The following is a 223,291-nucleotide window of genomic DNA, read 5'->3' as shown; positions in this document are numbered from 1 at the left end:
TAAACAATAAAAGACAGTAGAAGTACCCGAGATTCCTTCAAATTCTTTCCAAAAATAAGACTCCAGGAGTACCCGAGATTCTTTCAATTTTTTTTTTTTTTAATAAGGCAAAGAATCCTCGACGTTCTTTCAAATTTTGAAAAAAAAAACAGTGTTTCCTAGATTCTTCCAAATTCTCTCAAAAACAAGATGCTAGGAGTTCCTGAGATTCTTTGAAATTCTTTCTAAATAATACACAAGGGTCCCACAAGATTCTTTAAAAAACAAGACACCAAGATTCTTCGAGATTTTTACAAATTCATTAAAAAATATGACGCTAGAGATTCTTCCAAATTTTTCAAGAATAAGACATCAAACGCCTTCGAGATTCTTTCAAATTCTCTTCAAAACACACTTCGAGTCCTTCAAATTCTTTCGAAAAGTGGTTCAAATTTTTTCAAAAATGAAATACGAACGGGCTGGACATTCTTTCAGAAACAAGACTTTAGCTGTACCTAAGATTCTTTTAAATTCTTTAAAATAATAAGATACACACAAGCACCAGGGACCTTCGTGATTTTTTTTTTTTTTTTTAATTAAAACACCAGAAGTCCTTAAGATCTTTCAAATTCTTTTAAAAATAAAAGACAAGAGGTCCCGAGATTCTTATAAATTATTTCCAAAATAACACACCAGAGGCCCCTGAGATTTTTTCAAATTCTTAAAAAAAGACACTAGGAATTCCCGGGATTCCTTCAAATTCTTTTCAAAATAAGGCTTCAGGAATACTCGAGATTCTTTCAAATTTTGAAAAAAAAAGATACAAAGGGTTTTCTAGATTCTTCCAAATTCTCTCAAAAACAAGATACCAGGCACTCCCGATATTCTTTCAAAATAATACACAAGGATCCCACAAGTCTTTTAAAAACAAAACACCAAGGTTCTTTGAGGTTCTTTCAAATTCTTTAAAAAATATGACAACAGAAATTCTTCTAAAATCTTCAACAACAATAAAACACTAGAGGCCTCCTTCTTTCAAATTCTCTTAAAACAAGACACTTGAAGTTCTCCAAATTCCTTCAAATTCGATCAAAAAGTGATAGAAGACATTCATTAAAATTTTTTTTCAAAAATAATATATATACAAAGAGTCCTGGAGATTCTTAAAAAAATAAGACACCAAGAATCCCCGAGACATTTTCAAATTGTCCTAAGAACAAGGTACCAAAGGATCCCAGGATTCATACAAATTCTTTCAAAAATAAGACACCAGAGGCACCTGAGTTTTTTCAAATTCTTTAAAAAAGACACTCGGAGTCTCCGAGATTCCTTCAAATTCTTTCCAAAATAAGGCTCCGGGAGTACCCGAGATTCTTTCAATTTTTTTCAAAAATAAGGCAAAGAATCCTTGAGATTCTTTCAAATTTTGAAAAAAAAAAAATTGACAAAGGATTCCCGAGATTCTTTCAAATTGTTTTTAAATACTAGACAAGGATTCCACAAGATTCTTTAAAAAACAAGACACCAGGTTTCTTAGAGGTTCTTTCAATTTCATTAAAAAATATGACAGTAGAGATTTTCCTAAATTTTTCAAATTCCCTTAAAACAAGACACTTGGAGTCCTCCAAATTCCTTCAAATTCTTTCAAAAAGTGATCCATTTTTTCAAAAATAAAATACAAACGGTCTGGAAATTCTTTCAAAAACAAGACACCATTTATCCTCGAGATTTAAAAAAAAACCTAAGATACCAGGGATCCCCGAGGTTGTTTAATAAATTTTTTAGAAAAACAAACCGAATTTTTACAAAATTAAAAGACCAGAAGTCCTCAAGATTTTTCGAATTCTGTCAAAAATAAATCAAAATGGGTCCCGGATTTTTACAAATTCTTTCGAAATAAGGCACCTGACGCCCCTGAGGTTTTTTCAAATTATTAAAAAAAGACAGTAGATTCTTGCTAATTTTTTCCAAAATAAGGCAAATAATCCTCGAGATTCTTTCAAATTTTGAAAAAGAAAAAAATAGACACACAGGGTTCCTAAGATTCTTCCAAATTCTCTCAAAAACAAGATGCTAGGAGTTCCTGAGATTCTCTCAAATGCTTCCTTAATAAATACACAAGGGTCCCACAAGATTCTTTAAAAAAAAGAACACTAGAAGGGTTCTTCGAGGTTCTTTCATAATCACTAAAAAATATGACAATAGAGATTCTTCCAAATTTTTCAAGAATAATAGAGGATCCCTTCTTTCAAATTCTCTTAAAACAAGACACTTGGAGTCCTCCAAATTCCTTCAAATTCTTTCAAAAAGTGATCCAAAATGTTCTTTCAAAAACAAGACACCATTTATCCTCGAGATTTAAAAAAAAAACCGAAGATACCAGGGATCCCCGAGATTAATATTTTTTTTAGAAAAACAAACCGAATTTTTACAAAATTAAAAGACCAGAAGTCCTCAAGATTTTTCGAATTCTGTCAAAAATAAATCAAAAAGGGTCCCGGATTTTCACAAATTCTTTCAAAATAAGGCACCTGAGGCCCCTGAGGTTTTTTCAAATTCTTTCTACAATAAGGCTCCGGGAGTACTCGAGATTCTTGCAATTTTTTTCCAAAATCAGGCTTCAAATTTTGAAAAAAAAATACACACAGGGTTCCTAAGAGTCTTCCAAATTCTCTCAAAAACAAGATGCTAGGAGTTCCTGAGATTCTTTCAAATGCTTTCTTAATAAATACACAAGGGTCCCACAAGATTCTTTAAAAAACAGGACACTAGGAGGGTTCTTTGAGGTTCTTTCAAATTCACTAAAAAATATGACAATAGAGATTCTTCCAAATTTTTCAAGAATAATAGAGGATCCCTTCTTTCAAATTCTCTTAAAACAAGACACTTGGAGTCCTCCAAATTCCTTCAAATTCTTTCAAAAAGTGATCCAAAATATTCTTTCAAATTTTTTCAAAAATAAAATACAAACGGTCTAGAAATTCTTTCAAAAACAAAACATCATTTATCCTCGAGATTTAAAAAAAAATAAGATACCAGGGATTCCCGAGATTGTTTAATACATTTTTTAAAAAAACAAACCGAATTTTTACAAAATTAAAAGACCAGCAGTCCTCAAGATTTTTCGAATTCTGTGAAAAATAAATCAAAAAGAGTCCCGGATTTTTACAAATTCTTTCAAAATAAGGCACCTGAGGTCCCTGAGGTTTTTTCAAATAATTAAAAAAGAGACAGTAGGAGTTCCCGAGATTCCTTCAAATTCTTTCCAAAATAAGCCTCCAGGGGTACCCGAGTTTCTTTCAAATTTTTTCAAAAACAAGGCAAAGAATCCTTGAGATTCTTTAAAATTTTGAAAAAAAAAATAGACACAAAGGGTTCTTCCAAATTCTCTCAAAAACAAGATGCTAGAAGCTCCGGATTTTCTTTCAAATTCTTTCTAAATAATACAGAAGGATTCCACAAGATTCTTAAAAAAACTAGAGGCCTCTTTCTTTCAAATTCTCTTAAAATAAGACACTTGGAGTCCTTCAAATTCTTTCAAAAATTTGTGCAAGACACTTTCAAAAATAAAATACAAAGGGTCCTGGAGATTCTTTCAAAAATATGATTGTTAGTCGAGATTCTTTAAAAAATAAGATACCAAGAATCCCCGAGACATTTTCAAATTGTCCTAAGAACAACTAAGGAGTTTCCGAGATTCCTTCAAATTCTTTTCACAATAAAGCTCCAGGAGTACCCGAGGTTCTTTCAAGTTTTTTCAAAAATACGGCAAAGAATCCTTGAGATTCTTTCAAATTTTGAAAAAAAAATAGAAAGGGTTCCCGAGATTCTTCCAAATTCTTTCAAAAACAAGAGGCTAGGAGTTCCTGAGATTGTTTCAAATTATACACAAGGATCCTACAAGACTCTTAAAAACAAGACGCCAAGGTTCTTTATTTAAAAAATGTGACACTAGAGATTCTTTCCGACTCTTTTAAAAACAACACACTTGGAGTCCTCCAAATTCCTTCGAAAAGTGTTACCCGACATTCTTTCAAATTTTTTCAAAATAAAAGACAAAGTGTCTGGAAATTCTTTGATTCTCAAAAACCATTGATTCTCGAGTTTCTTTAAAAAATATTAAGATACCAGAGATCCCCGAGATTGTTCCAAATTTTTCCTAAAATCAAACCAGATACCTCCGAGATTTATTCAAATTGTCTTATAAAAAAAAAAAGATACGCAGAGTTCTCTGGATTCCTTGAAATTTTTTCAAAAACAAGACTTCAGGGGTATACCTAAGATTCTTTCAAATTCTTTAAAATAATAAGATACACACAAACAACAAACACCCCATTATTTTTAAAATTTTAAAAAAATTAAAACACCAGAAGTCCTCAAGATCTTTCAAATTCTTTTAAAAATAAAACGCAAGGGGTCCCGGAATTTTTATAGTTTTTTTCAAAAATAAGTCACCAGAGGCCCCTGAGGTTTTTTCAAATTCTTAAAAAAAAAGACACAAGGAGTCCCAAGAATCTTTCAAATTTTGAAACAAAAATATATTAAGGGTTCCCTATATTCTCCCAAATTCTCTAAAAAACAAGATACCAGGAGCTCCCGAGATCCTTTCAAAATAATCCACAAGGATCCCACAAGACTTTTTTAAAAACAAGACACCAAGGATCTTCGAGGTTTTTCAAATTCATTAAAAAATGTGGCACTAGAGATTCTTCCAAATTTTTTCAAAATAAAAAATCAAAGGCAATCGAGATTTTTTCAAATTCTCTTCAAAACAACACACTTGAAGACTTCCAAATTCTTTCAAAAAGTGGTACTCGACATTCTTTAAAATTTTTTCAAAAATAAAATACAAACGGTCTGGAAATTCTTTCAAAAACAAGATACCAGAAGTCCTTGAGGTTTTTTCAAATTCTTAAAAAAAAGACACTAGGAGTCTCCGAGATTCTTTCAAATTTTGAAACAAAAAGATGCGAAGGTTTCTAAATTCTCCCAAATTCTCTCAAAAACAAGATACCAGGATTTCCCGAGATTCTTTCAAAAATAAGACACCAAGATTCTTCGAGGTTCTTTCAAATTCATTAAAAAATATGACAATATATTCTTTCAAATTTTTCAAGAATAAAACAACAGAGGCGTCCGAGATTCTTTCAAATTCTTTTCAAAACAACACTCTTGAAGTCCTCCAAATTCTTTCAAAAAGTGATACTCGACATTCTTTCAAATTTTTTCAAAAATAAGGTACAAACGATCTGGAAATTCTTTCAAAAACAAGACACCATTGATCTTCGAGATTCTTTTAAAAATAAGTTACCAGAGATCCCCTAGATTGTTCCAAATTTTTTCAGAATGAAAAATCAAATCAGATGCCCCCGAGATTTTTTTTCTTTTTTTTTTTAATTAAAACAGCAAAAATAAGAGACCAGAGTCTCCCGAGTTTCTTCAAATTCGTAAAAAAATACACTAGGAGTCCCCGAGATTCCTTCAAATTTTTTTCCAAAATAAGGCTTCAGGAATGCCCGAGATTCTTTCCATTTTTTTTTTATAAAGCAGATAATCCTCAAGATTGTCAAATTTTGAAACAAAAAGGGTTTCCTAGATTTTCCCAAAAAACAGGATACCATGAATTCCCGAGATTATTTCAAAATAATGCATAAGGATCCCTCAAAACACCAAGGTTCTTTCACATTCATTAAAAAGTGTGACACTAGAAATTCTTACAAACTTTTCAAGAATAAAACACCAGAATCCTTCGACATTCCTTCAAATTCTTTTCAAAATAAGATACCAGAAGTCCTCTAAATTCTTTCAAAAACTGGTACATTTTTGAGATTTTTTCAAAAATAAAAATATGAGACCAGGGATCCCTGTAATTGTTTCATATTTTATCAAAAATCATACTAGATGCTCCCAGGATTTTTTCAAATTATGTATTTGGATTCCTTAATTTTTTTGCATAAATAAGACTCCAGTGGTACCTAGATTATTTCAACTTCTTTAAAAATTAAAACACAACAGGTCCTCAGTTTTTTAATTAAAAAAAGAACAGGCATCCCGAGACTTTTTCAAAAATGAGCCAGCACATGTCCCAGTTTTTTCTTTTCTTTTCAATTTTTTTTTTAATATTCTTTATTGTAACTTAAAACTATTTTTACATAATACATAATATCGTCACATTGTCAATTTGAAGAAGCTGACTCTGGTTGTGGGGGCGTTCCGAACGCTGCGTATTCGACGCATCTGGATGGGTCCGTGGGGTAGTATTCCTGACACTTGGTCATTAACCTCTTCAACCCTTGAATATACTTCCTCTGGGTTTCGTCGTTCATCACATGGGCTACATTTTTTGAGAAAATTTTTTCTCGACCTGTCCGAGCGTGGATACCCACCATGGTAACTCCGATGGGCCAGGGGGCGTTACCGATCGCCATTTGTAAATAGGCGTCGCTGGCCTATAAATTTGATTTAAAATGACTATTTTTTTTTTAATTTAAAATACGTACCTTTAAATAATTTCTGTTCAAGAGATGAACCACAATTTCTGTTAAACTGTCCGAAATGTCTTCAGGGAGGGTGAATGTTTTTAGTTTTCTGAGTAGGGGTTTTAGGTATTCTTGAGTCTGAGTGTTGGTGGCGCCAGCGAGTTTTCCTTTCGTGCCTTGTTTTTCTTCCGTTGGGCGGTTCTGCAGTTGTTCGTGCCATAAATGGAGAATAAACTAGAATAAAAAATGCAACTTCATAAATTCATGAAAGTCTCGCCTATTTTTTGGTTTTATTTTTGTAGTACAAACGTATTCATTTTCGTTATCGCAGGAAACAGTGCGTAAATATTAATCCCAGAGAGATCAAAATGCGATCTACTTTAAACAAATGACTTCTAGACGATGAGATTTATATTAAAGGGAGATCAGTTCGAAATACGATAATAAAATAAAACAGAAGCTGGCGAATATTTTCTACTAAATAAAAGTAAAGATGTAAAAAGGTAAATGTCAATCAAAAATCTCTAGGTTCTGTAAAAAGTAAAAATTCCCACTATTTAACGACACGCAGACGGAAACGAGAAATCTATTTTTTCGTACTTTAGGTGCCATGAAATAGTGTTTTCAATTTTTCAATTATTCCATTTTTCGATTGGTTTGGTTTGTCGATTTTTATTTTGGAATTTTTCGTTTCTCCATTCTTAATATTGCGTTTTTTTAGTTTTCCGTTTCTTCGATTTTTCGATGTTTTTAACTTGTGAATTTTAAAATTTTTCCATTTTTTTAAATTTGTACGATTTCGCAATTTTACGATTTTTCAATTTTTCGATTTTTCAACTACATATTGAATTTTTAAATTTTTTGACTGTTTAATTTTTCTTTTCTTCAAATTTCCAAATTTACAGATTTTTCGATTTTTTTAACTTTGATATTACTTCATTTTTAGAATTTTCTTTTTTCTTTTTTTTTCTCTCATTTAAATTTGCCGAATTTTCGATTTTACGATTTTGCAATTTTTTCGATTTTCAGTTTCTCGATTTTTATTATTTTTTTTTATTTATTATTCCATTATTCGATTTCTAGTTTTGCGGTTTTTATTTTGCAGTTTTTCAACTTTTCAATTTTTCGTTTCTTCAGTTTTGCAAATTTTCGTTTTTTATTTTACAACTTAACGTTTCTTCAATTCTTCGATTTTCCAATTTTCAGATGATTTAATTTTGTGTTTTTCAAAATTTAGATTTTACTACTTTGCAATTTTAGCTTTTCGATTTCTAGGTTTTTTCGATGTTTAAATGACTCCATTTTAAGAATTTTTTGGTTTCCCCATTTTTATTTTGGAATTTTTCGTTTCCCCAATTTTTCGATTTCTCATTTCGGGATTTTTCATTTATCCATTTTTCAAAAGGACGAAAAGAACGAAAAGGAGTAAGAGGACGAAAGGGACGATAAGGATTAAAATGACGAAAAGAACGAAAATGACTAAAAGGACGAAAAAGGCGAAAAGGACTAAATGGATGAAAAGGACGAAGGACGAAAAGGACAAAGGACGAAGGACGAAAAGAACGAAGGAGGAAAAGGACTTAGGACGAAGGACAGAAAGGACTTAGGACGAAAAGGACTTAGGACGAAGGACGAAAACGACGAAGAGGACGAAAAGGACAAAGGACAAAGGACGAAAAGAACGGAGGACGAAAAGGACTTGGGACGAAGGACGGAAAGGACTTAGGATGAAAAGACTTAAGACGAAGGACGAAAAGGACGAAGGACGAAAAGGACGAAGAGGATGAAGGACGAAAAAGATGAATGACGAAAAAGACGAAGGACGAAAACGACTAAAAGGACGAAAAGGCCAAAAAAGGCGAAAAGGACGAAAAGGACTAAACATACGAAAAGGACGAAAATAACGAAAAGGACGAAAAGTACGAAAGAGGACGAACGAGGATGAAAGAGGACGAACGAGGATGAAAGAGGACGAACGAGGATGAAAGAAGACGAAAAAGGACGAAATAGGACGAAAAAGAACGAAAATGACTAAAAGGACGAAAAAGGCGAAAAGGACTAAATGGATGAAAAGGACGAAGGACGAAAAAAGGACAAAGGACGAAGGACGAAAAAAGGACAAAGGACGAAGGACGAAAAGAACGAAGGACGAAAAGGACTTAGGACGAAGGACGGAAAGGACTTTGGACGAAGGACGAAAAGGACGAAGGACGAAAACGACGAAAAGGACAAAGGACGAAGAACGAAAAGAACGAAGGACGAAAAGGACTTGGGACGAAGGACGGAAAGGACTTAAGACGAAAAGGACTTAGGACGAAGGACCAAAAGTACTTAGGACGAAGGACGAAAAGGACGAAGGACGAAAACGACGAAGAGGACGAAGGGCGAAGAAGATGAATGACGAAAATGACGAAGGACGAAAACGACTAAAAGGACGAAAAGGCCAAAAAAGGCGAAAAGGGCGAAAAGGTGAAAAAGACGAAAAGGGCGAGGACGAAAACGACGAAAAAGGCGAAAAGGACGAAAATAACGAAAAGGACAAAAACGACGAAAATGGCGAAAAGAACGAAAAGTACGAAAGAGGACGAACGAGGATGAAAGAGGACGAACGAGGATGAAAGAAGACGAAAAAGGACGAAAAGGACGAAAAAGACGAAACAGGACGAAAAAGGACGAAACGGACGAAAACGGACGAAAAGGACGAAAACGGACGAAAGAGGTTCAAAAGGGACGAAGAAGGATGAAAAATTACGGAAAGGACGAAAAGGACTAAAAGGACGAAAAAGGCGAAAAGGACGAAGGACGAAAAGGACAAAGGACGAAAAGGACAAAGGACGAAAAGGACAAAGGACGAAAAGGACGAAGGACGAAAACGACGAAGAGGATGAAGGACGAAAAAGATGAATGACGAAAAAGACGAAGGACGAAAACGACTAAAAGGACGAAAAGGCCAAAAAAGGCGAAAAGGACGAAAAGGACGAAAATAACGAAAACGACGAAAATGGTGAAAAGGACGAAAAGTACGAAAGAGGACGAATGAGGATGAAAGAAGACGAAAAAGGACGAAATAGGACGAAAAAGGACGAAAAGGGCGAAAAAGACGAAACAGGACGAAAAAGGACGAAAAGGTCGAAAACGGACGAAAAGGACGAAAAAGGACGAAAGAGGATCAAAAGGGACGAAGAAGGATGAAAAATTACGGAAAGGACGAAAAGGACGAAAACGGACGAAAGAGAATGAAAAAGGACGTACAAAGAACGAAAAGGACGAAATAGGATGCAAAATTACGGAAAGGACGAAAAGGGCGGAAAAGGATGAAATATTACGAAAAGGACGAAAATGGATGAAAAATTACGAAAAGGACGAAAAAGGACATAAAAGGACGAAAGAGGACGAAAAGGACGAAGGAGGATGAAAAAGAACGAAAACGACGAAAAGGATGAACAAGGACGAAATAGGACGAAAAAGAATGAAAAATTACGGAAAGGATGGAAAGGACGAAAATGACGAAAAAGGACGAAAAGGACGAAAGAGGACGAAAAAGGACGCAAAGGATGAATGAAGACGAAAAAGGACAAACAGGACGAAAAAGGACAAAAATGGATGAAAAATTACGCAAAGGACGAAAAAGGACGTAAAAGGACGAAAAGGACGAAGGATGATGAAAAAGGACGAAAAAGGACGAAAACGACGAAAAAGGACGAAAACGACGAAAAAGGACGAAAACGATGAAAAACGACGAAAAGGACGAAAGAAGACGAAAAAGGACGAGAAAGGACAAATAGGACGAAAGAGGATGAAAGAGGACGAAGAAGGACGAAAAAGACGAAAAGGACGAAAAGAACGAAGGACGAGTAGTTCGAAGAACGAAAATGACGAAGTACTAAAAGGAGGAAAAGAACGAAGTACGAAACGAAGGACGAAAAGGACGAAGGGCAAAAAGAACGATGAACGAAAAAGACGAAAAAACGAAAAGGACGATAAGGGAGAAGGAGGAAATGGACGAAGGACGAAATAGACTAAAAACGAAAAGGACGAAGGACGATAAGGGCGAAAAGGACGGAGGGACGGAGGACGAAGAGGACGAAGGACGAAAAAAACGAAAAGGACGAAGGACGAAAAGGACAAAGGACGAAAAGGACAAAGGACGAAAAGGACAAAGGACGAAAAGGACAAAGGACGAAGGACGAAAAGGACAAAGGACGAAAAGGACAAAGAACGAAAGACGAAAAGGACCAAAAAGGCGAAAAGGACGAAAAGGACTTAAAATACGGAAAGGACGAAAATAACGACAAGGACGAAAACGACAAAAATGGCGAAAAGGACGAAAAGTACGAAAAAGACGATAAAGGACGAAAAAGTACGAAAAGGACGAAATAGGACGAAAGAGGATCAAAAAGGACAAAGAAGGATGAAAAATTACGGAAAAGACTAAAAGGACGAAAAAGGACGAAGAAGAACGAAAGAGGATGCAAAAGGACGAAAAAGGATGAAATATTACGAAAAGGACGAACAAGGATGAAAAAGGACGAAGAAGGACGAAAGAGGACGAAAAAGGCGAAAAGGACGAAAAAGGCGAAAAGGACGAAAAAGGCGAAAAGGGCGAAAAAGGCGAAAAGGAAGAAGCACGAAAAGGACGAAGGACGAATCGAACGAAGGACGAAAAGAACGAAGGACGAAAAGAACGAAGTACGAAACGGACGAAGGACGAAAAGGACGAAGGGCGAAAAGAACGAAGGACGAAAAGGACGAAGAACGAAAAGGAGGAAGGGCGAAAAGGACGGAGGGCGAAAAGGACGATAAGGGAGAAGGAGGAAATAGACGAAGAACGAAAAGGACGAAGGACGAAATAGACGAAAAACGAAAAGGACAAAGGACGATAAGGGCGAAAAGGACGGAGGACGAAAAGGGCAAAGGACGAAAAGGACTAAAAAGATGAAACAAAAAGAAAAGGACGAAGACGAAAAGGACAAAGGACGAAAAACACAAAGGACGAATGACGAAAAGGACTAAAAAACGAAAAAAACGAAAAGGACTAAAAGGACGAATGACGAAAAGGATTAAAAGGATCAAAAGGACGAAAAAGAATTTCTTCAGTTTTTGGTTTCTTCAATTTTTCGATGCTTTTTACTTTTGCATTTTTTAATTTTTCCATTTTTTAACTTTTGAATTTTTAAATTTTTCGATTGTTTAATTTTTTATTTTTCTCTATATTTTATTTTCGATTTTTTTTTGTTTTTTCAATTACGTACTCTAGTTTTCTATTTTAATTTTGCGATTTTTCGATTTTTCAATTTTTCTTTTCTTCAAATTTCCAATTTTAGAGATTTGTAATTTTTCGATTTTTCGCGTCTCGATTTTTTTTTAACTTTGGAGTTTCTTCAATTTTAGATTTTTTCTTTTTTATCTTTTCAATTTTTAGTTTCTTCAATTTTGCAAATTTTCGATTTTTAATTTTTGATTTCTCCATTTTTCCGATGTGTCAATTAATTACTCCAATTTTTAGACGTAATTTTATTAACAAAAAAAAGGCGGAAAAATACGACAAAAAAAGCAGGACAAAAACACCGACCCCAAAAAGTACTAAAAGGCGACAAAAAGCAATTAAAAAGTGAAAAAAAAAGAAAAAACGTGGGAGAAAAAAAATACAAAAACCACGAAAAAAAGGCCCAAAAAAACAACCAGAAAAAATTGGTCTACGACCACAAGTCTTAAAATTTAATAAAGCATTTTTCTCCAGACGTTTTGGGATTTGTACTATACGAAAAGTCGGTCTTCCATTTCCGTTTGTCTGTTGATAACTGTATAAGAAACGTCATATCCGAAACTACTGCACTGATTGCTGTAGAATTTCGGCTGTACTTTAAGACTATCATGTAGACGATTAGAAAAACCAAAAATTTGATGATGTCATCTCGAAATTTAACAAAGTCATGTCTAAACAAACGTGGACCAATTTTATTTAGTCAGATAGTTTTTTTGAAGTAATTTCGATGTTGAGAGTGACAAAATACTGAATTGTCACTGTTAAATTTTGAAATTTTCATCAATACATAATTTGATAATGAAGTAATTTACCATACACTAGTTGCTATATTCTAATAGGGGGAGATTATACTAATCCAGTCTTGTTTCGTTATCAGAAACCAATTTCTACGAAATTTTGTAGAAATCCGTTATTAAAATAAAGAGAACAATTCGACCATCTATCTGATTTATATGTCAATGTCAGAAAATCTTTTTTCAACTTCAACAAACAGACATGCGTAAAAATAGTCAAAACCACCTGACAGCTCTATTTAATTCGTTATCTGATTAAAACAAACGCAATCACCACGTTGTACACATCACGCGCATCGCCTTAGTCGTTCTAAAACAACAAAATCCTCTCGATTTCCGATAACCCAATCACCGGATTGCAAAAGGACGTAAAGATCGTATCAATAAGGAAAAAACCAGGCCTTACGAACGACTAGAACACAATAATGCGACTAGAAACGATAAGATAATAATCATTCCACGATAATTTTTATCGCATTGTTTAATACTAAGTACACAAAAATGGATGGCGAGGAAGATGCACCTGTGTCGTTAATAGTTTTAGTTGTAGTTTTTTACGTGGTGGGATTCTTCATCGCCCTGTACATAAGACTCTCAAAAATAGTTCTAATCCGAAAAATCAAAGAGACAGGTAAATAATTATCTCCGTCATATGACAGCGAACTGTGATAACACTGTTTCAGGCCGAGTTATATCCCTATCACAAACATTAATATCGATGATCATGCAACAATTGCAGGAACAACAGAACAGGACACAAATTTCGCCAGCCACAGGTACACTTAAAACAACAACAAAAAATTATAATAATACTAATAAATCGTTCGTAGGGCTGCCGCCGCCGCCCCCGTACACGATAGAAGCCCCCCGAGCGCCGCCCGTGGAGCCCGACGAACTGCCGCCCCCATATGTAGCGCCGCCCCCCTATTCCAAATAAATCGATTTTAATAAACTCACTTGGATGAACTGCACGATCACCGTCATGTCACGCTCCCGTTCCCCTTTTCCCATATCCTTGGCCATTTCCCGGAGCTGGTCGTACGTTACCGACACCGTTTTTTCTTTGCTCGCGGGTTTGGTGTCGTTTTTGGCGTTTTCCGACGATATGAGCAGCTCGTCGAGGTACGCCTGGTCCACTTGCTCCATGGCTTCCTGGAAGTCGTTCCTGAAGCCCTTGTTGACCTCGGGCTCCAGGAGCTCGCATTTCCGGAGGCGCTTGAAGGCGTCGATTTCGGTCTCCCCGAATAGCAATATTGGTTCGGAGCGGTCACGTAGACGCGATATTACTTCGCTTCGGGGGAGGATGCTGTGGCGTTCCATGTCGGAGTCGGATTTGTCGCCTAGGTGAAATTGGGTTAGACGGGGAGTGGTGTTAGGGGGGGGGGGGTTACCTGCTGGGACGAGGGTGGAGTTGCACGAGTCCTCCAGGTTGCTGGCGCCATATTTTTGGCGATATTCTTCCTGTTCCTTGGCTAGGAGGTCGCCTCTGCGAAAGTACTTTTTGTTGGGTGCCTGAAAATAATAAAAGAAAATGTGAGTTGGATTATTTTTAACATACATATAAAGTGACTTTTCTTGATTTAAATATTCAATTTATTTTGAGTCGCTCTATATAAGTAATTCTAAAGTACGGTATACAGCATTTACAATGTACGGCGTCCCTCGTTCATATAAGGTAAAGTTTTTGTCGTTTACAAAGTCTGTTGCTATCGATTTTTTATTATTCAATTTCTCGATTTCACCGTTTTGCAATTTTTTAATTTCTCGATTTTTTATTTTTGGTGTTTTCATTTATGCTATTATTCGAGTTTTAGTTTTTCGGTTTTTATTTTGCAATTTTTCGTTTCTCGATTTTTAATTTTTCAGTAATTTCTGTTTAATTCATGGTTATTTCATTTTTACGTTTTTTTTATCTTTTCAATTTTAAATTTGTCGATTTTTCGGTTTTCCAATTTTTAATGTTCCATGTTTTTAATTATTACAATATTCGATTTTTAATTTTTCGGTTTTTATTTTACAATTTTTGGATTTTGAATTTTTCCTTCTTCGATTTTTCGGTAATTTCTCAAATTTTTCGACTTTCTTTAACTTTTGAATTTTTATTTTTTCGATTTTGTATTTATTCCGATTTCATTTGAACGTTTTAGCAAATTTTCAATTTTTTCGGTTTTACAGTTGTGCAATTTTTGATTTTCAATTTCTCAAAATTTTAATTTTCGATGTTTTTAATTATTACAATATTCGATATTTAGTTTTTCAGTTTTTATTTAGCAATTTTTGGAATTTGAATTTTTCCTTTCTTCAATTTTTCGTTTCTTGATTTTTAATTTTCCGGTTATTTCTTCAATTTTTTGACTTTCTTTAACTTCTGAATTTTTAGATTTTCGATTTTTTATTTATTCTGATCCCATTGTTACATTTTCGGAATTTTTCAATTTTTCATCTTTTCAATTTCTCGATTTTTCAATTTTACAGTTGTGCAATTTTTCGTTCCTCGACTTCTGAATTTTTCAATTTTTCTTTTTTAATGTTTGTTTTCATAATTTTACAATTGTTTATTTTTTTCAAATTATAAAGTTGTCGATTTTTCGGTTTTCCAATTTTGCAACTTTTCAATTTCTCGACTTTTAATTTTGTGTTTTCGATTATTTCATCATTCGATTTTTAGTTTTTCGGTTTTTATTTTGCAATTTTTGGATTTTGAATTTTTCCTTTCTTCAATTTTTCAGTAATTTCTTCAATTTTTCGTTTTTTTTAACTTTTGAATTTTTAGTTTTTCGATTTTTAATTTATGGTTATTTCATTTTTATGTTTTCGCAATTTTACGATTTTTTATCTTTTCAATTTTAAATTTGTCGTTCTTTCGGTTTTACAATTGTGCAATTTTTGGTTTTCAATTTCTGGAATTTTAATTTTCCATGTTTTCAATTTTTACAATATTCGATATTTAGTTTTCCAGTTTTTGTTTTTTAATTTTGTATTTTTCCTTTCTTTTTTTTATTTTCCAATTTTTAGTTTTTCGATTTTTCATCTTTTCAATTTAATATTTTGTCGATTTTTCGGTTTTACAATTTTGCAATTTTTGATTTTTAATTACAATATTCGATTTTTAGTTTTTCGGATTATTTTTTCAATTTTTGGATTTTTTTAACTTTTGAATTTTTCAATTTATAAATTTGTCGATTTTTAATTTTGCGTCTTTTCATTCGATTTTTAGTTTTTCGGTCTTTATTTTGCAATTTTTCAACTTTTCGTTTTTTCAGTTTTGCACATTTTCTAATTTTCAATGTTTTCAATGTATCAATTTTTTCAATTTCTTATTTTTTTTAATTTTTCGATTTTTTAAAATTTTTTCTTTGTTCATTTTTACATTTTCGCATCATAATATTCGGTTTATATTTTGCAATTTTTCCTTTCTCGATTTCTAATTTTTCTTCAATTTTATGATTTTTTTAACTTTTGGATATTTCTGTTTTTGAATTCTTTATTTTCCATATTTTCAATTATTACAATATTCCATTTTTAGGTTTTTGGTTTTTATTTCACAATTTTTCTATTTTTCAATTTTTTAATTTTACATTTTCGCAATTTTTCCTTTTCGTTTTTCGAGTTTTAATTTTTCAATTCTTCGATTTTTTAACATTTCAATTTTTTACTAATCGATTTTTTGTAATTTTTATTTTTACGTTTTCGCAAATTTACGATGTTTTATTTTTTCAATTTTTAATTTGTCAATTTTGCTCTCAATTTTTCGATTTTTAGTTTTTCGGTTTTTATTTTGCAAATTTTCAATTTTTCTTTTTTTCAGTTTTGCAAATTTTCAATTTTTAAATTTGTCGATTTTCCGGTCTTATAATTTTGCAACTTTTGGATTTTTCAAGTTCTCGATTTTTTTTCGGTGTTTTCAATTAAGCTACTTTTTGATTTTTAGTTTTTCGGTTTTTATTTTGCCATTTTTCCTTTTTTCAATTTTTCAATTTTGCAATTTTTCGTTTCTCGATTTATAATTTTTTAATACACTTCTTCAATTTTTTGATTTTTTAATTTATTTCTTTTCAGTTTTATGTTTTCGTAATTTTACAATTTCTAATTTCCATGCTTTCAATTATTACAATATTCCATTTTCAGTTTTCGATTTTCCAATTTTTCTTTTTTTTTTCAATTTTTCATTTCTCGACTTTTAATTTTGTTTTCGAATTTTGAATTTTTTTCCATTTTTCAATTTTTTTAATTTTTGAGTTTTTAAATTAAACGATTTTTTCTTTTTTATTTTTACGTGTTCACAATTTTGGTTTTACAATTTTGCAACTTTTCGATTTTGAATTTTATCTTTCTTCAATTTTCCAATTTTGCAATTTTTCGTTTTTCGATTTCTAATTTTTCAGTACGTTTTTTCAATTTTTCGATTTTTTAATTTATTTCTTTTCATTTTTATGTTTTCGTAATTTTACAATTTCTAATTTCCATGCTTTCAATTATTACAATATTCCATTTTCAGTTTTCGATTTTCCAATTTTCTTTTTTTTCAATTTTTCATTTCTCGACTTTTAATTTTGTTTTCGAATTTTGATTTTTTTTTCCATTTTTCGATTTTTTTAACTTTGGAGTTTTTTAATTAAACGATTTTTTCTTTTTTATTTTTACGTGTTCACAATTTCGGTTTTACAATTTTGCAACTTTTCGATTTTGAATTTTCCCTTTCTTCAATTTTCCAATTTTGCGATTTTACGTTTTTCGATTTCTAATTTTTCAGTACGTTTTTTCAATTTTTCGATTTTTTAATTCAATTCTTTATCACTTTTATGTTTTCACAATTTTACGATTTTTCATCTTTTCAATTTTAAATTTGTCGATTTTTTGGTTTTACAATTGTGCAATTTTTGATTTTCAAATTCCCGAATTTTAATTTTACATGTTTTCAATTGTTACAATATTCCATATTTAATTTTTCAGTTTTTATTTTGCAATTTTTGGATTTTGAATTTTTCCTTTCTTCAATTTTCCGGTGATTTTTTCAATTTTTCGACTTTCTTTAACTTCTGAATTTTCAGATTTTCGATTTTTTAAGTATTTATTCTGATTTCACTTTTACGTTTTGGGAATTTTTCAATTTTTCATTTCTGGATTTTTAATTTTTCAGTGATTTCTAAAATTTTTCGTTTTTTTTTTTATTTTTTGAATTTTTAGTTTTTCAATTTTTCGGTTTTACAATTTTCCAATTTTTGATTTTCAATTTCTCGATTTTCCGTGTTTTCAATTATTACAATATTCGATTTTTACTTTTTCGGATTTTATTTTGCAATTTTTCGATTTTTCAACTTTACAGTTGTACAATTTTTCGTTTCTCGACTTTTAATTTATCAATTCTTTATTTCTTCTATTTCTCGATTTTTTTCTTTTTTTATTTTTGTTTTCACAATTTTACGACTTTTTGACTGAATTTTTCGATTTTTCAATTATTCCATTATTCGATTTTATTTTTCGACTTTTATTTTGCAGTTTTGCAACTTTTCAATTTTTAGTTTCTTCAATTTTACAAATTTTCGATTTTTCAATTATTCCAGTTTTCTATTTCGATATTTTAATTTTTCAGTTTTTCGCTATTTCAGTATTCCAATTTTTCGATTTCAGAATATTGCAATTTTTAAATTTTTAAATTTAGGGATTTTTCAATTTTCGGCGTTTTCATTTATTCTATTACTCGACTTTTAGTTTTTTAGTTTTTATTTTGCAGTTTTTCGATTATACATTTTTTGCTCTCTTCAATTTTTCAATTTTGGAATTTTTCGTTTCTCAATTTTTAATTTTTCGGTAATTTCTTCAATTTTTCGATTTGTTTGAACTTTTAAATTTTTAGTTTTTCGATTTTTCATTTATTTTGACTTCATTTTTACATTTTCGGAAATTTTTAAATTTTTCGTTTTTCGATTTTTAATTTTTCAGTAATTTCTTCAATTTTTCGGTTTTATTATCCTTTGAATTTTTAGTTTTTCGATTTTTCATCTGTTCAATTTTAAATTTGTCGATTTTTCAGTTTTTGATTTTCGATTTTTCCTTTTTTTGTTTTTGTTTTCTTAATTTTACGAATTTTTAGTTTTTCAATTTATAAATTTGTCGATTTTTCGGTTATACAATTTTGGAACTTTTCAATTTTTCAATTTCTCGATTTTTAAATTTTCGTTTTTCCAAATTTTGCAAATTTTTAATTTATCAATGTTTTCAATTTCTTATTTTTTTTTTAATTTTTCGATTATTATTCAATTTTTCTTTTCTCCAATTTTTCAGTTTTGCAATTTTTGGTTTCTCCACTTTTAATTTTCCATGTTTACAATTATTACAACATTTGATTTTTAGTTTTTCGGTTTTTATTTCACAATTTTTAAATTTTTCAATTTTTTTCTTCAATTTTTCAATTCTTCATTTCTTCAATGTCGCCATTTTTTAAAACTTTTTAATTAATCGATGTTTTCTTATTTTATTTTTACGTTTTCGAAATTTTGCAACTTTTGCAAATTTTCAGTTTTTCAATATTTTCAATTCCTGGATTTTTTATTTTCTCTATTTCTAAATTTGTCGATTTTTCGGATTTATAATTTTAATTTGGCAACTTTTCAAGTTTTCTTTTTCAATTTTTCGTTTCTCGATTTTTAATTTTTCGGTTATTTCTTCAATTTTTCGACTTTCTTTAACTTCCGAATTTTTAGATTTTCCATTTTTTATTTATTCTGATTTCATTTTTACATTGTCGGAATTTTTCAATTTTTCGTTTCTCGATTTTTAATTTTTCAGTCTTTATTCTGCAGTTTTTCAACTTTTACAATTTTTGAATTTTGCAAATTTTCTATTTTTCAATGTTTTCAATTTTTCGATTTTTTTAGTTCTTCTGTTTGATTTTACAATTTTTCGTTTCTTTATTTTCGGTTTCACAATTTGTCAAATTTTTGGATGATTTAATTTTTCGCTTTTACAATCTCTCGATATTTAATTTTTCGATTTCCCGATTTTTCCGATGTTCCAATTACCTACTTAATTTTTTTATTGAAAGTTTTTCAATTTCCCTATTTTTCGATGTAATTTAAAAAAAAAGTGACAAGAAAAAGATGACAAACTACGCCAAAAAAGACAGCAATAAAGGAATACAAAAAAGACAAACAAATACGACAATAAAGGAATACAAAAAAGACAAAAAAATACGACACTACAAGCGAAAAAAGTACTAAAAAAGTGACACAAAAATAACAAAAAAAAAAAAAACGAAGGGAAAAAGGTGACAAGTAAAAGGGCGTCAAAAAGCGAACAAAAAAAGCGCCAAAAGGTCTTCAAAAATGCGATAAAAAAGTGGAACACGAAGAGTTCCAAAAAATATGTCAAAAAAACAAATTTCCATAAGAAAAGATAAAAAAGTGGCAAGAAATCAGTGTCAAAAAAGCGACAAGAAAAAAGAAGACATAAAGCTGCAGCCAAAAATGGTAAAAAAACAATAAATGTTATAAAAAGAGTGACAAAAAATGGCAAAAACCGGAATCAAAAAACGCGGAAAAAAGTCACAGAAAAATTACGTCAAAAAATAAGTACTACTTTCAAAATTTATAAAGTGCGGCGTTCATAAAATATGCTTTTAGTCGTTTATAAACAAAATAAAGTATAGCGTTCATGCACATTGCTCACAACATTTAGAAAATCTGATTGGTGATTATCCATCTACATAGTATTCGTAAAATATACTGGGTGATGAAAAACTGACTTATAAGAACCGATTAAAAAAAAACAAAAAAAATATGATACGAAAAAAGAATACTAATAAAACTTACGTCGTTTTTAATATTCATTGAGAAAAACAAACAAGGTAAACAAATGATAAGAAAAATAATAATAGATCTTAGACCGAGATTTGACAGTTGTCAATGCCGAACACGACAAAATAAAAAGACATAAAAAGGAGAAAATAAAGAACTTTCTTCGCCTCTAAACACAACTAGTTACAACCAGCATGTGAAGTGAAAGGACAATGTGAACAGATTTCAGCGTGGAACTCATAAAAAAGATTTTTTTAATCACAACGATCATCACAAACTGGTTGTAGCAGCAACGTAAGAGTCGTCTGTCTCAAGAAATATCATATTTATAATAAAAATGACTAAAAACACTTACAATAACATTTTTCTCTTCAAGAAGCTTACGCTTCCTCGCAATTTCGGCTTTAAGGATGTCCATGTCTGCTTATTTACTTTCACTGTAACATCATAATTCCGAACTTACAACACCCACAAATTCGATAAATTTCCAAAAATCAAGGAAAACGTTGCTTTGTTGATTTTCCTTACGGTTTGACATTGACGGTGATTTTGACAGTTATATTAGGAATTTTTGGTTTGTTAGGTTAGTGCAGCTGTCAAACTAGAGCGCGAATTTTAATTGTCGCTTTCTCCGAAACACATTTTCACCATTTACTGAAAGCACTTAACAAAATTTAAAAAAGTCTAGCCAAAGTAAAGAAAATAGGATCCAAGTTATAATATCGCATGCTCGAAAATCCTTTCTGCTCTTTATGTGGAAGGACAACCGCCAATTTAATCACGCGAGATTTAGTAAACGAGATATGGGTCATTTCACCTCCCATAACTCAAAACGTCTTCATTTTACAACTTTTTAAACGCAATCGATAAATGCCAGCCTGAAGTGGTAAAATGCGACGCAAGCGCTCCCCAGTTTTGTCTCGAACACCCCAATGAGAGGTCTCGTCATGGGAGAGAACGTCATGCATTGTATATTTGGTTGACTATAAGACAAGATCGTTTAGTTTGTGGAGTTAATTTATCAGCTGATGCGAAAACATGGCCCAAAACGATCAAAAAGTGTCGCTCGGTTTCGAAGACGAATTGATTACAGAAAAATACAAAAATCAAATTAACTTTACGACCAATAAAATTGGAGGAAAACCCGTAAGTACTGCCATTAGTGGAAATACCGATTTAACACCTCTAGCGATTGCGTTGGCGAAATTTCTGACACAAAACGCGATTAATTCGGTTTAGTAATAGTTCCACACGGGAAAATTGTCATTTTTGGGTTGTAAGTATTGCGAAATTGTGTTCGATTGTTATTCAATCGAGAAAAAAAAAAGTGGAGGAGCTGGGATTTGAACCCAGGACTTTCAGCATGCGAAGCAGACACTCTACCACTGAGTTACACCCCCTCGTACTAGACACGGACCATAACATGTTTTTAACATACACACTACAACCGATGCTAATTATTAATATTTAAATAATCGTTTTTTGTAGGATCTACCAAGCAACATCAAACTCGACGCCCCCATATGTCCACTATGCCAGCTGCCGAGACCACTAGTAGTACAAATTTACGCCCCCTTGGAAAACTCGGCGTTCCACAGGACGCTGTACTTATTCGGGTGTATAAACCCGAACTGCTGGAACCAGAGCGAAAGGTATACCCCTGGTAACGAAATTTCCTCAATTTCGTCACAAATTATTAATTTCAGCTGGATTTGTGTTCGAGTCCAATCTCAGGAAAAGATAATAGAGCACGAGGAGGCGACAGCGGTGGCTTCTAAGGCCAGTGTGACTGATTGGTGTGCAGATGCAGACGATTGGGACGACAATAACGCAAACATGAATGAAGAGAACGGAAATTTGATAAACAACATTGAGAGAGTTTCCGATGAAGACGACGAAAGTTGCAGTTTGGAGGAGTCTATTAGGACAGGGCTGGGGAACTTGACGGTCGATGACCGCAATGCCAACAATGGGGCTTTCGGTGAGCGCATTTTATACAATTTTTCCACTTCGCATCTTTTCAATTTTTAAACAATGGGGGTTTTAAAATTTGGGGATTTTTGTTTTGGTTGGTATCACAAATGTCAAATTGTAACATTTGGAGTCTAATCGTTGTAAAGGTCGATTTATGAACTTGTCGCTGAGGTTGCTGTCCGCCGTTGACGTTGTCGTTGTAAGATAAATACGCAGTTGAAAGGTAGCACGCCGTTACGTTGCCGTTGACACTGGGTTTTCAACCAATCAAATTGCGGTACTGTGCAGTGCTGCCAACCTGAAGGAAAATCCCCTGAAGAAGGGGGGTCAATTTTTCATTCCAGTGACATAAGCTCTAAAACAGGCTTTACGTCCTATTTTATTGTAAAAAATATTAGGCACTGTCATTCAATCATTTATGACAAATCATGTGATTCAAGCTCTACTCTCATTTTGACAAATATTAGCACTTTTCAAAAATCTATTTTGACAAAAAAATGCCTTTGATATTATTAATATCTGACAGATGTGACTTGGATATGACACTGCTGTCAGTAAATTAAGGTTATCTAAATAAAGTACATTTTACAAGTTATGACATTAGTAAATGACAACACAATTAACACTCGCCATACCATAATAATAGGAATGACCTAGACTACCATAACGGGTCAATTGTGACCCAGCTGATTTCTTATGCATAATTTTTGACTGCAACTGCAAAATACATTTTTTCAAGTAAAATTTGTGTAATCAATATATTTTAAAAACTTTTATTATATTATTTGACAAAAATAAACAAAAAAACAATATATAAAAAAAATAATATATATGAACAATAAGAACTGATCAAAATAAACGAAAAAAACTATATGTAATGTAAAGAACAAAATATATTATGAAAAATAAAAAATCAGGATTGAATAATTCACACAATTCATCTTCATCATCATCTCTGATACGTTCCTAATATAGTTCGTCATCAGCCAGAGCCCTCCTGCTAACCATTTTCAAAAAAACTTAATAACTAGCACCGTTGTACGGCACTGAACGCAGCGAAATGTCATAAAAAGTGAGGTTATATAACATTATTTTGCGCACAGCACAGAGTCACATGCAATACCATAACCGGGTCAAATCTGACCCATTTTACTTTTTTGCTGATAGATTTATAATTTTAGTTATAAAATCAACGGCAATTAGTAGAAAGTGTGTCCAATAACATAAGGAAAGCATTCCTGAATGGAAAGAAACCAGAAAAATTTTTTCGTAAAATTATTGTAAAAAAAGTGTTTTACTGGGTCATGTTTGACCCGGTTTCCAGTGTCCGAGTGTTAAGCTTGGGATGATTATGGGTGGGGTTTAATTTTCGGCTTGTTTTTTTCGTAATATACGTTAGTATTCTTTGAACAACACGATACTCAAAAACGTGTTTTTAATTTTAAGTATTTTGCAGTTAAGCTCCGCCCCTTTGATTCACGGTGAATAAAAAAAAATCATCACAATTGAGATTGGGCGGGTGGGCGGGCTTACATTTTGCCTTGTTTTCGTAATATGTGCAGTCATCTTTTCACAACAAGAAATTTAAAACATTTTAAAATAGTAAATTTGTCTAGGGAAATATCGATTTTGCAATTACGCTCCGCCCCTCGGTCGAATGAAAAATTCATTACGATTACGATCGAGACGGATGGGTGGGGCTTCTCTTTTGGTTTTCTGTTTTAATTAATACATTTAGTTTTCTTCGTATAACACGATTACTTAAGAACATATTTCACATGGTAATTTCTCGTAGAAAAGTGAGGATTTTACAATTACGCTCACAGCGAATAAAAAAATCACCAGAATTGAGACAGGGCGGGTGGGCGGGGCTTATATTTTGCCTCTTTTTTCTTACAGTACATAGCCATCTTTTCACAACAAGAAACTTAAAACATGGTTAAATTGGTACATTTTTGCAAGCAAATATGGATTTTGCAACTATGAAGCGGAGCGTAATGATTTCCTTATACAAATTTTCCATTTTAAACATGTTTTAAGTTTCTTGTTGAGAAAAGAAGTCTACATATACTAAAACAGGAAGGCAAAATGTCAGCCCCGCCCACCCACCCTGTCTCAATTGTGATGATTTTTTTTATTCGCCGAGAACTAAGAGGGCGGAGCTTAACTGCAAAATACTTATTTCTTTACAAGAAATTAGAAACATATTTTTGAGTATCGTGTTGTTGAAAGAATACCATGTATATTAAGAGAAAAAGGTAAAATAATAACCCCGCCCACCCACCCCATCTCAATTGTGATGACTTTTTTATTCTTAGAAACTTAAAACACGTTTAAAACGGTAAATTTTTGTAAGGATATATGGATTTTGCAATTAGGCTCCGCCCCTAGGCTGTCAACGAATGAAAACTTCATTACTATTTACATCAAGGCAGGTATGGGTAATTTCTCGTAGAAAAATAAGGATTTTGTAATTAAGCTCCGCCCCTCGGCTCACAGCGAATAAAAAAAATCATCAGAATTGAGACAGGGTGGGTGGGCGGGGCTTATATTTTGCCTTTTTTTTTCTAAATATACATGCCCTTCTTTTCACAACAAAAAACTTAAAACATGGTTAAATTGGTACATTTTTGCAAGGAAATATGGATTTTGCAACTATGAGGCGGAGCCTAATTGCAAAATCGTTATACAAATTTTGCATTTTAAACCTGTTGTAAATTTCTTGTTGAGAAAAAAAGTCTACACATTTTAAAAGAAGATGACAAAATGTAAGCCCGCCCACCCGCCCTATCTCAATTGTGATGATTTTTTTTATTCCCCGAGAACCAAGAGGGCGGAGTTTAACTGCAAAATACTATTTCTTTACAAGAAATTATAAACATGTTTTTGAGTATCGTATTGTTCAAAGAATACCATATGTATTAAGAAAAAAAGCCAAACTAATTACCCCACCCACCCACCCCATCTCAATTGTGATGATTTTTTTCTTAGAAACTTGAAACACGTTTAAAATGGTAAATTTTTGTAACGATATATGGATTTTGCAATTAGGCTCCGCCCCTAGGTCTGTCAACGAATGAAAACTTCATTACTATTTACATCAAGGCAGGTATGGGTAATTTCTCGTAGAAAAATAAGGATTTTATAAATAAGCTCCTCCCCTCGGCTCACAGCGAATAAAAAAAATCATCAGAATTGAGACAGGGTGGGTGGGTGGCGCTTATATTTTGCCTTTTTTTTCTAAATATACATGCCCTTCTTTTCATAACAAGAAACTTAAAACATGGTTAAATTGGTACATTTTTGCAAGGAAATATGGATTTTGCAACCATGAGGCGGAGCCTAATTGAAAAATCGTTATACAAATTTTCCATTTTAAACATATTTTAAGTTTCTTGTTGAGAAAAGAAGTCTACACATATTAAACCAAGAAGGCAAAATATAAGCCCGCCCACCCGCCCTATCCCAATTGTGATGATTTTTTTATTCACCGAAAACCAAGAGGGCGGAGCTTAACTGCAAAATGCTTATTTTTTTTACAAGAAATTATAAACATGTTTTTGAGTATCGTGTTGTTCAAAGAATACCATGTATATTAAGAAAAAAGATAAAATAATAACCCCGCCCACCCACCCCATCTCAATTGTGATGACCTTTTTATTCTTAGAAACTTAACACGTTTAAAATGGTAAATTTTTGTAAAGAAATATGGATTTTGCAATTAGGCTCTGCCCCTAGGTCTGTCAACGAATGAAAACTTCATTACTATTTGGATCAAGGCAGGTATGGGTAATTTCTCGTAGAAAAGTAAGGATTTTATAATTAAGCTCCGCCCCTCGGCTCACAGCGCATAAAAACAATAATCAGAATTGAGACAGGGTCGGTGGGCGGGGCTTCTATTTGGCTTTTTTTATTACTATACATAGCCATCTTTTCATAACAAGAAACTTAAAACATGGTTAAATTGGTACATATTTGCAAGGAAATATGGATTTTGCAACTCTGAAACGGAACCTAATTGTATACAAATTTTCCATTTTAAACATGTTGTAAGTTTCTTGTTGAGAAAAGAAGTCTACACATATTAAACCAAGAAGGCAAAATATAAGCCCGCCCACCCGCCCTATCCCAATTGTGATGATTTTTTTATTCACCGAAAACCAAGAGGGCGGAGCTTAACTGCAAAATGCTTATTTCTTTACAAGAAATTATAAACATGTTTTTGAGTATCGTGTTGTTCAAAGAATACCATGTATATTAAGAAAAAAGATAAAATAATAACCCCGCCCACCCACCCCATCTCAATTGTGATGACCTTTTTATTCTTAGAAACTTAACACGTTTAAAATGGTAAATTTTTGTAAAGAAATATGGATTTTGCAATTAGGCTCTGCCCCTAGGTCTGTCAACGAATGAAAACTTCATTACTATTTGGATCAAGGCAGGTATGGGTAATTTCTCGTAGAAAAGTAAGGATTTTATAATTAAGCTCCGCCCCTCGGCTCACAGCGCATAAAAACAATAATCAGAATTGAGACAGGGTCGGTGGGCGGGGCTTCTATTTGGCTTTTTTTCTTGATATACGCAGCCATCTTTTCACAACAAGAAACTTAAAACATGGTTAAATTGGTACATTTTTGCAAGGAAATATGGATTTTGAAACTATGAGGCGGAGTCTACTTGCAAAATCGATATTTCCTTATCCAAATTTTTCATTTTAAACATGTTGTAAGTTTCTTGTTGAGAAAAGAAGTCTACATATATTAAAACAAGAAGGCAAAATGTCAGCCCCCCCACCCACCCTGTCTCAATTGTGATGATTTTTTTTATTCGCCTAGAACCAAGAAGGCGGAGCTTAACTGCAAAATACTTATTTCTTTACAAGAAATTATAAACTTGTGTTTGAGTATCGTGTTGTTCAAAGAGTACTATGTATACTAAGAAAAAAGACAAAATAATAACCCCGCCCACCCGCCCGATCTCAATTGTGATAATTTTTTTTTTTACTTAGAAACTTAAAACACGTTTAAAATAGTAAATTTTTGTAACGATATATGGATTTTGCAATTAGGCTCCGCCCCTAGGTCTGTCAACGAATGAAAACTTCATTACTATTTACATCAAGGCAGGTATGGGTAATTTCTCGTAGAAAAATGAGGATTTTATAATTAAGCTCCGCCCCTCCGCTTACATCGAATAAAAAAATCATCAGAATTGAGATAGGGTGGGTGGGCGGGGCTTATATTTTGCCTTTTTTTTCTTAATATACATGGTAAAATTTTGTAGGGAAATACGGATTTTTCAATTAGGCTCTGCCCCCTGGCTCACGACGAATAAAAAAAATCATCACAATTGAGGTGGGGTGAGTGGGCGGGGTTTATCTTTTGACTTTTATTAATTTCTTACTAGTTGTAATTTTCTTTCCACAACAAGAAACTTAAAACATGGTCAAAATTGTAAATTTTTGTAGAGAAATATGTTTAAAAAAACATAATAAAATATAATGCCCCGCCCACCCGCCCTCGTCTTAATTCCTATGAATTTTTCATTCCTTGTCAGTCCGAGAAGCGGAGCGTAATTGCATAATCCATTATTGCTTACAAGAATCTACCAATTTGATAAAGTTTTAAGTCTTTGGTTGTGAATAGACGACTACGTACAGTTGGAAAAACAAGGCAAAATGCAAGCCCCGCCCACCCGCCCTATCTCAACTATGACGATCTTTTGACCTAGGATGGGGCTTATATTTTGCTTTTTTTTAAGTATACGTAATTTTCTTTCCATAACAAGAAACTGGAAACAAGTTGAAAATGGTAAAATTTTGTAGGAAAATACGGATTTTGCAATTAAGCTCCGCCACCTGGTTCACAACGAATTAAAAAAAAACATCACAATTGAGATGGGGTGGGTGGGCGGGACTTATCTTTTGATGTTTCTTTCTTTCTTAGTAGTCGTAATCTTTTTTTCACAACAAGACACTTAAAACATGGTTAAATTGGTACATTTTTGCAAGGAAATATGGATTTTGCAACTATGAAGCGGTGCGTAATTATTTCCTTAATCAAATTTTCCATTTTAAACATGTTTTAAGTTTCTTGTTGAGAAAAGAAGGCTACATATTTTAAAACAAGAAGGCAAAATGTAAGCCCGCCCACCCGCCCTATCTCAATTGTGATGATTTTTTTATGCACCGAGAACCAAGAGGGCGGAGCTTAACTGCAAAATACTTATTTCTCTACAAGAAATTATAAACATGTTTTTGAGTATCGTGTTCAAAGAATACTAGATATATTAAGAAAAAAATGACAAAATAATTACCCCGCCCACCCACCCCATCTTAATTGTGATGATTTTTTTTTCTTAGAAACTTGAAATACGTTTAAAATGGTAAATTTTTGTAAGGATATATGGATTTTGCAATTAGGCTCCGCCCCTAAGTCTGTCAACGAATGAAAACTTCATTGCTATTTAGATCAGGGCAAGTAGGGTTGGGGCTTAATCTTTGACTTTAATTTTTTCTTAATATACATGGTCATTTTTGAAAAACACAATACTGAAAAACACGTCTGACATGGTAATTTCTTGTAGAGAAATAATAAGGATTTTCCAATTAAGTTTCGCCCCGTCGTCTCTTGGGGGGGGTGGGCGGGGCTTATATTTTCCCTCTTTTTCTTAATATACTTATATTGTTGTCGTAGTCAGAACAAGAACCTTAAATTATATATTAAGGAACGAGTTTCATAAGGCAAATATTAAGGCACGAATCAAAGTTTATAGAACGAGCGGCGAAGCCGCGAGTTATATAAAGGATGAGTGTCACAATGGCTTTATGACCGAGTTATTTATACTATTTTTTCTACCGCGTACGTTTTTTCACAGAATTTAATTGAAATTTGAGTTTTTTTAAATATGGGGAATTTTGTCGTGGTTGGTGATGGGTTGGTATGACACTAACTACGAAATATTTGAAGTTCAAATTTTCACAAAACAATTCGAGTTTTTGTAAGTTAAAATAACAGAAAATTGACCAAAGTAGCACCCAGAACTCTATTTTACCCATTTGACAATGACATAATGACTACCATCCTTAAAACATAAATTACACCAGTTCGAGTCACCAGGTGACTAAAATTCGATTTAAATGGCTTCCAGTTTTAATGAGAAATTTCATTAATTTACAAAGTAACTGTACATTTAAATAATAACAACTTATGTAGTTAACAATTGACAAGAAGGTCCCTTCAGTCGCTACTTAAAATCTACATCACATGTAACAGGAATCGGTAAAATTGACTAATAAAAAATAAAATAACAATATTCCATCAACTCTCATCACTTCTGTATGTAGCTAAAAAGTGAGATACATTTTCGTACGTTAAAAACGTGATCATGGTGGCTGGTGTAACCCTCAACAAATTAGTTCCTAGCCCTTTGTAGAACCCCCGCCAGCCTTCATACCTCCATGTTTGCGAAATACAGTCCAAAGTCCCTGTATATGAATAATGTTGATTCTGTAACCTCGCTCTGACCACTTGATATGGATACGTAGCTCCCGCAGCCACAAGCTTCGACAATGCAGCGAATGAAAGATACTGAACCGTTCCCTGTTTCGTCGAAATTGGCAAACCATAGTACACACTATACGTATTCTTCAGTTCTTCATACACCATGAACTGTACAGCACCATGCGACACCCCAAAAATCCCTGGAACTAGACCTTTATAGTACCCCCGGATTCCATCCTGTTGAAAAATTTTAACCAGAGCGTCAATCATCCCCTTGTACTGTTCTTGACCAGCCCCAAACTGGAGACATAACCTAGTTTTGACAACCCAGAACGGGTTGGTGATGAATAGAGTAATCACACCGGCTTCTGACGCTGCCACTAGATGTTGAGTGGGTTTCAGCGGCACGTTCGCGTTGCCCCCTTGCACCCACGTTTTTATTGTCGTGTAGAAGAGAAAGTAGAGTCCCCAGGAGCTGCCGGCGCCCCACACGTTCGGTGTGACGCCTCGGTAGAGGCCCCGGAGTCCCTCCTTCCGGAATATGGTGGTGAAGGCGTTCCATATTCCCGAGTACTGGGGTGTTTTGTGCAGGCGTCCATCGTTGACGGCGAAGCGGATTTTAATTACGTCGAGGGGGTGCAGGATTAGGGTAGACGTGACGCCGCCACTGATGCCGGCGATGAAGTGCTCGAATTTCACGTGTTTGAAGATGCCGACGTCACTTTTGAGGTTGTGGGGCGTCGATTTCGTGATTACGCTCATTCTTGTGTGGGGAAAGTTGACTTCATGGTTAGGGCTTATCTGACTTGATTTGGGTTTGGGAAAGTGAGGTTAGGGGCAAGGTCGGCAATTATTGACATTCTGACGTCAGTGGTTGCTAGAGATGTGTCGTTCGCGAACGAACGAATCAAATTGAACGGGTCGTTCGAATGAACGAGTGACCGAAATCGTTCGCGACGCAAACTAGTCGTTCTTTCGTTCATTTCGTTCACTCGTTCACCGTTCACATTGTCTCGACTGGATCTTGGTTCCGTTGGATCTTTGAATCATGGCTCCAGCACAGTTCTATGTTCTGTATCCAATACTAGGAGCACATGCTATGCTATTTATGGAATTAACTAAGAACATAAATTTTCCCGACAGATTAATTCCAGTAGTATGAATTTAAATTAGGAACCGGGAACGAAAATGACAATTTATGACGATAACTAATATACAATGTTCATAAACGTCTGAACATTAGAAACTAAAAAAAATAAATGTAAATAAAGAATTATTATTACTATTGTAATGATTATTAATAAAAAAAAAAAAAATACAGTCAATGAACGTGACTATTCACGGCTTCATCACATTAGAACGTAATTGGACCCAAGGAAAAGGTATAAAAGGAAACAAAACAAATCTGCTCCTACATTGTTGGGCGACGACCGAATGATTCGAAAGATCCAATAAATTATCAGTACATCCTTGAAATTGTGTTTACTATTTTTTATGAGAATTCTAAATATGACAAGAAAGAAAAGAATAAGCCGAGTAACTACAACAAAATTCTGCCGTGTTGAAAAGTTGAAATCTCCATTTAACCCCGCGAACAATCACCATTTCACGTTATACACATTATTTACGAGCATTTTTGTTAATTTTAGTCCCGACTACAGCCGTGGTCCCGACAAAGATTTTGGATTATCGTATTTTATTTTCTATGTCTTGTGGCACAAAATTCGACATTAGTCGGAAACGCTAATGTAGATTTAATTTTTTTTACAAAAGAATGATAAGTGTTTGTAAAAAAACACCCATTAAAATATGGAGAATATTTTGATGATGTTTTTGTGAAAATTACATGTAATATAACTGAAACGATAACGGAAAAAATGTACTGTATATGTACAACATATAAATTTGATCCAATTAGCATTTTTGACAAAAAGTTGCGAATTTCTTGACATATTTTATAGTAAATAGACGTTCTTAAAGTAATTTTATTGGTTTCTTAAATGGATATTTCGGGCGATAAGTTTCTGTCGACTTAATAAATTTCACTACAAAATGTTTTGAAGCATAAAATAAATAAAAAAATTGTGGGAATTATTAGAAAAAACTACCTGAAATGTCTCAAGTCTCACCAACTTCGCATTTTGAATATTGGTCATAAAGCAGGTAATAATCCGTTCCCGGTCGGTGTGACTGTGAGAAGAGGAAATCTTTTACGGTTTCCAAATTAGGAACACCTACAAAGAACCTAGGGATTATTTTATTGCAAGTTCATTTGTTCCCTAAAATGAAAACTATTCAAATTTTAGAAAATTGCTAGAGATTTATAGACGGTCGGGTAAAACTCATTCCTGCATAAATTGGAGAATATTGCAGATGTTTCATCTAGCACCGGAAAGTAATAAACTAATTTGGGCTAAGACGGAAGTATTTGAAGTTTGAACAAAACCATGCGCCCATTGATCCAAATTTGTGGGAATTCCTCCCCCACTTTAAAAACTCAGAAATGCATAGTAATTTGAAAATTCAAACTAATGCTTCATTTCTGTTTTTGCTTTTGCGACAACCATTTCAGAATTATCTTTAGTTTTTTTGTGCGATAAGTTTTTGTGTTAGGTACTTTTTCTGTGTGGTGTTAAGTTTAACAGTTCATTTGTGCTTCTATTTTTCAAGTAAGTAACATTTTTTATATTTTTGTAAATTTTACGAAATAAATTTAAGAATAATTTGAAAAACTGAGTGGTAAATTTATTTTGTTTTTAGGTATGGACAGAAAAAGAAGTCAATTATGGTACCATTTTGATGTTGACGCCACGTCAAAAAAGGCGAAGTGCCATTATTGCGCGAGCCGTGTTAGTATTGTCGGAGGGAGTTCTGGAAACCTTTCACGGCATTTAAAGACCAAACACCCAACAGTGCCCGTTGCTAGAGCCCCTTCGTCCACCACTTCAGCTGCAGCTTCCGATTCTGGCCCTGATTTAAGATTGAAGAACCCTCAGGAGGCGACCGGCAGCTCATCTTCGTCTGCTTCTCTTTTAAATCCGCCAACGAACTTTTTATGTCTTTCGTCATTATCAGTGCCCTCATCATCTGGTGGTAAAGTTCAGGGACAGGCTTCAATTACAAATTTTATTGAAGTAGTGAAGCCGTTACCGCTAAGAAAGAGCCGTCTTTTAGATGAGCAGCTGGTAAGAATGATTAGCAAGGGATTTCATCCATTTAAGATCGTTGAGGAACCAGAATTTAAAAAATTCGTGGCCATGTTAAATCCTTCTTATCAGCTGCCTTCTAGAAAGACGGTTTCTAACAGTTTGGTCCCGAGTTTATTTCTCCAAATTAAAACTCGGGTCCAACAAAAATTGAATCTAGCTTCAGCAGTTTGTTTGACTACTGACGGGTGGACGTCGTTAAATAACACTTCGTATTTAGCTCTAACAGCACACTATCTGCTGCAAAATGCAGATTTGTTAATAATTAACTCGTCCGTTTTGACATGTACCGAATTTTCCGAGAAGCACACGGCAGACAATATCTCAACTTGGTTACTTGATACGGCTAAAGATTGGGGTATATCAAACAAAATCTCCGCAATTGTCACAGACAATGCAGCAAATATGGTTGCTGCCGTTCGTCTGTGCAACTGGCGGCACATTGGTTGCTTTGCACATTCCTTTAATTTAATTGTTCAAAAAGGTTTGATGCACATTGAGCATATAGTTTCTAAAGTAAAAGCTGTTGTGCAACACTTCAAACAAAGTGCCTATGCAACAGCTAAGTTAGTAGAAACTCAAAAACAAATGAGTCTGCCGCAATTAAAATTAAAACAAGACGTGGTGACAAGGTGGAACTCAACTTTTGATATGCTGAACAGATTTTTACAAAATAAAGACTGTTTAGTGTCCACCTTAGCCGTTTTGGGTTTAGACTCGGACAAATTTAGGTTCTCAAACAGCGACTGGATAACTATAAAGTATTCAGTCGCTGTTTTAGAAATCTTTTTAAATGTAACCAAAGATATTAGTGATGAAAAATCTGTCACAATATCAAAAATTCCGATATTAGTGCGAATCATTGCTTTAAAATTAAATAAAATGATAAATATCCCGTCTCCGGATGTAGCCAAGATGAAAGAATGTCTGTTGTGTGAACTGGGCACAAGATTCGGGGACATTGAAAAACATCCCGTCATTAATCAAGCAGTACTGCTGGATCCTAGATTCAAACAGCAGGGTTTTGGTAATGACGATAGACGTAAAGATGCCTGTAAGGCTTTAAAAGAAAAAGTGAGATCGATGACTGCCATCTCATCGACTTCAGGGGTTGCTGAATCTAATGAATCTGCTGCACAATCGACTCCGTCGACTTCGACCGCTTCCTCGTCGTTGTGGTTTGAATTTGAAGAGGAAAATAAAAAGGTATATATATAGTTTTTTTTTCATATAATCTGTTTAATATTCGAACCACCTGCAACCTATATATATATATTTTAATAAAAAAATATTATTTTCATAGTTAACGGGCGATACCAACCCCACGGTGGTCAGCATTATTGAGGTGGACAAATACTTAGCGGAACCACTTCTTCCCCGCCATTTGAACCCGTTAACTTGGTGGACCGAACGACGGGCGATTTACCCACATTTATATGAGCTGATGACCCGAAGGCTATGTATAATGGCGACTTCAGTCCCGTGTGAACGTGTGTTTTCGACGGCGGGCCATTTATTCAACGAAAAAAGGACCCGGCTGAAGTCGTCAAAATTATCAGAACTAATTTTTCTACAGAAAAATTTAGAATAAAAGTTTTAAGGCTGTATTTTAATGTTTGTGTTTTTTTAGTTAATGAAGTTATTTATTTTATAGGTTTTTATAGTTTTTAGATTGTATATATTTTAATGTTTGTATTTTTTAATTAATTAAGTTATTTATTTTATAGGTAATTGTAGTTTTTTACTTTTTCCATTTGTTCATGTAGGTTTTAGTTATAGTTTATTATCTTTTATGTTTTTATATTAGTTAAGTTAAATTTATTTTATAGGTAATTATTGTTGTTGTTTTGTAGGTTTAATATAGATTTTCTTTTTTAATACAATGCACATATTCCAAATACGATTTTGTTTAATTTTTCTCTATACCGCATTCGAAAAAAAAGGCCCATGTCCGTAGCCGTGTTATTTTTTTAGAATACAGGATTGTGTGACGTCAGATTAAATCGTTTTAAATATGCTACGTTCCTGATTAATTACCAATACTTAACGTTCATTTGTTTTTGCCTATGACATTCAACTTTTTTTTTAATACACCGTATACATTGTTTAGAGATTCTTCTAGTTTTTTTTTGAATTCTTTGATTTAGCATATGCCATATTTTACTCAAAAGCTGCTCGGAAGCTGTGATAAAAACGAATTTAATTTTTGTGTCAAAACTGCTATTGATGTATTTCTTATTTTTATTTTTTTTATTTGCGTCCACAAATTCAAGTTACTTTTTTTAAATATTAAATTATTATTTATACATCACAGAATTCAGAAAAAAATCGTTACATGAATCTCTAAAAAATGGGAGATATTAAAAAAAATTAAATGTAGAGAAAACCAAATAAACATTAAATCATTAATTTTTCGAATAAGATCATAGTATATTTCAACCGATTTAATTTGACGTATCACACAATGCAGTATTCGAAAAAAAAGAAAGACAGCAATGGGCCGGGTTTTTTTTTTCGAATACCTATGCGATAGTTCTGAGCATGACCTTCCCTATGAAGTGATCGGATTCAAGCAAAAGGGAAACTAAGACCATTGACCGAAGACCCGAAAGACCGAATGATTCATCTATAGATCCCTGAGCCTTGAATGATTAAGAACGAAGTGAACGGTGAACGAAATGACCGAAATGACCGAATTGAACGAAATGAACGAAATGAACGAAATGAACGAAATGAACGACATTTGACGACCGGGTCTTCGTAGGGACCGAACGATGAACGATCCGTTCGTAGTGATGACCGAATCTGCCCATCCCTACAACCTGATGTACCCAGAGAATATTGTGCCGTTTAGGTTCTATGGATTTACTCAATGACTGGTTTAATAATAATTTCAGTACCCGTGCCGACCAATCACAATAAAGCACATCGGCGCTCAATTTAAACTGGTGCAAATTTGAATATTACTAGTTTTGTCGTGTGATCTAAGCATACAATTTTTTTCCAAATTTAACAAAATACATTTTCTTGTAGATTGGAGCTCTAGAACTCACTTCCGGCGTCGTTTCTTTGACAATTGCAACCGTTTTTCCAGAATCGACCGTTGAAATATCGAAAATTTTAGAAATCTTCAAAAATTCGCATTTCGTACCGATTTTTTCGAAAACGTTGCTCCGTGACCATCAACGCGCTATATTTTTAGAATCAGCATGTCGAGATCTACGTCCCTGAATTGTTTCACAATTTTTAGACTACTTTTTTAAAAGTGAAAATTTTCCAATGGTCCCCCCTTCTTCTAATTTCGGCCAAATTTTGACATTTTCGAAACTTAACTAAACACATTTTCTTGTAGATTTCGAGCTCTAGAACTCACTTCCGGCATCATTTCTTTGATAACTGCAACCGTCGTTCTGGAATCGATCGTTGAAATATCGAAAATTTTAGAGAAATCTTCAAAAATTCGCATTTCGTACCAATTCTTTCGAAAATGTTGCTCCGTGACCATCAACACACCATATTTTTGTAATTAGCATGTCGAGATCTACGTCCCTGAATTTTTTCACAATTTTTAGACAACTTTTTTAAAAGTGAAAATTTTCCAATGGTCCCCCCTTCTTCAAATTTCGGACAAATTTTGACATTTTCAAAACTCAATTAAACACATTTTCTTGTAGATTTCGAGCTGTAGAACTCACTTCCGGCATCATTTCTTTGATAACTGCAACCGTTGTTCCGGAATCGACCGTTGAAATATCGAAAATTTTAGAAATCTTCAAAAATTCGTCTTTCCTACCGATTATTTCGAAAATGTTACTCCGTGACCATCAACATTGTATATTTTTAGAATCAGCATGTCGAGATCTACGTCCCTGAATTTTTTCACAATTTTTAGACAACTTTTTTAAAAGTGAAAATTTTCCAATGGTCCCCCCTTCTTCAAATTTCGGCCAAATTTTGACATTTTCAAAACTTAACTAAACACATTTTCTTGCAGATTTAGAGCTCTAGACCTCACTTCCGGCATCGTTTCTTTGATAACTGCAACCGTTTTTCCGGAATCGACCGTTGAAAATCGAAAATTTTAGAAATCTTCAAAAATTCGCCTTTCCTACCGATTATTTCGAAAATGTTACTCCGTGACCATAAACATTGTGTATTTTTGTAATCAGCATGTCGAGATCTACGTCCCTGAATTTTTTCACAATTTTTAGACAACTTTTTTAAAAGTGAAAATTTTCCGATTGTCCCCCCTTCTTCAAATTTCGGCCAAATTTTGACATTTTCGAAATAAGTTTGTTAGTTAAGACTAAACACATTTTCTTGTAGATTTCGAGCTCTAGAACTCACTTCCGGCATCGTTTCTTTGATAACTGCAACCGTTTTTCCGGAATCGACCGTTGAAATATCGAAAATTGTAGAAATCTTCAAAAATTCGCATTTAGTACCGATTCTTTCGAAAATGTTGCTCCGTGACCATCAACATACTATATTTTTGTAATCAGCATGTCGAGATCTACGTCCCTGAATTTTTTCACAATTTTTTGACAACTTTTTTAAAAGTGAAAATTTTCCAATGGTCAAATTTTGACATTTTCGAAACTTAACTAAACACATTTTCTTGTAGATTTCGAGCTCTAGAACTCACTTCCGGCATCGTTTCTTTGATAACTGCAACCGTTTTTCCGGAATCGACCGTTGAAATATCGAAAATTTTAGAAATCTTCAAAAATTCGCCTTTCCTATCGATTATTTCGAAAATGTTACTCCGTGACCATCAACATTGTATATTTTTGGAATCAGCATGTCGAGATCTACGTCCCTGGATTTTTTCACAATTTTTAGACAACTTTTTTAAAAGTGAAAATTTTCCAATGGTCCCCCCTTCTTCAAATTTCGGACAAATTTTGACATTTTCGAAACTTAACTAAACACATTTTCTTGTATATTTCGAGCTCTAGAACTCACTTCCGGCATCGTTTCTTTGATAACTGCAACCGTTGTTCCGGAATCGATCGTTGAAATATCGAAAATTTTAGAAATCTTCAAAAATTCGCCTTTCCCATCGATTATTTCGAAAATGTTACTCCGTGACCATCAACATTGTATATTTTTGGAATCAGCATGTCGAGATCTATGTCTCTGAATTTTTTCATAATTTTTAGACAACTTTTTGAAAGTGAAAATTTTCCAATGGTCCCCCCTTCCTCAAAGCTCGGCCAAATTTTGACATTTTCGAAACTTAACCAAACACATTTTCTTGTAGATTTCGAGCTGTAGAACTCATTTCCGGTATCGTTTCTTTTATAAGTGCAACCGTTTTTCCGGAATCGACCGTTGAATTACCGAAAATTGTAGAAATCTTCAAAAATTCGCATTTCGTACCGATTATTTCGAAAATGTTACTCCGTGACCATCAACATTGTATATTTTTGTAATCAGCATGTCGAGATCTACGTCCCTGAATTTTTTCACAATTTTTAGACAACTTTTTTAAAAGTGAAAATTTTCCAATGGTCCCCCCTTCTTCAAATTTCGGACAAATTTTGACATTTTCAAAACTCAATTAAACACATTTTCTTGTAGATTTCGAGCTGTAGAACTCACTTCCGGCATCATTTCTTTGATAACTGCAACCGTTGTTCCGGAATCGACCGTTGAAATATCGAAAATTTTAGAAATCTTCAAAAATTCGTCTTTCCTACCGATTATTTCGAAAATGTTACTCCGTGACCATCAACATTGTATATTTTTAGAATCAGCATGTCGAGATCTACGTCCCTGAATTTTTTCACAATTTTTAGACAACTTTTTTAAAAGTGAAAATTTTCCAATGGTCCCCCCTTCTTCAAATTTCGGCCAAATTTTGACATTTTCAAAACTTAACTAAACACATTTTCTTGCAGATTTAGAGCTCTAGACCTCACTTCCGGCATCGTTTCTTTGATAACTGCAACCGTTTTTCCGGAATCGACCGTTGAAAATCGAAAATTTTAGAAATCTTCAAAAATTCGCCTTTCCTACCGATTATTTCGAAAATGTTACTCCGTGACCATAAACATTGTGTATTTTTGTAATCAGCATGTCGAGATCTACGTCCCTGAATTTTTTCACAATTTTTAGACAACTTTTTTAAAAGTGAAAATTTTCCGATTGTCCCCCCTTCTTCAAATTTCGGCCAAATTTTGACATTTTCGAAATAAGTTTGTTAGTTAAGACTAAACACATTTTCTTGTAGATTTCGAGCTCTAGAACTCACTTCCGGCATCGTTTCTTTGATAACTGCAACCGTTTTTCCGGAATCGACCGTTGAAATATCGAAAATTGTAGAAATCTTCAAAAATTCGCATTTAGTACCGATTCTTTCGAAAATGTTGCTCCGTGACCATCAACATACTATATTTTTGTAATCAGCATGTCGAGATCTACGTCCCTGAATTTTTTCACAATTTTTTGACAACTTTTTTAAAAGTGAAAATTTTCCAATGGTCAAATTTTGACATTTTCGAAACTTAACTAAACACATTTTCTTGTAGATTTCGAGCTCTAGAACTCACTTCCGGCATCGTTTCTTTGATAACTGCAACCGTTTTTCCGGAATCGACCGTTGAAATATCGAAAATTTTAGAAATCTTCAAAAATTCGCCTTTCCTATCGATTATTTCGAAAATGTTACTCCGTGACCATCAACATTGTATATTTTTGGAATCAGCATGTCGAGATCTACGTCCCTGGATTTTTTCACAATTTTTAGACAACTTTTTTAAAAGTGAAAATTTTCCAATGGTCCCCCCTTCTTCAAATTTCGGACAAATTTTGACATTTTCGAAACTTAACTAAACACATTTTCTTGTATATTTCGAGCTCTAGAACTCACTTCCGGCATCGTTTCTTTGATAACTGCAACCGTTGTTCCGGAATCGATCGTTGAAATATCGAAAATTTTAGAAATCTTCAAAAATTCGCCTTTCCCATCGATTATTTCGAAAATGTTACTCCGTGACCATCAACATTGTATATTTTTGGAATCAGCATGTCGAGATCTATGTCTCTGAATTTTTTCATAATTTTTAGACAACTTTTTGAAAGTGAAAATTTTCCAATGGTCCCCCCTTCCTCAAAGCTCGGCCAAATTTTGACATTTTCGAAACTTAACCAAACACATTTTCTTGTAGATTTCGAGCTGTAGAACTCATTTCCGGTATCGTTTCTTTTATAAGTGCAACCGTTTTTCCGGAATCGACCGTTGAATTACCGAAAATTGTAGAAATCTTCAAAAATTCGCATTTCGTACCGATTATTTCGAAAATGTTACTCCGTGACCATCAACATTGTATATTTTTGTAATCAGCATGTCGAGATCTACGTCCCTGAATTTTTTCACAATTTTTAGACAACTTTTTTAAAAGTGAAAATTTTCCAATGGTCAAATTTTGACATTTTCGAAACTTAACTAAACACATTTTCTTGTAGATTTCGAGCTCTAGAACTCACTTCCGGCATCGTTTCTTTGATAACTGCAACCGTTTTTCCGGAATCGACCGTTGAAATATCGAAAATTTTAGAAATCTTCAAAAATTCGCCTTTCCTATCGATTATTTCGAAAATGTTACTCCGTGACCATCAACATTGTATATTTTTGGAATCAGCATGTCGAGATCTACGTCCCTGGATTTTTTCACAATTTTTAGACAACTTTTTTAAAAGTGAAAATTTTCCAATGGTCCCCCCTTCTTCAAATTTCGGACAAATTTTGACATTTTCGAAACTTAACTAAACACATTTTCTTGTATATTTCGAGCTCTAGAACTCACTTCCGGCATCGCTTCTTTGATAACTGCAACCGTTTTTCCGGAATCGACCGTTGAAATATCGAAAATTTTAGAAATCTTCAAAAATTCGCCTTTCCTATCGATTATTTCGAAAATGTTACTCCGTGACCATCAACATTGTATATTTTTGGAATCAGCATGTCGAGATCTACGTCCCTGGATTTTTTCACAATTTTTAGACAACTTTTTTAAAAGTGAAAATTTTCCAATGGTCCCCCCTTCTTCAAATTTCGGACAAATTTTGACATTTTCGAAACTTAACTAAACACATTTTCTTGTATATTTCGAGCTCTAGAACTCACTTCCGGCATCGTTTCTTTGATAACTGCAACCGTTGTTCCGGAATCGATCGTTGAAATATCGAAAATTTTAGAAATCTTCAAAAATTCGCCTTTCCCATCGATTATTTCGAAAATGTTACTCCGTGACCATCAACATTGTATATTTTTGGAATCAGCATGTCGAGATCTATGTCTCTGAATTTTTTCATAATTTTTAGACAACTTTTTGAAAGTGAAAATTTTCCAATGGTCCCCCCTTCTTCAAATCTCGGCCAAATTTTGACATTTTCGAAACTTAACCAAACACATTTTCTTGTAGATTTCGAGCTGTAGAACTCATTTCCGGTATCGTTTCTTTTATAAGTGCAACCGTTTTTCCGGAATCGACCGTTGAATTACCGAAAATTGTAGAAATCTTCAAAAATTCGCATTTCGTACCGATTATTTCGAAAATGTTACTCCGTGACCATCAACATTGTATATTTTTGTAATCAGCATGTCGAGATCTACGTCCCTGAATTTTTTCACAATTTTTAGACAACTTTTTTAAAAGTGAAAATTTTCCAATGGTCAAATTTTGACATTTTCGAAACTTAACTAAACACATTTTCTTGTAGATTTCGAGCTCTAGAACTCACTTCCGGCATCGTTTCTTTGATAACTGCAACCGTTTTTCCGGAATCGACCGTTGAAATATCGAAAATTTTAGAAATCTTCAAAAATTCGCCTTTCCTATCGATTATTTCGAAAATGTTACTCCGTGACCATCAACATTGTATATTTTTGGAATCAGCATGTCGAGATCTACGTCCCTGGATTTTTTCACAATTTTTAGACAACTTTTTTAAAAGTGAAAATTTTCCAATGGTCCCCCCTTCTTCAAATTTCGGACAAATTTTGACATTTTCGAAACTTAACTAAACACATTTTCTTGTATATTTCGAGCTCTAGAACTCACTTCCGGCATCGCTTCTTTGATAACTGCAACCGTTTTTCCGGAATCGACCGTTGAAATATCGAAAATTTTAGAAATCTTCAAAAATTCGCCTTTTCTGCCGATTATTTCGAAAATGTTACTCCGTGACCATCAACATTGTATATTTTTGTAATCAGCATGTCGAGATCTACGTCCCTGAATTTTTTCACAATTTTTAGACAACTTTTTTAAAAGTGAAAATTTTCCAATTGTCCCCCCTTCTTCAAATTTCGGCCAAATTTTGACATTTTCGAAATAAGTTTGTTAGTTAAGACTAAACACATTTTCTTGTAGATTTCGAGCTCTAGAACTCACTTCCGGCATCGTTTCTTTGATAACTGCAACCGTTTTTCCGGAATCGACCGTTGAAATATCGAAAATTGTAGAAATCTTCAAAAATTCGCATTTAGTACCGATTCTTTCGAAAATGTTGCTCCGTGACCATCAACATACTATATTTTTGTAATCAGCATGTCGAGATCTACGTCCCTGAATTTTTTCACAATTTTTAGACAACTTTTTTAAAAGTGAAAATTTTCCAATGGTCCCCCCTTCTTCAAATTTCGGCCAAATTTTGACATTTTCAAAACTTAACTGAACACATTTTCTTGTAGATTTCGAGCTCTAGAACTCACTTCCGGCATCGTTTCTTTGATAACTGCAACCGTTTTTCCGGAATCGACCGTTGAAATATCGAAAATTGTAGAAATCTTCAAAAATTCGCATTTAGTACCGATTCTTTCGAAAATGTTGCTCCGTGACCATCAACATACTATATTTTTGTAATCAGCATGTCGAGATCTACGTCCCTGAATTTTTTCACAATTTTTTGACAACTTTTTTAAAAGTGAAAATTTTCCAATGGTCCCCCCTTCTTCAAATTTCGGCCAAATTTTGACATTTTCGAAACTCAACTAAACACATTTTCTTGTAGATTTCGAGCTCTAGAACTCACTTCCGGCATCGTTTCTTTGATAACTGCAACCGTTGTTCCGGAATCGATCGTTGAAATATCGAAAATTTTAGAAATCTTCAAAAATTCGCCTTTCCCATCGATTATTTCGAAAATGTTACTCCGTGACCATCAACATTGTATATTTTTGGAATCAGCATGTCGAGATCTATGTCTCTGAATTTTTTCATAATTTTTAGACAACTTTTTGAAAGTGAAAATTTTCCAATGGTCCCCCCTTCTTCAAATCTCGGCCAAATTTTGACATTTTCGAAACTTAACCAAACACATTTTCTTGTAGATTTCGAGCTGTAGAACTCATTTCCGGTATCGTTTCTTTTATAAGTGCAACCGTTTTACCGGAATCGACCGTTGAATTACCGAAAATTGTAGAAATCTTCAAAAATTCGCATTTCGTACCGATTATTTCGAAAATGTTACTCCGTGACCATCAACATTGTATATTTTTGTAATCAGCATGTCGAGATCTACGTCCCTGAATTTTTTCACAATTTTTAGACAACTTTTTTAAAAGTGAAAATTTTCCAATGGTCAAATTTTGACATTTTCGAAACTTAACTAAACACATTTTCTTGTAGATTTCGAGCTCTAGAACTCACTTCCGGCATCGTTTCTTTGATAACTGCAACCGTTTTTCCGTAATCGACCGTTGAAATATCGAAAATTTTAGAAATCTTCAAAAATTCGCCTTTCCTATCGATTATTTCGAAAATGTTACTCCGTGACCATCAACATTGTATATTTTTGGAATCAGCATGTCGAGATCTACGTCCCTGGATTTTTTCACAATTTTTAGACAACTTTTTTAAAAGTGAAAATTTTCCAATGGTCCCCCCTTCTTCAAATTTCGGACAAATTTTGACATTTTCGAAACTTAACTAAACACATTTTCTTGTATATTTCGAGCTCTAGAACTCACTTCCGGCATCGCTTCTTTGATAACTGCAACCGTTTTTCCGGAATCGACCGTTGAAATATCGAAAATTTTAGAAATCTTCAAAAATTCGCCTTTTCTGCCGATTATTTCGAAAATGTTACTCCGTGACCATCAACATTGTATATTTTTGTAATCAGCATGTCGAGATCTACGTCCCTGAATTTTTTCACAATTTTTAGACAACTTTTTTAAAAGTGAAAATTTTCCAATTGTCCCCCCTTCTTCAAATCTCGGCCAAATTTTGACATTTTCGAAACTTAACCAAACACATTTTCTTGTAGATTTCGAGCTGTAGAACTCATTTCCGGTATCGTTTCTTTTATAAGTGCAACCGTTTTTCCGGAATCGACCGTTGAATTACCGAAAATGGTAGAAATCTTCAAAAATTCGCATTTCGTACCGATTATTTCGAAAATGTTACTCCGTGACCATCAACATTGTATATTTTTAGAATCAGCATGTCGAGATCTACGTCCCTGAATTTTTTCACAATTTTTAGACAACTTTTTTAAAAGTAAAAATTTTCCAATGGTCCCCCCTTCTTCAAATTTCGGACAAATTTTGACATTTTCGAAACTTAACTAAACACATTTTCTTGTAGATTTCGAGCTCTAGAACTCACTTCCGGCATCGTTTCTTTGATAACTGCAACCGTTGTTCCGGAATCGATCGTTGAAATATCGAAAATTTTAGAAATCTTCAAAAATTCGCATTTCGTACCGATTATTTCGAAAATGTTACTCCGTGACCATCAACATCGTATATTTTTGGAATCAGCATGTCGAGATCTATGTCTCTGAATTTTTTCATAATTTTTAGACAACTTTTTGAAAGTGAAAATTTTACAATGGTCCCCCCTTCTTCAAATCTCGGCCAAATTTTGACATTTTCGAAACTTAACCAAACACATTTTCTTGTAGATTTCGAGCTCTAGAACTCACTTGCGGCATCATTTCTTTGATAACTGCAACCGTCGTTCCGGAATCGATAGTTGAAATATCGAAAATTTCAGAAATCTTAAAAAATTCGGATTTCATACCGATTCTTTCGAAAATCTTGCTCCGTGACCATCAACACGCTATATTTTTGGAATCAGCATGTCGAGGTCTACGTCCCTGAATTTTTTCACAATTTTTAGACAACTTTTTGAAAAGTGAAAATTTTTCAATGGTCCCCCCTTCTTCAAATTTCGGCCAAATTTTGACATTTTCGAAACTCAACTGAACACATTTTCTTGTAGATTTTGAGCTCTAGAACTCACTTCCGGCATCGTTTCTTTGATAACTGCAACCGTTGTTCCGGAATCGACCGTTGAAATATCGAAAATTTTAGAAATCTTCAAAAATTCGCCTTTTCTGCCGATTATTTCGAAAATGTTACTCCGTGACCATCAACATTCTGTATTTTTGTAATCAGCATGTCGAGATCTACGTCCCTGAATTTTTTCACAATTTTTAGACAACTTTTTTAAAAGTGAAAATTTTCCAATGGTCCCCCCTTCTTCAAATTTCGGCCAAATTTTGACATTTTCGAAACTTAACTAAAGACATTTTCTTGTAGATTTCGAGCTCTAGAACTCACTTCCGGCATCGTTTCTTTGATAACTGCAACCGTTGTTCCGGAATCGATCGTTGAAATATCGAAAATTGTAGAAATCTTCAAAAATTCGCCTTTTCTACCGATTGTTTCGAAAATGTTACTCCGTGACCATCAACATTGTATATTTTTGGAATCAGCATGTCGAGATCTATGTCTCTGAATTTTTTCACAATTTTTAGACAACTTTTTTAAAAGTGAAAATTTTCCAATGGTCCCCCCTTCTTCAAATTTCGGCCAAATTTTGACATTTTCGAAAATTAACTAAACACATTTTCTTGTAGATCTCGAGCTCTAGAACTCACTTCCGGCATCGTTTCTTTGAAAACTGCAACCGTTTTTCCGTAATCGACCGTTGAAATATCGAAAATTTCAGAAATCTTCAAAAATTCGCCTTTCCTATCGATTATTTCGAAAATGTTACTCGGTGACCATCAACATTGTATATTTTTGGAATCAGCATGTCGAGATCTACGTCCCTGAATTTTTTCACAATTTTTAGACAACTTTTTTAAAAGTGAAAATTTTCCAATGGTTCCCCCTTCTTCAAATTTCGGCCAAATTTTGACATTTTCGAAACTTAACTAAACACATTTTCTTGTAGATTTCGAGCTCTGGAACTCACTTCCGGCATCCTTTCTTTGATAACTGCAACCGTTTTTCCGGAATCGACCGTTGAAATATCGAAAATTTTAGAAATCTTTAAAAATTCGTCTTTCCTACCGATTATTTCGAAAATGTTACTCCGTGACCATCAACATTGTATATTTTTGGAATCAGCATGTCGAGATCTACGTCTCTGAATTTTTTCATAATTTTTAGACAACTTTTTGAAAGTGAAAATTTTCCAATGGTCCCCCCTTCTTCAATTTTCGGCCAAATTTTGACATTTTCTAAACTTAACTAAATACATTTTCTTGTAGAATCGTTTCTTTGATAAGTGCAACCGTTTTTCCGGAATCGATCGTTGAAATATCGAAAATTTCAGAAATCTTAAAAAATTCGGATTTCATACCGATTCTTTCGAAAATGTTGCTCCGTGGCCATCAACACGCTATATTTTTGGAATCAGCATGTCGAGATCTACGTCCCTGAATTTTTTCACAATTTTTAGACAACTTTTTTAAAAGTGAAAAACTTCCAATGGTCCCCCCTTCTTCAAATTTCGGCCAAATTTTGACATTTTCGAAACTTAAGTAAACACATTTTCTTGTTGATTTCGAGCTCTAGAACTCACTTCCGGCATCGTTTCTTTGATAACTGCAACCGTTTTTCCGGAACCGACCGTTGAAATATCGAAAATTTTAGAAATCTTCAAAAATTCGCATTTCCTACCGATTATTTCGAAAATGTTACTCCGTGACCATCGACATTGTATATTTTTGGAATCAGTATGTCGAGATCTACGTCCCTGAATTTTTTCACAATTTTTAGACAACTTTTTTAAAAGTGAAAATTTTCCAATGGTCCCCCCTTCTTCAAATTTCGGCCAAATTTTGACATTTTCGAAACTCAACTAAGCACATTTTCTTGTAGATTTCGAGCTCTAGAACTCACTTCCGGTATCGTTTCTTTTATAAGTGCAACCGTTTTTCCGGACTCGACCGTTAAAATATCGAAAATTGTAGAAATCTTCAAAAATTCGCATTTAGTACCGATTCTTTCGAAAATGTTGCTCCGTGACCATCAACATTGTATATTTTTGGAATCAGCATGTCGAGATCTACGTCCCTGAATTTTTTCACAATTTTTAGACAACTTTTTTAAAAGTGAAAATTTTCCAATGGTCCCCCATTTTTCAAATTTCGGCCAAATTTTGACATTTTCTAAACTTAACTAAACACATTTTCTTGTAGATTTCGAGCTCTAGAACTCACTTCCGGTATCGTTTCTTTTATAAGTGCAACCGTTTTTCCGGAATCGACCGTTGAAATATCGAAAATTTTAGAAATCTTCAAAAATTCGCCTTTCCTACCGATTATTTCGAAAATGTTACTCCGTGACCATCGACATTGTATATTTTTGGAATCAGTATGTCGAGATCTACGTCCCTGAATTTTTTCACAATTTTTAGACAACTTTTTTAAAAGTGAAAATTTTCCAATGGTCCCCCCTTCTTCAAATTTCGGCCAAATTTTGACATTTTCGAAACTTAACTAAACACATTTTCTTGTAGATTTCGAGCTCTAGAACTCACTTCCGGCATCGTTTCTTTGATAACTGCAACCGTTGTTCCGGAATCGATCGTTGAAATATCGAAAATTTTAGAAATCTTCAAAAATTCGCCTTTCCCATCGATTATTTCGAAAATGTTACTCCGTGACCATCAACATTGTATATTTTTGGAATCAGCATGTCGAGATCTATGTCTCTGAATTTTTTCATAATTTTTACACAACTTTTTGAAAGTGAAAATTTTCCAATGGTCCCCCCTTCTTCAAATCTCGGCCAAATTTTGACATTTTCGAAACTTAACCAAACACATTTTCTTGTAGATTTCGAGCTCTAGAACTCATTTCCAGCATCGTTTCTTTGAAAAGTGCAACCGTTTTTCCGAAATCGACCGGTGAAATATCGAAATTTTTAGAAATTTTCAAAATTTCGCATTTCGTACTGATTCTTTCGAAAATGTTGCTCCGTGGTCATCAACATGCTATATTTTTGGAATCAGCATGTCAATAATAATAACAGTAATAATAATAATTCTAATTTTGTTCGCAGGTGGTGCCGTCGGCCGTCTACACTCCCCCTCCGCCACCGCCGAGATCGAAGGCGACGAGGGCGAAGTGGTCACCATCGACAGCCCCATCATGCCGCAGCACGACATCGTCGCCCTCCTCCAGGAAGCCGCTCCGCTCCCCCAGGACCTCTGCCAAAGCATCCATTCCGATCCAAGAAAGTCCTCCCTCTTGCAATTCGTTCCCTCTTTCATGACCGTCTGGGAGGAGACCTCGGGCGCGTCCACCATCAGCGACAGACACGTCAAGGAGCTCCTCCAGGAGTACCAACAGAAAACCGAAGACGACCTGAACCTCCTCAGCCCCGACAACGACGGTGCCTCCGCGCAGATCACCGACAACACCTACGAGAAATACGAGAAGAGCCACCCGGCCCACGGCGACAAGATGTTCCACCACTTCCTGTCCAAGGTCCAGATGAACCCCAGCCAGATCCTGAGGTACCACCGCGATAACAACTCGCCCCTGCTTTTGTACCCGTTGCAGGGGTTCCAGAATATGTGTAGTTATTGTCAGGGGGAGGTGGTGTTCGAATTCCAAATTCTGCCCACGATTATCCCGAAATTGAGGCTGATCGGGGATGCCAATAATTCTTCAAGACTGGAATTTGGTACTGTTTTAGTGTTTACGTGTCGGCAGAGCTGCTGGTCGACCGACACGAATCTCAAGTATGAGACTGTGGTCGTGCAAACCGAGGTTTATTGAATATTCACGCAATAAATATACATCACACAGCTTGTATTTACTCTGAGTAGGCAATTGGTTTTCGTACAATCTCGAATTGATAGTCAATTAGAGGCGCCATTTGCTGCTGATTATAGAAATAAACTTGAATAAAAAATTGGGGTTTTGTAGGCGTTTTAGATTTGGTTCCAGACGCTTATTCTGTTTTGAGATTAGTGCATCGATGCGACACGTAAGTATGAAACGAAACGAATTAGGAAAATTTTCTGCAACAGCCTTAAGAATGTGTATTTTTTATGTTTACCATCTTTTAAGTAAAAACGTAGTTGTTTAGTCAAGATATGGTTTCAATAATTTGAAAAAAAAACGTCAATTTTGCTTGTTTGAGATTGGTAGAACTGCCAAATTGAGATGTCATAACCTAACTTTCCCGAGAGTTTAAATAAAAGTGACATAGCGCCAAAACTTTGAATCAAGTTTGGCAAGAAGAATTTCGCAGAATTGGAAAAGTGATTCTATTGCCAACTCAAACAGTATTTGTTGATCAGGTTGTGAGAAAATTCAAAATTGTATAAATCTTTTCGTGTTCAATTAAAAAATCACTCAGAGTAGGCGTTGGAATATCATTTGACAGAAACGGCATGTCTGTTCTTACAACATATAACATACAACAGGTTATGTTTGTGTCAAACACCATCAATACCAACTAAAGAAAAATCCATTAAAACATAACCAACTAAACACTAGAGAAGACGTTCAAAATTCCTGCCATGTGCATGTAAGTAAGTTCGTAATGTTTCCAACTGATTTTGGCAATGACATACCCCCTAAGAAAAGAGAGGGTGGGTGGGCGGGGCTAGTAGCTGCCAAGATAAGACTGACTTTGGCAGATGAGGTATTCTCTAAGAAAAGTGAGGGTGGGTGGGCGGGGCTAGTACTTGCTAAGATAAAACTGATTTTGGCAAATGAGATACTTTCCAAGAAAAGAGAGGGTGGGTGGGCGGGGTAGTAGCCAATACCAACAAAAGAAAAATCCATTAAAGCATAACCAACTAAACACTAGAGAAGATTTTCAAAATTCCTGCCTTGTGCATGTAAGTAAGTTCGTAATGTTTCCAACTGATTTTGGCAATGACATACCCCCTAAGAAAAGAGAGGGTGGGTGGGCGGGGCTAGTGTCTGTCAAGATAAGACTGACTTTGGCAGATGAGATATTCTCTAAAAAAAATGAGGGTGGGTGGGCGGGGCTAGTACCTGCTAAGTAAAACTGATTTTAGCAAATGACGTATGTTTTAAGAAATTTAATTAAATTATTATAAGAAAAGACACTAGAGGCTCCAAAGCACTTTCAAATTCTTTCCAAACTTGAATACCTAGAACCTCAATATTGTTTTCAATTTTTCAAAAAAAAAAAAACGGGGTCCCAAAATTAACTCAAAAACAGGTCAGGTCAGAATTTTCAAAAGATAAAACACCAAAGTCCCCCAAAATTGTTTTAAAGGATCAAATCAAAAAAAAAAAAACTACAAAGTGGCCCCGCCCACCCAGCCGATTTTCTTTTTGATCGCTCGTTTTATTGGATGAAAAGTGGATTTTATGTTGATAAACAGTAGAATATAGACCGAAAAGGTAAAATTAACCCCACGCACCTCCAATTTTGGATATCATTGGCTTATTTTATTTACTGTGAAATAAAATTGAATTCTATTTTGTCAAGTGGTCAATCTAATTAAAAAAAAAACTTTAAAGTGGCCCCGCCCACCCACCCCTTTTTCTTTTTTATTTACCGTGAGATGAAAATTTAATTCTATTTTGGCAAGTCGTCAAACCTAATAAAAGAAAAAAAATATAAAACTGTATGATATACCTGATTGTCAAATGGACATTTATGACACTAAATAAATGACGGCCATTTTCTTAACACGTGTGTTAGCGAATTTTACTGGAAATAATATACTTTAGACAAAGTAATGTTGCATCATCAACAAATATTGTTTGAGTTGGCAATACAATTAACCAATTCTGGGAAATTTTTCTTGGACCTATTGCCGAACCTGGTCCACATGCTTGACGATGTCACTCAAGTGCTCAAGAAAGTTAGGTTATGACATTTTAAAAATAATCAATGTCAAATTTTCATTAAATTAAATGTCATTGTCAACCATGTCAATTTTGACAATATGAAGTTAGGTGAGGTGACAGGCTTACCAGTTTCAAGCAAAATTTCGTTGATTACCAACTGAAAGATCACACTATAGAATTCGCACATATTTTCCACCATGTAAAATAAACACGAATTCGTATTTTGAGAAAATTCACAACAAAAATAACCCGATTTAAGGAACTTAACATTAGGAAAAAATGGTGGAGGCGCTGGGATAATTATTTTTAAAAATACAACCTTCTAGAAACTCTGGCATTTTTACAGGGTTTTGTTTGTAGATTCGTACTACTGTCAACTGCCAAATTTATGATATAAAAAAAAACTTGTCAAGTGTGCTTTGGATTGCAGCATTGGCCATTTGTATCATTTTCGTACGAGAAGTGTCAGTATTTATAGTTTGAGGTTATGTAAATCAATGTCAGTGCTGATAACACATATCGACAAACGAACATATTAAATAACACCAGTCAAAAATAACGATACTGCCAACTTTTTTTTAATAAATTGCAAAGCACATTTGACGAGTTTTTTTTTTTATTATGTGACATTATTCTGGTATTTGGTGGATTCGAATTTTAGGTTAAGCAGGGCGCAGTCATGCACAGGAAGTACCAACTGATTTTAAAACTCTATGACCTACTAGATATCAAACATTAATGAAAGCCCTGTATTTTAGACGAACAATTTAAATTTTTTTGTATCAAAATGCGTTTTTTCCATTTTATTCTGAGAAAAATTCAATAAAAATGACTTCTAAGATCGATTTGATAACATTTATTTTTTTGTACAAAAATTGTGGAGTAAAAAAAAATATCTCTAAAAGTTTTAAGGTCTGCCTTGTCTTGAAGTCTAAAGTTGAAAATTACAGACCGATTTTCCTCCTTTTCAATTTTTATAAAATTTTCGAATTAATTCTGCATTCTTATATCTATCCTGTAGTGAAAAGTTATATCTATATCAGAGCATCAACATGGTTTTTAAATTGTAGATCTACAACGAAAAACCTTTAACAAAAAAAAAACATTTAGAAAAATCAGTCTTATCTTAGTAAGTACTAGCCCCGCCCACCCGCCCTTTATTTTTTTAGGGCGGAGCCAAAGTGCAAAATCGATATTTCCAAATTTTCCATTTTAAACATGTTTTAAGTTTCATGTCGTGAAAAGAAGTCTACACATATTAAAACACAAAGACAAAATGTAAGCCCGCCCACCCGCCCGATCTCAATTGTGATGATTTTTTTATTCGCCGTTATCAAAGAAGGGCGGAGCTTAACTGCAAAATACTTATTTTTTTACAATAAATTAAAAACATGTTTTTGAGTATCGTGTTGTTCAAAGGATACTATGCACATTAAGAAAAATAAACCCCGCCCACCCACCCCATCTCAATTGTGATGATTTTTTTATTTTTAGAAACTTAAAACACGTTTAAAATGGTCAATTTTTTTTAAATGTGGCATCAGGGAAGGCTTTGGAAACAGAAGATGTGAAAGACGTAGAGCGTAGTTTAACTATTTTTTATATGAATGTTACTGTCATTGAGATAAATTGAGGTTAAACCAATTAAACTACGCCCTACATCTTTCAGATCTTTTGTTTCCAAAGCCGCCCCTAATGTCCAGTTTAAAAAAATCATACGATATTTAAAACAAGTAGACTTGAAATGCTACAATCTGACATTTGTTGTTCCAACCACCACAAAATTCCCCAAACTCTTAAAAAATTTAAGGATTGGTATTCCTGACTTCATAACCGTGGAACGATAACACAAATCTTATTTCTTTCTTCTTTATTTAACGTCAGATTTGACATTTGTCCGAACTCGTGCCAACATTCGACAGTAACTTGTATACTTGCATAGCTGCCAACTAAGGCTGTCAAAAATAACTACATTTATTTTGATGTTTTTAATAAAAAAATACATATTACAAAAAAACTTGTTTAAAAAATAAACAAATGTCAACGAGTCGCATTTACATACAAACAACGAACGATTTTCTTGTCCATTTTTAACAAACTGTCACTGTTGCAGAAAAAATTGTGTGCAAAGTGTGCGCAAAATTCTTTTCACGACTCACTCACCACCAAGTGTCGCATCGTGGCACTGTCAACAAAACATTTTCTCCTAAATTTCCATAATTGACTACAAAAGTTAGTTTCGGTAGGCACGAAAAAATATAAGCGACTATAAAAAGTTTATTCGTCAATTTTCAGCTACAGTCGTTCTTTTACATATGTGGACCTTTTGCTCCCCTTTGTTGCAGGAAATCGTAGTACACGTTGACACATAACCCGTTTTGCAGGTGATATTACATGTAGTACATAGTTCATCAATTGAATAAATGATTTAAGTCTAAGTGATATCTACAACTATTGTAACCATAAAACTTCACGCAATGCCACTTTCCGTAGACAAATATCTCGTTCTTTGTCCACACCCTAGAAACTGACAACTATTTTTTAAGAGCTGTTCACACTTGTGTGATATTAATCTTAATAAAGACTTATTTACAATGAGTATGTGTGTTTTTGACCTAGACGTTCCTTCTGGGTACCCTTATGTAGATGATCCGTCTGTTTTCAGAGGGATGGATTAAGTCGCTTTTATGCCGCCAATCCCACCTGTCCTGTTCCTCGCGCCTGCGCTTTCTATCCACGTAGTTGATCACGCAGCTCGTCGGTATCCACAACAAAGCCGTCACCAAAACGACAGTTCCAACTATGTTATCTCTCAAAAACAACAAAACTTTATTTATATTAATATCTTCAATGATATCCCAAAATCGCTCGACTACATCTTGCACGGTTTTCTCACAGTGACCCTACAAGTCCTCACTTTACTAACCCCTGGAAGTCACCCTCAAACTCACCTTGTTGCAAAACCCCTGTATACACGGTGTCCCATCAGCCAGAATATCCGGCGGCTCCACAGGCGAGCACGTCTCGTTGATGTTGGAGCGGCAACACCGCTTACACGCATCCACAACTAAACATGACTTAAGTCACACGAGATTTTAGCCGGTTATGTTGGTACTTACTTATATCGCACATGCAGCTCTGCAGCCCCTGCGTCTCGCAAAACGGGATACATTTACCCCCTTTGCACTTGCCGCGCTCCTGGCAGCTCGTGCCGTCGTCCATGGGGGGACTCTTGGGGCACTCCGCCTGCGTGCCCGTGCACTTAGACTCTTGTTCGCAAGTGGCGTATTGCGCCTCCCTGCACTTCACGTCGCTAGTCATGTACTGACAGTTCTGGCAACAGGGGGAGTTCTTGTCACTGCAAACAGCTTTGGGGCGCAGCTTGCAGTCTTTGTCGCAGCAGGAGTCGTTATCTTCGGTGCCTAGGAGCCCGGCGTCGCACTCCTCGTCGCCTTCGACGCGCAAGTTGCCGCAGAAGCTCTCTTCGGGCTCGGAGAAGCAGCGGCCGGATTTGGCCTGGAGGACTTTGCGGATGGAGCGCAGACTGCATGGAGAAAAGCGCTACAGAAAAATTCAAGGTGGTGAAAACAAGCTGGTGCTTTGAAGGTGGTACGTACTTTGTTGTTGACGTCGTAGCCGCTCACGCTGTAGGTGTACATGAGGTAGGAGCCGCCTTGGCTTGCGCTTGGGGAACACTCGGGGATGTCGGGGTCGTGTTCGGAGCCCCAATTGTGGCCGAATTCGTGCGCTGTGACTAGATCGGCTTCTCTGGTTATCACTCTTTGACCGTAGTGATTGCGGCTTGAACTTAAGCCGGAGTTTAAGTAAAGGGTGTAGCCGTTTTTGAAGTATTCTGCAGAGTTTACACCAAGTTAGTGCGTTTTTGGAACCACTATGAGCGTTTTGAGATCGATCTGTCAAATTCATGGCCTACTAAGGGACTTTGTTTCGATCGATTGGTTATTTTTTAAATTCCGGGTGGTTATTAATGACTGAAGCACATTTTGTGTTGGCAGCAATGCTAGTATGTCAATTTACATTTGTCAAGTTTGACACGAGCGCCTAACAAATGTTTCAGTTGGCAATAGAATTAAGCAATTCTGGGAAATTTTTCTTGGGCTGCTGTTGCCGAATCTGATCCAAATGCTTAGCGATGTCACTTTTAAGTGCTCAAGAAAATTAGGTTATGACATTTTAATAATAATCAACGACAAATTTTGATTTAAATTAAATGTCACTGTTAAACAGTGACAACATGAAGTTAAGTGAGGTGACAGCTTTACCAGTTTCAAGCAAAATTTCGTGATACCAACTGAAACAGTAATTGTAAATCGCGCTCTAGAATACGTACATATTTAAACCGAGTAAAAGCCATTTCGGGTCAATTTGTACAATTTTAATCGGTTTTTTGACAAAATTTCCAACAAAAAAAATCTCTTTTGAGATCGCTTTAAGGAACTTTAACATTACGAAAAAATGGTGGAGGCGTCGGGATAATTATTCACTTCTACAGGAGAATTTTGTTTGTAAGTTGGTGCTACTGACAGACTGTCAAGTTCAAGTTGAAATTTGACGTTTCATATCGAAGTCGCCGTGTGCTTTGGATTTTTTTAATTGTATTGCCAGCATTGGCGATTTCTGTCATTTTCGTATGAGAAGTGCAACATTTATATTCTCTGGTAATGTAATCAATGTCACTGATAAAAAAATAACGTCACACTGATGATCTAGTAGACTGTGTGGTTTGACAGTTACGGTCAAATAACTGTCAAACAAATTAAATAAAATGATAATTTCACGTGGATATTCTTGAAATGGCAGTTCACAGTTGACAAACAGGTTTGCCACCATAAAATTTGAAAAATGTTGCTAATATGACAAAAAAAGCATGTTTGCTATTTTCTGAAGCGATAGAGTGAAAGTAAGCACAGATTCGTGATTCTGAGATTTCAAGTAGAAAGAATGCCTTCTAAGACCGACTTCATGGACTTTAATTTATTTCATTTATTAAAATATGCTCTGGATTTTTTTTAATTACATTGCCAGCATTGGTGATTTCTATCATTTTCGTATGAAAAGTGTCACGTTTACATTTCGAGGTTCTGTAAATCAATGTCAATGACAAAAGACAACGTCAAACTGACAGATTTAAATAACGTTAGTTAAAAATAATGACACTGACATGTTTTTAAATAAATTCCAAAGCACACTTGACAAGCTTTTTTCGATCATGTGGCATTACTGTGGTATTTGACGTATTAGAAATTTAGGTTAAGCAGATAGAGACGGATGGGTGGGGCTTACTTTGTATAACAAGATTATTTAAGAACATATTTCACATGGCTTAGAAAAATAAAGATTTTTTAAGCTCCGATTCTCGGCTTACGACCAATAAAAAAATCGTCCGAATAGAGACAGGGCGGGTGGGCGGGGTATATATTTTGCCTTTTTTTTTTTCTTAATATACATAGCCATCTTTTCATAACAAGAAACTTAAACATGGTTAAAATGGTTTTTGCAAGGAAATATGGATTTTGCAATTATGGCAAAATCGATATTTGCTTACACAAATTTACCATTTTAAACATGTTTTAAGTTTCATGTCGTGAAAAGAAGTCTAATATGTGTTAAAACACAAAGGCAAAAAGTAAGCCCACCCACCCGCCCTATCTCAATTGTAATGATTTTTTATTCGCCGTGAACCAAGGGGGCGGAGCTTAACTGCAAAACACTTATTTCTTTTCAAAGAATTAAAAACATGTTTTTGAGTATCGTGTTGTTCAAAGAATACTATGTACATTGAGAAAAATAAACCCCGCCCACCCACCCCATCTCAGGCTCCGCCCCTTGGTCTGGCAACGAATCAAAACTTTATTACTATTTCGATCAGGGAAGGTATGGGTGGGGCTTAATCTTTCTTAATATACATAGTCTTTTTTGAAAAACACGTCTGACATGGTAATTTCTTGTAGAGAAATAATAAGAATTTTGCAATTAAATTCCTCTCCTAGGTCTCTTGACTATTAAAAAAAAAAATCATCAGAATTGAGACAGGGCGGGTGGGCGGGGCTTATATTTTGCCCTTTTTTCTTAATATACGTAGTCGTCTTTTCAGAATTTAATTACTTGGGTTAAAAATGCAACAATCAAAGACAAACTTGCAAAAACCCATGGCTGCCTTTGATTGTGATTTTTATTGCTCTCGCCGTATATTTTATCCGGAATAATGCATTTCTGTAATTTTCTAAAGATTTGATCAATAGAATACGCGCATATATATATATATATAGGCTCTGGAAACGCAAGATGTGACACGTAGAGCGTAGTTTAACTATTTTTTATATAAATGTTACTGTCATTGAGATAAATGAGGTTAAACCGATTAAACTACGCCCTACGTCTTCCAGATCTTTTGTTTCCAAAGCCAGTTTAAAAAATCATACGATATTTAAAACAAGTAAAGTTGAAATGTTACAGTCTAACATTTGTTGTTGCAAGCACCACAAAATTCCCCAAAATCTTAAAAAAAATTAAGAATTGGTACTCCTGACTTCTTAATATTTGCTTATACAAATTTTCCATTTTAAACATGTTTTAAGTTTCATGTTGTGATAAGAAGTCTACACATATTAAAACAAAAAGGCAAAATAATAATAATACCGATAGAACATTAAAAAACACGATCAAAGGCAGCCATGGATTTTTGAAGGTTTGTCTTTGATAGAATTTTCGTCTTGTCCAACAGGTTGCCGTCAATTTGCCAGCTTGAGTTGAAAATGCAACAATCAAAGACAAACTAACTTCAGTAGTTTAATATTTTTTTATGTAAATGTCACTGTCATTGGGATAAATTGAGGTTAAACCAATTAAACTACACCTTGCGTCTTTCACATCTTTTGTTTCAAAGCCTCCCCTCATGTCCAATTTAAAAAAGCATACGGTATTTTTCAGTTTTCGGTTTTTGTTGCATCGATTATAATTTTTGGATTTTCCAACTTTTCGTTTCGGTTTTTCGATTACCAACTTTTCTAATTTTTAGTTTTAAATATTTCAATTTTCCAACTTTCGAACTTTTTAGTTACTTAGATTTTTCCATTTTTAAATTTGTAGATTTTTAATTTTTGAATTTTTCAATTTTTCGATGTTCCAGTGTTAGAATTTTTCGATTAAAATTTTTCTTTTTTCGATACTCATATTTCTCGATTTTTTCAGTTTGTCGACTTATAGTTTTTCAGCTATTCCATTTTTCGATTTTTTAGTTTTACAATTTTTCGAATATTCTCAAATTTTTGAAATTTGCGATTATTCAGTTTTTCGATTTTTTAGTTTTCCGAATGTTATTTTGCAATTTTTGACTTTTATAATATTTAGATACGTATTTAAAATTTTGTTTTTTTTAATATATCAGTTTTTCGCTTCGAATTTTATTTATACAATTTGCAATTTTTACTTTCTCGATTTTTCAATTAAAATTTTTTGTAGTTATCATTTTTAAATTCATCGATTTTTTAACTTCCGAATTTTTCAATTTTTCGGTGTCACCATTTTTCGATAAGAAAATTTTCTGGTTTTAATTTTTAAATTTTTCGATTAGCAACTTTTTTAGTTTTCAGTTTTAAATATTTCAATTTTTCAACTTTGGAAATTTTTAGTTTTTCGATTTTTAATTTTTCAATACTTGGATTTTTTGTTTTTCAATTTTTTGATTGGGGATTTCTCTTATCTCCATTTTTAAATTTTTAATTTTTGCTTTTTCAATGTTTCAATGTTAAAATTTTTCAGAGTCAGATTTGTAACGTCAAATTTACAGATTTAAATAACCCCAGTCAAAAATAATGATAGTACCAACATAATTTTTTTTTTTTTATATAAATCCCAAAGCACACTTGGCAAGTTTTTTTCGATCATTTGGTATTATTGCAGTTTTTCTGGAAAATGCAGAAAATCCCAAAGTCCAGAAAATCCAGGAAATTCAGAAAACATGTACAGTTTCGGCCACAAAATCTTGGGCAGTTCTGTCATTCCAATGACAAGCTCTAAAACAGGCTTTACGTACTTATAACCTCAAATTGGCCATGTATGTCATTTTGACGTAGACTGGAATGTGGATGATGACGTACGTCAAAATTTATTTTTTAAAAGTGTCAATCATTATGACAATAAAGCTTAGAATACATCGTGTTTTTTTTTAAATGACAGAAAAATACTGCCCAAGATTTTCTGGCCGAAACTGTAATATCTGAAAAAATTGGAAAATCCAGAAAATTGGAAAATCAGAAGATGTGAAAAATATGGAAAATGTGGAAAATTCAGCTGATCCAGAAAATCCAAAAAATCTGGAAACTACAAAATCTGGAAAAGTCAGAAGATCCGGAAAATCTGGAAAATCCACAGAATCTGGAGAATCCCCAAAATCAGGAAAATCTAGAAAATCCAGAAAATCTAAACAAATTCACAAAATTTAATCAAAACCACAAAAATTCCAGAACTTCAAAAAAATCCAAACAAAAAACAAAAAATCGAAACAATCTAAAAAAATCCAAAAATTGCAAAAAATCTAAAAAAAACCTAAAAAATTAGAAAAACCCAAGAAACTCAAAAAATCAAAAAAATTCAAAAAATCCAACAAAATCCAAAAATTTAAATTAAAATAATACCGAGAGAGCAATAAAAAACACGATCAAAGACAGTCACGGATTTTTGAAGATTTGTCTTTGATAGAATTTTCGTCTTGTCCAACAGGTTACCGCCAATTTGACAGCTTGAGTTGAAAATGCAACAATCAAAGACAAACTTGCAAAAACCCATGGCTGTCTTTGATCGTGAGTAGTTTAATAATTTTTTATATAAATGACACTGTCATTGAGATAAATTGAGGTTAAACCGATTAAACTACGCCTTGCGGCTTATGTCCAATTTAAAAAAGCCTATGGTATTTTTTAGTTTTCCGATTTTTGTTGCCTCGATTATAATTTTTCGATTTTCCAGCTTTTCGTTTCTATTTTCTGATTAGCAACTTCTGTAATTTTCAGTTTTAAATATTTCAATTTTTCAACTTTCGAACTTCTTAGTTACTTCGATTTTTCCATTTTTAAATTTTTAGATTTTTAATTTTTCGATGTTTCTGTGTTTGAATTTTTCGATTATTAAAATATTTCTTTTTTCGATAGTCAAATTTCTCGATTTTTTCAGTTTGTCGATTTATAGTTTTTCAGTTATTCCATTTTTCGATTTTTCAGTTTTACAATTTTTGATTTGCAATATTTCGAATTTTCTTTAATTTTTGAATTTTGTGATTATTCACTTTTTCGATTTTTTTAGTTTTCCGAATGTCATTTTGCAATTTTTGAGTTTTATAATATTTAGACATGTATTTAAAGTTTTGTTTTTTTTTTTTTAATTTATCAGTGTTACCATTTTTCGATAGGAAATTTTTCTGGTTTTAATTTTTTAATTTTTCGATTAGCAACTTTTTTAGTTTTCAGTTTTAAATATTTCAATTTTTCAACTTTGGAAATTTTTAGTTTTTCGATTTTTAATTTTTCAATGCTTGGATTTTTTGTTATTTCAATTTTTTGATTGGGAATTTCTCTTATCTCCATTTTTAAATTTTTAATTTTTGCTTTTTCAATGTTTCAGTGTTAAAATTTTTCAGTGTCACATTTGTAACGTCAAATTTACAGATTTAAATAACCACAGTCAAAAATAACGATGGTACCAACATTTATTTTTTTTTTAATAAATCCCAAAGCACACTTGGTAAGTTTTTTCGATCATGTGGTATTATTGCAGTTTTTCTGGAAAATGCAGAAAATCCAAAAGTCCAGAAAATTCAGGAAATTCAGAAAACATGTACAGTTTCGGCCACAAAATCTTGGGCAGTTCTGTCATTCCAGTGACAAGCTCTAAAACAGGCTTTACGTACTTATAACCTCAAATTGGCCATGTATGTCATTTTGACGTAGACTGGAATGTGGATGATGACGTACGTCAAAATTTATTTTTTAAAAGTGTCAATCATTATGACAATAAAGCATAGACTACATCGTGTTTTTTTAAATGACAGAAAAATACTGCCCAAGATTTTCTGGCCGAAACTGTAAAATCTGAAAAATTTGTAAAATCCAGAAAATTTGGAAAATCAGAAGATGTGAAAAATATGGAAGATATGGAAAATTCAGCTGATCCAGAAAATCCAAAAAATCTGGAAAAGTCAGAAGATCCGGAAAATCTGAAAAATCCACAGAATCTGGAGAATTCCCAAAATCAGGAAAATTTGGAAAATCTAGAAAATCCAGAAAGTCTAAACAAATTCACAAAATTTAATCAAAACCACAAAAATTCCAGAACTTAAAAAAAATCCAAACAAAAAACAAAAAATCGAAACAATCTAAAAAATCCAAAAATTGCAAAAAATCTAAAAAAAACCTAAAAAATTAGAAAAACCCAAGAAACTCAAAAAATCCAAAAAATTCAAAAAATCCAACAAAATCCAAAAATTTAAATTAAAATAATACCGAGAGAGCAATGAAAAACACGACCAAAGACAGTCACGGATTTTTGAAGATTTGTCTTTGATAGAATTTTCGTCTTGTCCAACAGGTTACCGTCAATTTGGAAGCTTGAGTTGAAAATGCAACAATCAAAGACAAACTTGCAAAAACCCATGACTGTCTTTGATCGTGAGTAGTTTAATCATTTTTTATATAAATGTCACTGTCATTGAGATAAATTGAGGTTAAACCGATTAAACTACGCCTTGCGGCTTATGTCCAATTTAAAAAAGCATATGGTATTTTTTAGTTTTCCGATTTCTGTTGCCTCGATTATAATTTTTCGATTTTCCAGCTTTTCGTTTCTATTTTCTGATTAGCAACTTCTCTAATTTTCAATTTTAAATATTTCAATTTTTCAACTTTCGAACTTCTTATAAGGAATTCACGTTCGGTAGATGTAACTAGATTTGGTAACTTTTTTTTTTAAGCTGTGTAACTGCGGACATAATTGTTCTAGTGTATAATGTATTACTGGCATGTCAGAAAGTAGGTATCAAAAATGTGACATGTAAGTAAGTAAAGGTCAAATATCGAAAATGTGATGGTTTTGTGGTAATCTGGTGAATCTATTTTTGAACCAAGGAGAAAATCGCATCCCTCTAAAAGCCCAAAGAGCAACCCGCGTGTAAAATTTTGAATCTTTTCCCTTCACTAGTTTTTTTAGGAGGACAAGCTTTGATGTCATCATCATGGATCCACAATTTCACCATGGATCCGTTCTGGTATATCCATGTCTCATCCAAGAAAATGAAAAGTAAATCCTCACCACAATCACGCAATTGGAGATAGGTACCGTCTTAGAAATTTGATTCTGGCAGCTATAACGTGTTTAAAATGTGAAAAACTTCGCCTTCGGAAACCTAAATTTATACGTGTATTACGTACAATTATTTTCAAAGCCGAGTGTTTTACCTCTTACAAAACAATAACGATTATATAAAACTTAAAAACCAATTGTAGAACGGAACCAACAAAGCATGTAGGTATATAAATCTGCGCAGTCGTCTTTCTGATTCTGATTATAATATTAACGGCACAAGAGCCGCTGTATCTGTATTATTTTAAAATTCGAAAAACACTCGACAACACTAGCGAACTTTACGGAGAATATTTCTGCCACCAGTTTAACTGTTTCCGTTTTACCCAATTTTTTGAAAACCACGAAATATTTCTTGTTTCTTTTCCTTTAAAATGAGCTTTCTCTTGATTACTTTTATTGAAATTGTTTCCATGCTGTATTTAAGGATTTTCTTGAAACGAAGCGTGTTGAAATTAGAAAAACTTCGTTTTTTTTCCACACAATTCAGATTGACATTTGAATTAGAAAATTAGACAGTTGATGCCAATCTTAAATTTCTAGTGATCTTAAGATTGCAACTTAACCACAGAAAAGTTTCTGTCAGTTACTTCTACCGAACGTGAATGCTTATTAGTTACTTCGATTTTTCCATTTTTCAATTTTTCGATGTTTCAGTGTTTGAATTTTTCGATTATTAAAATTTTTCTTTTTTCGATACTCAAATTTCTCGATTTTTTCAGTTTGTCGATTTATAGTTTTTCAGTTATTCCATTTTTCGATTTTTCAGTTTTACAATTTTTGATTTGCAATATTTCGAATTTTCTTTAATTTTTGAATTTTGCGATTATTCAGTTTTTCGATTTTTTAGTTTTCCGAATGCCATTTTGCAATTTTTGACTTTTATAATATTTAGATGTGTTTAAAATTTTGTTTTTTTTTTTAATTAATCAGTGTTACCATTTTTCGATAGGAAATTTTTCTGGTTTTAATTTTTAAATTTTTCGATTAGCAACTTTTTTAGTTTTCAGTTTTAAATATTTCAATTTTTCAACTTTGGAAATTTTTAGTTTTTCGATTTTTAATTTTTCAATACTTGGATTTTTTGTTTTTTCAATTTTTTAATTGGGAATTTCTCTTGTCTCCATTTTAAAATTTTTAATTTTTGCTTTTTCAATGCTTCAATGTTAAAATTTTTCAGTGTCACATTTGTAACGTCAAATTTACAGATTTAAATAACCGCAGTCAAAAATAACGATAGTACCAACATATATATTTTTTAAATAAATCCCAATGCACACTTGGTAAATTTTTCGATCATGTGGTATTATTGCAGTTTTTCTGGAAAATGCAGAAAATCCCAAAGTCCAGAAAATCCAGGAAATTCAGAAAACATGTACAGTTTCTGCCACAAAATCTTAGGCAGTTCTGTCATTCCAGTGACATAAGCTCGAAAACCGGCTTTACGTACTTATAACCTCAAATTGGCCATGTATGTCATTTTGACGTAGACTGGAATGTGGATGATGATGTACGTCAAAATTTATTTTTTAAGTGTCAATCATCATGACAATAAAGCCTAGACTACATCGTGTTTTTTTAAATGACAGAAAAATACTGCCCAAGATTTTCTGGCAGAAATTGTAAAATCTGAAAAATTTGTAAAATCCAGAAAATTTGTAAAATCAGAAGATGTGAAAAATATGGAAAATTCAGGTGATCCAGAAAATCCAAAAAATCTGGAAAAGTCAGAAGATCCGGAAAATTTGAAAAATCCACAGAATCTGGAGAATCCCCAAAATCAGGAAAATTTGGAAAATCTTGAAAATCCAAGCAAATCCAAAAACTCTAAACAAATTCACAAAATTGAATCAAAACCAAAAAATTCCAAAAATTAAAAAAAATCAAAACAATAAAAAAAATCCAAGAAATCCAAAAATTGCAAAAAATCAGAAAAAATATAAAGAATTAGAAAAACCCAAGAAACTAAAAAAAATCCAACAAAATACAAAAATTTTAAAAATCCATAGCCTACTAGATATCAAATATTAATGAAGGCCCTGTATATTCAGACTATTTAATACATTTCTTTAAATACATATCTGGACATTGATTTTCGGACCGGTTTGAACAATAAAAATTTTTAGTTTCATTTTATTTTGAGAAATTTTTTAATAAAGATGACTTCTTCTAAGACCAATTTGATGATGTGTAATTTTTTTGTATAAAAATTGCGGAGGCGCTGTATCAAAAAAAAATCTTTAAAACTACACGCAATAATACCGCGAGAGCAATAAAAACACGATCAAAGACATCCACGGATTTTTGAAAATTTGTCTTTGATAGACTTGCAAAATATTCCACGGCTGTTTTTGATCATGGTTTTTACTGCTCTCTCGGTATATTTCATCCGGAATAATGCATTTCTGTAAATTTCTAGACATTCGATGAATAGAATACGCAATTCACTGAGATAAATTGTCCTACTTTGCGTTTAAGCAACCAAATTGACTAATTAGATTGTAAATTTTTGTCAGGTTGGCAACATATTGAAAATTTTATGACGGCGTATCTAACTGTCAAATTGAATTGAAAGTCAGTAACGGCCATCTTCTCATCACGTTTGTTAGCACACTGATGTCAAAATTGACTAGTTCGGGGCACATTGTTAATAATAATTTATTATTGTAAAATTACAAATTGACATTTGTCATACCAACCGCAACCAAATTCCCCAAAATCTGAAAAATAGCAATTTTTATTTAAAATGGCGAACAATGCACTTTATTCCAGTTTTTGAAGCGCTACGGGTGAAATAAGCACAGGTTCGTGATTCTGAGAACATTTCCAATAAAAATGATCTCTTTTAAGACCGATTTCATAGTTTTTAATTTTGCAAAAATGGTGGAGGCGCCAGGATAATTATTTTTACAAAATATTTAATTCGACAAGTTTTAGAACTTCTACTGGAAATAAAGCAAAACGTACCTGGAGTACAGATGCCTCCCACCGAGTTGCGCCTCGGAGACCCCACGTACGCCAGCCCCAAAATCCCCCCTTCAAACTTCAGATCGGTGAACAAGTGGGCCAAGCAGAAGTCCTTGTGAGTGTACTCTCGGCTGAAAACCTACACCACAATATTAACCCAACACAAAAACGAAAAAATTAACGAAAAATAAAAAATAATAACCTCTAAAAAGTTGTTCATGCATTCCTATTCAGACGACGACTAGCTTAGAACATTCAGTGCTAAAATAAACAAACTGGAGAACACAAAATTAAATAAAAATCACCAACCACACAATCAGTATTTACCTCTAATAAATTCCTCACGTCCCACTTTTCTCGTATCATGTTATAGTGCGCCTCGCCCGCTTTGATCCGCGTCGGCTCACTATGCACCACGATTTTCTTAATCACAAAACCCATCCCCTTGAGACCTTCTTCCTGCTGGCGGTCTTGCCACACCGTGTCATTGTAGATTTTATGCACGCGGTCAATAAGACTTATCTATAAAAACAACCTCAAAAATTGAACAACCACCCAAATAAGTATACCAAGTAGTTAATTGTGGTTTTAGTATTACTGGCACCCATTTCTTGGAAGAATCTATAGTCCGCGACCAATAAGAGCGGACACCTGGTTTTAGTAGGCGGAAAATCGTACGGGTCCACCTGTCGCTTCTCCCTGTGTTGTTCAGACGTCCATTGGTTGTCTTCAACATCCTCATTGTCGTCAAGATCGTCGCCTTCTTTCACGTATCCGCAAATTCTGGGGCCCACTTGCCCCGGGGGTAGAGTATCACGGTCCCAACTGAATTTCACGTCTGATTGCTTGTAGGTGATCATCGTTTTGTTGTCTAGGTGAGGGATGTGTCGCCACGACGGCTACAATTTAATACAATTTATTAAATTAAAATGTTTTTGGTGTTGTTTTTGTGACGTGCACCTCAACGTGATAGGTTTCATCCGGCAAGTGAATGTTTCCTGTTATCACTCCATCGTCGATGTGCAAGCTCACGTGAGACAGGGTTTCCCCGAAAACCCGCCCATGGTAAAATTGTTCATGGTCTAGAAACAATGTACAACACTATGACAATTATAGTGACAATTTTACCAATGTGGACGGTTGTTTCTTTTCCATTTCCATCCACAGAATAGGCTTTGAATTTCGAATGTAGGACGCTCCGTTTCGGGGTTAGAATGAGGCGGAAGTCACGACCGTGGGTATTAAAGTTCACTTCTTTGATTTTGTTGAATGGGTGATCGCCTGCTGGGGTCCCCCGCTTTACAACTGTGTGAATAACATCGTCGGCGTGAATCGTCTCAAAGTGTTTGAGATTTTTATAAATTGAGCCTCTTCCAACAACAACAAAGATAAACATTATGAAACAACTAATTAGCACCATTTTCTGTAAAAAAACGACGATAAAGTGTGTGTTTGGTGCGACAATCATGACTCGGCGCTTTTATCAATTCATAATTCAACAATAAACATTGAAAGTTTATCTACAACAATCTAAAACACCTGTCATTGTAATAAAACAGCTGACAGCTGTCACTGCCCAAATTCCCCTAAGTCGCGTCGACGAGAAGTACACAGGCGGAGCTAACACAACACACGATTCACACCCAACCCCGTCACGTGACGCGTACTTCTCCCAAATCCCGTACCACCAACTACTGACGTGTCTTTTCCCTACGCGCATGTTTTTCCAGCAGCAATTCGTGCCGGTGTGACAAGAGCGTGATGGAGTTATTCGCGAGAAATTTTAAATTTTCTTCTTTATTCTTAAGTTCCAGCGTAATTTTAAGCGTAATATGTACTTCCGAAGTCCCGAGACCGCGCGGTGTGTCTTTATCAAGAGCGTCTTTATACAATCCAGAGCGAAATTTTTTATGTTTTGATAACAGTAAAACGATACCCTTCGTCCAGGTGAACGACGATTATTGCGACTGTCCCGACGGGAGCGACGAGCCGGGGACGTCGGCCTGTCCCCACGGGATTTTCCACTGTACCAACGCTGGGCATAAACCCATGAACTTGGCCTCCAGTCGGGTGAACGACGGCGTGTGCGACTGCTGCGACGGCAGCGACGAGTACGCCAGAAATACGATCACGTGCCCCAATATTTGCATGCAGTTGGGGCGACATGCGAGGGAGGAGGCGCAGAGGATGGCGGAGTTGGTCAAAGCCGGGAAGCATCTGAAAGCTGAGCTGAGTCAAAGAGGTTGGTTGAGGTTTGTCGTTGCTTTGTAACGAAAAGGGGGCTTTCAGGTATGCAGCTGAAGGAAGAAAAGAAGGAGAAGCTAGTGGTGCTAGAAAAGAACAAAGAGGAGGCTGAGAGAGTCAAACAAGAGAAGCAACAAATCAAAGATGAGCTTGAAGCAGCTGAGAATAAGGCGCTGGAAATTTACAGAAAAATGGAAGATGAAGAGAAGAAGAGAAAAGCGGAAGCTGAAGCAGCCAAGAATAGGGAAGAAGCCACAGAGACTTTTGTCAAGTTTGACTCCAACCAAGACGGTTTTGTGGAGATTTCTGAGTTACAAACAAGACAAACGTTTGACAAAGATAAAAATGGAGAAGGTGTGTTAATTTAAAGTAATTAAAAAAATAACCAATTAAATTTTTCTCAGTTTCCGTGGAAGAAGCCCGCTATTTCCTCAACAATGAAGACGCAGTAGAGCTTGAAAAATTCGTCACAGACGCTTGGCCTAACATCAAACCCTACCTAATGATGGACGCCGGTCTCTTCAAGCCCCCAGTCCCCCAAGAAGAAAGCCCCAGTGAAGCCGACGACCTCCAAGGCGACGAAGCGGACGAAGAAGAAGCCCCTCAAGACGAAGAAGAACCAGATGAAGGCGAAGACGAACCGGAGCAACCTGAAGAGGCTGTAGAAGAACCGGCGCCGCTGCCCTACGACGACGAGACCCAAAAGCTCGTGGATCGAGCAACTTTCGCTAGGAACGAGTTTGCGGACGCTGAGCGAGCCGTCAGAGACATAGAAGCCGAAATTAATAACATCCAAGACTACCTGGAGAAGGATTTCGGGCCTGAAGAGGAGTTCGCGTCTCTTCAAGGCGAATGCTTCGATTATTCCGACCACGAGTACATTTATAAGTTGTGTCCGTTCGAGAAGACCACTCAGCTGCCAAAGTCCGGCTCCATGGAGACTAGGTTGGGGTCGTGGGGCCGCTGGGATGGTCCTGAGGATAATAAGTATGAGTCTATGTTGTACGACAAGGGCCAGTCTTGCTGGAACGGTCCTCAGAGGTCTTCCAAAGTGAAAGTTGTGTGTGGTGTCACGAATGAAGTGACTTCTGTTACTGAACCTAATCGATGTGAATATCTGTTTGAGTTTGTTACTCCAGCGGCTTGTAGGGAAATTGCTAGTGATGTAGATGATTTACATGATGAATTGTAATTGTATTTTGATATTTGTAAATCTTTAAATTTGTATCTTTTGATATTGTCGGGATTTCCTCTAGCGACCTGCAGCATTTTCCTTTCGGTTTAATGGACACTGATTATGGAGTGATAGTATGTATGAATTTATTTTTCGTTTATTAGTCGTATGGTGGAAGATAATCAGTGATAATTGTAAGACCAAGAACTGTTATCAATTGTGAATTGAAGTACTATTTAATAAAACACTTTAGATAAGAAAAATCGTGTGTTTGTTTTCTATTGGTGGGTTTTTGAATGACAGTAACGAAGCGCGAATGGAAATGAACGTGTTTGTGGTAGTTCAGTGGCGGCTCGTGAATAGCCCGATTTTTGTATTACACTAAAATTTGCTATTAATTTATGATTTTTGGAATTTTCAAAGGACCATTTCAACATATGGGTTTAAGTTGCACGAATTTGATCGGAGTGCTGTTGGGTTTGTAACAAAACTTTGAAACATTGTGAAACACATTAATTTCAATTTCTTCATGTTGGCACCATTACTTGCTACCCTGTGTGCTACCTTTCTTCGGTGTTTAGGAAATAAAAAGTAAGTACAGTAATAAGCATTCACGTTCGGTAGAAGTAACTGACAGAAACTTTTCTGTGGTTAAGTTGCAATCTTAAGATCACTAGAAATTTAAGATTGGCATCAACTGTCTAATTTTCTAATTCAAATGTCAAATCTGAATTGTGTGCAAAAAAAACCGAAGTTTTTCTAATTTCAACACGTTTCGTTTCAAGAAAATCCTTAAATACAGCATGGAAACAATTTCCATAAAAGTAATCACGAGAAAGCTCATTTTAAAGGAAAAGAAACAAGAAATATTTCGTGGTTTTCAAAAAATTGGGTAAAACGGAAACAGTGGCTGAAATATTCTCCGTAAAGTTCGCTAGTGTTGTCGAGTGTTTTTCGAATTTTAAAATAATACAGATACAGCGGCGCTTGTGCCGTTAATATTATAATCAGAATCAGAAAGTCGACTGCGCAGATTTATATACCTACATGCTTTGTTGGTTCCGTTCTACAATTGGTTTTTAAGTTTTATATCATCGTTATTGTTTTGTAAGAGGTAAAACACTGGGCTTTGAAAATAATTGTACGTAATACACGTATAAATTTAGGTTTCCGAAGGCGAAGTTTTTCACATTTTAAACACGTTATAGCTGCCAGAATCAAATTTCTAAGGCGGTACCTATCTCCAATTGCGTGATTGTGGTGAAGATTTACTTTTCATTTTTTTGGATGAGACATGGATATACCAGAACGGATCCATGGTGAAATTGTGGATCCATGATGATGACATCAAAGCTTGTCCTCCTAAAAAAACTAGTGAAGGGAAAAGATTCAAAATTTTACATGCGGGTTGCTCTTTGGGCTTTTAGAGGGATGCGATTTTCTCCTTGGTTCAAAAATAGATTCACCAGATTACCACAAAACCATCACATTTTCGATATTTGACCTTTACTTACTTACATGTCACATTTTTGATACCTACTTTCTGACATTCCAGTAATACATTATACACTAGAACAATTATGTCCGCAGTTACACAGCTTAAAAAAAAAAGTTACCAAATCTAGTTACATCTACCGAACGTGAATTCCTTATAGCGGTCATTTCTACGGAACCACTCGATAAAAAGTCAAGTTGGTAGCCCTGTCATCTAGTACTTTACGCCGAACGCGGTTGGTAGCGGTAGTTGATATGGCAATCGAAACTAGGACAACACGAATGTTTCGGTTGCCCTCAAATATGCCGCACTGTATCCCGTGCAGACTGTATTTTCTGTTCATCTATTTATTAAAATAAAATATCTACATTAACAATGGGGCCATCTAACCTGTCAAATTTTTGACACATATGTTTTCCCCCAGAAACCCGTCAAGGTCACTTAGGTACACCAAACAAATTTTGAAAATTTACACTAGGGAGTGGTTCTATAGAAAAGATCGCGACTTTATAAAATAATTTCATAACTGGCAAAGTTAGCATAATAAAGATAGTAAATCGCTAATAAAAATTGTTTTGTTCATCCGCTCCAAAACCTGATGACTGCCTCTTTCCTGGATAAATCGTATATAAAATGCGTAATATGTGGTTTATGACTTGAGTCTATTCATATTTTTATCACCGTTTTTTTGTCTTCTTTTTTCACATATTTGTGTACTTGATTTCTTTTGTCGCTGTTTTCGCTTCATTTGCGTCCTTTCTTTTGACATTTTTTCGTAGCTTAGTTTTTGCTTTTTTTGCCACATTTTTTGACACCATTTTGTTGTCATTGTTTTTCATGAGGGTTTTAGCACTATTTTCGCCGTTTTTGGTCGGTTTTTTGTTTTCAATCGCTTTTTTCCTATTTTTATAGACCTTTTTAAAATAGATTTTTCCATTTCTCGATTTCTGGGTTTTCAGTTCTTCGATTTTTCGGTTTTTTGATTTTTCAGGTTTTTGATTTTTCAAGATTCCGATTTTTTAAAATTCCGATTTTTCGACTTTTCCATTGATCACTTCGATATTTCAGTTTTGGGTTTTTTCATTATTTCGTTTTTTTTTTAATTTAAATTTTTCAATTTTTAACTTTTTCAGTTTTCGATTTTGGTCTACTTCGATTTCTCTATTTTTCTATTTTTTGATTTCTTGATTTCTCGATGTTACAGTTTTTGAATTTTTCGATTTTGCAATTTTTCGATTTACCAATTTTTCGCCGTTTCACTTTGGGAATTTTTGCGTTTTTCGATTCAATTTTCTGATTTTTCAATTCTTCGATCGCTTAAATTTTGTATTTTCGATTTCTCAGTTTTTCGCCTTTTGGTTGTTTTTTTTTTTCGTCCTTTTCGTCCCATTTCGCCCTTATCGTCCTTTTCGTCCTTTCTCGTCCTTTTCGTCCTCTCTCGTCCCTTTTCGTCCTTTTTATGCTTTTTCGTCCTTTTCGCCCTTGTTCGTCCTTATTCGTACTTTTTCATTTTTGTCGCCCTTTTTCGTACTTGTCATCCTTTTTCGTCCTTTCGTCCTTTGTCGTCCTTTTTATCCTTTTTTGTCCTTTTCGTCCGTTTCGTCTTTTTCGTCCTTTTTCGCCCTTTTTGGTCCTTTTCGTCCTTTTCATCCTTCGTCGTCCTTTTTGTCCTTTCCGTCCTTTTTCGTCCGTTTTCGTCGTTTTCGTCCTGATGGTCCTTTTTCGTCCTTGTTGTCCTTTTTCCTCCTTTTCGTCCTTATCGTCCTTTTCGTCCTTATTGTCCTTTTTATCCTTTTTCGTCCTTTTCGTCCTTTGCCGTCCTTTTTGGTCCTTTTCGTCGTTTTTATCCTTTTTCGTCCTTTTTGTCCTTTTCGTCCTTTTCGTCCTTTTTCGTCCTTATTATCCTTTTTCGTCCTTTTCGTGCGTGTTGTCCTTTTTCGTCCTTTTCGCCCTTTTTCGTCCTTTTTGGTCTTTTTCGTCCTTTTTCGTCTTTTTCGTCCTTATTCGTTATTTTTCGTCCTTTTCGTCCTTGTTGTCTTTTTTCGTCCTTATTTTCCGTTTTTGTCTTTTTCGTCCTTTGTCATCTTTTTTCATTCTTATTATCCTTTGTCGTCCTTTTCCTCCTAATTCTCCTTTTTCATCCTTATTGTCCATTGTCGCCCTTTTCGTCCTTTCTCGTCATTTTTCGTCCTTTCTCGTCATTTTTCGTACTTTTCGTCCTTTTTATCCTTTTTCGTCTTTTCATCCTTTTCGTCCTTCTTCCTCTTTCGTCGTCCTTTTATGTCCTTTTCGTCTTTTTTCGTCCTTATTATCCTTTTTCGTCCTTTTCGTGCTTATTATCCTTTTTCGTCGTGTTTCGTCCTTATTATTCTTTTTCGTCCTTTTCGTCCTTATTGTCCTTTTTCGTCCTTTCCGTCTTTTATCGTCCTTTTCGTCATTTCGTCCTTTTTCGTCCTTTTTGGTGCTTTTCGTTCTTTTTATCCTTTTTCGTTCTTTTTGTCCTTTTCGTCCTTATCCTTTTTCGTCCTTTTCGTCCTTATCGTCCTTTTTCATCCTTTTTGGTCCTTTTTGTCCTTTTCGTCCTTTTTCGTCCTTTTCGTCCTTTTTCGTCCTTCTTATCCTTTTTCGTCCTTTTCGTCCTTGTTGTCCTTTTCGATCTTTTTCGTCCTTTTTGGTCCTTTTCGTCATTTTTCGTCTTTTTCGTCCTTATTCGTCATTTTTCGTCCTTTGATCCTTTTTCGTCCTTTGTCGTCCTTTTTCGTTCTTTTTGGTGCTTTTTGTTCTTTTTATCCTTTTTCGTTCTTTTTGTCCTTTTCGTCCTTATCCTTTTTCGTCCTTTTCGTCCTTATCGTTCTTTTTCATCCTTTTTGGTCCTTTTTGTCCTTTTCGTCCTTTTTCGTCCTTTTCGTCCTTTTCGTCCTTCTTATCCTTTTTCGTCCTTTTCGTCCTTGTTGTCCTTTTCGATCTTTTTCGTCCTTTTTGGTCCTTTTCGTCATTTTTCGTCTTTTTCGTCCTTATTCGTCATTTTTCGTCCTTTGATCCTTTTTCGTCCTTTGTCGTCCTTTTTCGTTCTTATTATCCTTTTTCGTCTTTTTCCTCCTAATTCTCCTTTTTCGTCATTTTTCGTCCTTTTCGTCCTTTTCGTCCTTTTTCGTCCTTTTCGTCCGTTTTCGTGCTTTTCGTCCTTTTTCGTCTTTATTATCCCTTTTCGTCCGTTTTATCCTTTTTCGTCGTTTTTCGTCCTTATTATCCTTTTTCGTCCTTCTCGTCCTTATTATCCTTTTTCTTCGTTTTTCGTCCTTATTATCCTTTTTCGTCTTTCGTCGTCTTTTTCGTCCTTTTTGTCCGTTTTCGTCCTTGTTATCCTTTTTCGTCATTATTATTCTTTTTCGTCCTTAATACCCTTTTTCGTCCTTTTCGTCCTCGATTTTGGCCCCAATTTTTCAATTTCGACTTCTCGATTTTTCGATCTTTTGATGTTCTGATTTTTGAAATTTTCGATTTTCCAATTTATCGACATTTCGATTTTCGATTTTGTAATTTTTCGTCGTTTCAGTCTAGGAATTTTTTAGTTTCTCGATTTTTCAGTTTTCCGATTCAATTTTCCAATTTTTCAATTTTTAAAATTTTGGATTCTCGATTTCTCTATTTCTCGGTTTTTCGACTCTGGTTTTTCAATTTTTCAATTTTAAATTTTATATTTTTGTATTTCTGAAATTTCGTTTTTTCGATTAATCAATTCTTCCATATTTCATTGCTGGGATTTTTCAATTTTTTGACTTCTCAATTTTCAGATGTTTCAGTTTTACAGTTTTTCAAGTTTTCGATTCTTCCATTTTGTATTTTTAAATTTTTGTAGTCTTCTTCTGTTCCATTTTTGAGTCTTCCTTTGGATTCCCTTTTTCTCCCTTTTTTGGCGGCTTTTTTGTAACCATATAATCACAAATTTTTGTCTTTTTTTTAGTTTTTTCGCTTTTTCTTTTATCATTTTTCTGGCGATTTTTTGTTGCTTGTTTTGTCATATTTTATTGTAGATTTTTTTGGATCTCACTTTTTTGTCTTTTTTTGTTGTGTTTTCTGACGACTATTTTATTGCGTTTTTTGTTGCATTTTTTACAGTTTCGTTTGTGACCTTCCTTTTTTGTAATTTTTTTGACCATTTTTTTCGTGTTTTTTTTTTGTTGTCTGAGCTGAGTCAAAGAGGTTGGTAGAGGTTTGTCGTTGCTTTATAACGAAAAGGGGGCTTTCAGGTATGCAGCTGAAGGAAGAAAAGAAGGAGAAGCTAGTGGTGCTAGAAAAGAACAAAGAGGAGGCTGAGAGAGTCAAACCAGAGAAGCAACAAATCAAAGATGAGCTTGAAGCAGCTGAGAATAAGGCGCTGGAAATTTACAGAAAAATGGAAGATGAAGAGAAGAAGAGAAAAGCGGAAGCTGAAGCAGCCAAGAATAGGGAAGAAGCCACAGAAACTTTTGTCAAGTTTGACTCCAATCAAGACGGTTTTGTGGAGATTTCTGAGTTACAAACAAGACAGACGTTTGACAAAGATAAAAATGGAGAAGGTGTGTTAATTTAAAGTAATTAAAAAAATAACCAATTAAATTTTTCTCAGTTTCCGTGGAAGAAGCCCGCTATTTCCTCAACAATGAAGACGCAGTAGACCTTGAAAAATTCGTCACAGACGCTTGGCCTAACATCAAACCCTACCTAATGATGGACGCCGGTCTCTTTAAGCCCCCAGTCCCCCAAGAAGAAAGCCCCAGTGAAGCCGACGACCTCCAAGGCGACGAAGCTGAAGAAGAAGAAGCCCCTCAAGACGAAGAAGAACCAGATGAAGGTGAAGACGAACCGGAGCAACCTGAAGAGGCCGTAGAAGAACCGGCGCCCCTACCCTACGACGACGAGACCCAAAAGCTCGTGGATCGAGCAACTTTCGCTAGGAACGAGTTTGCGGACGCTGAGCGAGCCGTCAGAGACATAGAAGCCGAAATTAATAACATCCAAGACTATTTAGAGAAGGATTTCGGGCCTGAAGAGGAGTTCGCGTCTCTACAAGGCGAATGCTTCGATTATTCCGATCACGAGTACATTTATAAGTTGTGTCCGTTTGAGAAGACCACTCAGCTGCCAAAGTCCGGTTCCATGGAGACTAGGTTGGGGTCGTGGGGCCGCTGGGATGGTCCTGAAGATAATAAGTATGAGTCTATGTTGTACGACAAGGGCCAGTCTTGCTGGAACGGTCCGCAGAGGTCTTCCAAAGTGAAAGTTGTGTGTGGTGTCACGAATGAAGTGACTTCTGTTACTGAACCTAATCGATGTGAATATCTGTTTGAGTTTGTTACTCCAGCGGCTTGTAGGGAAATTGCTAGTGATGTAGATGATTTACATGATGAATTGTAATTGTATTTTGATATTTGTAAATCTTTAAATTTGTATCTTTTGATATTGTCGGGATTTCCTCTAGCGACCTGCAGCATTTTCCTTTCGGTTTAATGGACACTGATTATGGAGTGATAGTATGTATGAATTTATTTTTCGTTTATTAGTTGTATGGTGGAAGATAATCAGTGATAATTGTAAGACCAAGAACTGTTATCAATTGTGAATTGAAGTACTATTTAATAAAACACTTTAGATAAGAAAAATCGTGTGTTTGTTTTCTATTGGTGGGTTTTTGAATGACAGTGACGAAGCGCGAATGGAAATGAACGTGTTTGTGGTAGTTCAGTGGCGGCTCGTGAATAGCCCGATTTTTGTATTACACTAAAATTTGCTATTAATTTATGATTTTTGGAATTTTCAAAGGACCATTTCAACATATGGGTTTAAGTTGCACGAATTTGATCGGAGTGCTGTTGGGTTTGTAACAAAACTTTGAAACATTGTGAAACACTTATTAATTTCAATTTCTTCATGTTGGCACCATTACTTGCTACCTTTCTTGGGTGTTTAGGAAATAAAAAGTAAGTATAAAATAATTTCATAACTGGCAAAGTTAGCATAATAAAGATAGTAAATCGCTAATAAAAATTGTTTTGTTCATCCGCTCCAAAACCTGATGACTGCCTCTTTCCTGGATAAATCGTATATAAAATGCGTAATATGTGGTTTATGACTTGAGTCTATTCATATTTTTATCACCGTTTTTTTGTCTTCTTTTTTCACATATTTGTGTACTTGATTTCTTTTGTCGCTGTTTTCGCTTCATTTGCGTCCTTTCTTTTGACATTTTTTCGTAGCTTAGTTTTTGCTTTTTTTGTCACCATTTTGTTGTCATTGTTTTTCATGAGGGTTTTAGCACTATTTTCGCCGTTTTTGGTCGGTTTTTTGTTTTCAATCGCTTTTTTCCTATTTTTATAGACCTTTTTAAAATAGATTTTTCCATTTCTCGATTTCTGGGTTTTCAGTTCTTCGATTTTTCGGTTTTTTGATTTTTCAGGTTTTTGATTTTTCAAGATTCCGATTTTTTAAAATTCCGATTTTTCGACTTTTCCATTGATCACTTCGATATTTCAGTTTTGGGTTTTTTCATTATTTCGTTTTTTTTTTTAATTTAAATTTTTCAATTTTTAACTTTTTCAGTTTTCGATTTTGGTCTACTTCGATTTCTCTATTTTTCTATTTTTTGATTTCTTGATTTCTCGATGTTACAGTTTTTGAATTTTTCGATTTTGCAATTTTTCGATTTACCAATTTTTCGCCGTTTCACTTTGGGAATTTTTGCGTTTTTCGATTCAATTTTCTGATTTTTCAATTCTTCGATCGCTTAAATTTTGTATTTTCGATTTCTCAGTTTTTCGCCTTTTGGTTGTTTTTTTTTTTCGTCCTTTTCGTCCCATTTCGCCCTTATCGTCCTTTTCGTCCTTTCTCGTCCTTTTCGTCCTCTCTCGTCCCTTTTCGTCCGTTTCGTCCTTTTTATGCTTTTTCGTCCTTTTCGCCCTTGTTCGTCCTTATTCGTACTTTTTCATTTTTGTCGCCCTTTTTCGTACTTGTCATCCTTTTTCGTCCTTTCGTCCTTTGTCGTCCTTTTTATTCTTTTTTGTCCTTTTCGTCCGTTTCGTCTTTTTCGTCCTTTTTCGCCCTTTTTGGTCCTTTTCGTCCTTTTCATCCTTCGTCGTCCTTTTTGTCCTTTCCGTCCTTTTTCGTCCGTTTTCGTCGTTTTCGTCCTTATTGTCCTTTTTATCCTTTTTCGTCCTTTTCGTCCTTTGCCGTCCTTTTTGGTCCTTTTCGTCGTTTTTATCCTTTTTCGTCCTTTTTGTCCTTTCCGTCCTTTTCGTCCTTTTTCGTCCTTATTATCCTTTTTCGTCCTTATTATCCTTTTTCGTCCTTTTCGTCCTTATCGTCCTTTTTCGTCCTTTTCGTCCTTTGTATCCTTTTTCGTCCTTTTCGTGCGTGTTGTCCTTTTTCGTCCTTTTTGCCCTTTTTCGTCCTTTTTGGTCCTTTTCGTCCTTTTTCGTCTTTTTCGTCCTTATTCGTTATTTTTCGTCCTTTTCGTCCTTATCGTCCTTTATCATCCATTTCGTTCTTTTTCGTCCTTTTTCGTCCTTTTTCGTCTTTTTCGTCCTTATTCGTCATTTTTCGTCCTTTTCGTCCTTGTTGTCTTTTTTCGTCCTTATTTTCCGTTTTTGTCTTTTTCGTCCTTTGTCATCTTTTTTCATTCTTATTATCCTTTGTCGTCCTTTTCCTCCTAATTCTCCTTTTTCATCCTTATTATCCATTGTCGCCCTTTTCGTCCTTTCTCGTCATTTTTCGTCCTTTCTCGTCATTTTTCGTACTTTTCGTCCTTTTTATCCTTTTTCGTCTTTTCGTCCTTTTCGTCCTTCTTCCTCTTTCGTCGTCCTTTTATGTCCTTTTCGTCCTTTTTCGTTCTTATTATCCTTTTTCGTCTTTTTCCTCCTAATTCTCCTTTTTCGTCATTTTTCGTCCTCTTCGTCCTTTTCGTCCTTTTTCGTCCTTTTCGTCCGTTTTCGTGCTTTTCGTCCTTTTTCGCCCTTATTATCCCTTTTCGTCCGTTTTATCCTTTTTCGTCGTTTTTCGTCCTTATTATCCTTTTTCGTCCTTCTCGTCCTTATTATCCTTTTTCTTCGTTTTTCGTCCTTATTATCCTTTTTCGTCTTTCGTCGTCTTTTTCGTCCTTTTTGTCCGTTTTCGTCCTTGTCATCCTTTTTCGTCATTATTATTCTTTTTCGTCCTTAATACCCTTTTTCGTCCTTTTCGTCCTCGATTTTGGCCCCAATTTTTCAATTTCGACTTCTCGATTTTTCGATCTTTTGATGTTCTGATTTTTGAAATTTTCGATTTTCCAATTTTTCGACATTTCGATTTTCGATTTTGTAATTTTTCGTCGTTTCAGTCTAGGAATTTTTTAGTTTCTCGATTTTTTAGTTTTCCGATTCAATTTTCCAATTTTTCAATTTTTAAAATTTTGGATTCTCGATTTCTCTATTTCTCGGTTTTTCGACTCTGGTTTTTCAATTTTTCAATTTAAAATTTTATATTTTTGTATTTCTGAAATTTCGTTTTTTCGATTAATCAATTCTTCCATATTTCATTGCTGGGATTTTTCAATTTTTTGACTTCTCAATTTTCAGATGTTTCAGTTTTACAGTTTTTCAAGTTTTCGATTCTTCCATTTTGTATTTTTAAATTTTTGTAGTCTTCTTCTGTTCCATTTTTGAGTCTTCTTTTGCATTCCCTTTTTCTCCCTTTTTTGGCGGCTTTTTTGTAACCTTATAATCACAAATTTTTGTCTTTTTTGTAGTTTTTTCGCTTTTTCTTTTATCATTTTTCTGGCGATTTTTTGTTGCTTGTTTTGTCATATTTTATTGTAGATTTTTTTCGATCTCACTTTTTTGTCCTTTTTTGTTGTGTTTTCTGACGACTATTTTATCGCGTTTTTTGTTGCATTTTTTACAGTTTCGTTTGTGACCTTCCTTTTTTGTAATTTTTTTGACCATTTTTTTCGTGTTTTTTTTTTGTTGTCTGAGCTGAGTCAAAGAGGTTGGTAGAGGTTTGTCGTTGCTTTATAACGAAAAGGGGGCTTTCAGGTATGCAGCTGAAGGAAGAAAAGAAGGAGAAGCTAGTGGTGCTAGAAAAGAACAAAGAGGAGGTTGAGAGAGTCAAACAGAGAAGCAACAAATCAAAGATGAGCTTGAAGCAGCTGAGAATAAGGCGCTGGAAATTTACAGAAAAATGGAAGATGAGGAGAAGAAGAGAAAAGCGGAAGTTGAAGAAGCCAAGAATAGGGAAGAAGCCACAGAGACTTTTGTCAAGTTTGACTCCAATCAAGACGGTTTTGTGGAGATTTCTGAGTTACAAACAAGACAAACGTTTGACAAAGATAAAAATGGAGAAGGTGTGTTAATTTAAAGTAGTTAAAAAAATAACCAATTAAATTTTTCTCAGTTTCCGTGGAAGAAGCCCGCTATTTCCTCAACAATGAAGACGCAGTAGAGCTTGAAAAATTCGTCACAGACGCTTGGCCTAACATCAAACCCTACCTAATGATGGACGCCGGTCTCTTCAAGCCCCCAGTCACCCAAGAAGAAAGCCCCAGTGAAGCCGACGACCTCCAAGGCGACGAAGCGGACGAAGAAGAAGCCCCTCAAGACGAAGAAGAACCAGATGAAGGCGAAGACGAGCCGGAGCAACCTGAAGAGGCCGTAGAAGAACCGGCGCCGCTGCCCTACGACGACGAGACCCAAAAGCTCGTGGATCGGGCAACTTTCGCTAGGAACGAGTTCGCGGACGCTGAGCGAGCCGTCAGAGACATAGAAGCCGAAATTAATAACATCCAAGACTATTTAGAGAAGGATTTCGGGCCTGAAGAGGAGTTCGCGTCTCTTCAAGGCGAATGCTTCGATTATTCCGACCACGAGTACATTTATAAGTTGTGTCCGTTCGAGAAGACCACTCAGCTGCCAAAGTCCGGTTCCATGGAGACTAGGTTGGGGTCGTGGGGCCGCTGGGATGGTCCTGAGGATAATAAGTATGAGTCTATGTTGTACGACAAGGGCCAGTCTTGCTGGAACGGTCCTCAGAGGTCTTCCAAAGTGAAAGTTGTGTGTGGTGTCACGAATGAAGTGACTTCTGTTACTGAACCTAATCGATGTGAATATCTGTTTGAGTTTGTTACTCCAGCGGCTTGTAGGGAAATTGCTAGTGATGTAGATGATTTACATGATGAATTGTAATTGTATTTTGATATTTGTAAATCTTTAAATTTGTATCTTTTGATATTGTCGGGATTTCCTCTAGCGACCTGCAGCAATTTCCTTTCGGTTTAATGGACACTGATTATGGAGTGATAGTATGTATGAATTTATTTTTCGTTTATTAGTCGTATGGTGGAAGATAATCAGTGATAATTGTAAGACCAAGAACTGTTATCAATTGTGAATTGAAGTACTATTTAATAAAACACTTTAGATAAGAAAAATCGTGTGTTTGTTTTCTATTGGTGGGTTTTTGAATGACAGTGACGAAGCGCGAATGGAAATGAACGTGTTTGTGGTAGTTCAGTGGCGGCTCGTGAATAGCCCGATTTTTTTAATTATTTACACTAAAATTTGCTATTAATTTATGATTTTTGGAATTTTCAATGGACCATTTCAACATATGGATTTAAGTTGTACGAATTTGATCGGAGTGCTCTTGAAAAAAAAAAAAACTTTGACACATTGTGAAACACTTATTAATTTCAATTTCATAATATATAAAATAATTTCATTTCTGGTGAAGGTCCCACATTTCCGTCTGTCTGTCGTCTGTAGTCTGTGTTAAAAAACAGCATGTTTCTGTACATATTCAAACCACAATTGTAAAATACCATTTTAAAATTTATCTTTAACTATAATATCGGCTGCTCTGACATGGGACAAACATTTAAAATTACCATAATAAATATATGTAATATAATATGTGGTTTATGACTTCTATGAGTCTGTTCATATTTTTTACTCTTTTTGGTCGCCTTTTCCTCGTTTTTTTTTGCCTTCTTTCTTCACATATTTGTGTACTTAATTTCTTTTGTTGCTTTTTTCGCTTCATTTTCGTCCTTTCATTTTTTGACACTATTTCGTTGTCATTGTTTTTCATGAGGGTTTTAGCACTATTTTTCGCTGTTTTTGGTCGGTTTTTATTTTTAAACTAGATTTTTCCATTTCTCGACTTCTGGGTTTTCAGTTCTCCAGTTTTTCGATTTTTCAAGTGTCCGATTTTTCGACTTTTCCATTGGCCACTTCGATATTTCAGTTTTGGGGTTTTTTCAATATTTCGTTGCTTCAATGTTTCGATCATTCAGTTTTTCGATTTATCAATTTTTTTTTTAATTTAAATTTTTCAATTTTTAACTTTTTCAGTTTTCGATTTTGGTCTATTGCGATTTCTCTATTTTTTTATTTTTCGACTTCTTGATTTCTCGATGTTATAGTTTTTGAATTTTTCGATTTTTCAGTTTTTAAATTTTTCGATTTACCAATTTTTCGCCGTTTCACTTTGGGAATTTTTATGATTCTCGATTTTTCAGTTTTCGATTCAATTTTCTGATTTTTGAATTTTTCGATCGTTTAAATTTTGTATTTTCGATTTCTCAGTTTTTCGTTCTTTACATCCTTTTTCGCCCTTATCGTCCTTTTCGTCCTTTTTCGTCCCTTTTCGTCCTTTTCGTCCTTTTTATCATTTTTCGTCCTTTTTGTCCTTTTTCGTCCTTTTCGTCCTTATCCGTCATTTTTCATCCTTTTCGTCCTTTTTCGACCTTTTCGTCTTTATCGTCCTTTTTCGACCTTTTCGTCCTTATCGTCCTTTTTCGTCCTGTTCGTCCTTTTTATCCTTTTTCGTCCTTGCTGTCCTTTTTCGTCCTTTTCCTCCTGTTCGTCCTTTTTCGTCCTTTTTGGTGCTTTTCGTCTTTTTTCGCCCTTTTATCCTTTTTCATCCTTCTCGTCTTTTTCGTCCTTATTCGTCCTTTTCGTCCGTATTGTCTTTTTTCGTCCTTATTCTCCTTTTTCGTTCTCTTCCGTCCTTTGTCGTCCTTTTCCGTCCTTATTACCCTTTTTCGTCCTTTTCGTCCTTTTTCGTCCTCATTATTCTTTTTCGTCCTTTTCGTCCTAATTATCCTTTTTCGTCCCTTTTTGTCCTTTTTCGTCCTTTTTATTCTTTTTCCTCCTTCTCGTCCTTTTCGTCCTTTTTCGTCATTTTTATTCCTTTTCGTCCTTCTTCGTTCTTTTTCGTCCTTTTCGTCCTTTTTCGTCCTTATTATGCTTTTTCGTTCTTTTCGTCCTAATCATCCTTTTTCGTCCTTATTATCCTCTTTCGTCCCTTTTTGTCCTTTTTCGTCCTTTTTATTCTTTTTCCTCCTTCTCGTCCTTTTCGTCCTTTTTCGTCATTTTTATTCCTTTTCGTCCTTCTTCGTTCTTTTTCGTCCTTTTCGTCCTTTTTCGTCCTTATTATGCTTTTTCGTTCTTTTCGTCCTAATCATCCTTTTTCGTCCTTTTTCGTCCTTATTATCCCTTTTCATCCTTTTTCGTCCTTTTCGCCCTTATTCGTCATTTTCGTCCTTTTTCGTCCTTTTCGTCCTTATTCGTCATTTTTCGTCCTTTTCGTCCTAATTATCCTTTTTCGTCCCTTTTTGTCCTTATTGTCTTTTTTTGTCCTTATTATCCTTTTTCGTCCTTATTATCCTCTTTCGTCCTTATTATCCTTTTTCGTCCTTTCCGTCCTTATCGTTCTTTTTCGTCTTTTTTGTCCTTTTTCGTTCTTTTCGTCCTTGCTGTCCTTTCTCGTCCTTATTCGTCCTTTTTCGTCCTTTTCGTCCTTTCTTGTCCTTATTATCCTTTTTCGTCCTTTGTAGTCCTTATTATCCTTTTTCGTTCTTTTCGTCCTTATCGTCCTTATCCGTCATTTTTCGTCCTGCTTCGTCCCTTTCGTCCCTATTCGACGTTTACATCCTTATTTGTCATTTTTCGTCCTTTTCGTCCTTTTTCGTTCTTGTCGTCTTTTTCGTCCTCTTTCGTTCTTTTTGTCCTTTTTCGTCCTTTTCGTCCTTGCTGTCTTTTCTCGTCTTTTTCGTCCTTTTTGGTCCCTTTCGTCCTTTTTCGTCCTTTTTATCCTTTTTCCTCCTTCTCGTCCTTTTCGTCCTTTTCGTCCTTATTCGTCATTTTTATTCCTTTTCGTCCTTTTTCGCCCTGATTATCCTTTTTCGTTCTTTTCGTCCTAATCATCCTTTTTCGTCCTTTTCGTCCTTGCTGTCTTTTCTCGTCTTTTTCGTCCTTTTTGGTCCCTTTCGTCCTTTTTCGTCCTTTTTATCCTTTTTCCTCCTTCTCGTCCTTTTCGTCCTTTTTCGTCCTTTTCGTCCTTATTCGTCATTTTTATTCCTTTTCGTCCTTTTTCGCCCTTATTATCCTTTTTCGTTCTTTTCGTCCTAATCATCCTTTTTCGTCCTTTTCGTTCTAATCATCCTTTTTCGTCCTTTTTCGTCCTTATTATCCCTTTTCGTCCTTTTTGTCCTTATTCGTCATTTTCGTCCTTTTCGTCCTTTTTCGTCCTTTTCGTCCTTATTCGTCATTTTTCGTCCATTTCGTCCTGTCTTGTCCTTATTATCCTTTTTCGTCCTTTGTCGTCCTTATTATCCTTTTTCGTCCTTTTCGTCCTTTTTCGTTCTTTTCGTCTTTTTCGTCCTTTTTCGTCCTTTTCGTCCTTATTATCCTTTTTCGTCCTTATTATCCATTTTCGTCCTTTTTCGTCCTTTCTTGTCGTTATTACCCTTTTTCGTCCTTTTCGTCCTTTTCGTTCTTTTTCGTCCTCATTATCCTTTTTTGTCCTTTGTCGTCCTTTTTCGTCCTTATTATCCTTTTTCACCCTTTTCGTCCTTTTCGCCCTTTTTCGTCGTTATTATCATTTTTCGTCCTAATTATCCTTTTTCGTCATTTTTCGTCCTTATTATCCCTTTTCGTCCTTTTTCGTCCTCTTCGTTCTTTTTCGTCCTTTGTCTTCCTTTTTCGTCCTTTTCGTCCTCGTTTTGGCCCCAATTTTTCAATTTCGACTTGTCGATTTCTCGATCTTTTGATGTTCCGATTTTTGAATTTTTCGATTTTCCAATTTTTCGATATTTCGATTTCGTAATTTTTCGTCGTTTCAGTCTAGGAATTTTTCAGTTTTCAGATTCAATTTTCCAATTTTTCAATTTTTAAAATTTTGGATTCTCGATTCTCTATTTTTCGGTTTTTCGACTCCGGTTTTCTTTCGATTTTAAATTTTATAGTTTTGTATTTCTGAAATTTCGATTTTTCGATTAATCAATTCTTCCATATTTCATTGCTGGGATTTTTAATTTTTTTGACTTCTCAATTTTCCGATGTTTCAGTTTTACAGTTTTTCAAGTTTTCGATTCTTCCATTTCTTATTTTTAAATATTTGTCGTCTATATTTGTTCCATTTTTGAGTCTTCTTTTGTATTCCCTTTTTCTCTTTTTTGTAGTTTTTTCGATTTTTTTTTGCTTTTTCTTTTATCATTTTTCTGGCGGTTTTTTGTTGCTTGTTTTGTCATATTTTATTGTAGATTCTGTTTCGATCTTACTTTTTTGTCTTTTTTTGTTGTATTTTCTGACAACTATTTTACGCGTTTTTTGTTGCATTTCTTATAGTTTAGTTTGTGACCTTCATTTCGTCGCAGGTTTTTTGTAATTTTTTTCACCCCTTTCTACGTGTTTTTTTTGTTGTCTTTTTTTGCTTTTTTTTTAATTTTCTTGTAGATTTTTTCGACTCTTTTTTAAAGCCTTTATTGTCCTCTTTTTTATAGACCTCTTTGTGTGTTTTGTAGCCTTTTTGTAGTCGCATTTTTATGCTTTCTTTTGTGTTTATGTTTTTTTTTGTCGCACTTTTTGTCGTCTTCTCTGTCGCATTTTTTGTCCTTATCGTTGCCTCTTTTTGTTCCTTTTTAACCAATTTTTTTTTGTTGTTTTTGTTGCATTTTTGTGTGACTGGTTTTTTACTGTTTTTTATATTTTTTTGTCCCATTTTTATCTTTTTTTGTCTTTAATTTAAATTTGTATGTCTTTTTTTTCTGTTTTTGACAGGTTTTTGTTATTTTTGAATAGTCTTCTTTGCATTTTTTGTCGTCTTTTTCTGGATTTTTTTTTATCTTTGTTGCTCCTTCTTGTTGTTTTTCCTTCTTTTTTATCTTTTTGTGCCCGTTTTGTCGTCTTCCATTTTCTCCTCTTTGCATCGTTGTTTTTTCTTTTTAGTAGCTGATTTTTTTATGCGTTTTTTCCGTTTTCTGCAATTTTTTTAATCGTTTGTAGTAACTTTTTTGTTTGCAGTGTTTCATGATGTTTTTTATTACTCGTTTTTAAGTCTTTTCTCACTCCCCTTTTAGTCCTTTTGTTTTGGATTTTTTTTGTTTCCTTTTTTGCCTTTTATTTTTGTTTTTTTATTGCTTTCTGGGAATTTTTTTGTCTTTTTGCGCATTTTTTGCCGTACTTTGTCACATTTTTGTGTAGACTTTGTTTGTTGTCTTTTCTTGTTGCTTCTGCCTCTTTTTTTATCTTTCTTGTCCACTTTTCTGTCCTGTGCTTGGTATTTTTTGTGTTTATTTTTGGCTGTTTTAGTAGTCAAGTTTGTATGCGTTTTTTTCGTTTTTGTGCAATTTTGTCGTTTGTAGTGACCTTTTTGGAAGATATTATTGTTTTTTTTTGTCGTATTTTTATGGCCTTTGTTTGCAGGGTGTTTTGTAGCTTTTTTATTACTCTCTTTTTGTCTCCTTTTTTACCGCCTTTTTTGATAGTTTTTTTCTCATTTTTGTGACCTTTAGATAAATAAGATTTAGAAATATTGTCAAAAAAATAATAAATATAATTAATATATATATATTTTTTTACCCTTTTTCCAGCTTTTTACAACTTGTTCTATTTTTTTTTGTATTTTTTGTCGTCTTTTCTTTAAAATCAAATTTCATAATTGATCAAAACCGCATCGCCGCCACTGCTTTTTTCTCCACTGTCAACAAGTCGGCTACGTTGGCAGCCCTGATATTTTGGAGGTGTCTCGGCCGCACTCAAATTTCTCCTGTCATTTTCTTTCCAGCGGTATCATTGTTGTTTATATTTGGCTGTGATAAAGCACTTTTACATGAATTTCCAATTATAAAACCTCTATCAGAATTCCATAATGTCTTCAACGGTGTCAATTATAGTTTTGTGTACGTTTTTTATAACCGCATTTAGCCACGACGAAGATGTCCACACAATCAGGTACTCCACAGAGAACTTTGCTCAAGAACTACCAAAGAAAAACCACTTTGTCATGTTCTACGCGCCATGGTAAACACAAGTCGCTTTGTAGCCCCCCAGACATAAAACCGCTCATTATCACTAGGTGCGGCCATTGCCAGAGACTAGCCCCCACCTGGGAGCAGCTCGCCGAAATGCTCAACGAAGAAGACAGCAACATAAAAATCGCCAAAGTCGACTGCACAACCGACAGCTCTTTGTGCTCGGAGCATGACGTAACGGGCTACCCCACACTCAAATTCTTTAAAGTTGGCTCAGGTGAAGGGATCAAGTTCAGGGGCACCAGGGATTTGCCCACCTTGACCACGTTCATCAACGAGCAGTTGCGAGAGGTAAGTAAAGGTCATTGAGGTCAACGTGAAGGTAATGTCACCAGGGGGAGGACGAAGGAGCGGAAATCAAGCCACCACAGCCGGTGAGCGGATTGGTTGAGTTGAATGAGGAGAATTTCGAGAAGTATGTATCCAGTGGGAAGCATTTCATCAAGTTTTATGCCCCGTGGTGTGGACACTGTCAAGTATATAATTATAAATCACAAGGGTTCAATAAATGGGTTTAAAAATTGTTTGTAGAAATTGGCACCGGTGTGGGAGCAACTGGCCAAATCTCTGGAGTTTGATTCTTCTATTTCTGTTGCAAAAGTTGATTGTACACAGTTTAGGTCAATTTGTAACCAGTTTGAAGTTAAAGGGTATCCCACTTTGTTGTGGATTGAAGATGGGAAAAAGGTTGTTTTAATTGTTTGTATAAGTGATTTAATAAAAAAACGTCACCTTTGTTTGTTAGATTGACAAGTATCAAGGAGACCGGTCTCATGAGGCTTTGAAATCTTATGTTAGTAAAAGAATGGGGTCCCCTGAGGCACCCACTGAAGCTGGTAAAACACAAAATGAAGAAGCAGGCGTGGGGATACTTACTGGTGACACTTTTAAACATGGGGTTGAAAATGGTGTTACTTTTGTCAAATTTTTTGCACCTTGGTGTGGCCATTGCAAGCGTTTGGCACCTACATGGGATGAGTTGGGAAAAAAGTTTATTGGTGATGGTAACGTCAATATAGTGAAGGTAGACTGTACTCTGGATATCAATAAGGATCTGTGCAATGAACAGGAAGTGAGTATTGTGTTGTTTTCAATTGCAATTTCTTTAATTTTAATTTTTTTTTCTAGGTTGAGGGCTTCCCAACTATATATCTGTACAAAAACGGGGTTAAAATATCCGAGTACAGTGGTAGTAGAACGCTGGAAGATTTGCATGATTTTGTTAAGCAGCACACTGGCCATGATGAACTGTAATTGTTTGTCTGTGTGTAATTGTGTGTTGAGAGTTGTAAGTTTTGTTTCTTAGCGGTGTATGTAATTACAGTTGAAACTATGGAGTGGAAAATGTTTTAATTCCATTTCACGTGTGTGTTTGTAAGTTTGAATAGAGCCCTGTGTTGGCTGTTTTATGTGGTTATCACCACTGGTTGAACTGTCAGAATACCAGTGGCGGTACCATGACACAGTTTGACTTTGTTCCATTAAAGTTTTTATCCAGAGTTGTTTTATTTGTTCATTCCTTGATCTTTCAACCTTTTATATTACCAGTTGGTGGTAAAAGATCAATGTTGGAGTCAGGCAACCACCTAAACACATGCGTATTGAGTGTTGTATAACTAAAATGTACTTTACGCAAATAACATCCATTACCACTGTATAAAGGTCAATCAGTAGAGACAACTCGTGTCGGCGCCTTTGATCTTTCTGACCCGAATTTTAAGCGTCATCGGTGGTCGTTGCCCAAAATATTTCTAGATGTCGCCACCCAATTTAAAAAGGATCAGAAACGCTTCACTTTAAAATTGATTCGTGTACACAATTTACTACACTTTGTGCAAATGAATTTTTGGAAAAGACTTAAAAATAGTGTAATAACAATAACATTTTGTAACGGTCTATAAATAATTAATTAAGCGCCCTATAACAGAGATGCCGTGTTGAAATTTAGATGTGGCCCGCTTCTCTGATTACGATTTTACGTTTCATTAATTTCTTTTTCATGATGGATCTAAAGGGTTGTAAAATTCAGCGTTATTAGAAAACGCTAATATATGTACATTTAATTAACAGTAAACAATGGTTCTATGAAGACGTGAACAACGCTTTTTAAAATGTCTCTGTGAAAATTACACTTAACTGCAAGAATTACACCGGCAGATCAGCCTTAAATCATCAAAACCAATGCAACTAAACTGCCAAATTTCAAATATTTCACATTAAGGGGGAACGCTAGACGAGAGACAAGTTTGAATTGGGCGCCATTTGTTGCCTTAAACGCAACCAGCAATTCTTCTTTAAATCTAGCTGACGCGCTGGGATAGACGACTACCGGACGTGGGTCATAAAAACATGGTAAGCCGATAATGAAGAATAATGATAATTTATGAAAGGCGGCCCACAACATACCTTCAGCACAGAATAATCATTTCTCGTATTCTTTTGACATATTAATTTTAATATTCGAGATAATTATTATATTATTCAAACACAATTTAGACACTGTAGAGCAAACGAGGCTTATCAAAGCCCGTCTATTAGTTTATTCGCCTAAATGTATTATTAATATCGTTTTCTTGTTATTTAGATAAGGGAACAAATTAAATGCACAGTTCTATTTTTAAACGCTCTGTATTTTTGCTCGGTAAAAATGATAAATGCTAAGTTATATAATAAATGTTCAATTAAAAAATAAACTCTCAGTAAAAATAATATATGCTAATATATATTGAAAAATGAAATAGGTATACATAAAATAGAAAAAGCAAAAAATTGGTCTAAAGAGTTTAGACAGTACTTCCCTCGCTGTCGGAAACTTGACGACTGCATGCCTATTGTGTTTTTTTTCTCATTACATTTTTGTAGTGGGAATTTAAAAAAAATTGCGATGACGTCATCAACATTTTTGCAAGGACACGTATATCAGTTGGGATAGATGTAGTGTAATACTAAGAATAAAATTATTGTATTCCCAAATTTTCGGGAAAATGAATTGGGTCGTTTTGAATATTGATTTTTTATAATCAATAAAATAACGAAACAATTTACTCACGTATACGGCAACTGAAAATCGTTTATGTATAAACATTCTTAATTTAAGATGACAAGCGTAACAGCATACGTGAAAGTCAAACAGAGAAACTGCAAACAAAACGACCATCGGTTTTATTGCTTCGACTTCCGCTTATTATATAAAACATTGGGTTTTATTTTAATTCTTGACGGTGAAATTCACAATTGGTTGATTATAAACATGTCTATTTCACATTCGCGGAACCAAGTGAGCGCATAAAACAAATGCAGGTCTGTAATGTTAAAGTCGATGTAAATAAGCGTGCTACCCTTATGTTTCAACCGAGTTTTTCCTTTAACAAATTTTGTGTCTACCAAATTGGGTTGGTTGGGGTGTAATACTAATAATAAGTGTTGCCTTTAATTTAATCAATAAAATAAATTGACATCATTAATTTTTTTGAACCACCTCTTAAGAAAATCTAAAAAATATGAATGGAATGATAAATCACAAGTACAAACTCATCATATTTTTTGCATTTTAGATAGGATTTATTCAGCAAAATTTAAGGGTGACGTCATCAATTTTTTTAGGAGGGATGAACAAATACATTTTGAACAAAAGTTTACCATGCTTATAATAACTTTAAAATATTCCCAAGATTTCAAAGCATTCGGTTTTGTAATTCCTGATTAAATCGATAAAATAAATTCACGCCTTCATTAATTTTTTTGAGTCACCCTGTATATGCAAATCGAAAAAATTTGAATGGAATGATAAATCACAAGAAGAGACTCACCATATTTTGTACATTTTAGATAGGATTTATTCAGCAAAATTTTGTGGTGACGTCATAAATTTTTTAGGGGGGACGACCAAATACGTTTTGATCAAAAATTTACCATGCTTATGATAATTTTAAAATATCTTCAAGATTTCGAAGCATTCGGTTTTGTAGTTCCTGAGTAAATCAGTAAAATAAATTTACGCTTTCATTTATTTTCTTGAATCACCCTGTATATGCAAATCCAAAAAATATGAATGGAGTGATAGATCACAAGTACAGACTGATCATATTTTGTACATTTTAGATATGATTTATTCGGCAAATTTTCGAGCTTACGTCATCAAGTTTTTGGAGGGGATAAGCAAATATATTTTGACTAAACATTTATTATGCTCTTTATAACCTTAAAACATGTGCAAGATGTCAGAGCATTCCGTTTTGTAGTTCCTGATTAATTCAATAAAATATATTTACGCATTCATTAATTTTTTTGAGTCACTCTGTATATGCAAATCCAAAAAATATGAATGGAGTGATAAATGACAAGTACAGGCTCATCATATTTTGTACATTTTAGATATGATTTATTCGGCAAACTTTCGAGCTGACGTCATCAAGTTTTTGGAGGGGATAAGCAAATATATTTTGACTAAACATTTATTATGCTCTTTATAACCTTAAAACATGTGCAAGATGTCAGAGCATTCCGTTTTGTAGTTCCTGATTAAATCAATAAAATATATTTACGCATTCATTAATTTTTTTGAGTCACCCTGTATATGCAAATCAAAAAAATATGAATGGAGTGATAGATCACAAGTACAGACTCATCATATTTTGTACATTTTAGATATGATTTATTCCACAAACTTTTGAGCTGACGTCATCAAGTTTTTGGAGGGGATAAGCAAATATTTTTTGACTAAAGATTTATGATGCTCTTTATAGCCTTAAAACATCTGCAACATTTCAAAGCATTCGGGTTAGCAGATTAAAAATTAAATTTCAAAATGTTGTTTTATAATTTTGATTTTTTTTCCAAAAATCTGGACGTTTCGGGTGAAAAGTCGATTCAGAGTTGTAAACTACATGTGTAGGACTATGTTATTTTATACAATTGAAAACCCATTTACTATGTACAATTTTGAAGTGACGTCATCGCATTAGTGGTGGGGATGATTAGACAAATTTTGGTTAGCGTTTTACCATCTACATGATATTCTTAATATAAGTACAAAATTTCACAACAATCGGTCGAGTACTTTCAGAGATTATCTGTCTAATAAAAATCCGGGACAACAGACGGACAGACGGACAGACGGACGGAGAGACGGACGGACAGACGGACGGACAGACGGACAGACAGACGGAAATGGGAGACCTATTTCTTCGTCTTCTAGGGGTCATGAAAGATCGAGAAAACGTAAAAGTAGAGAGTCGGCCGACGGACTCGATTACAATACTTCCTTTGCTTACGCTCGGGAAGTAAAAATCAAAAACTTTAAAAATCGAAAAATCAAAACACCCAAAAATCGAAACATTAAAAAAATCAAAAAGTTAAAATATCTGAAAATTGAAAATCCACAAATTGAAAAGTTCTCAATATTCAAATCCTGAAAAATTGAGTATTGAAAACATGAAAAATTGAGAAATCCAAGCATCAAAAAATAGTAAAATCGAAAAATGTAAAATTTAAAAAATCCAAAATTTAAAATTTGAAAAATTGAAAAATTAAAATATCGAAAAATTGAAGAATTGGGAAATCGAACACCAAAAAATCAAAAAAAAACCAAAAATCTAAAATTCAAAAATCAAAAAATTGAACATTCGAAAAGCCAAAAAGTCGAAAAATCGAAACATCGGAATGTTCAAAAACTGAAACATCGAGAAATCAAAACGTCAGCAGTAGAGGAGTCAAAAAATCAAAAAATTAAGAAATCAATTTAGACCAAAATTGAAAAATCGAAAAGTTAATAATTGAAAAATTGAAACATTTTTAATGAAAAAAAAAATCGGTAAACCGAAAAATTGAAAAATCTAAAAATCGAGAAATTGAACAATCTAAAAATTAAACAATTTAAAAATCGAAGATTGGAAAACCAAAAAATCTAAACCGAGAACTTGAAAAATCGAATAATCGAGAAATCAAAACATCAAGGAAAACAAAAAAATTAACGGAGAATCTAGAACTTAAAAATTGAAAAATTAAAATACCTATCGAAAAATTCAAAAACCGAGAAATCGAAACATCAAAAAATGGAAAAATTGAAGAACCGAAACATTGCAAAATCCCAGAACTGAAATACTGAAAAACTGAAAAATGGAAGGAAAATTGAAAAATCGAAAAAGTGAAAAAATTCAAAACTGAAACATTGAAAAATTCAGAAATGGAAAAATTGAAAAATCACAATTGAAGAAAGAATTGAAAAATCGAGAAATAGAGAAATGGGAAAATCAAAAAATCAGTTAATCGAAAAATTGAGAAATCGAAAAATTTAGAAACGTCAAAAATTGAAAACTGAAAAATAAAAAAAATTAAAAATCGTAACACTGAAACATCGGAAAATTGAGAAATCGAAAAATGAAGAAATTCGAGAAACCGAAAATATGAAGAATCGAGAAATAGAAGAATCGATAAATTGAAAAATCCCAACAGTAATATGTTGAAAAATTGAGAAATCGAAATCGGGCAAAACTGAAGTACGCTAAAGTTAATGAATTGAAAAACTGAAAATTTTTGAAAAAAAAATCGTATCAAGAACTAAAAATTCAAAAAATCGGGAAATTGAACAATCAAAAAATCAAAACATTGAAATCCCAGTAAGTTGATAAATAGGAAAATTTAAAAAACAAAAATGTTCAAAATCCAAGAATTGAACAACAAAAAAAATCTAAGCCTGAAAACTCAGAAAATCGAATGATCGAGAACTCAATACATCAAATTCTGGTACAAAACCGCCAAATAAGATTATGGCTACCAATAAAAGAGATGATAAACCAGCTGATCTAAGCAAAAAATTGATCGAAAAATCACTTTCTCTTTCTCTTTCTCTGTCGACTGAAAATCAGGTGGGAGAATGCTTAAAAGCTGAGTTGAATCTTCAGAACTTTTCCTGCGAAAAACTACAAGAGTAGAGTTAACAACAACATAAGTGAAATCACCGTATATTACCAAAATATGCGCGGTTTACGAACAAAATTGGCTGAGTGTTTTATATCTTGTTTATGTGAAAATTTTGATGTACTTATATTTGTAGAAACATGGTTGCATCCAGATATCAAAGATAATGAATTTATAGATAACAGATATATTGTGTACAGGACGGACCGCTCTGAAAGCAACAGCACGAAGAGCATTGGAGGCGGGGTACTTATAGCTGTAAAGAAGAATTTTCAATCAAGTAAAATGAATTTGTTTTCTGAGCTAGAAGATTTGTGGGTAACCTTGCAAATCAATCATAAACCATTAATTTTCTGTGCTGTTATACCTACCGCCTGATATTTCGGCAGAATTCTATGAAACTTATGTTAATAAGGTAAAGTCGGTTTGTTACAACAATTTATATAGTTTAATTTTCATTCTTGGTGATTTTAATCTTGCGGGTGTAAAATGGATTCGTGACGACGAAATTGTAGGTCTTATTCCAATCAATGTAAGGTCAGAAAAAGAAATTCTTATATGTGATAATTTTGCTTCTTATGATCTTCATCAATTCAATGACGGTGCTAATTGCAGTGGTAATATCTTAGATCTCTGTTATTCTAACTGTGATAATATCAGGGGCGGCTGGTCAGGGGCGGCAGGGTCGGCCACGCCGTACCAGTCATTTTAAAATACTTAGTAAGCGTTGAAATTAGAAAATAAAAAAACAAATAAAGTTTGAATGTACGTTAGGATAGATCATATATATTAAAAATATATTTTATTATATTGTAGGTACAAAATAAAGCATTTGTTGCTAATTTTAAATGCTGATAAACACGCTTTGCCGGCGAGATTTCGGCACGCCGTATCCAGGAATGCATTATGCTCGATGTTTCGACTTCGTAGCAGCTTACGGTTTCATCGTTCTCTTTGTCTAGTACACTGTAGTAGACAAAGACCTGGCGGAACGTATGTTGTGCCAGGTCCGGCGAAATCCTCCTTCGCCGTACCCAGCAACGCGAATTTAGTTTTTAAAACGCTTAATATTTAAAATAGCTAACCAAATTACAAAACAATAACGGCTTCGATGTTCTTCAGTGCATACTATTTTTTTTTAATAATAATTGTCGATTTAATACATTTTCCTGTGTATGAATAATAAACGAAAAAAATTACATTAAATTATCTAAAATTTTATTTTTCGTACATAACTTAGCTACAACATAAATGCGCTTTTTCTGTATTTTTAGCATCTAAGCGTTTTCAGATATTTCAGAAACGAATTTAAAGTTTTAAATCATTTTAATTTTTCAATTATTCAATTAATTTATTTGACAATTTGTCATATACATTAAAAAAAAAAATAAATGTAAATGAAGATAGTTAACAGTTGGTACTTTTATTATTACTTTTTTATATATTTTTTAACTGCATGTCATTATTTAATTATTATTATTTAATTATGGATGTCCGGGGTCGGCAAGCCGTATAGCCGCCGGTCGACGCGGAACTCAGTAAAAATAATGTTTTCGGTGGTTCTCAATTAATGATAAAGCAGAACAAGTAGAATTAAGGATTAGTATTTGGAATCAAACTGACATTGTCAATTTCCTATAAAAAATTATTTTAACAGGTCGAAACATTTGAGATGTTTTGTACATCCTGGCACGTAAAATGTCAGTGGTTAATGAGTAGCAGCCATACATTACGAAAATATATAACACCAAGGTGTAGACTCAAAATATTTGGCCGACCCGAAATTTTGACCCACCAGCCGCCACTGGATAATATTGTTATAAGTAGTACTCAAGAACTTGTAAAAATAGATAAATATCATCCTCCATTTAAGCTGATAATAACGGGCTGTGAAAATTCTAGTGATAATTTCTGTGATATTAATTATGATTTTAAAAACTGCAATTATGATATAATTAATAATTATCTGTATAACTGTGATTGGTATTTTATTAACGACTAGCTGACCCCGTGAACTCCGTTTCACCTACAATTTAATTTTGAATCTGCAAAATCGAATGCTTTGAAATCTTGCAGATGTTTTAAACATATGATAAGCATAATAATTTTTTATTCAAAATATATTTACTTATCCCCTCCAAAAAATTGATGACGTCAGCCCAAAATTTTGCCAAATGAATCCTATCTAAAATGTCCAAAATAGGATGAGACTATACTTGTGATTTATCATTCCATTCATATTTTTTAGTTTTGCTTTTAGGGGGTGTCTCAAAAAAATTAATCACTGAGTCAATTTATTTTATTGATTCAATCAAGAATTGCAAAACTGAATTTTGAAATATTGTAGACGTTTTGAAGTTACTGTTTGGCATGGTAGGTTTTCAATCAAAATATATCTGTTTATCAAGCCCAAAAACTTGAAGACGTCATCTCAAGATTTTGCCGAATAAATCCTATCTAAAATGTGCAAAATATCATCAGTGTATTTTCGTAATTTATCACTGCATTCATATTTTTTAGATTTGCTTTTACAGTGACTCAAAAAAATATATGGATCAGTCAATTTATTTTAGTGAATAACTCAAGAGTTGCAAAAATGAATACTTTGAGATCTTGCAGACGTTTTAAAGTTATTGTAAGCATGGTAAATTGTTAAGAATATTTATTTATTCCCCCCAAAAAATTGATGGAATGGCTCACTCGATTTTCGCAGATAATTTTGGGAATACAATACAGTTATTTTTAGTATTACACTGCACCAATCCAAAGTGGTATATCTACGTGTTGATAGTAAATGTTGATTAGGGTCATCACAAAATTGTGTGAAGAAAAGACTCAACTCGAAAATGCTGAATATGTTTCATTATACTTTTGGTGCGAAGGAAGTTCTGTCGAAACAACGTTCGATCAATTTTTTGACAATGGTTGATATAAATAAAACTCAGTAGATGCTCACACTCGAAATACGAAGTATCTACTCGAATATCAAATCAAAATATTTCTAGTTTTTCTAGATGATACTAATACTTCAGTAAGTAACAGTTGATGCTCAAGTAGCATCTCGATACAACAAAAAAGGACAACAGTGACAGTGTTCAACCATCAAGGCAAAAATCGAGTCACCAAAATATAAGTTAGTATGGGGTAGACACCTTGAGATGGGAATCTCTATGGCCAGTGTTAGAAAAAACGCACTGCACAATTTATGAATAAATAAAAGTTAATTACATGAAAAGTTTTCGATATTCTTGCTCCTAATGTGTTTTTCAAACTGAATGCACCTTTTGACGACGTTCCACATTCATGAAAGTCACCATGTTTGGTTAAAATTCACTCTTACAACGATCCTACTGGTTTTCTAAGCCACTTTACAGACAGCTCAGTTATTTGCCACGCCGATGCTCATTTCTAGATTAAATGCTCACAAAACGCGTAGATGTTCAGTTTGTGTTCGGGGAGATACAATGTTTCCCAGTAGGTACTCAGTACATAGAGTAGATGCTCAGGTATATAAGAGTAATAATGAAGTAGGTACTTCGTACTTCGAATATGAGTATCTACTCAGTTTTATTCATACCACTCAATGTCTCGCTTCAATGTTTGATTATGTTGATTATTATGAGCACAACGCTGATCAACTTCCATATCCGAATTACCCATGAAATAAATCATTGCGGTTTGCACCTGAGGTAGTTCGTCGCACATTTGATTGACTTCGTGGACCTATGTGAGGTTGTCGTCTTCTCGGCATTTTAATGAACTTCATAAAACGACACAGAATTATTTTCACAGTCAATCAAATCTGTAAATTTTGTCTTGAGAATTTTAAAATATTGAAAACTTCAAATTAAATCCTCGAATAACGGTAAAGTTTGAGGTTTTGTCGAAACCAACAAAGTGAATATAGGTAAATAGAATGGCAGATCAAAATTAATAAGAAACTTTCGCAATGTGTAATTAAATTCACTTTAACCAAGACTTTTCTTAAAATAAACGCCGTTTTTTTTTTACGAAAAACAAAGAACGATTTGAAATGCAATATACTTTTCACAATTGCACGGAAGAATTAGTTTTGTATGACACGTCAGTTAGACGACAGGTCCGTCAGAAACGCCAACTATTGAAATTAATTCGAAGTGGCGATTCCCATACAAAATTTTTAGATTTTTTTTATTTTTTAACTGTTCTTTTAAGTTTTCCTTATTTTTTTTATTTATAAACCATCTCCGTAATATAAAAAATTCTTCAAATCGGTCAAGCCGTTTTTGAGTCTTAGCGAGACTAACAGGAACAGCAATTGATTTTTATTATATAGACGATTAAAAAATGGGGGTTGGTGGTAGAAAGGTGAAAATTTAGGGTTATGTGTATTTTTTGATGCCAATTCTTAAAAAAATAAAAATAAAAAAATTTGTCCAAAAAATAGACAAAAATTTTTTAGGGTGGGCCACCCTTATCACTTAGGGGTTTAAAAAATAGTTTACAACCTATTGTCAGACCTACCGAATAGACACAAAAAATTTCATACAAATCGGTTTACCCATTTCGGAGAAGTTCGGTTACAAACATTGTGACGCGAGAATTTTATACATAATGCATTATTATTTTAGAACAAATTTCATTACCATAAAAAAGGTTATACTGACTCGACCTTAAAAGATAGACATATGCTGTCGCGGACTTTTCTTTAGAACTTTTAGAGGGGAACAATTTCGTCATACATGATTTTTACGTAACTTTAACCGTTTAAGCAGCGTAAGCAACGGAAGCTGTCAAAGGAGGAATAATTTTCCCGTTTTTCCGAATTTTTCATTGCTACTTCGCTCCTAATGATCGTAGCGTGATTTTATATAGCCTATATGTAGATATGATACATGAACTATCCAACACAAAAAGATTTTTTGAATTTGAACCAGTAGTTTCTGAGATTAGCGTGTTCAAATAAACAACAGCTTCAGCTTTATTATATAAGTATAGAAGTATAGATGACAATAATATTAGTGACATTGTGAATGCATTTTATTGTTATCTAACTTTTATCTGTGATAATTTTGTACCTATGTGGAAATCAAGGAGTAAAAAGTTTTCGGTGTGGTTTAGTGATGAGGCTCGTAATCTTGTAAAAAAGAAAAACAGTGCGCATCGTAAATATAAAATAACTGGCGATATTAGAGATTATGCTGACTTTGTTTTTTTTTAGAGCAGAATGCAAGAGAATTATTTCTGAATGTTATAATATGTATGTACATCAACAAAACGGAATCCGAGATTAATTCTAATCCCAAACACTTTTGGAATTTTGTTAAAAATATGAAAAATAGTTGTGAACTTCCGAACACCATGAAGTATAATGATGGTCATATTCTTGGGTATGGAAACATAGTAAACGCTTTTGCCAATTACTTCTCTTCTGTTTATACGAAAAGTAATATCAGTAGTTACCATAATTATCCCTATGAAATTAAATGACTTGTTGATATCAAGGATTTACATATTACAGAAGATATTGTATTTAATGAATTGAAGTCTCTCGATCTTAGTAAAGGTGCGGGCCCGGATGGACTTCCGCCTATATTTTTTTATAATTGTAGAGATTCTCTGACGGTACCACTTGTCAATATTTTTTCGATCTCGGTTCGCTCTGGTAAATTTCCTGATTTATGGAAGTCGGCGCGTGTTGTACCAGTCTTTAAATCTGGAGATAAACATCATATTGAAAATTATCGCCTTGTCAGTATATTGTCCGTTCCATCAAAACTTTTTGAAAATATTGTGTACAAATTTATATTTGAGTCGTTTAAGAATGTAATTAGCTTATATCAGCATGGTTTTTGTTCAGGCAGGTTAACGTTAACCAATCTTTTGACTTTTGTTGACGAGATTCTTGATGCTTTTGAAGTCGGTGCGGAGGTTCATTGCATTTACACCGATTTCAGCAAGGCTTTTGATACTGTTAATCATAGATTACTCATGTATTAACTCTATCTTTATGGTGTAAGAGATCCATTGCGTTCATGGTTCAATTCTTACATTAGTGTAAGAACGTACGTTTTTGTGAGAAAATTATCTTTGAATTTAGACCAAATTGAAATAGACACTAGGCAACAGGCACATTTGAGCAAAAGAAAGAGAAATTAGGGTTACGGCTTCAAATTTTGGACGTATTTACAAACTTAGACCGACTACAGCAATAGCTAAAACTGTGGAGTCTCTGTTGTACAGTACATTTAGAGGTAATAGTCATACATACTATGGACAGCAAAGAGAATTGAAACTAAATAAAAAAATCATGATTACTACTTTTACCTGGAAAGTCGCTTCCGTAAATGGTAGTGGCGCTCCTATCGGCAAAGTACTGAACTAACGGCTCAAAATCTGTCGAATTGATATCCATTTTTTTCAATAATTGTTAGTTTTTGTTAAAAACTCTGCTAACCAATAGATCATTAATTTTCCTCTGATATTCCTATTAAAATTATTCAACGTATTTTGCATTAATTTGTGGTATATTTTGATTTTAATAAACACATTATTATTTAAACAAATTGCACCACTAACAAACATTTAATGACTCTGCGCCCTGTAAGAAGTGATGTTTTATCCATGTGTGAATTTTCAAGCGATTCTATGATGGTTATGACTAAAAAAACTTGAAAAGAAAACATACAATGGTGCTTTTTTTCTCAGCCATATTTTTTTAGTTGATTGAACTGGTCTCTGCGCTCTAGAATATGAAAAAAGCTGCAGTTTGATGTATGATACATCTATATTAATATCTTTTTTTGCACATGTTTGACCTGTAAAATCTTATTGAACGTAAATTTCCATGCTCTGCAGTGCCAAACCTCACGTAATTTTTGCCTATACAAGTTTTACTTCACACCAGATTGACTTTTTTTTGTTTTATAAATTTTTGCTAGTTTTTTTTTTTTGTTAAATATTTTGTTGATTAATGTTTGCATCATATAAATTCTCTGCTGTCCATTCTTAATCTTGAATAAGAATTCTTTGTTGTTTCAAATTTCACGAGAGTGTATGGCGAATTCACATGTTGTTTATTGCTTTTTTTTTCTGAAACGTTAACACTTGTTCAGTCGTCGTTTAATATCAGAGTTATACAGTGTGGAAGATTTAAATGGAATTGAGGTTAAATAACACAGAAACACGTGGCAGAAGCGGAGGGCGCGGTTCCTAGTAGAGCTGGCGCAATTTGATTTCATTCAAAGTTTGGAAAGTTTTTTTTTGTAGCTGAGCACTAAGAAGGTCTTCAACCTGCGCAACTTAGTCGCAGCATTTTTTTCTTTTTTTTTGTCAGTGGAGGAATAAATGATTTTGTGTCCTCCATATATTTGGTGTTTTATTTAGCTTTGGGTTTTCAGAGGTGTTTTATTTTTTACGAATTTGAAAAAGTCTCGAGTGCTGCAGTGTGTTTTTTTTTTAATTCGTGAGACTCTTGGGTACCCATGGCATATTATATTGGGAGCCTATGGATATTATTTAAAACAATTTTGGGGGACTTTGGTGTTTTGTTTTTGGAAAATTCTGACCTTACCTGTTTTTGAGTCAATTTTGGGAGACCGTTCTTTTTTGAAAAATTTAAAACAATTTTTAGGTTCTAGGTATTCCTGTTTCGAAAGAATTTGAAAGTGCTTTGGAGTCTCTACTGTCTTTTCATATAATAATTTAATTAAAATTTTTAGAGGATACGTCATTTGCCAAAATCAGTCTTATCTAAGCAGGTATTAGTACCGCCCACCCACCCTCTCTTTTCTTATAGAATACTGCCTCGTGACCCTAAACACGCTATATTTTTGAAATCAGCACGCCGAAATCTGTGTCCTACATTTTTTTGAGAACTTTTACCCAACTTTTTCAAAATTCCAAATTTTATCATTTAAAAAAATTTCGACCTGTTTTGACAATTTTTGAACATCACCTAAACACATTTTCTTGTGGATTTATTATTAGACAATTGCTACCATATTTTTGGAATCGCCGACTGAAAGAAATGTCGCAATTTTTAGAATTTCTTAAAAAAACTTTGATTTCAAGGCGATGATTTCGAAAATCTTTTGACCATTTTCTTGTCGGTTTCTAAGCCATTTGATTAACATTTACAGAAATATAATATCCGAAAGAGAGTTCTACAAAAGCATCTATTTTAAAGTTGAGGACTTTGATTGATTATCGTGTTTGATGTCATCCAGACACGAGATTAATCAAAACGAGAAACAATTTATCATTGTGGGTTCAGATAACACTTCGACAACTTTCCAGACTCATAAATCAGCCGATCTTCCCTCGCCAAACCTAACAATTCCATATCTCCTTAATAAAACACAATCAATGATAAAACATCATTTATTACATTCAATTTAACAATAAATAAAAAATATACAAACATGAGTTTACAATACATTATTGTTCTATTAAAAGAACACGTTTTGGAGTTTTTGATCGCCTTTATTTATCTACTCATGGTGTGTTGTAGTCTCTTAAGGTACTATTTGTTTTTAAGATATAACATGATACGTACATATACAGTCCTGGCAGCCCTAGTGTTTACACTAGCGTACTGACAGAAGGGAATTTCGGGTTAATGCTGTTTAAACATTTCGAAATCGAATTTCTATTAGAGTCTACGCCTAAAAAAATATTCAAGTTAAAGCATCGTCATTTAAGCATCTTTACTTATGTGCAATTATTGCTTTTATTTTTTTTTCTCTGTACAAAACAAAAAGTCATCGGAAATATGTTGCGAAAAAAGTTAAATTGGACCCTAAGATTGCAGCTGATAAGGTGTTACTAGTCATTCCAGTCGCTATTATTTTTTAAATAAATAAAAAAAAACTGCTAAACAGCTGACTGAAATAAATAGTAGACACAGATAACGATACACATTTATGTACAAAGTCAAACAAAGTACTTAACTGAAAATTGACAAACTCCAACCAAAAACACACCGCTAACTAACGAAATATAACCTAGACGTTCGTTAGAATGACCTATTACAATATTCAGATAACGCTTAGTAAAAAATATACAGGGTGTTTCAAAAAACAATTTCCAAGCGACAAATGTTGGAGGTATTTGTTGACATTTTGACACCGTTGCAAAATTTAAACTCCCAAGATTATTTTTGAAAGAGAAGTAAAAAAAAACATTTGTTGAGAAAGTTCTTTGAACCACCCCACATTACATTAAAAAAGTGATATCGGGGAACATTAGATATCTTCATACTTGTTTAATAACCAACTTACTCTTACACAGTCATCTTTATACTTACGTCTACCCTTAACCTAGACTCTAGACTCTAGAGTAACGAAGTGAGCAGATACTCTTCCATGTCGATTGCTGGGTTTGGATTTGGGTTAGGTCACCTCACCCTACCCGAAGGCGACCTCAGGTGCGAACGTATATAACCTGTACGATAATCCACCACGTCTCGGCGATGAGTTCCCTGCATTCCATGCCTGCTCCGCCTGCTCCACCTGTATTATTTATGTGGGGTTAGTTGTGGTAAAGTGCGGGTGGGCGGGTTCCCTAGGGAGTTGGGTATGTCGGGGTTTGGCTCCTGCATGCAACATGGAGATTATGGTGACTTGACTGATGAAGAGTCACCGATTGTCTCACGAGTGTCTGAGTCTAAAACAACTTTTATATAGGGCATTTCAATGAATATGGGTCACCCTGTATTTTATTTTGACAAAAAAACCAAAAATAAATTTGTCAAGTCCTTTCGAGTCGTAATAGAACTGGTGGAATTTATGTTTTTGAGATTGGTAGTCACTACAAATGTCACTGTCATACATATACATGTACTATAATAAAGTACTTTAGGTTTGACAGTTACAGCTGTCAAGTAAATTAAATAAAATGATAATTTCATGTTTGTTGAAATAGCGGGTGACTATTAACCATTGAAGCAAATTTTTGTGTTAGTATGTCAGTTCACAGTTGACAATCAGGTTTGCCACCATAAAATTTTAAATATGTCGCTAACATGTTCAAAATGGCAAATTTTTGTAGGGAAATACGGATTTTTCGATCAAGTTCCGACCCCTGGCTCTCGACGAATAAAAAAATCACCACAATTGAGGTGGGGTGGGTGGGCGGGTTTTATCTTTTGACTTTTCTACAACAAGAAACTGAAAACATGTTTAAAATGGTAAATTATATTCCCCACACTTGTCTACAAAATTACCATTTTTAATCATATTTTTAGTTTCTTGTCATGAAAAGAAAACTACCTACATATATTAAGAAAAAAAAAGCAAAATACAAACCCCGCCCACCCTCCCTCATTTCAATTGTGATGACTTTTTATTTGTCGTGAGCCCAGGGGCGGGGCTTAATGGCAAAAGTGCTTATTTCTCTACAAGAATGTACCATGTGAAACATGTTTTTAAGTATCATGTTGTTGAAAGAAAACTATATGTCAAAAAATAAGCCCCACCTTCAAATGTGATGAATTTTTCATTTGTTGTTACAGCGAGGGACGGAGCTTAATGGTAAAATCAATATTTTCCGACAAAAATTCACCATTTTTAGTTTGATTTTTGTTTTCTCGATTATAATTTTTCAGTTTTTCTTATTTCCATAATTAAACTTTAAGATTTTTAATTTTTGAGTTTTTCAATTTTTAGAATTCTCGATTTTCTAAATTTTGCAATTTTCAATAACCTGATTTTTCAAATTTTCGATTTAATTTTTCAAATGTTAAATTAATTCATTCTTCATGCAGTTTTTCGAATTTTCAATTTTAAAATTTGTCTATAAACAAATGTTACAGTGTTGCCATATTTCGATGTTTCAGTTTCTAGATTTTTGATTTTCCAATTTTTTCGGTTTGTCAATTAAAATTCTAATTTTCGATTTACAGCTTTTAGATGTTTTAAATTTTGATTTTGTAGTTTCACGATTTCCATTTTAAAATTTGTAGATTTTTATTTTTTGAATTTTTCAATTTTTTGACGTCTTACTAGAGTGGTACAATTTTCGAGTTTTTAAATTTTGATTTTTTAATTTCACGATTTTTGAACTTTTAGAATTTTCGGTTTTCAAATTTTTATTAATTTTCAATCATCTAATTTTTCAATTTTTCGATTTAATGTTACAAATTGTCAATTAACCCATTCCTCAATTCGCAGTTTTTCGAATTTTCAGTAGAAAAAATTTTCTATAACCAAATTTTACAGTGTTGCCATTTATCGATGTTTCAATTTCTCGATTTTTGATTTTCCAATTTTTCTGATTTTTCAGATATTCGGTTTTGGATTTACAATTTTTAGCTGTTTTAAATTTTCGTTTTTCGAAGTTTCCCGATTTTTCAAATTTTTGTTCCTTCACTTTTTCGGTTTTCTTATTTATTGATTTTTTAAAATATTCAATGTTTCTGTGTTACCATCTTTAGATTACAAATGTTGCTGGATTTTATTTTAAAATGTTTCGATTTTTTAACTTTAAAAATTAGCAATTTTTAGAATTTTAGATTTTTCAGTTTTTCAATTTTTGTTTTCTCGGTTGATTATTATTTTTCGATTTTCCAATTTTTCGGCTACATATTTTTCGATTAGCAACTTTTCTAATTTTCAGTCTCAAATATTTCAGTTTATCAACTTTGCGACTTTTTCTTGAATTTTTGGATTGGGAATTTTTCTTATTTCCATTTTAAAATTTTTAGATTTTTAATTTTTCAGTTTTTTGATGTTTCATTTTTACCATCTTGTGATAAGAAATTTTTTTGGTTTTCATTTTTAAATGTTTCGATTTCTTAACTTTTAAAATTTTCAGTTTTTAGAATTTTGGATTTTTCAATTTTCTGATTTTTGTCTCCTCGATTATAATTTTTCGATTTCTTCTATTTCTCGATTAGCAATTCTTCTAATTTTCAGTTTTAAATATTTCAATTTTTCAACTTTTGAACTTTTTAGTTTTTAGATTTTTAATTTTTCAGTAAGTACTTGAATTTTTTGTTTCTTTAATTTTTCGATTGGAAATTATTCTTATTTCCATTTTTAAATTTTGAGATTTTTAAGTTTTGAATTTTTCAATTTTTCCATGTTTTCATGTTATAATTTTTCGATATGTTAAATTTTGATTTTACAATTTTTAGAAATTTCGCTTTTAAATTTTTCAATTTTTCGGTTCAATTTTTCAAATATTCAATTTATTCATTCTTCAATTTGCAGTTTTTCGATGTTTCAATTTCTTGATTTTCGATTTTCCAAATCTTCCAATTTTTCAATTATTTTGTTTTTCAATTTAGAATTTTTTTGATGTTTTAAATCATCGTTTTTTTCGATGTTTCAATGTCTCGATTTTTGAATTTTTCAATTATTCGATATTTCCGTGTTGTTATTTTTTGATTTCTTAAATTTTGATTTTTCAATTTTTAGAAATTTCGGTTTTCAAATTTTTGTAATTTTCAGTCACCTGATTTTTCAATTTTTCGACTTAATTTTTCAAATTTTCAATTAACCCATTCTTCAATTTGCAGTTTTCCGAATTTCAGTTTCTCGAATTTTGATTATCCAATTTTTCCGATTTTTCAATTATTCTATTTTTTGATTTACAATTTTTTGATGTTTTAAATTTTGTTTTCTTCGATGTTTCGCGATTTTTCAACTTTTGTTCCTTCATTTTTTCGATTTTTTATTAAATTTTTCGATTTCTTAACTTTAAAAGTTTTCAATTTTAGAATCTTAGATTTTTCAGTTTTCCGATTTTTGTTTTCTCGGTTGATTATAATTTTTCGATTTTCCAGTTTTTCGTTTCTTTTACTTTTTGATTAGCAACTTTTTTAATTTTCAGTTTTAAATATTTCAATTTTTCAACTTTTGAACTTTTTAGTTTTTCGATTTTTAATTTTTCAATATTTAAATTTTCTTTATTTCTTCAATTTTTCGATTGAGAATTTTTCTTATTTCCTTAGTTTCATTTTTAGATTTTAATTTTCCGATGTTTTAGTGCTACAATTTTTCGATTTCTTAAATTTTGATTTTTCAATTTTTCGATTTAATTCAATTTTAAAATTTTTCTATAACCAAATTTTACAGTGTTGTCGTTTTTCGATGTTTCAATTTCTTGATTTTTGCTTTTCCAAATTTTCCGATTTTTCAATTATTCTGTTTTTCGATTTTGAATTTTTTGATGTTTTTTCAAATTTTCTCGTTTTTTCAATGTTTCTCGATTTTTCAACTTTTTGTTTCTTTACTTTTTCGATTTTTTAGAGTTTTGAATTTTTCAATTTTTCGATGTTTTAGTGTTACCATTTTTCGATAAGAAATTTTTCGATTTTTTTAATTTTTAGAATTTTTGATTTTTCAGTTTTCTGATTTTTGTTTTCTCGATTATAATTTTTAGATTTTCCAACTTTTCGTTTCTTCTATTTTTCGATTAACAATTTTCCTAATTTTTAGTTTTAAATAATACTTCAATTTTTCAACTTTCGAACATTTTAGTTTTCCGATTTTGAATTTTTTAATACTTGGATTTTTTGTTTCTTTAATTTTTCGAGGGGGAATTTTTCTTACTTCCATTTTTAAATTTTGAGATTTTTAATTTTTGAATTTTTCTATTTTTCGATGTTTCAGTGTTACAATTGTTCAATTTTTTTATTTTTGATTCTTCAATTTCCCGATTTTTTAATTTACTTATAGAATTTTCGGTTTTCAAATTTTCGTAATTTTCAATCTCCTGATTTTTTAATTTTACGGTATAATTTTTCAAATTTTCAATTAACCAATTCTTCAATTTGCAGTTTTCCCAATTTTCATATTTTAAACTTTTCCATAACAAAATTTTAGTGTTGGCATTTTTCAATGTTTCAATTTTTCGAATTTTGATTTTCCAATTTTTCCGTTTTTTCGATGTTTCTCGATTTTTCAACTTTTGTTCCTTCACTTTTTCGATTTTTTCATTAAATTTTTCGGTTTCTTAACTTTAAAAATTTTCAATTTTTCAGTTTTCCGACTTTTGTTTTCTCGATTTTAATTTTTCGATTTTACAACTTTTCGTTTCTTTTATTTTGCGATTAGCAACTTTTTCAATTTTCAGTTTTAAATATTTCAATTTTTCAACTTTTGAAGTATTTAGTTTATCGATTTTGAATTTTTAAAATTTAGATTTTTTGTTTTTTCAATTTTTGGATTAGGAATTTTTCTTATTTCCATAATTAAATTTTTAGGTTTTGAATTTTTGAATTTTTCGATGTTTCAGTGTTACAATTTTTCGATTTTATTTTAAAATTTTCAATCAATTCATTCTTCAATTTGCAGTTTCGAATTTTCAATTTTAAAATTTTTCTATAATCAAATTTTACACTGTTGCCATTTTTCGATGTTTCAATTTCCCGACTTTTCATTTTCCAATTTTTCGATTTACAATTTTTAGATGTTTTAAATTTTCGTTTTTTAAATGTTTTAAAGATTTAAATTTTTGAATTTTCAATTTTTAGTGTTTTATTGTTACAATTTTCCGATTTCTTAAATTTTGATTTTTCAATTTTTAGAAATTTCGGTTTTCAAATTTTTCAAATTTTCAATCAATTCATTCTTCAATTCAGATTTAAAATTTTTCAAAAACCAAATTTTACAGTGTTGCCGTTTTCGATGTTACAATTTCTTGATTTTCGATTTTCCAAATTTTGCGATATTTCAATTTTCCGGTTTTTGTTTTCTCGATTATAATTTTTCGATTTTTGATTTTTGACTTTTTAGTTTTTCGATTTTTAAGTTTTCAATACATGGATTTTTCAATTTTTAAATGTTTCAGTGTCACGTTTTATATTTTGAGGTTATGTAAATCAATGTCAGTAACTCATTCTGTGTCGAACATAACGTCAAATTTACAGATTTAAATAACGTCAGTCAAAAATAATGATAATACCAACATATTTGTTTTTTAATAAATCGCAAAGCACACTTGACAAGTTTTTTTCGATCATGTGGTATTATTGTGGTACATATTTGACGCATTATAATTTTAGGTTAAGCAGATTTCAGTGACGTATAGAAAGTAACAATTGATTTTAAAAATCCATGGCCGACTATATGTCAGACATTAATAAAAGTCCTGTATTCCAAACGAATTTTTTGTATAAAAATGGTGGAGGCGCCGGGTAAAAAAAAAATTATCTTTAAAAGTTGTAGACACTTCTACACTTTTTGTCAGGTTGGCAACATATTTAAAATTTTATGACGACACATCTGACTGTCAAACTGCTTTTTTTTGTCACACATTATCAACAATAATTTATTATTGTGAAAATTTTGACATTTGTCGTACCAACCGCGACAAAATTCCCCAAAATTAAAAAAATTCCAAATCCACGACGGTTCCTTTTCATTCAAATGCCCTGTTATTCAGTTTTCTAGAAAAATGACTTAAAGAATGATTAAAAAAACGCTTTTCAAACTCTTGAATCCCGTTTGTGAAAACTAAACCCGCTTCTCCATGTGCAGGATGATTCAGCCAAATATCACTAGCAGGCAACCCAAAATACACATAAAATTGATTGAACCATCCTGCATAATCTCCAACACTGACTAACCACCAAGAAGGACCTAAACGCATGCAGCATAACCGAAGACTTAACACTACACAGAATACTAAGAAAGACAACTCACATTTCACAAAACTCGTCGTGAGGGTGTTAATGATTCGGGGGCAGATGTAGATCCTCTCGCTTGCAGAAGGACGGCCTTTGGTGCCAACGAGGTACCGTTAGGGTACCGCACCATCAGACCACAAATCACACACACAACGAGGCACGAGAAACAACACAATGAACAAGAACAATCATACTACATTAGAGAAACGTGCTTGCTGATTTATGACTCAAACCAGGAAAAAATCGTGTGAATATTTCAAAAAGCGACTCAATTTTTTTACGGCCCTGTTTGAATCACAAATGGGAGATGGAAGACGTGAAATGTAATCATTTAAGTGGTTCGCCGAACCCCGGATCGAGATGGGGTGAAAAAGCGCTGCGGTGGAGATGGGTAATTAAATTTTTATGAATGTGCAGTGGTTGGCAAGTTTGTGTGGATATTTTCGTTCTGCGTGCCTAAAGTTGCGATTTTTCGTGCTGTACTAAAATTATCACACTTTTTTTTTAATTACTCGAATATTTGGCAAGCTAATTTATTTCGGGCTGTCATTATTTTTATCAATTAATTACTTAATTAATTTGTAAAGTAATTAATTAATTCTTTACTTAAATATCCACCAAAACAGATTCGAAAAGCCCCATGTACTGATTTAGGACGATTTTGAATGCGTGACGTTTGTGACCTTGTGATCTCCTTCATAACTAGGTTTGTGAAAGTGTACGTATTACCAACCAGCAAAGAGTCCATGCAAACCAAAATAAAACCTACCTGTCACAGCAACGGATAGAACAACGAACAGATGTGTGCGAAAACAAAAGTGTGTGTACTGTGTTTGTGTTGTAGTCGGGGAAGTACATAAATGCAGGTTTGCTAAGGTCTAATATTTAAAATAGCCAAACCAAAAGGACATAAAAATTTATTGTCATCTAAAGGGATTGTCATATTGCTAAATCTACTGTAACAATATACTTATTATTACACTTCTATCGTATTTTGTACAGCATGAGGAGAATGACGCAACACACTACACATACATACATTAATTCACGTTTTTTACCCCTATTTGGGGTTGGCATACTATAAATTAAAAGAAAAGTCACATTACTACAGACAGATCACCAATTGTACATCTTTTATCGAAATCATAGGAATACCCAAAAGAAAGTATGTACGCTACGAAAAATAAAAATAAAGTCGAGTTTTATGGCTACTGACGATTTTTTTCTATTTGTGCACCAAAGTCTACACGATTAGTTCAGCTAAGTTCAACTTGGCGACATGTTTATGGTTAGGTCATGACTCGATTACGTTTGATCTTCATCGAAGTTGGTGAGTTTTGGATAATTTGTAGAACCATCATAGACTCAGTTCTTGTGCCGTACTGTAGCCAACTGTAAATCAAAATGTTTTCGACCAACAGCTAATTTGATAGTTCTCCAAATAACCACGAAATATGCAAACTTCTTCGTATCCTTTAGGTTTGAGCGAATTATTTTTACGAATTTTTTATCCTAACATTTTGAAAAAACAATTATAAATTTTATAATAATAATGATAATTAACGGGATATCGAGGAGCGTGTTTTTATTCACGCAGGAAATATTTTGATTTTTAGTTTCTCGATTTTTAATTTTTTGATTTTTCAATTTTCCGTTCCTTCGATTAGAAATTTTTCTAATTTTTTATTTTAAATTTTTCGATTTTATGACTTTTAAATTTTGCATTTTTTGAATGTTTTCTTAGCATAATTTTTAGAATTCGCAATTTTTCTTTTTTCATTATTCCGATTTTTTAGTTTTACAATTTTTAGATTTTCATTATTTCGAATTTTCAGTTTGAACTTATTCATTTATTAGATTTTTTCATTTTTGAATTTTGCACTTTTTGACGTTTAAAATTGTTGCTTTCAATGTTTCAATTTTTAGTTTTTCACTTGTTAATTTTTTCAATTTTCAATTTTTTTCCTATTTTTAACATTCCAATTTTTCAATTTTTCAATATTTCAGTTTTACCATTCTTCGATTCAAACTTGTTCTGGTTTTCATATTTAAATTCTTCGATTTTTTAACTTTTAAAATTTTCAATTTAGAGAATTTAAAATTTTTCACTTTTCCGGTTTTTACTTTCTCGATTTTCAAACTTCTTAGTTTTTCGTTTTTTAATTTTTTAAATACTTAGATTTTTTGTTCGAATGAGAATTTTTCTTATTTCCATTTTTAAATTTTTTGATTTTTAATTTTTGAATTTTTAAATTTTTCGATGTTCCACTGTTACAATTTTACGATTTTTTTAATTTCACGATTTTTAAATTTTTAGAAGTTTCGGTTTGAAATTTTTGTAATTTTCACCTGATTTTTCAATTTTTCGATTTAATTTTTCAAATTTTCAATTAACCCGTTCTTCAATTTGCAGTTTTTCGTATTTTCAGTTTTAAAATTTTTCTATAACGAAATTTTACAGTGCCATTTTTCAGTATTTTAATTTCACGATTTTTGATTTTCCAATTTTCCCGATTTTTCAATTACTCCATTTTTCGATTTACAATTTTTTGGTGTTTTAAATTTTCGTTAAATTTTCGTTTTTTCCATGTTTCTCGACTTTTGAACTTTTTGTTTCTTCAGTTTTTCGATTTTTCAATTTTTTGATTTTCCAAAGTTTTGTTTCCTCTATTTTTCGATTAGCAACTTTTCTAATTTTCAGTTTTAAATATTTCAATTTTTCAACTTTAGAACTTTTTAGTTTTTCGATTTTTAATTTTTCAATAGCTAGAATTTTTGTTTCTTCAATTTTTTGCATAATTAAATTTTTAGATTTTTAATTTTTGAATTTTTCAATTTTTCGATGTTTCAATGTTACAATTTTGCGATTTTTTAATTTTTGATTTTTCAATTTTTAGAATTTTCGATTTCTAAAATTTTTGTAATTTTCAATAACCTGATTTCTCAATTTTTCGAACAACCCATTTTTCAATTTGTGGTTTTCGAATTTTCAATTTTAAAATTTTTCTAGAATCAAATTTTACAACGTTGTCATTTTTAGATGTTTCATTTTCCCGATTTTTGATTTTCCAAATTTTCCTATTTTTCAATTATTCTACATATTTTTCGATTTACAATCTTTCGATTTTTTAAATTTTTGTTTTTTCGATATTTCTTGATTTTTTAACTTTTTGTTCCTTCACTTTTTCGATTTTTTCATTTTAGAATTTTTCAATTTTTCGATGTTTCAGAGTTACCATTTTTCGATAAGAATTATTTTTGGTTTTTATTTTAAAATCTTTCGACTTTTTAACTTTAAAAATTTTCAATTTTTAAAATTTTAGATTCTTCAGTTTTCCGATTTTTGTTATCTCAATTACAATTTTTCGATTTTCCAACTTTTCGGTTCTTTAATTTTTCGATTGGGTAGTTTTCTTATTTCCATTTTAAATTTTTTTGATTTTTTCAATTTTTTGGCGTTTCAGTGTTACAATTTTTTGATTTTTTAAGTTCAGATTTTCAAATTCACGATTTTTCAATTTTTAGAAATCTCGTTTTTCAAATTTTTGTAATTTTCAATCACTTGATTTTTTAATTTTTCGATTTAATTTTTCAAAATTTCAATTAACCCATTCTTCAATTTTCAATTTTAAAATTTTTCTATAACCAAATTTTACAGCGTTGCCGTTTTTTGATTTTTGATTTTCCAATTTTTCCATTTCAGTTCGATTTACAATTCTTAGATGTTTTAAATTTTCGTTTTTTCGATGTTTCAGTCTTACAATTTTTATTTTTTTTAATTTTTGATTTTTCAAAACTTCTGGATTTTTTGAAATTTTTGATTTTTCATTTTTACAATTATCTCGTTTTTGGTGCCTCGATTCTCATTTCAAAATTTTTCGATTTTAACTTTTGAATTTTCCAAATTTTCGATGTTTCAAGGTTACGGTTTTTCGATTTTTCACTTGTTGAGTTTTCAATTACTCGTTTTTTCAATTTTACAATTTTTTGTAAATTATTTTACAATGTTGTTATTTTTCGATTTTTATTTTGCACTTTTTTGATTTTACAACTTTTATTAGATGTTTTATAGATTCTCGTTTTTTCAACGTTTTGATTTTTAGTTACTCGATTTATCAATTTTTCGAATTTTAAATTTTACAGTTTTGCAAATTTCGATTTTTCAATTTTTGTTTCTTCACTTTCACGATTAGCAATTTTTCTATATAAAATTTTTTCACTTTTGGAATTTCAGTTTTTAAGATTTTGTAATTTTTTGATTTCTCGAAATTTCTCTAAAATTTTTCCATTATTAAATTTTACACCATTGTAATTTTCAAAGTTTTAAGTTTTTGGATTTTTAGTTTACAATTTTAATTAATTTTACAATTTTTAGATGTGTTAAATTTTCGTTTTTTCGATGTTTCTCGATTGTTTGTTTCTTCACTTTTTCGATTTTTTAATTTAAACACTTTGCATTTTCGATTTTTCAATTTTACGACTTTTTTCTGACCTAATTTTCAATTTTAAATATTTCGAGTTTTCAACTGCTTGATTTTTCGAATTTTTTCATTTTTCATTTTTACAATTATCCTCTTTTTCGTTTTTTCATCCTTCGGTTTTTATTTTGCATTTTTCGATTTTTCAAATTCTTCGTTTCTTCAGTTTTTCGATTAGAGTTTTAAAATTTTTCTATTTTTAACTTTCGAATATTTCGATTTTTCAGTTTTTGATTTCAATGTTTCGGTTTTTCAATGTTTAGAATTTCCCACATAATTTTTTAATTCCATTTTTTCCATTTTTTGATGCTTCGATTTTTATTTCGCAATTTTTCGATTTTTCAATTCCTCGCTTCTTAATTTTTTTATTTTTTCATTAAAATTTTTCTAGTTTTCATTTTAAAATTTTTCGATTTATTAATTTTTGAATTTGGCAAATTTTCAATGTTTCAAGGTTACAGTTTTTCGATTCAGTTGTTGAGTTTTCAATTCTTCGTTGTTTCAATTTTTAGAATTCCAGTTTTTAAAATTTTGTTTTTTTTTTTAATTTCTGAATCACCTGATTTTCAATTTTTTTATTTAGTTTTTCGTATTTTTAATTAATCCAATTTTCGAATTTTATATTTTGCAATTTTCGATTTTTCAATTTTTGTTCCTTCAGTTTTACGATTAGCAATTTTTCTAAAATTTTTCCACTTTTGGAATTTTCAGTTTTTAAGATTTAGCAATTTTGCGATTTCTCGAAATTTCTCTAAAATATTTCAATTATTAAATTTTACACCGTGGTAATTTTCAAAGTTTTAAATAATTTTACAATTTTTATATGTTTTAAATTTTCGTTTTTTCTATGTTTCTCGATTTTTCAACTTTTCGTTTCTTCTGTTTTTGTTTTTGAACAGGAATTTTTCTAATTTTCAATTTTAAATATTTCGATTTTTCAGTCTTTCGATATTTTAATCTTACAACTTTTTGATTTTACAATTTTTCATTTTTAAAATTTTTGATTTTTCAACTTCCCGATTTTTCGAATTTTTTGGTTTTTCACTTTTACAATTATTGTTTTTCCATTTTTTGATGCTTTGATTTTTATTTTGCAATTTTTCAATTTTTCAGTTCCTCGTTTCTTCGGTTTTTTCATTAGAAATTGTTCTAGTTTTCATTTTACAATTTTTCGGTTTATCAACTTTTGAATTTGGCAAATTTTCAATGTTTCAAGGTTACAGTTTTTCGATTTTTCAATTGTTGAGTTTTCAATTCCTCGTTTTTTCAATTTTTAGAATTTCAGTTTATCAAATTTTGTTTTTTTTTTAATTTCTCAATCACCTGATTTTCAATTATTTTATGTAGTTTTTCGTATTTTTAATTAATCCAATTTTCGATTTGTAATTTTTGGAATTTTACAATTTTGCAATTTTCGATTTTTTAATTTTTGTTTCTTTAGTTTTACGATTAGCATTTTTTTTTTAAATTCTTCCAATTTTGGAATTTTCAGTTTTTAAGATTTTCTAATTGTTCGATTTTTCAGTTTTCAACTTTTCAATTTTTCGAACTAGCTTTACATTTTTTCATCTAATTCGTTTTTGGATTTGCAGTTTTTTGAATTTTACATTTTAGAAAAAAAATTCCATTATTAAATTTTACACCGTGGCAATTTTTGAATGTACCAGTTTTTCATTTTTTAAGTTTTTGGAATTTTATATTTTTTTTATTTTACAATTTTCAAATGTTTTAAATTTTCGTTTTTTCGATGTTTCTCGATTTTTCAATACTTCCTTTCTTTGGTTTTTTGATTAGCAACTTTTGTAATTTTCAATCTTAAATATTTCGAGTTTTCAACTGCTCGATTTTTCGAATTTTTTCATTTTTCATTTTTACAATTATCCTGTTTTTCGTTTTTTCATCCTTCGGTTTTTATTTTGCAATTTTTAGATTTTTCAATTCCTCGCTTCATTTTTTTATTTTTTCATTATAATTTTTCTAGTTTTCATTTTAAAATTTTTCGATTTATAACTTTTGAGTTTGGCAAATTTTCAATGTTTCAAGATTACAGTTTTTCGATTTTTCATTTGTGAGAGTTTTCAATTCCTCTTTTTTTCAATTTTTAGAATTCCAGTTTTTAAAATTTTGTTTTTTTTTAATTTCTCAATTACCTGATTTTTAATTTTTTTATTTAGTTTTTCGTATTTTTAATTAATCCAATTTTCTATTTGCAATTTTTCGAATTTTACAATTTTGCAATTTTCGATTTTTTAATTTTTGTTTCTTCAGTTTTACGATTTGCATTTTTTTTTTAATTTTTCCACTTTTGGAATTTTCAGTTTTAAGATTTTGTAATTTTTCAATTTCTCAGTTTTCAACTGTTCAATTTTTCGAACTACCTTTACATTTTTTCATCTCATTCAGTTTTGGATTTGCAATTTTTTCAATTTTACATTTTAGAAAAAAATTTCCATTATTAAATTTTACACTGGCAGTTTTCAATCTTTTTAAGTTTTTAGATTTTTATTTTGCAATTTTTCGATGTTTCAAATCAATTTTTTGATTTTTCAATGTTTAGAATTTTGTAGTTTTTCAGTTTCTTAATCACGTGATTTTTCCACTTCTAGATTAGAACTTTTCATTTTTTCGATTTAGTTTTTCAAATTTTCAATTAATTCATTTTTGGATTTGCACTTTTTGGAGTTTTCAATTTTAAAATTATTCTCTAATTGAATTTTAAAAATTTACAGTTTTCCAATGTTTCATTCTCTATTTTTTAATTATTCCATTTTCCCATTTTAATTTTGCCATGTTTGATTTCGCAATTTTTCGATTGGCAAGTTTCCGACTTCACAATTTTTAGATATTTTAAATTTTGTTTTTTTTTATTTTCGGATTTTTAGTTACCCCATTTTTCAATTTTTCAATTTCCGTAAATAAATTTTTTTTTTTAATAGAACACTATATAATTTTACATATTTTTATTAGCTTCATAACCCTATTTTATTTTTGAAATTCAGATGCAACGTTGCCACGTTATTCCAACTTTCTTGAATTTTTTTAACGATGCAAAAAAATCACTAAACAATTATTTTTGAACTTTGTGTTGGCAATATTTTGTGAAAAAATAAACAGAAAAACGCACTTTGTTGTGGCATCAATGAAATCAACTTTTACATACCGAGTGTTTATGAGAATACAGATTTTAAAAATAAACTTAACAGGACACTCTGTATAGTTAAAAATAATGTTGGAGTACCATTGTTAACGAATCTTGTATTTGATAAAACACAACATTTGAAGAAACAATAGAAATTAAACAAAAGAGAAATGGAAATAATGCCATCGTTGTTAGGGGTGAATTATTGGTTGCCTACTTATCAGCTCAAACGAGTTGAAAATAATATCGTTTAATATTTTATTAAATATAATTTTATTCTCGCCACTCTGAAAGCGTTTTATAAAGCCTGACTTTCTCGAGTGCGAAAACACCCCTCTCAAACCGTAAAAGACACATTAAGAAATTTGAAATGTGTTGAGCGAAATTCGAACAAAGCGTTTTCTTTTAAGTGAAACCTAAGTTTTGGAGACATTCGAAGTTCGCTTCATAAACCAAACTGCGAAGAAGCTATTTTCGGAGATTTATTTGTTTCGGATTCAAACATGTCGCTCAGGAAGTTCTTTATATTCAAAAATGCCGATTAAGTCTATAATTTATTGCCACCCTATGCGCCTAGCACCAAATAATCAGAACGGAAGTGAACTGAACTTATAAATAATTCAATAACAAAAACTACACGATCTCCTACATTTCCAGAGTAACTTTGTGTGTTGTTTGTGTCAGGTGTATTTGGTGTCTTAATAAGGAAAAGAAATAATGGAAAAGTCTTCAAAGTCACGACAAGTAGATCAACAATAAAATGAGGAAAGCGTGCAGAAAGATACGTAACTTTTTTCGGTCTGAAAGCTTACCTGGCACTGTGACTCAACATGATGATATTTCTGCAACAAGGGATTATAAAGCTTTTAGTAGGAGGATTCGTTTTAATGGAAACGTAGCAATTAGCCAAATGCAGTAATAATAAGTAATCATAACACATTAATTAATTAATCGTGGGTGTCGGAAAGTGCGAAGTGAAGTAATGAAAAGAAACGTAAAAACATAAAAAGCGGAGAAATCAGAAAACCATGCTAATCGAAATGTAACTCCTAAGAGATCTAACAGAAGAGGAGGTTAAGTATGAATTACCGAGGGAGCTCTGAATTTCCAAAACAATTTCGCTAAGTAAGCACTTTAATTTCTCTCGCAGTTAAAAGTCCCAAATATGATGATGCTTCGGTTTTAATCCTCTTAACCCACCATATTTGAGCTAAAACTATCTATCTTCGTTCGAAAAACAAAACTATCGCAAACTCAAAATAAACTCTCCATTAGCAAATAATTTTTAGCTAGCATAATGAACAAACCTTCCCTTGGAAGAATCGTGTGGATTTTCTGCAAAATTAAAATTTTAGATCGAATTAAGCTCGCTGCTGCACTAGTCGGTTTGGTTTCAGGGTTCGGATTGATTTTACTCTATTTACCACTCGGTGGTGAGAATGACAGTGGAGAAAAGAAAATAACAGTAGGTTCAGATCAGCGAAAACAGTCCGGTCAGCAGCAGCCGATAATAACGTCTTTATTGACGCGGCGACATTTACAAGCTTGTTTTCGTTTATGGCGGCGTAAAATTTATGTTTGTGCGAGTGTGCGACTGGATGGAGGAAACGTATGATGATTGAGCGAATCTGGCGCAGTTAATGCAGCTGGTTTTTTTTTTGGTAAAGTTGGCGCGCCTGGTGGGTAAATTTTCGCATTTTTTTTTTTTGGAGAAGGAGCGTGAGGAACATTCCGGTAGAGTAGACAGTAGAGTTCAATTAAGGAAAGAAAAAGAGAAAGAATATTTGAGAGTAGAAAAAATATGTAGTTTTTGTTTTTATTTTTTTTTTTTGTAATTATATAAAAATTAGAAAAGGCTATATTAAAAGCAGAGTTTTTACAAATAATTTTGCAATATTTCGATTTTTCAATTTTGCAATTTTCGGTTTTTGGTTTCCGATTTTGATTTTTCGACTTCTCGATTTTTTGAATTCTTAAAAATTTCAGTTTTATAATTTTTCAATTGTTCGATATTTAGTTTCTCAATTTCTTAAGTTTTAATTTCGCAATTTTTCGTTTCTTCAGTTTTTTAATTAGAGATTTTTCTAGTTTTCAATTTAAAATTTTTCGATGTTCACTTTCTCGATTTTTAATTGTCGGATTTTTCCGATTTTTCAGTTATTCTATTTTTCGAATTTTATTTTGCCCTTTTTTTTGATTTTGCACCTTTCAGATATTTTAAATTTTATTGGTTTCAATGTCTTTATTCCTAGTTTTTTGACTTTTCATTTTTTGTTTTCTTCAATTTTTCGATTTTACAATTTTGCAATTTTCACTTTTTCAGATCTGCGATTTTTATTTCTCGATTTTCCATTTTCAATTTTTATCAGTTCTTAGAATTTTTAATTTTTAATATTTTGTAATTTTTCAATTTTTCGAATTAGTTTTACACTTTTTCAACTAATTAATTTTTTGGTTTGTAATTTTTCGAATTTTAAATTTAAAATTTTTTCTGTTTTTAAATTTTACACTTTGCAATTTTTCACTGTTTTAATTTCTCTCCGGTTTTTCAATTTTTCAATTTTTCGATTTTAAAGTTTTAGGATTTTTATTTTGCAATTATATATTTGATTTCGCGGTTTTCAGATATTTTAAATTTTCGTTTTTCAGTGTTTCGATTTTTGTTTCTCGATTTATCAGTTTTTCCGTTTGCAATTTTTCAATTTTTACTTTACAATTTTGCAGTTTTCGATATTCAGTTTTGCCATTTTTTTCTCGACTTTTCCTTTTTCCATTTTCCAATATTTGGTTTCTTTGGGTTTTCGATTAAGAATCCTCCGATTTTTCAATTTCTGGATATGAAATTATTCGATTTTTCTATTTTTAGTTTTTCAGTTTTCCACTTTTTCATTTTTTTATTAACCCCATTTTTCGGTTTTTTATTTTGCAATGTTTGATTTCGCAAATTTTGGTTTCGGAATATTTTTCGAATTTTTCAATCAGGTTTTCAATTTTTTGATTTTTTAAATATTCTATTTTTGATATTTTAGTTTTTCAGCTCTTGATTTCGCAATTTTTCAGTGATTAGATTTTTCGATTTTGAATAATTCCATTTTTCGATTTTTCAGTTGTTCAATATTTGGAATTTTCACTTTCCAACATTTTGTAATTTTGCATTTTTCAATCTTTTTTTACATTTCTCGATTATAAATTTTTCGATATTTTGATTTGATTGTTTCATTCCTTGATTTTTAATTTGCAGTTTTTTTTTGCGAGTATTAAGTTTTCAATTTTTATTTTACAATTTTTTGATTTTAGAATTGTTAAATATTTCAAATTTCCGGTTTTTTATGCTCTGATTTTTGTTATTTCGATTTTTCAAATTTTTTGTGTTTCACAGCTACAGTTTTTCGATATTTCCCGTTTTGATAATTCAATTTCCCAATTTTTTTATTTTTACATTTTTTCAGTTTTACAATTTTGTATTTTTTTTTGATTTTTGAATCATCAGATTTTTTAATTTTTCGATATTAACTTATTTGATTTTCCTATTTTTAGTTTTTCAATCTTCCTATTTTTTTTTCTCAATTACTCCATGTTTCGATTTTTATTTTGGAACTTTTGATTTCGCAATTTTTCAGTGATCAAATATTTTACTCTTTAATTTCTCGATTTTTCAATTTTAAAATTTTTAATTTTTTAATTTTTTAAATGTTCCACTTTTGATATTTTAGTTTTTCGTTTCTTAATTTGCAATCCTTGATTTTGCAATTTTTCACTGATTAGATTTTTTGTTTTTCAATTTTATTATTTTTAAAGTTTTTCAATTTTTCGAATTTTTAATAATTCCATTGTTCGATTTTTCAATTTTTGTATTTGTTTTTCGATTAAGAATTTTTTTAAATTTTCCAATATTTTGATGTCAATGATAGTTTTTTGCGATTTTTCAGTTTTTGAAATTTTCAATTTCCAAATTTTTGTGATTTACCCTTTATTTTTCAATCACCTGTTTTTTCCATTTGTCGATTATAAATTTTTTGGTGTTTTGATTTGATCTTTTCTTTTTTTTTATTTTTTTTTTTTGATTATTAAGTTTTTCGATTTTTATTTTACAATTTTTTGATTTTAGAATTGCTAAATATTTAAGATCTTTTTTTTAGGTTTCTATTTTTGGTATCTCGATTTTTAAATTTTTTGATGTTTCACTGCTGCAGTTTTTCGATATTTCAAGTTTTAAAATCAATTTTCCAATTTTTTAATTTTTAGATTTTTCACTTTAACAAATTTGTAATTTTTTGATTTTTGAATCACCCGATTTTTCAATTTCTGTATATTAAATTATTTGATTTTCCTATTTTCAGATTTTGAATTTTCCAATTACTCCATTTTTCTGTTTTTCAGTTTTTCGATTTTTATTTTGCAATGTTTGATTTCGCAATTTTTCGATTTGGAATTTTCGAATTTTTCAATTTTAAATTTTTTACTTTTCAATTTTTCGATTTTTCAATTTTTTGATTTTTTAAATATTCCATTTCTATATTTTAGTTTTTCGATTTTTATTTTGCAATTTTCCAATGATTAGAATTTTTCCTTTTCAATTTTCCTGTTTTTCTAATTCTACAATGTTGCAATTTTTTGATTTTTCAATTTTTAAAGTCTTCAATTTTCCGTTTTTTAATTTTTCGATTTTTCCGAATTTTCAATAATTCCATTTTCCGATTTTTCAATTTTCGTTCTTTTTTTTTGTTTTTCGATAAAGAATTTTTCTAAACTTTTTCAATATTTTGATATTTCAGTGTTAGTTTTTCGATTTTTCAATTTTTCGATTTTTGACTTTCCAAAATTTTGTAATTTTTTCATTTGTCAATCACCTGTTTTTTTCATTTCTCGGTTACAAATTTTTTGATGCTTTGACTTGATTTTTCCAGTCTTTGATTTTTAATTTTCTTTTCTTTTGAATTTTTTTCTTATATTAAGTTTTTCGATTTTTAATTTACAATTTTTTTGATTTTAGAATTGCTAAATATTTCAAATTTCCGTTTTTTAGGTTTCGACTTTTGGTATCCCGATTTTTCAATTTTTTCATGTTTAACTGCCACAGTTTTTCGATATTTCAAATTTTGATTATTCAATTTTTAAATTTTTTGATTTTTCACTTTTACAATTTTGTAATTTTTTGATTTTCGAATCACCCGATTTTTCAATTTCTGCATACAAAATTATTTGATTTTTGTATTTTTGGTTTTTCAACTTTCCAGTTTTTCTATTTTCCAATTACTCGATTTTTTGGTTTTTTAGTTTTTCGATTTTTATTTTGCAATTTTTGATTTCGCAGTTTTTCAATTTCGAATTTTTCGAATTTTTCAATGATTAGATTTTTTACTTTTCAATTTTTTGATTTTTTAAATATTACATTTCTATATTCAAGTTTTTCGATTTTTATTTTACAATCCTAGATGTCGCAATTTTTCAGTGATTAGATTTATTCTTTTTCAATTTTTCGTATTTTATAATTCCAAATTTCTAAATTTCTCAGTATAAATTTTTTTAATTTTTCGACTTTCAGTTTCAAACAATCTTGAATTTTTCGATTTTTAAATTCTTCAATTTTTTAATTTTAATTGTACTAAAACATAGTAATAATTTTTCGACTCTTCAATTTCTAGTTCTTTTTTAATTTTTGATTTCTCAGTCACTTGATTTTCCAGTTTCTCGGTTCAAAATTTTTGATTTTTCAATTTTTCAGTTTTCGATTTTTCAATTTCTCCATTCAAATTTTTCACTTTTTCTATGACTCTTAAATTTTAGACTCTAATTTTATAGTTTCTGATTTCGTAATTTTTCAATAATAAAATTTTTTGTTTTTTAATTTTTCAATTTTTCCATTTTTATACGTTTACAATGTGGCAGTTATTCGATTTTTCTATTTTCCGGTTTTTCATTAATTCCATTTTTTGAATTTTCAGTTTTTCTATTTTTGTTTGACAGTTTTCGAATTTTACAATTTTTGAACATTTTTAAATTTTCGTTTTTACTGTTTTTCGATTTCTCGAGTTTTCGATTTTTCAATAAATCCACTTTCCGATTTTGTGTCTTAAATTTAAATTTCCAATTTTTCGTTTTTCCAATTACTCCATTTTTCGGTTTTTTAGTTTTTCGATTTTTATTTTGCAATTTTCGATTTCGCAATTTTTCGAATTTTTCAATGATTAGATTTTTTACTTTTCAATTTTTCGATTTTTCAATTTTTTGATTTTTTAAATATGCGATTTCAATATTTAAGTTTTTCGATTTTTATTTGACAATCCTTGAAAACGCAATTTTTTAGAATAGATTTATTCTTTTTCAATTTTTTGTATTTTAAGATTCCAAATTTCTAAATTTCTTAGTTTAAAATTTTTCTATTTTTCGACTTTCATTTTCAGTTATTTTTTCAGTTTTTAGTTATTTTTTGATTTTTTAGTATTCTATTTTTGATATTTTAGTTTTTCGGTTTTTACTTTGCAATCCTTGATTTTGCAATTTTTTCAGTGATTAGAATTTTTCGATTTTTCAATTTTTAAATTCTTCAATTCTTCGTTTTTTGATTTTTTGTTTTTTCAATAATTTAATTTTTCGATTTTTCGTTTAATCGATTTTTGTTTCTTAAATTTAAATTTTGGATTTTTCAATATTTCGAGTTTTAGTTTCTTGCTTTTTCAAATTTTGTTTCTTCAAGTTTTAGATTTTTTAATTGTACCAAAACACTTTTTCGACTTTTCAATTTCTAGTTTTTTTAATTTTTAGAGTTTTCGATTTTTCAATTATTCGATTTTCTAGTTTCTCGATTTTAAATTTTTGATTTTATAGTTTTTCAGTTTTTCTTTTCAATTTTTTAATTTTTACGGTTTCTATTTTGCATTTTTTGGATTTGACAATTTTTATGTTTTAATTTTTGGTTTCTCGATTTTTCAATTTGTCAGTTAAAATTTTCCAATTTTTTAATAATTCTTCAATTTTTTGACTTTTATTTTGTAGTTTCTGATTTCGTAATTTTTCAATGATTAAATTTTTTGTTTTTTAGTTTTTCAATTTTCCGATTTTTATAAGTTTACAATGTGGTAATTATTCGATTTTTCGATTTTTAAATTCTTCGATTTTTCATTAATTCCGTTTTTTGATTTTTCGGTTTTTCAAATTTTGTTTCACAATTTTCGGATTTTACAATTTTGAATATTTTTAAATTTTCGTTTTTACCGTTTTTCGAGTTCTAGATTTTTCAATTTTCCAAAAACTCCATTTTTCAATTTTTGTTTCTTAAATTTAAATTTTCGACTTTTCAATATTTCAAGTTTTAGTTTACCTGTTTTTCAAATTTGGTTTTTTCAATTTTTCGATTTTAATCTTTAGAATTTTTTAATTGTACTAAAACATATAGTAACATTTTTCAACTTTTAAATTTCTAATTTTTTAATTTTTGGAGTTTTCAGTTTAACAATTTTGTAATTTTTCAATTTCTCAATCACTCGATTTTCCAGTTTTTCGAAATTTTTGATTTTTCAATTTTTTAGTTTTTCGGTTTCTATTTTGCATTTTTTGGATTTTACAATTTTTATGTTTTCAGTTTTCGTTTTTTGGATTTTCCGATTTTTTAAATTACCAATTTTTAGTTTTTGATTTTCAATTTCTCGATATTTTAATTTCTCAATTAAAATTTTTCAATTTTTCAATAATACCTACTTCAGTTTTTTGACTTTTATTTTGCAGTTTCTGATTTCGTAATTTTTCAATGATTAAGTTTTTTGTTTTTTAATGTTTCAATTTTTCGATTGTTATGAGTTTACAATGTGGCAATTATTCGATTTTTCGATTTTCCGGTTTTTCATTAATTCCACTTTTTGATTTTTCAGTTTTTCTATTTTTGTTGGGCAATTTTCGAATTTTACGATTTTTGAATATTCAAAAATTTTCGTTTTTACTGTTTTTCGATTTCTCGAGTTTTCAATTTTTCAATAATTCCACTTTTCCTAAATTTAAATGTTCAATTTTTGAATATTTCGAGTTTTAGTTTCTGCCTTTTTAAATCTTGTTTCTTCAAATTTTCGATTTTTAACTCCAGAATTTCTTAATTTTTCCACGTTTCAATTAACACTTTTGGATATTTCAATTTTTAGATTTTTTAATTTTTAAAGTTTTTTGTTTTACAATTTTGTAATTTTTCGATTTCTCAATCACTGGATTTTCCAGTTTTTCGAAATTTTTTATTTTTCAATTTTTCAGTTTTTCGATTTGTTAGTATTTCCACTTTTCAATTTTTTTGTCTTTCGGTTTCTATTTTGCATTTTTTGCATTTTACGATTTTTGAAATCATCAATTGATAATTTTTTAATTTTCAATTTTTCGATTTTTCAATTTCTCAATTAGAATTTTTTAATTTTTCAATAATACTTCAATTTTTTGATTTTTATTTTGCAGTTTCTGATTTCATAATTTTTCGATGAATACATTTTTTGTTTTTTAATCTTTCAATTTTTCAATTTTTATGAGTTTACAATGTGACAATTATTCTATTTTTCCATTTTTAAATTCTTCGATTTTTCAATTTCAATTTTTCCATTTTCCGGTTTTTCATTTAATTCCATTTTTTGATTTTTCTGTTTTTCAATTTTTGTTTCGCAATTTTCGGATTTTACAATTTTTGAATATTTTTAAATTTTCGTTTTTACTGTTTTTCGATTACACGATTTTTCAATTTTTCAATAATTCCATTTTTCGATTTATGTTTCTTAAATTTAAATTTTCAATTTCTCAATATTTTGAGTTTTAGTTTCTCCCTTTTTCAAATTTTGGTTCTTCAATTTTTCGATTTTTAATCTTAGAATTTTTTAAATGTTTCAATGCTTTAAATTTTTGATTATTCAATTTCTAAATTTTTCAGTTTTTTGCGTTTTCATTGTTACAATTTTGCAATATTTCTATTTATCGATTTTCCAGCTTTTCGATTTTAAGTTTTTCAGTTTTTCGATTTAGAATTTTTCGATTTAGAATATTTCGATTTTTCAATTTTTGAAACTTTTCACATTTTCAGTCTTTTAATTTCTCAGTTTCAAAATTTTCAATTTTTCGTTTTTTAGTTTACAACTTTTCAATTCTTTAATAAATTATTTCAATTTTCAATTTTTCAACTTTTCAATTTTTCGATTTTTATAATTCTTATAATGTTGCAATTTTTAAATTCTCCAATTTTTCTCTTTTTTAATGTTTCGATTTTTCCGATTTTTCAATAATTTCATTTTTCAGTTTTTCAGTTCTTGGACTTTTGTTTTTCCATTTAAATTTTCGTTTCGAGTTTTAGTTTTTCCCCTTTTTCAAATCTCGTTTCTTCAATTGTTCGATTTTTAACTTTAAAATTTTATGTTTCAATTTTACAATTTTTAGATTTTTCAATTGTATTATTGTCAGTTTCTGAATTACCCAATTTTTCAATTTCCTAATTTAAAATTTTTCAATTTTTCGATCTTCAGGTTTTCAATTTTTCAGTTTTTAATTTTTAAATTCGACTCCTTAGTTTGTCGAATATTTTAGTTTGCAATTTTTGATTTCGAATTTTTTCGATTTGGAATGTTTCGAATTTTTCAATGATTACATTTTTTAGTTTTCAATTCTTCAATGTTTAAACTCTTCACATTTTCAGTCTTTTAATTTCTCAGTTTCAAAATTTTCAATTTTTCGCTTTTTAGTTTGCAATTTTTCAATTTTTGTTTCTTTAATTCTTATTCCATTTTTTCCATTTTTCAGTTTTTTCGATTCTTATTTTGCAATCCTTGATTTCGCAAATTTTCAGTGAATAGATTTTTTGCTTTTGAATTTTTCAACTTTTCAATTTTTATAATTGTGCAATGTTGTAATTTTTCGATTTTTCATTTTTTAAATATTTCAATTTTTTCGTTTTTAAATTTTTGAGTTTTCCGAATTTTCAATAATTCCAATTTTCGATTTTTCAATTTTTGTTTTTGTTTTGGTTTTCGATTAAGAATTTTTCTAAAATTTTCGAATTTTTCAATGATAGTTTTTTCGATTTTTCAGTTTTTGGAATTTTTACTTTTACAATTTTGTATTTTTTTTTATTTTCGAATCACCCGATTTTTCAATTTCTGGATATACAATTATTTGATTTTTCAATTTTTAGTTTTTCAACTTTCCAATTTTTCGTTTTTCCAATTACATACTCCATTTTTTAGTTTTTTTAGTTTTTCGATTTTTATTTTGCAATTTTTGATTTCGCAATTTTTCGAATTTTTCAATGATTAGATTTTTCCTTTTCAATTTTTCGATTTTTCAATTTTTTGATTTTTTAAATATGCCTTTTCAATATTTAAGTTTTTCGATTTTTATTTTACAATCCTTGAAAATGCAATTTTTTAGAATAGATTTAATCTTTTTCAATTTTTTGTATTTTATGATTCCAAATTTCTAAATTTCTTAGTTTAAAATTTTTCAATTTTTCGACTTTCAGTTTTCAGTTATTTTTTCAGTTTTCAGTTATTTTTTGATTTTTTAGTGTTCTATTTTTGATATTTTAGTTTTTCGGTTTTTACTTTGCAATCCTTGATTTTGCAATTTTTTCAGTGATTAGAATTTTTCGATTTTTCAATTTTTAAATTCTTCAATTCTACGTTTTTTGATTTTTTGTTTTTTCAATAATTTAATTTTTCGATTTTTCGTTTAATCGATTTTTGTTTCTTAAATTTAAATTTTGGATTTTTCAATACTTCGAGTTTTAGTTTCTCGCTTTTTCAAATTTTGTTTCTTCAAGTTTTAGATTTTTTAATTGTACCAAAACACTTTTTCGACTTTTCAATTTCTAGTTTTTTTAATTTTTAGAGTTTTCGATTTTTCAATTATTCGATTTTCTAGTTTCTCGATTTAAAATTTTTGATTTTATAATTTTTCAGTTTTTCTTTTCAATTTTTTAATTTTTACGGTTTCTATTTTGCATTTTTTGGATTTGACAATTTTTATGTTTTAATTTTTGGTTTCTCGATTTTTCAATTTGTCAGTTAAAATTTTCCAATTTTTTAATAATTCTTCAATTTTTTGACTTTTATTTTGTAGTTTCTGATTTCGTAATTTTTCAATGATTAAATTTTTTGTTTTTTAGTTTTTCAATTTTCCGATTTTTATAAGTTTACAATGTGGTAATTATTCGATTTTTCGATTTTTAAATTCTTCGATTTTTCATTAATTCCGTTTTTTGATTTTTCGGTTTTTTAAATTTTCTTTCACAATTTTTGGATTTTACAATTTTGAATATTTTTAAATTTTCGTTTTTACCGTTTTTCGAGTTCTAGATTTTTCAATTTTTCAAAAACTCCATTTTTCAATTTTTGTTTCTTAAATTTAAATTTTCGACTTTTCAATATTTCAAGTTTTAGTTTCCCTGTTTTTCAAATTTTGTTTCTTCAATTTTTCGATTTTTATTTTTAGAATTTTTTAATTGTACTAAAACGTAATAACATTTTTCGACTTTTCAATTTCTAATTTTTTAATTTTTGGAGTTTTCAGTTTAACAATTTTGTAATTTTTCGATTTCTCAATCACTCGATTTTCCGGTTTTTCGAAATTTTTGATTTTTCGGTTTCTATTTTGCAGTTTTGGATTTTACAATTTTTATGTTTTAAATTTTCGTTTTTTCGATTTTCTGATTTTTTAAATTACCAATTTTTAGTTTTTAATTTTCAGTTTTTCGATATTTAAATTTCTCAACTAAAATTTTTCAATTTTTCAATAATACATACTTCAATTTTTTTACTTTTATTTTGCAATTTCTGATTTCGTAATTTTTCAATGATTAAATTTTTTGTTTTTTAATTTTTCAATTTTTCGATTTCTTTGAGTTCACAATGTGGCAATTATTCGATTTTTCCATTTTTTCATTAATTCCATTTTTTGATTTTTCAGTTTTGCTATTTTTACTGTTTTTCGATTTCTCGAGTTTTCAATTTTTCAATATATTGAGTTTTAGTTTCTCCATTTTTCAAATTTTGTTTCTTCAAATTTTCGATTTTTAACTTCAGAAGTTTTTAATTTTTCTATGTTTCAATGTAATACTTTTGGATTCTTCAGTTTTTAGATTTTTTAATTTGTACAGTTTTTAGTTTTACAATTTTGTAATTTTTCCATTTCTCAATCACTCTATTTTTCGAACGTTCACTAAAATTTTTTGTTTTTTCAGTTTCCAAACTTAAATTGTTTAATTTTTCAATAATCCTTAAGTATTTTGATATTTTTTTTCCAGCTTTTGATTTTTAGTTTTTCTATTTTCCGATTTTTCAATATTTTGCAATTTTTTGATTTTATGAATTTTGGATATATGTATTTCAAATTTTCGGTTTTTCAATTTTTCAATTGACCCATTTTCAGTTTTTCGATTTTGCAGTTTTTCGATTTTTAAATTTTACAATTATGCAATTTTTCGATTTTCAAGTTTTTAAAATTAAAAAAAAATATTCAAACTAAAATTTTAAAAAATTATAAAATCGAAAAACTGAAAAGCTATTAAACGAAAGACGGAATAATTGAAAAATCGGACCCTAAAAAACTGAGAAATCGTAAAATCAAAAATAAACATGATAAAGCAATAATAATCGAATTTGTGCCAATTTGAATTTGGCGCTGGTTGTAATAGGTTGGCACCCATTTTTTTTTTCAATTGTTTCTCCTATTCAAGCAATCACTACTTTTTCCGTATAACTTGGCCTTATTACCAAAAAACTGGTTAGAATAGGTTAGAAAACTGGATAATAACAGGTCATGATCCTGAAATTCGATTCTAATTTAAACAGTTCTTCCTTTGAAAACTTGTTTCTGCATCTAGGCAGATAAATTCTGAGCTATTCTCCCCAATATATATTTTATCCAGTTATTTATAAAGACTTCCATAAAGCCCAATTTTATCCCCATTTAAGTCAAAGTGACACCTGTCACCGTACAATGCTCCAAATCCCCTCACCGCTCCCATGGGTCTCTCTATCTCCGGCTTATTCCACAAACTCTTCTCCAAGAAGCAACTGCGCATCCTCATGGTGGGCCTCGACGGCGCCGGCAAAACCACCATCCTCTACAAACTGAAATTCGGCCAAGTCGTCACCACCATCCCCACCATCGGCTTCAACGTGGAGATGGTCGAGTACAAGAACATCACCTTCACCGTCTGGGACGTGGGCGGCCAGGACAAACTGCGCCGCCTCTGGCGACACTACTTCCAGCACACCCAGGGCATCATCTTCGTCGTGGACACCAGCGACCGCGAGCGCATCGACGAGGCCGGCAAGGAGCTGCAGAACCTCATGGTGGAGTACGAGCTCCAGAGCGCAGTCCTGCTCGTCCTGGCCAACAAGCAGGACCTGCCGGTGTCCATGACGGCGGCGGAGATCGCCGAGAGGTTGCAGCTCGACGGCTTACGAGGGCGCAAGTGGCACATTCAGGGCATTTGCGCGCTCAAGGGCAATGGGTTGTACGAGGGGTTCGAATGGCTGTCGCGGGAGTTGCTTTAGTTGCTTTAGGGGTTGTTATCGGCTGCTGCTCGAGGTCGTTGCGGGAGGGTGGTCGGGGGTGGCTACTTACCTTAAGAGTCTTGTTATGTAGTCGGGCCAGTTGTCGGGGAACATGACGAGGAAAAATCCTACGGCGATCAAGATCATCCCTGCCAGTTTCATCCCTTCGAAGTTAGCACCATATAACACTACGTCCAGTGCTAGAAACAGTCGAGTGTACTTAACGTGTTTAGCGGCAATAAATCTAATTTATGGGTGTTATTTTACGAGGGTTTGGTGTCAATGTTACCATAATGTGAGTGAGAGGCATTTTTGGGTGGATGATGATATTTGTTTTTAAAGAGAAGGTAAATAATAATAATGGAGATTAAAAAAAAACTTGTAAATTTATTCAATTTTGAAAAACGGGTGTGTCAATTCATGAAAATTTCGAAAACAGTTAAATTTTTCGTTAAAATTTTTGTTTCTTTGTTTTGAAAAATGTCAAAAAAGAGTACATTTTTATGAAATTCTAGCACATTAAAAATTTGAAATGTAATATAAGTAATGTAATGAACAGAAAAACAGAGAACTCATCCGACAACATTGTTTAGGGAGATATTTGGTGCCAAGTCTTCTGTAAAAAAAATTGGGGTTAGGATGATTATGATTTTTATTCAAAACACGTTGTTTTTGTTTATTTTATTTTGACATTTTTGTTCTGAACTTTCAAATTTCAAGTTTTTTGTATTACCAACTTGGCAGTGCAAAAATAAGCCCTAAAGGAGTTATATTTGGTACCAACTGAATTCATTGATGATGTTTTTTTAATTTTTCAATAGTCCCTACAAGAAAAATGTAAAAAAACTACATTTCTTTGAAAATCCAGCATATTTAAAAATTTGAAGTGACAATCTAGATATGGATATCCCAGATATTTTAGAGTTTCCATGTTTTCTGGATTTTCTGAATTTTCTGGATCTCTGGATTTTTTGGATGTCTTTTAATTTGTTGAATTTTTCTGATTTTTTGATTTTTTCATTTGAATTTTTTGCAATTTTTGAATTTTCTGGACTTTCTAGATTTTCCAGATTTCTCCGATTTTCTAGATTTTCAAAATTTTACAGATTTTTCAGATTTTCTGTATTTTCCATATTTCCTCGATTTTTAAGATTTTCCAGATTTTTCAGAGATTTTTTAAATTTTGTGGATTTTCTAGATTTTTTTATTTTCTGGTTTTTCAAGATTTTCCAGATTGACAGATTCCCTGGATTATCTGGTTATTCCAGATTTTCCAGAATTGTCAGATTTTCTGGATTTTCCAAATTTTCTAAATTTTCCAAATTTTCCAAATTTTCTGGATTTTCTGAATTTTCTGGATTTCTGGGTTTTTTGGATTTATTTTAATTTGTTGAATTTTTCTAATTTTTCGATTTTTGGATTTTCCGTATTTGCTACATTTTCTTATTTTTTTCAATTTTTTTTATTTTGTTGGCTTTTTTAAATTTTTCAGATTTTTTTTTTGATTTTTTGATGTTTTCATTTAGATTTTCTGCAATTCTTGAATTTTCTGGACTTTCTAGATTTTCCAGATTTTTTGGATTTTCTAGATTTTCAAGATTTTGCACATTTTCTATATTTTCCAGATTTCCTAAATTTTCCAGATGTTTCAGTTTTGACAGATTTTCAAAGTTTTCCGGATGTTCCAGATTTTTAAAATTTTCTGTTTTTTCAAGATTTTCCAAATTTGACAGATTTGCCAGATTCCTTGGATTATCTGAATATTCCAGATTTTCCAGATTTGCCAGATTTTCTGGATTTTCCAAATTTTCTAAATTTTCCAAATTTTCTGGATTTTCCAGATTTTTTAGAGTTTCCATGTTTTCTGGATTTTCTGAATTTTCTGGATTTCTGTATTTTTTGGATTTTCTTTAATTTGGTGAATTTTTCTAATTTTTCGATTTTTGGATTTTCCGTATTTGGTAGATTTTCTTATTTTTTTCGATTTTTTTTTATTTAGTTCGCTTTTTTAAAGTTTTTCAGATTTTCTGTACTTTCCAGATTTCCTAAATTTTCCAGATGTTTCAGATTTGACAGATTTTCAGTTTTCCGGATTTTCCAGAATTTTCAGGTTTTCTGTATTTTCCAGATTTTTCAGATTGGCCAGATTTTTTAAATTTTCTGGATTTTCTGAATTTTTTGGGATTTCTTCGATTTTTTTGAATTTTCTGGTTTTTCAAAATTTTCCAGATTGGCAGATTCCCTAGATTATCTGGATACTCCAGATTTTCCAGATTTGCCAAATTTTCTGAATTTTCTGAATTAAAATTTTTTTTTTAATTTGTTGAATTTTTCTAATTTTTCGATATTTGAATTTTCCGTATTTTCTAGATTTTCTTAATTTTTTCGAATTTTTTTATTTTGTTGGCTTTTGTAAAATTTTTCAGAATTTTTTTGGTTTTTTGATTTTTTCATTTGGATTTTTTACAATTTTTGAATTTTCTGGACTTTCTAGATTTACCAGATTTTACAAATTGTCTGTATTTTCCAGATTTCCCAAATTTTCAAGATGTTTCAGATTTGCCAGATTTTTTAAATTTTCTGGATTTTCTAATTTTCTGGGTTTCCTAGATTTTCTGAATTTGCTGGATTTCTAGATTTTCTAGATGTTTCTGTATTTCCTGAATTTGCTGGATTTCTGGATTTTCTGGATTTTCCACGTTTTTCAGATTTTCTGTATTTTTCTGATTTTCCAGATATTCCGGATTTTCTGGATTTTCTGTGGTTTTCGATTTTGTTGGATTTTTTGGATTATTTAAATTTTTTCGATTGTTTCGATTTTTTGATTTTTTTTAGATTTTTTGATTTTTTTGGATTTTTTGATTTTTTTGGATTTTTTTATTTTTTTGGATTTTGTGTTTTTTTTGGAATTCTTGATTTTTTTGGATTCGTTAGAATTTTCCAAATTTTCCAGATTTTCTGGATTTTCTGGATCCTCTGAATATTCCATATTTTACAGATTTTTCAGATTCTCTGATTTTCCAAATTTTCTGGATTTTCTGAATTTCCTGAATTTTTTGATTTTCTGGATTTTCCAGATTTTCCAGATTTTCTGGATTTTCTGGATCCTCTGAGTATTCCATATTTTACAGATTTTTCAGATTTTCTGAATTTCCATATTTTCTGGATTTCCTAAATTTCCTGAATTTTCCAAATTGTCCAGATTTTCTGAATCTTCTGAATTTTCCACATTTTCCAGATTTTTCAGAGTTTCTGAATTTCCAAATTTTCTGGATTTTCTGAATTTCCTGAATTTTCCAAATTGTCCAGATTTTCCGAATTTTCTAGATTTTTCAAATATCCCCGATTTTGGGGATTTTCCAAATTGTGTGGATTTTCCAGATTCTGTAGATTTTTCTAATTTTCTGGATTTTCTCGATCTTCTGAATTTTCCACATTTTCCAGATTTTCTGATTTTTAAAGTTTTCTGGATTTTCCAGATTTTCGGTATTTTCCAGATTTTCTGGATTTTCCAGATTTTCTGGGTTTTCTAGATTTTTTTAATATGCTGCATTCCTAGATTTTCTGGATTCCAGGATTATCTGGATTTTCAGAATTTTCTGGGTTTTTCATATTTTTCAGATTTTCCAGATTTTCTGGATTTTCCAAATTTTTCAGATTTTCTGCATTTTTCAAATTTTCCAGATTTTCCGGATTTTTTGTGGTTTTTCGATTTTTTGGATTTTTTGGATTTCTCGCATTTATTAAAATTTTTTCGATTCTTTCGGTTTTTTGATTTTTTTTTGGATTTTTTGTTTTTTTCGAATTTAAATTTTTTTTTGGTTTTTGGAATATTTTGGGTTTGATTAAATTTTTTGGATTTGTTTGGATGTTATGGATTTTCCAAATTTTCCAGATTTTCTGGATTTTCTAGATTCATTAGATTTTCCAAATTTTCTGGTTTTCTGCATTTTCTGAATTTCCTGAATTTTTGGACTTTCTGGATTTTCCAGATTTTCTGAATCTTCTGAATTTTCCATTTTCCAGATTTTCTGATTTTCCAGATTTTCCAGATTTTCTGAATCTTCTGAATTTTCCACATTTTCCAGATTTTTCTGATTTTCTGAAATTCCAAATTTTCTGGATTTTCAGAATTTCCCGAATTTTTGGATTTTCTGGATTTTCCAGATATTCCGGATCTTCTGGATTTTCTAGGTTTTCCCTTTTTTTTTGGATTTTTTGTTTTTTTTTAATTTTTGATTTTCTTTAGATTTTTGGAATATTTTGGATTCGATTAAATTTTTTGGATTTGTTTAGATTTTCTGGATTTGTTTGTAGTTTGAAAGAATCTCAGGAAGCCTTTATGTGTGGATTTTGAAGTAGTTTGAAAGAATCCCGGGTAAACTTTGTCTCTGGTTTTTGAAGTATTAGCTTGAAAGAATCCTAAGGATCTTTATTTTGTTTTAGAACTAATTTGAAGGAATCTCGGGAACCCTTTGTGTTTGGTTTTTGAAAAAGTTTTGAAAGAATCTCAGGGATCCCTGTCGTGTTTTTGAAGTAATTTGAAAGAATCTTCTGGTTTTTGAAGTAGTTTTGAAAGAATCTCGGGACCACTTTGGTTTCGGTTTTGAATTAGGTTGAAAGAATCTCGGGAACCTTATCTCTGGTTTTTGAAGTAGTTTAAAAGAATCTTAGGGATCGTTTGTCTTGTTTTTGAAGTATTTTGAAAAAATCTCGGGGACCCATTGTATCTAGTCTTTAAAGTACTCAGTTTGAAAGAACCTCGAGGCTTTGTTTTCGAAGTAGTTTCGCAGATTGGGCACCTTTTGTGTCATATTTTTGAAGTGGTTTGAATGAATTTCGGGGACCTTTTTCTTGTTTTTGAAATAATTTCAAAGAATCTATCTCGAGCGTCCCTTGTGTCTAGTTTTTGAAAAAGTCTGCAGGAATCTTGAGGACCTCTTTTGTTTAATTTTTGAAGTATTTAGTTTAAAAATATCTTGGGACTCCCTATGTTGTTTTTGAAATAATTTGAAAGAACCTCAGGTACGCGTTGTGTTTCAAAATCTCCAGAGCAACCTCATTTTGAGAAATTTCATTACTTTAGGACAGATCTACATCAGAGAATTGTTTTTTTTTTGGGAAAATTTTGGAAGATTCAAAATTTAAAATGAAATTCGAGGAGACAAAAATAGATTTCTCACAGCGGAAATTGCTTGACGAAAAATCTTCAAGAATAGTCTTTTCTACATTATCTTAATGGTATAGAAACCGTGAAATAAGATTAAAGGGCGAAGAAGAAAAATCCATTTCGTGACTTTTGCCGCCTCGTTATGATGGTTGATGTTACTAGTTGCCTGTCACAAGAGTCAATCGTTCCCTGGATTATCTGGATACTACAGATTTTCCAGATTTGCCAAATTTTCTGGATTTTCTGAATTTAAATTTTTTTTTTAATTTGTTGAATTTTTCTAATTTTTCGATATTTGGATTTTCCGTATTTTCTAGATTTTCTTAATTTTTTCGATTTTTTTATTTTGTTGGCTTTTGTAAAATTTTTCAGATTTTTTTTGGTTTTTTGATTTTTTCATTTTTTACAATTTTGAATTTTCTGGACTTTCTAGATTTTCCAGATTGTATTTTCCAGATTTCCCAAATTTTCAAGATGTTTCAGATATGTCAAATTTTTTAAATTTTCTGGATTTTCTAGATTTTCTGGGTTTCCTAGATTTTCTGAATTTGCTGGATTCCTGGATTATCTGAATTTTCCGAATTTTCTAGGTTTTCAACATTTTTCAGATTTTCTGGATTTTCTAGATGTTTCTGTATTTTCTGAATTTGCTCGATTTCTGGATTTGCTGGATTTTCCAAGTTTTTCAGATTTTCTGTATGTTTCTGATTTTCCAGAGATTCCGGTTTTTCTGAATTTTCTGTGGTTTTCGATTTTGTTGGATTTTTTGATTTTTTTGGATTTTTTGTTTTTTTGGAATTTTTGATTTTCTTGGCTTTGCTAGGATTTTCCAAATTTTCCAGATTTTCTGGATTTTCTGGATCTTCTGAATTTTCCACATTTTCCAGATTTTTCAGATTTTATGATTTTCCAAATTTTCTGGATTTTCTGAATTTCCTGAATTTTTGGATTTTCCAGATTTTCCAGATTTTGTGAATCTTCTGAATTTTTCACATTTTCCAGATTTTTCAGATTTTCTGAATTTCCAAATTTTCTGGATTTTCTGAATTTCATGAATTTTCCAAATTGTCCAGATTTTCTGAGTTTTCTATATTTTTCAAATACGCCCGATTTTGGGGATTTTCCAGATTCTGTGGATTTTCCAGATCCTGTAGATTATCCAGATTTTCAGGATTTTCTGGATCTTCTGAATTTTCCTCATTTTCCAGACTTTCTGATTTTTAAAGTTTTCTGGATTTTCCAGATTTTCTGTATTTTCCAGGTTTTCTGGATTTTCCAGATTTTCTGGGTTTTCTAGATTTTCTGAATATGCTGGATTCCTAGATTTTATGGATTCCAGGATTATCTGGATTTTCAGAATTTTCTGGGTTTTTCAGATTTTTCAGATTTTCTGTATTTTTCAGATATTCTGGTTTCCAGATTTTCTGGATTTTCCAAATTTTTCAGATTTTCTGAATTTTTTGTGGTTTTTCGATTTTTTGGATTTTTTGGATTTCTCGAATTTATTAAAATTTTTTCGATTCTTTCGGTTTTTTGATTTTTTTTTGGATTTTTTGTTTTTTTTGGAATTTAAATTTTTTTTGGTTTTTGGAATATTTTGGGTTTGATTAAATTTTTTGGATTTGTTTGGATGTTATGGATTTTCAAATTTTCCAGATTTTCTGGATTTTCTAGATTCATTAGATTTTCCAAATTTTCTGGTTTTCTGGGTCTTGTGAATTTTCCACATTTTCCAGATTTTTCAGATTTTATGAATTTCCAAATTTTCTGCATTTTCTGAATTTCCTGAATTTTTGGACTTTCTGGATTTTCCAGATTTTCTGAATCTTCTGAATTTTCCATTTTCCAGATTTTCTGATGTGCCAGATTTTCCAGATTTTCTGAATCTTCTGAATTTTCCACATTTTCCAGATTTTTCTGATTTTCTGAAATTCCAAATTTTCTGGATTTTCAGAATTTCCCGAATTTTTGGATTTTCTGGATTTTCCAGATATTCCGGATCTTCTGGATTTTCTAGGTTTTCCCTTTTTTTTTTGGATTTTTTTTTTTAATTTTTGATTTTCTTTAGATTTTTGGAATATTTTGGATTCGATTAAATTTTTTGGATTTGTTTAGATTTTCTGGATTTGTTTGTAGTTTGAAAGAATCTCAGGAAGCCCTTATGTGTGGGTTTTCAAGTAGTTTGAAAGAATCCCGGGTAAACAGAATCTCAGGAGCCCCTTGTGTGTGGTTTTTGAAGCAGTTTGAAAGAATCTCAGGTAAACTTTGTCTCTGGTTTTTGAAGTATTAGCTTGAAAGAATCCTAAGGATCTTTATTTTGTTTTAGAACTAATTTGAAGGAATCTCGGGAACCCTTTGTGTTTGGTTTTTGAAAAAATTTTGAAAGAATCTCGGAAACTCCTTGTCTTTTCTTTTTGAAGTAGTATGAAAAAACCTTGGGGAATATTTGTCTATGGTTTTTGAAGCAATTTGAAAGAATCTCGGGAACCCCTTGTGTCTGGTTTTTCAAGTAGTTTTGAAAGAATCTCGAAACCCCTTTTGTTTCGGTTTTGAATTAGCTTGAAAGAATCTCGGGAACCTTGTCTCTGGTTTTTGAAGTAGTTTTTAAAAGAATCTTAGGGATCCCTTATTTCGTTTTAGAAGTAATTTGAAAGAATCTTGGGAACCGCTTTTTTATTTTTTCAAGTATTTTGAAAGAATCCTAGAGATCTTTTGTTGTTGTTTTGTTTTTGAAATTATTTGAAAGAATCTCGGAAACTCCTTGGTTCTGGTTTCTGATATTGTTAGAAGAATTCCATTTAATAAAGAAGAAACATAGAAACTGCGGTCAATAAATACAATTTTCAAAAATATAGAAGTTTCAAAATTTCCAAAGCAACCTCATTTTGAGAAATTTCATTAATTTAAGGCAGGTCGACATTAGATTTTTTTTGGGGAAAATTTTGGAAGATTCAAAATTTATAATGAAATTCGAGAAGACAAAAATAGATAACAACATTTGGACCTCAGAGTGGAAGTTGTTGTTCTTCAAGAATATTCTTTTCCCGATTATCTTAATGGTGTAGAAAGATTAAAGAGTCAAGAAGGAAAATCGCAAGAGTCATCATAACCTAACTTTCGTAACCTTTTTTCTGTGCTAACTAGGCAACCAATAATTCATCTCTAATAATGGATTCTTATAAAAAGTACAATGACAGATTTTCCAAAAGCCGTGATGTCTTGTCTTTGAAGTAGGTAATTCAAATGATTTTCGGTGATCGTTATTGTTTCTGAAGTAATTAGTAAAAATATGTAGGTATATTTGTCAAATAAATGTAAGTCCTGGTTAAAAAAAAACTTAGAAAATATGAAACTGTGAGCATATATGAGTTGTGAGATATTAATGAGTTCCTTGAGAGCACAAAACACACAAAATAATTATTATTAGCCAATTATCACTAACACAATACCGTTAAATAATTACTAATTTCTTACCCGCGGATACAGGAACTGACGTTATCAACCCCAACGTGATGAACAAGTCGTAGGTGAGGGCAATACCAAAGTTGGTCAATAAATTGGCAACTGAAATAAAAAAAAATACACTACTAAAAAATAAACGAAACAAAGCCTTGGCCGTTCCATAGAACATCACAAAGATTTAATTAAAACCTAATTCAACCCAAATTACTTGTGCGAGAAAGCGGGGTATGAAACGAAATTGCGATATTTTATTTAAAAGTTCATTAAGTATAGTCGCATTGTCAAAGCACTCAAAGCAAACATGCTTCGACTATACATGAATAAAGTATGTATGCTGCAGTCGTGAAAATTTTCTACTCCGTTGAAAATAATCCACCTAACAAGTATTAATGTTCCTGTTGACTAAGCATCCAGCAAATTTCCCCCAACAGCCAACATCAAAGTATACGCATTTCCATTATTTGCATATCTTCGCTAAATGGCAGGAAAGCCCATAAACGAGCCGAAAACATACAGGACTCTTAAAGAGAAGGAACAAAGCGCTAGCGAAAAGCCACGACTCGGATGATAAATGATTATTAGAGCCGTCATCTCAAAGGTCGACTACGGCTCCCTCGGTTGCTATTCTTTCTTCAAATTTATTCCGCAATTTCCTACATTCGCCGAATTCTTGCATTATAAATTGAGCCATGTTTCATAAAACGAACGCACAAAGCAAAAAAAATCGTTCAGTCTTTCGTTATTAGCCCAGAACAGTACTTCCAGCATAATTTTTACTGAGTGCTTGCATTCCCTGTTCACCCCTTAACGCAACTTCCCTTTCACGCCAGTATTACGTCTTCCGCTGGAGGAAAGCAGAAAGGATGGCTGGAAGGGGCTTTTCGCTGTTTAAAATGAGCGAACGCTTCGCCTAAGACCCAGTTTTTTACTTAAATGGTGAATTTTTGACGAATAAAAACTTGAGTCTGAATCTCATTTAAATTTAATTTCATAAATAAAACTAAATTGACTCGCTTACCTAGAAAAAGAGAGCTGGCGGTGAGCAACGCAGGCCAGGGTAGTTTGTCCCAGTGCATGCTTTCCACCCCCGTTAGAAACAACCCCAAGCTCAGCGGCCAGAGTAATGCGGCGTTGACCATTCCTATGAGGGAGAAGAAGAAAGATACTTGTCCGAAGGTGGCGTCGCCGATCACTTTCTTGAACAGGACTTTGTAAACCGCCGACGCTGCTGCCGAAGATGTTGCCAGCACGACGCCGCCTAAAGTGGGGCTTCCGGTGATTCCATCCATGTAAGCTAGGAGGGCTACTCCTGTATCGCAAATAATCACAGCCATTATCTGCAAGAAATACGATATAATGGGGTTGTGGATGGCACCTCTGGGAGAAGAAAAAGAGCGAACATTTGTCAAGAAGATGATAAAATGTCGGTGTTGCTGGCAGAATTCTAAATGGCGGAGGGAGGAGGCTGTAGTTTTAGTCTAATGGTTATATTTTTATACCGTACGGTTGTATTGTATAACGACCTTTTACAATTTAATTTTGAAATCTTGCAAACGTTTTAAGATTAATTAAAATTTATAAAAGTGACATAGTCCGGAAATTGTGGTTTATGAATTCGTGTTAAATTTTTAATCTAGGCATCGAGAATTTGAGAAAAAAAAAAATAAAATTGTAGATATTTATATATACAATTTTATATATCGACAATTTTTCCATTTCTCAATTTTTCAAATTTTTTATTTTTCATCTTTTCGATTTCTCGATTTTTTCAATTTTTCAATTTCTGTAATTTCCCGATTAATCGAGTTTTTGGTTTTTTTTACTTTTCGACTTTCCGACTTCCCGATTTTCCGATTTTTTAGTTTTTCAATTATTCAAGTTTATGATTTTCAAGTTTTTCCATTTCTCAATTTACCGATCTTTGAGTTTTGGGATTTTTCAATACATATTTTGATTCTTTGACATTTCGACTTTTCGATTTTTCGATTTCTCAATGCCTCGATTAATCGAGATTTTGGTTTTTTGACTTTTCGATTTCTCGACTTCTCGATTTTTCAGTTTTTCAACCCTTCAAGTTTTCGATTGTTCAATTTTTTTATTTTTCGATTTTTCGATTTTTATAATTTTCAATTTTTGGATTTCGATTCTTCCATTGTATTTCGATTCTCCAATTTTTGATATCAATTTTGGGATTTTTCAATATTTCAATTCCTAGATTTTTCGACTTTTTGTTTTTTCGATTTTTCAGTTTTTTAATTTGTAAATTTTAGATCGTTTTTTTTTATTTTTCCGATTTTTTTGATCTTTAGATCTCTGAATTTTTCAATTTTTTGATTCTTCAATTTTTCTTCGACTTTTCAATTTTTCGATATTCGCTTTTGGGTTTTTTTAACCTTTCGATTCTTCCGTTCTGCAATGTTTCTATTTTTCAATTTTTTGATGTTACGATTTCTCGATACTTTCGATTTTTCGACTTCTCAATTTTAGATTTTTCGGTTTTTCAATTTTCTGATTTTTACAATTCTTCATTCTTACATTCTTTAGTTTTTTGAATTTTAAATTTCTGGATTTTTCAGTTTTCGATTTTTCGATTTTGGGAAATTTCGATTTCTCGATTTTTTGATGTCTCGAATTTTCGATGTTGAAGTTCTCGATTTTTTGACGTTTCGTTACCTAATGTTTTGGTTTTTCAATTTTTCGAAGTTTCAATTTTAGGATTTTCAGTTGTTTGATTTTTCAATATTTTGATTTTTCAGTTTTTCAATTCTTCAATTTTTCGATTTTTTGACTTTTCAGTTTCTTTCCCATTTTTCAATTGTTTTTCGATTTTTCAATTTTTCGATGTCAGTTCTAGGATTTTTCAATATTTCAATTCTTAGATATTTCAAATTTTATATTTTTCGATTTTTCAGTTTTTTAATTTGTAAATTTTAAATCGTATTTTTTTTATTTTTTCGAGTGTTTTGATGTTTAGATTCCTCGATTTTTAAATTTTTTTCGTTCTTCAATTCTTTTTCGATTTTTCACTTTTTCGATATTTCGCTTTTGGGATTTTTCACTATTTCCATTCTTGGCTTTTTCGATTTCCCGATTTTTTAGTTTGTTTCAGTTTTGGGATTTTTTTCAATATTTTGATTCTTTGATATTTGGACTTTTGGATTTTTACATTTTTCATTTTTTCAATCCTTCAATTTTTCATTTTTTCGACTTTTCAGTTTTTTTCGATTCTTCAATTGTTCTTCGATTTTTCAATTTTTCGATGTCAATTTTGGGATTTTTCAATATTTGGATTCGTGGTTTTTCCAATTTTCAATTTTTCAGTTTTGGTTTTTCGATTGCTCGTTTTTTCGATTTATCGAATATTTTTTTGTTAAAAATCTTTTAATATTTCAATTTTTGAATTTTTCAATTTGTCTATTTTTCGGTTTTTTGGTTTCTCGATTTTTCGATTTCTCGATTTCTCGATCTTGTGATGTCTCGATGTTTCAGTTTTCAAATTTTTCGATATTTCCACTTTCGATGTTCCGATTTTCAATTTTATCCAATTTTCCAATTTTTCGTCATTTTAGCTTTGGAAGTTTTCCATTGCTCGATTTTTCAGTTTTTCGACTTTTTGACTTTTTGATTGCCGATTTATCGAATTATCGATTTTTCGATTTTGCAGTTCTTCGAAATTTCTACTTTTCAATTTTTCCAATTTAAAAAGTTTCGACTTTCCGATTTTTGGATTTTTTATTTTTCGATTTTCGAATTTTTCAATTTTTTGGTGTTTCAATTGCCCGATCTTTTGATTTTTCGGACTGCGATGTTTCAGTATTTCAATTTTTTAATTTTTAAATTTTCGATTTTTCAGTTTTTAGTTTTTTCTATTTTTTTCGATATTTTAATTTTATCAATTTTTAAAATCTTAGATTTATCTATCATTTTCGATTCTTCGATTTTGCAGTTCTTCGAAATTTCAAATTTTCAATTTTTCGAATTTCTAACTTTATTTTTTTTTTCAATTTTGCGATTTTTAAACTTTTTCACTTTTCAATTTCTGGATTCATTTTTTCGATCTTTTAATTTTTCGATTTTTTGATATTTCCATTTTTCGGATTTCGATTTCTCCGCGTTCCAATTTTTTTAATTTTAAATTTCGATTATTCAGTTTTTCGATTTTTCAATTTTTTTTCGATATTTTGATTTTTCAATTTTTAAAATCTTAGATTTTTCTGTTTCTCGATTTCCCGATTTATTGATTTATCGATTTCTCGATTTTGGAGTTTTTCGAAATTTTTATTTTTAAATTTTTTTATTTTTAAATTCTTAATTTTTCAATTTTACGATTTTTAAACTTTTTTGACTTTTCGATTCCTGGATTTTCAATTTTTCAATATTTTGATGTTTCGACTTTTCGGATTTCGATTTTTCCGCGTTACAATTTTTTTATTTTTAAATTTTCGATTTTTCAGTTCCTCGATTTTTCAAATTTTTTCGATATTTGAATTTTTCGATTTTTTGGTGTTTCAATTGCTTGATCGTTCGATTTTTCGGATTTCGATATTTCCGCATTCCAATTTTTTTAATATTAATTTTTCGATTTTTCAGTGTTTCGATTTTTCAAAATTTTTTGTCGATATTTTAGTTTTTCAATTTTTAAAATCTTAGATTTTTCCATTTCTCGATTTCCCGATATATCGCTTTCCCGATTTTTCGATTTTTCAGTATTTCGAAGTTTCTATTTTTCAATTTTTCGAATTTGTGAATTTTTAATTTTTCAATTTTGCGATTTTTAAACTTTTTTGACATTTTAATTTTTCGGATTTTCCGTTTTCCGTTTTGCGATTTTTAAACTTTTTTGACATTTCGATTTTTCGGATTTTCCGTTCTCAGTGTCTCAATTTTTTTATTTTTAAATTTTCGATTTTTCAGTTTTTCGATTTTTCAAAATTTTTTGTCGATATTTTAGTTTTTCAATTTTTAAAATATGTATTAGATTTTTCGATTTTGCAGTTGTTTTCTACTTTTCAATTTTTCGAATTTTGAAATTTTTAATCTTTCAATTTTTCGATTTTCAAAATTTTTCGGCTTACCTATTTTTGGATTTTTCATTTTTCGATATTTGAATTTTTCAATTGCTCGATCCCTCGATTTTTAAATTTTCGATTTTTCAGTTTTTTCTTTCATTTTTTTTCGATATTTTAGTTTTTCAAGTTTTACAATCTTAGATTTTTCGATTTCTCGATTTCTCGATTTTTCAGTTTTGCGATTTTTAAACTTTTTTGACGTTTCGATTTCTGGATTTTGCAATCTTTCGATTTTTTGATGTTTCGATGCTCGATCTTTCGATTTTTCGGATTTCGATTTTTCTCGGGCTCAATTTTTTGATTTTTAAATTTTCGAATTTTCAGTTTTTCGATTTTTTCAAGTTTTTTTCGATATTTAAATTTTTCAATTTTTAAAATCTTATAGGTTTTTAAACTTTTTTGCCTTTTCGATTTTTGGAATTTTCGATTGCTCGATCTTTCAGTTTTTCGTATTTCCCGTTTTCCGTGTCTCAGTTTTTTTATTTTTAAATTTTCGAGTTTTCAGTTTTTCGATTTTTCCAAATTTTTATCGATATTTTAGTTTTTCAATTTTTAAAATCTTAGATTTTTCGATTTTGCAGTTCTTCGAAGTTTCTACTTTTCAATTTTTCGAATTTTGAAAATTTTAATCTTCCAATTTTTCGATTTTCAAAATTTTTCGACTTTCCGATTTCTGGATTTTTCATTTTTCGACATTTGAATTTTTCGATTGTTTGGTGTTTCAGTTGCTCGATCATTCGATTTTTCAGATTTCGATTTTTTCGTGTTTCAATTTTTTTATTTTTAAATTTTCGATGGTTCAGTTTTTCGATTTTTCCAAATTTTTTGTCGATATTTTAGTTTTTCAATTTTTAAAGCCTTAGATTTTTCGATTTTGCTGTTCCTCGAAGTTTCTACTTTTCAATTTTTCGAATTTTGAAAATTTCAATCTTCCAATTTTTCGATTTTCAAAATTTTTCGACTTTCCGATTTTTGGATTTTTCATTTTTCGATATTTGAATTTTTCGATTGTTTGGTGTTTCAATTGCTCGATCCTTCGATTTTAAAATTTTCGATTTTTCAGTTTTTCAATTTTTTTTTGATATTTTGGTTTTTCAATTTTTACAATCTTAGATTTTACGATTTCTCGATTTCTCGATGAATCGATTTCCCGATTTTTCGATTTTGCAGTTCTTCGGAATTTCTATTTTCAATTTTTCGAATTTTTGAATTTTTAATTTTTCAATTTTTCGATTTTTAAACTTTTTCGATTTTTTTATTTATGGATTTTTCAATTTTCCGATTTTTTGATGTTTCGATTGTTCGATATTTCGATTTTTCGAATTTCGATTTTTCGAATTTCGATTTTTCCGTGTCTCAATTTTTTTAGTTTTAAATTTTCGATTTTTGAGTTTTTCGATTTTTCAATTTTTTTCGATATATTAGTTTTTCAATTTTTTAAATCCTAGGTTTTTAAAATTTTTTGACTTTTCGATTTTTGGATTTTTCAATTTTTCAATTTTTCGATTTTTTGATGTATCGAATGCTCGATTCTTCAATTTTTCGGATTTCCCGTTTTCCGTGTCTAAATTTTTTTATTTTAAAAATCTTTGATTTTTCAGTTTTTCGATTTTTCCAAATTTTTTGTCGGTATTTTAGTTTTTCAATTTTTAAAATCTTAGATTTTTCGATTTTGCAGTTCTTCGAAATTTCTGTTTTTCAATTTTTCGAATTTTGAAAATTTTAATCTTTCAATTTTTCAATTTTCAAAATTTTACAACTTTGCGATTTTTGAATTTTTCATTTTTCGAAATTTGAATTTTTCGATTGTTTCGTGTTTCAGTTGCTCGATCATTCGATTTTTCAGATTTCGATTTTTTCGTGTTTCAATTTTTATTTTTAAATTTTCGATGCTTCAGTTTTTCGATTTTTCCAAATTTTTTGTCGATATTTTAGTTTTTCAATTTTTAAAGCCTTAGATTTTTCGATTTTGCAGTTCCTCGAAGTTTCTACTTTTCAATTTTTCGAATTTTGAAATTTTTAATCTTCCAATTTTTCGATTTTCGAAATTTTTCGACTTTCCGATTTTTGGATTTTTCATTTTTCGATATTTGAATTTTTCGATTGTTTGGTGTTTCAGTTGCTCGATCCTTTGATTCTTAAATTTTCGATTTTTCAGTTTTTTGATTTTTCAATTTTTTCTTGATATTTTAGTTTTTCAATTTTTAAAATCTTAGATTTTTCGATTTCTCGATTTCTCGAAGTATCGATTTCTCGATTGTTCGATTTTGCGGTTCTTCGGAATTTCTATTTTTCAATTTTTCGAATTTTAAATTTTAATTTTTCAATTTTTCGATTTTTAAACTTTTTCGATTTTTCGAATTCTGGATTTTTCAATTTTTCGATTTTTTGATGCTTTGATTGTTCGATCTTTCGATTTCTCCGTGACTCAATTTTTTTATTTTTAAATTTTCGATTTTTCAGTTTTTCGATTTTTCAATTTTTTTTTCGATATTTTAATTTTTCAATTTTTAAAATCTTAGGTATTTAAACTTTTTTGCCATTTCGATTTTTGGAATTTTCAAGTTTTCGATTTTTCAGTTTTTCAATTTTTTTTCGATATTTTAGTTTTTCAATTTTTAAAATCTTAGATTTTTCGATTTTGCAGTTCTTCGAAGTTTCTACTTTTCAATTTTTCGAATTTTGAAATTTTTAATATTTCGATTTTTCGATTTTTCATTTTTCAATATTTGAATTTTTCGATTGTTTGGTGTTTCAGTTGCTGGATCCTTCGATTTGTCGATTTTGATAATTCCGTGTTTCAATTTTTTTATTTTTAAATTTTCGATTTTTCAATGTTTTGATTTTTCAGATTTTTTTTCCATATTTTAGTTTCTCAATTTTTAAAATCTTAGATTTTTCAGTTCTTCGGAATTTCAATTTTTCAATTTTTCGAATTTTCCGATTTTTAAACTTTTTTGAATTTTCGATTTCTGGATTCAAGAAAACATGTACCATCAACTGTTAACGATAAGAAATTCGACATAAATGTTGAGATCTTAGTTGGCCATGATACACCAAAACTCTTGTCAGAAAATGTAAACAAAACGTGTATACATAATTAGAAAAAACTTGCTCCACCAATTTTTTTTTTCACTTGTTTGTTTACCGATGCGGTTACACAAAGAACTTTCATAACGAGTTATTTTAAGCTCCTTCATTACACACACCTTCCGCTTTAAATAAAAGCCAGAATTAAATTGAATAAAGACTACATTTGCGCAACCCCCTCGCAAAAACTCGTCGCGTGACTTCACCCCATTCCGCAAACCCCCAAGTACGCCGACAAGCAGGCCCGCTCCGAGCTAAGATTAGGTTGTTATTGTTTAGGTACGTAAATTACAACGCAATCATTTTTAATCGCAGAACAGAAAGCGGCAACGCAACTCCAGAACTTGGTCTTTTTAATCCGGAATTCGCGGAACCGGAAGCCGTAAAATTTAGCCAATTCATTGTCCGTAACAAAAGCTCCATCCACTCACCCGGATCCCCACGAACTGCTCGTGCAGAATGACCCACGAGAGGAGGTACACAAAGGACACGTTCGTGGCGAAAAGGGCCATTACGTCCGTGGCCAGAAGGATCCTCAGCGACATGATGTACATGTAGTTGGTTCCGACGAACAGGATGCAGAACAGGCTGCACCTGGTCATGAACCTCCCTGAAAGAAGAAAGTTGGGGGCAGGGCGGCGGCGGTGTTGTGGGGACGCACCTGCGGTGAAACCCTTGTCCCGGTAGCCGCGGATGCTCTCGGAGAAGATGTCGGAGACGGACTTGCACCGCTCGGTGCTGAGGCGGCATAGAAAATAGAGGGGGAAAAAGAGCATGGTCCAGTTGGTGACGAACCATGTGGTAAAAAAGGGGGCTTGATATGATGCGGCCTGGAACAAGAACGATTTGGTTTTTATAATCCGGGAAATGGTCTACAGGGTGTCTCAGAATTATCAAATACGTACATACTGTTTTTGGAGAGCGGTCATGTTAAGTCCGGTGGTGTCGTGCGGTACTAGTACTGGATCATCGTCCATGTCCACTATGGGTCGTCGTAGGTATAGGTATTTGATGCAGTGGGTGGCCCCCACCCACGAAGCTGTCACGCAGACGGTTATCCATATCCCGAAATAAATCTGGAAAAGAAATAAATATTTAAAATATTTATTATTAATTATATTAACTGAGCTTTTATGAGCTTTTTTTGGTAATGAGGCACTGTATAGAATTGGAGTGGAGTCGGGATTCGATTTCGTTAATACATTTCATCCACAACCAATTTATTAACCATAAAATTTTATGAGGTACAAATGAAACGGACCGAGTATACATGCAAATTTTCATTTTTCTCCCTCAAAATGTCAGTTTTAATATTTTTTTACAAAAATGGACAATTAAAAATAATTTCTAAAAAAAGTTCGAATTTTTTTTTTTTAGTTAGTCCGTTGCTAAGTTGAATGGGGACCGTTTTCTGGAACGTTTTTCGAAAGTATTTATGACGAAGAATTGTTTGCCTATGTAGCAGTTTTTTTAGTTTTTTTCATTTTTCCATACAGCTCAAATGCCTTTTGTTTTGGAAAGTGTTTTCCCATTTTCTATGGTAATTTGGAAATTAATTCATTGCGAAAGAGACCGTTTAAAAATTTTGTTAAAAATTTTATTATTGAATTGCATAGATGTCGTGATGGCGATTTCAGATTCGTAATTAGTGGAAGATTATTTGCAATTTCAGACACCAATTCTCAGTCGATTGAAACCATTTTAACAAATTTTTGGAAAAATTTTAAAATTAAAAAGTTATTTTTCACATTTATTTGAAGAGATGTCGTGGTGGAAATTTCGGCTTCATAATTATCAGAAGATTATCTAGAATTTGACACCAATTTTCGGTCGATTGATATAGTTTTAACTAATTTTTTTGAAAATTTTGAAAATTAGAAAGTTATTTTTCACGAATAGATGTGATGTTGGCGATTTCGAATTCGTAATTAGGAGAAGATTATCGACAATTTGGCACCAATTTTCAGTGGATTGAACGAGTTTTAACTAAGTTTTTGGAAAAAATTTTGAAAATTAGAAAATAATTTTTCATATTTATTTAACAGATGGCATGTTGGCGAAGCTGAATTCGTAATTAGCGGAGATTATCTACAATGTGACACCAATTTTCAGTCGATTGAATCAGTTGGAACTAATTTTTTGGAAAAATTTTGAAAATTTAAAAGTCATTTTTCACGTTTATTTGAAGAGATGTCGTGGTGGAAATTTCGGCTTCATAATTATCAGATTATCTAGAATTTGACACCAATTTTCAGTCGATTGATACAGTTTTAAGTAATTTTTTTGAAAATTTTGAAAATTAGAAAGCCATTTTTTACGTTTATTTGAATAGATGTAATGTTGGCAATTTCGAATTCGTAATTAGGAGAAGATTATCGACAATTTGACAGCAATTTTCAGTGGATTGAACGAATTTTAACTAAGTTTTGGACAAAAATTTGAAAATTAAAAAATTATTTTTCACGTTTATTTGAACAGATGGCATGTTGTTGAAGCTGAATTCGTAATTAGCGGAAGATTATCTACAATTTGACACCAATTTTCAGTCGATTGAATCAGTTGTAACTAATTTTTTGGAACATTTTTGAAAATTTAAAAGTCATTTTTCACATTTATTTGAAGAATTGTCGTATTAGAAATTTCGGCTTCATAATTATCAAACGATTATCTAGAATTTGACACCAATTTGCAGTCGATTGATAGTTTTAACTAATTTTTTTGAAAATTTTGAAAATTAGAAAGTCATTTTTCACGAATAAATGTGATGTCGGCAATTTCGAATTCGTGATTAGGAGAAGATTATCTACAATTTGACACCAATTTTCAGTCGATTGAATCAGTTGTAACTCATTTTTTGGAACATTTTTGAAAATTTAAAAGTCATTTTTCACATTTACTTGAAGAATTGTCGTATTGGAAATTTCGGCTTCATAATTATCAAAAGATTATCTAGAATTTGACACCAATTTGCAGTCGATTGATACAGTTTTAACTAATTTTTTTGAAAATTTTGACAATTAAAAAGTCATTTTTCACGTTTATTTGAATAGATGTGATGTTGGCGATTTTGAATTCGTAATTAGGAGATTATCCACAATTTGACACCAATTTTCAGTGGATTGAACGAGTTTTAACCAAGTTTTTTGGACAAAATTTTGAAAATTAGAAAGTAATTTTTCACGTTTATTTGAACAGATGCCATGTTGGCGAAACTAAATATTCGTAATTAGCGCAAGATTATCTACAATTTGATAACAATTTTCAGTCGATTGATAGTTTCAACTAATTAAAAAAAAAAAAAATTGACAATTAAAAAGTCATTTTTCACGTTTATTTGAATAGATGTGATATTGGCGATTTTGAATTCGTAATTAGGAGAAGATTATCTACAATTTGACACCAATATCCAGTGGATTGAACGAGTTTTAACAAAGTTTTTGGAAAAAATTTTGAAAATTAGAAAGTAATTTTTCACATTTATTTGAAGAGATATCGTGGTGGAAATTTCGGCTTCATAATTATCAGAAGATTATCTAGTATTTGAAACCAATTTTCAGTCGATTAATACAGTTTTAACTATTTTTTTTTTGAATATTTTGAAAAGTAGAAAGTCATTTTTCACATTTATTTGAATAGATATGATGTTGGCGAGTTCAAATTCGTAATTAGGAGAAGATTATCTACAATTTGACACCAATCTTCTGTGGATTGAACGAGTTTTAACCAAGTTTTTGGAAACAATTTTGAAAATTAGAAAGTAATTTTTCACATTTATTTGAAGAGATGTCCTGGTGGAAATTTCGGCTTCATAATTATCAGAAGATTATCTAGAATGTCAGTCGATTGATACAGTTATAACTAATTTTTTTGAAAATTTTGAAAATTAAAAAGTCATTTTGCATGTTTATTTGAATACTTAGATGTAATGTTAGCGATTTTGAATTCGTAATTAGGGGAAGATTATCTACAATTTGACACCAATTTCCAGTGGATTGACTCGGTTTTAATAAATTTTTGTGGACAATTTTGAAAATTACAAAGGCGTTTGTCACGTTTATTTGAATATATGTTATGTCGGTGAATTCGAATTCGTAATTAGGAGAAGATTTTCTTCAATTTGACATCAATTTTCAGTCTATTGAACGAGTTTTAACCATTTTTTTGGAAATATTTTGAAAATTGGAATATAAATTTTCCCCACTTTTCACGTTTATTTGACGGGAAATCGTGATTGCGATTCCGGGTTCGTTATTGGCAGAAGATTATCTACAATTTGATATTAATTCTAAGTCGATTGAACCAGTTTTAAGCATTTTTTGGAAAAATTTGGAAAATTAGGAAGTCATTTTTCACGTTTATTTGAACAGTGTCATGATGGCGATTTCGAATTCGTACTTAGGGGAAGATTATCTATACTTTGTCATCAATTTTCAGTTATTGAAAGTTTTAACCATTTTTTTTTGGAAAAATTTTGAAAATTAGAAACTAATTTTTCACATCGATTTGAAGAGAATGTCATGTTGGCGATTTCGAATTCGTATTAAGGGAAAGATTATCTACAATGTGACAATAATTTTCAATCGATTGAACCAGTTTGAACCATTTTTTAGAAAAAATTTGGGAAATCAGAAAGTAATTTTTCTCGTTTGTTTGAATAGATGGGGTGGTGGCAATTACGGATTCGTAGTTATCAGAAAATTTTCTACAATTTGACACCAATTTTCAGTCGATCGAACCAGTTTTAACAATTTTTTTGGAACAATTTTGAAAATTACGAAGTCGTTTTTCACGTTTATTTGAATAGATGTCGTGTTGGTGATTTCGAATTCGTAATTAGGGGAAGATTTTCTACACTTTGACACCAATCTTAAGCCGATTGAACCAGTGTTGACCATATTTTTGGAAACAATTTTGAAAATTAAAAGGTCATTTTTCACGTTTCTTTCAATAGATGTGGTGGTGGCGATTTCGAATTCGTAATTAGGAGAAGAAGTCTACAATTTGACATTAATTTTCGGTCGAGTGAACCAGTTTAAAAAATTTTTGATAACTAGAAAGTAATTTATCACGTTTATTTGAATACATGCAGCGGTGGCCATTTCGAATTCGTATTGAGGGGACACCAGTTTTGAGTCGATTGAACGAGATTTAACAAATGTTTTGAAAACATTTTGAAAAGTAAAAAGTAATTTTTCACGTTTATTTAAATAGATGTCGTGTTGGCGATTTCGACTTCGTAATTGCCAGAAGATTATCTACAATTTGACACCAATTCCCAGTGGATTGAACCAGTTTTAACCATTTTTTTTGAAAAAATTTTGAAAATTGGAAGTCATTTTTCGCTTTTGTTTGAATAGATACCGTATTGCCGATTTCGAATTCGTAATTAGGAGAAGATTAGCTACTGTTCAGCACGAATTTTCAGTTGATTGACCAGTTTTAACAATTTTTTGGAAAAATTTTGAAAATCTGAACGTCATTTTTCACGTTTATTTGAATAGACGGGTGATGGCGATTACGGATTCGTAATTATGATAAGATTTGCTACAATTTGGCACCAATTTTCAGTTGAATGAACCATTTTTAAACATTTTTTTGAAAAAATTTTGAAAATTAGAAAGTCGGTTTTCATGTTTATTTGAATAAATGTCATGTTGGCGATTTGGAATTCGTAATTACGGGAAAAGTTATCTACAATTTGACAGTCGATGGAACCAGATTTAACCATTTTCTTGAAAAATTTTGAAAATTAGAAAGAAAGTTTTCATGTTTATTTGAAATTAGGGGAAGATTATTTACAATTCGACACTAATTTTTCGGCGATTGAACCTAGCCATTTTTTTGAAAAAAATTCCAAAATTAGAAAGTCAGTTTTAATGTTTTTTGATTACATGTCATGTTGGCGATTTCGACTTCGTAATTAATGGAAGATTATCTATAATTTGAAACCAATTTTCAGTGGATTGAATCAGTTTTAACAAATTTTTTGGGAAAATTTTCAAAATTAAAGTCGCGTTTATTTGAATAAGTGTCATGTTGACACTAATCTTCAAGTGATGGAACCAGTTTTAACCATTTTTTTGAAAAAATTTGGCAAATTATGAAGTGAATTTTCATGTTTATTTGAATAGATGTCACGTTGGCGATTTCGACTTCTTGATTATGTAAAGATGATCTATAATTTGACATCAGTTTTCAGTCGATTGAATCAGTTTTAGCTAATTTTTTGGAAAAATTTTGAAAATAAGATAAAAATTTTTCACGTTTTTTGAATAAATGTCATAATGGTAGTTTCAGGTGCGTAATTAGTGGACGATTATCTATTTTAGGGAAATGGACACTTAAATATAATTTTAAAAAATTCTTTCAATCTCTTAAGAATTATTTTCCCATTTTTCTCGGTTATTTGAAGATGTACAGCAACAATAACTACATAACTACGTAGTCTACGAATTTTTTTTTTAGTTAGTCCGTTGGTAATTTGAATAGGGACAGTTATAACATTTTTCTGGAACATTTTTCGAAGGTATTTATGATGAAGAATTGTTTGTTTTCCCATGTAGCATTTTTTTTCTCCATTCTTTTCCGCTAATTGAAAAAAAAAAAATTCAAATCAGTAATTTGTGAAAAATTATTAAGGCCATTATTTTTCTGTTTGAATAGAGCCTTTCGTTTTGGAAAAAGTTTTCCCATTTTCCTTGATAATTTGAAAATGTGAAGTAAAAGTGATGTCAGACTCGTTTTCTCCAAAGAATTATTTATAAAGTTAACTTTTATTTGTTGCAAAAGAGACCATTTAAAAATATTGATAAAAATTTTCTTATTGAATTGAACAGATGTAGTGATGGCGATTTCAGATCAGTAATTAGTGGAAGATTATATACAATTTAACACTAATTTTCAATTTAATTAATTTTTTGGAAACATTTTTACAAACAAAAAGTCGTTTTTCACGTTTATTTGAATAGATGTCATGTTGGCGATTTCAAAATCGTAATTAGGGAAAAATTATCTACAATTTGATACCAATTTTCAGTCGATTGAACCAGGTTTAACCATTTTTTTTGAGACATTTTGAAAATTATAAAGACAGTTTTCACATTTATTTGAATAGATGTGGTGGTGGGAATTTCGGATTCGTAAGTATCAGAAGATTATCTACAATTTGACACCAATTTTCAGTCTACTGAATCAGTTTGAACCATTTCCTTGAAAACATTTTGAAAATGAGAACGTCAGTTCTCACGTTTATTTAAAGGGATGCTGTAGTGGCGATTTTAGATTCGTAATTATGGAAAGATTGTCTACAATTTGACACCAATTTTCGGTCGATCGAAACAGTTTTAAACATTTTTTTGAAAAAATTTTGAAAGTCATTTTTCAGATATATTTGAATAGATGTCGTGTATGGCGATTTCAAATTCGTAATTATCAAAAGATTATCTAGAATTTGCTATCAATTTTCAGTCGAATGAACCAGTTTTAACCATTTTAATGAAAAAATTTTGAAAATTAGAAAGTCATTTTTCGCGTTTATTTGAATACATAGATGTTGTGGTGGCGATCTCGGATTAGTAATAATCAGAAGATTTTCTAAAATGGCCGTTGGATCTATTAAATTATTATTATTATTATTATCAGAAGGTTATCTACAATTTGCCTCCAATTTTCAGTCGATTGAACCAGTTTTAACAATTTTTTTTTGGAAAAATTTTAAAAATTAGAAAGTCATTTTTCACATTTATTTGAATACATAGATGTTGTGGTGGCGATCTCGGATTAGTAATAATCAGAAGATTTTCTAAAATTTGACACCAATTTTCACCGGATTGAACCAGTTTTTACCACTTTTTTTTAATTTTGAAAATTAGAAAGTCATTTTTCACGTGTATTTGAATAGATGTGATGTTGACGATTTCGAATTCGTAATTAGAAGAAGATTATCTACAATTTGACACAAATTTTCAGTCGATTGAACCAGTTTTAACAATTTTTTTTTGAAAAATTTTGAAAATTGGAAAGTCATTTTTCACATTTATTTGAATACATAGATGTTGTGGTGGCAATTTCGGAATAGTAATAATCAGAAGATTTTCTAAAATTTAACACCAATTTTCAACGGATTGAACCAGTTTTTACCATTTTTTTGAAAAAATTTTGAGAATTAGAAAGTCATTTTTCACGTTTATTTGAATAGATGTGATGTTGGCGATTTCGAATTCGTAATTAGAAGAAGACTATCTACAATTTGACACCAATTTTCAGTCGATTGAACCAGCTTTAACAATTTTTTTGGAAAAATTTTGAAAATTTAAGAGTCATTTTTCACATTTATTTGATTACATGTCGTGTTGGCGATTTCAAATTCGTAATTATCAAAAGATTATCAAGAATTTGCTATCAATTTTCAGTCGATTGAACCAGTTTTAACCATTTTTATGAAAAAATTTTGAAAATTAGAAAGTCATTTTTCACGTTTATTTCATCAGAACTATCAGAAGGTTATCTACAATTTGTCTCCAATTTTCAGTCGATTGAACCAGTTTTAACTTTTTTTTTTGGAAAAATTTTGAAATTTGGAAAGTCATTTTTCATATTTATTTGAATACATAGATGTTGTGGTGGCGATTTCGGATTAGTAATAATCAGAAGATTTTATACAATTTGACACCAATTTTCAACGGATTGAGCCAGTTTTACCATTTTTTGAAAAAATTTTGAAAATTTAAGAGTCATTTTTCACATTTTTTGAATAGATGTCGTGTTGTCGATTTCAAATTCGTAATTATCAGAAGATTTTCTACAATTTTACACCAGTTTTCAACGGATTGAACCAGTTTTTACCACTTTTTTGAAAAAATTTTGAAAATTAGAAAGTCAGTTTTCAGGTTTATTTGAATAGATGTGATGTTGGCGACTTCGAATTCGTAATTAGGAGAAGATTATCTACAATTTGACACCAATTTTCAGTCGATTGAACCAGTTTTAACTAATTTTTCGGAAAAATTTTGGAAATTAGAAAGTCATTTGTCACGTTTATTTGAATAGATATTGTGTTGGCGATTTTGAATTAGTAATTTGGGGACGATTTTTTGCACTTTGACATTAATTTTCAGTCGATTGAACCATTTTTAACCATTTTTTGGAAAATTTTTGAAAATTAGGAAGTCATTTTTCACGTTTATTTGAATAGATGTCGTGGTGCCGATTTCGGATTCGTAATTATCAGAAGATTACCTATAATTTGACACAAATTTTCAGACGATTGAACCAGTTTTAACCATTTTTTTTTAACAATTTTGAAAATTATAAAGTGAATTTTCACGTTTATTTGAATAGATGTCATGTTGGAGATTTCGAAATTGTAATTAGGGGAAAATTATCTAGAATTCGACGCCAATTTTTGGTCGATTGAACCAGTTCCAACAAATTTTTTAAATTTTGAAAATTACGAAGTCGTTTTTCACGTTTATATACTTAAATAGACGAAGTGTTGGTGATTTCGAATTCGTAATTAGGGCAAGATTTTCTACACTTTGACACCAATTTTCAGTCGATTGAACGAGTTTAACCATTTTTTTAAGAAAAATTTTGAAAATTGAAAAGTCATTTTGAACGCTCATTTGAATAGATGTCCTGTTGGCGATTTCGAATTCGTAATTCGGAGAATATTTTCTATGTTTAACACCAATTTTCAGTTGATTGAAACAACTTTAAATTTTTTTTTGAAAAAAGTTTGAAAATTAGAAAGTTATTTTTCACGTTTATTTGAATAGATGTGATGTTGGCGATTTCGAAATTGTAATTAGGGGAAAATTATCTAGAATTCGACGCCAATTTATAGTCGATTGAACCAGTTTTAACAATTTTTTTGGAAAAATTTTGAAAATTAGAAAGTCATTTCTTACGTTTATTTAAATAGATGTGATGTTGGCGATTTCGAATTCGTAGTTAGGAGAAGATTATCTACAATCTGACATCAAACTTAAGTCGATTAAACCAGTTTTGACCATATTTTTGGAAAAAATTTTGAAAATTAAAAGGTCATTTTTCACGTTTATTTCAATAGATGTGGTGGTAGCGATTTCGAATTCGTAATTAGGAGAAGATTGTCTACCATTTGAAACTAATTTTCGATCGAGTGAACCAGTTTTGAAAAATTTTTATATTTAGAAAGTAATTTTTCACGTTTATTTGAATACATGCCGTGGTGGCCATTTCGAATTCGTATTTAGGGGAAAATTATCTACCCTTTGACACCAGTTTTGAGTCGATTGAACGAGTTTTAACTAATTTTTTGAAAACATTTTGAAAAGTAGAAAGCCATTTTTCACGTTTATTTAAATAGATGTCGTGTTGGCGATTTCGACTTCGTAATTATCAGAAGATTATCTATAATTTGACACCAATGTTCAGTGGATTGAATCAGTTTTAACCATTTTTTTAAAACATGTTTGAAAATTTGAAAGTAATTTTTCACTTTTGTTTGAATAGAAATCGTGTTGGCGATTTCGAATTCGTAATTAGGAGAAGGTTTTCTACTGTTTAACACCAATTTTCAATTGATTGACCAGTTTTAACCATTTTCTTGGAAAAATTTTGAAAATCAGAAAGTCATTTTTCACGTTTATTTGAATATATGGTGTGATGGTGATTACGGATTCGTAATTATCCGAAGATTTTCTACAATTTGACATCGATTTTCAGTTGAATGAACCAGTTTTAACAATTTTTTTGAAAAAATTTTGAAAATTAGAAAGTCAGTTTTCATGTTTATTTGAAATTAGGGGAAGATTATTTACAATTCGACACTAATTTTCAGTCGATTGAACTAGTTTTAGCGAATTTTTTGGAAAAATTTCGAAAATTAGAAAGACAGTTTTCATGTTTTTTTGATTACATGTCATGTTGGCGATTTCGACTTCGTAATTAGGGGAAAGGTTATCTATAATTTGAAACCAATTTTCAGTGGATTGAATCAGTTTTATTAATTTTTTTGGGAAAATTTTGAAAATTAGAGTCACTTTTTAAGTTTATTTGAATAAGTGTCATGTTGAGGAAATTATCTACAATTTGACACTAATTTTTAGGTGATGGAACCAGTTTTAACCACTTTTTTGAAAAAATTTGGCAAATTATGAAGACAATTTTCATGTTTATTTGAACAGATGTCATGTTGGCGATTTCGACTTCCTGATTAGGAAAAGTTTACCTATAATTTGACACCAATTTTCAGTCGACTGAATCAGTTTTAGCTGATTTTTTGGAGAAATTTTGAAAATTAGGAAGACATTTTTCACGTTTTTTGAATAGATGTCATCATGGTAGTTTCAGGTTCGTAATTTGCCGACGATTATCTACAATTGTCAGTCAATTGAACGCATTTTACCCATTTTTTTCGTGAAATTAAAAAAAAATAAAGTCATTTGCCACATCTTTATTAATAAATGTCGTGACGGCGATTTCCAATTTATAATGATCGGTAAATTGTCTATAATTTGACACCAATTCTCAGTCGATTGAACCAATTTTAGACATTTTTTGGAAAATTTTTGAAAATTACAAAGTCATTGGTCACGTTTATGTGAATAGAAGTCGTGCTGGCGATCACGAATTAGTAATTAGGGGAAGATTTTCTACGTTTTGACACGAAGTTGCATTCGAGTGAACGGGTTTTAACCATTTTTTTTTGGAAATATTTTGAAAATTGGAAACTCACTTTTTGCGTTTATTTGAACAGATGTCGTTGTGGTGATTTCTGATTTGTAATTAGCCGAATGTTATCTATAATTTGACACCAATTCGCGGTCGATTAAACCCATTTTTACTATTTTCTTGGAAAATTTTTGGGAAATTGTAAACTCACTTTTCATGTTTATTTGAATAAATGTCATGATGGCGATTTCGGATTCGTAATTTACCTACAATTTGACACTAATTTTCAGTCGATTGAACCCATTTTAACCACTTTTTTGGAAAATTTTTGAAGTCGCTTTTCATTTCTAATTGACTAGATATCATGACAGAAATTTCGGATTCGTAATTGTAGGAAAATTATCTACGATTTGACAATTCTTATGATTCAATTGAACCCATTTTATTCATTTTTCTGGAAAATTTTTGAAAATTTTGGACTCACTTTTGACAAGATGTCGTAATGGCGATTCTGGATTCGTAATGGAAAATTATTTACAATTTAACTTTTAAACCTTTTTTTTTTGGAAAAACTTTGAAAATTGTAGACTCATTTTCAAGTTTTTTTTTTGAAGATTTTTAGAAAATATATTTCAATTCTTCCCAGAAAATCTCGTAAATCATAAACTCAACAATTTTTATATTTGTTAAAAACACGTATTGCGAATGCAAAATGAAAGATACAAGTGGTTTCAGTACAATTTATGACTTGATTGTACTGTCCTACAAATTACAACCTGCAATATGTGTTCAGTGTTCAAAAATTTGTAGTACGATTAATTGTTCTTGTTACACAAAAGACATGGAAAGATCATTAAATAATAAAGTGTTTGGAAACCACAAACCCGATTTGTTGATAGAAATGATAAAAGCAACACAATAAAGTGCATAAAATGGTGCAACACGAGATTTCCCACCTGAAATAAAATACGACCAAGTCGAGTATTTTACTATTTATAGAACGAAAGATACCAATACCGCAAACGAGGTAAAAGTCACTGGAAATGTTCCAAGTGTAAAAGCAAGGCTGCGTTTAGTCAAACGTGAATATTGTTTTTATCCCCGTCATAACGTAGACAAATAAACTGTGTTGGTTGTTATTGCTGAATGAACGAGTTTGTTTTTGTTTCATAATTTACAAGAGATAGGTTTCTAATAGCTCGCAGTTAGGTTAGAAAAATGAAAACTGGTAATGTTGGTTGCATAACCACCGAATTAAGTACGTTAATATTTTTTATGTGCTATTATTACATATAAGTAACAAAATGCTCCCATAATCCTTCGCATCCTAAATCAACTACCCACCAAACCGGGTATTATTTAAGACACCAAACAAGCTCCGACATTAAGTTGATGGCCCCTAGTTTTATAACTAGTTATTCCTGCGTTAATTAATTAGAATCACGCAGCACGCACCAACAGCTGCTGCTCTCCCGGCGCCTCCACCATAACCCTCCCAATAACTATAACGCGACCATTTATCAGTTTTATAACCTTCGTTATACTAATTTATGGATCTCGTTGTATGCTTTGCATATAAACATGAGCCGAGAATATTTCGTGCTGCAAGTGTTCGATTTGGATAAGCAGCGAAAGTGTTTTCCGTTTTCGAGGCGAGTTAATCACATTACGCCCAAACAAGGTTTAGGTTTACGGCAAAAACACTCCGCCTAAGCCGTATCTGCATTAAACAATTAACTTCTAGTCTTTTCTTTGCTTCGTTATGGGCGAGCGTGCGGGTAATTTAAAAAACCCATTTACATAAAGAAGTTTCTTCGTGTAGTTACCGGACTAGTTTATGGCTTGGAGTACCGCAATTATTGTGTTTTGTGTAAACGTTGCGGTTATGTCGCTCTGAAGTGTTTGTTATCGGCTGATTTTATTTCTTTGGTTTAAGTGGTAAAGCTTGCGTGATTTTCGGGTAATGCGTGCCGATAACTTTCTGATTCTATCATTTTTAGTCGGGGAAAAATTTCTCTTCGGTTATTTTAGCAACCGTGGTTTAGGTCGGGGACGAAATTTTAAGGATTTTAAAATCGTGGGTGGTCATTATTAAATGGAGGGAGTCAAGGTTAATTTGGCAGTTTTCTAATCTGAGGGTTCCATTTTCTACGATCTGAAATATTTCCACGAAAGGGCCAAGGTTGCGTCCTTGGTGGGTGACGTCGCGTTGACAAAATTCGTGGAAAAAGTAACGTATATTACGCACTAGTACAAGGAGACAATTTGTCACCCACTAATCATAGTGGTTTGTGTAACTAGTGTACAAAGTAGTAATTTGTCACCTCAAGCATACGTTATTTTTTTTATAACGAATAAGACAAGTCTCTAAATTGGATAAAACTTCACACAATGTGGTCACATATTTCGGTTTCCTGCCCCCAATAAAGGGCGTAGTCGCAAGCTGGTGGGTTTAAGTTTCAGGCGAAGTAATAAATATCAGGAACATTATGGCTGCTGTTGCCGAAATTTATATTGAGGATGCTGAGTGGCCGAAAAATCCTCGGAGAAAACTCGACGGTTGAAAGCGAAATTGTTATTATTAGAAATGAAAATAAAGCGAATGGTGGTAGGACATTCAAAAACTTGTGTTTAATGTTATAAGTTTGAATTAGGCGCCATTTATTGCCATATATGCAACCAGCAATTCTTATTAAAATCTACCTGCGATGAGATATATTTAAGAAATCTATTACATAATGTTAAATTCACAATTTTTACTTTGTTTTAGGTTTCTTGTTGTGGAAAGAAGATTCGTAATATTAAGAAAGAAAAAAACTGAAAAGATGAGCCCCGCCCACCCACCCCACCTCTCTTGTGATGATTTGTTTTATTCATCGTGAGCAAGGAGGTGAAACTTAATTGCAAAATCCGTATTTTCCTACGGAATTTTACCATTTTGAACTTGTTTTCAGTTTCTTGTTATGAAAAGAAAATTATGTATACTTAAAAAAAGGCAAAATATAAGCCCCGCCCATTTATAAAAAAATCATCACACTTGTCTTGTTTTTCTAACTGTACGTAGTCTTCTTTTCACAACCAAAGCTTAAAACTTTATCAAATTGGTAAATTTTTGTAAGCAAATATGGATTTTGCAATTATGCTCCGCCCTTCGGACTGACAAGGAATTAAAAAATTCATCAGAATTGAGATGAGGGGGCGGGGTTTATATTTTATCTTTTTTTTTAACATATTTAAGTTTCTTGTTGTGGAAAGAAGATTACGACTACTAAGAAAGACAGAAACGTCAAAAGATAAACCCCGCCCACCCACCCCACCTCAATTGTGATGAATTTTTTTAATCGTCGTAAGCCAGGGAGCGAGGCTTAATTGAAAAATCCGTATTTTCTTGCAAAATTTTAACATTTTGAACTTATTTTCAGTTTCTTGTTATAAAAAGACAATTACATATACTCAAAAAACCTGAAATATAAGCCCCTCCCATGCATAAAAAAAGATATTACAGTTGAGATTGGGCAGGTGGGCGGGGTTTACATTTTGCCTTGTTTTCCTAACTGTACGTAGTCTCCTTTTCACAACCAAAGATTTAAAACTTTATCAAATTGGTCAATTTTGCAAACAAATATGGATTTTGCAATTATGCTCCGCCCCTCAGACTGACAAGGAATAAAAAAATCATCAGAATTAAGAAGAGGGCGGGTGGGCGGGGCTTATATTTTATCTTTTTTTTTAACATATTTCTCTCCGAAAATTTACCATTTTGACCATAATTTAGGTTTATTGTTGTGGAACTAAAATTACGACTAATAAAAAAGAAACTAATGTCAAAAAATAAACCCCGCCCACCCACCCCACCTCAATTGTGACGATTTTTTTATTCTTCATGAGTCAGGAGGCGAAACTTAGTGGCAAAATCCGTGTTTTCCTATAAAATACTACCAATTTGAATTAGTTTTCAGTTTCTTGGTATGAAAAGAAAATTACGTATACTTAAAAAAGGCAAAATATAAGCTCCGCCCATACATAAAAAATCATCACAGTTGAGATAGGGCGGAAGGGCGGAGCTTGCATTTTGTCTTGTTTTTCTAACTGTACGTAGTCTTCTTTTCACATCAAAAAACTTAAAACTTTATCAAATTGGTAAATTTTTGTAAGCAAAAGTGGATTTTGCAATTACGCTCCGCCCCTCGGACTGACAAGGAATGAAAAATTCATCATAATTAAGATGAGGGCGGATGGGCGGAGTTTATATTTTATCGTTTTTTTAACATATTTATCTACGAAAATGTACCATTTTGAACATATTTGAAATTTATTGTTGTGGAAAGAAGATTACGACTACTAAGAAAGAAAGAAACGTCAAAAGATAAACCCCACCCACCCACTCCTTCTCAATTGTGATGATTTTTTTTATTCATCATAAGCCAGAAGGCGAAACTTAATTGCAAAATCCGTGTTTCCCTACAAAATTTTACCATTTCGAATTTGTTTTCAGTTTCTTGTTATGAAAAGAAAATTACATTTACTTGAAAAAGACAAAATATAAATAAGCCCCACCCATGCATAAAAAATCATCACATTTGAGATAGGGTGGGTGGGCGGGGCTTGCATTTTGCCTTGTTTTTCTGACTGTACGTAGTCTTCTTTTCACAATCAAAGACTTAAAACTTTATCAAATTGGTAAATTTTTGTAAGCAAATATGGATTTTGCAATTACGCTCCGCCCCTCGGACTGACAAGGAATGAAAAATTCATCGGAATTAAGATGAGGGTGGGTGGGCGGGATTATATTTTATCATTTTTTTTACATATTTCTCTACGAAAATTTACCACTTTGAACATGTTTTAAGTTTCTTGTTGTGGAAAGAAGATTACGACTACTAAGAAAGAAAGAAACGTCAAAAGATAAACCCCGCCCACCCACCCCTCCTCAATTGTGATGATTTTTTTTATTCATCGTGAGCCATAAGGCGAAACTTAATTGCAAAATCCGTGTTTTCCTACAAAATGTTGCCATTTTGAATTTGTTTTCAGTTTCTTGTTATGAAAAGAAAATTACATTTACTTGAAAAAAGGCAAAATATAAGCCCCACCCATGCAAATAAATCATTACAGTTGAGATAGGGTGGGTGGGCGGGGCTTGCATTTTGCCTTGTATTTCTAACTGTGCCTAGTCATCTTTTCTGAACCAAAGACTTAAAACTTTATCAAGTTGGTAAATTTTTGATAGCAAAAATGAATTTTGCAATTACGCTCCGCCTCTCGGAATGACAAGGAATGAAAAATTCATCAGAATTAAGATGAGGGCGGGTGGGCGGGGTTTATATTTTATCGTTTTTTTAACATATTTATATACGAAAATTTTCCATTTTGAACATATTTTAAATTTATTGTTGTGGAAAGAAGATTACGACTGCTAAGAAAGAAAGAAACGTCAAAAGATAAACCCCGCCCACCCACCCCACCTCAATTGTGATGATTTTTTTTATTCATCGTGAACCAGAAGGCGAAACTTAATTGCAAAATCCGTGTTTTCCTAGAAAATGTTAGCATTTTGAATTTGTTTTCAGTTTCTTGTTATGAAAAGAAAATTACATTTACTTGAAAAAAGGCAAAATAGAAGCCCCGCCCATACATTAAAAAAATCATCCCAGTCGAGATAGGGTGGGTGACCGGGGCTTACATTTTGCCTTGTTTGTCTAACTGTACGTAGTCTCCTTTTCGCAATCAAAGACTTAAAACTTTATCAAATTGGTAAATTTTTGTAAGCAAAAATGGATTTTCCAATTACGCTCCTCCTCCCGGAATGACAAGGAATGAAAAATTCATCAGAATTAACATGAGGGCGGGTGGGTAGGGTTTATATTTTATCTTTTTTTTTGACATATTTCTCTACGAGAATTTACCATTTTGAACATATTTTAAATTTATTGTTATGGAAAGAAGATTACTACTGCTAAGAAAGAAAGAAACGTCAAAAGATAAACCCCGCCCACCCACCCCACCTCAATTGTGATGATTTTTTTATTCATCGTGAGCCAGAAGGCGAAACTTAATTGAAAAATCCGTGTTTTCCTAGAAAATGTTAGCATTTTGAATTTGTTTTCAGTTTCTTGTTATGAAAAGAATATTACATTTACTTGAAAAAAGACAAAACATAAATAAGCCCCGCCCATGCATAAAAAATCATCACATTTGAGATAGGGTAGGTGGGCGGGGCTTGCATTTTGCCTTGTTTTTCTGACTGCACGTAGTCTTCTTTTCACAATCAAAGACTTAAAACTTTATCAAATTGGTAAATTTTCGTAAGCTAATATGGATTTTGCAATCAAGCTCTGCCCCTCGGACTGACAAGGAATGAAAAATTCATCAGAATTAAGATGAGGGCGGGTGGGCGGGGTTTATATTTCATCTTTTTTTTAAACATATTTCTCTACGAAAATTTACTATTTTGACCATGTTTTAAGTTTCTTGTTGCGGAAAGAAGATTACGACTGATAAGAAAGAAAGAAATGTCAAAAGATAAACCCCGCCCACCCACCCCACCTCAATTGTGATGATTTTTTTTATTCATCGTGAGCCAGAAGGCGAAACTTAATTGCAAAATCCGTGTTTTCCTACAAAATTTTTGCCATTTCGAATTTCTTCTTTTCACAACCAAAAACTTAAAACTTTATCAAATTGGTAAATTTTTGTAGGCAAAAATGGATTTTGCAATTACGCTTCGCCCCTCGGACTGACAAGGAATGAAAAATTCATCGGAATTAAGATGAGGGCGGGTGGGCGGGGCTTATATTTCTTTTTTTTTTAACATATTTCTTTACGAAAATTTACTATTTTGACCATGTTTTAAGTTTCTTGTTGTGGAAAGAAGATTACGACTGCTAAGAAAGAAAGAAACGTCAAAAGATAAACCCCGCCCACCCACCCCACCTCAATTGTGATGATTTTTTTATTCATCGTGAGCCAGAAGGCGAAACTTAATTGCAAAATCCGTGTTTTCCTACAAAATTTTACCATTTCGAATTTCTTCTTTTCACAACCAAAAACTTAAAACTTTATCAAATTGGTAAATTTTTGTAGGCAAATATGGATTTTGCAATTACGCTTCGCCCCTCGGACTGACAAGGAATGAAAAATTCATCGGAATTGAGATGAGGGTGGGTGGGCGGGCCCTATATTTTGCCTTCTTTTTTAAAATAATTTACCGTTTCGACCATGTTTTAAGTTTCTTGTTGTAGAAAAAAGATTACGGATGCTAAAGAAGAAACAAAAGCCAAAAGATAAACACCGCCCACCCACCCCACCTCAGTTGTGATGATTTTTTTATTCGTCGTAAACCAGGGGGCGAAGCTTAATCGAAAATTCCGTATTTCCCTATAAAAATTTTATCAAATTGGTAAATTTTTGTAAGGAAATATGGATTTTGCAATTATGCTTCGCCCCTCGGTCCGACAAGGAATGAAAAATCTATAGACATTGAGATAGGGTGGGTGGGCGGGGCTTATAGTTTACCATTATTGGGTATTAATTTGTCGGGCAAATAAATCTCTATTTATTTATTTATTTATATTTATTTAAATATTAAATTATGCAAATTGTTGCTCTGTGAACTGAATTATGTAAACAAGGACAATCAATGAAGTAAATTTCTGCATTCAATAAAAACGGTAAATTTTACTTTGTGGGGCAACTCTAAAAATTCAATACCCAGCAGCCATGGATATTAGACTTCTCCGTCTCCTCACTGCGGATTTCCATATTTCCTAAACACTTAAATATATAGAATCTAGTTATATTTTGTAGGAGTTTATTTCTAGTTTATTTGGTTTCTGTAATTGGGATCTCTTCCCATTTAAATCAAAAAATATTATTATTATTATTATTATTATTATCATCATTATATAAATAGACTGTACTACTAACAAATATTTAATATAACAGGGGTCTTTAAAATACTTTGTCAGTGTGACAATTTTCAAGCAATTTTACGATATTTAACGCACAAAAAAGAGGAAATTTTTCAGGAGCTTAGAACATGAAAAATCTGCAGTTTGATATTTAATACATCCACACTAATTCATTTAATCATAGAAAAAAGGAAAAAATTGTTAAACCTTCTCTAGCGAGTTCCCTTAATCCGTATCCAAACAAACCACGTTTTTAAATTAAAATTAACGGTCAAAGTAGTAGAGAAGATTTTTTCTTTGAAGTGACTATTGTGACAATTGTTACCAATTTGGCCTTGTGGCCACAAACAATATGAAAAAAACAGTATGAAAGAAGTCGTGTGATTAGTAGAAACACCAACATCAAGAGATTTTTCGGACCGATAGCTTTCTTAAGCGAAAGTTCTTTCTTTATGAGCAAAGAAGACAAAAGTTTTCCGGTGAAATAATATCGATTGGCTTCTTTCCAAAGCGCCGGGAATAATTAATGACCAAAAGACCGTTATAATTCGTGTAAAATTGTGCCTGCCTATAATTAACTCGAGTTATTTTAGGTTGTACGGTAATTGAATTGAATTGTAGAGGTATTGTCGATGTAGATAATAAAGAAATTTCGTAATTTTTCGTGTTAATTTCAAATGGGAATGAATCAGAATATACGAGTACATATTTTTAGATTTTGTAGAGTTTGTTCGTCTTGAGAGCTAATTTATTAAAATGTTAGGGTGCAAATCTAATAAATACTGATCTGACCGTTTTTCCTCGCAAGGAGCTAATTTCTCAGTATTATTCAGCATGACATAACGTGTCAAACAGGATCTTTAATTAATTAAATTAGAAAATTGCGTTAATGTTGAAAAATTGTGAAAGACAGCAACATCAGTTCTGTCTAATTACCAAAATTTGTCAGATTAAGGAACCGAAAGGCATAAGGTCAAAGATATTAAGAAGAAAGCGAGTTCTTTGGCCAGAAACTAAAACATTAAGATGTCGTTTAATAAAGGCGAACCACGTATAATTGGAGAGAAAAAATGTAAGAACAAGGAAAATGTAACGCAATGCCTTAATGGAGTGGACCAACCTTGGGAGGAAATATTGAGTGACATTTCCGCAGTAGCTGTAAGAAAATTTTGTCATTTTATGAAAAGTCGTGGAAACGAATGAGTTTTCGCCCGTGGGTGGATTTAAAACACGATCCATGATTAGAGATAATTATAATATAATAATCCATAAGTCTTATCTTTTTTAAAGTTTTCTTTACAATATTTACTAGATGTAAAACCCAGCACACAATGGAGACTTTTTAAGCAAGGAATATTACGAACGATTAAGTTATGTCAGTGATTTATGTCAAATGTCGTAATTATGCACGTTGTCGTGCGTTAAATATTCATTTTTGCACTTGTGTACATGCATTAATGTTTTGAATAGTAAATACATGACAAGTTAAAGGTCTTGTGTTTTACAATAGCACTTCTACAATACCGCAATTTAAATTTTTGCTGCTGGCTACCGACAATATTTATTTTTGCGTGCGATAGCAACTTTCGAAAATTACTTCATAGATCACTTTTTAGTAAATAGTTTATTAGTGAATATTCCAATAAGTTCAGTATACAGAGCAACTACATACATATTTGCATAATTTAATATTATTTAAATATTAACACATAAATAAATAAATTGTCTACGTTCGGATCATTTTTTTAATCTTTACCACATACAAAGACTCAGACAGGCAGTTCGATCCTAAAAATGTGACCACAATTCCAAGTCCTTATTAACTTAACCAAGCTGTTACAACCGGGGCTTCACACTCCTGTATCCCCTATTTCATAAAAAAGTCTTAGCTCGGTAATAATTTATTGCTCTTATATTTCACCATCAAATGCACCGGCCAACTTGTCCTGCATGATTTATAAGCGCTCCTAATTATTTTACCAGATATAAGTTTAGTCAACCCCGATATCACCTGACTAATCAAAATCAATATCATTCGATTTATTTTCCTCAAACGTTTTATGTGGAATGAAATGAAAAATCGCCTGAAAACTTTGACGTTTCTATTGATGTAAATTAAACGGAGTGGTAGGTGTCCTCATTTACAAATGAATGATTAGTATGTCTGACACTAATACCATGTTCCAGATTACAGAGTTCCAAATTTAGAATTTTGGTTCTAATTTTAGCTGGGGCTGGGTTAACAAATTGGTTACCACGACTGGAAAAATATTGTATATGTACTTATAATCATCTTTTCACAACAAGAAACTTAAAACATTTTTAAAATAGTAAATTTGTATCAGGAAATATCGATTTTGCAATTACGCTCCGCCCCTCGGTCTGACAACGAATGAAAAATTCATCACGATCGAGACCGAGACGGATGGGCGGGGCTTCTCTTTTGGTTTCGTTTTTAATTAATACGTTTAGTTTTCTTTGTATAACACAATTACTTCAGAACATATTTCACGTGGTAATTTATGGCAGAAAAATAGGTATTTTACAATTAAGCTCCGCCCCTCTGCTTTCGACGAATAAATAAAATCACCAGAATTGAGATAGGCCGGGTGGGCGGGGCTTATATTTTGTAATTTTTTTCTTAATATACATAGCCATCTGTTCACAACAAGAAACTTAAAACATGGTTAAAACGGTACATTTTTGCAAGAAAATATGGATTTTGCAATTCTGGGGCGAAGCCTAATTGCAAAGTCGATGTTGCCTTATACAAATTTTCTATTTTAAACATGTTGTGTTTCATATTATGAAAAGAAGTACATATACTAAAACAAAAAGGCAAAATGTAAGCCCGCCCACCCACCCTGTCTCAATTGTGATCATTTTTTTTATTCACCGTGAATCAAGAGGGCGGCGCTTAACTGCAAAATACTCATTTCTTCACAAGAAATTAAAACCATGTTTTTGAGTATCGTGTTGTTCAAAGAATAAAATGTATATTAAGAAAAAAACCAAAATATTAACCTCGCCCACCCACCCCATCTTAATTGTAATAATTTTTATTATTCTTATAAACTTGAAATACAATTAAAATGGTAAATTTTTGTTCGGATATATGGATTTTGCAATTAGGCTCCGCCCCCTAGATCAGCCACCAAATGAAAACTTCATTGCTATTTAGATCAGGGCAGGTATGAGTGGGGCTTAATCTTTGACTTTCATTTTTTCTTAATATACGTTGTATTTTTTGCATAACACGATACTCAAAAACATGTCTTACATGGTAATTTTTGCAGAGAAATAATACGAATTTTGTATTTACATTCTGCTCTTTTGCTCTCGACAATTTAAAAAAAATCATCACAATTGAAATAGGACGTGTGGGCGGGGCTTATATTTTGCCTCTTTTTTCTTAACATACACAGTCATTTTTTCATAACAAGAAACTTAAAACATGTTTAAAATGGTAAATTTGTATCAGGAAATATCGATTTTGCAATTACGCTCCGCCCCTCGGTCTGAAAACGAATGAAAAATTCATCACGATTGAGATTGAGACGGATGGGTGGGGCTTCTCTTTCGATTTTCATTTTTATTTAATACATTTAGTTTTCTTTGTATAACACGATTACTTAAGGACATATTTCACATGGTAATTTCTCGCAGAAAAATAAGTATTTTACACGTAAGGCTCCGTCCCTCGGCTTACGACGAATAAATAAAATTATCAGAACTGAGATAGGGCTGGTGGGCGGGGCTTATATTTTGCCTTTTTTTTTTCTTAATATACATAGCCATCTGTTCACAAAAAGAAACTTAAAACATGGTTAAAATGGTACATTTTTGCAAGGAAATACGGATTTCGCAATTATGGTGCGCAGCCTAATTGTAAAATCGATGTTTCCTTATACAAATTTTCCATTTTAAATATCTTATAAATTTCATTTTGTGAAAAGAAGTCTACACATATAAAACAAAGAAGCAAAATATAAACCCGCCCACCCGCCCTGTCTCAATTGTGATGATTTTTTTTATTCGCCGTCAATCAAGAGGGCGGAGCTTAACTGCAAAATACTTATTTCTTTACAAGAAATTAAAATCTGTTTTTGAGTCTCGTGTTGTTCAAAAAATATTATACATATTAAGAAAAAAGGCCAAAATATAAACCCCGCCCACCCACCCTATCTCAGTTCTGATGATTTTTTTTATTCTTAGAAACTTTAAACACGATTAAAATAGTAAATTTTTGTAAGGAAATAGGGATTTTGCAAGTAGGCTCCGCCCCTAGGTCTACCAACGAATGAAAACTTCATTACTATTTAGACCAGGGCCTTGCCTTTTTTTCTTAATATACATAGTATTCTTTGAATAATACGATACTCAAAAACATGTTTTAATTTTTTCCAAAGAAGTAAGTACTTTGCAGTTAAGCTCCGCCCTCTTGATTCACAGCGAATTAAAAAAATCTTGACAATTGAGATAGGGCGGGTGGGCGGGGCTTATATTTTGTCTTTTTTTTTCTTAACATACATAGCCATCTTTTCACAACAAGAAACTTAAAATATTACTAAAATGGTAAATTTGTATAGGGAGATATCCATTTTGCAATTACGCTCCGCCCCTCGGTCTGACAACGAATGAAAAATTCATCACGATTGAGATCGAGACGGATGGGCGGGGCTTCTCTTTTGGTTTTCTTTTTTAATTAATACATTTAGTTTTCTTTGTATAACACGATTATTTAAGAACATATTTCACATAGTAATTTCTCGCAAAGAAAAATAAGTATTTTACACTTAAGCTCCACCCCACGGCTTACAACGAATATAAATAAAATCACCAGAATTGAGACAGGCCGGGTGGGCGGGGTTTACATTTTGCCGTTTTTTTTAAATATATATAGCCATCTTTTCGCAACAAGAAACTTTAAACATCGTTAATAAAATGGTACATTTTTGCAAGGAAATATGGATTTTGCAATTATGAGGCGAAGCCTAATTGCAAAATCGATATTTCCTTATACAAATTTTCTATTTTAAACATGTTTGAAGTTTCATGTTATGAAAAGAAGTCTACAAATAGTGAACCAAAAAACAAAATGTTAGCCCACCCACCCACCCTATCTCAATTGTGATGATTTTTTTATTCGCTGTGAATCAAGAGGGCGGAGCTTAATTGCAAAATACTTATTTGTTTAAAAAAAATTATAACATGTTTTTGAGTATCGTATTGTTCAAAGAATACTATGTATATTAAGAAAAACACCCAAAATATAAACCCCGCCCACCCACCCTATCTCAATTGTGATGATTTTTTTTTATTCTTAGAAACTCTAGACACGTTTAAAATGGTCAATATTTGTAAGTAAATATGGATTTTGCAATTATGGGGCGGAGCCTAATTGCAAAACCGATGTTTTCTTATACAAATTTTCCATTTTAAGCATGTTTGAAGTTTCATGTTGTGGAAAAAAGTCTACACATATTAAAACAAAACGCAAAAATGTAAGCCCGCCCACCCGCCCTGCCTCAATTGTAATGATTTTTTTTATTCGCCGCGAACCAAAAGGGCGGAGCTTAACTGCAAAATACTGATTTCTTTGGAAGAAATTAAAACATGTTTTTGAGTATCGTATTGTTCAAAGAATACTATGTATATTAAGAAAAAACCCAAAATATAAACCCCGCCCACCCACCCTATCTCAATTGCGGTGATTTTTTTTTATTCTTAGAAACTCTGGACACGTTTAAAATGGTAATTATTTTTAAGTAAATATGGATTTTGCAATTAGGCTCCGCCCCTAGGTCTACAAACGAATGAAAACTTGATTACTGTTTAGATCATTAGAATTTTTTCAATATAAAACAACCATTTTGCAATTAAATTCCGTTCCTTTGGCTCTCGAGGATTAAAAAAAACATCACAATTGAGATAGGGTGTGTGGGCGGGGCTGATATTTTGCCTTTTTTTTTTCATAATTTTCATAGCCATCTTTTCACAACAAGAAACTTAAAATTTGGTTAAAAGGGTACATTTTTGCAAAGACATATGGGTTTTGAAATTATGGAAAAATCGATGTTTCCTTATACAAATTTTCCATTTAAACATGTTTTAAGTTTCATGTTGTGAAAAGACGTCTACACATATTAAAACAAAAAAGCTAAATGTGGCCTGAATTTTTTGAGAACTTTTGGACTTTTTCAAAAATCTTTTTTATTTTAATTTCCACTCTCCCTCATTTTATTCTCTTTTATTTTTCAATTTTTAGGCTTTTCATCTTTCAATTTTTCATTTTTCAGTTCTCGATTTTTCCATTTGCAATGTTGTACTTTTTCAATTGCTGGATTTTTCGATTTTTAATTTTTCAATGAATCCTCTTTCGATTTTTGGACTTTTTAGTTTCTCGATTTCCCCATTTATCTATTTTTTAATGTTTTGGTTTTACACTTTTTCAATTTCGCAATTTTAATCTTTTGAATTTTGAATTTTTCGTTTCTTTAATATTTCAAGTTCAAGTTTACAGTTATATACATTTTTTTATCAAAAAGTTAAGAAATTGGAAAATTAAAAATCGAAAAAATGAAAAAGTGGAAAAATGGAAAAATTACAAATCGAAGAACTAAAGAAACGAAAAATTATAACACAGAAAAACTAAAAATCGAGAAACTGAAAAATCAAAAAAAATTCATGAATGGAAACGTATCTACAAATTGAAAAATTGAAAAATTGTAAAATCGAAAAACTGTAACAGTGAAAGCTCGAAAAATTGAAAATTAAATATCGAGAAATTGAAAAATTTTGAAGTATTTTGCAATTAAGCTCCGCCCCTCGGCTTACGACGAATAAATAAAATCACCAGAATTGAGACAGGGCGGGTGGGCGGGGCTTATATTTTGCCTTTTTTTATTAGTATACAATTATACACAGCCATCTTTTCACAACAAGAAACTTAAAACATGGTTAAAATTGTACGATTTTGCAAGGAAAAATGGATTTTGCAATATTCTTTTACAATTTTTCCATTTTAAACCTATTTTATGTTGTGAAAAAAAAGTCCACACATGTTAAAAAAAAGGTAAAATGTAAGCCCGCCCACCCACCCTGTCTCAATTGTGATGAACTTTTTTTATTCGCCATGAATTAAGAGGGCGGAGCTTAACTGCAAAATACTTATTTCTTTACAAGAAATTAATAACATGTTTTTGGTACCTATCGTGTTGTTCAAAGAATATTAAGAAAAAAAAAACAAAATATTAACCCCGCCCGCCCACCCCATCTCGATTGTGATTATTTTTTTATTCTTAGAAGCTTAAAACAGGTTTAAAGTGGTAAATTGTTCTAAGGAAATATAGATTTTGCAATTAAGCCCCGCCCCTACGTCTACCAACGAATGAAAACTTGATTACTATTTAAATCATTAGAATTTTTTCTAAATAAATTAACGATTTTGCAATTAAATTCCGTTCCTTTAGCTCTCGACGATTAAAAAAAATATCACAATTGAGATAGGGTGGGTGGGCGGGGCTTATACTTTGCCTTTTTTTTTTTCTTAATATTCATAGTCATCTTTTCACAACAAGACACTTAAAATATGGTTAAAATGGTACATTTTGGCAAGGAAATATGGATTTTGCAATTATGGGGCGGAACCTAATTACAAAATCGATATTTCCTTATACCAATTTTCCATTTTAAGCATGTTTTAAGTTTCATGTTCTGAAAAAAAGTCTACACATTTTAAAATAAAAAAACAAAATGTAAGTAACCCCGCCCACCCGCCCGATCTCAATTGTGATGATTTTTTTATTCGCCGTGAACCAAAAGGGTGGAGCTTAACTGCAAAATACTGATTTATATAGAAGAAATTAAAACATATTTTTGAGTACCGTATTGTTCAAAGAGTACTAAGTATATTAAGAAAAAAACCCAAAATATAATATAATCTCATTTGCGATGATTTTTTTTATTCTTGGAAACTCTAGACACGTTTAAAATGGTAAATATTTGTAAGTAAATATGGATTTTGCAATTAGGCTCCGCCCCTAGGTCTACCAACGAATGAAAACTTGGTTATTATTTAGATCATTAGAATTTTTTCTAAATAAAATAACGATTTTGCAATTAAATTCCGTTCCTTTAGCTTTCGAGGATTAAAAAAAATCATCACAATTGAGATTGGGCGGGTGGGCGGGACTTATATTTTCCTTTTTCTTAATATACGTAGTCGTCTTTTCAGAACAAGCAACTTAAAACATGTTTAGAATGGTAAATTCTTGTAGACAAATATAGATCTTGCAATTAGCCCCGCCCCTCGATGTAACAACGAATTAAAAATTCATCACAATTGAGAATTGAGATCGGGGCGGATATGGGTGGGGCCTAATATTTGGCTTTATTTTTTTCTTAATATACATGGTATTCTTTGAGCAAAACGACACTCAAAAACATGTTTTCAATTTCTCGTAGATTTTTGATTTTTCAGTTCTTCGATATCTCTATTTTTTATTTTTTCAAATTTTTAAATTTTAGATTTCAGTTTTTTTAATTTTGGATTTTTCGATTTCTCGGTTAGATTTTTATTCAGGTTTCTGATTCTTCAATTTTCTTCGGTTTTTCAATTTTTCTCCTTTTCGATTTATGGAGTTTTCAATTTTTCGATTTCTCAATTTTTCAACGTTTCAGTTTTGGGATTTTTATATTCTTCAATTTTTCTTCGATTTTTCAATTTTCCGACTTTTCGAGTTTTCGAATCCTGGATTTTTCTATTTTTCTATTTTTCGGGTTTTAAATTCTAGATTTATCAATTTTTAAATTTTTGGATTTTTTGATGTTTCGACTTCTGGATTTTTCAATATTTCTTCGATTCTCCAATTTTCTAATATTTCAGTTTTGTGATTTTTCAAAATTTCAGTTCTTCACTTTTTCGATTTATCGACATTTTGATTTCTCGATTTTTCAGTTTTTCGATTTTTAAATTTTAGAATATTCAATATTTCAAAATTTTCCATTTGTTGATATTTCAATTTCGATTTTTCACTTTGACACTTCTATGTTGCAATTTTTCGAATTTTTTAATTTTAGGTTTTTCAGTCTTTTGATGTTTCGATTTTTCGATCTTTCGATTTTTCAACTTCTCTGTTTTAGATTTTTCGGTTTTTCAATTTTTTGATTTCCCTACTTCTCGGTTTTTTAATTATTCGATTTTTTATAATTTCGATTTTTTGGTTTTTCGATTTTTTATAATTTCGAATTTTCTACTTTTCGATTTCTCGATTTCACAATTTTTCGATTCTCTAATTTTTCTTACAGATTTTGCAGTTAAGCTCCGCCCTGCCCTCTTGGCTCACGACGAATAAAAAAAAATCATCACAATTGAGATAGGGTGGGTGGGTGGGGCTTATATTTTGCCTTTTTTTTTTCTTAATATTCATAGCCATCTTTTCACAACAAAAAACTTAAAATCTGGTCAAAATGGTACATTTTTGAAAGGAAATATAGATTTTGAAATTATGGGGCGGAGCCTAATTGCAAAATCGATGTTTCCTTATACAAATTTTCCATTTATTAAACATGTTTTAAGTTTCATGTTGTGAAAAGAAGTCTACACATATTAAAACAAAAAAGCTAAATGTGGCCTGAATTTTTTGAGAATTTTTGGACGACTTTTTCAAAATTTAATTTTTTTTAATTTCCACTCTCCCTCATTTTATTCTCTTTTATTTTTCAATTTTTCGGCTTTTCATTTTTCAATTTTTCATTTTTCAGTGTCTCGATTTTTTCATTTGCAATGTTGTACTTTTTCAATCGCTCCATTTTTAATTTTTCAATGATTAATCTTTCGGTTTTTGGACTTTTTAGTTTCTCGATTTTCCCATTTTTCTATTTTTTAATGTTTCGGTTGTGCACTTTTTCAATTTCGCAATTTTAATCTTTTGATTTTTGAATTTTTCGTTTCTTCAATATTTCAAGTTCAAGTTTACAGTTATATATATATTTTTTTTATCAAAAAGTTGAGAAGTTAGAAAATTAAAAATCGAAAAGCAAAAAAATCCGAAAACTTCAAAAATCGAAAAACTGAAAAAACTAAAAATTGCAAAATCGAAAAAGTGGAAAATCGAAAAATTACAAATCGAAGAACTGAAGAAACGAAAAACTGAAACATTAAAAAACCAAAAAGTGAAAAATCCAATAAATGAAAAAGATTTATCCAATAATTGATAAATGGAAAAATTCTAAAATCGTAAAATTAAAATAATGAAATATTTTAAAAATAATTATTATTACATATTTAAAATGAAGAAAAACTGCAAAGAAAAAATTGAAAAATCAGAAACTGAAAAAACGAACAATTAAAAACCAAAAAATTGCAAATCGAAAGACTGAAAAATCCGAAAAGAAAAAATCCACATTGAAAAAAATTAAAAACAAACGAAAAATTGCAAATTGAAGAACTGAAGAAACGAAAAATTGGAACAATGAAATATTAAATATTGAGTACCTGAATTTTTTTTTTAAATTAATGAATCAAAAAACTAAAAAACAAACATTTGTAAAGTCGAAAAATCATAGAATCGTCAAATTGTAAAACTGTAACACTGAAAGATCAAAAAATTGAAAAATTAAATATCGAAAACTTGAAAAATGAAATGTGATTTTTTTTTAATAATAGATATTACATATTTAGAATGAAAACTATAAAAGTTACAAAAAAAAAATGGAAGAAAGGAAAAATTAATAAAAGTTGAAAAATCTAAAAATTAAAAACCGAAAAATTGCAAATCGAAAAATCAGAAATTTAAAAATTTCACATTAAAAAAATTCACATATATAAAATCAGAATATTGAAAAACCGAAAAATTGCAAAATCTAAAAACTGAAACATCCAAAAACTGGAAAATTGAAAAACTGAAAAATTTAAAAATGAAAATCTGAAGAGTTGCATGTCGTGAAATTGAAGAAAAAAATGAAAAATCGAAAAATTGAAGAAAGGAAAAATTGAGAAAAATTGGAATTGAAGTAACAAAAAATTCTAAAATTGGAACATAGCGAAATCGAAAATTTGAAGAAATGAAAAAGTTTTAAAATCCAATAATTTAGAAATGGAAAAATTCTAAAATTGTAAAATTGAAAAAGTGGAAAATTTCAAAAATTATTATCATTTGTACATATTTAAATGAACTCCAGAAAATAGCTAACCAAAAATTGAAGAAACGAAAAATTGGAAAATTTTAAATTGGAGAAATGAGAAATTAAAAAACCTAAAAGTTAATAATCGAAAAATTGGAAAATCCAAAAATTTAAAAATTTTACATTGAACAAAAAAATAGAAAATCAGAACACTGAAAAACCGAAACCTAGAAAAAATAAAGAAAATAAAACATCGAAATGAAAAGTTGTTAATCGAAAAATTAGAGAATCCAAAATTTTACATTGAAAAAAGAAAAATTATAAAATCAGAACACTGAAAAATCGAAAAGCAGAAAATATGAAGAAAATAAAAAATCGAAATGAAAAATTGTACATCAAAAAAAAGTTGAAGAAACGAAAAACTGAAAAAAATCAAAAAAATATAAAATCGGAACATGGAGAAATTCAAAAATTAAAATCGAAAACTCCGGAAATTTTAAATAAAAAAATTTCAAAATATAAAAATTGAAGAACTAAGAAATTATAAACTAGAAACATTGCAAAATCGAATATTTAAAAAAATAAAGAAAATAAAATCCAGAAACAAAAAAAAATGGAAATCGAAAAATTGAAGAAAGGGAAAATTGAGAAAAATCGGAATTGAAGTAACGAAAAATTATAAAATTGGAACACTGCTACACATATTAAAACAAAACGCAAAAATGTAAGCCCGCCCACCCGCCCTGTTTCAATTGTGATGACTTTTTATTCGCCGTGAACCAAAAGGGCGGAGCTTAACTGCAAAATACTTATTTCTTAAGAAGAAATTAAAACATGTTTTTGAGTACCGTAATGTTCAAAGAATATTATATATATTAAGAAAAAAACCCAAAATATAAACCCCGCCCACCCGCCCTATCTCATTGCGATGATTTTTTTATTCTTAGAAACTCTAGACACGTTTAAAATGGTAAATATTTGTAAGTAAATATGGATTTTGCAATTAGGCTCCGCCCCTAGGTCTACCAACGAATGAAAACTTGATTACTATTTAGATCATTAGAATTTTTTCTAAATAAAATAACGATTTTGCAATTAAATTCCGTTCCTTTGTCTCTCAAGGATTAAAAAAAATCATCACAATTGAGATTGGGCGGGTGGGCGGGGCTTATATTTTCCTTTTTTCTTAATATACGTAGTCGTCTTTTCAGAACAAGCAACTTAAAACATGGATGGTTTAGAATTCTTGTAGACAAATATGGATCTTGCAATTAGCCCTGCCCCTCGATGTAACAACGAATTAAAAATTCATCACAATTGAGAATTGAGATCGGGGCGGATATGGGTGGGGCTTAATATTTGACTTTATTTTTTTCTTAATATACATGGTATTCTATGAGCAAAACGACACTCAAAAACATGTTTTCAATTTCTCGTATATTTTTGATTTTTCATTTCTTCGATATCTCTATTTTTCATTTTTTCAAATTTTTAAATTTTAGATTTCAGTTTTTTTAATTTTGGATTTTTCGATTTCTCGGTTAGATTTTTTTTTCAGGTTTCTGATTCTTCAAATTTTCTTCGGTTTTTCAATTTTTCGCCTTTTCGATTTACGGAGTTTTCAATTTTTCGATTTCTCAATTTTTCAACGTTCAGTTTTGGGATTTTTAGATTCTTCAATTTTTCTTCGATTTTTCAATTTTCCGACTTTTCGAGTTTTCGAATCCTTGATTTTTCTATTTTTCTATTTTTCGGGTTTTAAATTCTAGATTTATCAATTTTTAAATTTTTCGATTTTTTGATGTTTCGACTTCTGGATTTTTCAATTTTTCTTCGATTCTCCAATTTTCTAATATTTCAGTTTTGGGATTTTTCAAAATTTCAGTTCTTCACTTTTTCGATTTATCGACATTTTGATTTCTCGATTTTTCAGTTTTTCGATTTTTAAATTTTAGAATATTCAACATTTCAAAATTTTCCATTTGTTGATATTTCAATTTCGATTTTTCACTTTGACACTTCTATTTTGCAATTTTTCGAATTTTTTAATTTCTCTGTTTTAGATTTTTCGGTTTTTCAATTTTTTGATTTCCCGACTTCTCGGTTTTTTAATTATTCGATTTTTTATAATTTCGATTTTTTGGTTTTTCTATTTTTTATAATTTCGAATTTTCTACTTTTCGATTTCTCGATTTCACAATTTTTCGATTCTCTAATTTTTCTTACGGATTTTGCAGTTAAGCTCCGCCCACGACGTATAAAAAAATTATCACAATTGCGATAGGGTGGGTGGGCGGGGCTCCACTTTACCTTGTTTTCTTAGTGTGTGCAGACTTTTGTAGAGTTGTGTCTGTTTAGTTAAATTCGGATAAAATAACCTCAATTTTGGCACAACAACGATAAATAAATATCTGGATTATAATAAAACCCCCGTAAATTAGTCCAGCCGATACCACCTGGCAAGCGGGCCGGAATCGATAAACCGACTTACTTTCCGTGCCGATTTGGAGCAAAAAGAGACGGAGCAGGACTTGATCCTGGCCGCGAGTCCCGTGGGAGCCGTGGGAGACGCGGGCTCGACGGGCTCCTGCTGGCTGCTGACGGAGTCCGCGTGGGCGAACGGTCCGTTGGCGACTCCCTCATCCGTCACCAGGACGCTGGGCGCGCGGTTCCGACCTCGGGGGTTGAAGATGGTCGGGATGTCCCCGTCCCGCGTCATGGCCCCTCAGCGGAGTGCCGGCGACGATTCATTGCTCATCTGGCCATTGATTCGCCTGCCACAAATACATTATTAACAGACTTTCTAGGATTCCGACGAATGGGGAATTTATGAGGGTCTATTGATTTTAATGGGGGCGCGTCCTCCCGGCCGTGACTTTGTTTGGAGTTTAAAGTTTTCGCGGAGATGGGTCGTGACGGGAAAGGTGGAAGGGGCGAGTGAAAGTGGGTACGAATACGGGGTGGCCCAAATTTCAAAGTTGTACGATCAGTGGTACGGTTTTCGAGGAAAAACTGTGTCATAGATGGCGTTTGTCATTTATTATTAATGTACAGGATGTACATAAAAATATTTACGTAGTTTTAAAATACACAAAGTCGTTACTACATCTTGCTTCATAGTTGAAAAATAGCAACAAATATTAACTTAGGTATAGAAAAAAGCCTTTCCAAAATTTTTGTTTATCATTAAAAGTCAAAATTACACGAACTCGTTGTTGCAATAACCCAACAAATAAGGCCAAAAAAATCGAAATTTCCAAAAAGTATGTTATAGTCGCCGAAAATTTTGGGTTTATTATAAATCTGAATTCGTTTTTGCGATAGATCTTCCAATAAGCGAAAAAAAAAAGAATTTGAAATTTCCAAGCGGAAAAGCAGTTTAAAAAAAGGGGTCAAAAATGCGCCAAAAAAGGAAAAAAAGTCAAAAAAAATACAGAAAGAGCACAAAAAATTACCAACAAAGTATAACAAAGTTACAATAAAATGGACAAAAAAACTACAAAAAATTCTTTTATTATTATGTAGAAAATAAGAAAACGGCAAAAAGAAAGTTATAAAAAAAAGAAAAAAAAAAGACAAAAAATGCGACAAAAAGTCCAAAAACGAGAGAGGACAATAAAAGAAAAGAAAGAGAGCCAAAAAAACTACAAACAAAAGCGACACAAAAAGACGGCAAAAAATGTAAGTAAGTAAGAAATTAAAAAAGGCAACAAAAAACGACAAAAGAAAAACGATAACAAATCGACAAAAAAAAGGGAGAAAAAACGACAACAAAATGTTATATAAAAAAACGACAAAACGACAACAAAAAATACAAAAAAATTGATACAAAAAGGAAAAAAAAACGAAAAAACACGTTACAAAAAAACAGGACAAACAAACATAAAAAAAAAGCTAGAAAAAAGCGACAAAGTTGAGATAAAAACAACAAAAAATGCCACCAAAAAGGGAAAACGCTGACAAAGAAGACAACAAAAAAAGCAACACAACCAAAAAGGCGACAAAAGAAAAAAACAAAAAGTGCAACAAAAAACTACAGAAAAAAAAAGCACAAAAAGGCGACAAAATCTTCAAAAAAGAAATAAATTCCGTTACTTTCAATTAATTCAGTTTGTAATAAGTGTTTAAAAATTATATCTTCCACTCTGTAACTTTCATTTTAAATAAATAAACAAATAAATAAAAGCCGCATAACAAAATTACAATAAAACGAACAAAACACGATAAAATTCTAAAAAAACGACAAAGAGAAGGTAACCAAAAAAACAAAGTAAATACGATAGAAAAAAAGAGGACAAAAACAAGAAAAAAGGGGAGGAGCAAGGATCCAAAAAATGCGATATAAGAAGGGAAAAAAAAGCGACCTAGAAAACGACAAAAATCTGAGAGAAATACAAAAATGCGACAAAAAAAGAAAAAACGATAAAAAAATGAAGCAATAAAAACGCGATAAAAAAAGGAAGAAAAATATACAAAAAACGCGTGGTAAAAAAGAGGAATAAAAATGCGACAGAAATTGAAAAAACGATAAAACAAGAGAGGACAAAAAAATAAAAGAAAAAAAACAAAAAACAACAATGAAAAGCGACACAAAAACCCGATAAAAAAGAAAAAAATTATACACAAAAACGGGTGAAAAAAAAGAGGAGTAAAACACCAGGATAAACAATAAATAATGTGAGGAAAGAATAGAAAAACAAGACCACAAAAATAGAGATAAAAAATTGGAAAAAAGGAAGAAAATCACGACTAAGCGAGTAAAGAGAAGCAACAAAAATGAGACCAAAAAAGCAATAAAAGAGTCGACCTAAAAACCATGGATAAAGGAAAAACAACAAAAAAGGGAACAAAAAACCAATAACAAATCAACAAAAAAATGGAAGGAAAAAACGACAACAAAATATTATAAAAGAAGTGACAAAAGAAACGACAAAATGACAACAAAAAATACAAAAAAATAGTCACAAAAAATGAAGAAAACAAAAAAAGGACGATAGAAAAAGGCGACAAATAACGAAAAAACGTTAGAAAAAAGAGGACAAGAAAAGAGAAGAGAAGAAAAAGGACCAAAAAAACAACAATGAAACGTAAAATGAAACAAAAGGTTGAGTTAAAAAGAACAAAAAACGCGACGAAAAGGGAAAAGGGTAACAAAAATCTTAAAAAAGTCATAAAAAAGACAACAAAAAAAGAGCAACACGACCAAAAACGTGACAAAAGAAACAACAAAAAACTACAGAAAAAGAAAGAGCACAAAAAAGCGTCAAAAAACAATAACAAAGTTACAATAAAACTGACAAAAAATAAAATAATCATATTATTAGAAAAAAAGAGAACAAAAACAGAAAAAAAAAGAACAAGGAACGAAAAAATGCTACACAAGAAGCAACAAATAAGACGACCTAGAAAACGAAAAAAATGCGACAGAATGGATAAAAATGCAACAAAAACAAAAGAAAAGACAGATAAAGAGAGGATAATAAAAGAAAGGAAAAAAGACCAAAAAACAACAATCAAAAGCGACATAAACCGGCGATAAAAAAGGTGGATAAAAAACGCCAGTAGAAACAATAAAAAAAGCGACAAAAGACAAAAAAGCCAGCAGAAAAACAAGATGACAATAAAAGCGACAAAATAAAAAAGCAACTAAAAAAGAACGACGTAATAAACTACGAATAAAAAGAGAAGACAAAAAACAACAAAAAAAGGCGACAAAAAACGATAACAAAATGTTATAAAAGAAGCAATAAAAGAAACGACAAAAAGACAACAAAAAATACAAAATGGACACAAATAGCAAAAAACGTACAAAAAATTAAAAAAAGACGATAGAAAATTGAGGACAAACAGGAGAAAGAAAAGCAAAAAAACATGAACAAAAAAAAAGCAGAAAGAAGCGAAAATATACTAGAAAGGAAGCAACAAAAATAGTGACTTACAAAACAGAAAGGTTGAGATAAAAAGAACAAAAAAAGAATTGAATTGAATTAACTTTATTGGTGTATAGGACATAAAACATGTTTTACACAAGTCACAAATACCATAAAAAGGAGAAAAAGTTAGAAAAATCGTAAAAAAGAAGATAGAAAAGACAACAAAAAACGGCAAAAAAGCAGTAAAAGAAGCAACAAAAACGACAAAAAATGCAACAAAAAGTTGACAAACAAGCAGAAAAAAATGCGGCAGAATGGACAAAAATGCAACAAAAACAAAAAAAACAATGAAAGAAAAGAAAAAGGACCAGAAAGCAGCAAACAAAAACGACAAAAACAGGCGACAAAAAAAGCTAAAGTGACAAGGCAAGGGAAGGAAAGCAATAAAAGCGAACAAAAAAGATTAAAAAAGGCAAAAAAAAGCTAGAAAAAAGCAACAACAAGGTTGAGATAAAAAAAAAACAAAAAATGCGACCAAAAAGGGAAAACGGTGACAAAAATCTTAAAAAGATAACAAAGAAGACAACAACAAAAAGCAACACAATCAAAAAGTCGACAAAAGAAACAACAAAAAATGCAACAAAAAACTACAGAACAAAAAAGAGGACAAAAAAGCTACAAAATCTTCAAAAAAGAAATCAATTCCGTTACATTCAATTAATTCAATTTGTAATGAGTGTTTAAAGGTTATATCCCACACCCTTTCATTTAAAATAAATGATAAATAAAAACCGCATAACAAAGTTACAATAAAACGAACAAAACATGATAAAATTATGTTATTGTCTAAAAAAGGATAAAAAATGACAAAGAGAAGGTAACCAAAAAGTAAAATACGATAGAAAAAAAAGAGGACAAAAACAAGAAAAAAGGCGAAGAGCCAAAAAGTGACAAAATGCGATATAAGAAGGGGGAAAAAAGGCGACCTAGAAAACAACAAAAAATGCGACAGAAATATAAAAATGCGACAAAAAACGAAAAAAATGATAAGAAAGAGTGAACATGAAAAGAAAAGAAAAATGACCAAAAAACAGCAATGAAAAGCGACACAAAAAAGCGATAAAAAAAGAAGAAAATATACAAAAAACGCGTGGAAAAAAAGGAATAAAAAGGACAAAAATGCGACAGAAATACAAAAATTCGAAAAAAAAAACGAAAAAACGATAGAAACAGGGAGGACAAGGAAATAAAAGAAAAAGAACCAAAAAAACAAAAATGAAAAGCGACACAAAAACGCGATAACAAAGGAAGAAAAATATACAAAAAGCGCGTGAAAAAAAAGGGGAGTAAAACACCAGGAGAAACAACAAAAAATGAGAAGAAAAATAGAAAAACAAGATCACAAAAATAGAGATAAAAAATGAGACCAAAAAACAACAAAAGAGTCGACCTAAAAACCAAGGATAAAGGAAAAAACAACAAGAAAGGGAACAAAAAAACAATAACAAATCAACAAAAAAAGGGAGGAAAAAATGACAACAGAATGTTATAAAAGAAAAGACAAAAGAAACAAAAAGTGAAAAAAAGCTACAAAAACAAGAAAAGGACGATAGAACAAAAGAGACAAACAAACATCAAAAGAGGCGACAAGAAATTGACAAGAAAGGGAAAGGAAAGCTAAAGAAAGTGAAAAAAAGAAACAAAAAAAAAACGAAAAAATGCTAGAAAAGGAGCAACAAAAAATGGAAACCTTGAAAGAAACAAAAAGGTTGAGTTAAAAAGAACAAAAAAAAACGACGAAAAGGGAAAATGGTAAAAAAAATCTTACAAAGATGATAAAAAAGACAACACAACCAAGGCAACAAAAGAATCAACGAAAAATGCAACAAAAAACTACAGACAAAGAAAGAGCACAAAGAAGCTACAAAAAACGATAACAAAGTTAAAATAAAACGGACAAAAAACGACAAAAAAGGTGACAAAAAAACAAAGAAAAACACGATAGAAAAAAGAGGAAAAATAGTGAGAAACAAGGAGCGAAAAAATGCTACACAAGAAGCAAAAAAAAACGACAATCAAAAGGGAAGAAAAAAACACAAAAAAGCGCAAAAAAAAGGTGAAAAAAAAAACGCCAGTAGAGCCAATAAAAAATGTGAAAAAAAAGTGAGAAAAGACAAAAAAGCCAGCAGAAAAACAAGACGATAAAAATAGCGATTAAATAAATACGAAAAAACGGAAAAAACCATGCAAGACAAGGCGAACAAAGACAAGCGACAAAAATGGAACAAAAAAGCAAATAAAAAACTACGAATAAAAAAAGAAGACAAAAAACAACAAAAAAAAGGCGACAAAAAACGACAATAAAATGTTATAAAAGAAGCGACAAAAGAAATGACAACAAAAAGGACACAAAGGTTGAGATAAAAAGAACAAAAAAAGGGGAAAAGGTGAGAAAAATCTAAAAAAGACAACAAAAAACAAAACGGCAAGCAAAAAAGCAGTAAAAGAAACAACAAAAAAGCGAACACAAAAACGACAGAAAATGCAACAAAAAATTGACAAACAAACAGAAAAAAGCCGACCTGAATGAACAAAAAAGTTTAGATAAAAAGAAAAATGCGACAAAAAAACAGGAAAAAAAGTGACAAAAACTGAAAAAACACGATAGAAAAAAAGACTACTCCAAAAAAGGGACGAAAGCAACAACAAAAAATGGGACAAAAACGGCGACCAAAAAACGACAAAACATTGCAACAGAAAGGTGTCAACCCAACGGAAGAAAAACACTATTAAAAAAGTGGACAACAAATATAACAAGAAATGACAAAAAAAAATAAAAAAACGATATAAACATGAAAGAGGATCAAAAAACAACAAAAAGAACGACAAAAATTTGCGGCAAAAACGGCAAAGGAAAAGCGACAATAAAATGAAAAAAAACGACAAAAAACGAAAAAAAGCTGAAAGAAGAAACCAAAACAATGGGGCCAAAGACACAACAGAAAAATGTGTCTACAAAACTAGAACAAAGAATAGAAAGGGAACAATAAAAAACAAAACACGACAGAAGAAAAACGATAGCTAAGCGACGAAAAAACGACAGCAAAATGGAACAAAAAAGTGAAAAAGATACAATAGAAAAGAAGAGGACAATAAAGGCCAAAAAGGACGTTAAAGAAATGCTAAAGCAACAAAAAGGGGAAAGAAAAAAATGTGAAAAGAAAGTTGAGACAAGAAGAACAAAAAACGGACACAAAAAGGCGAGAAAAAAGCGACAACAAAAATAGCAAAAAGGCGATAGAAACTTGAAAAGGGCATCAAAAAAACGACAAAAAACTTATTATTGTTTTAAAAAAGAGGAAAAAAAAAGAAAAAAGTGACAAACAAACGAAAAATGTACGAGAGAAAAAAGAGGACAGAAATAGCTAAAAGAAAAAAAGAAAAAACGGGAAGTGAAGAAAGAAAGAAAAACGTATTTGAAACTTTCAAAAATTTTGTAGAAGATTTTCCGTAAAACACGAACCCAAAAATTTTCCGGAAAATTGAGTAGAGTAGCCACGAAATATGAGTGACATCATGAATAGAGCTGATGCTCCCACTACCAGATGTCGCTGTTTCAAAACCCGGGAACTTTAAATGTCTATAATGTAGGAATCTATAACGCGTATTTACCAACATTCTAGACTTTGGAATTTTAGAATTTCGAATATTTAAAATTTAGAATATTCACACTGTTATTATCACGTATTAATTACCCGTGGATTTTTATTCTTTGCAACTAGACACAAAGAGTAAGCAAGAGCAAAATAAAAAAATCGTAAACATAAAAACTGACTGTAGTAAAACTACAGAATATACAATCAAGTCCTTATGTTTAATCGATTTGAAAAAATGCATAAACAATGCATAAAATTCACGTAATCCTCCAGCGCTTCCAGCAATGATGAATATTTCATACACCCGTGAAGCGTGTCTTTATAATACGTTTACACTGTTTATTTTGACGAGAATTTTATGTAAATCTATCTATTCATTTGCGTTCTTCTAATGAATGTAAGTACACGTAACACGCGTGACACGAAAAAAATTTATCTACATAATTACGTCTCATTTCTCTAATTTGCAACCACACATGGAAACATTATCATAAACCAAATTTCAAAGTACCTCACTGAAAGTTCTCAACACACATAAAAATATTGTTGTTTACCAAAAACACCAATTAATTTTTTTAGACCATGTTTACCGAAAACTGTTTCCAATTTCGTTAAAACTTCCCGGAAACCTTGTGCTTTTCCGTAAAAAAAAATCAACCACAGAGAACCATTTGTATTCGTTGTTTACGACTAGCAGAAAGTTCGAACACGTAACAAAGGCAAAAGATGTAAATTTGCATAGAAAACATAACTCACGTCCATTGTCTGGAAAATAAAAACGGTAGTTGGAGGAAAATGCGTTCTCGAGAGGTTTTACCTGCAAATAATAACAAAACTATTTTGAATTAATTTAATCGAGGACGAATAGCTTCAAAATCCGGACAGGTTAAGCTTCACTAATGGTGGATGCGCCGGGATAAGAATTTAGTATTGTTCTTTTTTCAAAGCTTTGACATTAATTGGTCTTTGTTTAATTATTACCAAAAGTGGTGCCAACTGCTCCACTTTGCCAACATATCGCAACTGGTGGTAATTTTTTATTTTAAAAACAACCACAACCAAACTTGTGTTGCGAACACTATTCGTAAAAATTAAAAGTAGGAAGCGTATTGATTTTGTAATCAACACAGAAATGTGACGTAAAGCTGTAATGTAAAGCTGTAATGTAAAGCTTTTTTGAAAGCTTAAGAGAAAATCCATTCATCATTCCGATTTTTACAGGATAAAAAACAAATTTAAAACCTCCACTACTCACCACGAAATTTTTACAAAAATAATTTAGCAGTTTCACGTAATAACCAAGTGTGTGTATATTACAGGGACAGCTGAAACTGCGGTAAAGTCAAACATAATCATAAAAATGAAGCCACATTAATAAATATCATAAACTTTATGACTGTCTAGCTATCGACTTAATCGGTTCGGTCGATCCACACTTAATTTATTATCGTTCATAAGGCTCTCGTTTGTTGAAATTGGAAGCGGACTAACGTTATTTTCGGATATTAGAGTAAACATTAAAGGCTCGGGATATGATGGTAAACTGACCTTATTACATTGTTCGGTTGTGCCTTGACCTGGAAGATTTCTAATTGCGTTGTCTCGTTTAATCAAAGTCTAGTGAATCCGGTGGCTGCTTGAATATCTCGTTTCCATTATTTATTTCTTTTGTAATCGAGGAACAAATTCGTAGTAGCCTAAAATAGCGCATTTAACGATTGATAATAATCGATCGCCACGAAAATACGAGTCGTTTATAATTTAGATGTTGTTCTTCCCGAGATTTTCAAATAACATGAGGTGGAATTGGAAAACATGTACAAAATCTTTTCAGGTTTGTTAAATCTTTTGAACTGTGGCTGTTTGAGTCGGTGAAAGGGGTAACAATTCATAAAGCAACAGTATAATAGGCTCAGATTCGAAGCTTCCTTTATAATGCCAGAGCAGTTATGTATAGGTAACCTTTAGATACTATTTCGGTAATTTGATCGGCCTGAATACGAAATTGGCTAACTGAAAAATAAAGCGAGTGGAAAAGGTCACCGGTTCTAATTTCCTTATTAACGGGCCTTTGTTCGAGGAGTTCTTGGAGAGTGGCTTTGAATCGATTTTTTTTTCTAAGTACGGGTGAAATTTTTTATAGGTGTTAAGTGTTACGAGCGATAGTGGAAAAAATTTAATATATTTTTGTTAATAAACAATAATGGAAAAATAAAAATTAGTTATATGTCCATCTATCAAAAAATTACACTTTTTTTTAATTTTCGAGATTCTCAATATAAGATTCTTTCGGATACTGCATTTGTTCTGGTTTATTCTAGGAGGTTCTTCAGAATTACTATTAAATTTGACCCCAAGAAACAGTCTACCAAATAAAAGTTTACTCCATTTCTTCAATTTTTCGATTATAGTTTTTTCAATCATTCAGTTTTTCAATTTTGCAATTTTTCAGTTTCATGATTTTTTAATGTTTTTCAACTTTTCAATTTTTAAAAGTTGGAATTGTCGAGTTTTCAAATTTAAATTTTTCAATTTTTCGAATTTTCCATTCGCCATTTCTTCAATTTTTCGACTTTTCAATTTCTGGGTATTTTAATTTTTTCTTTTTTCGATTTTCCTTTCAGAACCTCCATTTTTTAAATTTTTCGTTTTTCAATTTTTCAATTTTTCACTTTGAGTTAGAATTTGTGGAGTTTTTTAAAATTTTGAATTTTTAAAATTTTAAAATTTTCCATTTCATATTTCTTTAATTTTCCGATTTTTATTTTTTTTTTCAATTTTTCGATTTTTTATTTAACTTCTCGTTTCTTCAGTTTTAAATTTTAATGTTTGGGTTTCTCGATTTTTCGATTTTTTAACGTTACAATTTGTCGAGTTTTAAAATTTTGAATTTGTCAATTTTTCTAATTTTTCATTTCTCATTTGTTAAATTTTTCGATCCTTCAGTTTCAATTTTTCGATTTTTAATTTTTCGTTTTTTCAACTTTTTGGTTTTTCAGTTTTAAATTTTTAATGTTTAGATTTTTTAATTTTTTGATTTTATACGTCAGAATTTGTCGAGTTTAAAATTTTAGAATTTGTCAATTTTTCTCATTTTCCATTGTATGATTTTCTAAAACTTTTAATTTTTATTTTTGTTAATTTTCCAATATTTTAGGTCCAATTTTTCGTTTCTTTAATTTTTCCATTTTTAATTTTTCCTTTTCTTGAGTTTTGAATTTTCAGTTTTAAATTTTTAATGATTAAAATTTTTCGAGTTTTCAGCTTTTAAATTTGTCAATTTTCCATTTCTCATTTCCTCAATACATCGATTTTCAATTATTAGATTTTTCTATTTCTAGATATATGAATTTTTTAATTTTTTGATTTTCCGTTTTCTGGATATTTAAATTTTCAATTTTTGTTTATCGTTTTTTAATTTGTATCTCATTCAATTTCACGATTTTCAAATCTTTGATTTTTTAATTTTGCAATTTTTTGATTTTTGTATTTCCATTTGATTTAATTTTTGATTTTTTCAATTTTCCGATTTTTTTAATTTCCCGTTTTTTAAAACTTTTACTTTCTTCAGTTCCTCAATTTTTCAGTTTCTCAAGTTTTTCTTTTTCGATTTTTCAATTTTTCAATTTTTCGTTTTTTCGGTTTCACGATTTTACAATTTTTCAATTTTTAAATGTTAGAATTTGTCAAGTTTTAAAATTTCTAATTTTTCAATTTTTCTTATTTTCCATTTCTAGATATTTTAATTTTTCATTTTGTCGAGTTTCCGACCTTTTACTTTCAATTTTTCTTTTCTTTAATTTTTCGATTATTAATTTCTCATTTCTTCAATATTTCGATTTTACAATTTTCGGATTTTTCAAATTTTTCGTTTTCTAATTAAAAATTTTCCAATTTTTTGATTTTTAATTTTTCGTATTTCAAAATTTTGCTTTTTGAGTTTCTGAATTTTTAATTTTTTGAATTTTTCAATTCATCATTTTTTCAGTTTCAAGATTTTTCAATTTTTCTCATTTCTTAAATTTTTCGATTTTGCAATTTCTTAATATTATAATTTTCTGTTTTTTGGATTTTCCGGTCTTTCAGAGTCTAGATTTTTCGTACTTTTGCAATTTTTTGATTTCTCAATTTTTTATTTCTTTAAGTTTTCAATTTTTTTTATTTTTCGATTTTTCAATTTATTAAGTTTTCATTTTCCCGATTTTTGTTTATTTTAGTTTTTCAATTTTTCAATTTCCCAATTTTCAAAATTTTCTGTTTTTCAACTTTTCATTTCTTCAATTTTTCCAGTTTCCAATTTTTGGAAATTTTAATTTTTCAGTTTTACAATTTTTCAGTTTTTAATTTTTCGATTTTTCAGCTTTAGAATGTTCGAATTTTTCGAATTTTCCATTCTTTATTTCTTCAATTCGATTCGCAACTTTTCAATTTTGCATTTTTTTTATTTTTCAATTTGTTTTAATTTTCCCGATTTTCCGATTTTTTAGTTTCCAGATTTTACAAAATTCCCTTTTATTCAGTTTCTCGTTTTTTCAATTTTTCATTTTTTTATTTTACGATTTGGTAGTTTTTGGATTTTTAATTTTTCAGTTTTTCAATTTTTTGTCTCTTTAGTTTGCAATTTCAAAATTTTTAAATTTTTCCGAGTTTTAAATTTTTCAATTTTTAGTTTTTCATTTTCCATTTTCTCGATTTTTAATTTTTCGGTTATTTTCAAAAGAAAAAACAAGTTTATTAAAACTGTAATTTTGAAAAATTGTAAAAAAGACAATTTTGGATTATTTTCTCTGATAGTATGTATGAAATTAAAATATCTACAAATTGAAAAACAGAAAAAACGCAAAAATTTAAAATTCAAGACTTTAAAAGATGGGAAATCTAAAAAATGAAAAATTAAAAGACATCCAGAAATTGAAAAATCGAAAAATTGAAGAACTGAGAAACGAAAAACCGAATAAATGAAAAATTCAAAAACCGAAAACTTTACAAATTCTAACGTTTGAAAATTGGAAAACTGTAAAATCGTAATATTAAAAAAGTCAAGTAACTGAAAAAATGAAAAATTGAAAAATTAAGAAATGACAACTGAAAAATCGAAAAACTAAAAATTAATGGAACGAAAAATTGAAAAAACGAAAATTTGAAACAATTTTTTGATTTTTGAATATCCGAGTTTGTCCAGTTTTTTACTTTTGAATTTTCTAGTTTTTCGAATTTTCCATTTCTCATTTCTTCAATTTTTCGATTTTACAATTTTTTTATTTTCCAATTTCTAAATATTTTATTTTTCATTTTCCCGATTTTCTGATCTTCTAGAGTCTAGATTTTTCATACATTTCTTTTTTGCAGTTTCTCGATTCGTCAATTTTTCGTTTTTTCTGTTTCTCGATTTTTTATTTCTTCAACTTCTCGTTGTTGGTTTTTCAATATTTCAATTATTTTATTTTTCAATTTTCCAATTTAGTGAGTTTTCATTTTCCCGATTTTTCTTTATTTCAATTTTTCAATTTTCAGTTTCCCAATTTTCAAATTTTTCTGCTTTTCAACCTTTCATTTCTTCAATTTTCCCAGTTTACAATTTTTCCATATTTTAATTTTTCAGTATTTAACTATTTAATTTTCCAGTGTTCATTTCTTCAATTCGAATCGCAATTTTTGAATTTTACAATTTTTTGATTTTGCAAAATATGTATCTATATATTTTGGTTATAATTTTTTCGATCTTCCGATTTTTTTTGTACCTAGATTTCTAAAATTTTCCTTTTTTCAGTTTCTCGTATTTTCAATTTTTCGTTTTTTGATTTTAGGATTTGGCAATTTTTCGATTTTTAATTTTCCATTTTCCATTTTCTCGATTTTTAATTTTCCATGTATTTTCAAAAGAAGAAACAAATTTATTAAAACTGTAATTTTGAAAAATTGTAAACAAGAATATTTTGGATTATTTTCTCTGTTATTACGTATGAAATTAAAATATCTACAAATTGAAACACAGAAAAAACGAAAAATTTGAAAATTCAAGACTTTAAAAGATGGAAAATCTAAAAAATGAAAAATTAAAACACATCCAGAAATTGAAAAATCGAAAAATCGAAACTGAGAAACGAAAAACCGAATAATTGAAAAATTCAAAAATCGAAAACTTGACAAATTCTAACGTTTAAAAATGGAAAAACTGTAAAATCGTAAAATTTAAAAAATCGAAAAACTAAAAAATCATAAAATCAATGGAACGAAAAATAATAACTGAAAATTTTAAAATTTCAAAAACTGAAAACTCGGTAAATTCTAGAAAAATAGAAAAACTGTAAAATCGTAAAATTAGAATCTAAAAAATCGAAAAACTGAAAGATTATACAATTATAGAAACGAAAAATCGAAAAATTGTACAATCATGAAACTGAAAAAGCGAAAAATGAATAATCCAAAAAAATGAAAACTGTAGAAACTGTAAAATCAAAAAAGTGTAAAAACGAAACATTAAAATTCGAAAAATTACAAAATCGTAAAATCAACGAAAAATTAAAAAGTCGAAAAACTGAAAAAGCAAAAATTTGAAAATCAAGAATTTAAAAAAATCAGAAACAAAAATGAAGATATATAGAAATTGAAAAATAAAAAATTGCAAAATAAAAAAACGAATTGAATAATGGAGCAAATGAAAAATACAAAATTCGAAAAATTGAAAAATCTGAAAGCTGAAAAATAAAAAAAATTAAAAATCGAGAGGAAATTGAAAAAATAAAATATTGATGAATTGTGACTTCGAAAAACTGAAGAAATGAAAAGTTGAAAGGCTGAGAAATCACAGATTTCAAAAATTGGGAAATTGAAAAATCGAGAAAATGAAAATCAAAAAATTGAAAAATTCAAAAATTGGAATTTTGAAAAAACTCGAAACGAAAAATTGAAAAATTAAAAAATTAAAAACTGAAAAACTGAAAAATCATAAAATTAATGAAACAAAAACTGAAAAAACTAAAATTTAAAAGATGGGAAAATCTAAAAACTGAAAAATTAAATTATACATGCAGAAATTGAAAAATAGAAAAAATTGAAGAAATGGGGAACCAATAACTGAATTATTGAAAACTTGAAAAACCGATAACTCGGCAAATTCTAAAAAAATCGAAAAACTGTAAAATCGTAAAATTAAAAGTCGAGAAAATGAAAAAACGAAAAATTGAAAATTTAAAAAATAAAAACTGAAAAATCGAAAAACTGAAAAATCATAACATTAATGAAACAAAACATCGAAAAATTGATGAATTGAGAAACTGAAAAAACGAAAATTTGAAAAATTGAAAAATCCGGAAGCTGAAAAATTAAAAAAATTAAAAATCGAGAGGAAATGAAAAATAAAATATAGATGAATTATGACTTCGAAAAACTGGAGAAATGAAAAGTTGAAAGGCTGAAAAATCAAAGATTTCAAAAATTGGGAAATTGAAAAATTAAATAATTAAAAACCGAAAAACTGAAATATCATAAAATTAATGAAAGAAAAACTTGAAAAATTGGGAAACCGAAAAAACGAAAATTTAAAAGATGGGAAAATCTAAAAACTGAAAAATTAAATTATACATCCAGAAATTGAAAAATCGAAAAATTGAAGAAATGAGGAACCAACAACTGAATTATTGAAAATTTGAAAAACCGAAAACTCGGTAAATTCTAAAAAAATCGAAAAACTGTAAACTCGTAAAATTAAAAATCGAGAAAATGAAAAAACGAAAAACTGAAAATTTAAAAAATAAAAACTGAAAAATCATAAAATTAATGAAACGAAACATCGAAAAATTGAGAAACTGAAAAAACGAAAATTTGAAAAATCGAGAAAGTGAAAAATTGAGAAATTGAAACATGTTCTGAAAAATTAAAATATCGATAAAATGTAACTTCGAAAAACTGAAGAAATAAAAAGTTGACAGATAAAAAAAATCAATGATTTGAAAATTGGAAAATGCAAAATCGAGAAAATGAAAATCAAAAAATCGAAAAATTCAAAAATTGGAATTTTGAAAAAATTAGAAACGAAAAATTGAAAAAATGAAAAATTAAGTAGTTGAACAATTAAAAAGCTGAAAACTCGCCAGATTTTAACCTAAAAAACGTAAAATTGAAAAACTGAAAAACCAAAAAATTTAAAATTGGGAAACTGAAAAATCGAAAATTCGATAAATTCAAGCATGGATTTTTTTTTTTAAATATTTAATATGTCGAATTTGCTTTCATATTTTTTCATTAATTTTTCAAAATTTCATAACGTTTTTTTCAAATTAATTAAATAAAAAAAACTACAATTGGACGCATAAGTCAAAAACGTTCAAATCTAGCCCCTACTTCCTGAAAAATTTTTATTTACAAACAAAACAAAAGAAAAAGTGTCTACATGTTGTAGAAAAAATTATTAAAAATATAAACTTTGTAACAAAAGAAAATTTGTGTTTGAATTTCCACCGTCACTCGCCTGTCATTCTCTAAGTAATTTTCCTGAGGCAAATATTTCAAGGCAATATGACACCTCCTTCCACATTCCGCCTCGGAATCGCTTTCCTTGAACATTTAAAATCAGTTTCATAACTCGACCCATAAAACAAGATAAATGTGGCAGATAAAAAATATTCCTACATTCGAAAGTTTCCTGACATAACTCACAACACCGCCCGAACTTAGCGAACACTGTTTTTTAACCCAGAAACTCCTTCCACAACTAGGCACAAATTCCGTCCATTCATCACGTTGATTTAATTAAGATCTGCTCAATATTGATTTGTTTACCGACAAGAACCCACAATAATCCAGCGAAAAATAAAATAACTACAACCACGAAAAAGTCAAAATTTTACAGAAAAATTCGGGGACGCCAGCAACATCCCGTACCGACCAGTTCCGACATTCCAAACACAAATTGATTGAAAACGTATCGAATTATCTAAAAATACGGCCGAAAAATCGCGCAAATTCCGCGACTCTTCAAAAACTTACCCTTGCACTCTGAATAATGGGTGTATCGACCTTCCGATATCCACAGCTCTCAGACATGCAATTTGGAGTGGAAGAGCGCTCGGCCGCCGCCCCCAAGTCGACTGGCGGAGGATCAACCCGCGACTGAAGTGTGCATAGGCGCAGTTTGCATTGATTGCCGTCCGGGCGTCACGACGCAAGGCGCCGTTTCGCGCATATACCCCTTAATCGCTTCTTGTCGAGTTTACAAGCGCCTTAAGGACGCTGAATTTGTTTATTTAATACGGCCAGGTTAATCGGTTTTGACGTACTTCCGGGCGAGGGCCGGCGATTTTCGGTTCTTTGAATAATTGTGGGAGTGACGAGTCAGGGAAATGGAAGACGCTGATAAAAATAGGCATGCATGGGCAAGTTAATGGAAATATCGGAGTGGAGCGGACAGGGTGATGAATGGAAGGCCGGGACGTGGATTAAGCGTGCACTTGGAAATTGAGCGCGGGGGTAGTTTTGCTCGGACGGTGTTCAACCCATTCGCAGGAACGTAATTTTGTGAAAAATGGTGGATGCGCCGGGATAATTTTTTTTTTAATATTTATTTTAAGGAGTTTTAGAAACTTCGACAGGACAAGGTCTGCATTTATTTAAAGGTCTGGATATCTGATCAAAGCGAAACACGCACGTACCTAAATCAAGTTAACGCCTTTTCGGACAATTTTAATTTGTTGGAATTAAAATGCGTTTATTCAGACATCTATTCCAGAGTACGAAACACTTAAACCAAAATAAAATATTTTCGGTACAAATTTCATTATATTCTATATTACGATAAAAAATAAACCGTCCTGATACCAATTTAATAAAATCAGATTTTTTGCAAAGAATGTGGAGGCGCGGGATGGGTTTTCAAACGGAATATTTCCCCGGGACCTTAAACAGGCTATATTTTTAGAATCAACACGTTGAAGTCTGTATCCCTGATTTTTTTGGAATTTTTTTCGGCAACTTTTTCAAAACCAAAATTTTTCAAAATATTTCTCCCTTATGAAAATTTTGGCTCATTTTTTACCATTTTCGAAATACAACCAAATACATTTTCTTATAGATTTCAACGTCCTTCGCCCTCATTTCTTCCATAACTCCTACAATTTTGCAAGAATCGCCAACTGAAATATAACAATTTTTAGAATTTTTCAAAAAATGAATTTCAAACTGAATTTTTCCAAAATATTGCCCCGGTACCATTAACACGCCATGTTTTTGGGACCAGCAGGTCGAGAATTATATCCCTGATTTTTTTTAATTTTTCGGCAACTTTTTCAAAACCAAAATTTTATGAAAATTTCGGCTCATTTTAGACCATTTTCAAAATACAACCAAAGACATTTTCTTGTAGAATTCAACCACCAAAAATTACTTTCGGTCTCATATCTTCCATAACTCCTACAGTTTTTCTAGAAACGCTAGGTGAAATATGGCAATTTTTTGGATTTTTCAACAAATGGGTTTTCAAACCGAATTTTTCAAAAATATTGCCCCAGGACCATAAAGACACCATGTTTTCGGAATCAGCACGTCGAGATCTATTTCCCTGATTTGTTGGGATTTTTTTCGGTAACTTTTTCAAAACTAAAATTTCTCCAAAAATGTCTGCCTTATGAAAATTTTGGCTCATTTTAGACCATTTTTGAAATACAACCAAAGACATTTTCTTGTAGAATTCAACCACCAAAAATTACTTTCGGCCTCATTTCTTCCATAACTCCTACAGTTTTTCTAGAAACGCTAGGTGAAATTTGGCAATTTTTTAGATTTTTTTCAAAAAATAGGTTTTCAAACCAAATATTTTCAAAATATTGCCCCGGGACCATAAACACGCCATGTTTTTGGAATCAGCAAGTCGAGATTTATATCCCTGATTTTTTTTAATTTTTCGGCAACTTTTTCAAAACCAAAATTTCTCAAAAATTTCTACTTTATGAAAATTCTGGCTCATTTTAGACCATTTTTGAAATACAACCAAAGACATTTTCTTCTAGAATTCAACCACCAAAAGTTACTTTCGGCCTCATTTCTTCCATAACTCCTATAGTTTTTCTAGAAACGCAAGGTGAAATATGGCAATTTTTTGGATTTTTCAACAAATGGGTTTCAAACCGAATTTTTCGAAAATATTGCCCCACCACAATAAACACGCCATGTTTTCGGAATCAGCACGTCGAGATCTATATCCCTGATTTTTTGGGATTTTTTTCGGTAACTTTTTCAAAACCAAAATTTCTCAATAAATTTCTGCCTTATGAAAATTTTGGTTCATTTTTCACCATTTTCGGAATACAACCAAATACATTTTTTGTAGATGTTGACCTTCAAAAGTTACCTTCGACCCCATTTCTACCATAACTTCTACAGTTTTTCTAGAAACGCTAGGTGAAATTTGGCAATTTTTTAGATTTTTTTTCAAAAAATAGGTTTTCGAACCAAATATTTTCAAAATATTGCCCCGGGACCATAAACAAGCCATGTTTTTGGAATCAGCAAGTCGAGATTTATATCCCTGATTTTTTTTAATTTTTACGACAACTTTTTCAAAACCAAAATTTCTCAAAAATTTCTCCTTTATGAAAATTTCGGCTCAATTTAGACCATTTTTGAAATACAACCAAAGACATTTTCTTCTAGAATTCAACCACCAAAAGTTACTTTCGGCCTCATTTTTTCCATAACTCCCATAGTTTTTCTAGAAACGCAAGGTGAAATATGGCAATTTTTTGGATTTTTCAACAAATGGGTTTTCAAACCGAATTTTTCCAAAATATTGCCCCAGCACCATAAACACGCCATGTTTTCGGAATTAGCACTTCGAGATTTATATCCCTGATTTTTTGGGATTTTTTTCGGTAACTTTTCAAAAAAAAAATTTCTCAAAAAATGTCTCCCATATGAAAATTTCGGCCCATTTTCGAAATTCATTTAAAGACATTTTGTAGTCATTCCGATATCCACAAGCTACTTTCGGCTCCATTTTGTCGCTGACTGTTGAAATATGACAATTTTTAGGACTTTTCATAAAATGGGTTTTTAAACCGAATATTTCCAAAATATTGCCCCGGGACCATAAACAATCCACGTTTTTGGAATCAGCAAGTCCAGATTTATATCCCTCATTTTTTTTAATTTTTCGGCAACTTTTTCAAAACCAAAATTTCTCAAAAATTTCTCCTTTATGAAAATTTCGGCTCATTTTAGACCATTTTTGAAATACAACCAAAGACATTTTCTTCTAGAATTCAACCACCAAAAGTTACTTTCGGCCTCATTTCTTCCATAACTTCTACAGTTTTTCTAGAAACGCTAGGTGAAATATGGCAATTTTTTGGATTTTTCAACAAATGGGTTTTCAAACCGAATTTTTCCAAAATATTGCCCCAGCACCATAAACACGCCATGTTTTCGGAATCAGCACTTCGAGATCTATATCCCTGATTTTTTGGGATTTTTTTCGGTAACTTTTCAAAACCAAAATTTCTCAAAAAATGTCTCCCATGTGAAAATTTCGGCCCATTTTCGAAATTCATTTAAAGACATTTTGTAGTCATTCCGATATCCACAAGCTACTTTCGGCTCCATTTTGGCGCTGACTGTTGAAATATGTCAATTTTTAGGACTTTTCATAAAGTGGGTTTTTAAACCGAATATTTCCAAAATATTGCTCCGAGACCATAAACACGCAACGTTTTTGGAATCAGCAAGTCGAGATTTATATCCCTGATTTTTTTTAATTTTTCGGCAACTATTTCAAAACCAAAATTTCTCAAAAATTTCTCCTTTATGAAAATTTTGGCTCATTTTAGACCATTTTTGAAATACAACCAAAGACATTTTCTTCTAGAATTCAACCACCAAAAGTTACTTTCGGCCTCATTTCTTCCATAACTCCTATAGTTTTTCTAGAAACGCAAGGTGAAATATGGCAATTTTTTGGATTTTTCAACAAATGGGTTTCAAACCGAATTTTTCGAAAATATTGCCCCACCACCATAAACACGCCATGTTTTCGGAATCAGCACGTCGACATCTATATCCCTGATTTTTTGGGATTTTTTTCGGTAACTTTTTCAAAACCAAAATTTCTCAAAAAATTTCTGCCTTATGAAAATTTTGGCTCATTTTTCACCATTTTCGGAATACGACCAAAAACATTTTTTGTAGATTTCGACCTTCAAAAGTTACCTTCGGCCCCATTTCTTCCATAACTTCTACAGTTTTTCTAGAAACGCTAGGTGAAATTTGGCAATTTTTTCAAAAAATAGGTTTTCAAACCAAATATTTTCAAAATATTGCCCCGGGATCATAAACACGCAACGTTTTTGGAATCAGCAAGTCGAGATTTATATCCCTGATTTTTTTTTATTTTTCGGCAACTTTTTCAAAACCAAAATTTCTCAAAAATTTCTTCTTTATGAAAATTTCGGCTCATTTTAGACCATTTTTGAAATACAACCAAAGACATTTTCTTGTAGAATTCAACCACCAAAAATTACTTTCGGTCTCATATCTTCCATAACTTCTACAGTTTTTCTAGAAACGCTAGGTGAAATATGGCAATTTTTTGGATTTTTCAACAAATGGGTTTTCAAACCGAATTTTTCGAAAATATTGCCCCAGGACCATAAACATGCCATGTTTTCGGAATCAGTATACATCGAAATCTACATCCCAGAGTTCTTTAGTAATTTTTCACTTTTTCAAAAGCAAAATTTCTTATTGATATGAAAATTTCGGAACATTTTCAGAATTCAATTAGACATTTTATTGTAGATTACGAACTGTAGTTACTTTCGACCCCATTTCTTCGCTGACTCCTACAATTTTTCTAGAATTTCCAACTAAAATATGACAATTTTTAGGATTTTTCAAAAAATGTCTCTTCAAACCGAATATTTCCACAATATTACCCTAGAACTTTAATATTTCAAAAATATATATATTTCAAGAAAAAATAATGCATTTCTTTAAATATTTGAACGCCTGGTTACATATTTAAATCAAGTTAAAGCATTTTCTAACTGATTTGGAGTATTTCATTTTTTGAAAAATGTCAAATCCTAAAATCCATGATTACGGAAATAAAAACGTTTCTCGACACAAAATGTTATGATGAGGTCATTGAGTTTTTAGGAAGGACAAGAAAAGCGACAAAAAAGGCCTCAAAAGAGGCGACAAAAACTTCGGGAAAATATGTGCCAAAAAAGGCCAAAAAAACGAAGATAAAAAATGGACCAAAAAAAGGCAACAAATACCTATTGAAAAAGAAGAAGATAAAAAGCAACAAAAAAGGCGACAAAAACAACAAATATCAACAACAAAGCAACAAAGAAAAAACGACAATAAAAAAATCGAAAAAAGTGAAAAATAAAAAGAAAAAAAAGAGGATAAAAACCACCATAAACAGGGTTACAAAAGTGATATAAAAAGAACAATAACAAAGCGACTAAAAATAAAAAAAAACAGTAAAAAACAAAAAAAAAACAGAAAAAGTTACAAAATAAACGAATAAAAGGCGACAAAAAGAAAGACAAATAATGATATATACGCAAATACGAAAGGAAAAGAAATATACAAAAAAAGAGTTACAAAATAAACGAAAAAGAGGCGACAAAAAAGTACAAACATGGTTTTGAAAAAAAGAAAAAAAAAACAGCGAAAAAGTGGCAACAGAAGCGATAAAAAAATGCCACAAAAACAGCAAAAAATGAAGATTAAAATAATGGACCAATAAATGCAACAAATACCTATTGAAAAAGAAGAAGACAAAAAGGGCGACAAAAACAACAAAAGTATCAACAATAAAGAGACAAAATAATGAGAGAAAAAGACAAAAAGGTCAAAAATAAAAACAAAAAAGAGGACAAAAATCACTATAAAGAGTCACAAAAATACCATAAAAAGAACAATAACAAAGTGACGAAAAAACAAAAAACAAAAGACGAAAGAAAAAGGAAAATACAAAAAAAGAGTTGCAAAATAAACAAAAAAAGGCGACAAAAGAAAGACAAAAAATAATTTAAAAAAAGAGAAAAACCGGTAGGAAAAAAAGGAGGGAAAAAAACAACGGAAAAGTGGCAATAGAAGCAATAAAAAAATTACACAAAAAAGACAAAAAAAATAAGATACAAAAATTGACAAAAAAGCATAAATAGCTATTGAAAAAGAAGAAGACAAAAAAGCAACAAAAAAGACGACAAAACAACAAAAGTATCAATAATAAAGAGACAAAATAATGAGAGAAAAAAGACAATAAAAAAATTCGAAAAAAGGTCAAAAATAAAAGGGAAAAAAAGATGACAAAAGCCACAATAAAAAGGGTTACAAAAATGTCATAAAAAACAATAATAGAGGGACGAAACAACAAAAAAAACAAAAAAATGAAAAAACAAAGGACGAAAGGAAAGGGAGAATACAAAAAAGGGTTACAAAATAAACGAAAAAAAACCGACAAAACACATGATTTAAAAAAGATGATAAAACGATAAGAAAAAAAGAGGAAAAAACAACGAAAAAGTGGCAATAGAAGGGATTAAAAAATGCTACAAAAAAAAACAGCAAATAAGAAGATAAAAAACTGGACAAAAGAGGCAAGAAATAACTATTGAATAAGAAGAAGAGAAAAAAGCAACAAAAAAGGCGACAAAAACAACAAAATTATCAACAACAAAGAAACAAAATACAAAAAATGGCAATAAAAGAATTCCACAAAAGGTCAAAAATAAAAAGGAAAAAGACAAAAAAAGGATAAAAATCAGATTAAAAAGGTTTACAAAAATGCTATGAACAGAACAATACAATAAGAAAGCTACGAAAAAACAAAAAAAACATCAAACAAAAAATGAAAGGAAATGGAGAATACAAAAAAAAGAGTTACAAGTGAAACGAAAAAAAGGCGACAAATATAAATACAAAAAATGATTAAAAAAAGAGAGAAAAAACGATAAGAAAAAGCAGGACAAATATGATGAAAAAGTGACAATTGAACCGATACAAAAGTGTCAAAAAATACCACAAACAAATCGAAAAAAAAAACAGAAAAAAGCCAAGAACTACAACAAAAAAAAAACGAAAAAAACGATGAGGAGAAAAGGACAAAACCCACAAAAAGGCAACAAAAATTGCTACATGAAAAAGCTAAAAAAAAGGTGACAAAAAACCAAAATATATATATAAAACAGAGGAGATGAAAAAAATGCGACGAAAAAATGCTACAAAACAACGATAACGATCAAAAAACGAGGAAAAAACATCAAAAAAGGAGGTGAACAAAAAAGAAGCGACAAAATAAAGGAAAAAAAGGTGACAAAAAAAAGAAACAAAGACCAAAAGAGTTGACAAAAAAACACAAAAAAACGCGACAAAAAGTACTAATAAAAAAGAAGATTACCAAATGACAAAAAAAATGCGAGAAAACAAAAGGCGCATAAAAAAAGATGCAGCCAAAAATGCGACAAAAAAAGGTAACAAAAAAAGGCGGAATAAAAAACGACAAAAAATACAATGAAAAAGGCAAAAAATGTAACAAAAACACAAAAATTAAGATGACAAATGAAAAAACGGTAGGAAGAAAACGGACAAAAAAGTAACAAAAAAACGGACAAATAAGTAACGGAAAGAAAAAATATAGGAAATAAAAAGGACAAAAAAACACATTTTCTATTTTAACAGGCAACAAAAAACGACACGAAGGGGGAGAAAAAAAAGGGAAAAATAGACAAAACATGTTATAAAAAAGCGATAACAAAGCGGCAAAAAAGGAGAAAAAACAACAAAAAAGGTAAAAAGCGATAAAAAGTCGGCAAAAAATGCTATTAAAAAAAGAGGACAAAAAGAATACAAAAAAATGGACAAAAAAGGCACAAATAGCTATTAAAAAAGAAGGGTTACAAAAATGTCGTAAAAAGAAAAATAACAAAGCGACGAAAAAGCAAAAAAAAACAAAAAGACGAAAAGAAAGGAAAAATACAAAAAAAGTTACAAAATAAACAAAAAAAAGCCACAAAAAAAGACAAAAATGATTTACAAAAAAAATAAAAAAGCGATAGGAAAAAAGCAGGAAAAATACAACAAAAAAGTGACAATAGAACCGATAAGATAGTACCACAAAAAATACATTAAAAGTGGAAAAAAAAAACAGAAAAAGGGCAAGAACGATAACAAAAAAAACGGAAATACGATGAAGAAAAAAGGACAAAACCCACGAAAAAGACAACAAAAATTGCTACATGAAAAAGCTAAAAAAAAGGTGACAAAAAACCAAAATATATATATAAAACAGAGGAGATGAAAAAAATGCGACGAAAAATACTACAAAACAAGGATAACGATGAAAAAACGAGCAAAAAACACCAAAAAAGAAGGTGAACAAAAATAAAGCGACAAAATAAAGGAAAAAAAGGTGACAAAAAAAAGAAACAAAGACCAGAAGAGTTGACAAAAAAACACAAAAAAGAGGTCAAAGGTCAAAGAAAAAGCGATGAAAAAAGTGGCGAAAAAATGCTACAAAACAACGCTAACGAACAATGAAACAAGGAAAAAGACATCAAAAAAAAGGCGAACAAAAAAGAAGCGACACAAGAAAGGGACAAAAAGGTGACAAAAAAAGAAACAAAGACCAAAAGACATGACAAAGAAAACGTGACAAAAACTGCCAAAAAAAAAACGTGGAAAAATGAGACAAAAATATAACAAAAAAAAGGCGGAATAAAAAATGACAAAAAAATTAATAAAAAGGGCAAAAATTGTTACAAAAACACAAAAATTAAAATGGCAAATGAAAAAAACGGCAGGAAGAAAACGAACAAAAAAATAATTTAAAAAAACGGACAAATAAGTAACCGAAAGAAAAAAGTTTATAACAGAAGAGGACAAAAAAAGGGGCGAGAAAAAAAAAAGACAAAAGAGGGAAAAAAATACTATAAAAAACGATAACAAATCGGCAAAAAATGAGAAAAAGCAACAAAAAAAGGTAATGAATGATAAAAAGTCGGCAAAAATGCTACAAAAAAGAGGACAGAAATGACGAAAAAACGAAATAAACGAGGGAGAAAGGAGAAAAAAACAAAGAAAAAGCGACAAAAAATTCTATAAAAAAAACTACAAATCCAGAGGAGAAAAAACAAAAAAGGCAACAAAAATTGCTACATGAAAGAGCTAAAAAATAGGTGACGAATAACCAAAATATATATAGAAAAAAAAGACAAAGAACGTTGAAAAAAAGACGACGAAAAAACACTACAAAATAACGATAACGAACAAAAAAAATGAAGGAAAAAAGCCAAAAAAAGGCGAACAAAAAAGAAGTGACGAAAGAGAAAAAAAAGGGTGACAAAAAAACAGGCAAAAAAAATATTACAAAAAAGAGGACAAAAACGACGAAAAAACGAAATAGACGAGTGAAAAAGGAGAAAAGAAAACAAAGAAAAAACTACACAAAAAAATCTACAAAAAACCTTTAAAACCAGGGGACGCGTTACAAAACGCGTCAAAAGAAGAGAAAAAAAGGAGATTGAAAATGCTATAAGAAAAAGCGGTCAAAAAAGCGACGAAAAAATAAAAAAACACAAAAAAACCGATAATGAACAAAGAAACGTGGGAATAAACGCGAAAAAAGGCGAGGAAAAAGAAAAAAGAAAAAAGACTAGAAAAAAAAAAGACGACGAAAAGTGCTACAAAAAACGACAACAAGACAACAAAAAGAAATGCCAGAAAATAAGATAAGCAAACGACAAAAAAAGACAAAAAATCGAAAATAAAGGTAACAAAAACGAGACGATTGAAAAAAAGAACAAAAAACCTGGTACCGCTTTTACGACCAACCAGGTAATCGCCCGCTAACCTACCCCTTCCTTCTGGGAAGTGACCAGGGGGTGGACCGACAGTCGTCTCCGAACAATCGACGAGAAGAGTCGTCTCCGAACAACCGAGGAGAACAGTACGACGAGTACACTTGTACATAACAATTAGTTGTTGATGTTGTAAATAAACATATACAAGCACATTCCATCGTTTTCGTGATTATTGCGCTAACAAAACCAGCAAAAAAAAAGGATACACAAGCGACAAAAAATTGCGTAAGGAAAAAAAAACGAAAAAGAGAGGCGATAGAAAAGTAAAAGAGCAATAAAGCAATTAAATAAAAAGCGACTAAACAACCTAAAACAAGACAATTGAAAAATAGGTGGGTAAAAAAACAAAAAACGCCAAAAAATGCTACAAAAAAACAATAACAAAACGACAAAAAGAAAAAAGTGTGACAAAAAAAAATGAAGACAAAAACAATAAAAAATGCGTAAAAAACCGATAACAAAGAGAAAAAACTTGATGAAAAACGCGACAAAAAACGGGAAACTTTTTTCTTAATTTTCATAACAACAAATATTGCAGTTAAAAAAATACTGTGTTCCATCAACAACTTAAAAAAATAAGAAAACGAAACCGTGTAAAATATGTGAGTTTATTAGAAGATTGTTATCACTCTGCAAATGCAATGCTAAATATCGTTGACGTTAGGCAACCAGCAATACGACCAACTCAGGGAAATTCGTTTTATCACCAAACGTAAACCATCAGACAAATGACATCATCATTTGACATGTAATGGTTGACAATTTATTTATCATGTTTACCTAGGTGTTTCTAATCCAGAACCACCAAACCCACAATCAGTGTATATGGTAGAAACACAACTTTGTTAACACTAAAAAACCGCCCTCTTGGTTGGTTTATGGTACGTACCCTTCCACCACAATCGCCACCCTCGCAACGTCGCATTTCAGATGCAGTTCATGCTATTATTTAGCCGACAAGGCAAACTCCGTCTACAAAAATGGTACGTGGCACACCCCGACAAGCTAAAGAAAAAAATAACCCGGGAACTGATCACCACGATATTAGCCCGAAAACCAAAAATGTGCAGCTTCTTGGAGTGGAGAGACTTGAAAATCGTTTATAAGCGGTAACCCCCAACTAGTTTCCCCCCAATTAATCTTCACCCGTTTTCGTAGATACGCCAGTTTGTACTTTTGTTGCGCTATCGAGCAAGAAGACAACGAGCTGCTCACGCTGGAAGTAATTCACAGATACGTGGAGTTGCTCGATAAGTATTTCGGAAGCGTACGTATCTGCCGGTGAGTGTCCCTTTTCTTACTAAATTAATTCCAGGTGTGCGAATTGGACATAATTTTTAACTTCGAGAAGGCGTATTTTATCCTGGACGAACTACTTCTAGGAGGGGAAATTCAGGAGACCAGCAAAAAGACAATACTCAAAGCAATAGCGGCCCAGGATCTCTTACAAGAGGTTAGTCATGGAAATATTGAGTTATAGTCATTGAGCTAACATTTGGACAGTTGTCGTTCACAAAGATTCTCATTAAAATAGTTGTTAATTTCCAAAGTACGTTTTATTGTGTGTCGGTAAGTATGACTTATTTATGTAGAGATTTAGTCTAGTCTAAGATAGGCAGTTCCAGTGTCCAGATGTTAGTTACTTTTACTTTCTTCTTCTATAGCTCTGTTGCACTCTCGATGTAATCATCACTACGTGCTTGACATGTATATGTTTTGTTATCTGTTATTTTTTATTTTGTGCACTCAAGGACCTAAACGACAATTGATCGTCAGTTTGCCATATGTTCGTAAAGTAACGCTAAAATTTACTATGTTGCCAAATAGCTTTTAAAGACAATTTTTATGCTACAATAGGGTCTAATTTTACAAACGATGTGATGCCAAGGTACAAATTTTTAATCGTCACCGATTTTTGTTATTTGTGTGACCATTAAAAATCGATTACACAAAAAAGTAACCAGTAAGTGACTAAATTGCATGTATATTTTACTAAATAACGATTTTACTAAAATCGCATGATTGCATGTAGCGTGTAATTTGTAAAATTAATGATTAATGCAAAGAAGATTAACTAAATTGTACAAGAAGCGACATTCGTGTCGGCCATTTTGTTAGGGTGCTTTAACGCGGGAATTTTAAAATTGGACCTGCGCACTAGAAATAGTTTCGTGATTTGGTGACAGTGACGCTTCTTGTTCAAATTTTGTTAATTTTGTTTGATTAATGTATACTATTATGGTGTAAGTAGACGACGCTAGTGCCACAAAGTGTCCTCGTTCCGGGCCTTGTTTAAAGCAGTGGTGATCGTAAGACTGCTTAAGCTAATCCAGTATTATCGATGCGAATACGAACACCTCGAAATAATATTGCCTGACGTACCTATTTAAGCCGCAGCTGGCCAGTACGACAATAACATGTTCTCGATTGTTTTAGTTATACTTTTTGGTGATTATGTACTATCGATACAACAATAAAAAGTTCAATCTTGATTTTTGTAGTTTGACTTGATGTAAATAACTGTATGGCTTGATGTAACGTTGCTTGACATATTGTTGAGGTGGTAGAACGGTTGCTTCCTTATAAATCCCTAGATGCAGATCTAGATTTACAAGGAAACAAAAATGTGCATCATGTTCCTGTTCTCACTTATAGTTAAGTAGTTATAGATAGTTTCTTATTATTCTTTCCTAAAGGATGAAGCGGTGGAAGGTGCTTTAAGGGACATTGGTTTGCTGTAGCCTCGTACACGAAGACACAACTACACATTTTCCGAAGAAATTTTCTCCTTGTCTCAAAAAATCTATTTTTTTAATACCGACGAGCAATAAGTCTTTCGAACAGTCGATTTTGTTTTCAGAACGTGATTTGCTTGCCCAGTGCTTAAGATAAGTAGTTATTCACACTTTTTTGTTGTATAATGTTAAACTACGTCATTGTGTACTCAGCGTATACACAACACTTCATTAATGAAACTTCCATTTTATATTCGCACCAATATACCTACAGCGCACGATGTGATTGTCCATTTGTGTCTCCAGAACTAATTAACTTGCCATGTACTAATATTTTTGGTAGTTATTATTTACTATTAACACTTCTGATGGGTACTTGTAGTTGTAATACAGTATTTAATATACGAAGATAAGTAGATTTGTTTGTGCACTTAATAACATCCCATAACGTTTTCTGCGCCGACTTGAACCTTGCCAGCTTTGTTATCTCGGTGGCGACGCTTTGTAAGGACATTTAAATTGTATAATTAAGCTTGAATGAGTCAAAACAATCAATATGAAAGTGGATAAATGGAGTGAAAAGTGCACGGAATCACAAATTTTTAGGTATGTGACTTTATTTTTATTTATTTTCTATATTATCCACATTCATATTGGTGTTTTTTCGTTATTTCTTCTAACCGCTGTGCTCTTTGTTGTAGGAAGAAACCCCACAAGGGTTTTTCGACGACCACGGACTCGGATAAATACAATCACCATAGACGGCGGATCTTCTTTATATCTATATACACGTCTATTTACAATAATTATAGAATATTAAACTGATTATTTTTATTTTTCTACTTTTGCTTTTTGTTAAAACGGCTTCTAGGTAAGTGCGTCTTTTCCGTTGTTTTTCAGACGTTTGTGCTCGATATCACAAGACTTGTGGCTTTGTACCGTGGTCAAATTGATCAGTTTGATTAACGGTACGAGCATTTTGTGCAATACCAAAAATCAAGCATGTTATTAAAAGTAGTTCCGTAGTCTCTAATTAGTAGCCTAAATGACACTTGTTAGCTTGTTAAGTATTTAAACATTCCAGTACTTAAAGCGATCATTTGCACTGCAGTACGTTGATTACTAAAGTTTGTATTAAAGTAATTATTTTTTGAGGTGTGTGTTTCATTTTTACTAACAAGCATTTTACTAACTTGAATAGCTTTCGTTAATACAATAATAAAATCGGAAGAAAATTCTGCCTCTTGATTAGAAATTTGTAGTGAACTTGTGAGTAAGTACATATTTGGTTAAGGTAAGTATGATTTTTACTATTAAGAAGTTAATTATAGTTAAGTCGTAGTTGCTAAATGACGGTATTAATATTTTTAAAATTTGCATTAAAAATTCTCCAACAGTCTTACCACGACTAAATTGGAAAACGATTAAAAGCTGCCTGATTTTATATGCGGAATTTTAAATCTATCAAACATGTTTAATTTTGTGTTAATTTGTTGCAAAAACAACTGGGTTTAGCCCTTAAACAACCTGTTAGTTACCATATTTTTGATTAATATTTTTCTTAAAAATTAGAAATTAAAAATTAAATTATGCAACCAAATATACACTTTACCATTAAATTTGTCGTTCTCCTGGAAAAAACGGTTGAGAGTCCAACAAGATTTCAAGACAGTCAGGGGCCTCGAGAAGGTTTTAAAAAAGACATTTGGAGCCCCCGAGAAGGTTTCCCGTTCTTAAAAAAAAACAGTTGGAGGCCACGAGAAGGTTTCATCTTCTTAAAAAAAGACTGTTAGGACCCCGAGTAGGTTTCACATTAAAAAAAAAGACATTTGGGACCCCCGCGAAGGTTTCAACTGCTTTGTAAAAAGACAGTTGGGGCCCTTGAGAAGCTTTTACGTTTTTAAAAAACAGTTGAAGCCCCGAGAAGGTTTCACCTTCTCAAAAAAAAAGACAATTGGAGGTTCTATTTTTACAGGTAACAAAAAACGACAAAAAGGGGCGAGAAAAAAGGCGAAAAATACTATAAAAAAGCGACAAAAAGGAGAATAAGCAACAAAAAAAGTAAAAGAAAATAAAAGTCGGCAAAAAAATGTTACAAAAAATATAAAAAAAAAGAGGAGAAAAACGACGAAAAACGAAATAAACGAGAGAAAATGGAAAAAAACAACGAAAAGGCAACGCAATAAAATTCTACAAAAAAAAAAACGATGAAAGCAGGGGACAAAAAAAGACAAAAAAAGCAACAAAAATTAGGGTTGTAAATATTCTAATGGATTCAAAGATTCCAGAGATTCCACAAAATTAAAAAAATACGGAAATTCCAAGACTTAAGACTGCAGAGATACTAAGGATTCTGAAGATTTCGAAGACTAAATATTCCAAAAATTCTGAAGCTTTGAAGACTTCGAATATTCCCGAATATTCTAAAGATTTCAAAGATTCTAGGGATTCTACAAATTGCATAAATTCCGAAGATTTTGAATGTGCTATATATTCTACAGAGATTCTAGAGAGTATAGAGCGTATTTGAGATTCTAGCGATTCGAGAAATTTTAGATTCTAGGATTCTACAGATTCTGAAGTTTTCGACTGTTTCGAAGATTGAAAAATTAAAGATTTCGAAGGTTTCAAAGATTCCAAGAATTTCTAAGATTATAGAAATTCCCAAGATTTCGAAAACTGAAATACCAAAATTCTGAAGAATTTGAAGATTGCCAAGATTCTAAAGATTATAAATATTCCAAAGGTTCCAGAATGTTCCGAACATCCCGGGACTCTTAAAGATTCCACAGATTACAAAAATTCAAAAAAATCCTGATATTCTGACTCTAAATATTCCAGAGGTTCTAAAGATTTTGAAAACTGGCGATTTTGAAGATTCAAAAAATTCTGAAGATTATAAAGATTTCAAAGGTTTCAGTTATGTTATTCCAGAAATTTCAAAAATTCTGGATATCCAGAACCTAGAGATTTCAGATATTTTAAAACTTCTGAAGATTTTGCAGAAGTATATTCTAAATGTTTTAGAAATTCGACTAATACCAAAGATTCTAAATATTCCGAGACCCGACAGATTTTGAATATTTTAAAGAATCTGAAAATTTTGAATATTTCCAAGGCCGAAGATCACAAAAATTCTGAAGATTTCGAAGAGTCGAAAATTTTGAAAAAATAAAGATTCCAAGTGTTTCACAAATTTTAGTATTCCCAAAGATTTAGATATTCCGAGACCGGAGAGATTTCAGAGACTCTAAGAAAAAAAACAACGATAACAAAGTAAAAAACGAGGGAAAAAAACGAAAAAAAAGGAGGCGAACAAAAAAGAAGCAAAAAAAAAAGATGACAAAAAAGAAAAACAAATAAGTAACCAAAAGAAAAACAAATAAGTAACCAAAAGAAAAAAAAATAGGCAAAAAAATATTACAAAAAAGCGATAACAAAGCCACAAAAAAAAGAGAAAAAGAACAATCAAAAATGAAAAAAACCGATAAAAAGTCAGAAAACAGATGCAAAAAAAACTAGAAAAGAAGACAAAAAACGACGAAAAACTGAAATAGACGATTGAAAATGAGAAAAAAACAAAAAAGCGTCACAAAAAAAATCTACAAAAAACCTATAAAACCACGGCATAAAAAATTAAAAGAGAGGCCAAAAGCGACAAAAAAAAATCAAAAAAAGCTCGTAAAAATAACGACAGAAAAGTTGTATTACAAAAAGAGTCAAAAGAAGAGAAAAAAAGGAGGTTATTAGAAAAATGTGATCAGAAAAAGCGGCCAAAAGGCAACGAAAAAAACACAAAAAAAAAGATGAAAAAAACAAAGAAACGAGGGAATAAACGCGAAAAAAGGAGTGGAAAAAATAGAAAAAAAACCGATTGAAAAAAAGGAGACAAAAAGAAGACAAAAAATGCTACGAAAAAAAAACAAAACGACAAAATGAAACGCGACAAAATAAGAGAAGTAAAAAAGAAACGAAAAAAATGCGACAAAAAATACAAAAAAAAAGCAACGATAAAAAATTGCGACAAAAAGGGCAAACAAACGAAAATAAAGATGATAAAAACTAAAACAGAGAGGGAAGAAATAAAAAGAAACAAAAGAAAAAAAAAGGACAAAGAACCAACAAAAAAACGGGATTCAAGAGCGACAATAAAAGGTAGAAGAAAAAACAAAAAAAATATCAACAAAAAAAAATAAAAAAATACGAAAAGAGAGAACAATTCTAAAAAAGCGACAAAAGAACGCATTCCAAAAAAAAAAACGCGAAAAAAAGAAGCCACAAAAGAAAAAAATTGTGAACAAAAACAAAAAACAGTCACAGAAAAAACGAAAATAAAGTTGACCAAAAACGAAAACAAAAAAGGAGACAGAAAAGCGGAAGAGCAATAAAGCAATTAAAAAAAAGCAACAAAGCAACCGAAAAGAGGCAATAGGAAAAATAAGAGCAAAAAGCAACAAAAAAGTGAAATGAAAGGGCAACAACAAATGAAAAAAAGAAGACAAAACAACAAAAAAGGCACCAAAAGAATTGCTACAAAAAGCGATAACAAAACGATAGAAAGGAGACAAAGTGTCAAAGAACGCGGCAAAAAAAACGGGAAATTTTAAAAAAGCGGCAAAATAAGGTTACAAAAAAAAAGTCATATACCTAGATACAAAATATAATTATTTGACTTGAGAAATTCGTAATAGAAATTTGTACTTAATTTTCATAACAACAAACTGCAGCTAAAAAAAGAATATTGTGCATTTCATCAACAACTTAAGAAAATACGAAAATGAAACTAGGAGTAACATACGAGTATGTGAATTTATTAGAAAATCATCAAACGTTCTGAAACTCCAATGCTAAAATATCGTTGACGTTCTCGGGGCTTCGACAGTCTTTTTTTAAGAAGGTGAAATGTTCTCCGGAGTCCCAACAATTTTTTTTTTAAGAATGTAAACCTTCTCTGAGAGCCTAAATGTATTTTTTTAAAACTTTCTCGGGGGCTCCAACGGTTTTTTTTTTAAGAATGTGAAACCTTCTCGGGGACCCCAAATGTCTTTTTTTTTAAAGGTGAAACCTTCTCGAGAGCTCTACCCGTTTTTTTTTTTAAATAAATAATTTGTCTGTCATTTATGTCGGGAAAAACACTTTGATGGACCTGCGCACTAGAAATCGTTTCGTCATTTGGTAACAGTGGCGCTTCTTGTTCAAATTTTGTTAAACTTGTTTGATTAATGTATTACTATTATGGTGTAAGTAGACGACGCTAGTGCCACAAAGTGTCCTCGTTCCGGACCTTGTTTAAAGCAGTGGTGATCGTAAGACTGCGTAAGCTAATCCAGTATTATCGATGCGAATACGAACACCTCGAAATAATATTGCCTGACGTACCTATTTAAGCCGCAGCTGGCCAGTACGACAATAACATGTTCTCGATTGTTTTAGTTATACTTTTTGGTGATTATGTACTATCGATACAACAATAAAAAGTTCAATCTTGATTTTTGTAGTTTGACTTGATGTAAATAACTGTATGGCTTGATGTAACGTTGCTTGACATATTGTTGAGGTGGTAGAACGGTTGCTTCCTTATAAATCCCTAGATGCAGATCTAGATTTACAAGGAAACAAAAATGTGCATCATGTTCCTGTTCTCACTTATAGTTAAGTAGTTATAGATAGTTTCTTATTATTCTTTCCTAAAGGATGAAGCGGTGGAAGGTGCTTTAAGGGACATTGGTTTGCTGTAGCCTCGTACACGAAGACACAACTACACATTTTCCGAAGAAATTTTCTCCTTGTCTCAAAAAATCTATTTTTTTAATACCGACGAGCAATAAGTCTTTCGAACAGTCGATTTTGTTTTCAGAACGTGATTTGCTTGCCCAGTGCTTAAGATAAGTAGTTATTCACACCTTTTTGTTGTATAATGTTAAACTACGTCATTGTGTACTCAGCGTATACACAACACTTCATTAATGAAACTTCCATTTTATATTCGCACCAATATACCTACAGCGCACGATGTGATTGTCCATTTGTGTCTCCAGAACTAATTAACTTGCCATGTACTAATATTTTTGGTAGTTATTATTTACTATTAACACTTCTGATGGGTACTTGTAGTTGTAATACAGTATTTAATATACGAAGATAAGTAGATTTGTTTGTGCACTTAATAACATCCCATAACGTTTTCTGCGCCGACTTGAACCTTGCCAGCTTTGTTATCTCGGTGGCGACGCTTGTAAGGACATTTAAATTGTATAATTAAGCTTGAATGAGTCAAAACAATCAATATGAAAGTGGATAAATGGAGTGAAAAGTGCACGGAATCACAAATTTTTAGGTATGTGACTTTATTTTTATTTATTTTCTATATTATCCACATTCATATTGGTGTTTTTTCGTTATTTCTTCTAACCGCTGTGTTCTTTGTTGTAGGAAGAAACCCCGCAAGGGTTTTTCGACGACCACGGACTCGGATAAATACAATCAACATAGACGGCGGATCTTCTTTATATCTATATACACGTCTATTTACAATAATTATAGGATATTAAACTGATTATTTTTATTTTTCTACTTTGCTTTTTGTTAAAACGGCTTCTAGGTAAGTGCGTCTTTTCCGTTGTTTTCAGACGTTTGTGCTCGATATCACAAGACTTGTGGCTTTGTACCGTGTTCAAATGGATCAGTTTGATTAACGGTACGAGCATTTTGTGCAATACCAAAAATCAAGCATGTATTAAAAGTAGTTCCGTAGTCTCTAATTAGTAGCCTAAATGACACTTGTTAGCTTGTTAAGTATTTAAACATTCCAGTACTTAAAGCGATCATTTGCACTGCAGTACGTTGATTACTAAAGTTTGTATTAAAGTAATTATTTTTTGAGGTGTGTGTTTCATTTTTACTAACAAGCATTTTACTAACTTAAGTAGTTTTCGTTAATACAATAATAAAATCGGAAGAAAATTCTGCCTCTTGATTAGAAATTTGTAGTGAACTTGTGAGTAAGTACATATTTGGCTAAGGTAAGTATGATTTTTACTATTAAGAAGTTAATTATAGTTAAGTCGTAGTTGCTAAATGACGGTATTAATATTTTTAAAATTTGCATTAAAAATTCTCCAACAGTCTTACCACGACTAAATTGGAAAACGATTAAAAGCTGCCTGATTTTATATGCGGAATTTTAAATCTATCAAACATGTTTAATTTAATGTCTGTGGGTTTAGCCATTAAACTACCTGTTAGTTACCATATTTCTGATTAATATTTTTCTTAAAAATTAGAAATTAAAAATTAAATTATGCAACCAAATATACACTTTACCATTAAATTTGTCGTTTTCCTGGAAAAAACGGTTGAGAGTCCAACAAGATTTCAAGACAGTCAGGGGCCTCGAGAAGGTTTTAAAAAAGACATTTGGAGCCCCCTAGGAGGTTTCCCGTTCTTAAAAAAAAACAGTTGGAGACCACAAGAAGGTTTCATCTTCTTAAAAAAAGACTGTTGGGACCCCGAGAAGGTTTCACATTAAAAAAAAGACATTTGGGACCACCGCGAAGGTTTCAACTTCTTTATAAAAAGACAGTTGGGGCCCTTGAGAAGCTTTTACGTTTTTAAAAAACAGTTGAAGCCCCGAGAAGGTTTTACCTTCTCAAAAAAAAAGACAATTGGAGGTTCTATTTTTACAGGTAACAAAAAACGACAAAAAGGGGCGAGAAAAAAGGCGAAAAATACTATAAAAAAGCGACAAAAAGGAGAATTAGCAACAAAAAATAGTAAAAGAAAATAAAAGTCGGCAAAAAAATGTTACAATAAATATAAAAAAAAAGAGGAGAAAAACGACGAAAAACGAAATAAACGAGAGAAAATGGAAAAAAACAACGAAAAAGCAACGCAATAAAATTCTACAAAAAAAAAATAAAAACGATGAAAGCAGGGGACAAAAAAAAGACAAAAAAGCAAAAAAAATTAAGGTTGTAAATATTCTAAAGGATTCAAAGATTCCAGAGATTCCACAAAATTAAAAAAATACGGAAATTCCAAGACTTAAGACTGCAGAGATACTAAGGATTCTGAAGATTTCGAAGACTAAATATTCCAAAAATTCTGAAGCTTTGAAGACTTCGAAGATTCCCGAATATTCTAAAGATTTCAAAGATTCTAGAGATTCTACAAATTGCATAAATTCCGAAGATTTTGAATGTGCTATATGTATATTCTACAGAGATTCTAGAGAGTATAGAGCGTATTTGAGATTCTAGCGATTCGAGAAATTTTAGATTCTAGGATTCTACAGATTCTGAAGTTTTCGACTGTTTCGAAGATTGAAAAATTAAAGATTTCGAAGGTTTCAAAGATTCCAAGAATTTCTAAGATTATAGAAATTCCCAAGATTTCGAAAACTGAAATACCAAAATTCTGAAGAATTTGAAGATTGCCAAGATTCTAAAGATTATAAATATTCCAAAGGTTCCAGAATGTTCCGAACATCCCGGGACTCTTAAAGATTCCACAGATTACAAAAAATCCGGATATTCTGACCCTAAATATTCCAGAGGTTCTAAAGATTTTGAAAACTGGCGATTTTGAAGATTCAAAAAATTCTGAAGATTATAAAGATTCCAAAGGTATCAGTTATGTTATTCCAGAAATTTCAAAAATTCTGGATATCCACAGCCTAGAGATTTCAGACATTTTAAAAAAAAATAAAGATTCCAAATGTTTTCACAAATTTTAGTATTCCCAAAGATTTAGATATTCCGAGACCGGGGAGATTTCAGAGATGCTAAGAAAAAAAAACAACGATAAGAAACTAAAAAACGAGGGAAAAAACGAAAAAAACCCATACAAAAAAGCGACAAAGAGTGCTATTTAAAAAAAAACACGTCGCGAAAAAAGAACGGGCAAATAAGTAACCGAAAGAAAAAAAAAGTAGGCGAAAAAATATTACAAAAAAGCGATAACAAAGCGACGAAAAAAGGAGAAAAAGAACAACCAAACATGAAAAAAATCGATAAAAAGTCGGAAAACAAATGCAAAAAAACATAGAAACGAAGACAAAAACGACGAAAAACTGAAATAGACGAGTGAAAATGAGAAAAAAACAAAAAAGCGTCACAAAAAAATCTACAAAAAACCTATAAAACTACGGCATAAAAAATTAAAAGAGAGGCCAAAAGCGACAAAAAAAATCAAAAAAAGCCCGAAAAAATAACGACAGAAAAGTTGTATTACAAAAAGAGTCAAAAGAAGAGAAAAAAAGGAGGTTATTAGAAAAATGTGATAAGAAAAAGCGGCCAAAAGGCAACGAAAAAAACACAAAAAAAAGATGAAAAAAACCAAAGAAACGAGGGAATAACGCGAAAAAAGGAGTGGAAAAAAAAGAAAAAAAACCGATTGAAAAAGGGGAGACAAAAAGAAGACAAAAAATGCTGCGAAAAAAAACAAAACGACAAAATGAAACGCGACAAAATAAGAGAAGTAAAAAAGAAACGAAAAAAATGCAACAAAAAAAGCAACGACCAAAAATTGCGACAAAAAGGGCAAAAAAACGAAAATAAAGATGATAAAAACTAAAACAGAGACGAAAGAAAAAAAAAGAGACGAAAGAAAAAAAAGGACAAAGAACCAACAAAAAAACGGGATTCAAGAGCGACAATAAATGGTACAAGAAAAAACGAAAAAAATATCAACAAAAAAAATAAAAAAATACGAAAAGAGAGAACAATTTTAAAAAAGCGACAAAAGAACGCATTCCAAAAAAAAACGCGAAAAAAAGAAGCCACAAAAGAAAAAAATTGTGAACAAAAACAAAAAACAGTCACAGAAAAAACGAAAATAAAGTTGACCAAAAACGAAAACAAAAAAGGAGACAGAAAAGCGGAAGAGCAATAAAGCAATTAAAAAAAAGCAACAAAGCAACCGAAAAGAGGCAATAGGAAAAATAAGAGCAAAAAATAAAAAAAAAACTTCAATACATATTACAAAAAAACAATAACAAAAACGAAAAAAAAAGAAAAAAAAGAAGAAAAATTGTTACAAAAAAGCAAAAAGCAACAAAAAAGTGAAATGAAAGGGCAACAACAAATGAAAAAAAGAAGACAAAACAACAAAAAAGGCACCAAAAGAAGTGCTACAAAAAGCGATAATAAAACGATAGAAAGGAGACAAAGTGTCAAAGAACGCGACAAAAAAAACGGGAAATTTAAAAAAAGCGGCAAAATAAGGTTACAAAAGAAAAGTCATATACCTAGATACAAAATATAATTATTTGCCTTGAGAAATTCGTAATAGAAATTTGTACTTAATTTTCATAACAACAAACTGCAGCTAAAAAAAGAATATTGTGCATTTCATCAACAACTTAAGAAAATAAGAAAATGAAACTAGGAGTAACATACGAGTATGTGGATTTATTAGAAAATCATCAAACGTTCTGAAACTCCAATGCTAAAATATCGTTGACGTTCTCGGGGCTTCAACAGTCTTTTTTTAAGAAGGTGAAATGTTCTCCGGAGTCCCAACTGGTTTTTTTTTTTTTAATGTGAACCTTCTCTGGGGGCCTAAATGTATTTTTTTAAAACCTTCTCGGGGGTTCCAACGGTTTTTTTTTAAGAATGTGAAACCTTCTCGGGGACCCCAAATGTCTTTTGTTTTAAAGGTGAAACCTTCTCGAGAGCTCCAACTGTTTTTTTTTTTAATGTCTGTCACTTATGTCGGGAAAAACACTTTGATGGACCTGCGCACTAGAAATCGTTTCGTCATTTGGTGACAGTGGCGCTTCTTGTTCAAATTTTGTTAACCTTCTTTGATTAGTGTATTACTGTTATTAGAGTGTAAGTAGACGACGCTAGTGCCACAAAGTGTCCTCGTTCCGGGCCTTGTTTCAAAGCAGTGGTGATCGTAAGACTGCTTAAGCTAATCCAGTATTATCGATGCGAATACGAACACCTCGAAATAATATTGCCTGACGTACCTATTTAAGCCGCAGCTGGCCAGTACGACAATAACATGTTCTCGATTGTTTTAGTTATACTTTTTGGTGATTATGTTACTATCGATACAACAATAAAAAGTTCAATCTTGATTTTTGTAGTTTGACTTGATGTAAATAACTGTATGGCTTGATGTAACGTTGCTTGACATATTGTTGAGGTGGTAGAACGGTTGCTTCCTTATAAATACCTAGATGTAGATCTAGATTTACAAGGAAACAAAAATGTGCATCGTGTTCCTGTTCTCACTTATAGTTAAGTAGTTATAGATAGTTTCTTATTATTCTTTCCTAAAGGATGAAGCGGTGGAAGGTGCTTTAAGGGACATTGGTTTGCTGTAGCCTCGTACACGAAGACACAACTACACATTTTCCGAAGAAATTTTCTCCTTGTCTCAAAAAATCTATTTTTTTAATACCGACGAGCAATAAGTCTTTCGAACAGTCGATTTTGTTTTCAGAACGTGATTTGCTTGCCCAGTGCTTAAGATAAGTAGTTATTCACACCTTTTTGTTGTATAATGTTAAACTACGTCATTGTGTACTCAGCGTATACACAACACTTCATTAATGAAACTTCCATTTTATATTCGCACCAATATACCTACAGCGCACGATGTGATTGTCCATTTGTGTCTCCAGAACTAATTAACTTGCCATGTACTAATATTTTTGGTAGTTATTATTTACTATTAACACTTCTGATGGGTACTTGTAGTTGTAATACAGTATTTAATATACGAAGATAAGTAGATTTGTTTGTGCACTTAATAACATCCCATAACGTTTTCTGCGCCGACTTGAACCTTGCCAGCTTTGTTATCTCGGTGGCGACGCTTGTAAGGACATTTAAATTGTATAATTAAGCTTGAATGAGTCAAAACAATCAATATGAAAGTGGATAAATGGAGTGAAAAGTGCACGGAATCACAAATTTTTAGGTATGTGACTTTATTTTTATCTATTTTCTATATTATCCACATTCATATTGGTGTTTTTTCGTTATTTCTTCTAACCGCTGTGTTCTTTGTTGTAGGAAGAAACCCCGCAAGGGTTTTTCGACGACCACGGACTCGGATAAATACAATCAACATAGACGGCGGATCTTCTTTATATCTATATACACGTCTATTTACAATAATTATAGGATATTAAACTGATTATTTTTATTTTTGTACTTTTGCTTTTTGTTAAAACGGCTTCTAGGTAAGTGCGTCTTTTCCGTTGTTTTTCAGACGTTTGTGCTCGATATCACAAGACTTGTGGCTTTGTACCGTGTTCAAATGGATCAGTTTGATTAACGGTACGAGCATTTTGTGCAATACCAAAAATCAAGCATGTATTAAAAGTAGTTCCGTAGTCTCTAATTAGTAGCCTAAATGACACTTGTTAGCTTGTTAAGTATTTAAACATTCCAGTACTTAAAGCGATCATTTGCACTGCAGTACGTTGATTACTAAAGTTTGTATTAAAGTAATTATTTTTTGAGGTGTGTGTTTCATTTTTACTAACAAGCATTTTACTAACTTGAGTAGTTTTCGTTAATAGAATAATAAAATCGGAAGAAAATTCTGCCTCTTGATTAGAAATTTGTAGTGAACTTGTGAGTAAGTACATATTTGGTTAAGGTAAGTATGATTTTTACTATTAAGAAGTTAATTATAGTTAAGTCGTAGTTGCTAAATGACGGTATTAATATTTTTAAAATTTCCATTAAAAATTCTCCAACAGTCTTACCACAACTAAATTGGAAAACGATTAAAAGCTGCCTGATTTTATATGCGGAATTTTAAATCTATCAAACATGTTTAATTTTGTGTTAATTTGTTGCAAAAACAACTGGGTTTAGCCCTTAAACAACCTGTTAGTTACCATATTTTTGATTAATATTTTTCTTAAAAATTAGAAATTAAAAATTAAATTATGCAACCAAATATACACTTTACCATTAAATTTGTCGTTCTCCTGGAAAAAACGGTTGAGAGTCCAACAAGATTTCAAGACAGTCAGGGGCCTCGAGAAGGTTTTAAAAAAGACATTTGGAGCCCCCTAGAAGGTTTCCCGTTCTTAAAAAAAACAGTTGGAGACCACAAGAAGGTTTCATCTTCTTAAAAAAAGACTGTTAGGACCCCGAGAAGGTTTCACATTAAAAAAAAGACATTTGGGACCACCGCGAAGGTTTCAACTTCTTTATAAAAAGACAGTTGGGGCCCTTGAGAAGCTTTTACGTTTTTAAAAAACAGTTGAAGCCCCGAGAAGGTTTTACCTTCTCAAAAAAAAAGACAATTGGAGGTTCTATTTTTACAGGTAACAAAAAACGACAAAAAGGGGCGAGAAAAAAGGCGAAAAATACTATAAAAAAGCGACAAAAAGGAGAATTAGCAACAAAAAAAGTAAAAGAAAATAAAAGTCGGCAAAAAAATGTTACAAGAAATATAAAAAAAAGAGGAGAAAAACGAAATAAACGAGAGAAAATGGAAAAAAACAACGAAAAGGCAACGCAATAAAATTCTACAAAAAAAAAACGATGAAAGCAGGGGACAAAAAAAAGACAAAAAAGCAAAAAAAATTAGGGTTGTAAATATTCTAAAGGATTCAAAGATTCCAGAGATTCCACAAAATTAAAAAAATACGGAAATTCCAAGACTTAAGACTGCAGAGATACTAAGGATTCTGAAGATTTCGAAGACTAAATATTCCAAAAATTCTGAAGCTTTGAAGACTTCGAAGATTCCCGAATATTCTAAAGATTTCAAAGATTCTAGAGATTCTACAAATTGCATAAATTCCGAAGATTTTGAATGTGCTATATATTCTACAGATTCCAGAGATTCTAGAGAGTATAGAGCGTATTTGAGATTCTAGCGATTCGACAAATTTTAGATTCTAGGATTGTACAGATTCTGAAGTTTTCGACTGTTTCGAAGATTGAAAAATTAAAGATTTCGAAAGTTTCAAATATTCCAAGAATTTCCAAGATTATAGAAATCCCCAAGATTTCGAAAACTGAAATACCAAAATTCTGAAGAATTTGAAGATTGCCAAGATTCTAAAGATTATAAATATTCCAAAGGTTCCAGAATGTTCCGAACATCCCGGGACTCTAGAAATTCTACAGATTACAAAAATTTAAAAAAAATCCGGATATTCTGACTCTAAATATTCCAGAGCTTCTAAAGATTTTGAAAACTGGAGATTCCAGAGATTTTAAAGAATCTGAATATTTCAAAAAATTTTGAAGATTATAAATATTCCAAAGGTTCATTTCAGACATTTTAAAACTTCTGAAGATTTTGAAGACTTCGAAGATTTTGAAGAAGTATATTCGAAATGTTTTAGAAATTCTGCTAATCCCAAAGA

At 31.4% G+C, this 223,291-nt stretch overlaps 12 protein-coding genes, 1 long non-coding RNA gene, 1 other non-coding gene and 1 pseudogene across 21 annotated transcripts; 10 read left to right on the top strand and 5 right to left on the bottom strand.

Annotated features, from left to right (window-relative positions):
* Positions 1-6,062: 6,062 nt before the first annotated feature.
* On the bottom strand, positions 6,063-20,886 carry LOC135128679 (pre-mRNA-splicing factor 18). Of its 2 annotated transcripts, XM_064055687.1 has the most exons (5): positions 20,670-20,886; positions 13,910-14,030; positions 13,476-13,858; positions 6,480-6,692; positions 6,063-6,428 (listed from the first exon to the last, which is right to left on the bottom strand). In XM_064055687.1, exons 1-5 carry the CDS (start codon positions 20,730-20,732, stop codon positions 6,156-6,158), a joined length of 1,053 nt encoding a protein of 350 aa, XP_063911757.1. In that variant the 5' UTR covers positions 20,733-20,886; the 3' UTR covers positions 6,063-6,155. The 2 variants fall into 2 exon arrangements, with proteins under 2 accessions (XP_063911757.1, XP_063911756.1); XM_064055686.1 differs by having other exon boundaries at positions 13,476-14,030.
* Positions 12,802-13,470, top strand: LOC135128682 (disheveled-associated activator of morphogenesis 1-A-like). The gene is made up of 3 exons (XM_064055691.1): positions 12,802-13,149; positions 13,202-13,294; positions 13,349-13,470. The coding sequence occupies exons 1-3, from the start codon at positions 13,020-13,022 to the stop codon at positions 13,453-13,455; spliced, it is 330 nt and encodes a 109-aa protein (XP_063911761.1). The 5' UTR covers positions 12,802-13,019; the 3' UTR covers positions 13,456-13,470.
* Positions 20,887-21,239: 353 nt separating the features above from the next.
* On the top strand, positions 21,240-49,540 carry LOC135128678 (programmed cell death protein 2-like). The gene is made up of 4 exons (XM_064055685.1): positions 21,240-21,460; positions 21,803-21,966; positions 22,021-22,295; positions 48,313-49,540. The coding sequence occupies exons 1-4, from the start codon at positions 21,353-21,355 to the stop codon at positions 49,032-49,034; spliced, it is 1,269 nt and encodes a 422-aa protein (XP_063911755.1). The 5' UTR covers positions 21,240-21,352; the 3' UTR covers positions 49,035-49,540.
* Positions 21,643-21,714, bottom strand: Trnaa-cgc (transfer RNA alanine (anticodon CGC)). Its single transcript has one exon. It is a non-coding gene; the product is annotated as a tRNA-Ala (tRNA).
* On the bottom strand, positions 29,425-30,675 carry LOC135128680 (solute carrier family 25 member 32-like). Its single transcript, XM_064055688.1, has one exon. It carries the CDS (start codon positions 30,553-30,555, stop codon positions 29,611-29,613), a length of 945 nt encoding a protein of 314 aa, XP_063911758.1. The 5' UTR covers positions 30,556-30,675; the 3' UTR covers positions 29,425-29,610.
* LOC135128681 (E3 SUMO-protein ligase ZBED1-like) lies at positions 33,848-34,596 on the top strand. The gene is made up of 2 exons (XM_064055690.1): positions 33,848-34,205; positions 34,303-34,596. The coding sequence occupies exons 1-2, from the start codon at positions 33,882-33,884 to the stop codon at positions 34,588-34,590; spliced, it is 612 nt and encodes a 203-aa protein (XP_063911760.1). The 5' UTR covers positions 33,848-33,881; the 3' UTR covers positions 34,591-34,596.
* A 3,819-nt stretch (positions 49,541-53,359) lies between the features above and the next one.
* Positions 53,360-67,080, bottom strand: LOC135128672 (ADAM 17-like protease). Its single transcript, XM_064055674.1, has 9 exons — positions 66,564-67,080; positions 66,396-66,517; positions 66,005-66,334; positions 65,763-65,957; positions 65,436-65,574; positions 54,713-54,948; positions 54,215-54,656; positions 54,047-54,162; positions 53,360-53,998 (listed from the first exon to the last, which is right to left on the bottom strand). The coding sequence occupies exons 1-9, from the start codon at positions 66,901-66,903 to the stop codon at positions 53,711-53,713; spliced, it is 2,208 nt and encodes a 735-aa protein (XP_063911744.1). The 5' UTR covers positions 66,904-67,080; the 3' UTR covers positions 53,360-53,710.
* Positions 67,081-67,147: 67 nt separating this feature from the next.
* Positions 67,148-69,116, top strand: LOC135128673 (glucosidase 2 subunit beta-like). Its single transcript, XM_064055675.1, has 3 exons — positions 67,148-67,677; positions 67,725-68,033; positions 68,084-69,116. Exons 1-3 carry the CDS (start codon positions 67,197-67,199, stop codon positions 68,869-68,871), a joined length of 1,578 nt encoding a protein of 525 aa, XP_063911745.1. The 5' UTR covers positions 67,148-67,196; the 3' UTR covers positions 68,872-69,116.
* A 5,423-nt stretch (positions 69,117-74,539) lies between these two features.
* On the top strand, positions 74,540-75,990 carry LOC135129043 (glucosidase 2 subunit beta-like). The gene is made up of 3 exons (XM_064056123.1): positions 74,540-74,551; positions 74,599-74,907; positions 74,958-75,990. The coding sequence occupies exons 2-3, from the start codon at positions 74,601-74,603 to the stop codon at positions 75,743-75,745; spliced, it is 1,095 nt and encodes a 364-aa protein (XP_063912193.1). The 5' UTR covers positions 74,540-74,551; positions 74,599-74,600; the 3' UTR covers positions 75,746-75,990.
* Positions 75,991-79,394: 3,404 nt separating this feature from the next.
* LOC135129042 (glucosidase 2 subunit beta-like) lies at positions 79,395-80,783 on the top strand (annotated as a pseudogene).
* Positions 80,784-86,365: 5,582 nt separating this feature from the next.
* Positions 86,366-88,168, top strand: LOC135128671 (thioredoxin domain-containing protein 5 homolog). Its single transcript, XM_064055673.1, has 6 exons — positions 86,366-86,658; positions 86,714-86,960; positions 87,005-87,145; positions 87,201-87,356; positions 87,415-87,741; positions 87,798-88,168. Exons 1-6 carry the CDS (start codon positions 86,507-86,509, stop codon positions 87,921-87,923), a joined length of 1,149 nt encoding a protein of 382 aa, XP_063911743.1. The 5' UTR covers positions 86,366-86,506; the 3' UTR covers positions 87,924-88,168.
* Positions 88,169-102,037: 13,869 nt separating this feature from the next.
* LOC135128674 (uncharacterized protein) lies at positions 102,038-196,459 on the bottom strand. Of its 5 annotated transcripts, none has more exons than XM_064055677.1 (11): positions 196,332-196,459; positions 188,892-189,040; positions 180,306-180,588; positions 148,028-148,198; positions 147,784-147,952; positions 147,554-147,732; positions 139,982-140,300; positions 138,976-139,065; positions 130,402-130,531; positions 117,630-117,659; positions 102,038-103,078 (listed from the first exon to the last, which is right to left on the bottom strand). In XM_064055677.1, exons 3-11 carry the CDS (start codon positions 180,531-180,533, stop codon positions 102,964-102,966), a joined length of 1,431 nt encoding a protein of 476 aa, XP_063911747.1. In that variant the 5' UTR covers positions 180,534-180,588; positions 188,892-189,040; positions 196,332-196,459; the 3' UTR covers positions 102,038-102,963. The 5 variants fall into 5 exon arrangements, with proteins under 5 accessions (XP_063911747.1, XP_063911746.1, XP_063911751.1 ...); XM_064055682.1 differs by lacking the exon at positions 188,892-189,040 and adding an exon at positions 109,217-109,291 and having other exon boundaries at positions 102,989-103,078; XM_064055676.1 differs by lacking the exon at positions 188,892-189,040.
* Positions 129,704-130,597, top strand: LOC135128676 (ADP-ribosylation factor 2-like). The gene has a single exon (XM_064055684.1). It carries the CDS (start codon positions 129,795-129,797, stop codon positions 130,329-130,331), a length of 537 nt encoding a protein of 178 aa, XP_063911754.1. The 5' UTR covers positions 129,704-129,794; the 3' UTR covers positions 130,332-130,597.
* Positions 196,460-206,930: 10,471 nt separating the features above from the next.
* Positions 206,931-215,823, top strand: LOC135128670 (AP-1 complex subunit sigma-2). Of its 3 annotated transcripts, none has more exons than XM_064055671.1 (5): positions 206,931-207,087; positions 207,137-207,315; positions 207,365-207,473; positions 207,522-207,659; positions 215,374-215,823. In XM_064055671.1, the coding sequence occupies exons 1-5, from the start codon at positions 207,085-207,087 to the stop codon at positions 215,416-215,418; spliced, it is 474 nt and encodes a 157-aa protein (XP_063911741.1). In that variant the 5' UTR covers positions 206,931-207,084; the 3' UTR covers positions 215,419-215,823. The 3 variants fall into 3 exon arrangements, with proteins under 3 accessions (XP_063911741.1, XP_063911742.1, XP_063911739.1); XM_064055672.1 differs by lacking the exon at positions 215,374-215,823 and adding an exon at positions 209,643-210,095; XM_064055669.1 differs by lacking the exon at positions 215,374-215,823 and adding an exon at positions 208,903-209,359.
* A 4,351-nt stretch (positions 215,824-220,174) lies between these two features.
* LOC135129041 (uncharacterized) lies at positions 220,175-221,419 on the top strand. The gene is made up of 2 exons (XR_010280502.1): positions 220,175-220,872; positions 220,968-221,419. It is a non-coding gene; the product is annotated as an uncharacterized LOC135129041 (long non-coding RNA).
* The last annotated feature ends 1,872 nt before the right edge of the window (positions 221,420-223,291 follow it).

This window comes from Zophobas morio, unplaced genomic scaffold (genome assembly GCF_036711695.1).
Source record: "Zophobas morio isolate AGI-343-1 ecotype UQ-CSIRO unplaced genomic scaffold, CSIRO_AGI_Zmor_V1 ptg000014l, whole genome shotgun sequence".
Classification (NCBI taxonomy): domain Eukaryota; kingdom Metazoa; phylum Arthropoda; class Insecta; order Coleoptera; family Tenebrionidae; genus Zophobas; species Zophobas morio.
Note: the sequence above shows the minus strand (reverse complement) of the source record. Positions and strands in the feature narration are given on the sequence as shown.

What these genes read in the sequence shown, in the direction of transcription:
- LOC135128671 (XM_064055673.1), top strand. Translation starts at nt 86,507, where the DNA reads ATGTCTTCAACGGTGTCAATTATAGTTTTGTGTACGTTTTTTATAACC. An exon ending in TCAACGAGCAGTTGCGAGAG is followed by an intron (nt 86,961 to 87,004) that starts GTAAGTAAAGGT and finishes TAATGTCACCAG; the next exon opens with GGGGAGGACGAAGGAGCGGA. An exon ending in CGTGGTGTGGACACTGTCAA is followed by an intron (nt 87,146 to 87,200) that starts GTATATAATTAT and finishes AATTGTTTGTAG; the next exon opens with AAATTGGCACCGGTGTGGGA.
- LOC135128678 (XM_064055685.1), top strand. Translation starts at nt 21,353, where the DNA reads ATGGCCCAAAACGATCAAAAAGTGTCGCTCGGTTTCGAAGACGAATTG. An exon ending in TGCTGGAACCAGAGCGAAAG is followed by an intron (nt 21,967 to 22,020) that starts GTATACCCCTGG and finishes TATTAATTTCAG; the next exon opens with CTGGATTTGTGTTCGAGTCC. An exon ending in TGCCAACAATGGGGCTTTCG is followed by an intron (nt 22,296 to 48,312) that starts GTGAGCGCATTT and finishes TTTTGTTCGCAG; the next exon opens with GTGGTGCCGTCGGCCGTCTA.
- LOC135128676 (XM_064055684.1), top strand. Translation starts at nt 129,795, where the DNA reads ATGGGTCTCTCTATCTCCGGCTTATTCCACAAACTCTTCTCCAAGAAG.
- LOC135128680 (XM_064055688.1), bottom strand. Translation starts at nt 30,555, where the DNA reads ATGAGCGTAATCACGAAATCGACGCCCCACAACCTCAAAAGTGACGTC.
- LOC135128682 (XM_064055691.1), top strand. Translation starts at nt 13,020, where the DNA reads ATGGATGGCGAGGAAGATGCACCTGTGTCGTTAATAGTTTTAGTTGTA. An exon ending in CCGAAAAATCAAAGAGACAG is followed by an intron (nt 13,150 to 13,201) that starts GTAAATAATTAT and finishes ACACTGTTTCAG; the next exon opens with GCCGAGTTATATCCCTATCA. An exon ending in ACAAATTTCGCCAGCCACAG is followed by an intron (nt 13,295 to 13,348) that starts GTACACTTAAAA and finishes AATCGTTCGTAG; the next exon opens with GGCTGCCGCCGCCGCCCCCG.
- LOC135128681 (XM_064055690.1), top strand. Translation starts at nt 33,882, where the DNA reads ATGATAAATATCCCGTCTCCGGATGTAGCCAAGATGAAAGAATGTCTG. An exon ending in TTGAAGAGGAAAATAAAAAG is followed by an intron (nt 34,206 to 34,302) that starts GTATATATATAG and finishes TTATTTTCATAG; the next exon opens with TTAACGGGCGATACCAACCC.
- LOC135129043 (XM_064056123.1), top strand. Translation starts at nt 74,601, where the DNA reads ATGCAGCTGAAGGAAGAAAAGAAGGAGAAGCTAGTGGTGCTAGAAAAG. An exon ending in CAAAGATAAAAATGGAGAAG is followed by an intron (nt 74,908 to 74,957) that starts GTGTGTTAATTT and finishes AATTTTTCTCAG; the next exon opens with TTTCCGTGGAAGAAGCCCGC.
- LOC135128673 (XM_064055675.1), top strand. Translation starts at nt 67,197, where the DNA reads ATGGAGTTATTCGCGAGAAATTTTAAATTTTCTTCTTTATTCTTAAGT. An exon ending in AGCTGAGCTGAGTCAAAGAG is followed by an intron (nt 67,678 to 67,724) that starts GTTGGTTGAGGT and finishes GGGGGCTTTCAG; the next exon opens with GTATGCAGCTGAAGGAAGAA. An exon ending in CAAAGATAAAAATGGAGAAG is followed by an intron (nt 68,034 to 68,083) that starts GTGTGTTAATTT and finishes AATTTTTCTCAG; the next exon opens with TTTCCGTGGAAGAAGCCCGC.
- LOC135128670 (XM_064055671.1), top strand. An exon ending in TCGATAAGTATTTCGGAAGC is followed by an intron (nt 207,474 to 207,521) that starts GTACGTATCTGC and finishes AATTAATTCCAG; the next exon opens with GTGTGCGAATTGGACATAAT. An exon ending in CCCAGGATCTCTTACAAGAG is followed by an intron (nt 207,660 to 215,373) that starts GTTAGTCATGGA and finishes TCTTTGTTGTAG; the next exon opens with GAAGAAACCCCGCAAGGGTT.
- LOC135128679 (XM_064055686.1), bottom strand. Translation starts at nt 20,732, where the DNA reads ATGGACATCCTTAAAGCCGAAATTGCGAGGAAGCGTAAGCTTCTTGAA. An exon ending in TTGAAGAGAAAAATGTTATT is followed by an intron (nt 14,031 to 20,669) that starts GTAAGTGTTTTT and finishes TATTATTTTCAG; the next exon opens with GCACCCAACAAAAAGTACTT. An exon ending in TGATCGTGCAGTTCATCCAA is followed by an intron (nt 6,693 to 13,475) that starts GTGAGTTTATTA and finishes TTTTTATTCTAG; the next exon opens with TTTATTCTCCATTTATGGCA.
- LOC135128674 (XM_064055677.1), bottom strand. Translation starts at nt 180,533, where the DNA reads ATGACGCGGGACGGGGACATCCCGACCATCTTCAACCCCCGAGGTCGG. An exon ending in GTCAGTTCCTGTATCCGCGG is followed by an intron (nt 130,532 to 138,975) that starts GTAAGAAATTAG and finishes GACTGTTTCTAG; the next exon opens with CACTGGACGTAGTGTTATAT. An exon ending in TACATAACAAGACTCTTAAG is followed by an intron (nt 117,660 to 130,401) that starts GTAAGTAGCCAC and finishes CCCTTGTTGCAG; the next exon opens with AAATATCATCATGTTGAGTC.
- LOC135128672 (XM_064055674.1), bottom strand. Translation starts at nt 66,903, where the DNA reads ATGATTGTCGCACCAAACACACACTTTATCGTCGTTTTTTTACAGAAA. An exon ending in GCTACGACGTCAACAACAAA is followed by an intron (nt 54,657 to 54,712) that starts GTACGTACCACC and finishes ATTTTTCTGTAG; the next exon opens with CGCTTTTCTCCATGCAGTCT. An exon ending in GAGCTGCATGTGCGATATAA is followed by an intron (nt 54,163 to 54,214) that starts GTAAGTACCAAC and finishes AGTCATGTTTAG; the next exon opens with TTGTGGATGCGTGTAAGCGG.